The sequence below is a fragment of the Mesoplodon mirus genome (genome assembly GCF_964341445.2).
Source record: "Mesoplodon mirus genome assembly, chromosome: 2".
NCBI lineage: Eukaryota > Metazoa > Chordata > Mammalia > Artiodactyla > Ziphiidae > Mesoplodon > Mesoplodon mirus.
The window spans coordinates 201775780-202064137 of record NC_138977.1 but is presented as its reverse complement, the minus strand read 5'-3'; the positions used below and the strand labels follow the sequence as shown (position 1 = coordinate 202064137).

The window sequence follows — 288358 nt, the reverse complement described above, 5'->3', positions numbered from 1 at the left end:
CCACCTCCTAGAGTAATGGAAATAAAAATGAAAATAAACAAATGGGACCTAATGAAACTTCAAAGCTTTTGCAAAGCAAAGGAAACTACAAACAAGACAAAATGACAACCCTCAGAATGGGAGAAAATATTTGCAAACAAATCCACAGACAAAGGATTAATCTCCAAAATATATTAACAGCTCATACAGCTCAATATTAAGAAAACAAACAACCGAATCAAAAAATGGGGAGAAGACCTAAATAGACATTTCCCCAAAGAGGACATACAGATTGCCAAGAAGCACATGAAAAGCTGCTCAACATCTCTAATAATTAGAGAAATGAAATCAAAACTACAATAAGGGGGCTTCCCTGGTGGTGCAGTGGTTGAGAGTCCGCCTGCCGGTGCAGGGGACGTGGGTTCGTGCCCTGGTCTGGGAGGGTCTCACATGCCGCAGAGCGGCTGGGCCCATGAGCCATGGACTCTGAACCTGTGCGTCCAGAGCCTGTGCTCCACAGCGGGAGAGGTCACAACAGTGGGAGGCCCGCGTACAGCAAAAAAAAAAAAAAAAAAACAAACTACAATGAGGGGCTTCCCTGGTGACTCAGTGGTTATGAATCTGCCTGCCAATGCAGGGGACACAGGTTCGAGCCTTGGTCCAGGAAGATCCCACATGCCGTGGAGCAACTAAGCCCGTGAGCTACAACTACTGAGCCTACATGCCACAACTACTGAAGCCCGTGAGCCTAGAGCCTGTGCTCTGCAACAAGAGAAGCCACTGTAATGAGAGGCCTGTGCACTGCAATGAAGAGTGGCCCCCTCTCACCACAGCTAGAGAAAGCCCATGTGCAGCACCAAAGACCCAACACAGCCAAAAAATAAATTAAAAAATAATTTTAAATCATTAAAAAGAAAAAGGCTCTGCACTCCCAATGCAGGTGGCCCAGGTTCGATCCCTGGTCAGGGAACTAGATCCTGCATGCCGCAATGAAGATCCCAGATGTGGCAACAAAGATCCCGCATGCAGCAATGAAGATCCCGTATGCCACAACTAAGACACGGCACAGCCAAATAAATAAATATTTTTAAAAATATAAAAAATAAAATAACGTAAAGATAAGGGAAGAGGAAACAGAAGGATGATGATTGCAGGGAGAATTCAGTTTGACTTGGTGACTTTGGGGAGACAGGGATAAATTCTAGGGGAGCTGCTGAGAGCAAGGTAATTGAGAAGGAAAAGGAAGAGAATTGAAGTATGTTTGTGGCTTAATGTTCTTTAAAACACAGAAATAAATAATGGAGTTCCCTTTTAATTACTTTTTTAAAATGTTATTTATTCACTTATTTAATTTTTGGTTGCATTTGGTCTTCGCTGCTGCACACGGGTTTTCTCTAGTTGCTGAGAGTGGGGGCTACTCTTTGTTGGGGTGCGCAGGCTTCTCATTGCGGTGGCTTCTCTTGTTGCAGAGCACAGGCTCTAGGCGTGTGGGCTTCAATAGTTGTGGCACACAGGCTTCAGAAGTTGTGGCTCTCAGGCTCTAGAGTGCAGACTCAGTAGTTGTGGCGCATGGGCTTAGTTGCTTCACGGCATGTGGGATCTTCCCCGACCAGGGCTCGAACCCGTGTCCCCTGCATTAGCAGGCAGATTCTTAACCACTGCACCACCAGGGAAGCTCCCTTTTAATTACTTTTGACAGTTAGACTATTCTCTTCACTTGCATGTCCCTTCAGAGACTAAACCATGGGCATCAGCTTCAAGATTTTCTTAGCCCCACACACAGGCTATGAAATTTGGAGCCATTTGGATTGCAGCTCTAATCGTCCATTTGTACACTGCCGAGGTAAAATCAAAGAAATATCACTTTCAACAAGTCCCGTAACATTTCCCCAACTTGATTTCCTCATTCGTAACATGGAGATCACAATACTCACTTTCAGAGTGGTTATGAACATTAAATGAGTTAATGTTGCATTAAGGCAAAATCATTCTCTAAAGATGTGTAATAAAATGTGTGGGTTAAAATGGAACTCTCTGTCTCCATTTCAGCTGGGCCGCCCAGGCAATAGTTACCAAACATGACCGCATTCCAAGGCATGGTGCTAGATCACCAATCAGGAGTTGCTGCAAAAATAATTTGCTAAAAATAGTTGCTTCAAAAATAGCTTCTGAGCCTTAGCCTCTCATCCTCCTGGAAATTCTCATAAGATTGAAGTTGAGAAACAGTATTTCTTAGGAGTGAGTAGTCAGAAGGTTGTGTGTTTCGCTACTCTCACCAAAAGGAATAAAACGAGGATGCTTCCCCCTCATGGCAAACCAAGCAAGGGGGACTTCATGAAAACAATTTAGAGAGTTTGACAAGTGTTCCCAGGACTGGGGTAGCACAATGTACTGAGGGCTGAGATACACCTGGGGAAATCTTTGAGAGACCATGGCTGCCGCTAATTGGGAATGGCCTATACTCTCAGAATTCCTAAGGTCAAAGGGTGTGTGGGCATTTCCCACAGATGAGATGTTAGCCTGGGAGAGAGAGATCTTAAAGGGTTTCTGCCCAAGAGAATAGCAGGTAGCTTTGGATTGTGGGCATGGTTGGCACCTCCTATATTAACAAAGTTAGGTCAGAAAGAGTCTCATATAACTCAGCAATAAAAAGACTACCCAATTTAAAAATGGGCAAAGGATTTGTATAAACATTTCTCCAAAGAAGATATGCAAATGGCCAATAAACACATGAGAAGGTTCTCAATATCATTAGTCACCAGAGGAATGCAAGTCAAAACCACAATGACATACCACTTCACACCTACTAGTAAGGTAAAATTAAAAAGATAATAGCAAGTGTTTTCAAGAATGTGGAGAAGGTGGAATCCTCATATATTTCTGGTGTGAATGTAAAATGGTGCAGCCACGTTGGAAAACAGTTTGGCATTTCCTCAAAATGTTAAGCATAGTGTTACCATATTACCCAGCACTTTCACCTAGGTGTCTACCCAAGAGAAATGAAAATATATGTAAACACAAAAACTTGTGCAAGAATGTTCATAGGATGATTCATAATAATTAAGAAGTGGAAACAAGCCAAATGTTCATCAACTGCTGAATGGATAAACAAAAGGTGTTTTGTCCATACAATGGAATATTTTATGGCCATAAAAAGGGAATGAAGTACTGATACTTGCTACAACATGGATGAACCTTGAAAGCAGCCAGACACAGAAGACCACGTATTATATGATTCCATTTATATGAAATGTCCAGAATAGGCAAATCCATAGAGACAGAAAGTAGATTAGTGATGGTGTAGGTCTGGAAAGTGAGTGCGAATGGCTAGGGAGTTTTTTTGAAGGGTGATGAAAATATTCCGAAATTAGATTGCAGTGATGATTGCAATACAACTCTGTATTTTCTAAAAACCACTGAACTGTACCCTTAAATGGGTGAACTTTATAGTATGCGAATTATATCTCAATAAAGCTGGTGTTTTTTTTTTTTTTTTTTTTTGGCTGTGCCGTGCAGCTTCTGGGGTCTTAGTTCCCCTACCAGGGATCAAACCCGGGCCCTGGCAGTGAAAGTGTCGAGTCCTAACCACTGGACCACCAGGGAATTCCCATAAAGCTGCCTTTTTTGAAAAAAAGAATATATACACAAGCACAAAAGCATCAATAATTAGCATACATTTTCATGATAAAATAGAAGCATGATGACTAGTAAGTACTTTCTGGCTCAGAGGTGTCTTCTAAACACTGCCTCAGGTCATGCAACAGTCCAAACTCAGTTTCAAGACAATATCCCAGGTCAAAGCAAGCTAGGACATCAGAAGTCTAGAATTGGAACAGGCTAGTAAGGGGAAGGGAACATCCTAGTTTCAGGCACCGTCAGAACTGGAGGCAATTGGGCCACTTACAGAGTCAACAATTCAATCTAGAATTTTCAAGGGATCTTGGTAAACTCAGGCTAGATTGAAGTTGATGCTGTTATAGGAGGAGGAGACAGGAGAGATGGATTCAAGTGCATGCATAGGCCCTGTCTTATTGGTATTACTACAGATTTAAAATCACAGCAAGAAAGGTTTAGGACAAAATGCCTTTAGGCTTAGAGATATCAACTTTTAAGTCTCAAAGGCCTTTACATAATAGGTACAAAAATTATATTGGGTGGTCAGTTCTAGCTCTGAATTTTCAGTGAAGCTGGATTTAACTTCATAGTTATGGTCATTTAGGATGAAATGACCCTCATGAATTTCCATTCTCAGGGCCATTATAAACAAAACCCAAGAAGCTTGCTCAGGACTCTTTCTTATTTATCTTCTCCATTAATTTCAAACACAGAAGGAATATGTTTCTTCAACGATGATCTAGTTGCTCAAACTGAAAAAAAAATTATTTTGTTCTTAGGTAACAATTAATTTTATCTTTAGGGTCAGTGCTTTCTTCAGGAGGGAGCATAGAATAAAATAAAGGTAATAGGTTTTATTTATTTATTTCTTAAATTAATTTTGATTGGAGTATAGTTGCTTCACAATGTTGTGTTAGTTTTTACTGTACAGCAAAGTGAATCAGCTATACGTATACATATATCTTCTCTTTTTTGGCTTTCCTTCCCATTTAGGTCACCACAGAGCATTGTGTAGAGTTCCCTGAGCTATACAGTAGGTTCTCATTAGTTATCTATTTTATACATAGTATCAATAGTGTATATATGTCAATCCCAATCTCCCAATTCATCCTAACCCCTTTTCCCCCCTTGGTATCCATACGTTTGTTCTCTATGTCTGTGTCTCTATTTCTGCTTTGAAAATAAGATCATTTATACAATTTTTTGGTAATAGGTTTTAAAATCTGATCATATCTGTTGTATTCTAGCTGTGTGACGTTGGGCAGGTCCAGACTTTCTCAGATCTTCATCTAAAACATGGAATTAACACCACCTACCTTCCAGGTTAGGAGGGTGAGGATTAATGATAATGTATGTATTTTCCCTGGCAATTAGGAAGGGCTCATAAATGATGGTTTTTATTATCAAGTCACTGAAAATTCTCCCACAGTCAATGCAAATTCAAGCTTTTAGCCATTCATTGCTTTTTCTACTCTGTTTCCTGTTTTAATGTGTGATATTCCATGCTCAGTTATAATTAAATCAATTAATATTGGTTATTATATTTCTCTGGTATAATTGTGATGTTGGATTTCTCTTATACTTCTTATTATAATGTTGTATTTCTCTGAATCTAAGATGCCATCTGTTTTAAGATACATTTCTGCTTCAGAAACATTAAAATGTGAAATCAAGAGCACCTTAGAATCAATGAAATATAGTTGCCCCCTACTACATTTGGACCCATAGACTGTTACTGGTCCAGTTAACAGGCTGCTCAAAGTCTGATGTATGTTGGTCCCTTCATCGCAGATGACCAGATCACTTGGATTCAGGCTCCTCTTTTCCAGTTAACTTAATACCCTGATACCCTCATACCTCACATGATGTCGTATCAGTAAACACACATTACATTAGTTTTTTCAAACTCAGAAAGAACTTCTTTACTCCCAGTAAGGATTACACAGGTACAGGCTATTGACAAATTAGGCAACACTGGTATACAGAACGGATTCAGAGTCCATGCCATGCACATTTTCCATCAGCTAGAGGGCAATCTGAATCAACGTGTCACTAAACCAACAATTGCCCTGTTGGAAGCAGGGTTAGTGGGAGCATGTGGAAGAGCCTGGATTTCTGGAATTCCAGTGAGTCATTTCCTGCCCTTTTATAAGGTCAACAAAATGTGAATAGAGAGGAGATAGTTCATTTTTTGTTATTGCTCTTCAGAATTTGTTTAATCCCTGTTGTATACCAACTATAGGTCAAGGACTGGGAATCCAGAAAGAAGATATTGTCCCTGGTCTTAAGGGCCTTATGCTTTAATCATGGAAGACAAACAAATAGACCAAAAGTGACAGCATAATGCTATGTTTGTAGAGAAGTACGCACAGAGTTTTCTAAGGAAACACGAGAAAGGTACCACAGAAGTCAGACCAGAGGTAAGTGATAGAAAAGTTTTATAGAAAATGATGCCTGCACTTGGTTTTGAAACACAAATAGGAGTCAGCTAGCTTCCAAATGGAGGAAGAGGAGTTGTTTAAACACTCTTTTATGCTGGTGTATTTTACCATAAGTTTTTAAAATTGGAGGGGAAAAAAATGCAGTCTTTTGAAAGACTGCTCATTGTTTGGCAAAGCCAGCAGGAAGGAAGGGTGTTAGGGAAGAGAGGTGAGAAAGACAATGGTCGCCAGGTGCTGGAGGGCCTTGTTTCCGGGTCAGATGTTTGGAAGTAACTGAGGAGAATGGAAAACCAACAAAGGGTCTGAAGGGTAGAAGGGAGGGGCGAGCGGGAGACGCGACGTGGTTGCGTTGAAGGAAGAGCACGAGGTGTGCAGCTGGCGTGGGTGAGTTCCAGGCAGCAGGGCCGGTCCAGGCAGGGGTGAAGGAGTGCAGAACCAAGCAGTGGCTGTGCAGGGGAGAAGCAGGAAGCGTGGTGAGGATTGGCAGCAAAGAAGTGACAGGGCTTTGAGGGTGAGTAAACGCGGGGGGTGAATGAGAAGGGAGAATTTCGACCAGCTCCCATGTTTTCAGCTTGGGCAACAGGTGGTGCCGTATCCCAGGAAGAGCTGCTCTGGGGGCAAACAGGCGGCATTTAGATTTAACGGGTTGCGCCTGAGGGCCCTGAGGAAGGGGCAAAGAGGGAAGGCATCCTAGTCAAGGCAATACGGGACATAAATACAACTGACATGTGCACAGCACTCTACAGATTATACAAAACTGTTATTGACAAGTGAGACGTGACTGGAGCAGATAATGTGTGTTGGGGGGCGAAGTTCTGAGGGAAGTTATCTGGTCGGGAGGAGCAGCTTGTTTATAGAGAACCGTGAACATCCAACCCTGGGGGTCCTGCTAGATCCAAAAATAGAAGAAACCCCGGAAGGGTTGCATTTAGGGGCATGCATATTCAAGAATATTTCTTCTGGCAAATTCCAGTTAAAGATAGCAGGGAAGGGGCATTTTGAATTCACTTCCAAGTCCTGAAACCAACTGAAAGCAAAATAAAGGAGCAAAAGTAAAAAAGAAACTTCCACCTTCAATTAACAAGGCAAAAGTTATAAAACAAAACTATGAAGAATGGCTGCCAAATGAAGAGAATTTTGACCTAAAATATATGAGAACAGAGCCAACACATCCCTGCACAGACTCTGGGAAAGAGATCAGTTTACCTAAAATTAAGTGTCATGTTCCTGAGAAGTACATGCAGTGATCCTCTGCAGGTAGATGGACAAGGTACAAGGTCTGACAAAGGGTGGGTCAGAGATGGTCAGTGTTCTGTAATATCTGTCCTCTCTTTTTACTGTAAGAGAACCTCTGATTTTTAAAAATTGAAGTAGAGTTAATTTACAATGTTGTGTTAGTTTCTGGTGTTCAGCAAAATGATTCAGTTATATATATATATTATATATATATTGTATATATATATAATATATTCTTTTTCAGATTCTTTTCCATTATAGCTTATTACAGCACGTTGAATATAGTTCCCTGTGCTATACCAGGACCTCTGGTTTTTTAGCTGAGCACATGGCTGGCTGGCTGGGATAAAGACTGCATTTGTTAGCTTCCCTGCATGTGGGCATGACCATGTGACTGTTTTCTAGCCTATGAGATGTAAGTGGGAGTCATGTGTAAAACTGTGGAAAGTTTGCTTTTGTTTTTATTTTTTAAGCAACTTTATTGAGATATAATGCACACACCCTATGTAAATGGAATCATACAATATGTGGGGTTTTTGTGACTGGTTTCTCTCATTTAGCATAATGTTTTCAAAGTTCATCCATGTCTCAGCATGGATCAGTACTTCATTTCTTTTTATTGCTGAATATGTATCTAGCACATTTCATTTATCCATTCTTACCAGCAGGGTGTGAGGGTGGGAAGTTTGCTTTTGAAGGAAGAAGGTGTGCTCCTTCCTGGTGGCTGGATTGTGAATGTGACAGTGGGGCTGGAACATCTGTCTGGACAATAAGTTAAGTGTGTGTTGAGATAGGTAGAGCAACAAGCTATAAGGAGCCTGGGCCATTTGATGAGCACAACACTGGTCTTGAACCTATTGCTTCCAAGGTCCATTTATGTAAGAAAGAGGTCAAGCTCCAATCATTTGGCATTTTCTATCTAGTCCTGAAGCTTATAGGGTGTTGCAGGAAGGGAACACTGATGAAAATCAGAGAATATAGAGAAAGCCATTCAGGAAGGCAGAATAGCAGGGAGGTGGCAAAAGGAAGAGTTCAGGAAGAAAAAGAAAAGAAAAAAAGAAGAGCATTACAAAGAGCTCAGCACAGCCTTGGAGCATCAGGAGCACATGGCTTTTTATAAGAGACACTGACAGCTTTGATTTTGTGGCGGGTTTTGATGAGTAAATGAAACTTACTGCAAAGGGCAGATAAAGGCACTTTGAAAAGGTATCAACCTAATAATCTTGAAAATATAAATTTCATTTAAGTTTAAATTGCTTTTGTTACACTCTTTTTCCTTCTCTACAAATGTTGTTGAAAAAACATAGCAACATAATCACCATCCCTTAATGATTTCTGGGTTTTTTTTTCTTTAGAGCCATTAGTTGACAACTAGTATTTCGTCTTGTGAAGAAACATTTTTCCAAAGGTAAGTGATTCCTTCAGCTTTATTTCAGCTTCTCTTTCTTCTGTTAAATATATGTTCAATGTAGTAATTTTTATTTTTAAAAGCATAAAGACTATGATCCTTTTTTGTAAAATTATCTATCCCTCTATCTGCAAATTCATTCTTTTACAAATATTTAGTGAGCACCTAGTATGTGTTAAACATTATGTTAAGCGTTGAGGACAAAGTAGTGAGAAGAAAAAAAAAAGAAAAAGACCAAAAAAAAAAAAAAAAGCAAGACAGTAATCCTTGCCTTCATATAACTTACATTTTAGTGGTAAATACAACCCCCCAAAAAAGGAACAAATAATTATATAGTTTGCCTTTAGATAATGATAAGTATTATGAAGAATAATCAAGTAAAGAAATAGAGAATGGTAAGGGGTGGCAGCCAGGGACTAATTTAGGTGGGAAGGTCAGGGCTAGCCACTCTAAGCTGGTGGTATTTGAGTGTGGACTTAAGTGATGTAAAGGGAAAACACTTAAGATAAGAGCATGCAAACATTTAAGATAAGAAGGTTCCAGGCAGAAAAAATAGTAAGTATGAAGGCCCTGGGGTAGATGTAAGCTTGGTATGTTTAAGAAATTAAAAGGATTTTGTGACCGTTGCTTAGTGGCCCTTTTTGCTATTGTAAGAATTTTTTATTTTAAGTATGGGAAATCACTGAAATGTTTTGAGTCAGAAAGTAATTAAGTTTATGTTTTTAAAACACTCTGGCAACTGTGTAGGGAATAAAACTAGTAGGGCAAAAAAAAGTGGAAATGGAGAACATTTGAGGAGGCTTTTGTCATTGTGCAAACAAGAAATCTATGATGGGGCTACTGTCACCATTCAAGCAAGTAAGATATGGTCACCTGGACTAAGATGACAGTGGTCAAGGTGAGAGAAATAGTCGGTTTCCAGACATACTTTCAAAGCAGTCTATATAACTTGATGATATGGGGAGTGAGATAAAGAGAGGGATTATGGATGAATCCTAGGTTTTGGTCCAAGAAATTGGATCAATCATGGTAACATTTGCCAGTTTGGGGAAACTGAAAAGGGAAAGAACAGATTTTAAGAGTCATCACAATAAGATTGATTGTCACCAGTTGATTACAGTGTCCTAGCTGAGGGGGTATGGGCGTAGTATCTTATTTTTATCCTCATACTTTTCTATGTTTTCATAACAAACATACTCATTTTTACATAAGCATATAAAGTTATTTTTTATTTTATTTTATTTTATTTTATTTTTTTGCAGTACGTGGGCCTCTCACTGTTGTGGCCTCTCCCGTTGCGGAGCACAGGCTCTGGACACGCAGGCTCAGCAGCCATAGCTCACGGGCCCAGCCGCTCCACGCCATGTGGGATCTTCCCAGACCGGGGCACGAACCCGCGTCCCCTGCATCGGCAGGCAGACTCTCAACCACTGCGCCACCAGGGAAGCCCTAAAGTTATTTTTTAAAAGAAGGATTTTTCAGTTACTCTTAAGAACTGGAAGCCAGATTAGAGGCAGTTTTTGTGATGTAACCAGGCCCACGTGGTGGAGGCATTTGGTGTTATCGAAAGCACCAAGCTTTGGAGTCAGAAGGCTAATTTAATCTCCAGATTTTCTAACTATACTTTATATGAGCTGGGAAAATCATTTAAATTTTAGGGATCTTCATATATGTAAGTGGAATATAATGGTCTCAAGAAAGATTGAGGTGAGGTTCAAATGGGATTATGTAGGTAAAAGCATTTAATCATTCAATCATTCACTGACTCCACAAATATTTAGTGGAACTTACTACTTGCCAGGCCCCAGTCTAATTGCTAGAGACACATCAGAAAATAAAAGAGATCAATTCTCTACCCACAAGGTGCTTATATCCTTATAGGGAGAGAAGACAATAAACAGACAATTAAATACAATTTGTCAGATGGTAAAAAGTGCTTTGAGGAAATATTAAATAGGGGAAGGTGAAAAGCGAGTGCTGGGGACATGGTTGGTTTCTCCTCATCCAATTGACCCATCACCAATTGGTGTCACTTGTGGACACAGTTTGTATCTGTAAGGCTCTGTCTGGCTCCAGGGACTGGAGGGGGGGTTAGGGGCCTTAGGAATGGGTACCTATTAGAAATCCTCATGGAGGTATGAGGTATGTAGCTGGAAGTACAGTTTTGGAGTTCAGAGAAGTAGAAGCAAGAAATATAAATTTGAGGGTCATCAGCTTATAGTGGGATTTGTCAATGAGATCATCTGGAATTAAGTGCTGATAAAGAGAAGAAATTCAAGAACAGACCCCAGCAGACTCCTACAGGGTCAGCGTTATAAGGAGGGACCAATAAGCTTCACCCCTCTTAAAACTCTCACCAAACACACACTCCTCTACCGTTTTTAACCTGGTTAACATCTATTCATTTAGATCTCAGATCTCAGTTCATACATTACTTCCTTCATTTTAAAATGTATCCAGCATAGGGCTTCCCTGGTGGCGCAGTGTTTGAGAGTCCACCTGCCAATGCAGGGGACACGGGTTCGTGCCCTGGTCTGGGAAGGTCCCACATGCCGTGGAGCGGCTGGGCCCGTGAGCCATGGCCGCTGAGCCTGCGCATCCTGAGCCTGTGCTCTGTAATGGGAGAGGTCACAGCAGTGAGAGGCCCACGTACTGCCAAAAAAAAAAAAAAAAAGTACCAGTGTTATATGTAAGTTACATCTCAATGAAGCTATAAAAAAAAATTTTTTTTAATATTATATCCCCCTGACACTCAAGTTCCTTCTACTTCTGGTTGCTTTGAGAGACATTGTATGCCCTCTGGCTTCAGGGCATATGCTCTGGTACTCTATGTGAAATTCCAGGGAAGGAGTGTCAATCTCAGCCCTGATGTACAGAGGGCATTCCCTGTTTACAACCCGAAGTTCATACAAGCAGGGAGGGTACATCCCTCTCCTAGAGAATGGTGTCATCTGTTTAGCATGAGTGAGGTCACCATAAGAACTAAAGACACATTTACCAGAGAAATGGGAATTCTTCTGCAGAGGAACAGTTTGGGACTATCTAAGGACCACTAAGCCAAGCCTTCAATAATGACAGTAGATATTGTCCTGTTGACAAAAATTCAATTAATTATCAAGTTAAAAGGGGAAAAAGGGGGAATCTTATTCAAGCCAAACTGAAGATTGTAACCCGGGAAGCATATTCTTTTTTTTTTTTTTGAATTTTTGAATTTTATTTTATTTATTTATTTTTTATACAGCAGGTTCTTATTAGTTATCTATTTTATACATATTAGTGTATATATGTCAATCCCAATCTCTCAGTTCATCCCACCACCCACCCCTTCCCCCCTTGGTGTCCATACGTTTGTTTTCTACATCTGTGTCTCTATTTCTGCCTTGCAAACTGGTTCATCTGTACCATTTTTCTATATTCCACATGTATGCGTCAATATACAATATTTGTTTTTCTCTTTCTGACTTACTTCACTCTGTATGACAATCTCTAGGTCCATCCACGTCTCTACAAAGGACCCAATTTCGTTCCTTTTCATGGCTGAGTAATATTCCATTGTATATATGTACCACATCTCTATCCATTTGTCTGTCGATGGACACTTAGTTTGCTTCCATGACCTGGCTATCGCAAATAGTGCTGCAATGACAATTGGGGTGCATGTGTCTTTTTTTTTTGAAAACTCTCTCTTGGTTCTTTCCAACAAGATAGGCAATGATTTATTTGAGATCACCAAAAATAACATCTTACAGAAAGGGAACTATAACATCACACAACCAAGTGTAGCTATAAAATCTCAAACATTCAGGCAATGCTTTATCTAGATCACCAAAAATAAGGTTTTATAGAAAAGGAACTGTAACAGGCAAATATATAGCTGCAAATTTTCTTTTGCGATCAATATCAACTCCCTCTGAAATATTCTGGGACTACTCTTTGGTTTTCAAGCAAAACTAATGTTTTGTTGCTCAGCCTCATCACAAGAATGAAAATGGCTTGCAAAACGATTTTGTTTAATGCTAACAAATAACTTAAAAAATGTGGTTATTGCTAACAAGTAACTCCGTCTACTGAAACAGCCCAACCTACACACACTTTCGTGAACATTTCACTGTGAACACAGCTGCTCTTTTCCTGCCGTCACAGATGACAGGTACCATGGCACGGGTCACATGTTGGAGGCTGTTCAGGCACCTAGGAAGTAATCCTTAATAGAAATAATTACGGAGCAGCTCAAACAAATGGGCCCGCCACAGCCCCCCAAGGGGTGTATCGCATTTGCTCTGCCTGTAAGGAAGGCCCACCAACTCCCTAGTTCTTTACTGGGGACTGAGAGCGCAAAGCTAGATAGAGAAGCTGTTCTTCCAGAACCATCAAAACCTTAATAAATCACCCTGGGGTTCTTCGTGCTGTAGTGCACCTCACAGGCAGCAACATAGGCAGACTCTGGGAAAAAGTCATCATGGTATTCTGCTAAAAACCTCAGAAAGAGATCAAAGTGCTTCAGTAAAGCCTTCAGATTCTTCTCAGAAAAGGACATCTTTCCAAGGATTTCTGGAAGTTTCATGAACAATTGCAGGAAGTGTTGCGCCCCATAAATGTAAGAGAGTGGAGGTGGCTGGTCACCTGGGGGGTAACTGTCAGGTACAAGTTTCCAGGAGAGGACCTCATTTATTTCATTAGTTCTTCTGCCTTCAAAGCCAGCAAACACCACACTTCCTTCCTTGCTAGGGGTCAGAGGAACAGGTGAGGATGATCTGCTATGAACAGGTGTCTTCTTTTCCAGGTGCAGTAACAGCTTGGACGTGCTGGCAGACGTGTCCAGCTGCCGGCACTTGGGCTGAGGCGAGCTGCTGCTCTCAGACAGTCTGTCGCAATTGGCAGAGTGGCGTGTGGACCTCCTCAGAGACTGCAAGGCTTCCAGCTCGGCTTTGCACCTTTTGGGGGCGGCTGGCTCGCCTGTGGTTGGCTGACTCTCTGTGGGCTGTGGCGTGGATGGATTCAACAAAGGTGGGCTTGGAGAGAGATTCTCCGGGTTTCGATTAGCATTTGTGGTACTTCCCTTAATCGGAAGAAAAAATTTGGACGAGGTCACCTTTTTATACTGAACTTGTTCATATGGATAGAGCCAAACCAATGGGAGAGCGTAATCAAAGGTTATTCTTAATCCATCCACCATCTCCTTACAAAGGTCAACGTTCTTTTCTGCTGGGATATAATGCGCACTCATGTTGGCGTGTGGCACAGCCTGATGGTGATGAGGTCTCTCACTGGCTGAAAAGGCTGTATTGATAGCAAAATGCTTCACGTACGATTCCAAAATAGTTATGATGTTGGTCTGGCATGAAAGTTTCACTAACCGTTTCCTCCTGTTGATACAGTAACAATCGTCCTCAGGCTTCTTCAGAACTTCAGGGATTTCTACAGCTATTGCTCTTTCTTCCATTTCCTCTTTTGCGTGCAGCTCTGGTTCTTCCATCACTTCAGTCTTCTCTTCAATATCACTTTCTTCACTTATTTCTTCATCCTTTTCTTCACTACTGTCATCAGAGGAACTGCTTATTAAGTTTTCAACATTTTCATCTTTTTCTTCAGCAAGGAGGCTTTTTAAGACAGTGTCCACACCTGGCAGCCTGCAGCGCTTCCTCTTTCTTCCTGTGCTTCTCGGGGGAGCTACAGCTTTTCTTGCCAGTTTACGCTGTAATCTCCAATTTTCATCGGTGTCATGAAGGACATGATCTTCAGCTGCCCATCTATCCCAGCTTCTGTTCCAACTATTCAAATGGATCAGATATTCTGGAATCTTTCTGCCTTTTTCGTCTTTACCAACAATAACATCGACAATCTTGGCATCGTCCAGCACTCGTGCCTTGGTGGGGTCAGGCTCGAAGCACAACACTTTCTCCCCTGAGTGGAATTTAAATTTCACGCCCTCTCTGGTGCTCATTTGCTCATCGTGGCAGAGGGCGAGGCTCCGGGGTGGGCGGAGCATGCGCCGCATGTGTCTTTTTGAATTATGGTTTTCTCAGGGTATATGCCCAGGAGTGGGATCGCCGGGTCGTAAGGTAGTGCTATTTTTAGTTTTTTAAGGAGTCTCCATACTGTTTTCCATAGTGGCTGTATCAATTTACATTTCCACCAACAGTGCAGGAGGGTTCCCTTTTCTCCACACCCTCTCCAGCATTTGTTGTTTGTAGATTTTCTGATGATGCCCATTCTGGGAAGCATATTCTTAGAAAGCTCTGAGAACCGTTCCACCTGTTAGGAGCCTAAGGCACAGTCACATACGTTTTCAAGACAAAGGATTGTACATCAAAATGACATATTGATATTTTACATAAAGTTCACCAAGGATACATGGTCCACGTAAGCACGTACAAAGCGAGCAACACGTCACCACGACCCCCTACAGAGCTGGGAAAGAACAATATTCTTTTAAGAAGTTACATTGCTAGGAAAAAAAATGATCTTTACTGTAGAGCAGGCCCATCTTTGAGGAGCTCTGGTTAATGTGTAATGTGGATGCACACTGCACATGAGGGAGGGAGAGAGGAGGTCCAAACAAACACACAGAGAAAATTTTGTTTAATTTTTTCTTGTCCTGCCTTAAAATATAAATTTTATTTCATCAGTCCTAGATCAAGGACTTAATGTGTAACAGCATTAGTGATGTCCTTTCAGCTTTCTCTCTTGATGCCTGCCCTCACCACCTGGGGTGTCAGGATCTCATCAGAAAATTATGGGATTTTAGCAGTGGGTGCAAAATCCTGTGGTTTTTACTCTGTGGTACTGCTGATTTGGTACTGATCTTGGGCCAACTCTCTAGACCATCTGTGGGCCAGACTGGTCTGGCTATAGTTCATTCACCCAAGATAACCAAGAGTTGATAGCTGTCTTTACTGACAGGTGACAAAAGCATAGGATTTCCTTGGAAAAGTTTGCTGAAGCGCAGGAGGATGCAAGAGGAAAGGTCAATAATGGGTCTATTCATTCATTCAACAAATGTGCACCCGTGCCAGGCTGTGTGCTAGAGGCTGACGATCATCCTGGGGGGCAGGAACAATGCATCAGCAGGGCTGCCCCCTATCCTAACACCTAAAACCTAGCACAGTGGATAAGTGCATAACAGGCAAAGTCATAAGATTGGAGATACAAAGACTGATGGTAACAGCAATTGCAAGGGGACATGAGGAAGACCCAGGGTTTGGAGCTGAGTTAAGCTACCTGGGGAAAGAACATAAGCAAAAGCAGGAAAGCAGGTGATGAGGGCATGCTCAGAAGACAGTAGGCACTGCAGTGGGGCTGCACTGGAGTGAGGTCACAACTGGACCTGGTAGGAGTGACTTGAAAACCAGGCAGGAGCATTTGGATTTTACACTCTAGCGCATGAAATTCCACTGAAACTTTGTTTAAAAAAAAGAAACTTTATTGGAGTATAATTTACATACCATAAAATTCATCCATTTTAAGTGTGCAACTCAATGATTTCTAGTAAATTTACCAAGTTATGCAACCATCACCCAGTTTTAGAACATTCTCATCACTCCAACAAGATCCCTCATGCCCATTTACAGTGAATCTCCTTTCCCACTCCCAGCCCTAGTAAGTCACTATTTTACTTTGTCTCTGTAAGTTTACTTTTGCAGGACATTTCATATAATTGGAATCATACAATAAGAGGGTTTTCTGTGTTGGCTCCTTTCAGTGAGCATGGTGTTTTTGAAGTCCATCCATGTTGTAGCATGTATTAGTATTTTATTCCTTTTTATTGCTGAATAATGTTCAATTATATGGATATACCACATTTTATTTATCCATCAGTTGGTGGACACTTGGGTAGTTTCTACTTTTTGGCTACTACAGATAATGCCACTATGAATATTCTTGTGTACAAGTCTTTGTTCTCTTGGGTAGGTACCCAGGAGTGGAATTGTTGTGTTGTATGGTAAATTCATAGTTAACTTTTGGGTGACTGTACTTAATTATTTTTATTTATTTTTTAAAAGCACCTTTACTGACATATAATTTGTATACCATAAAATTCATCTACTTCCCGTTTACATTTTCACTCCTAGCCCTAGCCAACCTCTAGTTTACTTTCTGTCTCTATATGTTTGTGTTTTCTAAACATCTCCTATGAATTGGATCATATAATATGTGATCTTTTGTGTCTTCTTTCACTGAGCATAATATTTTTAAGGTTCATCCATCTTGTACAGTGTATCAGTACTTCACTCCTTTTCATTGTCAAATGATATTCCATTGCATGGATATGCCATATTTTGTTTATCCATTCATTAGTTAATGGATATTTAGATTGTTTCTACTTTTCTATTGTGGATAATACTGCTATGAACATTTACATACTAGTTTTTGTGTGGATATGTGTTTTCATTTCTCTTGGGTAGATACCTAGGAAATTGCTGGATTGTATAGTAAATATATATTTAAACTTCTAAGAAACTGAAAAACTGTTTTCCAAAGTGGCTGCACCATTTATATTCCCATCGGCAATATATGAGGTTTCTAGTTTCTCCCTATTCTTGACAACACTTGTTATTGTGTCTTTTTGATTATAGTCATTCTAGTGGATGTAATGTGATATCTCATTGTGTTTTTTTGGTTTTTTGTTTTTTTGTTTTTGTGGTACGTGGGCCTCTCACTGTTGTGGCCCCTCCCGTTGTGGAGCACAGGCTCTGGATGCACAGGCTCAGCGGCCATGGCTCACGGGCCCAGCCGCTCCATGGCATATGAGATCTTCCCGGACCGGGGCACAAACCCGTGTCCCCTGCATCGGCAGGTGGACTCTCAACCACTGTGCCACCAGGGAAGCCCTCATTGTGGTTTTAAGTTGCATTTCCTTAATGACCAACAGTGTTGAACATCTTTAATGTGCTCATTAGTCATTCATATATCTACTTTAGTTGAATAAAATGTCTATTCAAATCTTTTCCCCACTTTTAAATTGGGTTGTTTGTTTTATTACTGGGTTGTAAGAGTTCTTGATTTATTCTGGATATATTGTCAGATACATGATTGGCAACTGTCTTCGCCCAACCTGGGGCTCACCTTTTCATTTTCTCAATGGTATCTGTTGAAGATTTTTGAGGAGAAAGGGGCCAAGACAGAGCTGTGCTTCGGAAAGATAGGATATAGAATGGATCAAAAGGACAGAGTGTTCTATTTTAATACCCTTTCCTATATTGTAATATAGGGAACAAGGACAGGCCAAGCTTCTCAAAATTCTCCGGGAATCAAAGGGTTATAAGCAGCTATTTATTGAAGCCTGTTTACAGTCCAGTTAATCAGTAAACCAGAATCAGTGAAACTACCCAATCTGAAGAAGTGCAAAAACCTTTCAAAAGGTTTTCATGGATTAGGAGAGGCAGAGAAATGGGGGAGGGGAGATGAGTGCCTATTCCAGAGCTACATAAATAACTTCTGGCTTTGGAGGGACAGTTCTGAACTTTCTTCACAGGCACTGTCACACTGGCGTTTACTGGCGGGAAACTAGGAAAAGCTGGTTCTTGGCCCTTGGATTTTGACTGGTTACTGGGAGAAGCGGGGCCCATTTTAGTGGGTCTCTGAAAAAGCCCAGCAAGATGTCAGACCTGGTCTCAATTTTCCTCCAGCTCCTTCTCTTCAAGTTGGTTGCCCCGGTGACCTTTCGCCACCACCGCTATGATGACCTCGTGCGGACGCTGTACAAGGTGCACAATGAATGCCCCCATGTCACGCGGGTTTACAGCATTGGGCGCAGTGTGAAGGGGAGACACCTCTACGTGCTGGAATTCAGCGACTACCCTGGAATCCACGAGCCTTGTAAGCCCTGAGCATGTGTCTTAAAGTGTGTGTGGGCAGGACCCTTCCCTTACAAATCCAGTAATTGGGGTGGTTTCTGGGGATGTCCCTGGACCCCTCCACCCATAAAGTATCATCACTTCCTCAGCCTGGGCTAAGTATTTCCTTGCTTAGCCTACAAACTGGCCCTGCCTCTGGGGAGCTGCAACCCTTGTTCAGGCTCCAGTCTGCTCCTCCTTTTTGGGTTCTGTTTGCTCAAGACCTTAATGGTAAAAGGTGAGTCTTCTTCCCTGCTCCCTTCCCATCCACCCCGCCTTCCCTCCCATTACCCTTCTTTCTTCCTTGCTGTTACTGTTCTGCCTTTCCCTATCCAATGCCTCTGGAGAAACAGTTAGCCCTTCTAGTTCTGCCAGAGTTTAGGGATAGCTCTTTGGGGAATGACGGTGTACTCAGAGTATGGGATCCTGGAGAGAGTTTGAGGTTTGGGGTATTCATTTTATTCATTGCATTATTTGTTGTTAGTTTGTTTCTATTATAAAAGCCATCCATGTTTGGATTAAAGTAGAAATTAGATAAGGTAAAAACCTCACCCGTAATCCCACCACTCACAACGACCATCGTTAACATATTGATGTATCTCCGTCCAGACTTTCTTCTATGCATGTTTAAGCCACTTCCCCTTACATACACATCATTTTTTTAATAAAAATGGAATCATACCATATCTGCTTTTCTCATTTCATAGTCTTTGATGAATAGCCTGTCTGTAAATATAGATCTACATTATCATTTTTGGCTGCATAATATTCCATGGTTGCAGGGTTGTATTTAGCAGTTCATTTATTGATGGGTATTTAAGTTGTTTCTACTTTACTGCTTTACTTACAGCAATTGTGACATTCAAGTACATCAGTTCCTCCTTCAAACTGTCAACCTCAAGTCTCTTTTCCTCTCCACTTCCTCACCCTTCCCCCAGCCCAAATTCCATCACAGCCTGCCTAAATGATTGCACCAGGCTCCTGACGTTCTCCTAAGGCCTAACGGCCACCACTCTAAACCTTTCATTTAAGACACAGATGCTAGATGCCCAAATACTGATATAATCCCCTCCCTCCCTTGCTTAAAAACCTTCAGTGGCAGCCTCACACCCAGTGGATTCTGTCCATGACAGCTTCAAACTCTTAAGTGGCCAGTTCGGGGGAGGGGGGAGAGGGGGGTGGGAGGCTGGCTCAAGGAAGGCTACGTGATTAGGCGAGGACAAGGGCCTTGCTTTGAAAATGCACTTTCAGAGCAAACACCCTGCTTTTACTCAGGTCGTGTGTTCATTGTGGAAGCTTGTGGGTGCTAATGGACATTGTAGGCTTAGCCCCTCACTCCATGCCCCTTTCTTGGTGCCCTGTCTACTTTCTAGCGTTCAGTGCCTTTCTTGAAGCTTTTCATATTATTGTACCTCACCGATCCCTCTTTTCTCTGATGCCCTATCAATGGTACATCCATTCATTCCTTAATTATTCCACAAGTATTACTGATGATCTACTCAATGTAAACACTTTGGTAGACTCTGAATATAGCACAGAGAACAAAACAAAGACTCTGCCCTCAGGGCCTTAATTCTACAGAGGTAAGACTGGCAATAAATAGGTAACTAAATAAATATATATTATACCAGATGAAAATAAGTGCTATTGAGAAAAAGAAACCAGGAAGGAGAGATAGGGAGTTGTGGACAATTGTGGGTTGAGTAGGGGAGGGGGTGTTGCTTTTTAGGAAAAGCTTCTCCTTCGAGGTGATTTTTGAGTATGTGATTGAGGTGCCATACTGGTTCTGGGGAGGGAAACACCGCACAGAGGCAAGAGTCAGAGCACGCTTGGCATGCGTGAGGAGGCCCCTGTGGCTCCGGGACAGTGAACCACAGGAAAGCAAGGTCAGAGCAGAGTTGTTGGGGATACCGGGCAGGAGGAGATCACGTGGGGCCTTACAGGCCTCTGCAAAACTTTTGGCTTTTGCTCTGAGTGAAGTGAGAAGCCGTTGGAGGGTTTTAAGCAGAGGAGTGATATGATCTGACTAAAAATTTTAAAAGGTCACTCAGAACAAGAGTCAGCAAACTAGAGCCTTGAGGGCCAGCTACCTGTTTTGGTAAATAAAGATTCACTGAAACACAGTCACACCCATTTGTTTTTGTATCATCTATGTCTGCTTTCACTGGAAGCATTGAGTAGCTGCAGTGAAGACAATATAGCCCAGGAAGTCCAAAGGATTTACTATCTGGTCCTTTACAGGAAACATTTGCCAAACACTGACTCAGGAGAATAGACTTGCATGGCTGGGCAGATGCAAGGACTTCAAGTAGGAGATTTATTGTAGTAATGCAGTCTTGCGATTGTGGGAGCTTGAACCAAAATGATGACAGTGGTTGTTAGGAGAAGTGGTTGTATTGTATTCTGGATATCCGGAAAGTAGAGACAAAAGAATTTTATATTGAATACCTCCTAAGAGCAAGGCACTACGGTAGGTTCTACAGGGCAGTGGTTCCCAAACTTATGGATTTCACACGCACATACAAATATATATATATGGGAGATCAGAGGGGACTAAAATAGATTTTCCAAATTTTATTTTACTGAACAAGGATGTTGAAGAATACTACCTGCCATCTGCTATCACCTTCCTTTCGTAAAATAAAGTATAACTTAACACCAGGAAAAGTAAGAAAGACATGATAAGATTAAAGAAATATACTAAGATTAAAGAATGTACATGATAGAAAATCCACCACACAGTCCTTATGGGTTATAGACATTCCTTTGGGAAAGACTGCTGTAGCAGATAAATAACAATGGATTGTATCCTAAAGAAAGTTAAAAATGGCATACATTGCAAAGGCCAGGTCCAGTAAGGAAAATAGGACATGTGCAAAATTAGCCAAAACTCAGAGTAGAAAGTGGTATCATAAAAGGGAAGTTTAATAGCGAGTTCACTCCCAGCAAGGAGATTCCAAGATGGCTTCACAGAGTAAGGAGCATTTGAGCCTAGATGGCTGGTGAGGAGGGCATGGAAATGTGAAGATGAAGAGACACAGAATCAGAAAAGGCATGAAGGCAAGAGAATGCTGGATGGGGGCTTCCCTAGTGGCGCAGTGGTTAAGAATCTGCCTGCCAATGCAGGGGACAGGGGTTCGAGCCCTGGTCCGGGAAGATCCCACATGCTGCGAAGCAACCAAGCCCGTGCGTCACAACTACTGAGCCCGCGTGCCACAGCTACTGAAGTCTGCGTGCCTAGAGCCTGTGCTCCGCAACAAGAAGCCACCTCAATGAGAAGCCCGCTCACCACAAAGAAGAGTTTCCCCTGCTCGCCACAACTAGAGAAAGCCCGTGCACAGCAACGAAGACCCAACACAGCCAAAAATAAATAAATAAAATTAATTAATTAAAAAAAATAAAGAGTGCTGGGTAGAAGGGAAGTCACTCGGCAAGGGCTTTTCTCCTTCCTTTTAAAACAGGGCAAGAATGATTTTTTAGGTGGTTCTAGAGGCTCCTCTTATGACCTCAGTTCTAACTTCAATTGAACAGTTAACATAGCCAAAGAAAAGACTAAGGAATGAGACATACATAGACTCCTTCCTACTCTGTGCCTCAAGACACAGCACTCTCAGATATGAAGGGGAGATTTTAACCTGAGTACCAAGAAAATTAAATTTTCAACTGGTGCAATTAGGAACTGTTATGCTATAACCTGGAGGACTTTAGGCCAGCAAATCTTGGAAAAGCACTATCCTTATCCTGAAAAGATTTGTCTCTGAGAAGCATTAAGCTACCTCAGTGCCACCTGGGCTTTGACCTCCATTATTAATCTGCCAGGTGACCTCAGACAAGTTACTTAACCTCTTCCATACCCAGTACCCTCATCCTGAGGCTAATAATGCCTACTTTACAGGTTTTCTGTGAAGATTAGCAATAACATAAATGCTTAGTACACAGTAGGGTTTTAATCAGTAGTAGACATTATTATCCGTGGCATGAATTTTTGTAGCCTTTGTAGTTGCAGTTTGTTCAAAGGGGGCACAGGGGTTATTGGAAAAGACCTAACAGAAGCGTGAGGTTTTCTTTTATTCATTACTGAAAAAGAGGGGAAACGTCCCTTTGCATGGTTAGGAATTAACTGCACTCGTAAGCTTTCCCCATCTTCTTTATGTGTGTTTCTCTCACTTGCAGTGGAACCGGAAGTCAAGTATGTGGGGAATATGCACGGCAACGAGGTGCTGGGCCGCGAGCTGCTGCTGCAGCTGTCGGAGTTTCTGTGCGAGGAGTTCCGCAACAGGAACCAGCGCATCGTCCGGCTGGTGGAGGGCACGCGCATTCACATCCTGCCGTCCATGAACCCCGACGGCTACGAGGTGGCCGCCGCCCAGGTACCGAGCCCCAGGGGGAGGCCCTGCAGAGAGCAGAGCCGTCTTAGAGAGTAAGGAAAAGCCGGGGGACCAGGTGTCCTCTCTGTCCCACTGTAAATGCCATGATGTGATAGAGGAAAAGCTGGAGAAATAGAATGAAGTGTGAAGATGGATTCAGCACTGTAGCACCCTAGGCAATGAATGGGGGGTTCTCTCTGAGTCTCAGTTCCCTCCCTCCCCCGCCTTTCCAGCTGAGTTCTCCATTTCATTGTGAGGATCAGTGAAGCAGTATCAGTGACAACATTTTATCAACTGGAAGGTACTGAACAGGTGTGAAGGGATATTGCAAAACGGCCCTCCTTCCCTGAGCTTTTAGCTGCCAACCCTAAATCCTCTTCTTCCTCCCACACTACACTTACATTTGCATTTGGGGGAGAAAGAGAAAGAATGAGCTTTTCTCAGAATTGTGGGTTGGCGGGTTAGTCCTGTTATAGATTCTTCATACTTTATTCCATCTCTGTACGGCTTTTTTCCTCTACTAGTATAGTACTCAGCCTTTGAATTCTTTATTTTAGAGTTACATTGTTCAGGGGACAAATAAAAAAAAGTGTTTATGGGCTTTATTTCCTAACATAAATTCAAAATATCAGTGTGCCTAAAACTTTAAGTCAGTGATTCTTTTGTGGCTGTGCATCAGAATTGTAGGTGAAGATTTTTGAGATATAGGTTCTCAGGTCCTCTCCCCACCCCAAATCTACTGAATTAGAATTTTCAGTGGGTGAGGGCAGGCATCTGCCTTACACAATGGATATGTTTCTTTAAAAGCTCTATTTAAACCTGGTTTGTTTGGGGGTTTTTTGGGGGGGGAAGGGGTGTAGATGAAAGATTTTTTTTTCCATTTAAAAATATGTTTATTGGGGATAGTCTTAAAATGTTTTTTATGTTTAAGACTAGACTTCACTACTATACTTTTTTTTAAAATTTTGGTTTTATTGTGGTAAGAACACCTAAGATGAGATCTACCCTCTTAACAAAAATTTAAGTGTACAATACACTATTGTTGATTATAGGCAAAAGGTCATACAGCTGATCTCCAGAACTTATGTATCCTGTTCAACCAAAACTTTATACCCCCTCATTAGTAACTTCCCATTTCCCCCTCCTCCCAGCCCCTAGCAACGACCTTCCACGCTCCGATTCCATGAATCTGACCATTCTGTCCCATACAAGTGGAACCACTCAGCATCTCTCCTTGAATGGCCCATCCTGGTTTAAGCCTACTAGAGGACAGGGCTGAGGGGTGAGGAGAAGCAGGGAGGGTAATGGAGCCAAGATGTTGAGCCAAACACAAATTCGACCCTTGCAATCTTACAACCTCCAGCTGACATGACTCAACAGATGAAAACAAAAAACAAAAAAACTTTGTCTCCCCCCCCGCCCCCCACTAGAAATCAGAGAGATGGACATGAACATGCCTCGAAACTTGAGTTTCCAAAAGAACAGGACAATTTGAGAGCGTTGTAGGGGTGAACCCAGCCTGGCCACCTTCCTTCTAGTGGCCCTTCCCTGTATTGCAGTGGGGAGACTGGAGAAGCCCCTCAGACCTGCCCACATCTTTTGTGCAGTGAAGTGGGGGTGGGAGGAGGTGGAGAAAACCCCTGCCAAATCCTAGAGCTGTCTCTGGGGAGCCAGTCACCTCTGCTCACCTGCTATGTACTTGTTCAAAGGGAGCAGATCTTGAACCTGAACCCAAGAGAGGACCCATCGGGTTCTCAGGTTCCCAGAGCTACGTGCCGTACCCAGAGGAAACCTGTCTGCATGGCTACACAGGGAAGACCTGCCTGGCCACCTAAATTTAAAGCCATCTGTAGGTAAGGTAGAATAATATGGCTCCACCTCCCAAAGATAGTCAAGTCCTAATCCCTGGAACCTGTGAATATGTTATGTTACATGGCAAAGGCAATTAGGGTTACAGACAAAATTAAAGTTGTTGATCAAGTGACCTTAAAATACCCTGGATTATTTGGGTGGCCTAGTGTAACCAATCACAAGGGTCCTTTAAATGTGGAAGAGGAAGGCAGAAGGTCACAGGCAAAGAGAGATTTGAAGATGTTCTAGGGAAACAGATTCCCCTAGAGACTTCAGAAGGAACACAGCCCTGCTGACACCTTTAGGTCTCGTGAGACCCATTTCAATCTTCTGACGTCCAAAACTGTGAGATCATAAGTTTGTGCAAGGTTAAGCCCTAAGGTTGTGGCAATTTGTTACAGCAGTAATAGGAAGCTAATAACTGAACCCTGTTTATGGAAACTTCTGTTAAAGGAAGTCCTTACTGCCAGCTTAACTAATGACCCGGTGTGAGTAGTAAGTCAGCTGATAGGTAAATTAACATAACTGTTAATATGGACAGTTATGAGTTAACGCTGATATAAATCAGCAAGCAATGAAAACCCCTGGAAGCATAATGAAAATCATTATCTCATAGAAGTGAAAAATCAAACTCCAAATAGAAAAATCATATAAATGTTTTCCACTGGAACAGAATTGATGTAGGAGACTTAAGAGAATGTCAAAAAATATGTTTTCAATGAGATCTAAGAGTAAAATACGAGCACGATGCCACGAAAATAGAGAAATCCTAGAACAATAAAGAGTTCTTAGAAAAATACTAGAGTAGTAGTACATCTGTGAGTTTTTAGCCTCCTGGTGTCCATGCATTCACCCTACTTCCAGTAATGACCACCAATTTGGGCTCTCCCCTCTCAGTCCACAGGGCTCCAGTGGACACTATTCTCCTTCTCCAATGCCAAACAAAACACCAAACAGAATTTCAGTTTTGCAAGAGCCTGTGAACTTATCTCTATTCTACTGCTTTATATATTTTAATTATTTATGTAAATATCTATCTCCCCATATATACCATGAATTCCTGGAAAGCTAGCATAATGTCTCATGATCTCTTTCCCTAGTATCTTTCAGGGGACTTTGAATAGAGATAGACCTAAATAGTTGTGGATTGATTAAATGGATGGATGAATGAATGAATACATGACCAAATAAAAGATGAAATGTGAAGTGTGAGCAGAAAGATTAAGGGATCCACGAAGTTGATATTGCTCAGAAAAAAGATAATCAAGGATCCTAAGTAAAAAAAAATAAATAAAGGGGAGGATGGTTTCCACTTTGGAAAACAATTTAGCAGTTTCTGAAAAAGTTAAATATGGACTTACTTTATGATCCAGCAGTTCTACTACTAGATATTAGAAATGAAAACATGTGTCCACACACAGGCTTATACACAAATGTTTGCAGCAGCATTATCCACAATAGCCAAAAAGTGGAAACAAACCAAATGTCCATGTACTGGGTTTAATAGTATCCCCTCTGCCCCCTCCAATTCATGTCTACCTGGAACCTATGAATATGACCTTGTTTGGAAATAGGGTCTTTGCATATGTAATCAAGTTAAAGTGAAGTCATACTAGATTAGGGGACCTAAGTCAAATATAACTGGTGTCCTTATAAGAAGATAGCAATTTGTACTCAGAGACACAGACATACAGGGGAGAAGACTATGTGAAGATAGAAGTAGAAATTGGAGTGAGGCACCTACAAGCTAAGGGACGCCAAGGACTGTCAGCAACCACCAGAAGCTAGAAGAGTCAAAGAAGGATCCTCCTCTAAAGCCTTTAGAGAGCATGACCCTGCTTGATTTCAGACTTTTAGCCTCCAGAACTCTGAGAGAATACATTTCTGATGTTACAAGCCACCTAGTTTGTGGTAATTTGTTACAGCAGTCCCAGGAAACAATACAGTCTATTAACTGGTGAATGGATAAACACAATGTGATAAATCCATATCATGGAATTATTCAGAAATAAAAGGGAATGAAGTCCTGATACATGCTACAACATGGAGGAAACTCAAAAACATTTTGCCCAGTGAAAAAAGCCAAACATATAATATATGATCCCTCTTACTGAAATGTCCAGAAAAGGCAAATCCATAGAGACAGAAAGTGATTACCTAGGGGTGGAGTAAAAATGAGGAGTGACTGTAAATGAGCATGAGGTTTCTTTTCAGGGTGATATAAGTATTCTTAAATTGTGGTAAAAGTTGCACAATTCTGTAAGCATACTAAAGTTCTTTAAATTGTATGCTTAAAATGGATGAATGTTGTGCTATGTAAGCTACATATATCAATAAAACCGTTTTTAAAAAATAGGGGTTCCCACCCTCCTACACTGTTGGTGGGAATGTAAACTGGTGCAGCCACTATGGAAAACAGTATGGAGGTTCCTTAAAAAACTAATAATAGAGCCACCATATGATCCAGCAATCCCACTCCTGGGCATATATCTGGAAAAGGTGAAAACTCTAATTTGAAAAGATACACGCGCCCAAGTGTTCATAGCAGCACTATTTACAATAGCCAAGACATGGAAACAACCAAAGTGCCCATCAATAGACAAATGGTTTAAGAAGATGTGGTATAAATATCCAATGGAATATTACTCAGCCATAAAAAAGAATGAAATATTGCCATTTGTAGGAACATGGATGGACCTAGAGATTGTCATACTAAGTGAAGTAAGTCAGACAGAGAAAGACAAATATTATAAGTGATAAGTGATATCACTTATATGTGGAATCTAAAATAATATACAAATGATTCTTTATATAAAACAGAAACAGACTCAGACATAGAAGACAAACTTATAGTTACCAAAGGGGAAAGGGATGGAGGAGGGATAAATTAGGAGTATGGGATTAACAGATACAAACTACTATATATAAAATAGATAAGCAACAGGATTTACTGTACAGCATGGGGAACTGTAGTCAATATCTTGTAATAACCTATAATGGAAAATAATCTGAAAAAATACATATATAACTGAAAAAATTATACTTTCTCACTGCACATACCTCTGTCATTCTGATTAAATAGACATAAACAATTTTTTAAAAATAGGGGTTCCCATTATCCTGAAACACCCTCCTTTTGTTAGAGCTTCTCCTGGGATCTCTACCTCCAGCATGTGGTTTATAGGGAAACTTGAACCACGCCACTGGGACTTTGGATGAGTTAAAGGAGAAAATGCTATATTGTTTGATAGATCGAGCTAATGTGTAAAAAAAAAAACTATACAGTGTTCTTCAAATAGAGCATTCAGTCTGAAACCTTCATCTTTCATTTCTTCCTTTTCCCACTAGGACAGGGACATTTCTGGGTATCTGGCTGGCAGGAACAATGCAAATGGAGTGGACCTGAACCGCAACTTCCCTGATCTCAATACCTACATCTACTACAATGAGAAGAACGGAGGCCCCAACCACCACTTGCCCCTTCCAGACAACTGGAAAAATCAGGTATAAGACAAAATTTGCAAGCAGAAGCAGGTAAATCAGCATCTGGAATTTCTTCCCTGAATCTTCACATCAACTAAATATGCAATAATAAAGCATCAACCCAATTCTGTGCTAGTCTGTCCAGATCAATGCTAACTGTAACGTATGCTTCTTTTTTCCCTCCCTGAGCATAGAGCCCTTCACTGAGCACGTGATATTTGATGTTAGTCGTGAGAGTGGCAAAAGAGGTGAAAGTGGTATCATACCACTGCACAGCACTTCATAATTTTATAGAATTCTTTCTCAGCTAGTGTTTCAGTTGATCATCGTAACACTCTGGTAAATGCAACAAGCAGTGTTATCCATCCCCGTTTTACAGATAACACTTATAGAAAAAATAATTTAAACTCACACAGTTAGTAATTGGTGGACTCAAGATTAAAACTCAGGTCTTCTGACTCCTCATCCAACATTCTTTCTACTGCACTATACTGTCGACAGAGAACTGTAGCGCTCTAAAGAGAAATCTCTCTTGCATGTGATGAGCTGTACACTTATCAACAATTAGCTAGAGAAAGAGGTTCAGGGAGTCTCACCCTTAGAAGAGAAGTTTTTCTTCTTCTCTTTCTGTATGACCCTTGACTACGTTACCATACTCTCATTTCCCTTACTTTCTCAATCAAAGGATCCTATTTGCTGCTCCCAGACCTCTTGCCCCTCCCTTGGTAATGCGAATGGTTTCAGCCTGATGGTCGTCCTGTTCCTGGGAATGACTCTTGTCATCCTTGGAGCATCACCACCACCCTGTTTCTTACACTGTATGGGCTAGTTCTAAACATTTTCTGTGAGTATCTAAACTTAGAGACTGGGGAGAGAAAATTAAAGCAGGTGGAAGGCTTTATATTGGGAGTTTCTAGATGGAATATTATCAGTTTTTTTCCCCTTGGAATTGAAGCAAAAGTCATGCCAACATGTTTAGATTTTGGATAGCAGCTATGCTCTTGGCTCAAGGAAATAATACATCAAAAATAACTTTGTACTCGTTGACATATCCAGCCAGAAGGATGTTCTGATTTATTAAACTTGTCTACAAAAAATAAGGTAATTGAGCCAGTAACAGTTAGACTCCCACTGGCTCCTCTGTCTGCATCTTAGAAGGAAAAAAGACAATGAGAAGTCCCTCTTGCTCTTGAGGGGCCAGGAACAGTGAGAGGCTGGCCTCCTTCTGATGGATGGAGGGTTAGGACATAGAGAAAAGACTGCTTTAAAGAATCTGAGCCCTGGTCACAGAGCTGGACTGGTGCCTTTGGGATTATATCCATTCTGATTGGGTGAGACTCAACATTATTCATTCAGTCTCCCTTGGAATAGAAAAGATGGAGGCCTTCACAGCTGACCCTTGGTCCAGGACGAGCCGTTAACACATTAACACCGCATAACCTCTAAGCACATCCATCTTGAGGGGAGGAAAAACAGTGAAGACTGTAAATTATTTACTTACAAGTCCAGTAGATTGAAGGCTTTCTTTAGAATACTGTCACTCACTAGCAATATAATCTGCAATAGAAATCTGCAGTAGAATGGGTGGAATCTCACTACTTAGCCAAGACTGGCCCATATTACAGTATGTCTAATTCATGAAATTTGGGTATGACCACAGGACAACGTTCTACATGTCAACAACACAGCAGATGTGTTGGGGAAAGGAGGAGGTTGAAAACCATTGCTGTAAACCAACAATTTTCAGATATATTTACTAGAACCCTAAATTTCTGCAGATGAGCTCCAGAAGCTACTGGAACCGTGGGTAAATTGGAGGACCCTTTTTTGTTGCCAGAGAGAGGCCAAACTGGGACTCTGCGCTCTCCAATTTATGTTACCCATCTTCAAACTGCTCTTTTTCTCCCTCTCCTTCTCTCTTTTTTTTTTTTTTTGATAGACTTCATTTTTGAGCAGTTTTAGGTTCACAGCAAAATTGAGTGGAAAGTACAGAATATTACCATATATTCCCTGCTTCCCATTATCAACATCTCCCACCAGAGGGGTACATTTATTACAATGATGAACCTACATTGACTTGTCATCATCACACAAAAGTCCATAGTTTACATTAGGGTTCACTCTTCATGTTGTATATTCTGTGGGTTTTCACAAATGTATCATGACATGTATCTACCATTTTGCATCATGCACAATAGTTTCACTGCCCTAGATGACCTCTTTTTAGCTATTGAATACTTAGTTTCCATATGAGATTTCATTTTAAACAAGTGTTCCATTCACTTAATTTGTTGAACTATCACGCAAAAGATCAAAATTTCCCCATCTGCACTTCTCATATCTGGTAGGATTCTCTTTGCCTTATTCAGACATGCCATCCTCTCAGGCTATACTCCCTGTCAGACATGCCATCCTCTTGGGCCACAATCTGACAAACTCATGTAAACAGACATCTGGCTTCAGTTGCAGCTTCACTGCCAAGCTCTCATCTCTCCTCAGGTGGAACCCGAGACCCAGGCAGTGATCCAGTGGATCCGCTCCTTCAACTTTGTCCTTTCAGCCAATCTCCATGGAGGGGCAGTGGTGGCCAATTACCCATATGACAAGTCCCTTGAGCACCGGGTCCGAGGTTTCCGCCGCACTGCCAATACCCCCACGCCTGATGACACACTTTTCCAGAAGGTATGCAGAATGGCTGCCTGTCCAGCCAGAGGAACTTGGGGCTTAGGAGTGTGACTGAGGTCAAATCAGTAACACAGGACCCTGTTAGGAATGAACGAACAGAAAATGATTGAAAACACCTCCTGCTCATTAAGAGCTTACAATCTAGTATATTACATTTTGTTTTGAGTGATAAGCCATAAATTCATGAAAAAGTAAATAAATAGGAAAGCTTTTTACAGTACAGTTACCAAAATGTAAAAAAATACTTAAGCTAATGACAAGCAAGAAATATGCCAAAAGCCTAATAGTGCTGGTGGTAAGCTAGAGCATTAAAATGTGAATTTGGGGGCTCTAATTTACGGTTTTATGGTAATATGGCTATATTAATGAAAAATAGACCATGCACATGAAAAAGGTTTACATAATAGTTCAAAACAGCAATAGAATAAAGTTAACAGATCAGTTATTTTATAGTTAATATTATTGATAATATATAATTAATATAATGATAACATTACTTAGTATCTCAGTTTTTTTGGGGGGGTGCTGTATCTCTTGGCTTGCAGGATCTTAGTTCCCCGACCAGGGACCGAACCTGGGCCCCAGCTTTGAAAGTGTGGAGTCCTAACCACTGGACTGCCAGGAAATTCCCCTGTAATGATAACATTATTAATTCAACAGTTAATGAATTACATAGAGAATAACACCAGTTGTTGCTTTGCAAAGCAAGTATATTATTATATTTTCTTCTCTAGTAATCTCATTTTGTCCACTTATAAAATAGTAATGAAAGAGAATTATAGAGATTTTGAATATATTCCTCTCTTTCCACCACACATCTCTCACAAAGGCCTCTGTCACAAAGGCCTATCTTTCTTTCTTCTTGATTTCTCTTATAAAACTCAGCTGGAAAATGAGGTACACCTCATTGAGGTACACCTAGAAGGGAGCTTATACATTATCGAGTGCTACCTCTCACTTTGCACTTGAAGAAATTTAGGCCCAAGATAGTGGGAAAATCAGAAGATAGGTCTCCTAACTCTAGTCCACTCCACGCACACACACCCCATCTCTCTATTCCTTCTGGTATTTTCTTTCGCTAAAGCAAATAATCAGTTGTTATACCTAGTGGGGTTCTTGGCCTCACCCTTCTTCTGAGTATGAGCATTGCCACATGAGTTGGGGATACTCAAGGTTGTTTTCCACCTGCTTTACCTGTAGCTGGCCAAGGTCTACTCCTATGCACATGGATGGATGCACCAAGGTTGGAACTGTGGGGATTACTTCCCAGATGGCATCACCAATGGAGCTTCCTGGTATTCTCTCAGCAAGGGTAAGAAGAGTGCTAAGCACAAGAGTGCTGTAAGCTGAAGTAGAATGGGGTTCATTTCTCCTTTTTAATTATCATTCTTTTTCACAGAGAAATGACAGGAATGCTATTTTGCATTCAAGTAGAGATCTGAAAAATGGGAAGTCTTAAGTTGGCATTTAACATCATCTTGTGATTCTTTAAAATGGAGGTCGGGACACCTTGTGGTCCGTTAAAACTGGTGGTTTACAGAGTGGATTAGGGCATAGGAGGGAATAATGCAGTCAAGTGGTTAAGAGCATGGGTTCTAAGGATACACTGGGCTGGAACCACGCTTGCCCATTCACCAGTTATGTGGCTTCAGGCTAATTACTAATTAATTAACTTCTCTGTGCTTCAGTTTCCTCATCTGTACTTTAAGAATAACACTACTTACATTGTAATTTTGATGTAAGTATTAAATAATGCACATAGAGGATTTGGAAATGCCTGGTTTATAGATGTTAAGGTTTTCCCGTAGTAACATGAGGTATGCCTCACGTACCAAAGAAGGAGAGATGCAGGCCTGGACAAAAACAGTTCCTCTGATATGTGCTCTCTGTACCCTGCCTACCCATCTCCCATCAGAAGGGGTTTGCTGTGGACAGTGGCCATTGATAACATAGCAGAAACCTCCAGCAAGAGGCTTCTCTCTCTATTCCCTGGGCTTTTCCCATCACTGAGGGTCAAGATAGAACCTCTGTTCACAGACCTTCAGTAGGTAGGGAACCTAAGGTTAGGGAGGAGGCTGAAGCAGGAAGCCAGGTTCTCTTAGGATTCATGTTGCAGCAGCTGTCTTTCCCCATCTTCTCACATCTGACCTGTCAGAGCCCAGGTAGTAGAAAACTCACTGGAGAGGGCTGAGCTGATGGCTGGTCCTATGGGGAGTGGGCAGGAGGAAGGTGAGGGAGTCATCATGTACTGGGAAGGCGGTAGACTTATCATGGCTGAAAACTCACTTGAACCCAAGGCAAGAAGATTTCTTTTTTTCAAAGACAGATATACACTTATTACCTTTTGTTATGGAAAGTTTAAAAATCACTAAACAAATACGATAATTTTTTTAAACACCTTACCTTTAATATTCATGTGGAACATCAAGTAGCATTATGTATTACTGGAAGTTTATAAGACTAGGTAACAGATTTAAGAATCATCTTCCTTGTCACTTTACTACATCTACCAATATCTACCAATAGTTTACTGTTAATTTAAGCCAAGGCAAGAAGATTGAACTTTACTTTCTTTAGTTTGCATTAGGAAAGCAATAAGTACCCCCTCCCAAATTTAAAATATAAAATATACTTTTTTGAATTATACTTGTTCCTCCCTTTCCCTTCCCATCCTCTGGGAAAACATGACCCACTGCCTCCACTGAGAATCATTACCCTAAAATAAAGGGGTGCAATTCCAAGATCATGAAGTTTGTATCAAAATGATAGTATGGTCTCTAGACCAGCATCATCAGTGTCACCTGGAAACTTGTTAGAAATGTAAATGTTCACTGAATACATACTGAATCAGAACCCTCGGGTTAAGCCCCAGCAATCTGTATTTGGCATGGGGTGTTGGGTGGGAACCTGGTTGTACAAATCTGCCACCGCCCTCTTTCCCTTAGGAATGCAAGACTTTAATTACCTCCATACCAACTGTTTTGAGATCACACTGGAACTGAGTTGTGACAAGTTTCCGCGGCAAGAGGAATTACAGCGTGAGTGGCTGGGTAATCGGGAAGCCCTAATTCAGTTCTTGGAACAGGTAAATCCCATTCTTTAACTTTCCTGGTTACAGAAAGGGAAGTGTTTTCTGATGGTAGGCAAGGTATTTTGTGTGACTCAGGTCTGACTTTTGCTCTGACTCATTACAATAGATCTCAGCTTCTCTATCAGTGAAATTAATTCATTCAACATTGTTGAGCACAACTATCTGTCAGAGACTGTACAATACGCTCGGGATTAAGAGTAAACAAACAGGGCTTCCCTGGCGGTACAGTGGTTAAGAATCCGCCTGCCAATGCAGGGGACACAGGTTCGAGCCCTGGCCTGGGAAGATCCCACATGCTGCAGAGCAACTAAGCCCATGCACCACAACTACTGAGCCTGCGCTCTAGAGCCCACGAGCCACAACTACTGAGCCCCAGTGCTACAACTACTGAAGCCTGCGCGCCTAGAGCCCGTGCTGTGCAACAAGAGAAGCCACCGCAATGAGAAGCCTGCGCACTGCAACGAAGACCCAACATAGCCAAAAATAAAAACAAATAAATTAATTAAGTTTAAAAAGAAGAGTAAAGAAACAACAAATATCTCTGTATATATGCAGCTTATATTCTAGTGAGGAGAGACAGACAATAAAGAAAAAATAAAATAAATTTTATAACATGTTAAATGCAAAATGCTATGAAGAAGGCCTTACAGAGAAAGTGACATTTAAACAGACTTAAAGGAGGTAAGGGAGTAAACCACAAAGATATCTAGGGGAAAAGGGGCTCCCTGATGAAGTCACAATTGCAAATGCAAGGCCAACAACAAGTAGATGAGAAGATGCTCAAAATCCTGAGGGAAATGTAAATCAAAGCCACAGTGAGATACCACCTCACACTCATTAGGATGGCTGCTATAAGAAAAACAAATTTACAAACAATGACAGAAAATAGCAAGTGTTGGCAAGGATGTGGAGAAATTGGAACCCTGGTGCAGTGTTGGTGGGAATGTAAAATGGTGTAGCCACTATGAAAAACAGTGTGGTGGTTCCTGAAAAAATTAAAAATAGGGCTGCCATATGATCCTGCAAAACTGCTTCTGGGTATATATTCAGAAGAACTGAAAGCATGATCTCAAAGAGATATTTGTATACGCATGTTCATAGCAGCATTGTTCACAGTAGCCAAAAGGTGAAAGCAACCCAAGTGTCCATTGATGGATGAAGGGATAAACAAAATGTGGTATAGATACACAGTGGGCATACAGCCTTAAAAAAGAAGGAAATTCTGTCATATGTTACAACATGGATGAACCTTGAGGACATTATGCTAGGTGAAATAAGCCAGTCCCCAAAAAAACAAATATGGTACAATTTTACTTATATGAGATATCAAGAGTAGTCAAATTCATAGAGATAGAAAGTAGATTAGTGACATGATTTGACTTAGATTTTAACAGGATCACTCTGACTGCTCTATTGAGATTATTGGGGATTGGGGTGAGACCAGAGAGACCAGTCAAGGGTCTATCACCATAATCTTTGTGAAGATCAAGTGCAGAAACACATGGGAAAGGGCTTCGTGGACTCTCAAACACAGCACAAAGGTTTTATGAGCATAACTATACACTATAAACTTTCCTACAGGTACACCAAGGCATCAAGGGAATGGTGCGGGATGAGAATTATAATAATCTTGCGGACGCTGTCATTTCTGTCAGTGGGATTAACCATGATGTCACTTCAGGTAGGTGGCCACTGCTTAGTGGGGTGAGAAGGAAGCTTTCACTCCCTCACTGTCTTCAGCCTAATCAGGAGGCCAATTTGTAAGCCAGTGAGACCAGCAGGGACATCAAGGACATGGGGTGGGGGGTGGATTGAAGGAAGGAAGGATAACAGGATTGAGGACAGGAATTAAGAGGCAAGGGCCAGGAAGATGTAAATGTAACATCTCTCTCAGCATTCAGGAATCACTGCCTCATACAACTTTGTTAGGGGTGTTTCCTGGGTTTGAGGCTATTAATAGCTCACATACTGGTGTGGAATGGGCTAGAAAAAAAAAAAGACTGTAAAACTGATGTTTAGTCTTGTCCCTGAGCCAGGCATTTCTCTACACCTCTGTTCAGGGAAAAGTTAGTAAAAAGCATTCCATAGGCTCACTGCAGGGCAAGATTGATGGTGGGGGCAGATCTCAGAGCCAACTTGGAACCTTCTAGAATGGTACAGAATATCTCATGGCACAATGGTGTTACCAACTGCCCCAGCCCAATGTGATCAGGTTTGGGGTTGTTTGTTTGGTTTTTAATGTAGAGCAGTAGCTCCCAGTGGTTAGGGGCAGATGAGATTTGCCTCCCTCCCCCAGCCTTGATACCAGCATGCTCAGCCACATTTCACTGTGCAGGCTTTACCAAGCAGGCATCTTACAGCTCAAACAGTCTGTTTAAACTAGATGAATCTCAGCTTTAAGGTGATAACATATTCTTTAAGGTGATCCCAACACGTCTTACATGAACAGTTCATTCAAGGCAAAGGCAACAACGTTCTAAAGGCAGAATTTTGTAGCCCCACAGTCAAGCATCAGACACCAGAATCCTCCAGCCCAGTGAGTGGAGCCAGGACTGTATAGGGAACCAACCTTTGAAATCCGTAAGAGCTTCAGGGCTTGCTAGATTCTTTATTTTAAATTAATTAATGAATTTATTATTATTATTATTATTTGGCCGTGTTGGGTCTTCCTTGCTGTGCGCGGGCTTACTCTAGTTGTGGCAAGCAGTGGCTACTCTTCGTTGTGGTGCGTGAGCTTCTCACTCTGCTGCCTTCTCTTTGTTGCAGAGCATGGGCTCCAGGCATGCGGGCTGCAGTAGTTCTGACATGCGGGCTCAGTAGTTGTGGCTCGCGAGGTTAGTTGCTCCGCGGCATGTGGGATCTTCCTGGACTAGGGCTCAAACCCATGTCCCCTGCATTGGCAGGCAGATTCTTAACCACTGTGCCACCAGGGAAGTCCCATAGATTCTTTATTTTTTTTAATTTATTTTTATCTTTTTATACAGCAGGTTGTTATTAGTCATCCATTTTATACACATCAGTGTATACATGTCAATCCCAATCACCCAATTCATCCCACCCCCACCTCCACCCCCGCTTTCCCCCCTTGGGGTCCATACGTTTGTTCTCTACATCTGTATCTCAATTTCTGCCCTGCAAACTGGTTCATCTGTACCATTTTTCTAGGTTCCACATATATGCGTTAATGTATGATATTTGTTTTTCTCTTTCTGACTTACTTCACTCTGTATGACAGTCTCTAGATCCATCCATGTCTCAACAAATGACCCAATTTCATTCCTTTTTATGGCTGAGTAATATTCCATTGTATATTTGTACCACATCTTCTTTATCCATTTATCTGTCGATGGGCATTTAGGTTGCTTCCGTGACCTGGCTATTGTAAATGGTGCTGCAATGAACATTGGGGTCCATGTATCTTTCTGAATTATGGTTTTCTCTGGGTATATGCCCAGGAGTGGGACTGGATCATATGGTAATTCTATTTTAACTTTTTTAAGGAACCTCCATACTGTTCTCCATAGTGGCTGTATCAATTTACATTCCCACCAACAGTGCAAGAGGGTTCCCTTTTCTCCACACCCTCTCCAGCATTTGTTGTTTGTAGATATTCTGATGATGCCCATTCTAACTGGTGTGAGGTGATACCTCATTGTAGTTTTGATTTGCATTTCTCTAATAATTAGTGATGTTGAGCAGCTTTTCATGTGCTTCTTGGCAATCTGTATGTCTTCTTTGGAGAAATGTCTATTTAGGTCTTCTGCCCATTTTTGGATTGGGCTGTTTGTTTTTTTACTATTGAGCTGCATGAGCTGTTTATATATTTTGGAGATTAATCCTTTGTCTGATGATTCATTTGCAAATATTTTCTCCCATTCTGAGGGCTGTCTTTTCGTCTTGTTTTTGGTTTCCTTTGCTGTGCAAAAGCTTTGAAGTTTCATTAGCTCCCCTTTGTTTATTTTTGTTTTTATTTCCACTACTCTAGGAGGTGGATCAAAAAAAGATCTTGCTGTGATTTATGTCAAAGAGTGTTCTTCCTGTGTTTTCCTCTAAGAGTTTTATAGTGTCTGGTCTCACATTTAGGTCTCTAATCCATTTTGAGTTTATTTTTGTGTATGGTGTTAGGGAGTGTTCTAATTTCATTCTTTTACATGTAGCTGTCCAGTTTTCCCAGCACCACTTATTGAAGAGACTGTCTTTTCTCCATTGTATATCCTTGCCTCCTTTGTCATAGATTAGTTGACCATACGTGCATGAGTTTATCTCTGGGCTTTCTATCTTGTTCCATTGATCTGTATTTCTGGTTTTTTGCCAGTACTATATTGTCTTGATTACTGTAGCTTTATAGTATAGTCTGAAGTCAGGGAGTCTGATTTCTGCAGCTCCGCTTTTTTCCCTCAAGACTGCTTTGGCTATTTGGGGTCTTTTGTGTCTTCATACAAATTTTAGGATTTTTTGTTCTAGTTCTGTAAAAAATGCCATTGGTAATTTAATAGGTATTGCATTGAATCTGTAGATTGCTTTGGGTAGTATAGTCATTTTCACAATATTGATTCTTCCAATCCAAGAACATGGTATATCTCTCCATGTGTTGGTATCATCTTTAATTTCTTTCATCAGTGTCTTATAGTTTTCTGAGTACAGGTCTTTTACCTCCTTAGGTAGGTTTATTCCTAGGTATTGTATTCTTTTTGTTGCAATGGTAAATGGGAGTGTTTCCTTAATTTCTCTTTCTGATCTTTCGTTATTAGTATATAGGAATGCAAGAGATTTCTGTGCATTAATTTTGTATCCTGCAACTTTACCAGATTCATTGATTAGCTCTAGTAGTTTTCTGGTGTCATCTTTAGGATTCTCTCTTTTTTTTTTTTTTTATCTGCAAACAGTGACAGTTTTACTTCTTCTTTTCCAATTTGTATTCCTTTAATTTCTTTTTCTTCTCTGATTGCTGTGACTATGACTTCCAAAACTATGTTGAAAAATAATGGTGAGAGTGAACATCCTTGTCTTGTTCCTGATCTTAGAGGAAATGCTTTCAGTTTTTCACGATTGAGAATGATGTTTGCTGTGGGTTTGTCATATATGGCCTTTATTATGTTGAGGTAGGTTCCCTCTATGCCCACTTTCTGAAGAGTTTTTATCATAAATGGGTGTTGAATTTTGTCAAAAGTTTTTTCTGCATCTATTGAGATAATCATAGGGTTTTTTTTGTTTTGTTTTGTTTGTTCTTGCGGTACACGGGCCTCTCACTGTTGTGGCCTCTCCTGTTGCAGAGCACAGGCTCTGGACATGCAGGCTCAGCGGCCATGGCTCATGGGCCTAGCCATTCCGCGGCATGTGGGATCTTCCCGAGCCAGGGCACGAACCCGTGTCGCCTGCATCAGCAGGCGGACTCTCAACCACTGCGCCACCAGGGAAGCCCGATCATAGGTTTTAATTCTTCAATTTGTTAATATGGTGTATCACATTGATTGATTTGCGTATATTGAAGAATCCTTGCATCCCTGGGATAAATCCCACTTGATCATGGTGTATGATCCTTTTAATGTGTTGTTGGATTCTGTTTGCTAGTATCTTGTTGAGGATTTTTGTATCTATATTCATCAGTGATATTGGTCTGTAATTTTCTTTTTTTGTAGTATCTTTATCTGGTTTTGGTATCAGGATGATGGTGGCCTCATAGAATGAATTTGGGAGTGTTCCTTCCTCACAATTTTTTGGAAGAGTTTGAGAAGGATGGGTGTTAGCTCTTCTCTAAATGTTTGATAGAATTCACCTGTGAAGCAATCTGGTCCTGGACTTTTGTTTGTTGGAAGATTTTTTTTTCTTCTTTTTTTGCGGTATGCGGGCCTCTCACTGCTGTGGCCTCTCCTGCCGCGGAGCACAGGCCCCGGACGCGCAGGCCCAGAGGCCATGTCCCACGGGCCCAACCGCTGTGTGGCACGCGGGATCCTCCCAGACCGGGGCACGAACCCGTGTCCCCTGCACCGGCAGGCGGACTCCCAACCACTGCGCCACCAGGGAAGCCCTGTTGGAAGATTTTTAATCACAGTTTCAGTTTCATTACTTATGATTGGTCTGTTCATGTTTTCTATTTCTTCCTGGTTCAGTCTTGGAAGGTTATACCTTTCTAAGAATTTGTCCATTTCTTCCAGGTTGTCCAATTTATTGGCATAGAGTTGCTTGTAGTCGTCTCTTAGGATGCTTTGTATTTCTGCGGTGTCTGTTGTAACTTCTCCTTTTCATTTCTAATTTTATTGATTTGAGTCATCTCCTTCTTTTTCTTCATGAGTCTGGCTAATGGTTTATCAATTTTGTTTATCTTCTCAAAGAACCAGCTTTTCGTTTTATTGATCTTTGCTATTGTTTTCTTAGTTTCTATTTCATTTATTTCTGCTCTGATCTTTATGATTTCTTTCCTTCTGCTAATTTTGGGTTTTGTTTGTTCTTTCTCTAGTTCCTTTAGGTGTAAGGTTAGATTGTTTAATTGAGATTTTTCTTGTTTTTGAGGTAGGCTTGTATAGCTATAAACTTCCCTCTTAGTACTGCTTTTGCTGCATCCCATAGCTTTTGGATCATCGTGTTTTCATTGTCATTTGTCTCTAGGTATTTTTTGATTTCCTCTTTGATTTCTTTAGTGATCTCTTGGTTATTTAGTAACATATTGTTTAGCCTCCATGTGTTTGTGTTTTTTATGTTTTTTTCCCTGTAATTCATTTCTAATCTCATAGCGTTGTGCTCAGAAAAGATGCCTGGTATGATTTCAATTTTCTTAAATTTACTGAGGCTTGATTTGTGAACCAAGATGTGATCTATCGTGGAGAATATTCCGTGTGCACTTGAAAGACAGTGTAATCTGCTCTTTTGGATGGAATGTCCTATAAATATCAATTAAATCTATCTGGTCTATTTTGTCATTTAAAGTTTGTGTTTCCTATTAATTTTCTGTTTGGATGATCTGTCCATTGGTGTAAGTGAGGTATTAAAGTCCTGCACTATTATTGTGTTGCTGTTGATTTCCTCTTTTAGAGCTGTTAGCAGTTGCCTTATGTATTGAGGTGCTCCTATGTTGGGTGCATATATATCTATAATTGTTATATCTTCTTCTTGGATTGATCCCTTGATCATTATGTAGTGTCCTTCCTTGTCTCTTGTAACATTCTTTATTTTAAAGTCTATTTTATCTAATATGAGTATTGCTCCTCCAGCTTTCTTTTGATTTCCATTTGCATGGAATATCTTTTTCCATCCCCTCACTTTCAGTCTTTATGTGTCCCTAGGTCTGAAGTGGGTCTCTTGTAGACAGAATATATATGGGTCTTGTTTTTGTATCCATTCAGCGAGTGTGTGTCTTTTGGTTGGAGCATTTAATCCATTCACATTTGAGGTAATTATTGATATGTATGTCCCTATTACCATTTTCTTAATTGTTTTGGTTTTTTTTTTTTTTTTTTTTTTTTGTAGGTCCTTTTCTTCTCTTGTGTTTCCCACTTAGAGAAGTTCCTTTAGCATTTGTTGTAGAGCTGGTTTGGTGGTGCTGAAATCTTAGCTTTTGCTTGTCTGTAAAGCTTTTGATTTCTCCATCGAATCTGAATGAGATCCTTGCTGGGTAGAGTAACCTTGGTGTAGGCTCTTCCCTTTCATCACTTTAAGTATCTCATGCCACTCTCTTCTGGCTTGTAGAGTTTCTGCTGAGAAATCAGCTGTTAACCTTATGGGAATTCCCTTCTATGTTATTTGTTGTTTTTCCCTTGCTGCTTTCAATAATTTTTCTTTGTCTTTAATTTTTGCCAGTTTGATTACTATGTGTCTCGGCCTGTTTCTCCTTGGGTTTCTCCTGTATGGGACTCTCTGCACTTCCTGGATTTGGGTGGCTATTTCCTTTCCCATGTTAGGGAAGTTTTCAACTATAATCTCTTCAAACATTTTCTCAGGTCCTTTCTCTCTCTCTTCTCCTTCTGGGACCCTTATAATGTGAATGTTGTTGCGTTTAATGTTGTCCCAGAGGTCTCTTAGGCTGTCTTCATTTATTTTCATTCTTTTTTCTTTATTCTGTTCCACAGCAGTGAATTCCACCATTCTGTCTTCCAGGTCACTTATCCGTTCTTCTGCCTCAGTTATTCTGCTATTGATTCCTTCTAGTGTAGTTTTCATTTCAGTTATTGTATTGTTCATCTCTGTTTGTTTGTTCTTTCATTCTTCTAGGTCTTTGTTAAACATTTCTTGCATCTTCTCGATCTTTGCCTCCATTCTTTTTCTGAGGTCCTGGATCATCTTCACTATCAATATTTTGAATTCTTTTTCTGGAAGGTTGCCTATCTCCACTTCATTTAGTTGTTTTTCTGGGGTTTTATCTTGTTCCTTCATCTGGTACATGGTCCTCTGCCTTTTCATCTTGTCTGTCTTTCTGTGAATGTGGTTTTCATGCCACAGGCTGCAGAATTGTAGTTCTTCTTGCTTCTGTCTGCCCTCTGACTCCCCATAGATTCTTATACCCTATTCATGCAAGGGTGGGGAATGTCTCATTCTAGCCAATCAACATACATTTAATATCACCAATTTCTCCAATAAGAGTCCACTTCCAACACCCATTATGCTAAATTGACAAATTACTCATTTCAGCAACAGAAAAACTCATTGCTATCATTCATTATGCTACTTAGCAAAGCATCTAGTGTTGCTAAGAGATGAAGATAGCTGAAGCCCTTATAACAGCTGCATCTGGAATTGGGCCTTTCTGGTACAATGCTAGCTAACCACTTCTGGGTGTGAGCCCCTAATTAAAAAAATGACAGCCTCTAGGGTATAACAAAGTATCCAACATATGTATTAAAATACACTGCTTTTGCTAAAGAATTTTAAAGTAAATTACATTTAATAGGGGGCAGAGAAGAGACTTCTTCATTATTTATTATCTGTCACATTCTTGATTGCATTTATTTCAATTATTCATTACTGTACAATTAAAAGAAATTTTAAAGACACAGTCATAATTTATTCTAAAGAGATATAAAGTCATTAGCCAAAATGCTACATCCCTGCCATGAGAAACATGCTTTCTTTTCAATTTCATTTTCCCCTTTTGATGGTGGTGGAGGAAATATTAGAAATAGGGTTCTCAAACTCAGATATTTAGTGGAGCACCCCCACTCAATACAAGATTACACACATACAACATCGCTGACAGCTGGTTGTCCAGACCATGTCCATTGGTGGGGGTTGTGCACTGCACGACATAAAGCAATCCATTTCTTTTCTGGTAGCTCATATTTTGTCAAAAAAGTTTTTGCTTCCATCCTCATTATTTCTTTAAGTAGATGTCATTTCTTCACAATGACTTTTCAAACATTGAAACAGAGATTTCACGTTAGTCTCTTTACCAAGCAAAACATTCATAAATCTTTCGGCCTTTCTCCTAGTAACCCTTTACTGGACATGAGTTTGTGTTAAAATACAGGGTCTAAAATTAAACACAGTACTCTCAATGCAGAGCACAGTAAAACTTCTGCTTCCCAGGAGCTGAGGCCCATGCACTTACAACGTTATGACAACCTGTGATTGTTTTAGATCATTACCAGTTTCATCATGCTATTAAGAAAAATCAAGCTTGTGGTCAGCTAAAACCCTCAGATCATTTTTTCATATCAAGGCCTCACCTGGGGCAGATTTCTCATCAGCAGGCTGAGTTATATCCTTGTGACTTTTAGGTGACCATGGAGATTACTTCCGGCTGCTGCTTCCAGGTACCTACACTGTCACTGCCACAGCACCCAAGTTTGACCCAGAGACAGTGAGTGTGACCGTGGGTCCTGGGGAACCCAAACTGGTGAGTTAGGCTGACCTTTACAGAGCACTGTAAAGATCACTTATACAGAGTTACAAATGATCGATTGTATAGTTCTAATCTTTGCCAAGCTGCCCTCTTTCACCACCTAAAAAAAAATTCATTGCTCTCATATGCTAATTTTTCTTCTGTCATTCTCCTATTACATCCTTACCCACTTCCTTTTGGTTTTTCCTTTTCCTTCTGTTTAACATAGCATAATGATTAAAACACTACCTGATTCTAAATCCAGCTCATTTGTCCACAGATCTTGGACAAGCTACCTGATCACTCTCATTCTCAGTTTCTTCCTCTGTAAATTGGTAATAATAGTGCCTCCTTCACAAGAGGTTGAAATGAGAAAGTGCATGCAAAGCCTTTAGTACAGTGACTTACACGTAGAAAGTGCTCAACAAATGTTGGTTCGTAAATCCCAGAGACCCTGCCCAGATACACAGGCTTACGTTCTTCTGCGCCATCAGCAAGGACTACCACCAGATGGCACTCTGCCCCCTTCTGGTGCCCATGTGCCCGGGCAGCCTTGCTTTCCACTCACCTCAGCAAAGAGCCAGCTGCTCTCCAATATTCAACTCTCCAAAAGGCTTTCTTTTATAGATAGGATGAGAAGCAAAGAACTGTTTTGATCTACAGCCTGGACCTTTTTAGCTTTGGTTGTATTAGATCGTGATCTCAGAGGCAAAGAGGCTCAAAGATCATGGACACTAATCCTCTGGTTTCTCAAACGAGGAAAAGGTAATGATGGCATCCTGGTTAATGAGCATCTATGGACCTTTTTCTCATGTCAGGTCTTCCCTCCTCAGTCTGTCCTGTTCCTTCTCTATACATCCCAGGAGCTTAGCAGACCCTCCCTCCCCTTTCCCTGTTAACTCAGTGCAGTCAAGTATCTTGCCTTTTCAAATAGTTAGAGGTACTATTCATTGAACAGCCACTATGTGTCAGACATTATCTGAGAGCCTTTCAGAATTATCTCATTTAACCTTCATAACAATCCTGTAAGGTAGATCTACATATCCCCATTTGTGGCTGAGGAAAGTGAAGCTTAGAGAACATAAGTAACTTGTCCAATACCACACAGTGAGTAAGTGGGAGCCATGATTCCAGCCTCTGTGGGGCTTTCAGGACTGCCTTCTTAGCCAGTCTGTTACAGGGCCTCGAGCTAAGCTCACAACCTGTGTTCATAATCCCTTATTTATTTATTTTTTAACATCTTTATTGGAGTATAATTGCTCTACAATAGTGTGTTAGTTTCTGCTTTATAACAAAGTGAATCAACTATACATATACATATGTTCCCATATCTCTTCCCTCTTGCTTCTCCCTCCCACCCTCCCTATCCCACCCCTCTAGGTGGTCACAAAGCACCGAGCTGATCTCCCTGTGCTATGCCGCTGCTTCCCACTAGCTATCTATTTTACGTTTGGTAGTGTATATATGTCCATGCCATTCTCTCACTTCGTCACAGCTTCCCCTTCCCCTTCCCCACATCCTCAAGTCCATTCTCTAGTGGGTCTGTGTCTTTATTCCTGTCTTACCCCTAGGTTCTTCATGACATTTTTTTTCTTAAATTCCATATATATGTGTTAGCATACGGTATTTGTCTTTCTCTTTCTGACTTACTTCACTCTGTATGACAGATGAGGTGGATGGACCTAGAGTCTGTCATAATCCCTTATTTTAACACAAGGATGAAGGTCAAGAGCTCCTTAAATCCTTTGAAAATTCCTCTGAAATTTCTAGACAGTTCCCCCTTTCCCCTCCACTCCCATCTCCTGCAGGATATAAACGACTTCTACTTGCAGATGCAGGAAACAAAGAGTAACTCTTCCCTGGCAGCCTGTTACCTGGTCCCAATTTCCCTACCAATGCATCCTCTTTCCCTTTTTTCTTGTTATCCCCCTGCTCCACATCTACCTTAAAATCAAACGACTGTTATGCAGCTGCTTACAGAAGTCTTGCACTACATACAAGTCTATCCAATTGCAAATTCAAACAAGGACAAATCCTCTTAAATAACAAATTCTGCTTCAAAAGATCTCATCTCCTTTGTCATATAGCCTTTAAATTAATTAACATAACCCATCGTTGTATCAAATATAACTCAGAGGGGGGAAAATCTGTCTTTTGGATACAATTCTTAGATACAGTCACAACTAAGAATACATTTATTGATCCCAGCTGAGTCTTTTCCCATTCTAAAGCAGAGATCCATTTGGTTGAGGGAAGAGAAAAGAAAAACGATCATTTACTAGAGGGTTTTCATGCTGCAATTAAAACTCTTTAAAGTATCTCCGAGAGTCCAGTGTTTTCCCCTTGGCTTTCCCCACTGCCTTCCAGATGTCCCGCTCCTTTAATTTCCTCTGTCCTCCCCTCATTTTGTTGTGTGTGTGTGTGTGTGTGTGTGTCTCTCTCTTTCTTTCTTTCGTTTCCTTGATCCTTATATTACTATATAGGAAATAGTACTGATACACTGTAATTGGCTCTGATTTCTCCCGCTTTGGGAGAGCTAACAGAAAAGCTGGCTGTGGTTTGTTGTGAAAGGGGCAAGAAATAACCCTGTGAAGAGGTCTGTCTGTCACATGTTTTCCAACTCCCCGCTGGCTTCAGCAGCTCACACTGTTCCCAGGGCCTGAAAGCCAAGGATGCCTCTGGGGAGTGTGGTTAGAACACTGTGCCACACCCTCGCCTTTTCCTTCCTGGGACAGCTCTATGGCTTCTGCACAGCCAGCACATCCCACACTTGTCAGTCAGAAGCATCTTTACCTCTGAGTGCATGGCCAGAAAGGAAGTTTCAATGTACTGCTGGAAACAGTACATGAATGCACATGGACACTGGGAATTTAAGAATCCATACTAATAATCTATATCATCTCTACTATCTCTATTTCCAAACAATTATGACAGAAAGTTTAGTTCTGAAGGTCTGAGGCATTCTTTGGCATTCCTGAGCACAACGCCTATGATTCCCAGAGTCAGCATAAAGGGGATTATTGTGGCACCATCGATCTCAGTTCTTGTGCTGAACAACAGTATCGGTAAAATCACGGTTTGAGGTGTAGATATAATTTTTTCTATTACAAATAAATAAATGTACATTAAGTTCATGTCGATATACCCTATGTATCACCAGTGATTATGTGCCACTTTGAGGGGAATATTAGCCAAGCCTGTATGACACCACCAATGCTGCTCTGGGTGGTTGCTGTGATATTCTCCTTGGTCCCTTATCCTCAGAACCCGGAACCATGGTAAAACAAGGTCCAAACTGGTCTTCTGATAATTTCAATCCTAGGAAATGGAAAACTGATTCCTGTGCTCTCCTAGCTTCTTTTTCTTTTTTCCAGGTTAATTTCCAACTCAAGAGAAGCACTCCTCCAGCAGCCCCTAAGAGGAGAGGCCCCAACTCAGGGCATAGAGGCAGAGTCTTACCAAAGAAAGTACAGCCCCGGGCAGCTAGGAAAAAAGAAATGATGATGAAACAGTCCCAGAGAGTCCCTGCCTGAAATCCACAGTCCCCGGGGCAACACTTTAGAAAGGCTTTGTTCCCACTCTCACACCAGATGAAGCATTCTTTCTATTTTATTATCTGAGACATATTTAAATATAAACATATTCACAACAATTCAGAATGGTCTCCATCTGTTCCAAGGGTAAACCCTCTGATGCAGCAGTACATACATGCAGTGGTGTTCAGTAAGATTTTCTGATTCTGAGGGTATGGTTTAGGTCCAGAAGGCTCTATGCCAGTCTACGCTGTGTCCAGAGACTGGTTCTGGCTGGTTAGTCACTCTCTAGCAGAGAGCCTGCAACGCAGTAAGTACCCAATGAAGGTTTCTGGATGAATGGCTGAAAGGCTGAAATGATCCATCATTACATAGCAAGACCAGGTGACCAATTCTTCTGAAATCCCAGAGGACTGTTTCAACAAGAGCCAATAGTTTCTTATTAAGAAAAGGATTTCACACACAAACACCTAGTCCTGCTGCTTCATACATGGGCATTTTAAACAATACGCCTCTTTCAAACATTTTCTGGGCATATAAGTGTAATGCAGATGCCCCTATGGAATGACTGTGTCCTGACCCTGTGCCAGGGATACACAGCACTCTCCACCCCACTGAGTTCTCCAGAACGAACCCATTTGTACTAAAAGTGTTATTAAGCAAAGTAGATGTCATTGACTATTTTGAAGGCATGTGTAGTCTTTCATCACACATCAGGCGAGTTCATAAACCGCCACTGGGCCTGCTGGGGTTCCCAAGTACCCTGTCCCCAGGGTTTGCTGGGGGTTCTTTACCCATCATCACCCATTTCAGGGAGCCTCAGTGAGACGGGGCAGAGGCTCCATTTCCCCTGACTTGCTCTACCTCCCCCAAACGTGTCAGCCTCCCCCACTGGCGCCCCAGCCTCTAACTCACCCAGACCTTTCTTAACATTGAGCAAAGTAGCTGCTCCCAACAAGTATGCCCACACCCACCAGAAACCAAGTGGTGCTACAGCTGTGACAGTCCACCCTCTGTAGGAGGCCGTTCAAGATTAGGATTAACACATGATTTACCTTTGTTACTTGAGCAATCTCTCAATCTGCGGTTAAAAGGGAAACAGAAGAAAAATATACCTTTTCCCATTTAAAAAGGAAATTCTCTCCTCAGGTGATGTTTTCTTTCTTCCCAATTTTAATCCCATATCCCTTGGTTCCCTTCTTATTGTTAGAAAGAAGGAGCTACTTGAGAGGGCTCTTTTCAATTCAGTGAGACTTTGTGCCTGAGGTTGCCATATGCAGTCGATTTTTCCAGATTGTCTGAATATCACTTACTTTGATTTCACCTTCCCTTGTACATAGCCATTTAACAGAGCTGATGTTTGCAAAGTATGGTTACAGTGCTTTCTCTGGTCCAACCGTATGCTTTTATTTATTCATTTATTCATTCATTCATGCAGGGGATATTCACTGAGTCCTTGCTCTCAATAAATGCAGAGAATACAAAGAGAAATAAGATACAGCTCATTATCTCAGGGCTGCCGTGACCTAGTTGGGAAGACAAATAGGTCATTACATTGCCTTGTGATAATTGCTGTGATGCAGTGAACTCTGGGGCAGGGGGATGGGGAGACTGTGCAAAGGCCCCTACCATAGTCTCGGGAAGATCAGGAAAGGCATATCAGAGTTCATGAAGTCTACGGTGAGATGTAATAAGGTCAGATAAATAGGCATTGGCCAGGGGAAGAGAAATGGGGGAGCAAGAGTTAGGTTGAGGGGACTGCAAGTACCGAGGGCTGGAGGCTCCGGAGAGGGCGGCCTTTGGGGAGCTGCAAGAAATTCAGCACAGGGGGAGTGAGTGAGGTGCCCAGAGAGGCCAGTGGGGTGGGGAGGGGCCAGACCGTGCAGGACCTTTGAACCATATTACAGAGCTTGGACTTTATCCTGAGAAGAACAAGGAGCCGTTGGAGGGTTCCACTGAGAGGAGCAACAGAATCAGATTTAGAGCCATCACCCTGGCTGCGGCCTCAAGAGCTGGCTGGAGCAGCAGCAAGGCTGACTCAGTGAGAAGGCTGCTGAGAGCCGGGTGAGAAGGTGGCCCAAACTGGGGCTGGGCAACAGGGGTGGGGACCACCAGACAACTCATGAGTTACCCAGAGGGCTTCCTGTCAGCCCCCGATGGCTTCACTGTCCTCTTCAAGATTTGCAGCCATCTCATTCAGGCACTCCCAGCCTGCCATCCTGAGGATTTTAAGCACTAAAGGAGATGCAGGTTTTCAACCAAACCTTAAAGACTATCCTGAGTAAAATTCACCCAAGCAGGAGGTGATAATACAGACAGACTATTATATGGAAAATACAGGGTCTGGCTGTGACTGTACAAAAATTTCTCAATATGGAGGAAGGATGTGAAATCAGAGCTGATGGGGGAGAGAGAGGGCAGGATTCAGAGGACAAGAAGGAACGTCCTCCAACTTTGAGTCCAGCATTCTCCTGGCCAGGAGCCTTTCTATTTTATGTCTAGGATCTTATTTTAAAGAGGAAGTCTTCTGCACAAAATGCCAGCCTAGATAGATAACGTTTCCCAAAGGGGTAGAATACTGTAGTTAAGGGCATGGATTTTGGACTCTGACAGACCTGAGTTTTAATCCTAGCTCTGTTCCTTATTTGCTGCATGACCTTGAACAAGTAACTTACCTTCTCTGAATCATGGTTACTCATCTGGAAAAAAGAAATGGAGATAATATCTACCTTCACTTGGGATTAAAGGTGAGACTCTCATAAATCAGTAGGGAGGGGAAGGCAGCTCCTGCCCTGGACCCTCCTCAGAGGATTATCACTCATCAGACTAGTCGATTGTAAACCAGTGAGGCTGACAGGGACATCGTGGACTTAGGGGTGCAAAGGGGAGTTTGGAAGTGAGGCAGATCCCGAGGAGCTGAACCCCGCCTACCCTGTCTCTCTCTCTCTCTCTCTCTTTTTTTTTTAAATCTCATGTGCTGGAAGGTCTGTGTTTGTTCCGTATTCTTCCTATAGCACTTTTCCTTCCAGATTGAAGACTTTTTTGATACAGTGATTTTCCTCATGTGACTAGATAGGAGAATTTCCAATTTTCAGACAGGATGATACCTAATGACTGTTGGACCTGGTACTGGTGCCTGAAGAAGTTTCTGCTCTGGTAAGCTGTGACTACCTTACCTTTTCATTTTACTCCGCCCAGCACTCAGAACAGTGCCTGGTATATAGAAACACAGCAAACATATTTGTTGAGTGAATGATTCCAGGATTATTTTCACATTTTTTCCTCCTCCTCTCCTCTTTGACCATTTTTCTTCTTTTATCTAGTATAGTTTTGAGCATGCATTTTTTGTGTGTGTGTGGTTCACGGGCCTCCAACTGTTGTGGCCTCTCCCATCGCGGAGCACAGGCTCCGGACGCGAAGGCTCAGCGGCCATGGCTCACGGGCCCAGCCGCTCCGCAGCATGTGGGATCTTCCCGGACCAGGGCACGAGCCCGTGTCCCCTGCATCGGCAGGCGGACTCTCAACCACTGTGCCACCAGGGAAGCCCCTGAGCATGCATTTTTAAAATTATTATTATAAACCATGGTAGGCAGAATTCTAAAATGAGTCCCCATGACCCTTGCCCTTGTATAATCCCTCCCCTTGTAGGTGGATGTGACTGTGATAAGATATCACTCCCCTACTTATGTTCCACTATATGGCAAGAGGATTTTGCAATGTGATCAAGGTTCCAAGCCAGCTGGTTCTGAGTTAATCAAACAGGAGATTATCTTGGGTGGACCTAACCTAAACTGAACAGCCTTTTATAAGCAGAGAGTTTCTCTCCCAGGCCTGGGAGGAAGAAAGCAGACAGATAGGTTGTGAACTGCCTGTGAAGAGAAGCAGCCCTAGGAGATGTGAGTGGTGCCAGGCAACAGCTGGCAAGAAAATGGGGACACAGTTATACACCACAAGGAAATGGATTGTGTCGACAGTTTGAATCAGCTTGAGCCCACACTTGGGTGCAGCCTTGTGAGATGGCAGCAGGGGATCCAGCTAAACCATGTCCAGACCCCTGACCAGTAGAAACTGGGGGATAATACACTCATGCCATTTGAAGCCTCTACATTTATGCTAAGTTGTTACACAATAATAGAAAACTAATATACAAACTATCTCAAATTGTTTTGTAAATTAGGATATAAACCAATAAAACATAAATAACCAATTGTGATCACCCTACGGAGTGGTATGGCTGCCATGCTTCTACCTCAAATAGAATGTATGTGAAACAAAGAACAGGGAAAAACAAAACCATACAACTCTTTTTAAATAAGATGGCTGGTATAGTCAAGAGTTCAAGAGTACATGTCTGTGACAGCAGGGACTTCAGCCTTTGGATAACTGTAGTTTCTTGCTTACAATAGTTCCCATTATTTGCACCAAATTGTTTGTTACTAGATTGTGGAGATGTACCACTGGCACAAATACTAAAGCAAGAGAAAATTTAAAGCATGTCCAGAGACTCTGTAGACAGAACTCTTCTTTAAATGGAGGCTCTTCTGCCCTTCCCAAAGAGCCAAAATCAATAAACAGTGTGTGACATCCTAAACTCTTCTACTCACCTTCAGGACACTTTGAAGGAAAAGCAGGACAGGAGCCCTCGTTAAGTAGCCAAACGTAATTTCTCCCAGTTGGAAATTTTATTCTAAAACAAAAAAATCCCAGTACAGTGGTGTCAAGTTTTTTATCTACGAAAGACCCAAGATATGGATTCAGAGCAGTTCATTCATCTGACAGATAGTTGAGTCCTTTTATGAATCAGACCCTGTGTTGTCTGTGTTAAGAGCCAGGGAGATGGTGGTAAACCAGAGAGACACGGTTCCTACCTATTTGGATTCTGAGGGTTTGAGGGAGAGACAAAGAATAAAACAAGTTCGTTAAACAAATACATAAAAAGAATTACTAGCTGAGAAGTGGTACTGAGAGACGAAATGCCAGGGGATCTATTGGAAATAGGATGGTTAGGGAAGACTTCTCTGAAGAGGTGATTTTTGGGCTGAGATACAAAGGATAAGAAAAATAAAGGCTTATAAAGAATAGGAATGAAAAGTACAGGCAGAAGGAGTAGCAAGGCCAAGGACCCTGCAGCAGGAAAGAGCCTGGCTGCTTCGAGCAGCTGCATCTCCTGGGTCTAAGGATGTGTGTGTGTGTGTGTGTTTGTGTGTTTAGCTTCCCAATCTATGATCTAACATCCTAGAAGCCTAACCCAGCATAGGTCCAAGACACAGCATAGCATCCAAACCACATTTAGTCTAGTCATAAATGAGCCAATAAGATTCACTTTTTCCATGGCCACAGAAAACGTCCCTAACAAGACCAGCCATCTCAAAAACAAGGATTGAGAAAGTGGAACACACTGGTTTGGGACAAATCTGCCACCAGAACAGGAGAAGTCAAAGTTCATGCGTCTGGAGCATCATCTTCACATATGTGGTACGATGATTTGTCTAATACACAGACTCCCAACATATACCCTGTGCCAACACTCCGTCATGCCCACCTTCTGCCTAGCATATTACTTCACTTCAACTTTAACACTAACTTCATTCTGGCTATTAAGCCTGAGTAAACATTCCTCCTGGGCAAATGCCTAAGCAAACATCACTTCTCTCTCTCCTCCCAAAAGTTAAATTCCACTATGTGTAAAGGCTTTTTCCCCTCTCACTTTCTCTTATTCCTCCCCTCTGCACTTACCGTTCCTGCCCGCGCCCCTTCCCCTCATGGATCTTTCCCTCTCCTACCTTCATTCTCTTCACTTCCCACACATTCCCTGCACCTTTGCCCTCACCCCATCAAGGGCCCTGCTGCATGTGGGATGTGGCTTCACCTAGAAGCAAGGGACCTGGAGCCATTGCCACATGGGTGACCAGCAGCTAAGGAGAAGCCTTCAGGGGTGGTGCCTATTTCTGCTGACACATCACTTCTTATTGCCCAGCCCCAGGGAGCAGGCAGATAAAACTGTCACTTGGATCCATGCCTACCCCACAGGAGGAGGGAGGAAAGGCCTCTTTGACTTCCTTTCAGATTGTCTCACATGAGGCCTTTGGAATGAAGAGTCCATCCTGGGCATTAGATCAAAGGAGTCGAGTGAATTTCCTTAAATCCTTTCTGGACTCAGTTGAAGTACAAATAAACTGAGAAATAAAAGGATCACAACTTTATTATTTTTTGTATATCCAAATATAGTATTTTACATACACTGTAGTTTATAGCAGACTTATTTCACAGACAGTTTAAAAAGAAATTTCTTTAATGGAAGGTGCTATGGACCGAATGTTTGTGTCCCCCCCAAATTCATACATTGAAGCCCTAATGTGATGGTATTTGGAGATGGAAACTTTGGAAAGTCACTAGGTCACCAGGGGGAAGCCCCCATGATGGCACTGGTGTCCTTATAAGAAGAGGAAGAGAGCTAGCTCTTCCACTCTCCCTGCCACGCGAGGCTACAAGAAGGCCATCTCCAAGCCAGGAAGCAGGTCTTCACCAGAACCTGGCCATGCCTGGCATCCTGATCTCAGTCTTCCCAGCCTCCAGAACTGTGAGAAATAAGTGTTTGTTGTTTGAGCTACCCAGTTTCTGGTAATTTGTTATAGCAGCTGGAGCAGACTAAGACAGAGGGATAGATAAATGGTCTGCTAACTTTCCATTTTAGACTAACTTTCTATTAAGGACTATTAGAAAAATACAATTGCAATCTACCATCACCATCAATTCATAAACACTCTAATGCCAAAAATTAGAAAGATATAATCTCAGAATTAAAAAGTGTTATCAATGAAATTATTTTTCTCATTTTGCTAGGGAACTGTAAACATTTCATCTCAGACTAGCACTTCTGAACCAGTAGTTTAAAGATGGGACTGTTAGTCGTTCAAATAACTAAAAATTTATAAGAAGGGTTTTCGGACACGGCTGGATCCAGGTGCCCCAGTTATGTGGGCTGAAATCTTTCTCCACTTCTTTATTTCATTGTCTTCAGTGGTGGCTGCCTTCTCACACAGGTGCTCTCTTGAAGGACTAGATTACCCACAGCAGCTTCAAGTTTGTATTCTACCAGGCTAGCAACAAACTATTGATTCTAGGGCCTGACTCTCAAGAGCACAAATTGAGTGACATGTCTGTCCCAAAAACCGTCATGGTGACTCTGATTGGTCAATCTGGGGTTGTATGCCCACTCCCAGAAGGCAGAAGGTAGGTATGGGAAACCAGTGTAGGAGAGTTGGTTCCCGTCTTTTAAAAACAACAAAACACTGTTACCAAATAAAGAAGAATGGATGATTGTGGACAATAACAACAAAAGAACATTACAATTTTATTAAAATCAAGCACTGTTATAATTTTACTATGACTCTTAACTCAAGTGAACTCAGTCATTTGACAAACATTTATCAGACACACCTATGTGCCAGGCACTTTGCTAGGCAATAGGACACAAAGATAAATCCACTAGTCTCTGCCTTTGATGAACTCAGCTAATGTGAGGAGAGGGAGAGGTGGACAATTTTTACAACAGTGTGTGAAGCGACTAGATCAGCCCTGTCAAAGGACTGAATCATAGTCCTTGTTAGTTCCTTAGTTTGCTTGACTAATACAGACCTGACTTAGTACAGCTTGAAGTTGGATGACTCCTTTATGTGAAACACTTTACACTAATTTCAAACAGATATATATCATGTAGGAGGTGGGGGTAGGAGGGACATGAACTTGACCACAGTTCAATAAGAGACAGCTATGTGGTCCAGCTCCTTAGGCAGGTAATACATTCCCAGACTGTGTTCAAAAGCACAGTGTCATATCAAAAGAGCACAGTTCCACCAGGCCACACAAGAGTCAGCCTTCCTCTGGAGTGTGATTTATAGTTCCCAGAACATTTTCAGGAAGGACATTGAAGGTCATGATGTCACTAAGTCTCATGGATGCACCAGGATAAAACATTGCCAAGAGAAGAAAAACACGGCCGCTTCAGAGAAAAGTTCTGAAACTATCTGAGTGGGGAGCCCAGATTGCACGGTGGAAAGACTTTGGCAGATGGTGGTTTGAACCCTAGCTTTGTCATTTACAAGATCTGTTATCTTGGGGGTAAAGTATCACAAGTAGTACTCAAAATATTCTTTAGGACAACTCAAGTGGTGCATGAGCCAGTTTTGCTTGATGTTCTGATCAAGCAATAAATTACCTAGAAAGTTATTCTTTACATCTTTCTGAATATATCAAGAAGAAAGTTTCTCTTTGGTTCTAACTTTCTAACACTGACTAGTTTCGTTTTTTCTTTAACAAATGGAGAGTAGCCCTCAAGCTCAGAATTAGAATTTAATAACCATTTTGGGGCTTCCCTGGTGGCGCAGTGGTTAAGAATCTGCCTGCCAATGCAGAGGACATGGGTTCGAGCCCTGGTCCACGAAGATCCCACATGCCACGGAGTAGCTAAGCCTGTGTGCCACAACTACTGAAGCCTGCGTGCCTAAAGTCCATGCTCTGCAACAAGAGAAGCCACCGCAGTGAGAAGCCCACGCACTGCAACAAAGAGTAGCCCCCACTAGCCGCAACTAGAGAAAGCCCGCGTGCAGCAACGAAGACCCAATGCAGCCCCAAAAAACTAATTAATTAATTAATTAAAAATAAATAAATAAAAGAACTAAAAACATTTTAAAAAGTAACCATTTTGTTTTCACTGTATCTGTTTTAAAGATTACCTCCTATTAATTACAATCTATATACTGGTTTTACATTTATGGGAGTGGTACAAAATTTCCCTTAAAAAGTGAAGTGAGTAAATTTAAATAAAAATATTTTAAAAGTTAGAAAGTTGGTGTGCCATTTAGTCAAGAACTATTGTGATGGTTTTCTGAGAGTGCAAGATTATGGCAAAAAGTGGTATAGGAATGACTAAAGTATGGGAAGTGTGGAAAGCACTAGGCCAGCTGTTTAACCCCAGGGAGCCTCAGTTCCTCATTTATAAGCTAAAGATAACAATTACTTGCTGGGTTGTTGTCATGATATGTGCTAAGAAAAAACAACCAATATTATTTGGAGAAGGAAATGATTACCTTGATTATTTTTCTTCATTATTGTAGACAACCTGGGAAAGAAAATAAAGACGGTTTATAAATTAATTTTCAAGAATTATTGATTCTATTCAAATGGGGGAACCCAGGTTCTGTTTCTTGGGGTAATAACTTTTTTTGTGATTAATAAAAGAAAAAAGATAGGGACATCTCTGGCAGTCCAGTGGTTAAGACTTTGCCTTCCAATGCAGGGGGTGTGGGTTCGATCCCTGGTCGGGGAGCTAAGATCACACATGCCTCGAGGCCAAAAAACCAAAACATAAAACAGAAGCAATATTGTAACAAATTCAATAAACACTTTAAAAAATGGTCCACATCAAAAAAGTATCTTAAAAAAAAGAAAAAAGATAATATATGGTAAGTTCTTAACATAAGGCTAGCTCTCAATAAACATTTACTATAAACTTGTCTTCAGTATTTCAGCTTCCCTTTTCTTTCCTTCCCCTATCTCCTTCTAGATCCCCAAATATCTTCTTTCTTTCTTGTCTCCTCATGGAAATAGGAAGAGATCTGATAGTGTCACTTAAATATATTTTGATGGATACACAAGAGAATGAGTTTTTTCCAAAATATTACCTCAACTAGGCATTAACATTTTAAGGTAGATTTGTTTGTTTTCCAGTTTGATTTTTACTTCCAATTATGAAAGAATTTCCTGTTCCTCATTAAACCAATTTCAAGCTTCTGCAAGCAGATAGGAAGAGAAGAAGCCCCTAGGAAACACTATATTAATATGTAAGAAAAACCCTTAAGATAAACATGATACAGTCCTTTTTTTGAATTCAGAACTTCCTTACAAAACGGGAATTGGCTTTACTTTTGCCAACTGGTGTCTATTCCTATATGGAACCAAATGGCCTCCATTGTCTTCTTCTAGGACCTGGCCTTGCCTCCGCGCAAGTCCACTAGACAGATACCCTCCCTCAAAAATCACCCTGGACTCCTCCCTTCCCCAAGAGAGAAGCAGACTTCCCCCAGCCTTCCTTCCTCCACTCAACTAGAGTCCCCTCCTTTCTGTCCCGGTGCATTCTGGCACCAGTTTAATGAATAGTTATTAGTGTTTCCAAGTGCTATCTCTTCTTTCTCTGACATAGAAGACTAAACCTATGCCTTCTATATTCTACCACTAAGTTGTTCCAGAGGGAAACCTTGGGGAGTTGCCTTTAATTTGCAGCAAAACCATGGACACTGTTAGTGACGCAGTCCATCATGACAGCGATGGATACTTGAGTGTGTCCTAACACGCTGGATTTAGATTCAGACGTGGGATCAAAGGATGACACGCCTAAATAATTTTGATGAGATTAATCAAAATGCACAGGAATTGATTTTGGTTTATTGAGGATTATCCAGGGAAAAAAACAAACTTCTTAATATTGCACATGCAGATACTATTATTATTGCTAACAAAGAAGTTCCACATACATTTACCTCTTTTGATCCTTTTCATTTCAGTCCCTTCAGTTGAGGATATTTTATAATGTATCAATACATTGACTTAAAATGAAATTCAAACTCCTTATCATGGCCCATCAGGCCCAGGATGATCTTCACCCTTGTTTGTTTTATAATTTCATCCCATAGTACTTGCTTTCTTTCTCACACAGCCTTCTCTTCTGTTCTGAAACTGAGAAAGTTGTTTTCCACTTCAGAGCTTTGAACCTTCAGTTTCTCCCACCGGAAAGGTACTTCCTCAACTCTTTACACAGCTGATTCCTTCTTATCATTTTGGTCTCAAGTAAATGTTATGTCCCCAGAGACTTCCCTGACCACCAACCACTGTATTCAAAGGTTTCCACTTCTTCTTTTGGCCCTTATTAGACCAGATCCTCATCTAAACCACAGCACACAGTGATTCTGTACTCACTTCTCTCAAGGACTGTGTATAACTTGTACCATTCCCCTTGCATGGGAGAGACGTTAATTCATTACATACAATGGATGCCTAGGGCATTAGGGTTTAATTCTCTACGATCTAATTTATCATATCATCTAGGTTATTTCCTTCACAGCATTCACCATACCCTGTAATTATTTGGCTTACTGTTTGTTTATTTATCTATTGTCTATTACCCTACTCTAGAATGTGAGCTCCATGAGAGCAGGGTGCTTATTGGTTGTCTTTGTCAGGCTGAATCCCAAACATCCAGCATGATGCTTGTCGCATTGCAAATGTTGCATTGTAAATCTTTGTTGATGAGTGAAAGAATATTATTTTGATGATTCAGAATCTTCACGATGCCCTAGGGCAGTGGTTCTTAAACTTTAGTGTACTCACCAAAGAACCCACTTCCAAAGATTTAGATTCAGTAATCAGATCATTCTGAAACTGACTCTTTTAGGTAAAAGAAACAGGTCCCAGTCGGGCTGGGTGTACATTAAGACATCCAAAGTTCTTTTCTTTTCTTTTCTTTTTTTGTAGCCGTGCTGCACAGCTTGCAGGATCTTGGTTCCCTGACCAGGGATCGAACCCGGACTCCTGGCAGTGGAAGTGTGGAGTCCTAACCACTGGACCATCAGGGGATTCCCAGTTGTTTTCTTTTTTAAATGAAATGCTTGATTTTAATTTTATTTTGCTTTCATGTGGCATACTTTTTAAAAAATTTTTTATTGGAGTATAGTTGATTTACAATGTTGTATTAGTTTCAGGTGTACAGCAAGGTGAATCAGTTATACATATACATTTATCCACTCTTTTTTAGATTCTTTTCCCATATAGGCCATTACAGAGTACTGAGTAGATTTCCCTGTGCTATACAGTAGGTCCTTATTAGTTATCTATTTTATATATAGTAGTGTGTATATGTCAATCCCAATCACCCAATTTACCCCTCTCCCCTCATGTGGCATACTTGAATCTGTCCAAAAACCATTGAAAAATATATCCCCAGAACACAAACAAAATTGTGGTTAACTGAAAAGGAACAGTATCTTCAAAAATAAAGGCAATGGATTTGTAACGTTAATTACTTATTACTGAGAGAAGAAGTCACTGTCTTACAGGCAAATGAAGCATTTGCTGACAAATTTGTCAAAATCCAGAATATTGATATTTTACCAGAAAGTTTTCTGCCCACAGTGTGCACATGCATCAAAAAGCAAAGGAGGAAAACAGTATGGCAGTTCCTCAAAAAATGAAGCATAGAATTATCATGTGACCCAGCCATTCCATTTCTGGGTATATGCACAAAAGAAATGAACACGGGGATTCAGACAGATATTTGTACACACATGTTCACAGAAGCATTATTCATAATGGCCAGAAGGTAGAAGCAAACGTTGGATGGAAAACATTCATTGACAGATGAATGTCTAAACAAAATGTGGTATTTGCATACAAGGTAATATTATTCTACCTTAAAAAGGAAGGAAATTCTGACACATGCTATAACATGGATGAAACTTGTAGACCTATGCAAAGTGAAATAAGCCAATCACAAAAGACAAACACTGTGAATTCCCTGGCAGTCCAGTGGTTAGGACTCCAGGCTTTCACTGCCAAGGGCCGGGGGTTCGATCCCTGGTCAGGGAACTAAGATCCCCCAAGCCACGCTGTGTGGCAAAAACTAACAAACAAACAAACAGAAAACCCAAAAGACAAACACTGCATGATTCCACTTAGAAGAGGTACCTGGAGTAGTCAAATTAATACAGACAGAAAGCAGAATGGTGGTTGTCAGGGACTGGCAGGAGAGAGGAATGAGGAGTTAACGTTTAATGATTACAGTTTCAGTTTGGGAAGATGAAAAAGTTCTGGAGATGGATGGTGGTGATGCAATGTGATTGTACTTAATGCCATAGAACCATACACTTAAAAACGTTAAAAATGATAAACTTTATGTTACATGTATTTTAACACACACACAACACCAGAAAGGAGAAATAGCTGATGAAAAATTTGAAATACAGATCTTCCTCCACTTACAGTGGGGTTATGTCCAGATAAACCCATGGTAATTTGAAAATATCCTAAGTCGAAATACATTTACTACACCTAACCTACCCAACATCCTAGCCTAGCCTACCTTAAACGTGCTCGGAACACTCACATTAAACTACAGTTGGGCAAAATCATCTAACACAAAGCCTATTCTACAATAATGCATTGGTTATCTCATGTAATTTATTGAGTACTGTACTGAAAGTGAAATCCAGAATGGTTGCATGAGTACAGAATGGCTGTAAGTGTATCGGTGGTTTGCCCTCCTGATCCTGTGGCTGACCGGGAGCTGCCTCACTGTCGCTGCCCAGCATCAGGAGAGAGTATCCTAGAGCATATCGCCAGCCCGGGAAAAGATTGAAATTCAAAATTCTACTGTGGTTTCTCCTGAGTGCCTACGATTTTCTCAGCATTGTAAAGTGGAAAAATCTTAAGTCCAACAATTTTAGGTGGGGACCATCTGTAGAGGTTTATCTGTTATACGTTCACAGTGACAGACTTGTTGCATCTTCTTCAGCATCCCTCAGGTAGATCCCAGAAACTAGGCACAGAAATTCAAGCAACAAACCAAGCAGTGTGACTTTGAGGCCATTAATACACAAAAGGAATCCCGCGAGGATTCACGAACGAGTTAAAAGCGTGCTCTCAGCCCTGCCTAGTTCTTGCATTCTGCTGTTCGTTGCTCTTAAATTCTCAAAGGTGTCCTGAGAGACTTTCCTCAGAAAAAAATGAACAGACCGAAGTGAACGCCGAGTATTTGTCAGGTGATAAAGGAAACTGCCTCCGGGCAGCACAGAGGACCGCACCACAGGCAGGAACTGCATGCGGCTTCTCTAAATGGTATTTAACCCTTTTCTAGGTTGGAGGGGGAGTGTGGCGGGTGAGGGATCGGCAAGGGAGGAAAGGAGCTTTCGATCAGCGGGAGCTGCTCGTAGAACTGAACGCTCCGCGAACAGCCGACGCTCGAGCTGCCCTAGCAGGGTCGGCGCCGCGCCGCCCGGTGCCTCAGTTTCCCCGAATGGAGGTCCTGGGGCACCGCCCCCTCTGACGTAATGGGCGGGCGCATCTAAGGCTGGCCGTCAGGGAGTGCGAGAGCGGGGCGGGCGCCTGAGGGGTGGGCGCGCGGGTAAGGAGCGTGGCGCCCCCGGGCCGTGCGGGCCGCGCGAGGCGGAAGCTTGGGCGGGAGGCCGGAGGCGGGGCCGCCACGCTGAGTCACGCAGGATTGACCCGCCCGCCGCTTCCAGGGGAGGAGGGGACAGTGGGCCTGGGACAGGCGGCCGTAGCTGCCTGCCGCGCCAACGGACCACCAGGCGGCGGAGAGGTGGTCAGGGGCCGGGCGAGGCTGGGCAGGGAGCCCGCGTCGCTGTCCGGGGACGGCGGGCGGAAGGGACCCGCGCCCCGAGGAACGCGCCGGGCGGCCAGGCCTGCTCCGCCCCTGCCCCGCCGCGGCCGCTGCCCCGGCCGGGAGCCCCCGAGGGGCAGCAGGGCGCCGGGCCCTCGTCGGAGTTCTCCGGTCCAGGTCAGTCGGGCCCAGGGAGGTGCCGGGGAGTTGGAGGCCGGGGGGCCGGCAGTCAGAGGGATGCAGACGTGGGCTTTTTAAATGGTGTCAGGCAAGCCCAGGGCTCTTTTCACTGCACCACCCTGCCACTCCGGCAATGAGGCGGAATTTGAAAGCTGGAAAAGAATCCAGCATTCGTCCAGCCCCCTTATTTAACAGATGAAGAGATTCTTCTGGCTTGCAGAGTTACATTCAGTCGGAATAGGAGTCCGTGATTCTGTGTCAGGGAGACAAGGGAGGAATGGCTTACCGAAGCAAGAGTAAGACCTGTTTGGCTAGAGATGCAAGTTTGGTTATGGTGGAGTTTTGTACACCTGCATTCCTGCCGCAGGTACTAATGTCCACCAGGCATCAATTTCTCAGAGTATTTAACCTTGAAAAAGGATGTCAGTGCTGTCAGTTGAATAAAGGAATATTGGGGTTACAGACAGGCTAGGTCTGCTGCAAATTAGGTGCCGTGGGGAATGCTTGGTGTATCGAGTTAAATTTTAAATGAAAAAAACCCCACTTTAAATGGAATCTCATTATCCTTTATTGTCTATGCCATTTATATTGATATAATAATGAAGAGCACTCACAACATTATTCTGTAATTGATAACTTGCCTTTAGGTCTATTTTTACAGTAATTCTTTTATAGTAATATGAGAGTCTTGTGTTGAAACACTTTCATAATCACTGATGCTGTGGTATGTGGCAAGCCAGTGGTAGCACCAATATTTAGCGTTTGAGCATAGTTTAGCTTCGCGTGTTTGTATAGCTGAAGTTACAGAACTGATTAATCTGTGGTTGTATACTGAAAAGTGAAGTACCTGCCAGCATACAGGTGTGGTTTCTTAGAGTTGGTGCTGCGTTTAGTACTCTCGTAGCATAGAATAGATTCCAGGTGATGAGCAAGTTAGTTTATCCCCAGCACCTGTTTTTCTCTAAATTATTGAATCAAAGGATCTCTAAGACTACCTTCTATCTCCAAAGTTCCCTGATTTTTACGTGTTGATTTGAAACATATGTCACTCATTGTGTCAACGACACAAAGTTTTGAGAAAACATGTTTTTAAAAAATTCTGCGTGATGCATAGTGAATCTTCAAATTCACTGTTGTTCTCAACACTCCCAGTCACTTTATCATTATTGAGCGAACATAAGTGAAAAGAGATTTTTCAGATTACCTCAGTGCTAAATTCACTGAAGTCAGAGACTGGAATAGAGTGCTTTGTGTATGGTGGAGAATAGCTAAAATTTGGCCTGGGGATGGGGTCTGTGCAGCACACAGATAACTTTTGCAATAAACCGAGAACATTCTGCCTCAGAAAATGTGATAAGATGTCTTTTATACAGTGTTCATATTGTGTGAATTTTTTTTTTTGTGGTACGCGGGCCTCTCACTGTTGTGGCCTCTCCCGTTGCGGAGCGGAGCACAGGCTCCGGACGCGCAGGCTCAGCGGCCATGGCTCACGGGCCTGGCCTAGCCGCTCCGCGACATGTGGGATCTTCCTGGACCGGGGCACGAACCCGTGTCCCCTGCATCGGCAGGCGGACTCTCAACCACTGTGCCACCAGGGAAGCCCATATTGTGTGAATTTTCAACTGAGATATGATAATAATCTTCATAGACAATCTGTCCAAACATGTACAAGTTATTTTGTCTTGCAGCCCCAAAGCAGAGCCTTTCCCATCTCTTGTTTCTTCTTTTCTGGGTCCTTTCTTCTTAGGGTCCCTCTTACCTCGAGAGACCCTTTCACATTCCTTTTTCATCCACACGAAAGAGGCAATTCAGAGCCTCTCTCAAGCACTGATTGAACTTATACTACTTTTTCTCCTCTTAAAGTACATGATAAATCATAATTCTTTTTTTTTTTGCGGTACGCAGGCCTCTCACTGTTGTGGCCTCTCCCGCTGCGGAGCACAGGCTCCAGACGCGCAGGCCCAGCGGCCATGGCTCATGGGCCTAAACGCTCCGTGGCATGTGGGATCTTCCCGGACCGGGGCACGAACCCGTGTCCCCTGCATCGGCAGGCAGACTCTCAACCACTGCGCCACCAGGGAAGCCTGATAAATCATAATTCTTGAATCGTCATTTAGATCTCCTAAAAACTAAGAGTGGGTGTTCATTTTTAGAACATAGTGCAAGACTCCATGAGGCTCTGGTTCTGAAAAAGGGTTAAATGGAATGTGTTTAGATTTTTATCTTCCCTAAACGTGGAGACTGCAATTTAGGAAGCCCCCAGAGCCAGTAAACTCATTTCTCTCTGCCTCAGAAGGAAACCCTTTCTGCAGAATGCATAGTGAATCTTCAAATGCGTTATTCTTCTCGACCCTCCCATTCACTTTATCAAGTTTGGGCTAAATAAGCAAAAAGTGATTTCTCAAATTTCAGACACTTCAGTGATTGTTCAGATTACAGGTACTTTTTAAATTTGGGGAACTTTTTTAAATGATAAAAGCAATTAAATTACAATGCAAATGGAGGCTTGCATACCCACTGCCAGGTATAAGGCTTGAATTTTTTCTGGGTTTATTATTCTGCCGTTTCTGAAGTCGGTTAATGTATTACCTACCCCACAGCATTATTACAAGATTATCTGCTTTGAAATTCTCAATTGCTCTTAATCTTCAACTAAAGCATCCTTAAAATTCATTCAGAATACTTATGAAAAGTTTTAAACATAAATTCAATTAATATTAAATAGTTTCTTATTATGCCTTGCTTAGGAAAACATCTGAATAAACTAATCTTCAAGATTGGATAACTTAGTCTCGTTTAGTCTCGTTGGCCAGGAGCTAATTATAAGATATAAGTCTTTTGCCTGGAAAGGCAGAAAGGTCTAAAGTAGCAGTCATGAAATCAGATCACAGATCAGCCCTGTGATGAAAGAGCTGTTAAACCAAGGCTCAGCAAATAGTCATGGAGCACCTGTATCTGTTCTTGGTGCTGTGGATACAACTGTGAACAAAGCAGACAAAGCCCTGCCCTCATGCAGTAGATATTCTGGTGGTGTGGAAGCAAACACGAAATAAATATGTGAATGGATCATGGTCACACGATTGTAAGTGCTGTGGAGAACCTGAAGGAGGCGTAAGTGAGAAAAAAGAAGTGGGGTGGGGGGAGTACACACAAAGTGCACAGTGGTCAGAGAAGGCCTCTACCGAAATCACTTTTGATCTAAGACTTGAGAGGAATGAGAGAGTGAGCAGGAGGCGGAGGGATGAGCAAGTTCCAAGCCCCGATGTAGGAGCATGTTTGGCATGTGTGAGGGATGATGAGGTCACAGTGGCCAGGCGGTCCCCATGTGGGCGAGGGGAAAGTGCAGCAGTTGAGAGGCGGTGGGAGTGGGGAGGGGCACAGCAGTGTAGGCCGTTTTGTAAGGATTTTGGCCTTTCCTCTGAGTGAGGGGGGAGCCAGTAGAGGGTTTTGAACAGAGAAGCTTCTGATGACTTATGTTTTAACAGGATCACTCTGGCTGCTGGGCCAGAGAGACAGAAGGGGGACAAGGGCACAGTCAGTAAGAGCTTCCCTTTCATACCAGCTGTGTGAGCCTAAACCGCAGTCCTCCTCTGGCCTGTGTTTCCTCATCTGTAGAATAACCAGGTGCTCTCTAGCTCTAGAATTTTTAGATTTTAAGTAGTGTGGAATCACTGTGAGGAGGCCAAAAGATTGTATATGAAGAGGTTCTGAAAGTAAATAGTTTCAAAGGACATGAAAACTTGATGCCAGCAACGTGTCTTGAGCTGAATCACTCCTAATCAAGAGGTGATCGGGTCTTTTCAGTCAGGTTGTCAGGTCATGAGAACAAAAACACTGTTTCGTGACTATTTTCCACTGATCCCTTTAGTACTCTGCTGATCCCTGAATTTTTCCCTTCCTGCTTGAAAAAGGATGAAAAGCTGTTACTCATCAACAGAGCTGGCAACCAAAGTTGCTTTTGTTGTTAGGAAAGTTGGAAACTTAGGGGAAGGAAACAATTCTAATTTTATTTTTATCATAGGTCATTTGAATTCTTTTTTAACATGCAAGGAGCCTAAAAGATTTCTTTTGTTTTGATTCCCTTCTCCTCCTCCCATTCACCTCATGCTTCACAGGTGCTTATTTGAACACATATAACGTTTCTTTTTGTCTGTATAGGATCTTGCAAAGTGGGGATATTTGTTTTATATGTATTTTAATTTGTAATGTTGTATTTCATTTTGCTTCTTTTTTCTCTGAGTACTGTTTTTAAGATACACCTGTGTTTCTACATGTACATCTAATTCTTTGCTTCCAGATGCTGCATTATATTCCATGCTGTGTGTGTGAACCACAGTTTTACTTATCTCCTCTCTGTGTGATAGATACTCAGGTTGTCTCTACTTCCTACCACCACAAACATTGCTGCAATGAGCAACTTCATACCCGTCCGTTTATAAAGCTGTGTAATACACTTGTGGGATATACACTTCGAAGGGAATCACTGCGTCATAGGTTTGCATGTCCTGAATTTGATCACACTGTGCCAGATTCCTCCTCACAATGGCTGCACCACTCTCTCTCCTGCCAGAAGTGTTCGAGGGGTCGTGTATCCTCACGTCCCAACCAGCACTCAGCTTTCCTCTAGCTCTCCACCTTTTATAATCTCATAGGTGCAAAGTGATACCTTGTCATTTTTATTTGTATTTCTTTGGTTACTGATGATTGTGAGCATCTCTTGTGCATATAGTTTCATCTGTAAATTACTTATTCCTGTCTTAGCCTGTTTCCTATTGGAGTTACTATCTGTGTTGCTGTTGACTTGTGGAAGACAGTTTATAGATGTTCACTTATCGTAACTTTGCAGATATCTTCTAATATGTTAATTTTGTCTTTGTTGTCCTTTCATCAAGAAAAATTCTTAATTGCAATGTAATCAGGTAAATAAATTCTTTGGCTCAGAGTTTTTTTGTTGTTGTTGTTGTTTTTGCGGTACGCGGGCCTCTCACTGTTGTGGCCTCTCCCATTGCGGGGCACAGGCTCCAGACGCGCAGGCTCAGCTGCCATGGCTCACGGGCACAGCCGCTCCGCGGCATGTGGGATCCTCCCGGACCGGGGCACGAACCCGTGTCTCCTGCATCGGCAGGCGGACTCTCAACCACTGCGCCACCTGGGAAGCCCCCGGCTTAGAGTTTTTAAAGTTTTGTTTAAGAAGGCCCTCCCAGTCCCTAGGTCATAGCTATTTCTTTAATTCATCTAGAGCCCACATTGCACGTGGTGTTAGATAGGAATCCAGCCCTATTATTCTCCATTTAATGAGCCGGTTTTTCCAATTATATATCCAAAAACCCCATGCTTTCCTCCATTACATTGTGGTACCCTCTTTCTCCTATATGGTTCCCATGGATACACCAGTCTATCTCTAAGCCTCTATTCTGTTACATTGGTTTGTCAGTTCTTGCTCTGTTTTTTATTGCTCTGATTTTATTACAGTGATTTGGTAATACATCCTCATGACTGGCATAGCAAGTGCCCCATCTCTGTTCTTCATTTTTAAGTTTTCTTAGCTACTTCTGTGCCATTATTTTTCCATATAATATTTGGAATATGTTTATCAAGTTCCTCAAATGTTTTGAGGAATTTTTATTGGGATTACATTGAATTTATCAATTATTTGGGAGAGGCTTGACATCTTTTTGATATTAACTTATTTCATTCAAGAGTATGTAATGTGTTTCTCCATTTATTCAGCTTATTTTTTTCAGAATTTTTGTTTTATTTGGAAATAATTTAAAACTAACAGAAGAGTTCTAAGATTAGTACAAAGAGCTCCTGTATATCCCTTACCTAATTCACCAGATGTTAGCATCTTGCCATATTTGCTTTATTACTCCCTCTCTTCAGTTCTATGCATTTTTCTGACTCATTTGAGTTATTAGTTGCAGACATCATGACCCTTTACCCCTAAATACTTCATCAGTTCACTTCTAAGTCCTTTATTAGAACTTCAAAGTTTTCTCCATAAAGGTCTAAGAGTATATTCTTGGTTAAATTAATTTCTAATACTTGATAGTTTTGTTGCTATTGTGAATCATGTCTATTTCTATTACTATTGTTTTCTAGTTAGCTATTGGTAGTTTAAGAGAAAAGGTATTGATTATTGTAAGCTGATCTTGTATTTCACAGCCTGGCTTCACTGTCTTACTCAGATAGTCTCCTGTTTCCTGTTGTTTCTTTTCCCCCATAGTTAATCATATCCTTTGAAAATAGTGATAGTTTTGTTGTTCCTTTCTCATCCTTATACTTCTTATTTATCTTTCCTTTACAGCGTTGACCAGAACTTCCAGGACAATGTCAAAACAGTTGCTATGCTAGTGAACATCTGTGTCTTGTTCTCAGTCTTAAAGAGAACGAGTCTAAGGTTTCCCCATTTCATGTAATGTTTGTTTTAGGTTTTAGGTGTACCTTTGTCAGGTTAAGGTGTTCTCCTTTATGTATTCCTAGTTTACTGAGCATTTTCATCATAAATGTGTATTAAGCATTGTCAAATACTCTTTCAGGATTTGTCTCCAAAGAAATAAGATGGCATCAGGTGGCTGCAACCCAAAATCCTAAGCTAAGCTTAAGCTTCAAGCATAAGAAGATTAATAAAAGTCTTCAATATTTCTGAACCCTATGTATATAAATTTATAGTAAACATCTCACAATTCCAATATAAGCTTATTTCACCATTAGATCAGCTTTTTCCTCCTGCTTTGAGTCAGAATTTAAAAAGCTGTTGTGAAGAATGAGAGCGCCATATTCAGCATAACTGTAGTCGTCAGCATGATTATAAATATAAGATATGTAAAATTATAGTTTCCTTACTCTGTGGATCACTCTCTGCTCTGGGTATAAATCTCACCTAAGTGTATCTCACAAAATATTGACATGGTTCAGCAGGTAGCTCTTTAGCAGCCATAACTGCTAGGGTGTTGTGCAGTAGAGTCTCAGGGCTATCTCTTTTGGTTCATGATTGGGTTTTTTTTTTTTAACTATTTTCCCCTTATTATAAAAATTATACCTCTTAATTGTAGAAAATTTGCAAATAGAAATGCAAATCTTTAATCCTGCCTTTTAGCATCAACCCCTGTTAAAATGTTTATTTCTCTCTCTCTGATCTTTTTTTGGGGGGTGGGAATAGAGGGGCTACTTTGTGGAGGAGGAGAATGCACCTAACATTGGGCTATATAATTTTTTAGCACCCCTCCTTTTTCAGCCTTAGGCCATCAACTCTTGTTTGTCTTGCTTTGATTGATCTTCCAAAAAAAAGCAATAAGAAAGATATGATTAGCTTATAGGGCTGGGGTTACAGTTTGCTGATGACTTGGACATTTCGAACAGGCTGTGTGGGAGTGCACAGGCAGTCCGGCCTCAGAGTATCGAGAAGTCATAGGCCACGTGCCACCAGACCGAAGACTAGCTTGGAGGAGAGGAAGGGGAGAAGTCTATTTGATGTCACTTTGCTTCAGTTCAGTTAGCACCTTCCTTCTTTAGGCCACATTTGCATTCATCTTTCAGAAAATAAAAAGTATGAAGAAAATAGTTGTAATTTATTTTCTTTTGACCCTGAAATAAACCCAACGCTGTTGTCTTGTTTCCCTAATCACCTTCTGCTAGTGTGATGACTGGTGAGGGAGAGTCTTAATAAATTGCAGGAAGTGACAGAATTTTTAAGTTAACATTCTTATCAGCTGGTAGATTCAATATCCAACTGCCCTCTCCTCCTCACTCCTCATCCCTTCACCCTGCTTTTTCATTTTGCCAAAACATCTGTCACTTCCTAAAATGCTCTTGTCTGCCCTCCCCATCCCTCAAGGAGGAAGTTCTTCAAGGGCAGGAACCTTTGTTTCATTCGCTGATAAATCCCAAGCACCTTTTAGCCTTGCCTGGTACATAGCATGCCCTCAACAGATGGAACCCACAAAATGAGTCAGTCTGTAAGGAGGCAGCTCTGTGATACAGAGAGGAGAAATCTTAAGGGAGGGGTAAGGGAAGAAAGTTCTCTTAGCCTCCTTTAAATGCATGGGTTCAATAAACTAGTAGAGTCCACATTTCTTCCTTGACCTTGTAAGTGTAACTGTCAACCCAGCCACAGAGCTAATCTCTCTACATCTGTTTTAGCCGCTCCTGTGGGGTCTGTGGTTTCTGAAAGTGGAGTGTGAATGTCTGTGTTGCTGACAAGCACATGGTGGGAGTAGGGCCCCAGAGAGAATAGTCACTGCTGACGTTCTAGCCATGGGTTCTGGGCCCAGCACACACTCTGCATTGTTTTCATGAGGTGATTGATTCTCTTACGATAAACGATCTGTCCCATCAGCAGAAAAAGTTGCAGTGAATGTGCCGAGTTGTGCTGAGCTCCTAGCCTCACACCCCGCGTCCTCCCGCTTTCTAGTTTATTCTTTCCTCCCACCCCCAGCCATGCAGAAACCTTTGGCATTTCTGTCTCATTTCTGGATCTGGTTCAGGATTGTCATGATGAATAGTCATGCTGCATATACCTGGTCACTTTATTATAAAGCAAGGCTCAATCATATGAAATAGCACTCTGTAGGGTGCTAAAAAAACAAAACAAAACTGGGTTGCCACAAATACACCAAAATGCTGTCCTGGAGCCCAGTGCCATAGACACAGTCTATCTTGTACAGACCATTGTCTGAGTCATGGCCCTGAAATACTACTTTACTATTATTTTGCTTTTATTCTACTGCTTGACACTTGTTACCTGGCCCCCGAATCTGATCCAGACTGTCCAAATATATTCTAATTTACTTCCATGTCCCTATTTTCTACTCAGATGTCTCTTTTTATTTCCTACAACAATGATGATAGCAATAAGTATATTATTAATTATAATTATGGATATGTCTTTGGTTTCACTAGCAGTCTGAATTCAAATGAAGGGAAAGGAATATAAAACAACAACAATAATATAATAACAGCAGCTAATATTTTAGCCAGTCATAGTACTAAATGCATTCCTATTTAATCTTCAGAACAATTTTATAAGGAAGGTGCTGTTGTAATCCTCATTTTGCATATGGAGAAACTAAGGTACAAATTGGTTAAGAAACTTGCCCTAAAGTTTATATTGCTGTTAAGTGATAGAACAGGAAATCAAACTCACATCTATTTTTCTCCAAAGCCCACCCTCTTAACCAGTGTGCTATAGCAGGCCTCAGGTAAGCAGGTGACTGAAGAACAGGAGTGACTTATATGGTCACATGGTTATTGACAGTTGTGCTTTTTTCATGTTCGCCGCACTACTCACCAGTGCTCTGTGAGATGTGAAGGGGCTGGGAGGATTTTGTCTGCAGCTGGGACTGCTCAGGGAGCTCCTCCCCAGATCCTGTGTTGTTGACTCTACAGTCAGAAACGGGTGGCACCTCAAAAAGGGAAAGGCTCTGAAACTACAAATCTAGGTAGCATTCTTTGGCTTTTTGACCTTTTCCTAATAATGTATTGAAGATTTGCAAAAATGAGTAAAGAACAATACAATAAATGTCCATGTATCCAAAACCCAATTTAAGATGTAGAAAGCTGGGTTTCTCTGGTGGCGCAGAGGTTAAGAATCCGCCTGCCAATGCAGGGGACACGGGTTCGAGCCCTGGTCCGGGAAGATCCCACATGCCACGGAGCAACTAAGCCCGTGGGCCACAACTACTCAGCCTGCGAGCCACAACTACTGAGCTCGTATGCCACAACTACTGAAAGCCCGCGCACTGCAACAAGAGAAGCCACTGCAGTGAGAAGCCCGCGCACCTCAATGGAGACCCAGTGCAGCCAAAAATAAATTAAAAGAAAAAAAAAAGATGTAGAAAACTGAGTTGGTTCCTATGTTCCACCTCCCTTTGCTGTTCTGTAGATCCTCTGGTTCTAGCGACTTAGAAAACAAAAAGGATTCCCTTTTATTTATATATGACAACAGTACCATTACTGTCACCTAAAAAAAAAGCAGCAGTAATTCCTTAATACGATCAAGAAACTAGTCAGTGTTCAAAATTTCTGCCATTTGTCTCAATTTCTTAAACAATTGATTTGTTTGAATCAGGATCCAAGAAATGGCACCCATTGCATTCAGCTAATATGTTTCTTAAGTAGCTTTTAATTGATAAGTTCCTTTCCTTCCATTTCCATTTGAATTTTTAAAAATTAATTAATTTATTTATTTTTGGCTGTGTTGGGTTTTCGTTGCCGTGCGTGGGCTTTTTCTAGTTGCGGCGAGCCGGGGCTGCTCTTCATTGTGGTGTGCGGGCTTCTCTTCATTGTGGTGTGCGGGCTTCTCGTTGCGGTGGCTTCTCTTGTTGCGGAGCATGGGCTCTAGGCGCAAGGGCTTCAGTAGTTGTGGCTCACGGGCTCTAGAGCACAGGCTCAGTAGTTGTGGCGCACGGGCTTAGTTGATTCACTGCATGTGGGATCTTCCCGGACCAGGGCTTGAACCTGTGTCCCCTGCATTGGCAGGTGGATTCTTAACCGCTTTGCCACCAGGGAAGCCCTTCATTTTAATTTTTTTTTTTTGCGGTACGCGGGCCTCTCACTGTTGTGGCCTCTCCCGTTGCGGAGCACAGGCTCCGGACGCGCAGGCTCAGCGGCCATGGCTCACGGGCCCAGCTGCTCCGCTGCATGTGGGATCTTCCCGGACCGGGGCACGAACCCGCGTTCTCTGCATCAGCAGGCGGACTCTCAACCACTGCGCCACCAGGGAAGCCCTTCATTTTAATTTTTCATTATAGTTTATTTTGTTAAAGAATTTTGTCATATAGTTTCCCACATTCTGGATTTTTAAAAATGGTTTGTGATGCAACCTTATTGTCCTCTTGTGAGTTAATTTACATTTTTGTCAGTCACTCTAGGAGGTTCCAAGTTATTCAGCCTCCATAAATAGAAAGGATTCACCAGCCCACATATAGCTTGGTCTGACCCAGAGGTCATTTCCAAGGAGTCTTCCAAAATGTTCCAGGTGACAGGGAATGACATAATCAACAGCAGACCATCTCTATTTAAAAACATTTTGCCTCAGAAGGAATTTTATAACTTCTCTTTGGCAAGACATTTTCGTGTTCCCTAGAGTCAGAGAAGAGATTAGAGAAGCGAGTGAGTGGTCTGGTTTTCTTCTTTTAGACAGTGTCTGTTGCTTTAAGGATTTCTGGGGCTCAGCGCCAGAACCTCCTTGGGATATTATCGTCTTACAGTTTAGATCTGCTTATCAGGAAACAGAATCCCTGGAGGATCAGGTAAGAGGAGAGTGAGTTTACATTAAAACCAGACCTTTGTTAGTTCCTATTGGGGGTCCTGTATTGTATTCTTGAGCATCTAGCCAGACTGTGGAGCATAATACTAATACGTATGGTCTTCAAACCTATAGTGTTCATTACCTGGTCTTTTTGCTGCCACTGTCTAGATGTTGTTCAGTAATTATAATATCTGGACCACTGTAGACATGAAGAAGTCCAGTTTTGTTTTGTTTCTCTTGTTGTCTTGCTGCTTGACCTGCTAGTCAACTGTGGTAATTCTGCAGGGTAATCAGTCAACATTAAAGTAAAAAGAATGAAAGTTGTTGAAGTGTGACACTATGTTTGGCTTTATTTAGTGACTTGACGATTGTAAGAATAAAGTATCTCAATGTCAGTATTTTCATCTAGTTTTAAAGCCGAACAGTTAATTAACCAAGGCTAAAAATCTAACATAGAACGAGAAGGACATTTAATACATTTGTTACAGCCCTGCTTATACTTTTATTTTGAGATTAACTGGTTATCTTAAGTAAGAGGTTTGCTTTAATTAAAGGCATTAATAACAGTAAATTACTGGAAATCTTTGTGTTGAATTTTACCAGTATGTTCAAACTTCATTCTTTTTTTTTTTTTTTTTTTAATATTTATTTGTTTGGCTGCACTGGGTCTTAGTTGGGGCACGCGGGATCTTCACTGCCGCATGCAGGATCTTTAGTTGTGGCATGCGAACTCTTAGTTATGGCATGTGGGATCTAGTTCCCTGACTAGGGATCAAACCTGGGCCCCCTGCATTGAGAGCGTGGAGCTTTAGCCACTGGACCACCCGGGAAGTCCCTCAAACTTTATTCTTATATTCCATAGGTGGGAATCAGCCTTGGTCAGCATTCTCTTCTGGTTACTCCAAATACTTAAAAAGTAAAATATAATTATTATTCACAATAAAAGTGTCAGTCAGACACTGGCAAAAGTGTCAGTGATTTGCTAGTTATTGATGGCTCTTCCTTGCAGTGATCAGTTAACAAAAGTAAGCACCCTGATCACAGGAAGCAACAGCACACACATGAGATCATATGTTTGAAAAGCAGTCTGTAGATGTATTGTGTTCTAATAATATGTGTTACAAAGCTGTACTGCCTTGCCGAGAACTGCCAGTATTTTGATGAGGCTAGAGTTTAGGGTGTATGGTGGGTGGAGAATGTCCAGAAATGAGGCCAAACTTATGCATGGGGACCAGATCATGAAGAGCTTTGTGCAATCTGCACAGGAGTTTTAGATACTTCCTACCAGTGATGGATGGGAAGCTCTTGTGAACTTCAAGCAGTAGAGAATTATGAGATTTTGTATTTAAAAACAGTGATCCTAGTTGCAGTGTGGAAAATAGAACAGAGGGAGATAAGACTGGTAGGTAACCAATTAGGAAGCTATTGCCATGGTCCCAAAGAAAAGATGGTGAGAGTCTAAAGTAGGGCAGTGGCAATCTTAAATTGTAAATGTCAAGCCAAAGAACAGTTTTTCAAAGGTAGTTGAGTTTGAAGGACTCAACAATAGTGTTAATGTTTTTCCTAGAAGTAGAGGGATTTTTTAGAAGAGTAAATAAATTAATTTCATATTCCTCTTCTATCCCTGGAAGGCATTTGGCAAAGGTTTTCTTAGACCCATAGGCAAGGATCTTGTAAGTGAAACTGCTGCCAAATCCTTGTGGGAATACACAGTTCACTTAGAGCTTAGGGTAGAAGGGGATGTCAATTGCTATGTCCTTGTGACCAGTAACAACAAAGAGTCACATTACTCCCCCTTCCTCTCAAAAAGATAGTAACCGTTTTGAGCAGGTAGCCCCACCCAGAAGTTGCTGCCTCATCTGTAGTATTGTTACAATCAGTCTGCCGGACGATTTGCCGGACGATGACAGTTCTCCTTCTCCTCCCCCTTCATCCTCATCATCATCACCATCCTCATAGGTGACATTTACAAAATACCTGAGTGCTTACTGTTTACCAGGAAGTGTATTAAATGTTTTACCCACATGATAGAACTTAATCCTCATAACACACCATGAAATAAATTACTGTTGTTATCTTCAGTTTACATATGAGGAAACAAAAGTTCAGAGTGGTTTAAGTGACTTGCCCAAGGTCACATAGCTTGACAACCGGCAGAGCCAAAAACTGAACCTAATTCTCTCGGACTTAAGTCTGAGCTCTTAACTGTTGTGAATGTAGTTATTACTTAATACAATTCAGTAACAAAAATGATTTCTCATCATAAATTTACTCCTTTATGTAGCCATGCCCAGTGAAAGTCCACATAATCAAACACTGTATTACCTACCCTCCATTTGCAGCTAATAGTGAGGACACATTTTTAAAACATAAGTACAGGAAAAACTTGGGGATGGGGTGGGGCAGAAATAGGGAGGCTATTTAAATTTCTAGCTTTTTTCAAGGCAGGATATCCATGTATGCGTTCACTAATTTTTACTTGAAGTGCAGCAGTTTCTGAAACAAGAGAGCCACTCAGTTTTTAAAATTGAGATATAATTCGCAAACCGTGAAATTCACCCTTTTAAAGTATGCGATTGAGTGGGGGTTTTTGGGTACATTACAAAGGTGTGCAATCATCACCACTATCTAGTTCCAGAACATTTTCATCACCCTGAAAAAGAACCTTGTATTCATTAGCAGTCATTCCCCTCTTCTTTCTCCTGAGACACTCATTTTAAAACTTATTAAATACCAAAACACATCCCAAAGCTATGAAAAAGATTTTGAGACTATCTATCCATAATCTCCTTCTCTTTAATGCAGATGATGATGATAACAACAGTAATAATAATAACAGTTAACCCCTGTGTAGTGCTTACTATATGTAAGGTACTATTCTAAGTGCTTTATGTATACTAACAAATTTAAATTTCACTGTGATCCTGTGAGGCAGGTTCTATTACTAAACCCATTTTATAGGTGAGGAAATTAAGGCACAGAGAAGTTAAGTAACTTGCCTCAAATCACGTAATTTTTAAAAAATTTATTTATTTTATTTTTGGCTGTGCTGGGTCTTCATTGCTGCGCGCGGGCTTCTCATTGCGGTGGCTTCTCTTGTTGAGGAGCATGGGCTCTAGGTGCGCGGGCTCAGTAGTTGTGGCTTGCAGGCTCTAGAGAGCAGGCTCAGTAGTCGTGGCGCACAGGCTTAGTTGCTCCGCGGCATGTGGGATCTTCCTGGACCAGGGCTCGAACCCGTATCCCCTGCATTGGCTGGCGGATTCTTAACCACTGCGCCACCAGGGGAGCCAAATCACGTAATTTTTAAAAAATTAATTTATTTTATTTATTCCTTGTTTTTTTTGGCTGCATTGGGTCTTCGGTGCTGCACGTGGGCTTTCTCTAGTTGAGGTGAGCGGGGGCTACTCTTCATTGCGGTGTGCGGGCTTTTCACTGTGATGGCTTCTCTTGTTGTGGAGCACGGGCTCTAGGCATGCCGGCTTCAGTAGTTGTGGCACATGGGCTCAGTAGTTGTGGCTTGTGGGCTGTAGAGCGCAGGCTCAGTAGTTGTGGCATACAGGCTTAGTTGTTCCGTGGCATGTGGGATCTTCCCGGACCAGGGCTGGAACCCATGTCTGCTGCATTGGCAGGTGGATTCTTTTTTTTTTTTTTTTTTTGGCGGTACGCGGGCCTCTCACTGTTATGGCCTCTCCCGTTGCGGAGCACAGGCTCCGGACACGCAGGCTCAGCGGCCATAGCTCACAGGCCCAGCCGCTCCACGGCATGTGGGATCTTCCCGGATGGGGGCACGAACCCATGTCCCCTGCATCGGCAGGCGGACTCTCAACCACAGCACCACCAGGGAAGCCCCCGGCAGGTGGATTCTTAATAATTGCGCCACCAGGGAAGACCATATAACTTTAATATGGGGTGGAGATAGGAGATAAATCCAGATAGTCTGGTTTTGTAATCTGTGCTCTTAATTATTCTATGCGTTTTAAGCTTTGTATTTGAAAATTACATGAAGACCTTGAAAATACCATACTAAGTGAAAAAGCCCACCACAAAAGACCACATATTGTATGATTCCATTTATATGGAATAGACAAATCTTTCTGTCTATAGAGACAGAAGATTACTGGTTGTCTAGGGATGGGATGGATGGGGAGTTTTTTGGAGGGAAATGGGAAGTGACTGCTAATGGGTATTGAGTTTATTTTTGAAATGATGAAAATGTTTTAGAATTGATAGTGGTGCAGGTTGCACAACTCTGGGACTTTACTAAAACCTATTAGATTGTACACTTTGAATGGATTAATTATATAGCATGTCAATTATAACTCAATAAACCTGTTTTTTAAAAATGATATGAAGGACTTCCCTGGTGGCACAGTGGTTAAGAATCCACCTGCCAATGCAGGGGACACGGATTCACTTTGGCACACCTTCCTAATGTGGAAATGAGTCCTAATCCACCTTCCTAATGTGGAAATGAGTCCTGTGAGATCCTGTACAGCTCTGTGTGAAAGAGGAGCATGATCATTGGGAATATGAATATATATTTTGATATATAACTTAAAGTAGTTCAGTGTGTTAAATCATTAATTCTGCAACTATCTATGGAGGGCCTGCTACATACCAAGCAGTGCTCTAGGTGCTTGATATACATCGGTGCATAAAATAGATGAAAAGAATCCCTGCCCTGTAGAGCATGTAGGAGATAGGGACTAATTCTGTAGGCTTTATAGAGTAGGTATCATGAGTTGGGTCTTAGAAGATAATAGTTTACCCAGATAATAAGAGGTATGCATGTTTGTTGGAAAAGTGAAGTGCTCAGCTGATGCAGTCAAAACAGCTAATATCACACTGTGTCCGTTTTTTGTTGTTTTTTTTTTTGGCTGTGCAACAGATAACTTCAAAATCTCAGTGGCTTATTACAGCAGCCATCTGCTTTCGTTTTCATAGGTCTGAGAGGGCTGAGATTTGTAGGTCAGAGTGAAGGAGGAGAGACAGCAGCAAATGGATATGGGGCAGGAATCTTCTTGGGGATTTATCTCAGGTCTTTGGCCAAGGGCTGGGCCGGGCATGCACAGGGCAAGCCTCTGTGAGGCCTGAGTCAGAGTGGCTTCTGTGGGGCTGAGAGCTGAGCAGAGATACCTGAGGGTGCACAGTGCTCAGAAATATTGGATTTCTAGTCCGGCCAGAATAGAGAGATCTTGATGAGCACTACAGACATTCCTTTGAGACCCCAGCTAGGACAACTTTAAGAGTAAGAACAATACCTACAATAAATGCTGTACCTTAAGACTCAGGACAAAACCCGACCTACATGATATAAAACCAAGCCTAACAGGATCAAGAGGATCTTCCTGTAGTTTAACTGAATGTCAAAACAAAATTCAACACATTAAAGGAAGACAGTATAATCCACACCATCTATAATGTATCATATACAATGTATATCATACACTAAAAATTACTAGAATACAAAGAAGTGAAAATATGACAAGCAAAAATGTGACACATACTGTAGAGGAAAAAATGTAACTCATTGTGTGATGACTGAGCTGATGGCTTTAGCTCATGAGGAATTTAAAACAGTTAATGTAAATATGTTCAGATATTTAAAAGAAGAGATGGCCATAATGAATGAATAGATAGGGACCATCACCAGAGAAATGGAACTATTAAAAAGAGCCAAATGGCAATTCTCGAATTGAAAAGTACAGCAGCTGAAATAAAGATTAACTGGATGGACTTAAGAGAGCAGGAAGGATACTGCAGAAGAAAGGGGCCAATGAACTATAAGACAGATAAATAGAAGTTATACAAACTGAAAAGAAGAAAGATTGGGGACGGGGAGAACAGAGCTGTAGTGACAGTGAGACAGTATCAGGTAATTTAACATGTCTAATTGGAATCACCTAAAGAGAGGAGGAACGATGAGGAAGAAATATTTGAAGAAATAACGACCAAAATTTTCCCAAATTTAGTCAAAAACATCAACCCATAGATCCAAAAATCTTAGTGAACCTCAAATAGGGTAAATATGAAGAAAACTACACCTAAACACTTTAGTCAGCTGCTGAAAACCAAAGATAAAAAGAAAATTCTTAAAAGTAGCCAGAGAAGGGCTTCCCTGGTGGCGCAGTGGTTGAGAGTCTGCCTGCCAATGCAGGGGACACGGGTTCACGCCCTGGTCTGGGAGGATCCCACATGCCGCGGAGCGGCTAGGCCTGTGAGCCACAACTACTGAGCCTGCGCGTCTGGAGCCTGTGCTCCGCAACAAGAGGCCGCCATAGTGAGAGGCCTGTGCACCACGATGAAGAGTGGCCCCCGCTTGCCACAACTAGAGAAAGCCCTTGCACAGAAACAAAGACCCAACACAGCCAAAATAAATAAATTAATTAATAAACTCCTACCCCCAACATCTTCTTTAAAAAAAAAAAAAAAAGTAGCCAGAGAAAAAAGATATTACGTACAACAAAGAATGACAGCTGACTTCTCATTTGAAATAGAAGACAATAGGACAACATCTCTAAAGTTTGAAAGAAGAAGAATAAAACCATCAATTCTAAATACTATACTAAGCAAAATATCCTTGAGAAATGAGAGTAAAATTAAAATATTTTCAAATTTGAGCAGATTTGTTGTCAGCAGACTTATACTGCAAGAAATGCTGAAGGATGTTCTTTAGGCTGAGAGGAAATGATACCGGGAGGAAACTCAGATCTATAGAAAGGAATGAAGAGCACTAGAAATGGTAATTGTACAGGCAAAATTGAAAGACTTTTTTTCTTTTCTTAATTAATTTAAAGGACAACTGATTGTTTATAACAAAAATGGCATTGTATTATGGGATTTATAATATATTGCATTAATTATCTATTACTGTATAACAAATTTTCTCCAAAATTACTGGCTTAAAACACTAAATATTTATTATCTTACAGTTTCCATGGGTTGGGAATTCAGGAGTGGCTTAGCTGGGTGGTTCTGGCTCAGAGTGTGTCACAAGTTACCATCAAGATGTTGGTGGGGGCTGCATTCATCTGAAGGCTTGTCTGGGGCCCTAGAATATCCTTCCAAGATGCTTGCTAACATACTTGTTAGCAGGAGGCCTCAGTTTTTTACCATGTGGGCTTCTCCATAAGACTTCCTGAGTGTCCTCACAACCTAGTCTTGGATATCGCACACTGTCACTACCACCTCATTCTGTAGGTTAGAAATGAGTCACTAGTATGGCCCACACTCAGGAGGAGAGAAGATAGGGAGTCGTATCAAAAAATTTTTGGATCTACTTTAAAGCTACCACAAATATGTGGAAATAATATATATGGCAACAGTAACACAACGGACAGGATGGTGTGGTAAATGGAATTATACAGTTAGGTATTTCATACATTGTATGTACAATGGTATAATATTAAATGTAAATAGACTGTGATAAGTTAATGATGCATATTGCAATCCCTAAAACAACCACTTGAAAAATCCAGTGGTATAAATAAAAGCCACTAGAGGAACTAAAATGAAATACTAAAAAATATTTGATTAACCCAAAGAAGGCAGTAAAGAAGGAATAAAAAAATAGGACAAATAGAAACAAATGCAAGATCAGTAATTACATTAAATGTAAATGGTCCAAATATTTTAAAAGTATAAATGATCAGACAACAACTGTCTAAAAGAGATGCACTTTAGAAATTCAGAGGACGACAAATAACTATGTGATCTCATTTGTATGTGGAAACTAAAAAAAAGCCAAATGCGTAGAAAAAGAGAGTAGAGTGGTAGTTTCTGGGGCTGGGGGGTGGGGGAAATGGGGAAATGTTGGTCAAAGAGAACAAACGTCCACTTATAAAATGAATAAGTTCTGGGGATCTAATATACAGCATGGTAACTGTAATTAACAATACTATATTATATACTTGAAAATTGCTAAGAGAGTAGATTTTAAATATTCTCACCACAAGAAAAGAAATTGTAATTATTTGAGGTGCGTGATGTGTTAACTAACCTTATTGTGGTAATCATTTTACAATATATGTGTATCAAATCATCACATTGTACATGTTAAACTTGCACAATATTATATGTCAATTATGTCTCCATAAAGCTGGGAGGAAAGAGAGATGTACCTTAAATATAAAGGCATAGGCATGTTGAAAGCAAAAAATAATAATAATAAAATAAATAAAAAGAAAAAGGTATACCAAGTAAACAGTAAGCATGAAAAGCTGGCATGGCTATATTTATGTCAGAGAAAGTAGACTTTAAGGTAAGGAGATAAAGAGGGACATTTTGTTATGATAACAAGGTCAGTTTATCAAGATGATAGAAAAACTCAAAATGTGCATTTACCTAGTAACAGATCTTCAAAATACATGAAGCAAAATTGACAGAATTAAAGAGAAAAATCCCAATAAGAGTTGGGGATTTAACATTCTTTTCTCAATATTAATAGAGTAAGTAGATAAAAAATCAGCAAGGGTATATATGAGATGGAATAACACCATCAATCTTCTCAACCTAACTGATGTTATAGAACACCATTCTCAACAACTGCATTCTTTTCAAGTGCACATAGAGCGCTCACTAAGATAGACCATATGCCAGGCCATAAAGTATCTCAATAAATTTAAAATAATATAGAGCATGTTTTCTGACCACAGCAGAACTAAACTGGAAATTAATAACAGAAAAATCTCTGGATATTTGAAATATTTGGAAAGTAAATGCCACCCTTCTAAATAACCCATAGTTAAAAGAAGAAATCAAATGGGAAATTAGGAAATTTTTAGCTGAATGAAAGTGAAAGCACTGTATCAGAATCTGTGTAGCTAAAGCAGTGTTTAAAGGGAAATTTATAGCTTTTGATGCTTATATTAGAAAAGAAGAAGGGTTAAAAATCTAAGTTTTCACAGGAATGAGAAGAACAGATTAAACCTAAAGTTGAAAGAGGGAAATAACAAAGATACAATAATAGAGGAAGAAATCAATGAAATAGAAAACAAACAAACAATAGAGACATTTAGCAGAGTCAAAAGTTGGTTCTTTGAAAAGATGAACAAAATTGATACACCCCTAGCACGACTAAGAAAAAAAGAGAAAATAGGGCCTCCCTGGTGGTGCAGTGGTTGAGAGTCCGCCTGCCGATGCAGGGGATACGGGTTCGTGCCCCGGTCTGGGAGGATCCCATATGCCGCGGAGCGGCTGGGCCCATGAGCCATGGCCGCTGGGCCTGCGCATCCGGAGCCTGTGCTCCGCAACGGGAGAGGCCACAACAGTGAGAGGCCCGCATACCGCAAAAAGAAAAAAAAAAAAAAAAAAAAAAAGAGAAAATACAATTTCCAATATCATTATAGATCATACAGATATTAAAGTCAATATAGGAATATTTTGAACAACTTCATGCAGCAAATTTGACAGCTTGGATTAAATGGACAAATTTCTTGGAAAAATACAACTTAACAAAATCAGTACAAGAAGAAATGAAAAATTTGGGCAGCCCCATATGTGACAAAGCTATTGAATTTTTAATGAAAAATCTTTCCTTGAAGTTCTCCAGGCCCAGATTATTACTGTAATGAATTCTATTAAATATTTAAGGATGAAATAATACCAATCTTACACAGAGTTTCTCAGAAATTAGAAGATGAAGGAACATTTTCCATTTCTTTATGTGGCTAGCCTAACCCTTATTGGCAAATCTGACAAGGACACTTGAAAGAATATTACAGTCTAATATCCTTTGGGAAACATAGGTGTAAAATCTTCAACAAAGTAAATTTGCAGTATATAAAAAGAGTAATAATACATCACGAGCAAGTAGGGTTTATTCCAGAAATGGCAGGTTGACTTAGTATTTGAAAATCAATGTAATTTGCCACATCGACAGAATAGAGGGGGAAAAATGATCATCTCAGTAGATGCAGAAAAAGCATTTAATAAAATTCAACACCTATTCATGGTTTAGAGAAAAAAAAGCCAAAACAAAATAGTATGCAGAACTAGAGCAAAGTCCTGACCTATTTCCTTCATTCCTCTTGGTAGGAATCATGATGATCTGACATGCTAGCTGCCTAGATAGCCCAGCAAAGGACTCTGAAATCTCTAGAATGTAGCTAATTAATTGGACTGTGATTTGTATGTACTTGCTATTTGTTAGGGAATTAGTATTCTAGCTCATATCAACTACCAGACACTACTTTTGGTTAGTTTCTGTATCGATTTTGTAATCTTATTATTAAAATATCGTCTTTGTTCTTCATCTCTCATGGCAGCCTGTAATGTAAATCTCCCACCTGTTTGTTTCTCCCTTTTTCTTATCCTAGCTACAGTTCCTAATGTTTCACTCCTAGATGCACATGATTCTATGTAGGTACATTAGTTTCTTTACACATCATACCATTGCCCTTCCTTTCCTGTGAGAGATCTCTTTTAAATCAAGTGAACCTTTCCATTGTTGAATTTTAGGTTTGAACATCCTGACTTAGGACATTTAATCCTCATTGATACCATCTAAGGAATCCACCATTCACCAAGTTTGCTGTGTCTTGGCATAACTCTCTGGTTCATCTTGGATAGAAACTACCAGGAGATCCATATATACATTTTCCTTTCAAGTATAGTGACTCTAGTTTCTATAACTAGAAGTGTTAGTTTTTACTTATTTGTATAAAGCTGCTGGTCCCTCTCTTCCACGGTCCTTGGAAGTTGGTACTGCATAGAATGATCTAGAATCACTCACCCTGAGAATGGTCTCAATTATTTTTAACTCCAGCTGCACAGTTTCTTTCCTCCCTATTTTTCTTTCTCAGAATCTTTAGTTTTCTAAATTCCTTTCCTGATTCTTTCCTACAAAATATCAAGAATATTTTGTACTGTAAAAAACCTGAAGAGTAGAGAAACTCCTTGTCTTTTAAATCTTTTTTAGCCAAAAAACTAGCCTGTGCTTGAAAGAGATAAGGAAAAGAAAAAAGATGCTTACCTTGCAGATCTCTGTACTATTAATCCTCATAGCTTGGGTTTATAAATTTTCTTGGCATCTCCTGGAAACTGTCCTAAAAACTGCCTGTTATCACATGTTTGTTTCGTTCTTTGTTAACTGCAGCTTCACCCTGAAGTTTCACTTTATAGTTTCAAGTTAATCTGCACTTCTGCAGCTGCTGTCAGTTGTATTATCTGGGCATTTATTGTATACAAAACGTATCACAGCTGTTAATTTTAATAAAGCTACTTAGCTCAGACATGTCCAATGTATTTACTTAGGAGTCAGTGATGCTTAAATTTCATAATTGAGATTCATGCAGGATTTAAGAAATGGGAACCTGAGCAAGCACTTAAGGAACTCTTAGGTTGACCCATTTGAAAAATGTTTCTTTAATGTAAATGTCCTCAAATTTGGTAGTCCTAAAATATCAGTCTTGGGACCTTCCTCCACCAGTGCAATTTGTCAAAAAAGACAAAATTGACGTAGTGATATATAAGCAATTTAAAAAATAACTAAAATGGGAGAAAAATATCAGCTTAATGTGGGAGAGAGAGAGGGAGGGTGGAATCCTTCAAGTTAGTTGAAACAGCTATCCCGTAAGAGTCAATCCTGAAGCTTTCTAAATTTAAATTGTCTTTTGGAAAAAAAAAAATTTAGTTGTTTTAGATGAGAGGTGTTCCGTTTAAATCCTGAAGAGGACTGAAGGGCCCTCCCATGATTGGCAGAAACTCTGATCTATGTCCTGTTCCATCGCTGAGGTTGTTGCCTTCCAACTTGAGACAAGTTTGAAGTAAGCAAAATATAATATAAACTGTAAGACAGTTTACAATAGCAGATTCCTTTTCTACCCTCATTTCTCTGATCATCCCACCTAAGTCAGAACAGGCTTTTTATTTTTCCTTACAGTCCAACATTCCGTAACCTGTTTAGCAAAGTACATGTGAGTCAGTGCCGCTGTCATCAGGAGAGCAGAGTGGGTTGGAAGAAGAGACTTGTTGGAGGACAGCTAGCCCAGGCCATGCTGCTCAGCTTCATGGGGGCCACCATGGTCAAGATGGGTTCTGCTTTTCCTCTTCATCTGTTGCTAGTTCTCTCAGTAATCACCTGGCAGTGACTGCTCATCTTCTGTCCAAAATGAACTCTAGTGACATAAACCAGAGGAGGAAATGATGTTTTCCTAGCTTCTCTCATTTCCTTCCGGAAACAGATTTAGACTTCATTTTCTGACACCTCTTATCCTTTCACCCAGAGGAAAGAGCTCATTCTTTTTAGTCCTATATTGCCAAGAATAAGAGAACTGTGCAATTGCTTTTGAGGTTAAATATTACTTTTCATTGCTTGGACTTGAAATTTTTTAAATGGATTTCCATTCCCCAAAATGTTTTATGGAGGGTTCAGTTTCAAGACATAAGGAAATTTCCAGATGCTCGTGAAAGCATATTCCTTTGAAGGAACCTATACTGGAGAGTCCCTACGAAGAGGACTCTCTTGCATCTCAGGTTGACAAAGATATACCTGTGATGCTCCAGCACACCCACTTTGTAGGAGCAAACAAGAAAGGAGAAACTGTCTTTCAGTTAAGGAAACCCCTTCAGAAATTTTCTTCTGAAAGTCCAGAATTTAGACTTATACTATGAATTGGGCAATATTAGGAAGAATGTGCAAGGTGTCATCAGTGCTATTTGAAAGAATATAGTAAATTTTCAAAGCTCTCACACATTGTGTCCTACTCTCCTAGCAGTAAAATAGGTCGCTCAGAATTTCAAAACAATTTAGAGTCTGGGTCCGATGCACCAAATCTGTCAAAAAAGTGAGGATTTTTTTGAAGGGTGGGTGCACAGGACCCCAGGCATCAATACTTTTCTAAACATGTTTTAAGCCTTCAAAATTTATATATCTACCTCTTATCTCTCACCTAGATTTAGAATGGTAGATTTAGGAAACTCTATAGTTTCCTATGTTTTCTGTCTCTATTTTCTTATGCATAGTTCTCATAAATTCAGAAAATCCTTTTGGGCATGTATCTGTCAAGGGCTCAGCAGAATATAGAAGGCACACTCAAATTGGATAATTTGAGGAGGTCCCACTTAGAATGGAATGGACAGGTTTAGGGAAAATAACAGAGAATTGTACTGTACCCCAGGGATAGCAGGTGAGCCACCCAGACCTCAGGGGCAAGAAACTGGGTGTTTACCTAACCCAAGAGAAAGAGCTGTTTTGAGGGGGCTTTCTGATGGTGGCTGTGGCCTTTAGTAGAACAGTATAGCCAACCCACAGCCCAGCAGGAAGGGACACATGGGAATAAAATACCCAATCTCACCATCCCTCTGCCTTCAGATCTCCTCCTGGTGCCACCCATTGGCTGAACCCAACTGAAGCCAGAGGTAAAAGAGCACCTTGATGCAGATCTTGCGGGTCAGCCTTGTGGAGCACAGAGCAGAGCAGAAGGGTGGAGGAGAGACCTGGAAGGGGAAATGGAAGACACCCAGCACTGGCTTATTGTTCAGTGTTCTCAGTCTATCCCAGGTTTGATATCAGTGTCTATCAGGGGAAAAGTTTAGTTTGTTATCTCAGGAGATTTTTTTAGTAAAGTCTGTCTAGACTTGCAGATATGTTTCTTATCAAAAATTATTGAAGTTTACCAGGGCTTCTTTCACCTTCTCTCACATTTTATGACATAGATTTTTAAAATCCTTTTTCTTTTGGTAAATACATATATAACATAGAATTTACCATTTTTACGTGTACAGTTCTGTGGCATTAAGTACATTCACATTTTTGTGCAACCAGTCACCACCATCCATCTTCAGAACTTTTCCTTTGTCACAAACTGAAACTCTGTACCCATTTTCCTTCCCCTCATCCCCTGGTAACCACCTTTCTACTTTCTGTTTCTATGGGTTTTACTACTCTTGATACATCATATAAGTGAAATCACACCGTTTTTGTCTTTTTGTGACTTAGCATAATACGCTCAAGGTTCATCCATGTTGTGTTATGTGTCAGAATGCCCTTCCTTTTTTTTTTTTTTTTTTTTTTTTTTTTTTCTGTACGCGGGCCTCTCACTGCTGTGGCCTCTCCCGTTGCGGAGCACAGGCTCCGGACACACAGGCTCCGCGGCCATGGCTCGCGGGCCCAGCCGCTCCGCGGCATGTGGGATCTTCCGGGATCGGGGCACGAACCCGTGTCCCCTGCATCGGCAGGCGGACTCTCAACCACTGCGCCACCAGGGAAGCCCTGCCCTTCCTTTTTAAGGCTGAATAATATTCCATTGTATGTATATGCCACATTTTGTTTACGTGTTCATCTTTTGATGGACACTTGGGTTGCATGATATACTTTTTTAAGTGTTATTTTTATTTCTGAGTATGTTTTCATTAATACATTCTCTCTCATGGCTGTAACTTTTACGTGTCCAGTTTGATGTCTCACAAATCTACAAGGTAAATAAGAGCAAGGGAGCTGAGACATGAAAGGTGGAGGTGGGCTTGAGCAAGAGAGAAGGGCATCATCTGGAAGCAGAGAGTGGGGAGAGTTTAAATGTGTAGACAGACAGTGGAACCCACCATGGAAAAAAGAAACAGCATGTAAACAAAGAACAAATTCTGGACAGAAAGTGCTTTATGGGAGCAGAGAGCATTTTGATTGGCTAGGACTGCACAAGGACTATTTATGAATAAGTGGGGTGAGAAACAATTTAAAAAATTTAAAGTTTGACCTGAAAAAAGTGTGCTTTGCCAGATAAATTTAGGAAAGCTGGATTAAAAAGTTGTTCTTGCCTGGATTGACTCAGTCTTTATTTTTTATGCCCCTCCAAGAGAGAAATATGGCTTATAGCCTTTCCCAGGTTTATAATGACCATAGAGCTCTTGTATTTGGGTGCAATATGATTAGTGTCCTCAGAATGTATTTTGGGGAAATGGTGGGGACTAAGCTAAGCTTCTTGGGGGCAGGAACTACAGCTTATCTCATATCATCTTGAATATTCCTTGGTACATCAGGGGAGCAAAAATGGATTAAGAGGTATCTGCCAAGGTCTTCAGTCCGTAGAAAGTGTTAAAATATCCTTGCGGCACTAAAAAAAAAAATCACTGCAGATTTAAGAATCAGGGGACTTCCCTGGTGGTGCAGTGATTAAGAATCTGCCTGCCGAACACTCTGACATAAATCACAGCAAGATTCTTTTTGACCCACCTCCTAGAGAAATGGCAATAAAACCAAAAATAAACAAATGGGACCTAATGAAACTTAAAAGTTTTTGCATAGCAAAGGAAACCATAAACAAGACGAAAAGACAACCCTCAGAATGGGAGAAAATATTTGCAAATGAAGCAACTGACAAAGGATTAATCTCTAAAACTTACAAGCAGCCCATGCAGCTCAATATCAAAAAAAACCCAACCCAATCCAAAAATGGGCAAAAGACCTAGATAGACATTTCTCCAAAGAAGATATACAGATTGCCAACAAACACATGAAAGAATGCTCAACATCATTAATCATTAGAGAAATGCAAATCAAAACTGCAATGAGATATCACCTCACACCAGTCAGAGTGGCCATCATCAAAAAATCTAGAAACAATAAATGCTGGAGAGGGTGTGGAGAAAAGGGAACCCTCTTGCATTGCTGATGGGAATGTAAATTGATACAGCCACTATGGAGAACAGTATGGAGGTTCCTTAAAAAACTAAAAATAGAACTACCATACGACCCAGCAATCCCACTACTGGGCATATATATACCCTGAGAAAACCATAATTCAAAAAGAGTCATGTACCACCATGTTCATTGCAGCTCTATTTACAATAGCCAGGACATGGAAGCAACCTAAGTGTCCATCAACAGATGAATGGATAAAGAAGATGTGGCACATATATACAATGGAATATTACTCAGCTATAAAAAGAAACGAAATTGAGTTATTTGTAGTGAGGTGGATGGACCTAGAGTCTGTCATACAGAGTGAAGTAAGTCAGAAAGAGAAAAACAACTACCGTATGCTAACACATATATGTGGAATCTAAAAAACAAAAAATGGTCATGAGGAACCTAGGGTCAGGACATGAATAAAGACGCAGACGTAGAGAATGGACTTGAGGACACAGGGAGGGGGAAAGGAAAGCTGGGACAAAGTGAGAGAGTGGCATGTACATACTAACAAATGTAAAACCGATAGCTAGTGGGAAGCAGCCGCATAGCACAAGGAAATCAGCTTGGTGCTTTGCGACCACCTAGAGGGGTGGGATAGGGAGGGTGGAAGGGAGGGAGACACAAGAGGGAGGAGATACGGGGATATATGTATATGCATAGCTGATTCACTTTGTCATAAAGCAGAAACTAACACCCATTGTAAAGCAATTATACTCCAATAAAGATGTTAAAAAAAAAAAAAGAATCCGCCTGCCAATGCACGGGACACGGATTCGATTCCTGGTCCGGGAAGACCCCACATGCTACCGAGCAACTAAGCCCACGCGCCACAACTACTGAGCCTGTGCTCTAGATCCCACAAGCCACAACTACTGAAGCCTGTGCGCCTAGAGCACATGCTCTGCAGCAAGAGAAGCCACTGCAATGAGAAGCCCACACACCACAATGAAGAGTAGCCCCTGCTTGCTGCAACTAGAGAAAGCCCATGCACAGCAATAAAGACCAAACACAGCCAAAAAAAAAAAAAAAACAGTTGTCTGCTCTCTAGATCTCTCCCTCATTGAAAGATAAGCCTGAGTATCTCCTTCTAAGATAGTGGTCAGGTTATCTGCAGGGTCTTATTTTGTCCTGTGTAGGGTAGATACCTTGGGATAGGAGTTGAGTTGCTTAGGACAATAGAGGAGAGTTTAAATGCTCCTGTCAGTCACCAACAGAATTAGAGAATAAATATTTAAAGAATATAGGGTTAAAGGGTCATCAAATGATTAGTCTACCCAGCAGAGCCAAATTTTTAGCCTGCATGGGAATTTTTTTTTTTTTCTTTTTGCGGTATGCGGGCCTCTCACTGTTGTGGCCTCTCCCGTTGCGGAGCACAGGCTCCGGACGCGCAGGCCCAGCGGCCATGGCTCACGGGCCCAGCCGCTCCGCGGCATATGGGATCCTCCCAGACCGGGGCACGAACCCGCATCCCCTGCATCGGCAGGCGGACTCTCAACCACTGCGCCACCAGGGAGGCCCCGCTGCATGGGAATTTTTTTTTTTTTTTTTTTTTTGCGGTACATGGGCCTCTCACTGTTGTGGCCTCTCCCGTTGCAGAGCACAGGCTCCGGAAGCGCAGGCTCAGCGGCCATGGCTCACAGGCCCAGCCGCTCCACGGCATGTGGGATCTTCCCAGACCGGGGCACGAACCCGTGTCCCCTGCATCGGCAGGCGGACTCTCAACCACTGCGCCACCAGGGAAGCCCTGCATGGGAATTTGATTGACTCTGTTTGACTGATTAATATTTGTTGAATATGTGAATGAATTATAGAGAGTAGGAAAACCTTGTAAATTCTTAGCAACTGTTTAATATGTAAAGATTGACAGTTTAAAAGATTAACCAGGTTCACTGACAGATGAGTGGGGAGAAAAGAATTGTATCTTTAGCCAAGAAGAGAGGAAAATGGTACTTCCCAAAAAGAAAACAAACTGTAAACAAATAATAAACTCTAGTTAAGACATATGTTGAAGTACTGGGGGACATGTCTGTGCTTTATTTTGAAATGCATCAAAGATAAAATAAAAAATATTTGAAATGCATCAAAAAATAACATGGATTGATAAATGGATAAAGAGAGAGATGATATGTGATAAAGTGGCTGCGGTACCCTGTTAATGGTAGACTGTAGGTGGTGGGGGTAAAATTCTTTCAACTTGGCTGTTTGAAGATTTTCATAATACAATATCGGAGAACTAAGGAGAGGAAAAAGGAAATCTAGAGATTTTGGAGGAAGAACCAGTGAGATTTAAGAGAAGTAACATTTATAGTAAAAAGAACATGGGCATTGGAGTCAAACAGACCTGAACTCTGGTTCTGGTTTAGCTCTTTGCCAGAGAGCTGAGCCTGCTGTGTGTGGGCTGTAGAGGATGAAGAAGTGCAAGATTTTAACGTTTGATCTGAAAGATTTATATGACACTGTTACTCAAGCTGGAAGGTAAAACTGTGGAGAAGAAGAGATGGTTACTTTAGTTTCAGGTAAGTGGAAGTAGAGATTTTGATATGAACAGTTCCATGTATTTTCCTAAAGTTCAATAAATCATTTGCTCACCAAAAATTACTCATTGAGCATTACTCCAGACCAGTGAACAAAACAGACAAAAATCTCCTCCTTCATAGAGTTTTACGTCCTGTAAGGGTTTGAAGAATGAAGGGTCTTTACACCTCAAATGCAGTGACTCTGCAAAGGTGGAAGGGCTGGCATTCACCAGCAAGAGAAGAAGCGTTGTTTTCATAGCAAACTTTCTGATGTCCCAGACTTTATGCCATACAGGCATTTATTTCCTCTGCTTTCTCTCATGCCCATCTGCTTTCTGATTTCCAATGTAGTTCTTTTTACCTCCATCTGAAGTTGGTGGAACAGTTCATATATAAGCTAGTTATGATTGAGTTTCAAAATATATGTTCTGGGGGTTTTTTATGGTTTGTTTTTTCTTTCTTTTTCTTTTTTTTTTTTTTTTTTTTTTAGCTGTACACGGGCCTCTCACTGTTGTGTCCTCTCCCCTTGCGGAGCACAGGCTCCGGACGCGCAGGCTCAGCGGCCGTGGCTCACGGCCCAGCTGCTCCGCGGCATGTGGGATCTTCCCGGACCAGGGCACGAACCCGTGTCCCCTGCATTGGCAGGCAGACTCTCAACCACTGCGCCACCAAGGAAGCCCTGTTTTTTGTTTTGGCTGCACTGTGTGGCTTGCAGGATCTTAGTTCCCTGACCAGGTATTGAACCCGGGTCACGGCAGTGAAAGCACTGACTCCTAACCACTGGACTACCAGGGAATTCCCAGTCCCGGCTTCTAAAATGGCCCAGACAAAAACAATAACTGTTGCTTTTTATAGTGTATACAGAGAAGACAGATGAAGTTCATGATATTCCACATAAAACAGAGGACATAAAGATCTCCTCTGTGGTCTCACCCACAAATCATGTAGTTTAGCCAGGCTCTGATTTCATCACCCTTCCAGGGTGTGTATTCCTCAGCGATTACGCACTCCTTCCAATAGGGTAGGAGGTCAGTCAGTAAAAGTATTTATTGAGCCAGACCCTCCTCTGCTTCTGAGTCATATTCTGGTAAAGCAGGAAGGTTCTCAGGGAGAAGCTTTAACTCTTTCAAATAACAAAAGTTACTCCTCCATGTAACAGGGTAGGTCTCTAAGTTATCCTGTGGGGCTTATGCTAATTCTTTACTTGATACTTTAGATAATGAGGTATATATTTAGTCTGATAGTGAGATGGAATTTGAGAAAATATAGTGGTAGAAGGAAAATAATATCTACCTGGCTCAACCTTGAGGAGTTGTTTTAATAACATAGATGGCTAAGGGTTTTGAAAAATATTGTTTGTTTTAGGGAAAAAATATTTATGACACCACCCTTATGTGGAACTTTGACATCTGGCAACTTCAGCTGTCTGGAAGACAGCCAGAAAATAAGAAAGGGGCCTCAGAGCACATAAAAAATAACTGTTGAAGGACTCTAGCATTACCACGTGTACTCTACCACTGCAGAAGAGTTTGTTAGCCTCTCATTTGGCGCATGTTTACTTTTGATTCATCTGGAAACTTTAAATAAGTTTGGTGGGGTGTGTGTGCTCCTCCCACCCCCCAGCAGATTATAAACAACAATCTAGAAAGAGGTAGAAAAGCTGACTGAGGAAATAAAGTGATAGCAAAGGGAAAGCTGACATTGAAAGAGAAAGACCTAAAAGTTACATAGAAGTGGTATTTTGTATTACAGCAGAGTACAGTAAGGTATGGTCTTAATAATGAACTTACTAAGTTCATGTTCAGTGTCTTTTCTTCTACTGAAGAAGGCAAGGGTGTATATAATTTGCCTATTTTAAAACATGGTCAAAGTTAACCACATTTTGATATGTTGAAATGGTAAATTCTGTAGCGTTTATATACTTGAAATACCACATTCTGGTGATGCTGTATTGGTGGCACACATTTGATCTTGTAGCTGATTATGAGAATGTTTAGTAATAACTGCTAACATTTATTGAGCACCTAGGTGCTGGCTTAGGTCCTTTCACACTATTAGTATACTGGTTAAGGCTTTGGAGACAGGCAGATCTGGGTTCCTTTTCCATGTCCGACTGACTTTGTGACCTGGACAGGTTATATAAACTCTCTGAGCTTGTATCCTCACTTGCAAAGTGGGAACCAATTATATACAATAGGGTTGTTGTGAGAACTCAATGAGGGAATTCATAGTACAATGCATGGCACATAGTAAGTGCTCAATAAATGTTAGGCATTAGTATAATTATTTTTATCATTATGATCATCCTCTTGATGATTATTATGAAAGTATGATTATCTCCATTTTTCTGAAAAAGGAAGCTGAAGCCCAAAGAGTTTAAGTAATATATCCAAGGTGAAAAATCTAATAACTAGTGGAGCTGGGATTTGAACCTTGATTTCTCTGACTCAAGGAGCCTCGTACTTTGCATTCACATTATGCTGCCTCCTCAGTGTGTGATTTTAACTCTCTATATTTTTTAATACTTAAAGAAAATATGTGGTGGGAGAGGATGTGGGGAATGGTACTAGCTACTTCTCTTCTCCATTGTGTACCCAAGTCATCTCATTATAGGAAAAAAAAGTTTCAGTAACGCAAAGATAAGCTCTTTTTACTCAACAGTTCAAATTAAATATGTAATATGTGTGTTGCATGTGCCATTAAAATCTTCACATTAACAGACTGAACAGTTTATTTTGTGCCTAAATGTCCACATCATTCGTAGACTGTAAACTTAAAGCTGTAACTATCCTTTTTTGTAATTAGGCATTTAGTGCTTTTTGTTGTTGTTTATAGTTATATGTGAGATGAAAGTTAGAATCCTCATCTCTACCAACACCAAATGATACTTGAGGCAAATAAAGAAAAATAGGCTTGGGGCCTGGACACTCTGGAGGTCTTCTGCCACTCCTTGCAAAAGACCTTGGAGGAAGTGTAAGGTAATCATGGCTGAAGGTAATCATGGCTGATGGTAATCATGGCTGATGGCATATGCCCTCTATTTATTGCCTCCCTTTCTATTGCTTAACATGTCCTTAGGCTCCCTTGGCACAAAGTAACAGACACATTGTCTTATTACAGCACAGACACCATAAGATAGTATGCAAGTTTGGGCCGTAGGCGTCTTTGAACCGAAAACACATTTTTTTTTTTTTTTTGCAGTATGCAGGCCTCTCACTGTTGTGGCCTCTCCTGTTGCGGAGCACAGGCTCCGGACATGCAGGCTCAGCGGCCATGGCTCACGGGCCCAGCCACTCCGTGGCATGTGGGATCCTCCCGGACCAGGGCACGAACCCGTGTCCCCTGCATCAGCAGGTGGACTCTCAACCACTGCACCACCAGGGAAGCCCCCGAAAACACATTCTTGATCTGGTATAGTGTACTAAAGCTTGTCTGGAGGCGCCATCTACATAGCCTTTTCTTATTCTTTTTATGGATTTGTCTTTTTCAATGCATTTTAAATCTGGGCCACTGAGGTATGGTCCTGCTGCTGTTCTTCAGGTCAAACTGTTTTTTTTTTTACAGGCACAGTCTCAGTAGGTAGAGGCCGGAATGCACTCAATCTGAATCCTGGCCCTGCTGCTGTAAGCTCTGTGATCTTGAACAAATTTTCTAACTTGCTGAGCCTCAGTACCCTCATCTTTAAGATAGCTGTGGGGAGGGACTACACCAAATTAAAAAGCTCTCAATCACTTCCCCCAGTGGTTGAGAGTCCACCTGCCAATTCAGGGGACACGAGTTCGAGCCCTGGTCCAGGAGGATCCCACATGCCGTGGAGCAACTAAGCCTGTGCACCACAACGACTGAGCCTGCGCTCTAGAGCCTGCGAGCCACAACTACTGAGCCTGTGTGCCACAACTACTGAAGCCTGCACACCTAGAGCCCATGCTCTGAAACAAGAGAAGCCACCGCAGTGAGAAGCCCGTGCACCGCAGCAAAGAGCAGCCCCCACTCGCTGCAACTAGAGAAAGCCCGCACGCAGCAACAAGACCCAATGCGGCCAAAAATAAAATAAATAAAATAAATTTATATTAAAAAAAAAAGCTTTTGTACAGCAAAGGAAACTGTCAACAAAACGAAAACGCCACGTACTGAATGGGAGAAGATATTTGCAAATGATATATCCAACTCAACATCAAAAAAACAAGCAACCCTATTAAAAAACAGGCAGAGGATCTAGACATTTTTCCAAAGAAGGCATACAGGTGGCCAACAGGCACATGAAGGGAATGCAAATAAAAACTACAATGAGATGTCATCTCATACCTGTCGGATTGGCTGTTAAAGATAGTAAATAACAAGTGTGGGCGAGGATGTGGAGAAAAGGGAAACCTTATGCACTGTTGGTGGGAATGTAAATTAGTACAAACACTATGGAAAACAGTACGGAGTTTCCTCACAAAATTAAAAATAGGACTATCGTATGATCTAGCAATTCCACTCCTGGGTGTTTATCTGAAGAAAGCTAATTCAGAAAGATACATGTATACCTGTGTTCATTGCAGCATTATTTACAAAAGCTATGGAAGCAAGCTTAATGCCCATTAATAGATGAATGGATGAAGAAGATGGAATGGAATATTCCATGCCAATGGAATATTATTCATAAAAAAAGAATCTTGTCATTTTCAATAACATGGATGGACCTAGAGGGTGTTCTGCTAAATGAGTAAGTCAGAGAAAGACAAATACTGTATGATTTCACTTATATGTGGAATCTAAAAAACAAATGAACAAACATAAAACAAAAAAAGTCATAGATACAAAGAACAAACAGGTGGTTGCCAGAAGGGAGGGGGGTGAGGGGAGGAAAGAAATAGGTGAGAGAGTTTAAGACGTAACCTCCAGTTGTAAAATAAAAAAGTCACGGTATAGTGGGGAATATAGTTAATAACTAATATCTGTATGGTGACATATAACTAGACTTATCGTGGTGATCATTTTGAAATGCATAGAAATATTGAATCGCTAAGTTGTGTAACAGGAACTGACAGTGTTGTAGGTCAACTATACTTCAAAAATAAACAAACTCATGGAAAAAAAGATCAGATTTGTGGGTACCAGAGGCTGGGCGGGTGGAGGGGCGGGAATTGGTCAAAGACAGTCAAAAGGTATAAATTCCCAGTTATAAGATAAATAAGTACTAGGGGTGTCATGTACAGCATGATCAATATAATTAACATAGCTATATGTTATGTATGAAAGTTGTTAAGAGGGTAAATCCTAAGAGCCATCCTCATAAGGAAAAATACATTTTTTTCTTTTTCTTTCATTTTGTTTCTGTATGAGATGATGGACATTCACTAAACTTATTGTGATCATCACTTCATGTTGTATGTAAGTCAGATCATTATGCTTTGTACCTTAAACTTATGCAGAGCTGTATGCCAATTATATCTCAATAAAACTTGAAGAAAAAATTAAATAAATAAAATACATGTGGAAATACAAAGGGAAAAAGATAAGCAAAAAAGATAGTTATGGGGAATAGATGAAATGCCATATTTAAAATCCCTACTTTTTAAATACCATATTTTAAGAGTACCCTCTTGCCTGGTACCTTAAAAATGTTAATTCCCATGTTGCCTTCTTCAAGCATATTGGAAAGTCTGCATTTCCAAGTTGCATGTTTTCTATTCCACATAGCTATAGGTCACTTTTTTTTTTTCAATTCCAGAATGACTTGGAGAATTAAATGAAAACGTATGAGGAAATCATTGTTTTTAAAGAAATGAGACAGTATTTTGATTTTTTTTAAAGTACAGACTTCTTATTTGCTTAGCTTTGACTTCATTATAAGTAGTCATATATACTTTATATCCTAATAATAATTTATTATTAATAGGATACTTTATATCTTAATGATAATTCTCAAGATACCAATCTATATTACAGTGTCTTAAATACTTATGTTTTCCCATTTCTTTTGACCTTTCTTTCCAGGTTATAAAAGATGGAGGCTGGCTCAGTGGTTCGAGCCATCTTTGACTTCTGCCCTAGCGTATCAGAAGAACTGCCGCTCTTTGTGGGAGATGTTATTGAGGTGTTGGCAGTGGTGGATGAATTTTGGCTTCTAGGAAAGAAAGAGGATGTGACAGGTAAGAGGTTCATAATTCCTCACGTACAAAATAGACCACAGACCCTCCCTTCTTTCCATATTAAAAATAAAGGTTTAATGGGAAGCCCAATAAATACACTTCAGATCCTTTTGTGTTTTCTGTGTGTGTTTACTGTGGTTTCTACCAGCAAGGAGAGAATGTCTGTTATCACTGCATCTCTCCTTACTGGTTCCTTTAAAAGGTTGACATGGTTAGGTACCAGCTGCCCTCCTAGATTCGTGGGTGTCCTAAATTTATTAAATCTGCCCTCTACCCTAGATGCACTTAACACCCACTTTTCATGCACTTGGTTTCCTTTTTTCTATTCTTGAAAACATGTTAGCACCAGTTTATTTCATGAATTTGCCAGGGGAAGGCTGGAAGTTTTTCCCCCGCACTATGCATCTATGTTAAATCCAATCTTTAACTTATATATATTTATGGAAATCTGGGCTGGAGTATATCATACAGTCCTTAGAACAGACTCTTATTGTTACTTAAGCCACATTTGGGAGATAATAGATTATTTCCCAGTAGAAGTGACATCTCAGTTGAGATAAAAATGGTGAGTAGGAGTTAGCAAGGCAAAGAGGATAGGCAGAGAGAATTGCTTATTCAGAGGCCCTGGAATGAGAGAGAAAGAATGTGGAAGGACTGAGAAAGTTCAGTCTGGCATGAAGTGTGAATGGTTGAGCGGGGGGAGATGGCATGGGGAGATGAGCAGAAGCTAGATCATGGAGGACAGCGCATGCCATGGAAAGGAGTTATGGAAACAGGATACTGTAAACGTGCTTTAAGCACAATCAGATTTGTCTTTTAGAAAGCTCGATGCTGCAGACTGAAGAATGATAGGAAAGGGCAAAGCCAAAGGCAGGGAGGTGGGATGGGAAGTGGTTGCAGTAATCCAGGTGAGAGGTGCTGATGGTTTGGACCGAGGTGGTGAATCTGGAGATAAGTGGACAGATGCAAGAGATAGTTAGAAGGTGGAATCAACTAAACCTTCTGATGCATTCCACCTGACAGGCCCTGTTTGTCTAGTATTACTTGTTAAAAACCTGCCAATCTTCAGATTCAACTGTAGTCTTTTTCATAAAATTTTTCATGTTCTTCCTGACCCATTTCCCACCTTCTCTGAACTTCCATAGCAATTTGTGTAGCTAGGATGTGACACTGGATTTCAAACTGAATTATTGTTTATGTCTGAATTAGATTTTATGTCTGAATCAAATTTTAAGATCTTTTAGGGCCAAGACTGTCTTACTCATTTTCCCCTCTGCAGTGTGCCTTTGATAGAGTGACACCCAGTAAATGCTCATTGAATTGAATTGCACTCTCTGTGTTCTGCATGCACCTAATTTTGTGCACTGCATGTTTTCTACAATATATTCTCCAGTGATGAGTGCTCAGTGAGTTTTCAATTCAGGGTTTATAAATGGGCTCAGAAAAAAGTTTTTTGTCCTGGTACACAGACAGAAAAAAGGAATTTTAATACTGGAAATGTTTGCTTTTATTTTCAGGACAGTTCCCCAGCAGTTTTGTGGAAGTTGTTACCATTCCCAGTCTAAAAGAGGGCGAGAGACTGTTTGTCTGTATCTGTGAATTTACATCCCTAGAATTGAACAGCCTTTCCCTCCATCGAGGTAAGTTGATCATCCAAGAGTAGACTGTTTAAAATAAGATTGGTGGAGTCAGTCCGTTTTGACAACTAGATCTTTTTTTTTTTGAATTTTTATAAGTGACTAACCTCTAGAGAGTCTTCAATAATACCAAGATAGTGCTGACCATAATAGTGCCTTATATTTGAGTAGCATTTCATAATTTCCACAGCATTTTTTCTCACAAATACATTCTCATTTCATTCTCAGCACAGACCTGGCAGGTAGCAAAGTGGGTATTATTAACTGCATTTAAAAAATAATGAAGGGCTTCCCTGGCGGCGCAGTGGTTGAGAGTCTGCATGCCGATGCAGGGGACACGGGTTCGTGCCCCGGTCCAGGAAGATCCCACATGCCGCGGAGCGGCTAGCCCCGTGAGCCATGGCTGCTGAGCCTGCACGTCCGGAGCCTGTGCTCCGCAATGGGAGAGGCCACAACAGTGAGAGGCCTGCGTACCGCAAAAAAAAAAATTAAAAAATTAAAAAAATAATGAAAATGACTTCCTCCACTTACCAAAAAAAAAAATGATAATAATAATGCGAATGAGATTCAAAGAATGTTACCTGCAGTTGAGAAGTTTTGGCCTCAGAATGTGAAGTTACATCACCTGATTATTTGTAAGTCCAGTATTCTCTTTCTACTGCCCCAGGTTATAGCTACACTTCAGACTACAGTTATCTTTTTTTCCCATAAAAATTGATCTGACTTTGCTAACAACATACTATTTATTAATGCATAATAGTAGAGCAGGAATTACGGTATGCAAATTAAGAGAGAGATGCAAAACAGCCCCTTTGCTATTCAACTATTAGATAATGTTATTAAAGTTCTCATCAGAACCAGTTTAAAAGGAAGTGGTTTAAAACGGATGGTCATAGCCATGTCTCAGTGATATTCCAAGTATTTCTCACTTCTTACACTCTGATAGACATATGAATGTCTAAAGAGTGACTAAACCGTTTCGGCACATGTACTTAAGATTAAGTCCATACATTTCTGCATAAGCACAGAAGCCAGTAGTGTTCCACAAACTGAAGCTTATGATCAGTGCAATTTTATGATGACTCACAACAGTCATCACAGTTGTATAATTTATTAGGTATGTTATTACTATTGTTACTTACTCTTTCGAGTATGGCACTAAAGGGATAGGCTTAATTTCTTAAACCGTGTACACATATGGGAGAGAGAGAGAGCAGAGGTGGGGAGAGAGACCTAGCAAAGTCCCTAACCCTTAGTCAGTGAGAAGAAAGGAATATTGGGCTTTGACCTTAATCCTCAAAATCAGCTTTCAGAGTTTCTTGCCTTCACTTTACACTAAGCCTCTACCTCTGTTCTGTGTGCTTTTTTGCTAATCCGCGTTGGGAAGACAGACAGAAATAGATGAAGATGTTATAGTAGGGAGCCTCATCTGTCCCTACTCACAGCTCTCCCATAGGAGGGCTGAGTCCACGTCAGACCAGTCAGAGGGTCTGGTGGAAGCCAAGGCACAGTGGCTTCCACCAGAGCTGTGCAGAGGATGTGGGTGGCCTGGCATTGTTTTTTCCTACACCTGGTTCCTGGAGCAAATACTGTGTATAACAGTGTACTATGTGGGAATATACAGTATGTCTACAACATTTGAGGAATTTGAGGAAGTGGCTTCTGGAATTAGTTTTTTTGCTTCATAATATATCTTGCATAGTCAAGTCTTAGGTATTAAACAGATTTTCTGCTGAATGCCTCTCCTGGGAAGACTGGACTGATGTGTTCTGAACTTGATTTGAAGTTAAAATCCACCTCAGGAATCCCAGAGCCATGTGAGATTCTCAGGAAAACCCTGGTGTGGACCTTTCAGCCACAAGTCACCTCTACCAAGACTGACTGAAGGTCAGGCTGGGTCCTGGAGTCTGTAGATCTTATCTTGACTATCTTTTAACAAGTTAAGGCTGGGGAGCTGAAAAACATAAGCAGAGCTCAAAAGAAGAGGATGCAGGGCAGGGGGGATACATTGGAAAAGAGAGAATAGAAAGAGATGTACTAATTATTAGTGGTTTTATCTTCTGTGATACTGTGCTGCCAGTAAACACATTGACTATTCAGCTCTCTTTCCTTCTATGCTGTTCACATATTTTAGCTCTGTATGTCTTCCGATTTGAACATAATAGAGCCTTTGAGGATGAGGAAAGTAGGTGTATCTATACAATTTGTCTTTTTCTAGGAAGTTTAGCTTGAGACACAGAAATGATTTTAATTCCTCTTGTTTTCTATATGTATAACAGATATTTTACTAGTTAGAAACAAAATCACTAAAAAAAAATGAAAGTATTGTTTTATACTATATATAGTTTATGACTTGAATCTAGGTCTACTGCTTGGAATGGCCCTTCTACTTCTTAGACTGAAAATGGCCCTTCTGCTTTTTCCATTAGATCAGTGTCTCCGCTCATGAGTATATACACTCCTTTATCCCTGTCCTCTAGTACTATTAATCCAGTTCCCTGTTGTTTCTTTGCCTTTCCTTTGGTCCTTCAGTGTAGCAGTGAAGCTTCTCCTCTTCTGTGATTTAATATATGTCAGGAGGGATTTGGCAACCTTTAAGAGCATGTGGGATAATGTTTGAGATCTGTTTTTTGGGGGGTTTTTTTTTTTTTTTTTTTTGCGGTACGCGGGCCTCTCACTGCTGCGGCCTCTCCCGTTGCGGAGCACAGGCTCCGGACGTGCAGACCCAGCGGCCCTGGCTCACGGGCCCAGCCGCTCCGCGGCACGCGGGATCCTCCCGGACCGGGGCACAAACCCGTGTCCCCTGCATCGGCAGGCGGACTCCCAACCACTGCGCCACCAGGGAAGCCCTGAGATCTGTTTTGTTTTACCATGCTGCCTTTAGTTGTTATTTACTTACCTTTCAGAAATATTGAGATTTGTAAGAGAAAAAATTATATATTTTAACTCTAAAATTATATTATTAAAAATATATGTGTATTTAGGGCAGGCAGTATAGTTTAGGGGATAAGAATTCTGATGGCCTTAGATTTAAATCCAACTTCACAATTCAATAACTGTGATTCTGTACTAGTTACTTAAGTTCTCTTGGCCTCAGTTTCCTTGTCTACAAATAATAATACCTACATCAGGGTAGTTGTGAGGATTAAATGAGGTTATACATGGAACGCATCTGGCAGAGGTAAGGACTCAATAAAGATCAGCTACTTTATTATTCTCAACCTGGGATTCTTGGGGTTCATGGATGTGCTTCGGGGGACCTTATTTCCTGATAATTATGTGAAGTTTTGTGTGTATGTAAATTTTCCCTGAGAGATTCTATTTCGAATCCAGACTACCGGTGGTTCTTCCAGCAGGTGTCACCCTTTCTCCTTTTCCCGAAGCTTTCCATTTGTTTTGGTCTGTTCCCTGTATTTTGAGTTATATTTAAATTCAGAAACAAGTTTGTCTCTTAGATCAGTGTAGGTGCTGTCCTAGAAAATTAAGAGGGGGAAAAAGAGGGAAAAAACAAAAACAAAACAACAAGGAAAAGACAGAGAAAGAGGAGAGAAAAAAAATTAGTGGGAGCGATGAAATATTTAATTGCCTGACACAACACAGAATGCTTATCCCTTGCCTATAAGCTCATGCTTCTAGGTCACCTCTCAACCCCCAGAAAAGACCAATGAAAATTAAATTGATAAATTTATCTACAAATAAATAGATAAATGATACTTATCAGTTAAAGCACTCGTGTCATAAATCTGTGGTGCCATGTGTGTAAGATATCAGGATTAAGGTTCTGATATGGCTCGTGTGGAAACCCAGGTAAAGAGTGGTCGGTCTGCATAGAGTACAGAGTCCCTGGGCAGTAGATTTCAGTGAGGGACTTTATACTGCAGGGTCAAACTACTTATATTCAGATTCTAGGACATTCATTCTTTCTTATCATCTTATTCTTAATGCATTTCTTGTTCGAATAAAAAAATCTAACCAGAAGAAACAAGCAGCGTGGTGGCTGGGATTAATCGTGCATAAGCAAAAGGCTCAGGCTGACCCTAAGAGTCACCCCACTTCCTATTTTTTTGTTTTCAAAATTTGGTCACTCTATTCCAGGAGTTCCTCATATTGTTGTTTTTGAAGTTTAGAAATGATCACTAAGCAGCCTCTATTCCTAAGGCATAGGAATGCAAAAAACTCAGTAACAGGGCTATAAAATAAAAGTGTTCACCAAAATTATCTCTAAAGTGCTTTTCAGGACCTTAATTGTGACTTAAAAAAAAAAAACAAAACCTTTATTATATAGAAATAATCAACAGAATGACAATCTGCCAGGTAATAAAGCTTATCAAAAGTCACCCAGGGAGTTCCACGGTGGCCTAGTGGTTAGGATTCCAGGATTTCATTGCCATGGATCAGGTTCGATCCCTGGTTGGGGAACTGAGACCCTGCAAGCCGCATGGCACGGCCAAAATAAAAACAAACAAAATTGTTTTCGGACTTCCCTGGCAGTCCAGTGGTTAAGACTCTGTGCTTCCAGTGCAGGGGACATGGGTTTGATTCCTGGTCAGGGAACTAAGACGTGCAGCATGGCCAAAAGAAAAAAAAAGAAGGAAAGGAAAAAAACAGTCACCCAACTGAAAATAGGAAAACAAACCCTATTATAAGGGTTTCATGAAGATTTGGTAAAAACAAGAGTATATTCTAATTCTGCAGGTTTAAAAAAGCCAGTTCAGGGACCTCCCTGGTGGCGCAGTGGTTAAGACTCCGCCTGCCAATGCAGGGGACAAGGGTTCGATCCCTGGTCCAGGAAGATCCCACATGCCGTGGAGCAACTAAGCCCGTGCACCACAACTGCAGAGCCTGCACTCTGGAGCCCGCGAGCCACAGCTACCGAGCCTGCGTGCCTAGAGCCCGTGCTCCACAACAAGAGAAGCCACCGCAATGAGGAGCCCACACACTGCAACGAAGAGTAGCCCCTGCTCGCTGCAACTAGAGAAAGCCCGCAATGAAGACCCAATGCAGCCGAAAGGGAGGGAGGGAGGGAGGAAGGAAGGAAGGAAGAAAGGAAGGAAGGAAGGAAGAAAGAAAGGAAGGAAAGAAAGCCAGTTCATTTCAAAGCCAGGAGAGTGGGAGTTTTGGCACGCTTTTATTCTTTTTCTTTTTTTTAAATTTATTTATTTATTTTTGGCTGCGTTGGGTCTTCGTTGCTGCACACTGGCTTCCTCTAATTTTGGGTAGTGGGGGCTACTCTTTGTTGTGGTACGCGGGCTTCTCATTGCGGTGGCTTCTCTTGTTGCGGAGCACAGGCTCTAGGCGTGCGGGCTTCAGTAGTTGTGTCACGTGGGCTCAGTAGTTGTGTCACGCGGGCTCAGTAGTTGTGTCACGTGGGCTTTAGACCATAGGCTCAGTAGTTGTAGCACACGGGCTTAGTTGCTCTGCGGCATGTGGGATCTTCCCGGACCAGGGCTCAAACCCATGTCCCCTGCACTGGCAGGCACATTCTTAACCACTGTGCCACCAGGGAAGCCCACGCTTTTATTCTTAATCAGCAAAAGACCTACTATGTCTGAACAGTAGCCATGTCTCCAGTGAATTCCTTCTGTGGTCCTGATGGAATGGCCTTAGAACTAATGGGGGAAAAAGTCACTTGTAATTCTCAGGACTCCAAGCTCTGACCAATGGATATTGAATCAGAAATTAAAGGAAAATAGAAATACAGGACCAAGATGTCCCTATTTTCAGGGACATCTAAGCAAAACAGTATGAAATCAGTGAAAATGTATTGGGTGCCTACCAGTAAATGCAAAATCTTACATTAGAAGTTGTGTAGTATATAAAAATACAAGTGTCAAAATTGTTGATATAAGTGATAATTTCTTTAGTAGGCTACAGATGGCCAAGATGTGTGTAGGCTTCTAAGGTTTATCAGGGAAGCATGCTAAGGTTTCAGATGGAGAGGCTTCTATAGGAGACAATGAAAATCCCCTTGTGTGGAATAGGGTCTCAGAGGTGAGATAATATTGGATAGCTGGGGATGGGGCAAAGGGAGGTTGTCACTGGATGTGAATACCAGTTTGCAGTGAGGTGAAAACATAAAAGTAGCCTTTTGGTAGCTTAGTTAACTAAACCTCTCTGGAGAGTGTCCACAGCAAACTTTTTTTAAAAAATATATTTCAGGTAGTAAGAATAGGATTATTAGAGTAGAAGCCTTAGGCAGTAGGAAGAAGCCTTCATGCCTCATGGTAAATGTTAGAGCAGGGGAGGGATATGATGAAAAGGGTACATTTGTAATCTTAGTTTGGCATGAATCATTTGGTAGACTGGAAGAGACAGTGTCTGGGGCGAGGTTTAAAAGAGTGAGATGATGGGAGTTGGATGAGGTAGCAAAGAGTAAGTGACGAATGGAATAAATATTTTGAGAGAAGAAATTAGAGGACAAAAGGAAGTTAGAAGCATGGAGCTAGTTTAAAAAGTTAAAACTGATGATCTACAAAATGAATAGTTCATAATCAGATAATTAAAAGTTTGCTGCAAAACAATTTGCTGCAAAACTATAGGGTAATTTTTTAACTGGGGCAAATCCTTGCCTCACCTCCTTCAATAATAAGGCAGATGCTAACTGTTTAGCTTATATTTTGTGAAGATAGCCTGAAACAACAATATTGGAACTACTGGTTATTTTCAAAAACAAACTGCCGATTACTAGAACATTCTTCTAAGATTTCATTATGATGTATTTTCAGGATAAGGATAGTTCAAGAAGGGCTCTAACAAAGTGAGCGAGTGGCACGGACATATATACACACTACCAAATGTAAAACTGAGCTAGTGGGAAGCGGCGCATAGCACAGGGAGATCAGCTTGGTGCTTTGTGACCACCTAGAGGGGTGGGATGGGGGGGTGGGAGGGAGGGAGAGGCAAGAGGGAGGAGATATGGGGATATATGTTATATGTATAACTGATTCAATTTGTTATAAAGCAGAAACTAACACACCATTATAAAGCAATTATACTCCAATAAAGATGTTTAAAAAAGAAAAAAAAGGGCTCTGGAGAAAATAAATGAACAGTTTGTTGTCCATACCCTGCACTTCCAACCCATTCCTGAAGATTTCTTTCTTTGTTCGATTTTTGATATTGAATATAATTTAGTGTGAGAAATTAGATCCATCTATTCAAAGGACTATAGTGGCCATGAATATATTCTTCATCATATATAAATGAATCCAGTGGTACAGACTATTGCTGGTAGTAGCATTTCTCAAACTTTTTGATCTTAGGATCCCTTTACATTCGTAGAAGTTTTTGAGACCCTAAAGAGCACTTGCTTGTGTGAGTCTATTGATATTTACCATATTAGCTGTTAAAGCTGAGAAATTTTTTAAATTATCAATTTATTTTTAAAAACTCAGCACTAATAACATAAATAACAGTTTATGAAAAATAACTAGTTTCCTAAACAAAAAAAATTTAGTGAGAAGAGTAACATTGGTTTGCATTTTTGCAGATATTTGGTTTAATAGAAGAAATCTAGATTCTTTTACTTGAATGTATATTCTTTAATATATTCTAAATAAATCTTTAATATTTGGTTTAATAGAAGAAATCTAGATTCTTTTACTTGAATCTATATTCAGTTTGCCACGTTACATTGTTTTGACTGAAGTATATGAAGTGTATGAAGAAAATATGATAGTTTTGACCTCACAGACCCTCTGAAAGGATCTTAGGGACCACCCCCAGGGTTCCACAGACCACATTTTGAAAACCATGGGTTTACAGGAATGTTCACTATATTGTCACTAAACTGTCAAAAAGTGTTCATGCGCTTAAAACTCTAGGTTTATACTCCCTTGAACTTGGTAGCTATTTAAGATGACGAGTTGCACTATTAGTTATACCAGTATCCTGCTGAGGTGACAACCGAGGTCATTATCTTTGCTTCTCTTCTCTTCCTTCAGGTGACCTAGTGGTTCTCGATGGCACGCCCACTGCCGGCTGGCTGCAGGGCCGCAGCTGCTGGGGTGCCCGGGGCTTCTTCCCATCCTCATGTGTCAGGGAGCTCTGCCTCTCCTCGCAGAGTCGGCAGTGGCACTCACAGAGTGCCCTTCTCCAGATTCCCGAGTATTCAATGGGACAAGCCCGGGCACTGATGGGGCTCTCTGCCCAGCTGGATGAGGAGCTGGACTTCAGAGAAGGGGATGTGATTACCATTATTGGAGTTCCTGAACCAGGCTGGTTTGAAGGGGAGTTAGAGGGTCGAAGAGGCATTTTTCCGGAAGGTTTTGTGGAGCTTTTGGGGCCCCTGAGGACTGTGGATGAGTCAGTAAGTTCTGGAAATTGCGATGACTGCATTACTAACGGTGAAGTAGATACCAGCACAGGAGAAGAGAGACAGCCAGAAGAGGAAGGCGAGCAGCCAGGCACCTACGGGATTGCCCTCTACAGATTCCAAGCCCTGGAGCCAAATGAGTTGGATTTCGAAGTAGGCGATAAAATCCGAATCCTGGGGACCCTGGAAGATGGCTGGCTAGAAGGATCGCTGAAGGGCAGGACAGGCATCTTTCCTTACCGCTTTGTAAAGTTATGTCCTCAAACAAGGGTGGAGGAAACCATGGATCTGCCACAGGAAAGCAGCCTCACCAACATCCCTGACACATCTTTGGATTGTTCAGAGAACTTCTTAGAAGTGGAAGGAAAAAGACATGAATCTCATGAGTATAAAGCAGAGAAGTCCAACTCAGTTATTTCTGAAGCATCCACTTCCCAACTGGAACATCTGACTTCTGAGTATGAAGAAGACAAAAACTCTCACTGGGACGTGGGCACCTCAGAAGGGCCCCCAAGAAGCACAGGTTCAGGGCACGAACAGCTTCTTGCCAAATACTCTTCCACAAAGGATCCTTCAGAGGTGGTCAATGGTGTTGCGTCCCAAACTCCAGTACCTTTTCATCCCGAATTGCAGAAAAACCAGTATTATTCTATAGGAGGAGGAAGCAACCCCCGCCCCAACCAGTACTCTGACCCTCTTCCTCTAGAAGCAAGGACTAGAGACTACTCCAGCCTACCTCCCAGAAGAACATACTCCCAGCCGAAAACCCTTCAGAAGCCAGTGCCACCTCTTCATAGCACCTTTTCTCGTTTAGCCTCCAGGGCAGTCAGACCCAGCCAGTTGAGCCCTCAGCTCCAGGGCATGGCGAGGTGTGTGAAAAAGCACCTCACACCCAAAGAAAATGCTTCCAGCTTTTGCTCTGCATCAGAGAGATCAGAGATGAAGCCTGGTCTGCAAGACAGGGCACCTGCTGTGGAAGCAATGGCACTTTCACAGGGAGACGGCAACACGGACCTGGATTCTAAGTTGACACAACAACTGATAGAGTTTGAGAAGAGCTTGTCAGGGCCCGGCACAGAACCAGATAAAATTTTGCGCCACTTTTCAATCATGGACTTTAACTCTGAAAAGGATATTTTCCAAGGTTCCTCGAAGCTAATCATCCAGCAGGAGCTGCCCGAGAGGAGAAAGGCTCTAAGGCCACCGCCACCCCGTCCCTGTACTCCAGCATCCGCTCCTCCCCTTTTGCCAGTGGACCAGAGCCTGAGACCGGAACCACCCTTGGCAATGCGACCCTCTCGCCCCGCTCCCCTGCCTCCCTCGGCCCAGCAGAGAACGAATGCAGTACCCCCCAAGCTCCTAACTTGTAACCGTCCTGGCTGGGAGACCCTAGAAAAGGAGGGCCCTGAGAACATGGAGAAGACTTTGGACCAGACTTCCCAGTGTCCCTTAGTCTTGGTGAGGATTCAGGAGATGGAACAGGACTTGGATATGTGCTGCAGGGCTCAAGAAGAGCTGAACTTACTGCTGGAGGAGAAGCAAGAGGAATCACTAAGGGCAGAGACCCCTGAGAATCTTGAGTTCTACGAGAGTAACATTGAGAGTTTGAACATGGAACTCCAGCAACTTAGAGGTAAGTGATGAGGAGATAGTATATACTTGTTTCTGGACATCCACAAGTCCAAGTAACAGCCTACCCAGGTTTTTAGGGATATGTTACCATCTATGATGGACAATTAAGGAATGGTTTGCTTTTTATTACCTAATTTCTCACTCTGTCACCACAATTAGATGGCTCTGTCTGAATGTATCCTATGACCACTGTAGCCTCCTAACTCCATTTGCTGCTCAGGTAAAAAAGCTCAGACCTCAGTGACATTTATACCTCCTGTACCTCTGTGACATCCATAGCAGTTATGCAGATGGAAGTCCCCAGATATAACTTTCTTTAACCAGACTCTGCTCAGGACTGAAGACTTCCAGGCTAAGATTCATGAGAAAACGGTATGTCGTATCTTTGTGGTCCAGGGACTAAGTTTCAATAATAATAATAATAACAAACATTTATTAATGTATTAATAAGCATTTGTCACAGAGAATCTTCACAGCTACCTTGAAGGTACTGGGTTAATTCATATGGCTACTTTATAGATGAGGAAACCAAGACTTGTAGAGATTAAGTAGCTTGCTAAGGGAACCGGGCATTGAGCCCATGTCTTTAACTACTATGGTTTACTGTTTCCCACCTTGCACATTCAAAAATTGAAATGCTGTCTGTTAACTTGGGGGTGACCAGGCTCTGGAGACTTCATTTCTATTCACCAGCGTATCAAGAGAAATAATTTATAAAGTAGGAAGAAGAAAAGAGTGAGATAATAGCAACTGGTCTAGGGCCTGAGGAGAGCATGACTGCATGCCCTTTGGCATGCATGCCAGAGAGCTCTGAACCTACATGTCCTTAGGAAAGTCAATAATAAAAAGCACTCTGTGGATCTAGGAGTTTCAGGATCCTAATAAATAAAAACAAGGTAATGGTGGCCCAGAGAGACCAAATCAAGATGGCAGACCAGGTACACATACCAACTTCCCCTTGTCCTTTAGATCTCTAAAAGTGAATGAAAAAATAATAATAAAAAATTCCAAGAAGAAAGAGTATTATCAGAAGGCCAGAAATCGAGTAATTTTCTGAAAGATAGAAAGCAGACGGATTACAGAAAGAGAGGAAACCTCTGTCTAAAATATGCTCAGGCAAGAATTGCTGTGCAAGTGGGCACAGTTCTGCGGGAACTCCAAACTCAGAGGCATGGCCCCGGGAGGGTGTCCTGGAGCACATGCAGGGTGATGAATTAGGGACCAGCCAGATCACTGGGCCCCTGGGTCATTTGTGCTCAACAGGGCAGTGGTGACATTTGCTCTCAAGGTAAAGCATGAGGGTGAGCACCTAGACATGTCCTCAAGAGGGTGTTCATTTAATATGAGTATCTGAACTCTTGGGGAATGCCAGATACCTTGACGATTTCAGAGTGCCTGAAAAGGAATCCTGAGGGAACTTTGGCTCAGCGCTACATCCTCAAAGCCATAGCAAGCCCCAGATTCTCCATCACCTTCCATACATACAAGTTTTGAGATATACTTGTAAACTGTTCTTGCATTAGATATACAGGTGACAGAACAAAACTCTCCCAAATTCCAGGTAGCAAAAATTTCTCAGTAATGATACTTATTAGAATTAGTAGTGTTCCAGAGAAATACTATGTCTTCTATGCATAAAAACAGTGTGCAGTGTTTTTAAAGGACTATATGGAGTAATGGACTGGTACTGAGGGATGAAATTGGTATTCTTTTTTATTCGATTGACCTTTTTCAGGACTAATAATTCAGCTGGTGTTCTTACTATGTTTTTTGGGTTTTTTTTAAGTTCTAAAAGTTTAATGCTGTGAAAGACCTGCAGTAGGTGTGTATAGTCTTAATCAGGAAACTTTTCTTTATTTGCATTCGCCAAATACAGCATTGGCTGTATTAATATTGACTTGATTGCTTTTCAATAGGTGTATTATTTGTATCAATTGCTAGTATGATGAAATTACTTATTTCTTGCAATCACTGACAGCTCCTCTTAAGGTCATCTTTTTCTGTCTTCATAAAAAGTATATCCAGCAATATAATCAGTCCCTTGAAAGAGGCAGAATTAATCAGTTGGAGCACCAGGCTTTACCCCTCCAATCCAGTCCCATACACTCTCTAGCCTTGAAATTTAAGGCATAAGATTTAAAGAACTTTTGATACAGTATTTATCTAATCCTGATTGATATTGTATTTAGTTGTTTATATGCCTCTCGATGAAAATTTTAAGCCTAATGGAAAGACAGATACTGTACATTAGTTGGTTTGTCATTTCCCACACACCTGGTATAGTGTCCAACAGGTAGTAGACTCAGTAAATACTTGGTGAATTGAATTTAGTTTAACTGAATGAAATTGAAGTTTCTGCTCTACCTTCCAGAACTTTCAAAGATCTCCTTCCTCCATTGTTACTTTGAACTTGGACTACTGCAGAGCTAAGGACTGTCGGTGCTGAGATGCTGGTCCCCTTGTCAGACATAGTTAATGGTAGCAAAATAGTCCAGTGCTGTGCCAGACCCAAAATTAGGTTCTTTATTGTAGCTATTGCTCCTCCTTCCTCTTCTTTTTTTTTTTTTTTCTTCTTCTTTTTTTAAATAAGAAAATGTTTGGACAAATGCCTAGCTACACTTATCACGTGGTAGGCATTTAATAGGGCTTTGAGAAATTAGAAGAAAATATAATTAAGAAGCACTTCTAATTGCAAGAGTTAAGTATAAGAAGAAAGGGTATGGCTTTATTTATTTGAACTGTAGTCAACTGAGGGCTCTGGTTTGTGCTTGGTGGTTTTAGAGCAGGGTACACATGACGGTTTTGTTTACATTCACCTCCACCTTATGCATATAAGTGTGAATCTAGTTAGATCAACAGGGAATACATTGAATGGATTCAATTTAAGTATAGGATGGTATATAGATTTACATGTAGCTCACACTTAAATATATATAGCCTTTATACTATTCTTCATATTGCTCCTTAAAACTCTGGAATTATGACGTCATGAGGACTCATTTCCTAGAAGCTGTATTTTTTTTTTCAAATCTGATATGTTACCTTTTATAGTTTTCTGTTTCCTGTAGGTATCTTTCAGCTTGTTTTTTATTTTCTTTACCTATGGTAAGAATAGTTATTTTATAGTCTGCATATGATAATTCCAAGATTTTAAGTCTTAGTGGGACTGTTTTGGTGTCACATGGTTCTCGTTCATGTGGTCTAGACTCCTTGTGTGTCTGGTTACCTTTTACTGTGTACTAGTCATAGTATTTGGAAAACATTAAGACCGGAGATGAAGACACCTGTCTCCAGAGAGGGTTTGCACTTATTTCTGTCAGCTGCTTCTGGTCAGCTAATGTTTCCAAATTCCTGAAGGATAGTAATCTTTGAGATTCAGGAACAAGAAATTGGAATTCCTGAAATTATAACTTAATCTGTATTTAAAAAAAACTCTTTTATTTACATGTTCTTAAGTAATAACAGTAATGCCTATAATAATCAACAGTGAACAATTTTCCTGTGTTAGGATTATACTAAAAGTTTCAGAGATTTTATGTATATATACACACATATATGAAATAAATGCATAATTTTTTATTATTATGAACCAAAATATTATGAGATTATATATTTTAATGACATGTAAAATTATTCTCTACCTGATAATAAACTTTGAAATATTTTTTACTTTTTTTTTCTTTTAAATTTATTTTATTTATTTTTGGGTGCGTTGGGTCTTCGTTGCTACGCAAGGGCTTTCTATAGTTGCGGCGAGTGGGGGCTACTCTTCGTTGCGGTGCGCGGGCGTCTCATTGCGGTGGCTTCTCTTGTTGCAGAGCACGGGCTCTAGGCGCCGCGGGCTTCAGTAGTTGTGGCTCGTGGGCTCCAGAGCACAGGCTCAGTAGTTGTGGCGCGCGGGCTTAGTTGCTCTGTGGCACGTGGGATCTTCCCAGCCCAGGGCTCGAACCCGTGTCCCCTGCATTGGCAGGCGGATTCTTAACCACTGCACCACTAGGGAAGTCCCTATTTTTTACTTTTTACTTTAAAATAATTTTGGATTTATAGAGAAGTTGCAGAAATAGTAGAGTTCCCCTAACCCTAATATCTTACATAACTCAAAAATATTTATCAAAATTAGAAAATTAACATGATACTAGACATCTGATAATATAAAACATTAAAAGAAGGGAATATTAACACAAAATAAATGTTAAATAAAAATAATTTAAAAACTGTAAAATCATACCACAAATATTTAGTATTTAAAGTGATTTTTAAAACAAAATTTTAAATACACAACGTGTTAGTTGCCCTATCTGATGGGATTAATCTTTGTTTTGTGACTAATATTCCAGACATAGAAAAAAGTTTCCTTTGATGTTGGTTGAATGTTAAGAATGTATCCAAAAACATCTTCAGGTGGGGCCATTAGGGTACATGTTGCTTTGCATAAGCTCATAATCTTTCTTTTTTTTTTTTTTGTACAGACAGGTTTTCTTTTTTTTATTTTCTAGCGACTATTTGCATTGAATATTTCTTTTTTTTAAATTTTAATGAAGTATAGGTGACTTACAGTGTTGTGTTAATTTCTACCGTACAGCAAAGTGATTCAGTTATACATATGTGTTCTTATATTCTTTTTTAACAGTGAAAATATTTTGTCTACTTGCTCTGATTTTGACTTTGCCATTGGAATCAATATTGTTTTGCTAATTCAAATTTGTGACAATACTCACATCTTTAAAAAAATTTTTAATTGAACTAATTAACATACAATATGATGTTAATTTCAGGTAATACAACATAATGATTCAATATTAATATTCACATCTTCTCTGCATTTCTCTTGTTAAAATACTTACAAAGAACTATAACCTATAGCAAATACAAACACTGGAAAACACTGAGCAAACATTTTTTGAGTAGTACTAAAATAATGGAACATTTGCCTCTGAGCAAGATTCAACGCTACACAGAATCATGTGTCAGAATTGCCAATTTAAGGACTTATTTTACTTCTAAAATTTGATATTTCTTGGACCATCACTTACAAGGTTTATATAAAATATACTGTGCAAATAAGCTTATTAGTATTTATTTTATTTGCAAGAGTGACTCACTGTTAGCACACAGGGCCATGAACACACATGCTTTATAAACACATTCATAACATAGCAACAGTTACAAACAATACTAACTGATTAGATCCTAGTCACTTTTCTCCTATGTACTTTTGTCCCGGCCAACCTTAATCTTTACTCTGTGGGTCAGTATTTTCTGCTCTTGCTTTCAACTTGACACTGGTAGATTCTTTCAAACCAGTAATGTCTCTACATTTATTGTTAAGCTTTATTCTCACAGAGAATTATAGTATTTTCTCCTTTTTTTCCAGATTTCTCTGCTGATTTTTTTCTTTCAATTCAGAAGGACATGTAAATTCCCTAAGCAATGCTGAGGAGGAATTCCCACATGGAAACGATATCATTCTCAGTCCACCTCCACCTTAAACTAATTTCAAGGCTTAAAGTACCTTGGTCGGTGAAGGTATTAGAGCCTGAGATGTAATTTTGCAGGAGGGCTGGTCCAGTTCTGATTCTCTCTCAGGAGTCTCTGGAATCTTAGCTTATTATAGAAAAGGTCTCCTTTTAGACTCCTTACCTTGCCTTTTGGGCTTTGGGTTATTGACCTCTTCTCTCCAGAGGACCATTGAAACAAAAGCTGAGTTTTCTGGGACTGGTAGATGCCCCAGGGCATTGTAGTTTCTGTGGTTATTTGCCTCTCTGGATTCTAGTTTTCCTTTTGGTTTTGGCCTGTACTCTACCATCTTGTCATTGTGTTGATAGTTTTAAGATTTTTAAATAGTTCGTCTAACTTTTTAAGCTTTCTTTCTGTGAGATGGTTGGCCTAAACTTCAATTATTGGAAATAGAAAGTCCATTATTAGTAGTTTTAGATAAGCTAGTGTTTGGCTATGTCTGAGAATTAGGAGTTTTAAGTTTGGAATTATGTAGAGTCAGGGTAGAATACTAGGAGGCATTTGTGAGTATAGTGTGTTGGGGAATGATATGTCATTGTAGGCTTCAGGATGGTATCGAGTCAATCACTCATTCATCCAGCAAATGCTGGTTAAGTTTTTACCATGTGCCAGGCACTGTGTTAAGGGCAGCGTATATAGTAATAAACATAGATGTGTTGTCTGCCTTCCAGGAGCTTCTGGTCAAATGAGTTGCTAATTAATAAGTAGAAGTCCATATCTAAAACACAGTACCTTACTAGTTTAGGAAAGAATTCTTATACCTGAGGCATTCCAAGGAGTCTTCAGAATAATAAATTGCTTAATAACTTAAGCATATAATAATAATTGAGTTCCCTGGTGGCCTAGTTGTTAGGATTCCGGGCTTTCACTGCCATGGCCCGGGTTTAATCCCTGGTCGGGGAACTGAGATCCTGCAAGCTGTGGGGCATGGCCAAAACAAAAACAAAACCAAAAATGGTACCTTCAAATCTGATAAATAGTTTGGCTTCTGAAGCAGTAGAAATATTCAGCGTTAGTCCACAGACTTTTCAGATTTACCAGTACAAGTTACTTTTAGAAGCCGTTATTAGAACTACATCCTGTGGCCCTGAGAGAATCTCATTTTAGCATATCATAGTCCTTTTCTACCTCGAGGAGAGGTTCACATGCCTGAATTGGACAGTCAGGATTGTACATTCATTTCTTTACTCAGCAAACATTTCTTCAGCACATAGTATGACCCAGGCACTGTCTATACACTGATTAATAAAAAGGATATAGTCATAGTATCATTCATATTTGTGTATCTTTGAAACTCTATTGATCATACTGATATTGACCTCTATTTAATTACACTGTCTCTCTGTCTTGCTGCCTTTGAATTATGGCCATAGTTAATTTCCGTGTGGGCCAAGACCCTGTTCTAAATCAGTGCAGTGGTTGGTAAATTGTAGAGTCAGCCTCTTCCGCATCAGGAACCTTGCTCTTAAACGTCTCGCCTTAAGGTAATGCCAGGAAGAAGGTTGACCAGAGACTCTCGGGGTAATTTTTAATTTGAATTTTAAATGACTGTTGCACATCGGATCAGAATATGTTTTTCAGGAAAGTAACATTTTCACCAAGATATTGGGTGAGATCTAAGGTCCACTAAAGAGAGCCATTAGGTTAAACAGTTGGAGAATGACTGATATGGAATAATAACATCTTTACACTGAAGTGATACATAATATTCCAGACAGATTTTTAAAAATTGAAAGTATGGTTTTTCTACATACAGAAGCAATTTATTATTCTGAAGGCTCCTTGGAATGCCTCAGGTATAAGAATTCTTTCCCAAACTAGTAAAAGGTAATAGAGTTTAAAAGGTAAAACGTATTCTGGTCTTTTAAGATATAAAAGTTCATGTAAAAGAAATAATGATTTTTCTTTCTAGTTTGTCAGTACATAAGAAAAAAACCAATATCCTCGGCTTTTGTAACATCTAGTTCAGGGTGTTGGCTCAGTAAAAATTAGCTCAGTTACTTGTAATGGATTTTATCTTGGTATAAATCCATAAAACAGCAACCATAGTCAGAAGCCATTCAGAGCCCATGTTGATTCAGGACAGAAGCTAATTTTCCTTTTAGGAGACAGGGTTTAATGTATGTCAAGAAACGTAGCTAGGAATGGTTAACTTACTTATAATTAGCCCGTGACTCACTAGTCTTTGCAGTTTGTAGTGTGGCTTTGTGAACATTTCTTCACCTCAGCTCCAGGCAGAGGGGTGGAGAAACTGGAATAGCTCCAGGGACTTCAAGTATGGGTTTCAGATTTCACCCAGGCTTTGCAGCACTTAGTGAAAGGACCTGCCTCTAGCTAGCCTCCTACCTGAGCCACAGGCATTCCTGCTGCCACTGGTTACCTGAGCGTGTTGACTCCTACTGTTCACTTTGCCAGATGTAGCAAGACCCCAAAGATGAAAAACTCTGGGGCAGTCATTTATTCAATAAATACTGTTGAGCTCCTGCTATATTCCAGGCAGTGTTCTAGAGTTATAGCGGTGATCTCTGCCCCCATGGGGAGAGACAAACAATAAGTAAAAAATATGCGTATTATTAGGAGGCAAAAGAACCTATGGAATCAGGGAAGTGACTTTTGAGTGAAAATCTGAATGATTGTAGGAAGCCAGCCAAGCCATTTTGGGGGGTGGGGGAGATTATTTCAGGCAGCTAGAACAGCAAGTTTAAGAGTGTGCCTGTTGTTTGAGGAATAGCAAGGAGGCCAGTTCAACTCGAGCAAAGGCATGGGCTTTGTAGCCCATCATTCGGAGTAAGACGAGAAGCCCCAGGAAGGTTCTGAGCAGGGGAGCAACATGATCTGACTTAGAACTTTACAGAGTCACTCTGGCTGCGGCGTTGAGAAAAGACAGAAGTGCAGAGGCAGAGAGACCAGTTAGGAGGCTACTGTAATGATCCAGGCAAGAGGTGATGGTAGCTTGCACCAGGATGGCAGAGTGGGGAGGAGAAGTGCTCAGTTATTTTGAGCATCATGTATAAGGTATATTTGAGTTGGAGCCAGTAGGACTTGCTGGTGGGTTGGATGTGAGGTGAAAGAGATGAGGATGACCCTGAGATTGAGCAACTGGAAGGATTGGAGTTGCCAGTAATTTCTCAATTAATGGTGAAGAGTGCAGGAGATGCTGGTTGGTGGGGGAGGTGGGACAAGGCAGAGGTCAACTGCACAATTTGATACACAGGCCAGAGTTCAGAGGAGTTAGGCCTGGAGACATAAATTTGGGACAAATGAATTTTGACAGCACACAGACAAAATTCTTTCAGCACATAGACATTATTTAAAGTCATGACATTTAATGAGATTACTTAAAAAAAAAAAAAGTATAGATAGAGAAAAAGAGAAGAGGCCCAGAGGGTGAGCTGTCTGGAAGATAGGAACTGAAAGAGTAGGATGATGACAGCAGTTATAAATAATTGAGCACTTACACTTTGTCAAACAATGTGCTAGGTGCTTTTATACACTTTTCCCAGTTCCCCAAATTGTCCACATCTGACAGATGAGAAAACTGAGGTTTGCCCGAAGTCTCACAGTTGGTAAGTGGGAGAGCCAGGATTCAGATTCAGGTGGGTTTCACTGTACAGCTTTATGTACATTCTCACTGTGCCACAGCGAAGTGCCAGCGTGTTTTGACTTAAGGAGGGATTGCTTGACCTCTGAGAGTGGGTGGTAGGAAGCAACAGTTGGAAAACTCAGATCTACAAGTGCTCAAGGTGGAAGGATCCCAACTGACTCTTGCCACCTTACTTCCAAAATAATTTATGCCAGCAGTAACATTTTTAGTACTCTCATTGGTTGAAAGCTATTTGCTAAATTACATATATCTGTGGATTTAAGAGCATAGATGTATGTATTGACATATATATTTTTAAAATATTTAATCCTTCCTCACAGATATACTTTTGACTGTTGGCTTATCAAGAAGTTACTTAAATTTCCAAAGTGTTTACTCATTCATACTAGTAACATCCCCAAGCTGCTCACGGTTTCCAGTTTCTCTATTTGAACCCTCACCTAACTCACCTTTAAGTTCATCAGAAGGTTTAAACTCTAAAACATCTTGAATGCTTCTCACAGCCCTGTCCATTCAGAACATTTACATCCTTCAAAGTATATCAGATCCCCCCAACACCTCTTATTTTCCTGTATTCCAGTCTTCATTTCTTTTTTACAGTGCTCTCAGACTCTTTTCTCTGTGTTTCTGCCTTCCCCTATCCCAGTCAGTTGTCTTTTCATTAGTCCATAGTCTCTTCCTTTACTGGGGAACTTACTTTTTGATCTTAAGTATCTGTCTTCTCCCTCATTTCCAGACCCTCTTCCCACTTAGCTGGAGGCTGTTGCTGTATTGAGATCCCTCGAGCTACTTTAACCTTAATGATAGGGTCTTCTTTACAACTCCTCCTAATTAACCCTTAGGGCGAGAGGCAGCTGCACTAAGAGTGGAAACAACATTCCTAGTCAAGGAATTTCTTGAATTCCTTCTGTGTGCTAGGTAACTGGGTACAAAGGAAAAGACCAGGGGCAGCCAATGTTTAGGAATGTGGAAGACAAGGGAGATGAACTAGCAAAGGAAAAGGAGCAGCCAGTCAAGTGAAGGAAGAGCTTCAAGAAAGAGAAAGTAACTGTGTCCAAAAGCTACTGAGAGGCCAAGTAAGATGAAGTCTCAGAAATGACCGTTGCATTGGATGACCTTGTCAAGGGCAGTTTCAGTAAAGTGATAACAAAGGGATAAAAGCCTTATTGGAATGGATTAAAGATAGAGTGAGAGGTAAGGAAATAGAGTCATTGAGTATTTGGCTTGCTCAAGTCTTTCAAAGCAGAAGTTGTTTGTAAGATGGGAAACAGGACTACCCTGGTGGCACAGTGGTTAAGAATCCGCCTGCCAATGCAGGGGACACGGGTTTGAGCCCTGGTCCGGGAAGAGCCCACGTGCCACGGAGCAACTAAGCCCGTGTGCCACAACTACTGAGCCTGCTCTCTAGAGCCCGCAAGCCACAACTACTGAGCCCGCGTGCCACAACTGCTGAAGCCCATGTTCCTAGAGCCCGTGTTCCACAGCAAGAGAAGCCACCACAGTGAGAAGCCCGCGCACCGCAACAAAGAGTAGCCCCCGCTCACCGCAACTAGAGAAAGCCCGTGTGTAGCAACAAAGACCCAATGCAGCCAAAAATAAATAAATAAATAAAATATTTTAAAAGATGGGAAACATTCATAGGCTCATGAGACTGATGGTTAGAGTGGGCACACTGAAGAGCAGGAGAGGGAGGGCCTAATTGCCGAAACAAAGTCTTTGAGGGGTCAGGAGGGAGTGGATCAGTGAACCAACAGAGAGAGAGATTGGCCTGTTATCAGAGCAGAGACAGTTCTTCCATTCTAACAAGAGGGAAAGCAGAGCAGATGGGTACAGATGCAGGTAGGATGGTAGATTTGATGGTGAAAAGATGAAGAAACAGGCTTAGAGAGCTTAAGTAACTTTCCCAAGATTATACAGCTAGTTAGTGGCAGAGTCAGGATTCAGAAGAAAGCACAGTGCTTTTAACTTGTAAGCTCTCCTGCCCTCTGCCTCGCATCTAGCATGTGCCCAATAAATGTGACCACAATCAACTCATTAAACATGGGAGTACCTCTTGTGCCCTACGTACAGAGCTGTGCTGGAGATTGGACGTGGTCCTTGCCCTCAAGCTTTCAGTGTAATAAAAGGAGGTAAACAAGTATAATAAAGTAACAGGTAAGATGAGAGGGATATTTGCATGGTGCTCTGGAAAATAGCAGGAACTGTGGGAATCAGCGTCACTGGGGCAGTCTTAGAAAGTGAGGAGGAGTTGATCATCAGGCTGGAGGAACCACGTGGGCAGTTACAGAGATACTGTGAAAAGTTTAGGTAATTACCTGTTCTTACTAGACTTATTGATTGATTTATTTTTTTCTGTCTCCTCCCTTTTGTTCCTTTACCTTTCCTCTATTTTCTGCCTCTTTTCTCTCATCCTCCAAATCCTGCTGCCCCACCTTCACTTCTAGCATTATGTTGGGAGAATTTCTATCCACGGATGGTCATTGTAGCTGATCACCCACCCTATAGTAACAAGTAACAAACATCATGGCAGAGTGCTGCTCAGGGCTTTTGAAGAGGGCCTGTGGAATGTGACTGTTGTTTCAAGTGAAAGGAAAGATAACTATCTACAAAGTTGTATTTCACCAGTAGGACTAGGACTGGGAAAAATGGGAAAGTTATTTCTCCTTTATGCTCCTTGTTCCCTTGGGCCACATTTCTTTGCACACAGATTTATCACATGAAAAGAGCAACCCTTTCACAGCTTTTGATTAGTTCTGGGTCTCAGTAATGAGGCAAACCTGAGGCAGTTTACATTTTTATACAGGCTATATCTTTAAAAGTCCCACAGGCAGTAGGGCTTAGAAAGAGAGAAGAGGGGGTGAGGTGGGGAGAGGGGAGCTCCATATTATAACCAGCTTTCACTCTCCACTCATCCAAAGATCATTTCTTTTTACCTTTGTGTAACCTTTACTACTGGATTGTTTTATAACTAGTATCCTTCTTACCTGTAATTTATCCTCTTTTTTTCCTGTTCTCTTGGCCGATTTACTAGGTGTGTTTCTTATCATGCTAGCTTTATCAAAGACTTTTAAGTTGCCAAAGGAAACTCTGTTTTCCATAACAGTTAGGGAAAGATAAATCTTTACTTTTAACTTAGAAATAAGTAAGATCGTAGAATTTTAGATTTAAAGTGGCAGAGAAACTATTAACTTCTTCATTTTACACATAAGAAAACTGACAGCCAGAGAAGTTAAGCACAGCTACAAACTGGTTATTAGCAGAAATTGAACTTCTAGAAGCTAGCTGTCCTAATTCCTCCTCCCACGTGCCCTCTTTTACACTGTTCCTCTGTATAACTCATAGTCAAAGCTGTCCTCCCAGATTATGTTGTCATCCTATTGGTTTGTGAACCAAACCACAGTCTTTATTGGGTTTAGGCAGTGGGTTTTAGATTATTGAACCAGTCGATACTGGAAAGTCTTTCTGTTACTGTGCTGGTACAAGTTCTCATCGCAGTTGGGTGGTGAGGGTCAGCACTGGGGCAGGGTGGAAGTAGGCCAGGACTGGAGACAAAGGGAATGGCAGTGTGGAGCGAGGTGTGTGCACACTTGCCTCGGCAGTGGTCCACCCCTGAATTAGACCATGATAGAGTGTACTTGTTTGTTTACTTGGTTTGAGGGAAATTAAGGCTTTCCTACTTTTTTTTTTTTTTTTTTTTTTGCAGTACGCGGGCCTCTCACTGCTGTGGCCTCTCCCGTTGCGGAGCACAGGCTCTGGACGCGCAGGCTCAGCTGCCATGGCTCACAGGCCCAGCCGCTCCACGGCATGTGGGATCTTCCCGGACCGGGGCACGAACCCGTGTCCCCTGCATCAGCAGGCGGACTCTCAACCACTGCGCCACCAGGGAAGCCCTTTCCTACGTTTTTGAGATACTCCTCTGAGTCTAGTGCCGTAAAGTCAGACAGATCTGGGTTCAAATTATGGCCCCTCCTTGTACTAGTTTATGTGATCTTGGACAGGTCTTTCAAAGTCTCAGAGATTCTTTCTTTATCTGTGGTAAAATAAAGATAATATAATATCCTCCTTGCAGTTAGTGAAGATCAGAAAACATTTATATCAACTTCCTAGCCCCTCATCCTGATCCTGGCACTTCGTACACACTTGACAAGAGCGGCGGCTGCCAGGGCTGTTGCTACTACTGCAACAGAACTGTGGAACAAAAACCTTTGCATGAAACTCAGATTTAACAATCTAGAGGTTCGTTCAGTAACCATTAGTGCAGAACCTAAAAGGTGTGTAACAGCACATTAGGTATTTGAGGAGAGGAAAAAGGAGTTTCGAGGAAAATAGAAGCATGGATTTTTAAAACTGAAGGAATCAACCACGTCATTGAGGCCAGCTGCCTCATTTTATAGATGGGTGGGTTGAGCCCCTGAGAGAATAAGTGGTTTGCCCAAGAGTAAACATCTCATTATTCACAAAGCATATAACCCTGGTCTCCTTAGGGTACTTACATTGTTTCACAAATAGGGATTAGATAAAAGTTCAGGGATACTTGATAGATGACCAGATACCTAAAAGAGTAATCTTACTAAAGACTCTCTTAGCTTGTCACTCCCCTATTCAGAAACCTTCAGTGACTCTTTATTATCCATTGAATAAAATAAGTGGCATTCGAGTCCCTTGGGATCTGCTGCAACCTACCCCTCCAGCATGATCCCTGTTACTTTTTCCCTGTTACTTATTCTTCAGTGTTCCCCATTACCTAGTTCTCTATATGTGGAAAGTCTTTGGAAACCCTGCTTATGCTTGAAGGCACAGCTCAAATGCTACTACTTCCATGAAACCTCCAGTTGTCCCACCAGGGACTTCTGCTTTGTTGCCGTTGCCATTTGTGTTTGTTACAGCACTTTTCACATGCAGTCTTACTTTACAGCGTGTTGCTCCTGCAGAGGGTAAGAGACAGAGACCAACCTCATCCTTTTCTCTTCCACAGTGCTTCGCATCAAATAATCTAATGTTTGATGAATTCAAAATGGTATTTTTATGCCCACCTTTCTGATTTCCAGCCTCATTCTCCAGTTCCTAAATATGCTATATGAATTAGATAGAAAAGAGATTTAGGAGATGAATGGTTTTGATGCTTCTCTGGCATGACACGTATCAAGGAAAGTGTGAAAACATATATAACTGTATTCCTCCGGGAAAGAGCTTTTACACTATAAAATTCCATACACCAGATCAGAATAACAGACGTACTTTTTCTTTCCTGAGTGGGATAAGCCAGTGTGTCTGCCGACAGGAGCTTGAACAGCTTGTGATTTGAGTATACACTAATGGGTAACCTGAATCCCATAAAAGCAAAGCTCTCAAAGGCGGAAGAGTCCTGCCGCTAACTAAAGGGAAGGGAGTCCCGAAGAGTTTCAGATGTCCAAGGAGAGTAGAAAGCCAAACTTGGAGGACAGGTAGTGGAGGTCCCGTTTGAGCTGCACATGAAAGCATTTATTCATACCCCTGATTACTATAGGATTAAAGAGGCAGATGAGACTGTTACATGATCTTACCTCGAGCTTTTAAAGGGGGCTGTTTCTCTTTCACTCTGCTTTTTCTGCAAAAAAAAATGCTTCTTACCTTCAGCTTATAAAGCAGCCAAGCCAGTTTGACCAGCTTGAGGGAAACACCAAACAAAGCTGCCAACTCCAATCATGTGAACGCTAGTTACTAATTACCTTCTGGGCTCCCTGGGGAAAGATAGAGCAGCCCACTGATTGGATCCTGAGGTCGAAATAACCTCACATCTCCCCGTGCTCCAACTGGAGTAGCAAGAAGAACGTTTAAAGTACTTTGGGAGACATTTTAAGACACTTTAAGAAGGACAGATTCATCCTTAGGCTACACTGCACCTGTCCACGTCTCAGTTCAACCCAGGCCCATGGAAGAGAGCGATAAAGCGTGTGTCTTTGAGCACAGTGAATATGTGTGAAACCCATGAGATGAGGAAAGAAAGAGAACTGGAGGAGAAAGGGCACTGGAGCTCCAGCTCGGAGTATGAAGATTGCAGAAGTCTACAGAAAAGGGACCTTACAGCGCTGGATGGACTTTACAGAGAAGGTGACTTGGATTCCAGATACCAGTCCACAGGGCAGAATCGACCCTACAGAAAAAGGCATTGTGGATACTGGGATTTTGAGCAGAGTGAACCAAGCTATATGGACAATGAGGAAGCAAAGGAAAGTAGAAAGGACTGTATGTACCACGGAAGTGTGACTCCAGGCTGTAATGATTATAAGAATCCAGAAAACGTAGATTATGGGAATCCGAACCCTGCGACTAAGGATGATTGGTTTGCAGGAAGCCCAGATGTAACCTCGAAAGCTGGAGGATATGGGGAGACGAATGGCTGCATAAATCGTAAGAATCTGAATCGTAATCCTGAGGACTCTAAAGAAACTGGACAATGGACTGGCTACAGGGGTCTGGATGATTCTGTGGAGAATTTTGGTCAACCTCAAAACCGGCATATTGATCGCAGGAATTTTAATTATGATCTTGAGGATTGTAAAGAAACTAATTTTTATTATAGCGACCTCAATGATTTATGTCATGTTCCTGGGAATTATACTAATGGTCAGTCTGCGGACTTCCCAGACTTGAATGGTGTCAGTGAAGGTAATGAATTTGTCAAATACTGTGACAGGGACAGGAATGTTTATCAAAATGATAAAATCGATCTCAAAGTGAAGACTCATGCCGGGGATCAGAGTAATTTTGATATAGAGAATAGAGGCTCTGATACTCTATTTGCAAACTGTGAATATAAATTTCAGAATTACAGAGGAACAGATTCTCTCCACCAAATGAAGACTTTGGAGTGTAATGGCATTGACAGACTAGGAATGATGGCACCTGGGAGCGGAGGGGTCATCCCGGAGGGTCTGCGGAATCAGTGGACCAGGGGGAGCCAAGGAGAACATCATCGTGGCGTTCCTCGGGGCGATCCATTAGAGAAGAATAGCTGGCAGTTAGAGGAAGAGAGAAAATTAAATGGCCCAGAGACTTGGAAAAGGAATAGCCGCTTCCGCAGCACAGCACCCAGCACGCTGAGATGCTCAGAATTTGTGCAAAACAGGAAGAGAGCCCAAGGTATGAACTCAGCCAGCCTTCTTAGAGGATAAGACCTGGAAATAGATAAAAGGGGTGATGGTTCTACCAGGTACCAGGTACATTTGTATACTTAAGGAACCTGGCCCCCAAAATTCTTATTAAGTGTATCTTGAGTGAGAACAGCCTTAGAGATTTAATTCTTCTGGGTGGCACGTTCACAGAGCGAGAGCGTGCATAGCGCTGTAAATTTGTGACATGGCTTTCAAAATCAGACTGTTGTCATGGGAACTCTCCTTTACCTTTCTTGGTTTTTGTCAGGGTCTCTAATCCCAGGTATCTTTCCTTTTTTACTTTAATATCTTTTGTTTGTCTTATGGAGACGGCAAGTTCTTTACCAGGGCACCAAGTGAAAATTTATTTTCCTGGCGTGTTCTTTCTCTCAATCCCTGCACTTTAGACATTAGGGGGAAAGAAGACTTAACTTGTTTTATAGTTTGTTCATTCCTTGACATTCAGGAACCTTAAGTGAATGGTGAGCACTAAAACCCTTGTGGATATGAGAAGATTATTTATATTCTTCATGGTGCTTTGTACACCATGAAGGTATTCAGATGGCTTCAGATGGCTTCATCTCACTGAGCTTTAACTAAGGTATCTGTAAAATGGGGATATTAAGAGTCTTTTATCATTAGAGGTTCGTTCTTTCTTGCCAGTTTGTCTTCTCTTCTCCAGGTCTCAAATGAACTATGTTTATTTTATTTTGTTGTTGTTCCTGTTAAATCTTTAATTTTTTTTTTTTTAATATGTGTTATACTCATGCCAAGCAGACTTTCTGGTTTTGGCCAATTTGGGGGGAGTCCAGCATATGATGAGAGGAGAAGGATTAGAGTCAGAAAATGTGAACGATCTGGAAAATCCATGTCACACATTCCTCCCAAGTGAAGCTTTCTCATCCAGGTCTCCTTCAGAATAGGCCCACTGGTTAGATTTGTGGTGGGGGCCACTGAAAACGTAAGTCCCTGGTGTGATCCTGGAACTGCCAGTGGGTTATCCAGTGGTCTTTCAACACAGGCTTGACGTAACTTGAATTTCCAGGGCACCATTTTGGACAAAGCAGGCTTTCTACCTGTATTTATAAAGATAAAAATGAAACCCGGCTTTAGTTGGGAGGCTGAGATATTTAGCAGCTAGGTGTTTTTTCCTAGGTGCATTTTTGCTCTGAAATGATAGGGTTTGGATGACTTCTAAATTCCTTCCAGCTCAAAAACAAAAAAAATCTGATTCTGTGATTCCTTAGGTTAGTTTTTGCATCGTTCCTTTTCCCTTCCCCCACAGCCATTCCTTAGATGAACTTTGTTTCCTATCTTTAGCTCCTTATTGTATTAAGCCTCCTAACTGTGTTTATTCTGTTTGACTTAGGAGTCAAACCCTTCTCTCGGGAGTGTTGTAATATACCCTATGAGCTCTCTGAAATCAGCTCAGTTCCACCTTACACCATTTCCATTTTTACAACTCTCTCTCTACTTGAGGACTTAACTAACTTTTGATAGTATATTCATATTGACACCCCTTTTTATACTGCTAATATCCTCCTTGACTTGTAACAAAATCTTAGTCTGTCCCAGAGATCTTTTTGTTTTCTAATGTTCTTTGCTAGCTGTTTTACAGCACATGTGCCACTGCCCTTCCTGAAAGTTACACAGTTACAACAGTTGATAACAGAAAGGAAACAAGCTTTGGAGTTGGTCTTCTGCCTTGAATGCACATCTCAGCTCCACCATTTACTAATAGTGTAACTTTAGAAGAATTACTTAGCTTCTCCTAGCTTTGGATTTCTTATTTGTAAAGTGAAGGTGATCATACCTGTCTCATAGTGAGATAATATAAATAAAACACTTAACATGTCTGGAACATAGTAGGTGCTCATAAGTTATGATTTCTTCATCTTTTATCTACCCACCTCTCTTCCCCCTTACAAGTCCTTCCCCTACCGTCACTGCATGGTCCCCGCCCTGCTGAGATCCAGGCTGACCCCCCCTCCCCCAACTGGACAGACATCTGCCCTCAGACCCTGTGTTTGCAGGTGTAATTATCCAAGTGGAATGCCCGTGCCTTCCTCTCCCCCACTCTTCCCCACCCTCCACCTGCTGCATCTGAGAGACAAAGCGCTGTTCAGTGCCTGCTCCTCAACCATCTCCCAGGCTAGAAACCAAGTTGTTCTGCCAGGGTTTTTCCTTCCCCTCACCTGTCTTATCAGTTTCTCCTGTGAAGGCCTCAAGCTTAGATTTTTGTTAGGGCAGGTTTGTTATGGTTTTGCCCTTAGTCCTAGGGTGTGGCTCCTCATCCTGGGAGGTGGGCCTTACTCCTAAGGTGCAGCTCTGCAGAGGTTTCTAAGTGGAACACTGGACATATTTATTGAACTTCCTGATTTGAAGGGACTCCGATTTCAAACTGTCTTCCCAGCTGCAGAGAGTTGTGAATATCTGCCGGGCTCTTCAGCCTCCAGCTGTTATCGCTTTCTGCTGGGTTCCCTGGAGTCTCATCACTGCATGCACAGTTCAAGGATTTGAAGGGAATTTCTGCATAGATTTTGAGGCTGTCCTCTCTGCAGCGTCCTCTTCTGCAGGATTTCTCCCTTAACATCAAGCCACTTCAGAGCCCCAGAACCTTTTTGACTCTGCAACCCAGTAAGATTACCACTTCTTGGATGTCAGTTTTTGCTTTATTCTCCAGCATGCTGAAAGACTAGGGATTGCCTTGGGGTAGGGGGAAGAGGTATCAGGTAAATAGGGATCTTACCTAGTTTTCTATCCATGTTTCAAGTCGTATCCCCTCCAGTTTCTGGCTGCTTTTGGTGGCTTTCTAGTGTCTTCACACAGTTTTTTTTTTTTTTTTTTTTAATCTTTTCCAGAGTTGCTAATAATTTTCAATAGGGAGGTTAGTACAATGTACGTTACTCTACCATTACTAGACCAAAAGTCAACACTAGGATTTTACACTTGCTAATAACATAAATAGTTATGATGGGAAGGGGACCTGGTGCTTCAAATTCCATGTTAACTAGGTTAATTTAAGTGATATTAAGATATCTAAATAAAGAACTCTTACAGAGAGAAATCGGAAGCTGGAATTCAGATGTGAGTTAAGGCTAATGGTTCAAGGTTGGAAGGCTACAACACAAAATCCTCTTATATTATTACTAGAAGGAACCTGACATTTCAACAAGTCCAGTATTTTATACATGTGGGTAACCACCCGTGATTGGGTTTTGAAGTCTATTTAGTGGGTTACAACTAGCATTTTTTGAAAAATAAAATAGAAATGAATAGAAAGTTTCAAGTACATCTCATGTAGTAAAAGTAAGCATGTAATACTTCTGAGTGTGTGTATATACACATACATACATGGATTAGATAAATGTATGTATGTATCTACTGAACCACAATGTAAAATGTGAGTCACAGTATGAAAAAATACTTAAATCCAACTCACTCAGTTTATAAATGAAGAGACAGAGCTCAGAGAAGTTGAACCATGTGGCCAAGGTAACTGGTCGATCCTTAGACCAGGAATAGAAACTGGGTCTCTTGATGCCCAGACCAGTGCTTTTACTACAGCACCACAGTTAAAGCCAGAAGTGCAGGTTTAGATTCATTTCAAATAAATGAACTTAGAAGAACAGAAAAGTATTGTGTTATGGGAGCCAGAGAAGGGCTTCGAATGGAGTGGGTTCAACTGTGTTACATGCGACAAAGCTATGAGAGGATGTGTTCTAAGTAAAGACCTTTGCATTTGGGACATGAGGTGAGGAATAGGAGCAACAGAGACACAAGGCATATTACGGGGAGTTTAGGAGGGAAGTGGTGATAAGGGATATATAGTCATCTCTTGGTATCTGTATCTGCGAGGGGTTGGTTCCAAGACCAACACCCTACCCCCACCCTCACACCCTTGCAGATACCAAAATCCACAGATGCTCAAGTCCCTTCGATAAAATGGCATAGTATTTGCAGGTAACCTAATGCACATCCTCCCATATACTTTAAATCATCTCAATTACTTATAATACCTAATACTCTGTAAATGGTTGTAAATGCAGTGTAAATGCTGTGTAAACAGTTGCCAGTGTAGCAAATTCAAGTTTTGCTTTGGAACTTTCTGGATTTTAAAAATATTTTCGCTCTGCACTTGGTTGAATCGGCAGATACAGAACCTGTAGATACAGAGGGCCTACTGTAAAAGCGATTCCTTAAAAGTTTGCATAGTAATTGCAGTGGAGCAAGAAAATTTTCTTGTTTTGTTTTTCTCCCAAGATAAAAACCTGTGCAGATTTGAAGGCACTTTTCCCAGTGTTACACAGATAGTTCAAAGTTTTTAAGACTCTCAGAGTCAAGGTTTCTTTTCATTGCAAGTATGTGAATATATCTCTATAGCTACAGTCTGTATTCAAACTACTGGAATAAAATATCTGCCAGTCAATCCAAGACATTAGCTTTTTTTTTTAATATTTATTTACTATTTATTTGGTTACATTGGGTCTTAGATGTGGCACACGGGATCTTCATTGTGGCATGCGGGATCTTTCATTGCGGCACACAGGCTTCTCTCTAGTTGTGGCATGTGGGCTCCAGAGCACGGGGGCTTAGTTGCCTCGCAGCATGTGGGATCTTAGTTCCCTGACCAGGGATTGAACCCGCATCCCCTGCATTGGAAGGCGAATTCTTAACCACTGGACCACAAAGGAAGTCCCCAAGGCATTAGCTTTGTATCCTTAATTTCATAGGCTGATTACAAGCCATGAGCATAGCAGGTGCCAAGAGGTCTCTGCCCCTCCAGAGACCAGGGGCCTGCTTCTAGGAATTAACTGGGCAGTAACAAAAGTTCAGCAGAATGAACTGTGGCATTTCATCATCAGCAGTAGTAATAGTGGTACCACTTTAATTTACATGCTTTACAGTTTTCAGAGCCCTTTTTGCAGCTTTTATTCTAATTTGGTTCTGTTTTAACAAACATGAGCCATTCATGTATCTTTATCTAACAAATTTACTGAGTACCAAACACTGTACTATGTTCTGGTTAGACAGAAATGACCGTAAGACCCTGAGGAGAGCTAAGGCTGTTGTTCTAGTACAAGTGAACTGACGCCAGGTACCCCGTGGACCGACTATTCCCTTTCTCTGTATCCCTCTCTCACGGGCCATCTTTCCTCGAGATGTTTTTGCTGTTCTCTGAGCCTCCGACTTGGTCTTCTCTAACCACAGACCAACACCTTCCACTTATATTTTCTACTCCTTCACTAGATTGCACATAACCATAGTTGTCCCAACACTCTCTGGGGCATTCTTGCAGCTTCTGCCTCTGTTCTATCTAATCTGCCTGGTAGTTCTTTTTTTTTTTTTTTTTTTTTTTGCAGTACGCGGGCCCCTCACTGTTGTGGCCTCTCCCGTTGCGGAGCACAGGCTCCGGACGTGCAGGCTCAGCGGCCATGGCTCACGGGCCCAGCCGCTCCACGGCATGTGGGATCTTCCCGGACCGGGGCACGAACCTGTGTCCCCTGTATTGGCAGGCAGACTGTAAACCACTGCGCCACCAGGGAAGCTCTGCCTGGTAGTTCTTAATTCAAATTGCCAGGAGAGAGTATAATTGACTCAGCTTGAGTTTTTTAGTTAGGCCTCATCATATGTATTAACTGTTCATTGATTAGGTATCCATCCGTGGTCCAAATGGCAGTGGTGAAGGCTGGGATGGGGAATCACCTAGCTTAAATCAGAGCTCTAGGGACTGTTGATGGTGCCGATTTGGTATGTAGAGGGCTCTGGAGGCGGCAGGCTTTCTGAGGCTTGGCGAGCTCAGCCCCAGCATTTGGAAATGGGTGGAGATATCTTTTGGTTGTCACAATGGCAGGGTGCAGGGGACTACTTGCATTTATGAGGCAAGGACCAGGGACACTAAATGTCTTCAGGGTGTAGGACCATCCTACACAGTGAAGAATTGTTCTGCCCCAAATGCAAGCCGTGTCCCTAATGAGACATTGGATAAGATGAGTAAGACTTGTGCCTGCCTTCAGGAACTCACAGTTTTAAACAGAAAGCAGCATATAAGCAAATGATTCAAATACAATTTTATAACTGCAATAAGAAGAACTGTTAGGTACCTTCCCCCACCTTGGCCCTGCTACCTGTGTAACTTTGTGTAAATTAGTTATTCTCTCTATGCTGCAGTTTCCTCATCAGCAAAACCAGATAATGTACATACATGATAGTATTATGAGGAATAGGTGAGTTTATAGATGTGCAAATATTCAGAATAGTGCAACAGAGCCTGGCACATAGTAAATGCTAAATAAACATGAGCTGCTATCATCATCATCATCATCAATCATACTATACCAGCACACAGATCCCATATCCCCTTTGAATGCAGTTCAACAGGTGTTTATTAACTAGTGTTTGTACTTAGCACTGTACCAAGCATTGGGGTATCCAGGGAAGGATACCTCCCCACCATGGGAGTTTATAGATCAGTTGAAGAGACAAAATGTAAAAATATGAATAATTAAATAAAGTACAGAAGTATCTAGCATAGACAGTTAATGCTATGGACAATCAGAAGAGGAAAAGCTCAGTTTTTACTTGAGTTAATGGAAAAGACTTTAGGAAGATGTTTGAATTTGAGCTAAAACCTAAAGGAGTAGTGGGGTTGAGATAGGAAGAGAGAAGCAAGGAGAAAATTCCCAGTTGGGGAAAGCCTATGAGCAAAGATGCAGAGTTGTGGTGACAAAGAGGAACACAGCGTGGGGAAGAACTAGCGTATTGAAATCTTACAAACTAGATGGGAGTTTGGACCAGAACCTGAGGAAGAAGTCAGAGCTGGACCTGCACGTGGTGATTCACCCTCTGAGACGTGATCACTGACACTGTGAGTGGATGACTCTCTGAGGATGGGAATGGCTGGGGAAAGCACAAGCGTCTGAGAACTGGGCTTAGGGGACACCCACAGCGTAGGACAGGAGGAGGAGAGATGGGCAGGAATACTAGGGGAGGGCAGAAGAAAACCGGAGGGCGTAGAGTAGGAGAGAATGGCCAACACTTTCAGATGCTGCAGGGAAGTCAAGGATGATGCCGTGGATTTGTTGAGGTTATCGGTTGACTAAAAAGGCAATATTACTGGAATATAGTGATGACACAGAATTAATTGCAAAGGATTTAGATGGGGGAGGGAGGTCATAGAGGGAGGGCATGAAGACCACTCTTTCAAGACCTTTCATAGAAAGAATCAAAGAGGTGTGACTGTGGCTGAGGGGGGGCACAGAGTTGAACAAAGTTTTCGTGTATTTACTTTTTAAAATCAGGTGTCAGTGCTTGTTTGAAGATAGATGAGTAGGTAGGAAGCAAAGAAGAGGGAATGAGAAAATATGTGGAGGCAAAAGGAAATAAATGAAGGGCCCTATTTTGTTAAGAGTTGGGAGATAATCGAAGCTTTAGAGAAAGTAAGGCGGTCCTGCCTACTGGGATCATGTGTGGTAGTCTCAGTAAGCTAGACTGCCTGCTTTCTCCACAGGCTGTTACCTACATTATTTTTATGTAATGTTTCATCATCAATAAAGGAATATTGCTCTGGGAAGATCCCAGATCTCTGTAAAAGCAAAAAGATAACCAGGAAAGGCAAGAAATTGAGGTAGGATAGGAAGAGGCAGTATTCTAGGGTATTGTCATTCCTGTGGACCTGAGGATGTTGAAGGGGGGCAGTGGGAGGGGGGTGAATCCAAGCAGCTAACTTGCAGTGCCATGGCAGGCCCAGCCTTCAAAGGAATGTTGGGCTGGGAGCTCAGAAACTTGACACTCCCACCCTAACAACACAGAGTTTTCCAATTTGATATTTCCTGAGAAACCAGAAAGTGCCCGAACTGTGTAAACATCAGGCTGTCAGGTCACAGGGGTGTGACAGTGCAATGCAAGTCATTTCTGGTGGGAAGATACACGTTTGTGTACATGGCCACACAGCAGGGAGCAGGGCTAGATTCTAGATCACGGACCTCATTCCATGGTGTGGCAAACAGATGAAATATATTGCATTTCATTGAATCTAAAACACCTTCTGTTGTAAGACACTGAATAATTTATGTAGCATTAGAAAGAAAGAAGAGGGAATTCCCCAGTGTTCCAGTGGTTAGGACTCAGTGCTCTCACTGCCAAGGGCCCAAGTTCAATCCCTGGTCCGTGGCTGGGGACAAGCCGAGTGGCATGGCCAAAAATGAAAAAAATTTTTTAAATAAAAATAAATAAATAAATTTTTAAAAATTAAAAAAAGACTTCTAATTAGAAGACTTTATTTTTTTAACTAGTTTCTTTTTAAAAATAAATAAATAATTAATTAATTTTTTTTTGGCTGCCCCGGATCTTAGTTGCAGCACGTGGGCTTCTTAGTTGTGGCACACGGGATCTTCGTTGTGGCATGCAGGATTTTTACTTGCAGCATGTGGGCCCTTAGTTGCGTCATGTGGGCTCTTAGTTGTGGCGTGCATGCAGGATCTAGTTCCCCAAACAGGGATAGAACCCTGGCTACCTGCATTGGGAGCATGGAGTCTTATCCACTGGACCACCAGGGAAGTCCCTAGAAGACTTTAATTAACATGCTGTTGATTGGAAAACACATTTCCATTTCTGAAATGTTAAAATATGAAAAAGTGTGCATCTTAGCATCTACTGAAATATGGAGATGCTTCCACTTACCATTGACCTCACAGCAATACTTAGACAAAAATTATTGTAGAACTCCTCTAGTCCTTTCCTCAGTGATTTGGAGATATGGAATTCAGTTTCCTCTGCTCTCCACCCTCCGCCCCTCAGGGGAAGATTGAAACCTTATTTACCCCAGTGTCATAGGTATGGCAGCTAAGTACTTAAGACAAACAAAAATTAGGATATTTAATGATTTTTTAAAATCTTTGCATAGTGTTTTTCATTACAATCATGCAGAACAATGTGTAGGGCACTCTAAATAATAATAATAATTGGTGCCTTCTCTTAAGTGCTGGTTGCTGTGTTACCTACTGTAGATTAGGTACAGATTAGGTATGCAGAAAAGGTGAGTAGACTCTAATCTCCATGATGGCAGTGAAGGTGGTGTTTCCAGACCCTTACATAGTGTATAGTAGGTACTCAATGAATATTTGTTATCCAGTGAAATATTCTATTTGAGGGCACAGAACGTGTACATCAAAAGATAAATAGTAAGTATTATTTTGTGTTGTTACTCAAGAAGCAAAGTTTAGAGAAAAGAGTAATCCAAGGACTAGAGAAGCCTTCATCTAACTGGGCTAAAAGGACAGTAGGTAAGCAGAAAAGCACAGAGACAAGCTGAGCTTGTTATGTTCAAGGAATAATAAGGAAACAAATACTTAAAATATGTTGTGCTATGTTCCGTAATAGCGCAGACCTGGGGAGAGGAAGTGACTAACTGCCCAGGTTAGTCACTAAGTGACACTCCTGTGGAGCTAGTTAGAGACTAGTGTAGTTATACCAAACCAAGAGGAGTAAGTGAAGTAACAGAGTAGGAAAGTACATAAGATTTTAGAGCCTGGAAGTAACCAAAGAGGCTCAACTGCTCTGTTATACACACCTGGAAACAACAGCCCAGAGAGGTTGTGTAACATTTCAGGTAAGATGGGCGCAGGGCTAGATCCCGGATCTTCTGACTTGTAGTCTGAGGACCTTAATTCACTGAGCCTGCTGCCCTCTCAAGATCTAGAAGCAGCTCCACATATGTCCCCAGAAGTGCAAGCCAGGGGAGATATAGGGGAACAGAGTGACTATTGGGATGCCGAGAGCTCACTGAAGCCTGTACAGCATGAATGACTGGGGTCCCGCGGAAAACCCAATTTATGTTCCCTCATATTGAGGTTTTGTTTTTTTCCCCAGGTTTCAGCTAGAAAATAAGATAGTACTAACTGATATCCTAGGCTTAATCAGATTCTACCATAAATATATTGGATCACACTTGGAAAGAATCCTTATTTTGAAAGACTGGGTTCACCCTTTTAAATTAATGTAACCAAAATACATAATGCTTAAGTTCATTCTATTTTGTATTATTGTTTTATTTCATGAATTTATGTCTAAGACCACCTAGTTTCACCCCACTTGGTTTGCTGTTCCTGAGGACCAGACAGATGAAGTGACTTGCCTGAGAGGGAAGAAAGCTTTAGAGGGCTTTTCAGCTTTCTGTACTTGCCCCATCTCCTAGGAGTCTGCTTGGTAGCTCTCTATTCAATATTTTCATATATTTTTGTAATTAAAACTTTGAACAGGATTATAACTCAGATCAACTGGTTTTTGTTTTGTACACAGTTCTAAAAGATACATAAAATGTTGTGAGAACAAGTGGAAGGAATGAAAGTGAACTATCTAATAGAAGCTGAAGAAAATCTGGTTTTCTAGAGTAGGATAGAAAAATAACCAGAGGGTCCTGTTAATGAGCAAAATTTGAGACATCACTGTAATGTTATTATCAAAAATGGAAATACAGTGCAGGAAACAGCCACACTCATATCAAAAAGCCATGCAACCCAGAACAGGCCTTGACATTTGATGGAAAGCACTGGTTTGAGATGCTAGTTTTGAATAGTTATTAGCTGCGTGGTCTCAGGCAAGTCATTTCATTGCTTTTTGCTCTCATTTGTAAAATGAGAGCAATAATACCTTCCTTCAAGAGACCTGGTAAATAAAACATCAGAAGTGTGTCTGAAAATAAAGTTTTCATGTAAAGTTTTATTGGCTGATTGTAATCAAAATTTGCTTATTAAACAGTGATGGTTTATTTCTAATTATTATTTTACAAAAACTATCTTTGCCTTCTTGATTATTTCACTTCTGCTGCCTAAAGATTCAACAATAATAATAACTTCATAGTTTTAAGCACCCTAACAGCACACCTTTCTAGGATTTGGTGAGTGTTCAAAAATGGTGTTTCAGAGGATCTAGTGTTAATTTCGCTATCCTGGCAGCATAAGAAGTTACAGACTCTTGTACTCTGGGCACTTGACTCTTGTTTGCTCTTCTTTTAGAGGCCTGGGTAGGCCCTGGTAGGAGAAGGGGGAAATGGGAAGCTTTGAGCTAGGTTTCCAGATGTGGAAACCCTCCCAGCAGGGATTGTGCTGAATGGAGGCTACTTGCCAAAATAGGCAAGGCAGTCACTGAGCAAAAGGCACAGGGAAAGTTTTTTCAGTTACTGTTGAGATTTAGGACCAAAATATAATAGATTTCTTCCCTGAAGTCTGGTGATCCGGGAAAAGTCTGCTATGAGTCCTGCAGAAAAGCCAGGGACCACAGTGCTGAAAGTTTAACATTGAGCAGGATAAACTTTCTCCAAAGACAAGTAACATAGGTGCTGAAGGAAAAGAAGTGGTGGGGCTAGGTGGGACGGCTGCAGTGATGTGGTCACATGGAAAACCAGGACTTAATGATCCTCCTACTTGGCCTGGTGGGAATATGAACAAATTTACAAAGATCGCTTCCTCTCAGTTTTCTAGACAGATTGCTAAGCAGGTGGGATTTTTTTTTTTTTGCTTTTCTTATTAGACTAGCAAATTGTTATTTCAAGTGTTTTATTACCCATTTTCTTCAGCAGTTTGAAGGGATTAGGTCAGGAAAGAAATCTCAGATTATAAAAAAGTGAGGAAAGAATTTGAAAGGGAAATAACAGGGTAATTGAGAGAGGACTGAGTAGTAGAGTATTCTTGTTGTTTAGCAAATGTTCTTTTCTCCACCTTATTATTTGTCATGTCAATATTATATGTTCACTAGAGAAAAACTAGAAAATACAGTAAGTTGAAAAGAAAAGAAAAAAGTCAGAATTTTGTCACCAAGGCTTTTTCATTTTCAAATATGTGCATTGAAAATATTTTTCCCTTTTTAACAAAATTGCAATTCTTTCACAAACTCTTTTGTAACCTTTTTCCATTTAACAACACACATGAGACAATGTTCTGTATTAATGAATATAAATCCGATTCTCAGTGGCTGTAATAGTATTCTATTATGCAGATACACAACAATTTATTTAACAGGCTCCTTTGGGGAGAAATTTTGGTGGTTTCTAAATTTTCCTTATGCACTGATAAACATCCCTTCACTTGCACATAATTTCTGCCATAAATTGTCTGGAATACTATTGAGTATTTACTGTGTATGACACTGCTAGATTTGATTCTGTCTGGGGGATTATTTACATTATACTGAGTAGGGTTTTACAGCTATAATGACGTGAACATATGTATATGTGATTAAATACATAATTGTTCACAGTCTTAATGGTGGGTGACCTGTGGCTATACAGAGGTTAAGTGTGCTTTAAAATCACATCATTTTATCATTAGCTACCAGGTAGTCACCAAAACCCACAAGTAGATTTCCAGGTCACAGTTCCCAAGATTTGCCTGCCTGGAAAAAGCACTAGAGGCAGAGTAGCAATTGCAGGCTCTGGAGCCAGTGTGGGCTCACATCTTCCACATACTTGGCCTGTTACTGAATTTCTCTTCATTCATCAGTAGTGAGATGGGGATGATAGTAGGATTGTGATGAGGATTAAATAAGCCAGTATTTGTAAAGTGCCTGAACAATGCTTGACACATAGAGTAAGTGCCATATAAATATGTGGTAAAATTTAAAGTTAAAAAGAGCTCCATTTGATGGTGGAGGGAAGCAACAACCGGGAGTTAGGCACCATCCAGTAAAGCCTCAGGAGTCAATGGTGCCACCCTAGTAGCAGTGGGATGGCTCTTTACCAAAAGTTCTTCTCTCAGATTGCTTAAAATTTCACTAGTAGAGATGAATCTTGGCTAGCATGACAGTTTATCTTAAATTACTGGCAATACATTAATAGATTCTTGTGAGATTAAAAAGTACTGATTCAGCTCAAGTCCCCATTGATCCTTCCATCCCAAATCCCATTTCCCTCTCTGAGGCAAAACTCTCTGACAAGTTTAGTGTATTCTCTTCCCAGACCCTTTTCTGTGCACTTACGTATTATATGTGTGTATATGGAAATATGTAGAGGTTTTTGCATGTTTTCTCTCCCTTCTCTCTCCTCCTCTTCTTCCACCTTCTTTTTTTAAACAAAAATGGCATGTTGTTCGGCAACTTTCTCTTCCTCGCTTTCTTTTAAAATGTAAATGTTTGTGAGCTGTGAGCATGGCTCCCAATTCCAGTGAATTACTCTGTGCCGTTCTTGCTGTCCTGGGACCAGCCAGGTAAGATCTGCATTCTGATGGCTTTAGGGTAAGGTACGTAGAGTAGCAAGCCCCGGGGGAAAGTGAGGCCTGTGCCTGGCCAGGGAGAGGGACTGCCTGCCGAATGAGAGGTCCTAAGGGCAGAAAAGTAGACAAATGCTGCCCCTTTACATCTTTGCCTCTTATCATAAGACTGCTTCCCTGAAAAGAGTATCCAGAAAAACACAACATGTAGCAAGGGGTAGGAAAAAGAGATAAAACTCGTGATTAAAAACTCCTGAAGTGGGCTTCCATGGTGGCGCAGTGGTTAAAAATCCACATGCCAATGCAGGGGACATGGGTTCGAGCCCTGGTCTGGGAAGATCCCACATGCAGCGGAGCAACTAAGCCTGTGCGCACAACTACTGAGCCTGTGCTCTAGAGCCCACGAGCCACAACTCCTGAGCCCGCCTGCCACAACTACTGAAGCTCGTGCACCTAGAGCCCGTGCTCTGCAACAAGAGAAGTCACGTCATTGAGAAGCCCGTGCACCGCAAGGAAGAGTGAGCCCCTGCTCACTGCCACTAGAGAAAGCCCGCACACAGCAACAAAGACCCAATGCAGCCAAAAATAAAATAAATACATTAAAAAAAAACAAACCTAAAAAGAAACCTCCTGAAGTGGAGTTATGGCTGTTTTAGGACTAGGAAAGGAAAGCTAATAGGGAAAAGGCGTTGAGTCTGAGCAGAGCTGGGCCCACTCTTCTGCATCTCAGTCCAGGAAGTGGAGGATTCCAGCTCCGTCCTTTAGAACAGGCCCTGTTGTGATAGCCCGGAGGACTCGGGACGATTCATATGTAAATATGGGAAAGCCTGGGGGAAATGCCTACCCTATTCAAAGGATTTTAGGGGGTTGTGGAGCATTCCAGAGCTCTGGGAAGATTCTACTCTGCCTGCCAGCCCTTCCACCCGTGGGAACATTTGCAACAGAATTTTGGCGCTGCAGGTACGTTCTGGGGTTGCTGGAGCCTCACAAAAGCAGGTAGAACAGTTAGCCGCCTCATTCAAGTGCCGCTTGGGACCTCGCCGGGGTTCAAAGATTTTCCCCAGCAAAGACGGAGCCAGCTTTCAAAGGCAAAGGAAGAGTGAGCGGCTTTTCTCTTTAACTCTGCTTTGGAATGTGGTTGGTAGAGTTGTGGGAAGCTGCAGGTTAACTGAATCGCTTCCTAGGAACACTGAGGTATGAGCCTGGGACCATGCACTAACCTGAGGGGGCGGGGATATCTTGAGAAGGAGTGGAATGGGGACTTTGCGGGGGAGGGGATGGGGTGGGACAAAAGAAAAAAAACAACCTATCCCTAATTGCTTTATCACAGTAGTAAGTTTGTGCAGTCAGCCCCATCTCCTAACGCCTCCCGGGCCGACCTAGGAATAAGTGGGGCTAGTCTGCAACTTTTATTGTTAGGCTGGTTCTGGGCCTCAGTTTCCTCCATGTGCTTCCACATCCCCAGATTTTATTGTTCTTACAGAAAAGTGGAATTTTATGGTATCTGAACCATTTCTCTTTGGTGCATTTTACCTTAACCTGGTACAGGTGGCATTTTCTGGCCCATTGTGGGAGAAGTAACTTGTGTTGAGTAATTACTTTGTTTAATTTGCTCAACAGTTCTGCAAAACAGGTATTATTATCCTCATTGTACGTATGAGGACGTTGAGGCCCAGAGGTGAAAATGGACTTTCTCAGGGTTCCCCCAGTTAAAGAGTGGGGGAGTGCCGGATTCAAAGGCTTTCAGGGTGAGGGGCCCACTCTCTCACTTTGGTGTCCCAGATAGTAAAATTGTAGATCATTTTTCTTCCCCTAGGCTATATTTGGAATAATGGAAAAAACAGTTTTACACTTGCAGCTATTTCAAGCCAGGTATTCCTAGTTTGATTTAATCCTTGAGTATTAATTCATGTGTGTGTGGAGCCTGGAGGTCACCTGCATCTTCAGAAGCACCTAGCATTTTGTTAAAACTGCAGATCCACCCAGGTTTGCTGAATCAATCTCAGGGGTGGTGCCCAGGAAACTACAATTTAGCAAAAACACCCCACAGGGATTTTTGATTGAGCTAAACTGTTTTCCTTTTTGTTTTTAAAAGCCTGTTCCAGAGTTTATAAATCCACCTGCAGAGGAAAAAAATAGCATGCTGATATTTTAGAAGAATTGTTACCATTTCTTTTTCTCTTTTTAAATATAAATAAAAATCTAATTGAGTCTCTTAGGTTGTAAGTTGCTGACTTCTAATTGATGAGTGCTTGCTGGTATTTTATGCTTTCAAGCATTATAATTAATAGAACTTTGATTCCTGAGAGATAATAGTTTCCAGGGAATTTTTAAGATGTGCAGCAAATAGGCCCTGACCTTTGTAAATGGAGATTCCCGGCTAGAGAGGCAGAATGGTGCAGGATTAAGTGGATTTAAATACAGGATTTGGATTTAAATATATTTAGATTCAAATTCCAGAACTGCCATTTACTCACTACATAGGCTGGGACAAGTTGGTCAGTCTCTCAAAGCCTAAGTTTTCTTATCTGTTAAATGGGAATAATAATACTACTTCAGAGTTTTGATGTGAATATTAAATGAGTTCAGGGACATAACACATAAAGCGCCCAGCACGTGGTAGGAATTCAGTGAGTGTTCTCCCTTTCCAGAGCTTTTTAGTCCTGTGTTTAAGGTGAATTTCTCTTCTCAACTTACTGCTTCTGAAACCATATTTGGGACTGAAATTCTGTAGCTTTGAAATCACGAAGAAAATTTAAAATAAGGCCATTGAAAATAAATTTTTTGTACACTACAATTAATTTAATCATAATTTACTTAATTTCTGATGAAATAAGAGTTATGCTTGAAATTTTGTCATTCTACCAAAAAAAGAAAGAAATTTTCTAATTATGTCTTTTTAAGTTTTATTTTGAATAATATCAAATTTATAGAAAATTGCAGTGGTACACAGATCCTCATTTATTCACATTTGCCAGTATTTAACATTATGCCATATTTTTTTTTTTTTTTCTAGTAGGTCTGTGTCTTTATTCCTGTCTTACCCCTATGTTCTTCATGACATTTTTTTTTTCTTAAATTCCATATATATGTGTTAGCATACAGTATTTGTCTTTCTCTTTCTGACTTACTTCACTCTGTATGACAGACTCTAGGTCTATCCACCTCATTACAAATAGCTCAATTTCATTTCTTTTTATGGCTGAGTAATATTCCATTGTATATATGTGCCACATCTTCTTTATCCATTCATCCGATGATGGACACTTAGGTTGTTTCCATCTCCGGGCTATTGTAAATAGGGCTGCTATAAACATTTTGGTACATGTCTCTTTTTGAATTATGCTTTTCTCAGGGTATATGCCCAGTAGTGGGATTGCTGGGTCATATGGTAGTTCTATTTGTAGTTTTTTAAGGAACCTCCATACCGTTCTCCATAGCGGCTGTACCAATTCACATTCCCACCAGCAGTGCAAGAGTGTTCCCTTTTTTCCACACCCTCTCCAGCATTTATTGTTTCTAGATTTTTTGATGATGGCCATTCTGACTGGTGTGAGATGATATCTCATTGTAGTTTTGATTTGCATTTCTCTAATGAGTAAAGATGTTGAGCATCCTTTCATGTGTTTGTTGGCAGTCTGTATATCTTCTGTGGAGAAATGTCTATTTAGGTCTTCTGCCCATTTTTGGATTGGGTTGTTTGTTTTTTTGTTATTGAGCTGCATGAGCTGCTTATAAATTTTGGAGATTAATCCTTTGTCAGTTGCTTCATTTGCAAATATTTTCTCCCATTCTGAGGGTTGTCTTTTGGTCTTGTTTATGGTTTCCTTTGCTGTGCAAAAGCTTTTAAGTTTCATTAGGTCCCATGTGTTTATTTTTGTCTTTATTTCCATTTCTCTAGGAGGTGGGTCCAAAAGGATCTTGCTGTGATTTATGTCATAGAGTGTTCTGCCTATGTGTTCCTCTAAGAGTTTGATAGTGTCTGGCCTTACATTTAGGTCTTTAATCCATTTTGAGCTTATTTTTGTGTATGGTGTTAGGGAGTGATCTAATCTCATACTTTTACATGTCCCTATCCAGTTTTCCCAGCACCACTTATTGAAGAGACTGTCCTTTCTCCACTGTACATTCCTGCCTCCTTTATCAAAGATAAGGTGACCATATGTCCGTGGGTTTAACTCTGGGCTTTCTATCCTGTTCCATTGATCTATCTTTCTGTTTTTGTGCCAGTACCATACTGTCTTGATTACTGTAGCTTTGTAGTATAGTCTGAAGTCTGGGAGCCTGATTCCTCCAGCTCCATTTTTCGTTCTCAAGATTGCTTTGGCTATTCGGGGTCTTTTGTGTTTCCATACAAATTGTGAAATTTTTTGTTCTAATTCTGTGAAAAATGCCAGTGGTAGTTTGATAGGGATTGCATTGAACCTGTAGATTGCTTTGGGTAGTAGAGTCATTTTCACAATGTTGATTCTTCCAATCCAAGAACATGGTACATCTCTCCATCTATTTGTATCATCTTTAATTTCTTTCATCAGTGTCTTATAATTTTCTGCATACAGGTCTTTTGTCTCCTTAGGTAGGTTTATTCCTAGATATTTTATTCTTTTTGTTGCAATGGTAAATGGGAGTGTTTCCTTGATTTCACTTTCAGATTTTTCATCATCAGTATATAGGAATTATGCCATATTTTTGTTTTCATTTTCTCTCTCGCTCACTTTCTCCCTCTCTCTACACACACACACACACACACACACACACACTTTTTTTCTTTACTGTTTGAGACTAGGTTGCATATATCATGCCCCTTAGTAAGTGCCAGTGTGTAATATGGATATTTTCATACATGACCACAATAGATGTGCCATTTCAGGAATTTTTTTTATTTAAAAAAATTTTTAATACAATTTTTAAAGGTTACTTTCTATTTACAGTAATTCGAAAATATTGGCTGTATTCTCCGTGTTGTACAGTACATCCTTGAGCCTATTCTATACCCAGCAGTTTGTGCCTCCCACTCCCCCACCCTTTTATTGCCCCTCCCCACCCACACTGGTAACCACTAGTTTGTTCTCTATATCTGTGAGTCTGCTTCTTTTTTGTTATATTCACTAGTTTGTTGTATTGTTTAGATTCCACATATAAGGGACTTCCCTGGCAGTCCAGTGGTTAAGACTCAGAGATTCCAATGCAGGGAGTGCAGGTTCAATCCCTGGTCAGGGAGCTAAGCTCCCATGTGCCGCATGGAGTGGCCAAAGAAAAAGATTCCACTTTTAAATGATATTATACAGTATTTGTCTTTGTCTGACTTATTTCACTTTGCATGATGCCCTCCAAGTCTTATCAGTGTTACTGCAAATGGCAAAGGTTTGTTCTTTTTTATGGCTGAGTAGTATTCCATTGTGTGTGTGTATATATGTATACACACCACATCTTCTTTATCCATTCATCTGTTGATGGACACTTAGGTTGCTTCCATGTCTTAGCTATTGTAAATAATGCTGCTATGAGCACTGGGGTGCATATATCTTTTTGAATTAGTGTTTTTGTTTTTTTCAGATATATACCCAGGAGTGGAATTGGTGGGTCATATGGTAGTTCTGTTTTTAGTTTTTTGAGAAACCTCCATACTGTTTTCCACAGTGGCTACACCAGTTTACATTCCCACCAACAGTGTAGGAGGGTTCCCTTTTCTCCACATCCTTGCCAACATTTGTTATTTGTGTTCTTTTTGATCATAGCCATTCTGACAGGTATGAGTTAATATCTCATTGTGGTTTTGATTTGCATTTCCCCGTGATTAGTGATGTTAAGCATCTTTTCACATGCCTGTTGGCCATCTGCATTTCCTCTTTGGAAAAATGTCTATTCAGTTCTTCTGCCCATTTTGAAATAGCGTTTTTGGGGTTTTTAAAAAATATTTATTTATTTATTTGGTTGCACCGGCAGGCTCCTTAGCTGTGGCATGCGAACTCTTTGTTGTGACATGCATGTGGGATCTAGTTCCCTGACCAGGGATCGAACCCGGGCCCCCTGCATTGGGAGCGCAGTCTTCTCCACTGCATCACCAGGGAAGTCCTGCGTTGTTTGTTTTTTTGATGTTGAGTTGTATGAACTGTTTATATATGTTGGATATTAATCCCTTATCGGTCATATCATTTGCAAATATTTTCTCCTTTCAGTAGGTTGTCTTTTCATTTTGTCAGTGATTTCCTTTGCTGTGGGAAAGCTTTTAAGTTTAATTAGGTCCCGTTTATTTTTGCTTTTATTTCCTTTACTTTAGGAGATGGATCCAAAAAAATTTTGCTGCAATTTATGTCAAAGAGTGTTCTGCCTGTGTTTTCCTCTAAGAGTTTTATAGTATCTGGTCTTACATTTAGGTCTTTAATCCATTTTGAGTTATTTTTGTATATGGTGTTAGAGAATGTTCGAATTTCATTCTTCCACATGTAGCTGTCCATTTCAGGAAATTTTTAATTGGTTTAATCATACACCCAATCTATAGTCTATATTCCAATTTCGTCAGCTTGTCCTATTAATGTCCTTTGTAGCAGTTTTTCCCCAGATCAGGATTGAGTTCAGGATCACATATTGCATTTATTTGTCATCTCTTCAGTTATCTTTTCTTCCTTCTTTCTTTCTTCCTTTTTTTTTTTTTTTTTTTTTTCCCCTGGCTGCGCCATGTGCATGTGGTATCTTAGTTCCCCAACCAGGGATGGGATCCTCCTGCAGTGAAAGCTTGGAGTCTTAACCACTGGACCACCAGGGAAGTCCTTCAGTTACCTTTAATTGGGAATTGCTCCTCAGGCTTCCTCTTTTATGACATGACTTTTTAAAAAAAAATAAATTTATTTATTTATTTATTTGGCTGTGTTGGGTCTTCGTTTCTGTGCGAGGGCCTTCTCTAGTTGTGGCGAGCGGGGACCACTCTTCATCGCGGTGCGCGGGCCTCTCACTGTCGCGGCCTCTCGTTGCGGAGCACAGGCTCCAGATGCGCAGGCTCAGCGGCCATGGCTCACAGGCCTAGTTGCTCCGCGGCATGTGGGATCTTCCCAGACCAGGGCTCAAACCCGTGTCCCCTGCACTGGCAGGCAGACTCTCAACCACTGCGCCACCAGGTGAGCCCCCTATGACGGACATTTTGAAGGATGCAAACCCCTAGGTTTGTCTGATGTTTCCTCAAGATTCATTTCAGATTATGCATCTTTGACTGGAATTCTATATAGGGATATTGTGTTATTTCTAGACATGACATTTGGAAGCACATGATGTCTATTTGTCCCTAAATGGTCGTGTTAATTTTGATTACTAGGTTATGGTGTAACCCACTTCTCAACTCTAGAGTCACTTTTTCATTTTTGTAATAAATAATTTATAATAACTAGTTCAAAGCTATGTAGATATCCCAATCATCATCAAAACCCTACCACCAACACCAGAATCATTCACTGATGGTTTGTGCCTGAACCAAATTTTATTCCGATGATTGCAAAATACTGATTTTTCTAATTCCATTGTTCTATATTTATTAGCTGACATTCTGCCATAAGAAAGAGCTTTCTCTTCTCCCCCATTTATTTATATACTTATATACTATCAATAAGAGCTCGTGGATTCTTATTTTAGTCAATGGATTACAATGCTTTGCTGTGCTTAGTTATTTTGATACTCAAATGTACAGATTTGGCCAGTGGAAGCTACTTCAAGTTGGCTCCATGCCCTTTTCACATGAAGAATTCTGGTTCCTTTTACTGAAGAGTGGTTTTTAGAAACAAGAATCTGGGTTACACTTTTTAAACATTGGAATTCCTAAATTCTTAGAGAAGGAGCAGTGGGGAAGGTTTTTGGAGACTAAAATTTGCTGTGAAAGCCTAGTTTTCCGTAAGTAGTTTGAACACTTGTGTTTTTGCTTCTTAAATCTGGGTAAAAATATTTTTGTAATCATACTCAGACTTGCCAGTATGTTTACTTACCAAATTTGTCATTTTTTAAAGTGGATCTTAAGGAATTTGAAATAAACGGCAGAGATTGTTTCACTGTTGAAATTTTCTCAGTTGTTTATTTTAGCATTTAACATTCATTTTAAATGAACAAATGCCATCTCATCTTATGTATAAGATAATAGTTCTCTCCTCATATGTATCTAAGTAACAGGTATTTGTAAAAGCTAATGACAAAATACATATTTGTTTTCATTCTTAGATCATGTGGTGTGGTTCTATAGAGGTTTTTTTCATTGAAAATACTATTAAAGAACTTCCTACTTATAGGACATTTGTATCTTCCAGGACATTTGAAGTAACAAAACTTGCTTGTGAGCCTTCATTAATGTTTTTTTGGTGGTGGTTGTTGTTTTTTTATAAATTTATTTATTTTTTTATTTTTGGGTGTGTTGGGTCTTTGTTGCGGTGTGCGGGCTTCTCATTGCAGTGGCTTCTCTTGTTAGGGAGCACAGGCTCTAGGCACGTGGGGTCAGTAGTTGTGGCTTGCGGGCCCTAGAGCGCAGGCTCAGTAGTTGTGACCCACGGGCTTAGTTGCTCCGCGACATGTGGGATCTTCCTGGACCAGGGCTCTAACCCGTGTCCCCTGCATTGGCAGGTGGATTCTTAACCACTGAGCCACCAAGGAAGTCCCCTTCATTAATGTTTTGATAGGGAGAATCTAAACAATTTTTACATATTTTATTACATGCTAATATTAATCCACCATCACAGTAACTGGAATAAGGTAGGCCCTACAGTCACCCACATCTCAGACAGATAATTCCTACCTAATTTTTGTCTTTCCCTTAGTTGGCATTATTATATTCCCCATAATATTCTTTTTAATGTGCTGTATCAGTATTTGTAACTTCCAGCTTGGTATTTCTGCTGCTAAGTTCATGAAACGGGTTTTATACCTGACTAAGTGAAAGCAGTTCTTTTTATTTATTTATTTATTTATGGCTGTGTTGGATCTTTGTTGCTGCACGCGGGCTTTCTCTAGTTGTGGCAAGCGGGCTACTCTTCATTTCAGTGTGCAGGCTTCTCACTGTGGTGGCTTCTCTTGTTGCGGCGCGCAGGCTTCAGTAGTTGTGGCACACGGGCTCAGTAGTTGTGGCTTGCGGGCTCTAGAGCTCAGGCTCAGTAGTTGTGGTGCACGGGCTTAGTTGCTCCCCAGCATGTGGGATCTTCCTGGACCAGGGCTCGAACCCGTGTCCCCTGCATTGGCAGGCGGATCTTTAACCACTGTGCTTTAACCAAGCAGTTCTTTTTAAGAACAGCACCTCTTTCAACCTCTTTCCCAAGGAGGTTGTAGACACTGATTTGTCCTAATAAACTGGGCCAGCTACTTGTTTTTAGGACAGATTCTAGAAATGGTATTGCAGATGGGAGAAGTTCTTTCTGCAGGGATGGCTTTCTAAGCTTTTCATCTTCATGATTAGAACTGACTTGAGGATCAGATTTCCTGATGGTTGACAATTGCGAGACCTTTGGTTCTCAAAGAATGTGTTCTTTTCAACTGAAACTATTGCAGAGGCCTGCTTTTACACCCAGAGCTACTGACCAGTTCTCTTTTCCTTTCTAGAAATGACACTCCTCTCCTCCCAGTCTTCAGCACTAGTGGCCCCTTCTGGGTCTGTGTCCACTGAAAGCCCAGAGCAGAGGATGCTGGAGAAGAGAGCCAAGGTGATAGAGGAACTTCTTCAGACGGAGAGAGACTACATTCGGGATCTGGAAATGTGTATCGAGCGGATCATGGTACCCCTGCAGCAGGCACAGGTGGGAACTGTGGGAGAAAGTTAGCTTTGCCTTGAACGTGCTTCTCCAAGCCTGATGCATTAGGGTACGGGAGCTTTCACCACAAAGACTTATTGGGTTTGAAATAAAATTTATTGGGTTTGCTGCTCTTAATTCAAGGGCCCCAGTTTACATATGCCATCAACTTAAGCCTTCACCATCCTGTCACTTATCAAGTCCATTATTAACTTATTAAGTTACTGCAATAATTCCTAGGACATTTCCTGTTTCTGTGGCTCCTGAAAACAGTTCCAGTGAGTCTGGGATTGTCACTTTACTGGGAGGCTGTGCAATAATATAATGAAGTCTGGGGATGGTGGGTTACCTGGCTGTAGCACCTGATTGTATAAGGTTTATTCCAGAAAGTCTTACTAATATGTGCATGCTAGACACTCTCTTAGATGCCGAAGACGGAAAAAACATTAATGGTATCCCAGGGATTTACAGTCCTATTGCTTGTTACTTGACCACTTGGGCTCAGCTTGAGTGTGGACTCCTGGAGCAGTCACTCACAGAACTTCTCTAAGAAGTGGACGGTGCCATCTGATTTTGGGTACTGGGTGGAATTTGCGTCCCAGTACAATTATAGAAATTGGTTCTACGGTCATTTTACTATGGTAGTGGGGGAGGGGGGAGCAGAAAGTATTTGGATCAAGGACAGACGGTGACACTAAAGGCGATGTTAGTTGTTCCCATTCTGGAAACTTCATGAGAGTGAGTGAAGATAACCTTGAGCAGCTTTTGTATCATCCTTGAAGAGATGTTCCTAATGTGAATGATATGCCATTAATTTTATTTCTCTGCATCTTTGTTTTGTTTTCCTTTCTCAGATACCAAACATTGATTTTGAGGGACTTTTTGGAAATATGCAGATGGTGATTAAGGTCTCAAAGCAATTATTGGCTGATCTGGAAATCAGCGATGCCGTAGGTATGAGCCCCTGCCATTGTTTCAGAAGCAGGTTTTTTTGTTTGTTTGTTTTTTTAACTTCATAGGTAGGAGGCAGGGGGAGAAGGGCCCAGCTGGTACTGAGTAGTTTTGCTAGGAAAATTAAGTGTTAGTTACTTAGTTCAAAGGTTATTTGGTCCCCTGCTTCTCCTTTTATATACCTTGAGGTGATAGAGGATGCTTGCAATAGAAGAAATTTTTGTTGTCACATGATATGATGTTTTTCAGACCAACAGTTGCAGCCTGTTAGTGGGTCATGAGATCAGTTTAGAACCCAGTAACACAGTGGGTTTATCTTACAGCTAAGGAACCAATCACACTTAGATAAACCCCAGTATTATAGCAGGCTGCTGGCAGATTCGTCCAACTTTGTGCAGGAAGAAGACATTGTTATTCTGATCAGGAACAAACCTGCCGTCTGTCCAGGAAGGAGAATCTATCTCTATCTTCCAAGGCTTTCTGTTTATGTAAACATCCTTGGAAATCTAATCTGGGACAAGAGCTGTCCCAAGTCATGTAGAAATGCCGTAGAGAATTGATCTTCAAAAAGTTGCCTTTCTTGGGAATTCCCTGGCAGTCCAGTGGTTAGGACTCTGAGCTTCCACTTCAGAGCACCTGGGTTCGATCGCTGGTCAGGGAACTAAGAATTCCTCAAGCCATGTGGCCAAAAAAAAAAAAAAAAGATGCCTTTCTTTATTTATAGTCTTATTAATAAAACAAAAACTACTGAATGGTCTCTAAAAAAAATTAGCACCCAATATATATTTTTCCACTAAAATAAAATAGAAAATATCAGAATGTACTGTAAATAATAACTATAGTGTTTTGAAACTTTTTTCCAGTTCTTTGTATATGTGTACTGAGTCACGATTTTTTAAAAATTAATTAATTAATTTTATTTTTGGCTGCGTTGAGTCTTCATTGCTGCACACGGGCTTTCTCTAGTTTCTGTGAGCAGGGGCTACTCTTCGTTGCGGTGCAGAGGCTTCTCATTGCGGTGGCTTCTCTTGTGGAGCACAGGCTCTAGGCTCGTGAGCTTCAGTAGTTGTGGCACGCGGGCTCAGCAGTTGTGGCTTGCGGGCTCTAGAGCGCAGGCTCTGTAGTTGTGGTGCACAGGCTTAGTTGCTTCGCGACATGTGGGATCTTCCTGGACCAGGGCTTGAACCCGTGTCCCCTGCATTGGCAGGCAGATTCTCAAGCACTGTGCCACCAGGGAAGCCCTGAGTCATGATTTTAAATGTATTTATTCATGTGGGTCATTGTCAAAATGTTTGAAAAACAATTATTTCTTATAAACAAGGGAATTGTGTTATCTATTGCTGTGTAACAAACTATACTAAAATTTAGTGCCTTAAAACTAGAAACGTGTTAGGTCACTTTCCTGTGGTTCAGCAATCTGGGAGTGGCTTAGCTAGGTGATTCTGGCTCAGGATCTCTCATGAGGCTGGAGTCAAGCTGTTATCTGGGCTGCTGTCATCTGGGGCTCAATCAGTGATCCAGTTCGAAAAGCTCACTCAGCTCATCAAGCCTCAGTTCCTTGTCATGTGAGCCTCTTCACCATCTTCATGACCTCAGGACATGGCAGCTGGCTTTCCTCAAAGTGAGCGATCCAAGAGGAAGAGGAAGCTCAAGATGGGAGCCAGTGTCTTCTTTTTTTTTTTTTTTAATTTATTTTTATTTTTGGCTGCTTTGGGTCTTCACTGCTGTGCGTGGGCTTTCTCTAGTTGCGGCGAGTGGGGGCTACTCTCCAGTGGGGTGCTTCTCATTGCAGTGTCTTCTCTTGTTGCAGAGCATGGGCTCTAGGTGCACGGGCTTCAGTAGTTGTGGCACACAGGCTCAGTAGTTGTGGCTCGTGGGCTCTAGAGCACAGGCTCAGTAGTTGTGGTGCACAGGCTTAGTTGCTCCCCAGCATGTGGGATCTTCCTGGACCAGGGCTTGAACCCGTGTCCCCTGCATTGGCAGGCGGATCTTTAACCACTGCGCCACCAGGGGAGTCCCCCCACTGTCTTCTATAACCTGATCTCAGATACTATATACCATCACTTCTGCCATATTCTGTTGGTCATACAGACCAGCTCTGGTGCCTTGTGGGAGGGGACATCCTATCACTTTGCTGTATTATTGGAATCATAGTGACAAAATGCTACCACAGTTCTAGCCATTCCACTACACACATCACAACATCTAGCAGAAGGAAAAATTGACCCTGTGTCGTTTAAGAGTAAGCAGTCTTTCCAGAGCCCCCTCACCAGAATTCTCTTTGTTTCTCATTGGCCAGAGCTGGGTCACATGCATATGCCTACACACATCACTAGAGAGGGGAGTAGGCTCATGATGTTGACTTAGGCTAGGTGGTATTGACCTGACTTTCCTGGGAGAGAAATGGACATAAGAACAGTCAGGGCTCTGCCCTCCTGCAGGAATGGCTGCGGGATGTTAGGTGATAGTGCAACTTTGTTAACATTTCTCCGGTGTTTATTGTACTCCACACACCCTTTCAAGGTATGTCAAGCTTTATCACACTTGTTGCCTACAATAACCCTATGAGGTTTAGCTGCTGTTAATCTTATTTTACAGATTGGAAACTGAGACTTACAGCAGGAAGTAATTTGCTCAGGGTCACATGGCTAGTACTTGATGGGACTGACATTCAGACTCAGGTCTTTTCTGTCATCTCTGCACATGCTTTTAAATTCTGTACAGAACAGCTGCAAGAGAAACTGAAGCCTGGGGTCCTGCTCTCAGTTTAATTGGAGAGGTCAGAGGTCAGGGAGGTTGAGGAAGGAGAAGCACATTGATTAGAGGTAGCCATGGTGACCCCATTTTTATAAGGGTCACCCTATAAAGCATAAAAACCAATTTATAGGATTTCATAAGGCACTTGAAGTAAGTATGTATAGGTTATTAATTTGAATTATGAAAGAAATGAGAGAAACTGATTGGTATCTGAAAGGAATTAATTATTAATCAAACATTTTTTTTCAATTTATTTTATTACCTGTGTATTATGACAACAATAAAAGAGGAAGTGAAAACAGAATATCCATAATCTCACCCCCATACAAATCAACTGGTTTTTTAATATTTATTTTTTATTTTTTATTAGTTTCTGCTTTATAACAAAGTGAATCAGTTATACATATACATCTGTTCCCATATCCCTTCCCTCTTGCGTCTCCCTCACTCCCACCCTCCCTATCCCACCCCTCCAGGCGGTTGCAAAGCACCGAGCTGATCTCCCTGTGCTATGCGGCTGCTTCCCACTAGCTATCTACCTTACATTTGGTACTGTATATATGTCCATGCCTCTCTCTCGCTTTGTCACAGCTTACCCTTCCCCCTTCCCATATCCTCAAGTCCATTCTCTAGTAGGTCTGTGTCTTTATTCCTGTCTTACCCCTAGGTTCTTCATGACATTTTTTTTTCTTAAATTCCATATATATGTGTTAGCATACGGTATTTGTCTTTCTCTTTCTGACTTACTTCACTCTGTATGACAGACTCTAGGTCTATCCACCTCATTACAAATAGCTCAATTTCGTTTCTTTTTATGGCTGAGTAATATTCCATTGTATATATGTGCCACATCTTCTTTATCCATTCATCCAATGAGGGACACTTAGGTTGTTTCCATCTCCGGGCTATTGTAAATAGAGCTGCAATGAACATATTGGTGCATGTCTCTTTTTGAATTATGGTTTTCTCAGGGTATATGCCCAGTAGTGGGATTGCTGGGTCATATGGTAGTTCTATTTTTAGTTTTTTAAGGAACCTCCATACTGTTCTCCATAGTGGCTGTACCAATTCACATTCCCACCAGCAGTGCAAGAGTGTTCCCTTTTCTCCACACCCTCTCCAGCATTTATTGTTTCTAGATTTTTTGATGATGGCCATTCTGACTGGTGTGAGATGATATCTCATTGTAGTTTTGATTTGCATTTCTCTAATGATTAATGATGTTGAGCATTCTTTCATGTGTTTGTTGGCAGTCTGTATATCTTCTTTGGAGAAATGTCTATTTAGGTCTTCTGCCCATTTTTGGATTGGGTTGTTTGTTTTTTTGCTATTGAGCTGCATGAGCTGCTTATAAATTTTGGAGATTAATCCTTTGTCAGTTGCTTCATTTGCAAATATTTTCTCCCATTCTGAGGGTTGTCTTTTGGTCTTGTTTATGGTTTCCTTTGCTGTGCAAAAGCTTTGAAGTTTCATTAGGTCCTATTTGTTTATTTTTGTTTTTATTTCCATTTCTCTAGGACGTGGGTCAAAAAAGATCTTGCTGTGATTTATGTCACAGAGTGTTCTGCCTATGTTTTCCTCTAAGAGTTTGATAGTTTCTGGCCTTACATTTAGGTCTTTAATCCAGTTTGAGTTTATTTTTGTGTATGGTGTTAGGGAGTGATCTAATCTCATACTTTTACACGTAGCTGTCCAGTTTTCCCAGCACCACTTATTGAAGAGGCTGTCCTTTCTCCACTGTACATTCCTGCCTCCTTTATCAAAGATAAGGTGACCATAAGTGCGTTGGTTTATCTCTGTGCTTTCTATCCTGTTCCATTGATCTATATTTCTGTTTTTGTGCCAGTACCATACTGTCTTGATTACTGTAGTTTTGTACTATAGTCTGAAGTCCTGGAGCCTGATTCCTCCAGCTCCGTTTTTCGTTCTCAAGATTGCTTTGGCTATTTGGGGTCTTTTGTTTTTCCAAACAAATTGTGAAATTTTTTGTTCTAGTTCTGTGAAAAATGCCAGTGGTAGTTTGATAGGGATTGCATTGAATCTGTAGATTGCTTTGGGTAGTAGAGTCATTTTCACAGTATTGATTCTTCCAATCCAGGAACATGGTATATCTTCTCCATCTATTTGCATCATCTTTAATTTCTTTCATCAGTGTCTTATAATTTTCTGCATACAGGTCTTTTGTCTCCTTAGGTAGGTTTATTCCTAGATATTTTATTCCTTTTGTTGCAATGGTAAATGGGAGTGTTTTCTTGATTTCACTTTCAGATTTTTCAACATTAGTGTACAGGAATGCCAGAGATTTCTGTGCATTAATTTTGTATCCTGCTACTTTACCAAATTCATTGATTAGCTCTAGTAGTTTTCTGGTCAACACCCCACATTCACCAATGAACAGATCATCCAAAATGAAAATAAATAAGGAAACACAAGCTTTAAATGATACATTAAACAAGATGGATTTAATTGATATTTATATGACATTCCTTCCAAAAACAACAGAATACACATTTTTCTCAAGTGCTCATGGAACATTCTCCAGGATACATCATATCTTGGGTCACAAATCAAGCCTTGGTAAATTTAAGAAAATTGAAATTGTATCGAGTATCTTTTCTGACCACAATGCTATGAGACTAGATACCAATTACAGGAAAAGATCTTTAAAAAATACAAACACATGGAGGCTAAACAATACACTACTTGGGCTTCCCTGGTGGCGCAGTGGTTGAGAATCTGCCTGCTAGTGCAGGGGACACGGGTTTGAGCCCTGGTCTGGGAGGATCCCACATGCCGCGGAGCAACTAGGCCCGTGAGCCACAACTACTGAGCTTGCGCGTCTGGAGCCTGTGCTCCGCAATAGGAAAGGCCGCAATAGTGAGAGGCCCGCGCACTGCGATGAAGAGTGGCCCCCGCTTGCCACAACTAGAGAAAGCCCTCGCACAGAAACGAAGACTCAACACAGCAAAAATAAATTAATTAATTAATAAACTCCTATCCCCAACGTCTTAAAAAAAAAAAAAAATACACTACTTAATAACGAAGTGATCACTGAAGAAATCAAAGAGGAACTAAAAAAATACCTAGAAACAAATGACAATGGAGACACGACAACCCAAAACCTATGGGATGCAGCGAAAGCAGTTCTAAGAGGGAAGTTTATAGCAATACAATCCCACCTTAAGAAACAGGAAACATCTGGAGTAAACAACCTGACCTTGCACCTAAAGCAATTAGAGAAAGAAGAACAAAAAACCCCCAAAGTTAGCAGAAGGAAAGAAATCATAAAGATCAGATCAGAAATAAATGAAAAAGAAATGAAGGAAATGGTAGCAAAGATCAATAAAACTAAAAGCTGGTTCTTTGAGAAGATAAACAAAATTGATAAACCATTAGCCAGACTCATCAAGAAAAAAAGGGAGAAGACTCAAATCAATAGAATTAGAAATGAAAAAGGAGAAGTAACAACTGACACTGCAGAAATACAAAAGATCATGAGAGATTACTAGAAGCAACTCTATGCCAATAAAATGGACAACCTGGAAGAAATGGACAAATTCTTAGAAATGCACAACCTGTCAGCTGTTTATTTTTGTTTTTCCCTTCCCCTTCTTGTCCCAAGACAACCGAGGATTTAGGTAGCCGAGTGAGATGAGCTGAAGGCATGCGGAGGATGGGGGAGGAGAGGACCTAGGAACCGGCCGGCTCAGAGCTTTACTAGGAGGGACAGTGTGCAGTGACCGTGATATGCAATAGGTGAAGCCGAGGTTGGATGAGAGCACCAGCCTGGGGGCTGCAGTCTTGGTCCACCAGGAGGCCAAGCAGTGCATTCAGTGGGGAATTAATAAAGGACAAGGTTTTGAATGTCTGTTAAGGGAAGGTTCTGAGAAGTCGGGGAAGGCAACTTAAAGCTTCGCTGAGCCACTAGCAAAGGGCAGGTTGACATGAATTGCATGAGCAATGTTGTATTTTGCTTAAGTTTAATTCATTTTAATATATAATACATATTATATATATATGTGGGGTTTTTTGTTTTGTTTTTTTTCTGGTACGCGGGCCTCTCACTGTTGTGGCCTCTCCCGTTGAGGAGCACAGGCTCCAGACGCGCAGGCTCAGTGGCCATGGGTCACGGGCCCAGCCGCTCCCCGGCATATGGGATCTTCCCAGACCGGGGCACGAACCCATGTCCCCTGCATCGGCAGGCGGACTCTCAACCACTGCGCCACCAGGGAAGCCCTGTGTATATTTTAAATGTAACTTATTTTTAATACATTCACATGGCACAAAATTTGAAAGGTACCAAGAACTGCTTAATGAAAACTCTTCTATCTGTCCCCTGCCACCCAGCTCTTCTCAACCAGAAGCAACTAATGTTACCAGTTTTCTTATATCACCTTCCAGAGATAGTTTATCATAACAGCAATTACATATGTACTTCTCTACCCTGGTCCCCCATCCCCATTTAAAAAATTTATATAAACAGTAGCATACTATTCAAACTGTTCTGCACTACGCCTTAACTCGCCTTTTAATAAAAGTATGCCTTCCAAGCAGTTTTTATGACCCAGGAATAAAAATGGAAAAGTATACAGTGAGGGGATAACTTGGTAAAAATCCAGGGTAATCCAGGATGCTGGAAAAAGCATCATTGAATTAACTTATAGGCCTGATTGGAGAAGGATTCTAGTTACAGCCAGGACAGGGTCCACAGGGAAGGAGAGAATGGTAGGTGTTCAGGGCTTGGATGATTTAGAAGACGAGGAGGTTGAGATGAAGAAGAAGTACCAGGAGACTCTGGATATGTAGTAATATCTAAGGAACTGGCTTTTTTTATTATTTTAAACATGTCCCACAGAAAGAAATACATTTTACCTAATGACCAGGATACATGTTTGTGTGTGTGTGTCTGTGCTTACTTTTACTATGTTCAATGTTTTCTGTTATTTTCTTTTCTATTCCATTTCATTTCCTCAAAAATGTGCTGATCATACCCATAAAGTAGATTCCATGACCCATTCATGGGTTTTGACCCAAATTTGAAAGACACTGTAAATTAAGTTGTAGCTTTGTTAGTTTGTAGTTGATGTAGAAGAGTCACCGTCAAGGAGGGTAAAACCCATGAATGGAGGAGGTGCAGAGTAACCGGTGTGAGAGTGAGGGTTCTGGGAGTGCTGGTGGGGAATGGATACGAAGGGGAGAACACAGGCAAATACCGGATGGTGAAACTGGATAAAGACATTGGTGGCTCAGGGATTCCAAAGTGGCCCTGAGGGTCAAAAGGAAGCAGCCCCACTCTTAACTCCTGTGCTTGTTGAGTCACAGGATTAGACAAAGAAAGGCTGCCAGTTGGACAGCAGTGCGAGTGTGGTTTGTGTGGACACAGTCAAGGCTCTCTTTTGGAAGGAGCTATAATATAATTAAGGAAATACATTTCATTTAAATAGAAGGTGCTCTGCACGAGAATAGGGAATTCCATAGGACACAACGTGGAGGGAACAGAGGTGACCTTGTAGAGAAAGGGATGGGGTTCCCTGAGGGAAGGGGTGTATGCCCAGAGCAGCTGGGAGAAATAGTTATAGGGGATGCAGTAAATAGGGTCATATTTTGAGGGAGGAGCTCAAGGATGAGAGGACGTTGTCTTTTGGGGAGCAGTGCAGGCTGAAGAAGGAAGGACCAAGTACACAGAGGGAAGAGGGGCAAGAGGAAGAGCAGTTTTAACAATTCAGGGAATCGGCACATTCAGGCAGCTGATCTAAATGAAATTGCTCTGGGGAAGTTTGCTTAGGAATTATTCCTATGCCCAAATGGTGTAGACCAGGGGTCCATGAGTAGATTTCAAGTAGTCCACCAACTTATATAGAAGTTTCTTAATTTATAACAGAAATTTAGCATTGATTTAAAGTATGACTGTAGGGAACAGTGACTTTGTCACTAACTGAAGTCACATGCTCATATCACATTAAGTTGTTGCAGTATCTCGAAATTCCAGCAATGACCAGAAACAACACATGTTATACCAGTTTCTTGTGTCACTCATCATACTTTGAAATTATGGTGATTATTAGATTCATTGCTATGTTCTGCTATTCAGTGCTTTATAAAGAAATACACATATTATTATATCATAGATTCAGGGGGTTTTATATTTATATAATATATTATTAATATATTTATATATTAATTTATATCATAAATTAATATATTAATTTATATTATAAATTAATATATTTATTAATATGATAAACTTCATAGTCCTGTGTATTTACGTGCAAAGAAACGGTTGGAAGCTGCTGCCGTAGAAGGATCTCTTCACCCCTGTGGAGATTTGGGGCTTAGAGAGCTGAGGGGTCTTTACAGGTTCTGATCACATGCCTATATGGAGAGTACTTGCAAATGCCTTACTCTGCCTGACGGAAAAGGGACTGGACTCTATTTCAGGGACCAGCTGTGTGTGTGTGCACGCACGTGTGCATGTGTATGCGTTCTGAAAAATAAGTACACGGATGAGAGAGTGCTCTTAAATTTTGCTTTAAATAAGTAGAATTTTAAGCTGTTACATGGAAATATATTAATTTGAATGATAGTCTTATTCTCATTTCTTGTGATAGGATTATCTGGTATTAAAGTTTGGTTATATACCTTCCATTTAGAATGCTGAGAAGAAAGTTACTAAAAAACACTGTATGTTTGTGTATATTCCAAAGGACCAGTGTTTCTTGATCACCGAGATGAGCTTGAAGGAACATACAAGGTTTATTGCCAGAATCATGATGAGGCCATCTCATTGCTGGAAATATATGAGAAGGATGAGAAGATCCAGAAGCATCTTCAGGACTCCTTGGCAGATCTTAAGTAGGAGTTTTGAGCACTTCATTCCATCATAGCTCTTTAGTTCTGCCTTTTGGAAGTCACTCCCATGTCTATGTCTAGACTTCTTATGACATTTATGGATCTATCATATTTTAAACATAAGTGATACATTATCATAGGTCCTGTTATGTAACTTGCCTTTTCCCATTCTATATCATGGAAATCTTAAGTAGCTTCCTGCCTGTAGTTTTATCCATTAAAATCACTTTTATCTATACACACAAAGTATTAAGTTAGTATTTTCAGGTAAGAAGCTGCCAGGAAGATAGTTTGGTCCAAATGAGAGAAAAGGTAAGAAGATAAAGTCAGTTATTCTTGACCATCAGGTGAGAGTCTCCTGTCTTAGGGAGGCAGGCTATAAGGATATAATATATGTCTAAGTAGGTCAAAGTGAAGTTAAGGGCTTATTGACTTTTTTTTAATAGACTAGATATGCCACCATAGACATTCACAATTCCCCTTCTATCCCATGTGGTTTTTGTCTGCCCAGCTAATAGGCATTAGTTGGACTAATATGTTCTGAGAGGAATGTGAAAATCAGCATCAGTATTTTCTTTAATCCGCTGTTTCTTCTTTTCATGCTCACTGCCCTGTAGGAGCCTGTACAATGAATGGTAAGTTCTTGCCACTTGATGCAGAAGCTCATTTCATTATTTTCTTCCTTTATAGACAGAAACCTAGAAGTAGACCTGCCTTGCTGTATTTTCCTCCATAGCACTTACCACCAAATGACACTTCATATAATGTTTGTTTGATTATTGTCTGCCTCTTTCCACCAGGGCAGGGACTTTTTTGGGTCACTACTAAATCCGCAGCACCTAGAACACTGCCTGGTGTTTATTAGGTGCCCAGTAAATGTGAATGAATGAAGTTGGGAAGTAGGGTGAAAGAACAGAGCTATATTAGGAATAACAGATACTATCTGTAGGCCCTGTGTTACTGACAGTTGACTGAAGTCTCTGTTTTTCCTTCTCTTGAAGGGGATGCACAAATTATATTAACCTGGGCTCCTTCCTCATCAAACCAGTGCAGAGAGTAATGCGCTACCCACTGCTGCTGATGGAGTTGCTGAATTCCACCCCTGAATCCCACCCAGATAAAGTGCCTTTAACCAATGCAGTCCTTGCAGTCAAGGAAATCAACGTTAACATTAATGAATATAAACGTCGAAAGGACCTGGGTAAGAAAAGTATACTTGCTGAAAAGGAGGTATACCCTTGAGAATGTTCTCCTTCTCAAAAGAATTAATTACTTCACCAGAGGTGGACAAGCAGATGGTAGGTAATAGAGCTGTGATGAAGAAATGGTAATAGAATTTGGGGAAAATGAGATAATGAAAGAAAAAAAGCAGTGATAATAATAAAAGCACAACCATGCATGTTGGAAATAAGGCACCTGTGATAAAGCTTATAGCAATGAGTCTTTCCTAAGAGATATAAAGACCTGTTAGAGAATGGCTGATCAGGAGAGTTCCTTCAAGCATGAGTGATTGCCTTCTCAACTCATTGAAGGCAGTCCTTTTCAGTCCATGCTTATATGTGTTTGCTCCGCACGTCTGGTTGGATATTTTAGTGTTTCCACTTAAGCTAGAACTTTTTTGTGTTCTTTCAGAAGACCCGGGTTTGCCCACCTCCCTGGTCCCATCAGTCCTGCCTCTGGTCTGTGCCCCTCCCCTCCCCCACAGAACTGTGCAGTCAGTTGCCAAACACCCTCTCTTTCTTTATAATATAGAACAAACTGAACCATTTCTTTTGTCTCATCAAATCTCTTGTCGAGGCTTTCATTTTGAACACTCAATGAGTATAGCATGGTGACCGTGCTAAACTGATTTATTATTCATATCCTCAAAGAATCTATAATATAACCTCTTTGCCTTTCTCTCCACTATTCTCCATATTTATCTAAAATCATTTTCCCCTTCTGCTTCAGCCACGACACCCGTGTTTAATGTTGACTGTGGATGTTAAAGCTCTCTGGCCATCTGGCCCTTTGTCTTGGTTCATATCTCCTCATGTAGTGTCATCTTCATCTCCTACAACAGTAAAGTGTGCCTTTTTGCTACCACCCAGCCTTCCCTTGCTACCCTTTTACTCTTATTTCCAGGCTTTTCTGCAGACTGTGCCTGATGCATGACACATAGATTAATCAAAAACTCCTGCATAGCATTTCACTATATGAGACGATTGTATATAAATATCTCATTTGTATATGAGACCATTTAAGGTGGTCTTATAAGTCAGGTACTGTTACTTTCTACATCTTATTGGAAAGGAAAATGGGGCTCAGAGAAGTTAAGTGGCTTATTTAAGGCCACACCTTTTTTTGTGTGTGGCCATACCACATGGTTTGCAGGACCTTAGTTCCCTGACCAGGGATTGAACCCAGGCCCTGGCAGTGCAAGTGCAGAGTCCTAACCACTGTACCACCAGGGAATTCCCTAAGGCCACACCTTGGTGAAATGACAGACCCAGGCACTGAACTCAGAGGTTTCCTTGACTCCAAATCTTAGGCTCTGTTCCTTACACCTCTGCGACCTTCTTTCCTTGTCTCTAACCTTCTCCAGTCTGCGCACAGCCTCTGCTGTTCTCCAGGTATCTGATTTGTCCATAAATGGTGATTTGGATTAATGTTTTGTGAACTCAGTTATAAGCTCATTGAAAACAAGCACTAGCTCTAGTTTGGGTTGTTAGTCTCATTTGTAGTCTGTCCATGCTCAGAAGAGGGCTTTCTTCACTCACCAATTTGACTCACTCCCCAGTCCTCAAGTACCGAAAGGGTGACGAAGATAGCCTCATGGAGAAAATTTCCAAACTGAACATCCACTCCATCATCAAGAAATCCAACCGGGTTAGCAGTCACCTGAAGCACCTCACTGGCTTTGCCCCACAGGTGAGGTTCCTGTGCTTGAAGGTTCAGCCTGTCTTTGGCTGCTTTTCAGGGCTCCACGGGGCAGCCTGCATGGTGTGAATTGGCAAGATTCCCCTCTTAGTACCTCCCCTGGTGTTTGCTAGCTGGTGGATACAGGACCCTGCAGCTACTGTTTATTTAAATCCATCCACCCAACCCTCCATCCGAGCCTTGGTGAGCTGCTTACAGTGTGTATAAAGGCAAATCAGGAGGCCAAATCGGTCACTGTGTAATAGTTATCATGGTTTTAGACACCCATAAGGAGCTTATAATCTATTTGGGGAGACAAAATTAAAATTGTAGACATGTTAAGCTAGAAGGGATTTAAGAGATCACCTTGTTCAACACCATATGTCACACATGAGGAAATGTAAAGTCTAAGGTTTGGATGATTTGTAAAACAGTTATCAACAGAGTAGATCCAGTCTCCAGACTTCATGCACTGAACGATGTGTATGTGATACAGTCAGTGGAAAATACCAGATAAAGAATCAGTTGCTAAGCTTTGTAGTTTGTTCTCTACACGCTATGGTACTTAAGAAAACTGGAGCTCCGTGAGTGTGCTTTATGTTGGCAAGAGATTTAATCTGAGTCTTAAAGGAGAGGGGCAGGTTTGGCATAGGGAGAGAGGGGGGCAGACGAGGCAAGGCAACAATACTGGTGAAGCAAACAGCCTGACCAGCAAAGGGTTTCCATCAGGAACAGAGGGGGTCAGTTAGAGCCGGGAGGGCCTGTGTGTACTTAGGAGCTCTGTCAAATCCAATTCAGTATGATTCAGGGAAACATCAAAGGCTTAAAATTTAAACAAAAGATGCTTTTAAGAAAGATGCTTTTGCCAATAACATCTATTGAGGGAGAGTCCCAATTTGCTAACAGCACTTTTTTATTTTGAACAGATTAAAGATGAAGTATTTGAAGAAACAGAGAAAAACTTCCGAATGCAAGAAAGATTGATCAAATCTTTTATCCGAGACCTGTCTCTCTACCTCCAGCATATCCGGGTGAGTAAAGACATCACTCTCATTAGAATCACATACAGTGGGGAATTCCCTGGTGGTCCAGTGGTTAGGACTCGGCGCTTTCACTGCCACGGGCCTGGGTTCAATCCCTGGTCAGGGAACTAAGATCCCAAAAGAAAAAAAAAAAAAGGAATCACATACGGTGTAATTCCATCCGCTCTCCTGTTCATCCAGCATATTGCTTAATGAATGTGGAATAACCTGGACTCAAATGACCAGTATGCCATGGCAAACTTTTTATAGGGATTCTTACGGATATAAATACTGAACGAATATCCTCCTGTTTATGTATGTATTATGTATGTATGTATGTATGTATTTATTTGGTTGGTTGGTTGGTTGGTTGGTTGCCGCAGGTGAGCAAGTTTTGGCTCGTCAGCTCCTTAGTTGCGACACGTGGGCTCCTTAGTTGTGGCATGCAAACTCTTAGTTGCGGCATGAGTGTGGGATCTAGTTCCCTGACCAGGGATCAAACCTGGGCCCCCTGCATTGGGAGCGTGGAGTCTTAACCACTGTGCCACCAGGGAAGGCCCTCTTACAGGTTATTTAAAAGTTAAACAACGTCAGAAGATCAGCACTGTTGTATTCATAGTAAAGAGACCTAGCTCTTTCCTCCCTCTCTTTCGATCTTCATCACCCTGTCTCCTGTACCCAGTTATAGAAGAAGCACTTGTGACAGTTCATTTTGTCAAAATCATTTTGAAGATCAAATAGTAAGAGAATGGTTCCTGTGGGGTGTGCTTCCTAATAATAATATTTATTTACAACTGTACATAGGCCTCTAAGGTTGTTAGAGCCACGAATAGGTCTAGAGAGTTGGAAGAACTTGGGAGATCAGGCGGGCCCTGGTCTTCCTTCCCTCAGGCAGTGCTTCCTTCATGAAATCAGAGCCAGGACTAGAATCCTTTCTCTTAATACCTGTAATTTCTCTGTTGATTTAATAGAGTAGTGTTTATATAAGTACACCATATATCCCTGTCCCTCACACAGGAAAGTCTCATCCCATGAAACAAATAATCTCCTTTAAAAGAGATCCTTTGCTTTTAAAAAATCATTATTGTAATTATTATTATAATTTTTTAACTAAGTAAAATGGTACAAAATTCAAAAACTACCAAAGGGATAAGTATAAAGTAAAAATAACTCCTCCCCCTCTCCTGTCTCCTAGTCATCTATAGAGGCAGACACATCTGTCAGATTCTTCTGTCAGAGATACGTGTGTGAGGGGGAGAGAGAGAGAGAGGGACACATGCACTGTTGAGCATCTTGGGTTTTGCATTTTGGAAATCGTTCCATATTTGCACACACAGAGCTGCCTTGTTCTTTTTTACAACTGCATAGTATTTAATTGTCATGGACATGCCATAATAAATTTAACTAGTCCCCATCGATGGATGTTTAAGTTGTTGCAAAAAATTAGAAACATTGGCACGAGAAATACCCTTGCGCGTAGATCATTTTTCTGATCTATGTGAGCATATCTGAAGGCCAGAGTACTAGATTTTCTGAGCCAAATCATACAGCAATGCAAATTTCATAGATATCATACCAGTGAAAACTCCCCACCAGCAATGTATGAAACAGTTTCCCCATCCCTTGCTAACAACATACAGTGTTATCAAAATCAAAATGCCTTATCTTTGCCAGCAAGAAAGGTAAAAATCGCTATTTTAATATAGTTTGAATTTACATTTCTTATATTATGAATGAAGTTGAGGATATTTTCGTATGTTTAAATCATTATATTTCTTTTTCTGTGATTTGTCTATATTTGGGGGCACTTATTTATTGATTTATTGTTCTTTTTCTTATTGACTGGTCGTACCTTTGTATATGTTGGAGAAAAGAGCCCTTCTTCTGAGATGCTGGCTTACAAATACCCCCTACCCTAGTTTGTTGACTTTTGAATTTGCTTAAAAGGTTTTCTCTGTGTAGAGGAGTTTTATTTTTGTGTAGTCTAACTAAACTTTTATGGTTTCTTAGTTCTGTGTCATACTTTAAAAGGTCTTTCCCATTCCAAGATAATTTTAAAAAGATGTCCTATGTTCCAGTACTTTTATCATTTTATTTTTTTATATTAAAGTCATCAATCTAGCTGGAATTTACATTAGTATATAAGGTTTGAGGTAGGAATCCAACTTTTTAGTTTTTATCTAGTTATCTTTCATTATCATTTATTGAGTAATACCCACTGATTTGAAGTGCTTCCGACACTTCTTTTAAATAGCAAACTCTCTCCCTTCATGTTTTGAAAATGTGATCAAGTAAAAATGAGGGCTTATAAGACTTTCCAAGAACACATTGGTTTAAAGTGAGAGATTTGACCGAGTATGGTTCCCTTGCCTTAGGACTTTACCCTACAATTCCTCTAATTTTGATATCTCCCTATTGGCTATTTTCTCCCCATGTTATCTAAATGTGTAGCAAGTATACACCTGAGCACCCAACTCTTAAAAAGGCTTGTCTCCCTAGCAATGGGTGACAGCCCTTGGACGGGCAGGTCAGTTTGGTTCTGACTGCTAACTGCTATCTAGGATGAATGATGGAGGCTAGAAGTTCTGTCTGGTCTTACCTGTGTTTGTAACTGGCTGCAGGAATCAGCATGTGTGAAGGTGGTGGCTGCCGTGAGCATGTGGGATGTGTGCATGGAGAAGGGACACAGAGACTTGGAACAGTTCGAGAAGGTGCATCGCTACATCAGTGACCAGCTCTTCACAAATTTTGTAAGTGACTCTTCAGCCCACTTTTTTCAGGCTGGGCCTCTTCCCAGGGTTCTCTCTAACATCCAGCTCATGGAAAAGTTAATTCCATAGAGACACGCTTCCATGGACCAGGAATCCTAGTGTCCTTTAGCTAAGTTCATATCAGAATTTTATATTCAGAACCTGACTTCCAATCAGCTGAAAGGACAGATAGGACCTGCATGTATGCAAATAGATTTTTTTATAGCTTGTGATCAGCCCAGTTTCAGGGGATAAAGGAAAACCAGGAAATTTAATCTGGTATCACTACTGATAACTGATCAAAAGAAAACAACTAAAGAACTAATAACTTAAAATGGAATATTTATGCATAGTTAAGAGATTAACAAATAGATTTTTGAAATGGCACAAACTATTTTGTAAAGAATACTAAATGCCAAATTGCTTGGGAAATTCTAAATATATATTCTATATATATCTCCTGAGTAGAAATGGGTGGGCTTTGATAGTTTCTTGGAGACCTCTGGATGCTTGAAGCATCTTTAGAAAACATTGGGAGAACTTGGGGGAACGTACAGTTATTCTAACAGTAGCATCTTATTAAAAGTAATTTACTAAGCACCTACTTATGTTCTTTTGTGTCAATATTGTGCCCTTTGTGTCTATCCCTCTAGAAAGAATTAGACAAAAACTTTTGAAAAGTGAAAACAGATTATTACTAAGTAGTTATGAGTAGAAGAGGTATGATGGGTGTGTGAAAGTTTCTCTACCCCAGATTTATGTAACAACTAAATCTTTTTTTAACTTATTTCTTATTGATGTATAGTTAAATTACAATGTTATGTTAATTACTTCTGTACAGCAGAGTGACTCAGTTACACATATATATGCATTCTTTTTTATATTCTTTTCCATTATGTTTTTTTTTTTACACCAAAGAAAAATTTATTAAAGTATAGATTACTGGTTATTTAAAAATACATGAGAAAAGACAAACGTACAAAGGCATTATCATACAACTGATTTCTAAACTCAATACTTTTGAAATACAAAACAATGATCATTACCTCCAAAAGTCAATTTGAAACAAATTGATTTTTAAGTTGGCATTAAATTCTTTTTTTTTTTTTTTTTTTAGTTTCTGCTTTATAACAAAGTGAATCAGTCATACATATACATCTGTTCCCACATCCCTTCCCTCTTGCGTCTCCCTCCCTCCCACCCTCCCTATCCCACCCCTCCAGGCGGTCACAAAGCACCGAGCTGATCTCCCTGTGCTATGTGGCTGCTTCCCACTATCTATCTACCTTACATTTGGTACTGTATATATGTTCATGCCTCTCTCTCGCTTTGTCACAGCTTACCCTTCCCCCTCCCCATATCCTCAAGTCCATTCTCAAGTAGGTCTGTGTCTTTATTCCTGTTTTACCCCTAGGTTCTTCTTGACATTTTTTTTCTTAAATTCCATATATATGTGTTAGCATACGGTATTTGTCTTTCTCTTTCTGACTTACTTCACTCTGTATGACAGACTCTAGGTCTATCCACCTCATTACAAATAGCTCAGTTTCGTTTCTTTTTATGGCTGAGTAATATTCCATTGTATATATGTGCCACATCTTCTTTATCCATTCATCCGATGATGGACACTTAGGTTGTTTCCATCTCCAGGCTATTGTGAATAGCATTATAATTCTTTTCATTCAATTTTGCTTACAAATGTTCTAGGTTTTTCAGTTTCGTCACATATCAGAACTTTTTTTGACATGTTTACTTCTCAAAGTAGAATATAGTTATTTCTTGCAATTAATGTCAGCAACTATAGAAAGCTTCTTTTAAGTCACAAGGATTCAGTATGGTTGCTGCTTTGGAAATAGTTACCATTCTGAGTTATCTATATACTAAGACTCGTGTATCGACAGGCAAAATATTAATGGGCAAAATATGGAGATTGAGAGCAGGAGGACTAAGAAAAGATATCTTTTACTGCAGACCTGCTAAAAAAAGACTCCATTATTTACTCGGATAGTATTGCTAGAGAAGCAGTTTCTGCCAGATCACAGGTTGGCTATGTAGTTGTCCATTTTAAATTTCCATTGCTAAAGAATGGCAGACTTCAACAATCAGATTGCTCAACCAAATAAGCAGAACTTTAAGTTACCATATACTTTAATTACAAGAAATAAATTATTTTCTTAATTGGTTTAGCAGCCTTGTATCTGGAAAGGCAGCAAAACCCACTTTGTTCCAAAATTAGAAGGCCAACTCAGAGGCTGCTTCTAAGATGCCTAACTATCTTCTATCATCAATTAGTCATGAAGGTGGACCTTCATGAACTCAGTAACTTAATAAATGTAAAAATCAACACAATGTTGAGCCTGCAAAACCAAAAAGTACATTCATAAGGTAGGAATTGGTTTGTATAAAACAAGAGGGTATATATCCTCTTATATAACACAAGAGGAATATGCATGGTAATAAAAACAATCTATAATAAACTTGTAAAGAAATGATTCTGGTTTACATGTAACCCTGCTTAAATTGACCATGGCTGAATGATTAAACATTTTCTTCTCCTAACATAATGCCCATTCATTATAAGCTAAGCTGGACTTAGTTTCTTATAAATCTCTTACTTCCTTGGATTTATCTACTACACCCTTACTTTATAGCCATTTAACTTATAAGCTGGGCCTGCCCAGCCTGCCTCTAAAGCCCCTCTTCAGAAGGATACCAGATGCATTAAACAGAGGCATCTTCTCGTAAGAATCTGCACTTCAAAACAGCATATGAAGAACCAGCAATTGGCTCTCCAGTGTAGCTACCTCTCATGTCACATTATCACAGAAACAGTGCAGTTTACTAACCACTCCTTCCTTACAGAAAACTCAGTAGCTGTAAAAATTTCTGTTCATTTTAGAACACATTTCAATACTTATTAATTCCAAAGATCCGAACACCATGTAGCTGTGGCATTTTGGGAATTAGCACACTCAGGAGAGAAGCTGTGTTTATGATGAAGTGAGTTGGATCCTACTTCGTATAGAAACTTGCCAGAAAACATAGAATTATTGGAGAAATTGTGAAAAACTTCCTTGAAGATGTAAACTGTACTCCATAGTCCCGTTGTTCCCAATGAGTTAGGAGCCTCGCTTTACCCTGGTCAGGAGTTTCAAATGGTGTTCCTTTTACCGCATGCAGAAATACATACATGCCCAGATTATGTATAACATTTGTTAAGGTCCAAGCAACAGGAACACTGAAGAAGGGAATACTGAGTAAAACAATATGAAGCAAGCCAACTCCCAATGCCTATGTCAGCCACATACCCTGGCTGTTCATTACACGGGTATTTGGATTCACCTCACTGTGGGCAGCTCCAACATTCATGTTTGCGCTGCCGCCCCACTCCCGGCGGCTGGCTGGCTGGCTCGGAGCAGTATCAGCTCCGCGGCAGCTGCAGGGCTGACGGCGGCATCTCCTCCATTATGGTTTATTGCAGGATATTGAATATAGTTCCCTGTGCTACACAGCGGGACCTTATTGTTTGTCCATTCTCTATATACCAGTTTGCATCTGCTAATCCCCAACTCCCAATCCAACCCTCTCCCACCTCCTTCCCCCTTGGCAGCCACCAGTGTATTCTCTATGTCCCTGATTCTGTTTCTGTTTCATAGGTAGGTTCATTTGTGTCATATTTTATTTATTTATTTATCTATCTATCTATTTATTTATTTATTTTTGGCTGCATTGGGTCTTTGTTGCTGCACGCGTACTTTCTGTAGTTGCAGTGAGTGGGGGCTACCCTTTGTTGCAGTGCATGGGCTTCTCATTGGGTGGCTTCTCTTGTTTTGGAGCACAGACTCTAGGTGCATGGGCTTCAGTAGTTGTGGCATGCCCGCTTAGTTGCTTTGCGGCATGTGGGATCTTCCCAGACCAGAGCTCGAACCTGTGTCCCCTGCTTTGGCAGGCAGATTGTTAACGACTACACCACCAGGGAAGTCCTGTGTCATATTTTAGATTCCACGTATAAGTGGTATCATGTGTTACTTGCTTTGTCTTTCTGGCTTAGTATGATAATCTCTGGTTGCATCCATGTTGTTACAGATGGCATTATTTCATTCCTTTTTATGGCTGAGTAGTATTCCATTGTATATATGTACCACATCTTCTTTATCAGTTCATCTGTAAACAGACATTTAGGTTGTTTCCATGTCTTGGCTATGGTGAATAGTGCTGCTGTGAACATAGAGGTGCATGTATCTTTTTGAATTATGGTTTTGTTTGGGTATATTCCCAGGAGTGGGATTGTTGGGGCATATGGTAATTCTATTTTTAACAACTAAATATTAAGTTAAATTCAAGTTATATATAGACACATACACATAAGTGATACCAGACAGATGGTCACAAATGGGTTGTAATGCAAACATCATGTTCATGTATGTAGTTTAGCATTTGTTATCAACTGTACAGCTATTTTGCACACTCTTTGGCATGAGCAAATTGTTGGGTGAAGAGTTATAAGCTGAGAAGCTTTGTGGAATATGTACGTACATCTGGTGTCGGATAAGCAGAACACTGTTGGATCTGCATGGGTTTAGCTCGTGCACTAGGAGCAAAGCAGGTGGTACAGGACATAACAAAATCCACCTGAAGAGAGTTTTGAGAATAACAAATTCGGGACACTGAACACCGTGCCTTTCTCATCCCCACAGAAGGAGAGGACAGAGCGGCTGGTCATCTCTCCCCTGAATCAGTTACTGAACATGTTCACGGGGCCCCACAAGCTGGTGCAGAAACGCTTTGACAAGCTTCTGGACTTCTATAACTGTACAGAACGGGCAGAGAAGCTGAAGGACAAGAAGACCTTGGAGGAGCTGCAGTCGGCCCGGAACAACTACGAGGCCCTGAACGCCCAGCTGCTGGACGAGCTGCCCAAGTTCCATCAGTACGCGCAGGGCCTCTTCAGCAACTGTGTGCATGGCTACGCCGAGGCCCACTGTGACTTCGTGCGCCAGGCGCTGGAGCAGCTGAAGCCGTTGCTCTCGGTGAGGCCTGCCCTCCCCATGGAGAGGTAGACTCCCAACTTCTGGAGTTTTTCTGGGAACACACAGCCAGGTTGTCAGAGACATTATTAAACTAGGTAGATTAAGTATGTCACTAGGTCAGGCCTGTCGGGAATCAGAATTCTTGATCCCTTGATGGAGCCGGGGAACCCGTGGCCTTTAAATGGCTCTCTTTCCACCCTGAGAGATCCCGGAGGAGCCAGCCAGCTCGGGCTGCGGACACTGGGCTGCGGTGTTGGTGGCTTACACTTGATGAGTTTTAAGGAGACTGTGCCAGTCCTGGGATCGTTCACTTGTGTTCTCTTCTTTCCTCTGTCTCTGCTCTCCCTGTGCATGGACTCCAGTTACTCAAAGTCACCGGCAGGGAAGGGAACCTGATTGCCGTCTTCCATGAGGAGCACAGCAGGGTCCTGCAGCAACTCCAGGTTTTCACCTTCTTCCCAGAGTCTCTTCCTGCCACCAAGAGGTCATTTGAGAGGAAAACTATGGACCGCCAGTCCACCCGAAAGCCACTCCTGGGCCTGGTGAGTGGAACTGGAGAGGCTCATATGGCCTGGTGGTTAAGGTGTGAACTCCTGAGTGAGACCGCCTGGGTTCAGATCCCAGTTCTGACAGTGACTCACTCTGTGTCCTTGAGCAAGTGCTTCATTGGTTTCCTCATGTCTAAAACACAGATAATAGTTATACCTACACCATAGAGTTGTTTTGAGATTCAAATGAGTTAAAATATGTAAAACACTTGGACGTTGCCTGGCACTATTATTAGTTAGTGTTATTCAAGTAAGCTATCCTCATCATCATTATTATTATTAATATTGATGGACTCAGCTCTGTCTCTACAGATGAGCAATTTAATAGGAGTTTAAATATTTTATAATAGTTGGAGAATAAAGGTTATTGAGTTCAAATCTCTCATGCTCTCACTCATTCATTCCTTCACTCGCTATCACTAGGCACCACTGGTGTGCCTCCTGGTACAGACTTCAGAACGCCCTCTGAAAAGCATTCTTGGATCCTATCCTACACAATGAAAGGAGTTAGTAAAGGATTAATATTAGTACTTTGATCAGTCAAAGGAACTGGTTTAAGGGCATGTTAATTCTGCCAGCCTCCCTATTTTTGATCATGTATTGGAAAAGGTGCTTATCTGATATACTGCCAAACAGTTAATGGCTGACCACTTTTTAACCTGGAGTTATTTTCTTTTTGAACTTGATTCTTGCATACTCTGAAAAGTAATATACCAGATTACATGGGGTAAAAATCTAAAGGACTGCTGATTTATCTGTGCTTACAATATTTTTGCCCCATGTAATCCCATAGACATTAATTTATATGATCTAAAAGAGGGAATCAGATTTTTTAATCACATTTACTTTTTCTTATTTTTGTGAATATTGTTTTTATAGATATGAAGGCTAGATAAGGAAAATCTCAGTAGTTTAGATTCATACAGTAAAATACAAGAAGACCTACTCATATTACTTAGATATTTTGATTCTTTAGGTGGCACTTTAATCACATATTTTTGTCACAGGATAACAGATATAAAACTAAGGGTGTGTTAAGTTTTCTTACTACAAAGGCAGCAAAACGTGACCTAAGAGATTACGATTTTTACCTAGCCACATGGACTGACTCAGGCACAAAGGCATCTGATGGGAGTAGGGAGCTGGCTGTCATTGCCTCCATTTCTGACTGACTGACAGCATATGGGATTAAATACGGCTGCTGGGATAACGGCCGGGAAGGGGTTTTGATGATTGTATTTCTTATATTGCCTTTCAGCCAAGTTACATGCTTCAGTCGGAAGAACTCCGGGCCTCCCTCTTGGCAAGGTATCCCCCTGAAAAGCTCTTCCAAGCAGAACGGAACTTCAATGCTGCCCAGGACCTGGACGTCTCACTTCTGGAAGGTGACCTAGTGGGCGTGATTAAGAAAAAGGACCCCATGGGCAGCCAGAACCGCTGGCTGATTGACAATGGAGGTAAGAACAGTAGGCAACAGATTACTGTAACTCTAAATGAGGAAAGAGCGATTTGGACTGTGCCTGAATCCTGGGTCAGCCAGAGAAAAATATGAGAGTGTTCGATTAAAGGGAAAAGCAACCTTAAAAGTTCTCTCCATCTCTAGAGAGTGTAATGCTCAAGTCATTACTGAAACAAAACCAGTCTTTGATTTTGTTTTTGTTTTTTAAAAATTCCAGAGGAGACTCCATTACTTACCTTGCAAGATCTTGCCTTGCTTTAACTTTACAGGCAGTGAATCCTGCCTGAAGGGTCTTTTGCCCTCTCGATCCTAACCTGAGTGAACCACAAGTTTTGTAGGTGTGTTTTGTGAGCGTATAAATTTAAAACCTGTAAGAAGGGGTTTGCTTTTTGAGTCCTCCCCCAACCAACAAACAATTTTACTTCATGACTATTTAGGGAATGACTTTAAAAACAGCTTACAGCTTTTTTTTCTGGTGGGAGTGGGGGTGGGGAAGGCATACAGAATTTTTTTTCAACGTACAAAGAATAATGCCTATCCATAATCCTTTCTCCACAATTCCAAAATCTGAAAAGCTTTGAAATATCAGAGTGTTTTTTTTCAGAACTAATTTGCCAAAAACTCCCCTGATCTGAACTCATTTGGTGACAAAACCTGAACAAATGATGTGAGGCTGTTTATGATCATTACTTTTCCCTTTTGGTGTGGCTATAGAAACATGGATGGGTTTGACTATGGGGTGTTGACCCAGACCCTGCTGGGTATATCATGAAATCTATAGTGTAGTTGATTACCTTTCCTAAATCCCAAAATCCGAACTCCAAAACACATCCGGCCCCGAGTTTTTAGAAAAGGATTGTGGGCCTCTATAATAAACATCTATGTTCATACCACAAGAACTGAAAATTTTAACATTTCTCAGTTTCTTTAAAAGTGTTGTGTGGATGTTTTCTCCTCCCCCAGCCCCCTGTTCTGCTTACCCAAAATAATAAAGATTGAAGTGGGAAAGGAAGGATGAAGGATGGGGCCCCCAGGGTGATGACAGGTGAGAGCCACTGATAGACAAATGAACTCCTAGTGAAGATCCAGGCTGTTTGAGCCCCCCACCACCGCCCCCCATCCTTGGGGTTCTTCCTTATCTACTAAATCCTGGTGAGTAAAGTGGTAGCCAGAAGCTCACAGCATCAGCTCTTAGACCCTCCACCCCTTGGCATCTGCTCAGGGGACTCCTCCCCATTGCCCAGCAGATAGAACAAATGCAGGCCAGCCTTTTTTTTAGGTCCAGGAAACACTCTGAAGATCAAGACAGAGATGGCCCTTGCTCGAGTCGAGGTTACATACTCTGGGTCCCTGCCTTAACAGATAATTCTTTCCTAATAAATATAACAATTTTTCCTATGGATTAGGGATCTCAATCCCTAATCTATGCTTAATAGTTTTAGCTGAGGGCCCTCTCTGTCCTCATCTTAGGCAATTTATTGATATGAACATGTGTTAGATGTGTATTCTAACTAATATAAGCAGCTAGTTCTCACAGTATTCCCACCTCATTCCTAAACCAGGGACAGAGATTCAAGTGTGTGGTTGGAGAGGGCAGGGAGGCATATCCGAGGGGCTCTGTCATGCTGAGGATGGTTTTTAAAATCCCTTTTTACCACACTTGATGGACAATTGAACACATCCTTAGTTAAGTCTTCCCCTTAGCCTTTGTTCCCGTGGTCTGGCCCTTCTGTTCTCTTCATCTGCTCGTGCTCACTCAGACATGTGGTCTGTGGTTGTTTATGTTACTGTCTCTTAATTCTCAGCAAAGCCCCTTGTCACTCACCTGTTGTGCGGTTGTAATAGGTGTGAACTGGCAGGAGGCCACAGCATCTTGTCTCTACCACCCACATTGTGCCCTGGGATGGTGTCTGTTCTGTTGGTCTCTAGGATTCTTATTTTGTCTCACTATTGACCTTAAACCATAGTTTCTTCTCTCCTGATTTCCTCCACCCTCCTCCTCCCACGAAAAGCTCGTCGTGTTTGTTTTTCCTGCCCGCAGTCACCAAAGGCTTTGTGTACAGCTCCTTCCTGAAGCCCTACAATGCACGCCGCAGCCACTCCGACGCCTCCGTGGGCAGCCACTCCTCCACCGAGTCGGAGCACGGCAGCTCCTCCCCCAGGTTCCCCCGGCGGCAGAACAGCGGCGGCACCTTGACCTTCAACCCCAGCAGTGTGGCCGTGTCCTTTAGCTCAGGGCCTTCCCAGAAACAGCCTCCAGACACATCTTCACTGACGGAATTTGACCAAGGAACTCTCAGCGCATCCTTGAACTCAGAGAGCAGCCCTTCCAGATGCCCCTCGAACCCAGACTCCCCCTCCCAGCACGGGCCCTGGGACTCGGTAGACGCTGCCAGAGACCTTCAGCAGCCTGCTCCCTCTCTGAGGAGCTCCCAAAACCCCAGGCATCCAGAAATGCCTGGTTACCCCATGCCAGGGCAAAACGGGCAGGGTAGAGACCTCGTAAAAGGATGTGCAAGGACAGCCGTGTCTCTGGATGACAGAAACGGACAGCTGGAAAACAGCGAGGCGGAAGGCAACCAGGTGAGTGCAGCCTGGGTACTGTGGTTACTGCACCTGAGCAGATGCAGGTGATGCCCTCCCAGGAGTGGGCGAGTCAGAGGCCTACCCAGGGCCTGGGGGTGACCTGGAGATGGGCTCGCAGACAAATCCTTAAAGCATTCGTGGGAACTCACTGCTGTAAGAGTGGGCAGCTCCACCCCTTCTGGGCCCTTCCCTGGCTGACTTCACAGGCTGTTGTGTCTTGGGGTATTTACAAGGTTTTACCATGAAGCTTTTCCCACTCTTCCAGTGTGCTGATTTTTCCATTGTATAAAGTCTGCTGTTTAACTCGTCTACTTAGTTTTTTATTCAAATAACTATATGTTTATTTCTAGAATTCAGAAATAAAAGTCTGGCTCTGTTTCAGTTTTTCCTGTTCTTTTCATAATGGCCTGCTCTTGTCTTTGTATCTTAAACATTTTAAACCTACATATTTTAAAGCCACTTTCACATCCACAGCTGAGGAATCCCTGGCCACCTGCCTCTTGCCTTTGCTCACTTGCAGCAGTGAGTCTCTGTGTGTGTCTTACCTTCATCTGTGAGCTCTCTGTGGTTCTGTTACAAACCGCAGCCCAGGACGCACATCCCAGCTCTGGACCCCCCAGCAGTCAGTTTTCCTAGACATGATAAGGGAGGAAATGGCCCTTTCTTAGATTCTGACTTTGTGCAAGGAGCTCACTTCTAGCCTCATAAGCTCCAGTTTCTGAGTAGGTCCTAAACCCCAGCCTTCGGGTGTGTATTCATCCCTGTGCCCCCGTGGGCCTCCTGACTTCTCTTTCTGATCACTGAATACCACCCTTGCTTTGCATGATAGCTTTGTTATGGGCACCTGGAGAGCATCCTTTCTTACTTTGAGGTTAGTTGTGTTTTTCTTCTTTTTTTTTTAAGTTTTTTAAGTTCAGAATTTATGTTAGGGGTATGGAAGGGCATCCTCATGTCTCATCCATCTTCCATGCTGACTGCAGCTTCTTTCACTCTTTAAGGCAACTCTGAAAGAGTAAAAATATGTGAATTTTGGTTTTCTTTAAATCTGCCCTGTTCATTAGGGTAGCCACAAGCTGTATGTAGCTATTTAAATTTAAGTTAGGGGGCTTCCCTGGTGGCGCAGTGGTTGAGAGTCCGCCTGCCAATGCAGGGGACACGGGTTCGTGCCCCGGTCCGGGAAGATCCCACATGCCGCGGAGCGGCTGGGCCCGTGAGCCATGGCCACTGAACCTGCGTGTCCGGAGTCTGTGCTCCGCAACAGGAGAGGCCACAGCTGTGAGAGGCCCGCGTACCGCCCAAAAAAAATATTAAGTTAGGTAAAATTAAACAAAGTTTAAAATTAAGTTCTTTCATTTCATTAGGCATATTTCGAGTGCTCAATGGCCATGTGGCTAAGGGCTGCCATATTGCATGGTGCAGATACAGATGGTCCCCATCACCACAGGAACTTCTGTTGGGCAGCTTTGCTCCAAGCTGTTTCCCATTTCCTAACTCACTTTCTCTTCCTCACACAGGTCTATTTTGCTGTCTATACCTTCAAGGCACGGAACCCAAATGAGCTGAGTGTGTCAGCCAATCAGAGACTCAAGATCCTGGAGTTTAAAGATGTTACAGGAAATACAGAATGGTGGTTAGCTGAAGTTAATGGGAAGAAGGGCTATGTTCCATCCAATTATATCTGCAAAACTGAGTACACCTGAACCTGTTCTGCCTCCCGTTCAACCTTGCTGCCTTTGCTTCCTTCTGCTGAAGGGTCCTGGTGTCCACTGAGAGGGCGCCTGCTCTTGAGACACTGGCCCTGCCTGCATGGCTTAACCATGGCACAGTGGGGCACAAGATAAGTCTTGCTCTCTTTGGTTGGGTTGTCAAACCTTGATGCTTGCTAGAATTTCTAGAATTTGAAATGGACCCTGGGGCTTGCAAATGATTCAGTGACTGTGAGAAGAGAGGCCAATCCTGGGGTCAGCTTTTGGAAACGAGAAATTTCCAGTCAGGAGACCAGTATCCAACATATGCTGGAAGCTGTGCTATAGCATTAGAAGAAGCTGGAGTTGGTTGTGCCATACTGAGTTTGGGGTGGCCCCATGCACCATGATCAACTGACCGGAAACCGACTTGGATGAAAAGAATTCTCTGGGAGCCCTTTCAGGCTGCGCCTCTGCATGTGGCAAGGAGTTTGTCGACCTTGTACCAAATCTGGTGTTTTAAAACCTCAGTGTCTGGCACACATTCACAGACATACCCCTTATTTCTAAAAGTCCCTAAAACGCTACCACCTGTAATCTTTTTCTTATTTATTTCACTGCACTTCCAGTTTCCTTGGGCAAAATTCAACTACTTTCTTTCTCCTTTTAAAAAATATTTAGGGTCTTTCTCTTCCTTGAACCTTCATCTGAAAGGTTCTCTTCCCGTTAGGTGCTATCCTCCACACCTTGCTGACAGTCATCTCTACTTTATATGGTCTGTGCGTGATAATGTCTCCTGGCCTCTCTCCTGAAGCTCAATATCTGATAGACTTTCCTAGGAGAATAGGATCAGAGCTCCTGCCATTTCATTAGAGGGATTCATTCTGCGATGGGCTGAAGCCAGTCCAGCCTGCTGGGAGACTGGATGCCTCTCCCTTTCATCCAAGCACACTACTGTTCACTGATGCAGAAAACATAACATGTGTGTCTTATTTGAATTCGGATAAGCAGTCCCAGAAGTAGCTTATCCTAGACTTGGAAATAAGCATTTTCTGTTTCGTCAGCCCCTGTGCTTCAGAGACCGTGGTCTAAGCCAAGCAGAATCTAAAGTGCCTGATTGTGCCTCCCTCCACCTCAGGAAGATATTTACTAATCCTAACACTAAGAATCTCCCCCTGAAGTTTCTATCTGAGCAGGGCTCTGATTCTTAAGGTCTGCCCCAGATAGAAAGCCTACCTTGGAACAGGAAACCGTGAATTTTGTCTTTTAAGAAAGGGAATTAAGAACAGCCTTACAGCCCTTGCTCCTCCAAATGCACCTTTGCCTTAAAGTTATGATGAATTGGGAGATACCTGTGAACTCCTTGGCCCCCCTAAGTCTGCTGGTTGGTCAGAAGGAAGCAACGCAAGAGTCTCTTGTGAATAGTGTTTGTATCTAGAGATGTTTATATTTAAGTAGTTATTTTATAAATAAAAGCATTTCTAAGGGCCATGAGTATGTTTTCTTGATTTCCCTCCACGTTTAGCCTGAACCTTCTCACGTTTCTGGGGGTAACTTCTTGACAATTCAGTGATGCTCAGATCTGAAGAGATGGGAGAAACTAACTGAAGAAACTCAGGTCAAAAATTCATTTTGTCGGGACTTCCCAGGTGGCGCAGTGGTTAAGAATCCGCCTGCCAATGCAGAGGACATGGGTTCGAGCCCTGGTCCAGGAGACCCCCACATGCAGTGGAACAATTAAGCCTGTGTGCCACAACTACTGAGCCTGAGCTCTAGAGCCCGCAAGCCACAACTACTGAGCACGTGTGCCACAACTACTGAAGCCTACACGCCTAGAGCCCGTGCTCCGCAACGAGAAGCCACCACAATGAGAAGCCTGCACACCGCAACGAAGAGTAGCCCCTACTCGCCACAACTAGAGAGAGCCTGCATGCAGCAATGAAGACACAGCCAGTGATAGATAAATAATTATTTTTAAAAAATTCATTTTGTCAAATATAATTTCAGCAGAATCACTGTATACTCAAAATATGTCTATGCTGCAGGCCTCCTCATTAAGCCATTTCCTATGATAAAATCCTAGCAAAACAGAGAAGCTGGGATCTCGAAGAGGTAAGTATTTCCCAGCCATGACAGATATGGAAACTGATGCACTAGTGATGAACTAACAAGTCCACACAGCAGCTCAAGCCAGATAGGGGGTGGGAGGGGGAGAAGTAGCAGGAGCACTAGCGGAGGTGGCACTGAGGACAGTGGGTGACAGAAGTATCACCTGATACTGTTAAGGAATAGACGGACTCCGTGGGAAAGAAACTTACAGGCCAGTGAGGCCAACTCTCATTTTATGAGGTAGGAAGATGGGGTCCAGTGACATTGTGACTTGCCCAAGTCTCACATCAGTTTTTGATGGATCCTGAATTTAAACGTATGCCTCAGGCTGGGCCTTTCCACCTTGTTCTGGAGCCAGACTGACTTCAGACACTTAAGAGCTTTGTGACCTTGGCAACTTACCTAACCTGTGCTTCAGCTTCCTCATCTAAGGTAGAGAAAATACTACTGTCTGCCTTACGGGGTTGTGGTACGGATGGAATGAGTTAATACATGGAGGGTGCTAGAACGCTGGTACATAGTGAACAATAAACTGGAGAGCCCCGAGGTCCAAGTCAAGGAATTTAGATTTCATGAGAAACTCCTTATTACCTAGGTGGATTCCTTGTTGTAGGAAAGGTAAATGATAGCAGGATGATTTGGAGGGAGGACAGATCGAAGGCCGGAAAAATCTAAGAAAAAGTTAACTGATGGGGCTTAAGATTGCTTGAGAATGGAAAAAAGCAGCAACATCCTATAAAGAATATGAAATTGAAGAAATGATGAATCCCTAACAAAGGGGAGATCATTGGGGTGGTAGCAAATTTATGAAAAGATGAGTATTGTAAACACTAGATGTCTGCTAGGTCTTTTTCTTTATTTTTATTATTTTTTATTGAAGTATAGTTAATTTACAATGTTTCAGGTTATACAGAAAAGTGATTCAGTTATACATATATATTCTTTTTCAGATTCTTTTCCATTATAGGTTATTACAAGATATTGACTCTAGTTCCCTGTGCTGTACAGTAGGTCCCTGTTGTTTATTTTGTATATAGTGATGTGTATCTGTTAACTCCAAATTCCCAATTTATCCCTCCTCCATTTTCCCCTTTGGTATACCATAAGTTGTTTTCTATGTCTTTGAGTCTATTTCTGTTTTGTAAATAAGTTCATTTGTATCATTTTTTAAGATTCCACACATAAGTGATATCATACAATATTTATCTTTGACTTCACTTAGTATGATAATCTCTAGTTGCATCCATGTTGCTGCAAATGGCATTTATTCTTCTTATTATGGCTGAGTAGTATTCCATTGTATATATTTACCACATCTTCTTTATCCATTCATCTGTTGATGGACACTTAGGTTGCTTCCATGTCTTGGCTATTGTAAATAGTGCAGCTGTGAACATTGGGGTTCCTGTATCTTTTCTAATTAGAGTTTTTGTCTTTTCCAGATATGTGCCCAGGAGTGGGATTGCTGGATCATATGGTAGCTTTATTTTTAGTTTTTTTAAGGAACTCTCCATACTATTCTGCACAGTGGTTGCTAGGTGCTTTTTTTAAAAAATATTTGTTTATTTAGGCTGCGCCAGGTCTTAGTTGTGGCACATGGGATCTTTGTTGCGACATGTTTAGTTGTGGCATGTGGGATCTTAGTTGTGGCACATGGACTCCTTAGTTGAGGCACATGGACTCCTTAGTTGAGACACGCGGACTCCTTAGTTGCGGCATGCATGTGGGATCTAGTTCCCCGATCAGGGATCGAACCCAGGCGCCCTGCATTGGGAGCATGGAGTCTTACCCACTGGACCACCAGGGAAGTCCCTAGGTGATTTTTTAAGTGTGGTCTTCAGACCAGCAGCATCACCATCCGTGTACCCTGGGAGCTCGCTGGAAATGCAGGGTCTACCCCAGGCCTACTGCATCAAGTTACCAGGTGATTTGTGTGCATGTTAAATTTGAGAAGCACCTGTGTAGGCAGCTATTTTTAGTAGAACTTTCTACTGTTGGAAAAGTAGGAATTACAAAAACCAAGGAAGGAAAGGGTGTCAGATGTTTCCTGCACAACAGAAGGAAATGTTGAAGAAAATTTCCAAATCCGGTTTGCCTGCTTACTTCCTGTCATGAATTCGCTCCCTTTCCTGCCTGGAAGTAGCTCTTCAGTTATGCTTTCTCCCAAGTGTCCTTGGAGAACAGGGAGTGGTGGTGGGAATCTATCATCATCTGAAACGTGTAGATTTCTGACCTCCCTCTCAAGATTGTTGTGAGAACAAATAAGATGATTCTGCAAATTTTTGTGAACTGAGTTCTAGAAATACATGGTTTTAGTAAAGATTGAATTTTATGTCAGCCTTTTACTTAGTTGTGAAGCTGGAACTCTGCATTTTGTTTCAGGGTCAGGAGTACAAACAGGCTCTAGAAGAACACAGTGTGCTCTGAATTGTTTCATTTGCAGAACCTTAGGCCTGAGGACTGAGAAACCTTGAGCATCATATACTTAATTCTAAATCCTCTCTCTGGTCACTACACACAACTCAGGATTTTAAACTCTCCCATCTATTAGTACATCCTATTGATGAAGTTCGTACTGTTTCATCTGGGCTGGGTGCGGCAGGCATTCAGTGCCTCAGAGCAGGGATGATCATCTCCAATCTCCAATTTGTGCTGCTTTGTTTCATCCAGCCCACTGTGATTGTTAGTGAAGATCAATAGTAGTGTTTTGTGAGTATCAATAAGGGAGTTTTCTACAACAAATTGCAGGCTTTGCAAGCTACATAGGAATATCTATTCCTTAGTACCACTCAGAGGTGACCCTGAAGGAGCAGGTAGTGCTTTCCCAGAGGTAAGTTGTACTGTGGTGGTAAGAGCGAGCAGTGTGTTCATTCGGGAACATGTACTGGTAGCAGGCAGGTGCGTGGGACTCAGCAGCAGACCGTGGGGGTCTGCAGACTCAGCAGGACCATGTCACGAGGCACTGCCTGTGCACCACCCGCCTGGGTGTCCCCTGGGACTTCAAGAGGAGTCAAGCTCTAATCCTTCCCCGTGGCAGCCCTTCCCCAGCTCCAGGATCAGGGAAGCTGAGAGTGAAAGATTACCGATCTGTCATGGCCGCCTCCTGTCGTCAGAATCACTGTGACTAATTTGAACAAAGGACCTTCCTGCAGCCTCTCAGGTGAGATCAAAAGATTGCCTCCAAATAGGGTTAAGCTGAATAAGATCTTTGCAATTTGATAGAAGGGGTGATAGCCATGAGCACTGAGACCATTTCTAGCTGGGCTTTAAAGATAACATAATCCTCTACAAACTCACACTGCAGTGGGGCTCAGTGAAGATCAATGAATTACTAAACTGCCTTCAGTTGGGGAATGTTGGCGATTTTAATCAGAGCTACTTGGGCTTATGGTATTGTATGAGTTTGCTGTTGCTGCTTTAACAAATTGCTGCTAATTTTGTAGCCTAAAACAACAAATTTATTGTCTTACGGTTCTGGAGGTCAGAAGTTTGAAATCAGTCTCAGTGGGCTAAAGTCAAGGTTGGTAGGGCTGGTTATTTAGAGACTTCAGGGGAGAATCTGTCTCCTTGCCTTTTCCAACTTCTAGAAGCTGCCTGTGTTTCCTGGCTTGTGTTCCCTTCCTCCATCTTCAAAGCCAGCAGCATAGCATCTTCAGATGTCTCTGTACCTGTCGTCACATCATCTTCATTTTAACTCTGACCCTCCTGACTCTTATTAAGGATCCTTGTAATTACACTGGGCCCACTTTGGATAATCTCCCATCTCAATATCCTTAATCACATCTGCAAAGTCCCATTTGCCATGTAAGGTAAATCCTCAGGGTTTTGAGGATTCAGACATGGAATCTTTGGGGACCATTATTCTATCTACTGCAGGTATGGAGCCACATGACATTTTTGAGGCAAATTGTCTTTCTGAGAATGGAAACATGATTCAGTCCAGACTACACTGTTGATTCTGGAGCAGTAATTGGCAAACCTTCTCCGTAAAAGGCCAGATAATAAATACCTTAGGCCAGCGGTCCCCAACCTTTTTGGCACCAGGGACTGGTTTCATGGAAGACAGTTTTTCCACGGACGGGGCGGGGATAGTTCAGGCGGTAACGCGAGCGATTGAGAACGGCAGTTGAAGCTTTGCAAGCTTGACCGCTGCTCACCTCCTGGGCGGCCTGGTTCCTAACAGGCCGAGGACTGGTATGGGTCCACGGCCTGGGGGTTAGGGACCCCTGCTTCAGGCTTTTTAGGCCATACAGTCTGTCACAACTCAACTCTGCCATTGTGACACGAAAGCAGGTATAGATAATACAGAAACAAGTGAGCATGGTTGTGTTTCAAAAAAACTTTATTTATAAAAACAGCAGGCCATATTTTGCTCTTATGCCATAACCCTAACTCTACGTCCCGCTAAAACAAAAGGGTTCTGTGCCACCATTAACATTGAAGCCACGTATGCAGAAAAATTAGACGCTTTGATGAAGGAAAATGAAAAGCTAGCCAAAGTGGAATTGGTTTACAGATTCGAACTAATAAATGTATCAGTCTAGCAGATATTTATGGAACTATGAGAGATCTTTATGATGCCAGAATGTAAACCCTGACAAACCAAATCACAGTTTACCTGCAGACTAACAGAGGAGCCAGCAGGCAGGAATGTTAGCACCAAGTACCAGGGGAGATATCTGTGCTCAGAGGTACAGCCAGAGGACAACTCGACAGGATTTTTTTTTTTTTTGAATTTTATTTTTTTATACAGCAGGTTCTTATTAGTTATCTATTTTATACATATTAGTGTATATATGTCAATCCCAATCTCCCAATTCATCCCACCACCACCCATCCTCTACTTCCCCCCTTGGTGTCCATATGTTTCTTCTCTACATCTGTGTCTCTATGCCTTGCAAACCAGTTCATCTGTACCATTTTTCTAGATTCCACATACATGTGTTAATATATGATATTTGTTTCTCTCTTTCTGACTTACTTCACTATCAGTCTCTAGGTCCATCCAGGTCTCTACAAATGACCCAATTTCGTTCCTTTTTATGGCCGAGTAATATTCCATTCTACATATGTACCACATTTTTATCCATTTGTCTGTCGATGGGCATTTAGGTTGCTTCCATGACCTGGCTATTGTAAATAGTGCTGCAGTGAACATTGGGGTGCATGTGTCTTTTTGGATTATGGTTTTCTCTCGGTATCTGCCCAGTAGTGGGATTGCTAGGTCATATGGTAATTCTATTTGTAGTTTTTTAAGGAGCCTCCATACTATTCTCCATAGTGGCACTTATCAATTTACATTCCCACCAACAGTGCAAGAGGGTTCCCTTTTCTCCACAGCCTCTCTAGCATTTGTTGTTTGTAGATTTTCTGTTGATGCCCATTCTAACTGGTGTGAGGTGATACCTCATTGTAGTTTTGATTTGCGTTTCTCTAATAATTAGTGATGTTGAGCAGCTTTTCATGTGTCTCTTGGCCATCTGTATGTCTTCTTTGGAGAAATGTCTACTTAGGCCTTCTGCCCATTTTTGGAATGGGTTGTTTGTTTTTTTTAATATTAAGCTGCATGATCTGTTTATGTATTTTGGAGATTAATCCTTTGTTGATTCGTTTGCAAATATTTTCTCCCATTCTGAGGGTTGGTTTTTCGTGTTGTTTATAGTTTCCTTTGCTGTGCAAAAGCTTTTAAGTTTCATGAGGTCCCCTTTGTTAATTTTTATTTTTATTTCCATTACTCTAGGAGGTGAGTCAAAAAAGATCTTGCTGTGATTTATGTCAAAGAGTGTTCTTCCTATGTTTTCCTCTAAGATTTTTATAGTGTCCAGTCTTAACATTTAGGTCTTTAATCCATTTTGAGTTTATTTTTGTGTATGGTGTTAGGGAGTGTTCTAATTTCATTCGTTTACATGTAGCTGTCCAGTTTTCCCAGCACCACTTATTGAAGAGGCTGTCTTTTTTCCATTGTATATTCTTGCCTCCTTTATCAAAAATGAGGTGACCATATGTGCATGGGTTTATTTCTGGGATTTCTATCCTGTTCCATTGATCTATATTTCTGTTTTTCTGCCAGTCCCATATTGTCTTGATTACTATAGCTTTGCAGTATAGTCTGAAGTCAGAGAGTCTGATTCCTCCAGCTCTGTTTTTTTCCCCTCAAGATTGCTTGGCTAGCATAGCACAGGGAGACCAGCTCAGTGCCTTGTGACCACTTAGAGGGGTGGGATAGGGAAGGTGGGAGGGAGACGCAAGAGGGAGGGGATATGGGGATATATGTATACATATAGCTTATTCACTTTGATATACAGCAGAAACTAACACAACAATGTAAAGCAATTATACTCCAATAAAGATGTTTAAAAAAAAAAGATTGCTTTGGCTATTTGGGGTCTTTTGTGTCTCCATACAAATTTTAAGATTTTTTGTTCTAGTTCTGTAAAAAATGCCATTGGTAATTTGATAGGGATTGCATTGAATCTGTAGATTGCTTTGGGTAGTATAGTCATTTTCACAATGTTGATTCTTCCAATCTGAGAACATGGTATATCTCTCCATCTGTTTGTGTCATCTTTGATTTCTTTCATCAGTGTCTTATAGTTTTCTGAGTACAGGTCTTTTACCTCTTTAGGTAGGCTTATTCCTAGGTATTCAATTCTTTTTGTTGCAATAGTGTATGGGATTGTTTCCTTAATTTCTCTTTCTGATCTTTCATTGTTAGTGTATATGAATGCAAGAGATTTCTGTGCATTAATTTTGTATCCTGCAACTTTGCTAAATTCATTGACTAGCTCTAGTAGTTTTCTGGTGGCATCTTTAGGATTCTCTATGTATAGTATCATGTCACCTGCAAACAGCGACAGTTTTACTTCTTCTTTTCCAATTTGTATTCCTTTTATTTCTTTTTCTTCTCTGATTGCCGTGTCTAGGACTTCCAAAACTATATTGAATAATAGTGGTGAGAGTGGACATCCTTGTCTTGTTCCTGATCTTGGAGGAAATGCTTTCAGTTTTTCACCATGGAGAATGATGTTTGCTGTAGGTTTGTTGTATATGGCCTTTATTATGTTGAGGTAGGGTCCCTCTATGCCCACTTTCTGGAAAGTTTTTATCATAAATGGGTGTTGAATTTTCTCAAAAGCTTTTTCTGCATCTATTGACATGATCATATGGTTTTTATTCTTCAATTTGTTAATATGGTTTATTTCATTGATTGATTTGCATATATTGAAGAATCCTTGCATCCCTGGGATAAATCCCACTTGATCATGGTGTATGATCATTCTAATGTGTTGTTGGATTCTGTTTGCTCGTATTTTGTTGAGGATTTTTGCATCTATATTCATCAGTGATATTGGTCTGTAATTTTCTTTTTTTAGAGTATCTTTGTCTGGCTTTGGTATCAGGGTGATAGTGGCCTCGTAGAATGAGTTTCGGAGTGTTCCTTTCTCCGCAATATTTTGGAAGAGTTTGAAAAGGATGGGTGTTAGCTCTTCCCTAAATGTTTGATAGAATTCACCTGTGAAGCCATCTGGTCCTGGACTTTTGTTTGTTGGAAGATTTTTAATCACAGTTTCAATTTCATTACTTGTGATTGGTCTGTTCATATTTTCTATTTCTTCCTGGTTCAGTCTTGGAAGGTTATACCTTTCTAAGAATTTGTCCATTTCTTCCAGGTTGCTCATTTTATTGGCATACAGTTGTTTGTAGTAGTCTCTTAGGATGCTTTGTATTTCTGTGGTGTCCATTGTCACTTCTTTTTCATTTCTAATTTTATTTATTTGAGTCCTCTCCCTCTTTTTCTTGATGAGTCTGGCTAAGGGTTTATCAATTTTGTTTACCTTCTCAGACAACCAGCTTTTAGTTTTATTGATCTTGCTATTGTTTTGCTTATATTTCATTTACTTCTGCTCTGATCTTTTTGATTTCTTTCCTTCTACTAACTTTGGGTTTTGTTTGTTCCTGTTTCTGTAGTTCCTTTAGGTGTAAGGTTAGATTGTTTGAGATTTTTCTTGTTTCTTGAGGTAAGATTGTATTGCTCTAAACTTCCCTCTTAGAGCTGCTTTTGCTGCATCCCATGGTTTGTTGCCATTTGTCTGTAGGGTTTTGTTTTGTTTTGTTTTTTTGTGGTTCTCAGGTCTCTCACTGTGTTGCCTCTCCGGTTGTGGAGCACAGGCTCTGGATGTGCAGGCTCAGCAGCCATGGCTCACGGGCCCAGCTGCTCCACGGCATGTGGGATCTTCCTGGACCGGGGCACGAACCCGTGTCCCCTGCATCGGCAGGCGGACTCAACCACTGCGCCACCAGGGAAGCCCCATTTATGTGTTTTTGTTTTTGTTTTTTTACAGTTTTTTCCCTGTAGTTGATTTCCAATCTCATAGTGTTGTGGTCAGAAAAGATGCTTGATACGATTGCAATTTTCTGAAATTTTCTGAGGCTTGATTTGTGACCCACGATGTGATCTATCCGGGAGAATGTTTCATGTGCACTTGAGAAGAAAGTGTATTCTGCCACTTTCGGGTGGAATGTTCTATAAATATCAATTAAATCTATCTGGTCTAATGTGTCATTTAAAGCTTGTGTTTCCTTATTAATTTTCTGTCTGGATGACCTGTCCATTGGTGTAAGTGAGATGTTAAAGTCCCCCACTATTACTGTGTTACTCTCGATTTCCTTTTTTATAGATGTTAGCACTTGCCTTATGTATTGAGGTGCTCCTATTTTGGGGGCATATATATTTATAATTGTTATATCTTCTTCTTGGATTGATCTGATCATTATGTAGTGTCCTTCCTTATCTTTTTTTTTTTTTTAAGATGTTGGGGGTAGGAGTTTATTAATTTATTTTTGCTGTACTGGGTCTTCGTTTCTGTGCCAGGGCTTTCTCTAGTGGCAAGCGGGGGCCACTCTTCATCGCGGTGCGCGGGCCTCTCACTATCGCGGCCTTTCTTGTTGCGGAGTACCGGCTCCAGACATGCAGGCTCAGTAGTTGTGGCTCACGGGCCTAGTTGCTCCGTGGCATGTGGGATCCTCCCAGACCAGGGCTTGAACCCGTGTCCCCTGCATTAGCAGGCAGATTCTCAACCACTGCGCCACCAGGGAAGCCCCTTCCTTATCTTTTTTTTTTTTTTTTTTTTTTTTTTCCGTACGCGGGCCTCTCACTGTTGTGGCCTCTCCCGTTGCGGAGCACAGGCTCCGGATGCGCAGGCTCAGCGGCCATGGCTCACGGGCCCAGCCGCTCCGCGGCATATGGGATCCTCCCAGACCGGGGCACGAACCCGTATCCCCTGCATCGGCAGGCGGACTCTCAACCACTGCGCCACCAGGGAGGCCCTTCCTTATCTTTTGTAACATTATTTTAAAGTCTATTTTGTCTGATATGAGTATTGCTACTCCAGCTTTCTTTTGATTTCCATTTGCATCGAATATCTTTTTCCATCCCCGCACTTTCAGTCTTTGTGTGTCCCTAGGTCTGAAGTGGGTCTCTTGTAGACAGCATATATATGGGTCTTGTTTTTGTATCCATTCAGCAAGCCTGTGTCTTTTGGTTAGAGCATTTAATCCATTCACATTTAATGTAATTATTGATATATATGTTCCTATTACCATTTGCTTAATTGTTTTGGGTTTGTTTTTGTAGGTCCTTTTCTTCTCTTGTGTTTCCCACTTAGAGAAGTTCCTTTAGCATTTGTTGTAGAGCTGGTTTGGTGGTGCTGAATTCTCTTAGCTTTTGCTTGTCTGTAAAGCTTTTGATTTCTCCATCAAATCTGAATGAGATCCTTGCTGGGTAGAGTAATCTTGGTTGTAGGTTCTTCCCTTTCATCACTTTAAGTATATCATGCCACTCCCTTCTGGCTTGTAGAGTTTCTGCTGAGAAATCAGCTGTTAACCTTATGGGAGTTCCCTTGTATGTTATTTGTCATTTTTCCCTTGTTTCTTTTAATAATTTTTCTTTGTCTTTAATTTTTGCAATTTGATTACTATGTGTCTCGGCCTGTTTCTCCTTGGGTTTATCCTGCCTGGGACTCTGTGCTTCCTGGACTTGGGTGGCTATTTCCTTTCCCATGTTAGGGAAGTTTTCAACTATAATCTCTTCAAATATTTTCTTGGGTCCTTTGTCTCTCTCCTCTCCTTCTGGGACCCCTATAATGCGAATGTTGTTGCCTTTAATGTTGTCCCAGAGGTCTCTTAGGCTGTCTTCATTTCTTTTCATTCATTTTTCTTTATTGTGTTCCATGGCAGTGAGTTCCACCATTCTGTCTTCCAGGTCACTTATCCATTCTTCTGCCTCAGCTATTCTGCTATTGATTCCTTGTAGTGTAGTTTTCATTTCATTTATTGTATTGTTCATCTCTGTTTGTTTGTTCTTAAACAACAAACACCTAGAAGAATTAAAGTTTTCTAGGTCTTTGTTAAAGCATTTCTTGCATCTTCTCAACTTTTGCCTCCATTCTTTTTCGAAGGTCCTGGATCATCTTCACTATCATTATTCTGAATTCTTTTTTCTGGAAGGTTGCCTATCTACACTTCATTTAGTTGTTTTTCTGGGGCTTTATCTTGTTCCTTCATCTGGTACATAGTCCTCTGCCTTTTCATTGGGACTGTCTTTGTGGTTTTTGTTCCACAGGCTGCACAATTGTAGTTCTTCTTACTTCTGCTCTCTGCCCTGTCAACTTGACAGTCTTTACAGGTTAATACCCACACGGTTGTTTCCCAGTGAGAACAAGTGACTATGGGCTTGAGCAGCAAATAAACATTCCAAAGACTGCTGCTCCGACAGAGCCCATCATCCACTGGACAAGTGGATCTGAAATCAGTGACAGTGGTTATCAGGCAGAATAGCCAGATGGCTATCATGATGAGGACCAAGGTGACTATCTATCTATCTATTCAAGAGATTACCAGTGTGTTAACTGGGGCCTTGACTTTTAAAGTTGAAGAAAGGAGCAGTATTAGTCTTTTTTTTTTTTTTTTTGTAAATTCAGTGAGAACCAAAGTAGTCTTTTTTTTTGGCTGTGTTGGGTCTTTGTTGCTGTGCGTGCGCGGGCTTTCTCTAGTTGCGTCAAGTGAGGGTGACACTTCATTGAGGTGCGCAGTCTTCCCATTGTGGTGGCTTCTCTTGTTGCGGAGCACAGGCTCTAGGCATGTAAGCTTCAGTAGTTGTGGCATGCAGGCTCAGTAGTTGTGGTGCACTGGCTTAGTTGCTCTGCAGCATGTGGGATTTTCCCAGACCAGGGATTGAACCCATGTCCCCTGCATTGGCAGGTGGATTCTTAACCACTGCACCACAGTGAAGTCCCCCAAAATAGTCTCAAGCGAAATACTATATACTTTTTCTTCCCTCTTTTTTCTATTTCATTCCTAAGTACTTTTTCACTATAGCAGCTAAATTCTACAGCATAACCCATTATTTGCATACAAAGTCAAAAGGAATACTATGAAAATGGAGTGCTTGTTACGGCCAGTTCTTTCATGTATTTTTACAACTTTTGATTAGTCTTCAAACAATATGAAGCCTTTCAAAAACTGGTTTTAGTGTCTAATTTATGTGGAAGCCTAAATGCACGTTGATAGTTGAATATGGTTTTTACTAACTAAATCTAAGTTGCAACACTTTAGGGATTTAAATGTCAGTGTTTGTACAATATTGTATGCTAATTTTTAGGTATAGTCATGATCAGTGTGAATTTGTGATTAAATGTATTCATCTCTGTTACCTAAAAGGAACAAATTTCTTCAGAGGGTGTTTCAAAAGATACTTTTACAAAATTAGCTGGCAAAAAATTTAGGTCTGATTGGTATTACTTATTCTTTCTGTTGGAGTTACTTTGTCATCTTCAATCCTGTTGCTGTACTCTTGGCATACATTTTTCCCACTGTATTTTGTATAAATATTTTTTGAACACTCAAAAACAAGTGAGTAGCTACTGTATTCTAGCCACTGCAGATATAAAACAGAGTAAAAAATTGTTTTCAAGATGCTCATAGCTTAGTGAGGGAGATGCAAACAGAAAATTATCTAACAATACAGTAAAAGCAAATTAAGTGTGCTGAGGAGCATTATTTAGTTGTACACAACAATCCCCAACTCGTAAACTTAAGCAGAAACGAAGTTTTCAAATAATAATAGGTTGCTCACCGACTGTTTGGGAGGATACGAAAGCCAGATTTGAGTCTTTGAAGCCAGGAACGATGCTCAGTATCATACCACAACATCACAGGATCCTGCTACTAGTCACCACCCCTGCCTACCTCTGGACAATGACAGTGACTGTCACCTTTGCCAGAACACATTTCCCTCTTTCTTGTCTCCAGCATCTGAATCAAAATCTGGCACAGGTGTATCTGCTTATTGGATTCTATCACAGTGCTGCACCCTGGTCTCCCACAAAGAATCTTAAGTTGGAGGAGTCCATGTAAACTGAGGTTCAGGTGCAGAGTTGCCCAAAAGATTGAAAATCCACTGCAGTGCTGAAGCTAGCCTGGGGGTTGAGAAGAGAGGGAGTCAGGGAAGGCTCTTGGGAGAAAATGACTTCTTACTGAGTCTTAATGAGTTAGTTAGAGCTAGTAATGGGATTGCAAACAGAGGGGATAGATAAGGAAAAGGCTAGAGTCAAACAGTAATTGTGTGTATGGGGAATCTAGAAGCATTTTAATGTTGCTGGAGCTTAACATGAGGTACGGGAGTTGGAATAAATGAGACTGGATTGGATGTTAGGGAGCTTCGTTATACCATAGTAAGGAATTTTAACTTTATTCTGGACAGCTACTGAATGAAGGATTTACGCAGAAGAGTAACCTGGTCAGTTTTCCCTAAATCACTCTGGTAGCCATTGGTGGGTATATTTGAGGAAAAAAACACTGGAAATAGGGATACCTATGCCCTCAGTCCAGGATGGAAGTGAGAAACTGAACTATGGCAAAAACAGTAGGGGTGCAGAAGTAAAACTGGAAGGACTTGGTGGCTAATCTGGAAAGAAAAGGAAAAGTTGCGAGTGATACACAGGTTTTCATTTTGTAGGACTTGAATGGACAGTGATGTCACCACTTGAGTTAGAAAGTACAGGCAAAAAATCTTTTTAGAGGGGAGGAAGAAGTAGGTCTGGGCAGACTCTGGCAGGGCTCACGCCACAGAGTACTTCCCAGAACTGCTGCTGCCAGTGTCCTTGTCCCCACAGTGAGCCACAGCCACCTCCCGCCTCTGCAGGAGACCCTCCAACACTAGCAGAAAAGAAAACTTCTTAAAAGCATTGCAGCGACCAGTCGCTCCCATTAGGAAACTTACCTAAGCCTCTTAGATAGCCTCATCCACCAGAGAGCAGAAGCAAGAAGAATTACAATCCTACAGCCTGTGGAACAAAAACCACATTCACAGAAAGAGAGACAAGATGAAAAGGCAGAGGGTTATTTACCAGATGAAGGAACAAGATAAAACCCCAGAAAAACAACTAAATGAAGTGGAGATAGGCAACCTTCCAGAAAAAGAATTCAGACTGATGATAGTGAAGATGATCCAGGACCTCGGAAAAAGAATGGAGGCAAAGATTGAGAAGATGCAAGAAATGCTTTAACAAAGACCTAGAAAACTAAAGAAAAAACACCTAGAAGAATTAAAGAACAAACAAACAGAGATGAACAATACAATAATTGAAATGAAAACTACACTAGAAGGAATCAATAGCAGAATAACTGAGGCAGAAGAACGGATAAGTGACCTGGAAGACACAATGGTGGAATTCACTGCTGCAGAGCAGAATAAAGAAAAAAGAATGAAAAGAAATGAAGACAACCTACAAGACCTCTGGGACAACATTAAATGCAACAGCATTTGCATTATACAGGTCCCGAAAGGAGAAAAGAGAGAGAAAGGACAAGAGAAAATATTTGAAGAGATTATAGTCGAAAACCTCACTAACATGGGAAAGGAAATAGCCTCCCAAGTCCATGAAGCACAGTGAGTCCCATACAGGATAAACCCAAGGAGAAACATGCCGAAACACATAGTAATCAAATTGGCAAAAATTAAAGACAAAGAAAAATTATTAAAAGCAGCAAGGGAAAAATGACAAATAACATACAAGGGAACTCCCATAAGGTTAACAGCTGATTTCTCAGCAGAAACTCTACAAGCCAGAAGGGAGTGGCATGATATACTTAAAGTGATGAAAGGGAAAAACCTACGACCAAGATTACTCTACCTGGCAAGGATCTCATTCAGATTCAACGGAGAAATCAAAAGCTTTAAAGACAAGCAAAAGCTAAGAGAATTGAACACCACCAAACCAGCTCTACAACAAATGCTAAAGGAACTTCTCTAAGTGGGAAACACAAGAAAAAAAAAGGACCTACAAAAGCAAACCCAAAACAATTAAGAAAATGGTAATAGGAACATATATATCAATAATTACCCTAAACGTGAATGGATTAAATGCTCCAACCAAAAGACACAGGCTTGCTGAATGGATACAAAAACAAGACCCATATATATTCTGTCTACAAGAGACCCACTTCAGACCTAGGGACACACAAAGACTGAAAGTGCGGGGATGGAAAAAGATATTCGATGCAAATGGAAATCAAAAGAAAGCTGGAGTAGCAATACTCATATCTGATAAAATAGAATTTAAAATAAAGAATGTTACAATAGACAAGGAAGGACACTACATAATTATCAGGGGATCAATCCAAGAAGAAGATATAACAATTATAAATATATATGCACCCAACATTGGAGCACCTCAATAAATAAGGCAACTGCTAACAGCTATAAGAGGAAATCGACAGTAACACAATAATAGTGGGGGACTTTAACACCTCACTTACACCGATGGACAGATCATCCAAAATGAAAATGAATAAGGAAACAGAAGCTTTAAATGACACAATAGACCAGATAGATTTAATTGATAGTTATAGGACATTCCATCCAAAAATCAGCAGATTACACTTTCTTCCAAGTGCACATGGAACATTCTCCAGGATAGATCACATCTTGGGTCACAAATCAAGCCTCAGTAAATTCAAGAAAATTGAAATCATATCAGTATATTTTCTGACCACAATGCTATGAGATTAGAAATCAGAGGGAGAAAAACGTAAAAAACACACACACATGGAGGCTAAACAATACATTACTAAATAACCAAGAGATCACTGAAGAAATCAAAGAGGCAATCAAAAAATACCTAGAGACAAATGACAAAACATGATGATCCAAAACCTATGGGATGCAGCAAAAGCAGTTCTAAGAGGGACGTTTATAGCTATACAAGCCTACCTCAAAAACAAGAAAAATCTCAACTAAACAATCTAACCTTACACCTAAAGGAACTAGAGAAAGAAGAACAAACAAAACCCAAAGTTAGCAGAAGGAAAGAAATCATAAAGACCAGAGCAGAAATAAATGAAATAGAAACTAAGAAAGCAATAGCAAATATCAATAAAACTAAAAGCTGGTTCTTTGAGAAGATAAACAAAATTGATAAACCATTAGCCAGACTCATCAAGAAAAAGAGGGAGAGGACTCAAATCAATAAAATAAGAAATGAAAAAGGAGAAGTTACAACAGACACTGCAGAAATACAAAGCATGCTAAGAGACTACAAGCAACTCTATACCAATGAAATGGACAACCTGGAAGAAATGGACAAATTCTTAGAAAGGTATAACCTTTCAAGACTGAACCAGGAAGAAATAGAAAATATGAACAGACCAATCACAAGTAATGAAATTGAAACTGTGATTAAAAATCTTCCAACAAACAAAAGTCCAGGACCAGATGGCTTCACAGGTGAATTCTATCAAACATTTAGGGAAGAGCTAACACCCATCCTTCTCAAACTCTTCCATAAAATTGCAGAGGAACGAACACTCCCAAACTCATTCTACGAGGCCACTATCACCCTGATACGAAAGCCAGACAAAGATACTCTAAAAAAAGAAAATTACAGACCAATATCACTGATGAATATAGATGCAAAAATACTAGCAAACAGAATCCAACAACACATTAAAAGGATCATACACCGTGATCAAGTGGGATTTATCCCAAGGATGCAAGGATTCTTCAATATACATGAATCAATCAATGAGATAAACCATACTAACAAATTGAAGAATAAAAACCATATGATCACGTCAATAGATGCAGAAAAAGCTTTTGAGAAAATTCAACACCCATTTGTGATAAAAACTCTCCAGAACATGAGCATAGAAGGAACCTACCTCAACATAATAAAGGCCATATACAACAAACCCAGAGCAAACATCATTCTCAATGGTGAAAAACTGAAAGCATTTCCTCCAAGATCAGGAACAAGACAAGGATGTCCACTCTCGCCACTCTTACTCAACATAGTTTTGGAAGTCCTAGACACGGCAATCAGAGAAGACAAAGAAATAAAAGGAAAACAGATTGAAAAAGAAGTAAAACTGTCACTGTTTGCAGATGACATGATACTATAGAGAATCCTAAAGATGCCACCAGAAAACTACTAGAGCTAATCAGTGAATTTGGTAAAGTTGCAGGATACAAAATTAATGCACAGAAAGCTCTTGCATTCCTATACACTAATGATGAAAAATCTGAACGAGAAATTAAGGAAACACTCCCTTTTTCCATTGCAACAAAAAGAATAAAATACCTAGGAGTAAACCTACCTACGGAGACAAAAGAGCTGTATTCAGAAAACTATAAGACACTGATGAAAGAAATCAAAGATGACACCAACAGATGGAGGGATATACCATGTTCTTGGATTGGAAGAATCAATACTATGAAAATGACTATACTAACCAAAGCAATCTACAGATTCAATGCAATCCCTATCAAATTACCAATGGCATTTTTACAGAACTAGAGCAAAAAATCTTAAAATTTGTATGGAGACACAAAAGACCCTGAATAGCCAAAGCAGTCTTGAGGAAAAAAAAAAACGGAGCTGGAGAAATCAGACTCCCTGACTTCAGAGTATACTATAAAGGTACAGTAATCAAGACAATACAGTACTGGCACAAAAACAGAAACATTGATCAATGGAACAAGATAGAAAGCCCAGAGATAAGCCCACGCACCTATGGACAACTAATCTATGACAAAGGAGGCAAGGATATACAATGGATAAAAGACAGCCTCTTCAATAAGTGGTGCTGGGAAAACTGGACAGCTACATGTAAAAGAAAGAAATTAGAACACTCCCTAACACCATACACAAAAACTGAAAACGGATTAAAGATCTAAATGTAAGACCGGACACTATAAAACTCTTAGAGGAAAACATAGAAAGAACACTCTTTTACATAAATCACAGCAAGATCTTTTTTGATCCACCTCCTCGAGTAATGGAAATAAAAACAAAAATAAACAAATGGGACCTCATGAAACTTCAAAGCTTTTGCACAGCAAAGGAAACCATAAACAATAGAAAAGACAACCCTCAGAATGGGAGAAAATATTTGCAAATGAATCGACGGACAAAGGATTAATCTCCAAAATATATAAACAGCTCATGCAGCTCAATAGTAAAAAAAACAAACAACCCAATCCAAAAATGGGCAGAAGACCTAAATAGACATTTCTCCAAAGAAGACATAACAGATGGCCAAGAAGTACATGAAAAGCTGCTCAACATCACTAATTATTAGAGAAATGCAAATCAAAACTACAATGAGGGGCTTCCCTGGTGGCACAGTGGTTGAGAGTCCACCTGCCGACGCAGGGGACACAGGTTCGTGCCCTGGTCCAGGAAGATCCCACATGCCACGAAGCGGCTAGGCCTGTGAGCCATGGCTGCTGAGCCTGCACGTCCGGAGCCTGTGCTCCGCAACGGGAGAGGCCACAACAGTGAGAGACCCGTGTACCGCAAAAAAAAAAAAAAAAAAAAAAAAAACCTACAATGAGGTATCACCTCACACTCATTAGAATGGGCATCTCTCTTGCACTGTTGGTGGGAATGTAAATTGATACAGCCACTATGGAGAACAGTATGGACGTTCCTTAAAAAACTAAAAATAGAATTACCATATGATCCGGCAATCCCACTACTGTGAATATACCCAGAGAAAAGCATAATTCAAAAAGACACATGCACCCCAATAATCATTGCAACACTATTTACAATAGCCAGGTCATGGAAGCAACCTAAATGCCCATCGACAGATGAATGAATAAAGAAGATGTGGTACATATACAATGGAATATTACTCAGCCATAAAAAGGAACGAAACTGGGTCATTTGTTGAGACCTGGTTGGATCTAGAGACTGTCATACAGAGTGAAGTAAGTCAGAAAGAGAAAAACAGATATCGTATATTAACGCACAGATATGGAACCTAGAAAAATGGTACAGATGAACTGGTTTGCAGGGCAAAAATTGAGATACAGATGTAGAGAACAACCCTATGGACACCAAGCAGGGAAAGTGGTGGGGTGGTAGTGGTGGTGTGATGAATTGGGCCATTGGGATTGACATGTATACAGTGATGTGTATAAAATTGATGACTAATAAGAACCTGCTCTATAAAAAAAAAAAAAAAGGACATGTCTGTCAAAGTAGGGTGATTTGCATGTCAGACACCTGAAGGTTATCCAGGTGATAATACCAGAAGCAACTGAATATATGAATCTCAAAACTGGAGCAGAGGAAGAGGCTTGAAATGAGAATCGTATGTGTAGAAATTGAAACCACAAGGGTGTATGAAATCTATTACAGAGAAAACATAGAGGAACTGGGGGTCAAGGACAAAAACACAGGGACATCTTAATGCTTCAAGGATAAGCAGCGAAGAGGACCTCAGAAGGAAAGTAGGAAAGAGCGATCATGTTGTAAGTGGTCCATAGTGTGGATTGGGTTACCTGGGTCCTGGGCCAACAGAAGATCTGGAGGGGAGGAGTCATCAAAGTTTTGGATCCAGGCTGCTTCTGGTTCCCTCCACCTTCACTGGATGTCTGAGTCATCGCTACTGAGAAAAAGATACCACTTCCCCTCTCTTCTTCTGCATCCACAGGAGAAGGTAGATTGAAAACCCTCTCCCATTATAGGAAAAAGAAGAAATCATTAGATCAAATCAGGAAGTTGGTTTCTGGCCCTGGCTCTGCCATAAACACTCATGTTTTGACTCCGGATATCATATAACCATTCTCAGTCTGGTGCTTATCTGAAAAATAAGGGACTTGAACTGGATTATCTCCAAGGTTGTATCTATTCGGTCAGTCAGGAGACAAAAACCACAGGTTATTTTAACAGAACAATATAAAGAATCATTAAATAGACACTGAAGAAAGGGCCAAAGGAAAACAAGTATCAGAGAGCTAGCAAGGGCAAAAGCAAACATCACAGTTAGGGCCATGGGAACAAAAGGGAAGAGGCTGGCGTCACTAAAACTGAAACTGAAACCCAGACTTCCCAGAAGGGGGTGCTGCTCCGCTGGTGCTGGCAAGACCACACTGGTTTTGTGAGCATTGGAAAAACTGCCACTTCAGGGAAACCAACATTGCTAGAGTGATGCTGATGGGAATAGAGCAAATAGGAGGAAACAAGTCCCTTCCTCATCCTGCCTTGCAGCTGTGTAAGCCCCTCATTTAGGAAGTTTAAGTCTCTGAGCATCTGATTCAACAAATAGCTACAGTGATGAATAAATAAAAATCTTTCATAACTGCATCACTGAAATGGAGGTAATGAATATGCTGAACCCAAAATGATGTGACACAAAAAAACCTGGAAGGAGAAGAAGGGTCAAGGCTTAGGGTGACTTCTGAAACCTGGAGACCTTGACCTTTGTGGACAACAGAGGAATCTGAGGCAAGAGAGAACTCCGAGGCTGGCCAAAGATGGAGAAGCTACAAGGAGACCCTCTGACGAACCGAGCCTGAAAGGGCTGTACTGTGGCATACAAGTAAGTGAAGAATAAATCCCGCCACACGGAAGGAGTCAACAAGGCCACACATCCATCTCCAACCTGCTGCTGGATCAAGGGGAAGAAGCTCCCTTGAGATTCTGTAAACCACAAGCTGGCTCTCGCACAGGACTGTGGTCTGAAGTCCCACTAACTGTAAGGTTTGAAGCCCCTTAGTGAAGTATTTAATTCAAATTGGTTCTGGGTAATGCCCCCAGGTGGCAGGCAGAAGCTTTCACAATTCCTCTTAAGAGAGCTCAGATTCAACTCAGTCCTCAAAGAATGTCCACAGGTAAATGCTAACACAGTATTGCAAATCAGCTATACTTCAGTTTTTAAAAAAATGCTAAGGAGATTGAGCAACTTAAGGTAAACATTCACAAGGTATCCAAGGAAATAAAGCACTGTGAACAAGAACCAGCAGACACCGCATACGGAAACCTCAACGGTAACCAGGGAACTGTACATTTAAAAACCTCAAGGAGATACCAATTCATACTCATCAGATTGACAAAAATGTTTTGAATTGGCATTAACAGTTTGGCGTTACCTACTATATGCATTTAAACATATGCACACCTCCCATTCCTTTACGTTATGCCTAAAGAAACTCATACACATGTATCTTAGGAGTTATGTACCAGAATATTCATAGCAGTACTGTTCATAACAGGGAAAAACAACAAAGCCTGGAAATAACCCCACTGCTGACCAACCTAAATTGGATAAACTGGCGTTTTCACACACTGCTGTACTACAGAGCAGTGAGAATGAACCAGCCTCACGCATCGACGTGGATGAATCTCAAATATAATATTGAACAAAAGAAGTCATAGAAGAATACATGCAGTATGAGTCAGGCCATTCACATAAGCTAAAAAAATGGTACATGTTGTTTAAGGAAAGTGGTAAAACAAACAAAAAGCAAAGGAATAATTATCACAAAAATTAGGATGGTGGTGCTTTTTGTGGGGGGTGGGTAGCAAGGAGGTACGATCAAAGTCGATCATCAGGGGTTCTGATGTAGCTGGTAATACTCATTAAAAAAAATCTTGGCTGGAAGGGACGTGGGTGTTCACTTACGATCCTTATTTAAAACATACATTTTGCACACACTCTTATATGTATGATATGCTTCACAAAAAATAAGGAATGATCCTAATAGTCCTTCTCTAACCTGTAAGACTTGCTGTCAGAATGCTGTGCAGTTCGTATTTTCAATGCCAGCTTCTTGGGCCATAAAATAAAAGGGGCCAGTGTTTTTCAGCAGTTCTTCAGGGCTGCCATACTCTACAATCTTCCCATTGTCTAGGACCATTACCCTGAAACAAAAAAGAAAGAAGTCTTAGAAAGCATTGTCTCAAACCTTGGCATTTATAATAACCAGAACTAAGTCTCGATATTGTTACCAAGGCTGTTGCCCCAGAATCATACCCCTGCCCCTCCCTCAAATGGAAACCAAGTGCTCACATCTAAGTTTCAGGAGGAAGCTGCAAAGAGAAAAACAAGAACTGGTTAGAACAAACTAGACCCAAGGTGGTGGAAGGTTTGATTTCCAGTAGACCTTGGGCCTCATTATGCTCATTGTAATATATTAGCATGCTAAATGACACACATACCAGCACCATGATATGGACAGTTGCCATGACAACAACCGGAAAAGCCCAGACAAGGACTGAAAAGGAGGGTTGCATCAGTTCCCGTCCAAACCACACCCCTCTTCTCAGATTAGTCATAAATATTCCTCCCACTCTTTCCAATTCCCTCCCTTTTCCCTTCAACCCTCCTATATAAATGATGTCTCCGCCCAAATCGGGTTGAGAAAGTTGATTTGTGAACTAATTCCCACTTCTCCATTCTTTGGCCATTGAATAAAGCTTGTGCTAGAAAGTCTTAGCATAGGTTTTGTTATTGGCTGTGCGAATCTGAGCGGACAAAGAAGCTCCCTGGCCAAGACAAGGGGTCTCTAGGCTAGGACACCAGCGTGGGTCCAGGTGACCAATACGATAACACTATGTTTATTCATACCAGGCTACAACGCAGCGAGAATGACTGAACTGCGGCTATCTGCATCAACGTGGATTCCATGTGGAATACTGAACAAAATAGACTTATACTGCATATATTCTTATACTATTTACGTAAGTTTTTTTCTTTTTTTCTTTTTTTTAAGGATACACATTGTTTAAGGATACATTGATTTAAAAAGGGAGCCTTCCCCTTGGTCAAAAAAGGGAGCCTATTCTCTTCAGTTTTAAGATTACTGACCACCCCCCCTTTTTGAATTGTCAGATTGTCAGAGTTAGAAGGAACAGAAAGCTTCTGTTTACAGGGGGAGCAGCTGAGACCCAGCTTAGTTGGGAAGGTCTATGGAGCAATATATATATCACTCCTGGCTTGGGCCTCCACCCCCCATACTCAGTTAATAGTGTTTCCCATTTTACCTTCAAGACAGTTCCCTTAACCCTATTGGCCTTCATTAGCTTGATGTATAATTTTGGGCAAATTACTTGCAATCTCTCAGCCTCCATTTTTTCATCAATAAAATGATGGTAGTTAAACCTTCTGTAAAGAGACCTCACGGCTGAGGCTATCGCTGTTGACAACAGGTTAAGCCGTGACTATCAAGCTCTGTCCCCCCACTCACTTGTCACTGTCCATGATGGTGTGCAGCCTGTGGGCAATGGTGATGGTCGTGCAGTGGGAGAACTCAGTTTGGATGGTTGTCTGGATGAGATGATCTGTCTCTAGATCCACTGCAGCAGTGGCCTCGTCCATGATCAGAATCTTGGATTTCTGAAGCAGAGCCCTGGCCAGGCACAGTAGCTGCCTTTGCCCTATGCTGAAGCCAGTGGAAGAAACAAAGCATTAGCCCCTAAGGACCAAGGAATAACCTGGGTTGGGGGTTGGAGGGGCAGATTTCATGTTCCAGATCAGACTTTCAAAACCCACACTTCCAAATTCCCCTAGAATGCCTTAGCCTCTTCCACTAGCTGTTTATTGTTACCAAGGGCAATGTTTGCCAAACTTTCTCAATTAATTGGAAGACCCACCACAGGTACTTAATTTAAAAATTCCTATTTCTGGGCCCTGCTCTCAGTCAGAATGGGGAGGGGCCTAGGAACCTGTATTTTGAATACACCCCAGGAAATTTTCATGTTTAACAAGTTTGGAAAACACTAGCCCCGGAATAGTGCTTTGCATTTAGCTACAATGATATCTCAGTACACCACTTCTGCAGTATTTGACCTGACACCATTAGTATAGGGTGAAACCGCATGAGAATGCCCCAGTGGCATTTCTTAGTGGCCTTAGCAAATCCATTTGTTATTTTAATGTGTAATTCTAGTCTCAAGGCTAATTATTTGTTCACGGCCTTCTCCCTTGATTAGAAACAGTTGCTGTCTAAAGAACGTGATGTCTCCGTGGGAGATGCAATGTTTGTGGAATTTGAATATGCCTGTAAAATGCAAATCACTTTAAATTGCTTAAAAGCCAGTAATGAAGGCTGGACTTCTTACTTACATAAAGAACCTTTGGGAAATGATGTGGAGGAAATATTCGTGAATTTGGAATTGCTCTTTCCTGCTGTGGCCATTAGGGAACGTATCAAACAGGGGGTGGCTAAAGTTCTGTAATTCTCTCTAAGAAAATTTATGCAAGAGATGAGAAGTCACCCAAGATGAACTTCCAGTTTTTCTCTGTAATGTAAGAACAGAGACACTGAAAAACTATTTACTTAACGCTTCCCAACTCCCACCTGGTTCAGTTGGACTTCATAGTAACAGGCTGTTGCTGAGGCATCAATTTGGCTTTCGGCTGCTGACTCTCCCGAAGCTGACTGATCTCCAGTCTCTGATCAGAGAATTTTAGGTTTCAACAGCCCACCAGGTCTGAAATCAAGGCGCTGGTAATGCCAGGTAAGTTTCTCCCAGCATTCATAGAGGATGGTGTGATTCTGTTCTTAGGCCCCCATCACATCCTGCCCACATGGCCCTGCACACCTGCAGCATTTACTGCACAGAATTTGCTCACACGAGGTGTGTCTCCTCCATCACACTGTAAGTGCCAGGAGGGCATGGATGGGTCTATAGCATTTTCCTCTCTTTCCAGTAGGTGTTCAATATATGTTGACTGAATGTTTGAATGGCCTTTTCAATAGGCCTGAAGACCTGCTTCAGTCCTGCTAGTTCCTAGATCTGTCGCTGAGGGAAAACATGCTGGTGTTCTCTACCAAGGCTCACAAGTGTTCCCTGGGGCTACACACTGAAATCACCCGGGGCCCTGATTCAACCGGTCTGGGGTACAGCCTGGGCACTGGGACTTTAAGTTTCCCAAGTGATTCTAACGTGCAGCCTACTTAAGACTCAACCTTCTAGGCAGTGCATCTCATGCTGTAATGTGCACACAAATTACCTGGGACTCTTGCTAAAGGGCGGATTCTGAATAGTAGGATAGAGCCTGAGATTCTGCATTTATAACAAGCTCCCAGGTGAAGTCAGAGCAGCGGGTCCATTAATTGAGCTACTGAGCCTTCCCTTCTGAGCTCCAACTGCTAATGGTCCATGCCCTGTCCACCACTCTGAAGGCACCAGGGCTGCAGCAAGGCTGGCCCCTGAGCCACCAGCTTTGACTGAGAGCTGACCATCAGTGTGTGGAGGGAAAAAAGAGGTTGTTGTAGAGAAAATGCCAGGCCAACTTGTTAACTGACAGAAAATGTGAAGTGTCAACATATGAGGAAACACTTTGAAAAGGTAACAAGAACTGTGAAGCCAAAAGAGTCTTTGTGCTCGTTTATGGTGTTCCAAGGACCCTGCGGACAGCACATCTCCATCATCCACGTGCTCCTTAGATCAGGGCTTCTCAAACTGAGGTGCCTGTAACAACCCCTGGGGATCCTTTAGAACTCCCATCTCCAGCAATGCCACATACCAATTACATCAGACTCTCTGGGGCTGGACCAGGCATGGGGATTGTTTTCAGCCTGATTGCAGAGTGCAGCTGAAAACCCGCACAACGGTGGGATCTGCAAGCTCATGTTTGTAATGTCCTGTGAGGGTATGTTTACTGACAAAGTTTTTCAAGAGTTTCCAGGCACACTCACATCTATTTTAATCTTCACAACAGGTTCGTTTTACGCATTAGGAATTAGACCTGGAGAGTGAAAATTCTTTAATGCCAGGCGCCACCATGCATGAGTAACAAAAGTAGTGGTCCCCTCGCCTCCTCCACAGCCTGTGGGGGAAGTGGGTTATGAAACATTACCTCAGGTTATCACCGCCCTCTGTCACTTCGTAGGACAACCCAGCTTGCAGGCCGTCCACGAAAGATTTGAGGTGAGCAAGCTCCAAGGCCTTCCAAATCTCCTCGTCTGAGTAGTTGTTAAAAGGATCTAGATTCATCCTCAGGCTCCCAGAGAACAGGATGGGATCCTGCAAGTCAAGGGACGAGGGAGTTACTGGGGCTGATGTCAGAAAAGGAACCAGTAAGGACTTCCCTGGTGGCTCAGTGGTTAAGAATCCGCCTGCCACTTCAGGTGACATGGGTTTGAGCCCTGGCCCGGGAAGATCCCACATGGCTGTGGAGCAACTAAGCCCGTGCGCCAAAACTACTGAGCCTGTGCTCTAGACCCCGTGAGCCACAACTAGTGAGCCCATGAGCCACCAACTACTGCAGCCCACGCGCCTAGAGCCCGTGCCCCGCAACAAGAGAAGCCACCGCAATGAGAAGCCTGCACACCGCAATGAAGAGTAGCCCCCGCTCACCACAATTAGAGAAAGCCCCCATGCAACAATGCAGCCAAAAATAAAATTTAAAAATTTTTTTAATAAATAAAATAATAAACATCTGGCTTTTAATATATACATATACACATACATATATTTAAAATTTTTTTAACAAAGAAAAGGAAACAGTAATTCTTTGTGGCCAAGAAAGTGAGCAGGACTGGTCTGAGATGGAAAGCTGGTTAGTTAGTGGTCCAGCTTCTCCAAGATTTCCCCGCTGAAGGCTTTGAGCTAAACACGGGGAGCTAAACACAGCATTAAGAGAAGTCCTTGGTATTGTTGTTTTTCATTCTGAACTTCATTTATGGATTTCCAGATTTGCCTCAGCATCCCTTAAAAAGATGAGAGTAACGTCCCACACCCCCAAATGCAAACTCATGGTTTGGAGGTGGAGGGATCAGGGGCAGGCAGGGGAAGGGGTCATATAGTTACAAGAGAAGAATTTCTTACGCTCTTGAAGAGGCTGGAGAAAAGAGTGTAACAAAGGGAGCAAACACCAGACAAACCAAAGCCACCCCAGAGACTTGGCTGCAGCAAGCAGAGGACAGGTTCTGAGGACCCACATACCCCGAGAGCCTCCAGGGCAGTCCTTGTTTGGAAGGGTCCGGAGAGGAAGCTGCAGGGTAGACTTTCTTGCTGATGCACTAACCATTCCACTTATTGGTAAAAAACTGCCACAAATTCCCTCTCCTCTCTTTTAACCATATCAAATGGGGAGTACAAAGCTTAATAGTTTCAAGCGTCAGCAGCAAAACTGCTAATGCTGATTGCAAAGGTCCTGCGAACATTGATGGGCTGTAGAAATGCTAAACAATCATCTGCTCCATTTGACTTCTGCTGTGTTGCTGCCACCTACTGGTTAGAAACTGACAGTCACAAGCATATTACCAAAAAATGTAAAACTTATTTTGTAAGTTCTGGAAGCAGTGTGTCTTAGGGAACTAGCTTAGGTATCCCAGGTAGACAGCAGAAATGACGCCACCAAATGAACACACATCAAGAAGAAGATGCACATGTTTCCTGTAGAACAAGCTGCATGTGACAGAGTATGTCCTACAGCTCACCTGTGGGATGATGGTCAGTTTCTCTCGGAGGTCGTGGAGCCCAATGGAAGCAATATCTACCCCATCAATGGTGATCTGGCCTCCTGCAGCCTCTAGGATTCTGAAAAGGCTGTTTGTCAGGGATGATTTCCCAGCTCCTGTCCTGCCCACCACGCCAATCTGTAAATACAGTTCCTTTGCATGTTCACCATGTAATTATTGAGGGCAACAATTTAGCCAGGGGCATTCATAATCACAGGTGGAAAAAGACAGTGCCTGGCTACTTCATCTCTAAGATGTTAAACTGATATTGGTTTTGGTGGGGAAAACATACCTGGATGTCAGAAAAGGATGGCTTTCCCCATCCTGCCTCCTAACTTGTTGCTTGCTGAGAACTACATTGACTGCTGGAAATGTACACATCTGTTGCAATTATTCTTGGAAATTATAGATTTTTTTTTTTTAATCCTTGTTAAAAATGAGGAGAAGGGAAGGATTGGGTCTGCCATCAGGTCTGAGAAGCAGACCCTGACCTGGACCTGAGCATCAGTACCCAGACATTTTTTTGGCCCTGCATCAGACCCCAAGTCCTCAGAGAACAAGAAAACCATACCAGGACTTTGCAGACCAGAGGGAGAACTGGGCCATTGTCTCTGCAGGGACAAACCTCCACACAGCTGTTCCCACCAGTTCCTTCCCCAGGCCAGTGCTTCCTAACTTCCCCTCTGCAAGCCTTGGCGCTTACAGGAAATGAGCCCAGTCAGCCACAGGAGGAGAGGATGCGGGACAGGGAGATAGGGGAGGGCTGAGCAAGAGAGCCCTTACAGGCTTAAGTCTGTTTGACCCTGTGTGGATATCCTGCCCTCTGGTGGTGGCGCTGTGTCCCTACACCTCCCCAGGGCAGAGGAAGCACCCCAACCCTCTCACTTCCACCAGATTAATGAAAGCCCAGAGTCCACTGCTCTCCACCTCTATGTTCACAAGGACTCACCCAGGCCTTTCTTCAGCTCCACCTACCTTCTCCGTGCTCTTAATGTCACAAGTAATCCCTTTCAGTACCAGATCCAGCTCAGGCCGATACCGTACTTGGTAGTTGCTAAACTGGATCTCCCCTTTGCTGGGCCAGCCTTCTGGAGGCCTCTTATCAGTCACCCATGGTGCCTGGCAAGGCGACAGGAAGAAGAGTGCTTTACACGGTGACAGCTCGCTCAACAGCCCCCACAGGACTCATGTCACAGAACAGGGTAGCAGTGTGCCAGCCACCCGTGAACATCTGCATTGAATAGACTGAACTAGACTGGTACTTCCAGAAGGGTCCTACCTTATTCAATTAAAGAAACCCTATCCCACGAGGTTGTTCTGTGCATCTCCAGAATGAAGCCACCATTTAACTTGGTGCATCCCAAGACCTGACTTCTCCCAAACCATTACCTATTTTAGGTTTCAAGAAATTAGGTTCTTTCAGTTAGAGCAAGGGAAACTTCCAGAGAACCTTTATGACCCCATGTGAAATCTCTAGATAGGTGAAGATGCATTCTCAAAGTGGTGGCTTTTTTTTTTTTTTTTTGACCTTGTCCCTGGCTTCCTCTGATTCCTCCTTACCTCATTTTCCACGTTTATGTACTCATTTATTCGCTCAACAGCCACAATGTTGGTCTCTATTTCTGACGTCATCCTCACTAGCCAGTTCAGGGTTTGTGTGATCTACAGAAAAACTGGAAGACTAAGGATCATCTCAGGCTTAGAAACCAACCTAACCAGTTAAACCACAAGGTCAATCTAGTGCCTACTCTGCACCCAGCACTATGCCGGGCTCTACAAGAGAGCAAGGAGAAGTATAAGAGACAATCCACCCTCCTTGGGGGAGGAAATGAGGCCAGTGCATTGAACGGTGGGAGGACAATTAAGTGCTCAACTGTGTGGTGCTCACAGGAAAGGCACTACTAGCTTGGAGTGGCCTAGGGCCAAGGCTGAGGCTGGAGAGGCTGGCTCTTGGTGCGGGTCTCTGCCTGTAAGCCCTTAGGGGTTAGGGGTGGCATTCTACCAATGGGGAAAGCATAAGGAAAGACACAGGGTAGGAGAAGGCCTTCCAAATAGCTGCCACCTCTGCTCTCAACAACAGCTCCATTGAGAACCCAGCCCTCAAGGTGGGACGTCCACATGGACCCTTGTCCTCTGTTACCTCAATAAACTCCAGGTGCCTTCCTGCCATTACAGAGATAACATCTAACCACTAGGAGGATGATTGTCATGATCTGGGCCAGAGTCCAGGGAATCCATGGGTTACTCAGAGGCAAGCTTCTCACATGCAAGCTTTTTTTCAGGCAAAAATGTAGTCCTGGCACATACACACAGGGAATCTTTGTAGAGCACATGGTGATTAGAGAGAGGGAGAGCACAGGAGGCTGGGGACTACAAGTAACCACTTGGTGAAGGCTGGACCATATGAATTGTTGATATTTGAATGTTTTTGTTTTGGTTCAGTATAATAGTTCTCCAGCTCTTTGCCCCATCTGTCCTAGGTTAATAAGCTTAGAAATGAGGGGATGAAAGGGCAGTGGCACAAGGAACCCAGTGATTCTGGTAAATGAAAGAGTCCTTTTGGGTGTCCCACCATGATTACCTTGGGCCTTATTAATGCCAACTGAAAATAGCACCGTATAGAGCCTGCTGGTAGCTATGCAGACCCCCAGTATATTAGTTCAGAAAGAGTCCACAAAAGATGGCCAAATGACTCATTAAATGAGTATCATTCATTAAACATTTACCATAGTGCCAGTGGTAGGAAAGTGGCTGAGTGGTAGGAAATAACGTCTGATATCTATCCCTTAGTCAAATGGGGGATGCATTATATAGTTCTGTTAGACTCTATATTCTTTATTAAAATTAACTCCAATTATTCTGTGATTTAACAAAATAAACATAGAAGTTATTTGTTCAGAAGACTTTCTGGTTACTGCTGCATTATAATAGAAACTCATTTATTTTCTCTTTTGATTATGATCAAGCAAAGAGACAGGAAACTATTAGATTGAATCATCTGAGATTGCTGCCTTAACTACCCAGGGCAACAAAATTTATGTCCAGTTACCCAGATGACACTGGTACCTACTTAGAAAGGGAAAGGAGCCTGTCCATGGGTTACACAATTAGTAAGAGATGGAGCCAGGGTTTGAACCTCAGTCTCCCCTGGTCCCTCTGGATCTAGAAAGGAATCAAGAGCACAGACTCCACGGTATACCCTAGACTCCATTTAAGAATAATGCATTAATTCAACCAAACTCCCAGCCTTCAGACTCACACTGAGTGCATTGGACAGAACAAAGCCCACAGTGTCCCCACTTAGGGTATCTCTATAAATAACCATCATCAAGGATGAAAAGAAGATGATCAGGTTCCCAATCAGCTCCAGACGAACTGCAAGCCACCTGGAGGGCAACAGAACCAGAGAAAGGTGTCACTGAGAGGTGTCCACTTCCCTACCTTACCCAACAACCTAGGTGTTCCTAGAACATTCTCAGAGGGCTTGAGTTGGTAGGGCTGCGTTCTTAGGAGGTGTCTCAATTTGACTATGCCATGTGTTCCTAAAATCTTTTAAATTGGATTTTAGAAAATAAATTGCATTTTAAAAGGTACTAGAAGAGTTTGCTAAACTAAGGGAATCCTATAGTTCAATGTCTCCCAAACTTGCCAAATCATAAGAATCATCTGATGGCAATTGTTAATAATACACAAATTCATGCAAAAAACTCCTGGACTCTTCCCCAGGAGATTCAGGGAATGGGTTTTAGGAATCTGCCTTTTAACAAATGTTCCAAGTGAGTTCTTTTGATTAGGCATAGGAAACAATGGCATGAAGAATCCAAATGTAAGGTTAGAAAGAAATCACCACAGGAAGGTTCAATGTACCCTGTCTGATTTCATGATTTTAAAAAGGTAGAGAAGAAGCTGGAGGTGGAGGGAAATTAGGTGTGAGCTGATGACAGGGAGGTATGCTGGGCTTTGTAGAAAACTGAATAGTATGTAGATTGATGTAATTTATGAAAACTGACTTTCCAAGTAAAATGTATTTAACTAAATTTGAATAATTCTAGCACGTGTACACATAAATATGATACATATTCTACAATGGGGGTCCAACAGAAAATTGACTCTTATGCCTGTTTCCTTCTTGGAAAGTATCGAAGATATAAAATATCTTTACAATCAAATTTCTGACCTCTCCATGTTCCAGATAATACTAAGCATCATTAGCCTGCCCTTCACACGGCAAGACAGTGTAGAAGCCACTCAAGAGTTTTCACTTCCTGAAAAAAGACCTTCCTCCTCCAAGGACACATGACTTCTTGCCAGGGAGAAGCTGGAGAAATGAAGAATGCTCACCCTTTTTGGATTCACCTCACAGGATGTGAGCTTTTCATTTCTGTCATCACTGATTTTGCCTAAAATTTCCCAGCTTTCCTCCCTCCAACCTCTGCTTCTTTCACCACCCTACAAAGAGTGTCCTGCCCACGGAGAATCTCACATCCATTCTCAGGGAAGCAAACAGAGAATATCCAGTTCACCCAGCACGTGAACAGTATCTGGGTTATCAAATGCTCACAGATGTCATGTGACTTCCTCAATAAGCCTGTGTGGTAGGTTGTGTTCCAGCCATTGTACAAACAAAGAAAATGAGATTTTCCTGAGAGGGGTCAAGACAGTTCACCCAGCTTGGTAAGTGGCAGAGCAGACAGAGGGCCCCCCAGTCTCTGACTCCAAAGCTCATGTTTTCTCCTCTCTACTCCCATGACAGGTGTGTTTGGCAAGAGTGAATTTCACAACACTGGCCATGCCTGCCCTCCCACAGCTAATGTCAAAAGTGCAGAACCCCAAAGCACATATTTGGGTGAATATCCAGGGGCAGCCTCACCTGTTGGAGATAATCCAGGAAAAGACACATTTCTGGTTGGCGTCCGTCACCATCTCATTGTGCTTTAGAAATCGCTCCTGGTGCTCAAAAGCACGGATAACAGACAAACCTGACACAGTCTCGCTAAAGTGAGAGTAGATTGGGGACCTGGTGACAGAGTCCAGTCGTCTCAGCTGGCGGGAAGTAGCCACATAAAATATCTGGACCCAAAAAAATGAAGACTCAGTCATACAATCATATCACGTATGCTGTACCTCTTCCTTCATGGCCGTGGCCCAGTGTTCTTTACGTTGAGGCCACAGCTCACATCTGAACAGAGAAGCGGCTCTGGTCTCATCTCTGATTAGAGGAGAAATGAGAGAGGCTCAGAGGAAGAAGATGCTGGGAAGATCTGGGGTTGGAGGGAACAGGAGCACGAAAGTGAGGACAGCACACCTCAGCCCTAGAGGTTGGCGTTTTCAAACCACGTAAGGAGTTCTGTCAGCCTAATCCGTATGGTCCCAAGAATCTGCACATATTGTCTAAATGACAGTTTTGTAGTGGTTAGAAAAACAGTCTCTAAAAGATTTTGTAAATGCTGCTGGGAACCGAGGGGTGTGGAAAGGGGAGACAGGCAGTAAATGGTCCAAGAAAGGTATGCCAAGGTTTTGATAAACATTGAATAGAATCAGGTAAGTGACCAAAATTGTGCTTTGACAGTGTGTGAAGGTAAAGGTCGTTTGGAGGTATGTGGAATGCTGAGGGTCTAAGAACTGGAACTGGATGTAATAGCGCAGGCTGAGGGGGAGGTTCAGTGGGGTGGGGTAGTGGTGCTACTAGATTCCAAGAGGATTTGTTGAAACTAGGGAAGAACTGGGCATTTGAGAGTCAGAATTCAAAATGTTATACCTGGAAATTTCCTCAAAGATCCTGCCTCTTATTTGTTGGTTTGTTACTGACAAAGATGACGATGTTCCTGAGGAACTCAACACAAACACCAGGCGGTGTCAACTTACCACAGGCCACAAGTCTGCCCTTGACTGAAGCGCTTCAGAATTGTTTTCTCAAGGTGATCAATTCATCCCAAAGGTAAATGGTGGAACAAGAATTCTCTCCACAGCTTCCCTCCCCTCATCAGTTTTTATCATGGTCATGGAGCCCCTTACACTTGCTCTAGTTTTTCTGTGAGGCTTGGCTCTTAAGCTGTGTCCTCAAGAACACACTGGAATTGAGCCTAAGCCACCCACAGACACCCCAGGGAAAGGAGACCTGCCCTGAAAAGAGACTGGGCTCCTGCTGAGGGACATCTCCAAGTAGATAATCCTAAGCCAACCAAGGAAGCAGCCATAGCACAACTCTTCTAGAAGCAACCAATTACCTTACCATTGTGAAGGGTCTTACAGAGCTTCAAGACTCTGTCCAGAGCCAACCTCAAAGTAGTCTTGGATCCAAACATAAATATGCCCCACTTATACTTGTGGGGTGCAGGGCAGCAGTTAAGGTGAGATTGACTGTGAACTTCCACCCACCCGTCAGTGCTGACACTTCAGCTTCAGAAAGTGGCCTACGGGCTCCTTGGTATGTTAATATCTGGCTCAATGACGAAGATGCTGGAGAGGGGAGAGTGACTAGCAATAAACACAAGAGTCTCAGGAAGGAGCTTGGGCTTTTATGAGTAGAGAAGGAAGGAAACCTAGCCATTTCCAAACCTACCTGAACAGACACATAAATGATGCCAAGAGGGATGATGACGATGATGAAGACTGGAGTGGCCAGGCAGATCATGACCAGGGTGCTGATGATGCCCAGGAAGCACAAAATCCAGCTGCGCAAAGATGTGGGGAGGGTGTCATCCACCGTGGAGATATCCTAGGGACACATAAGAAGGAGAGATGGTGTGCTAATGAATTCCTATGACATTTTACATCTCGGTTCCAGCAGGGAATTTGCTCAGTCACATCAGAATGCAAAAACTATATGTCCAGGGTTGAAAGAAAAAAAGAAATCCTCACCAGCTATTAGTTCTATGTAGATTAATTTTGACCCTTACCTGGCACAGATTCTCCATCTTTCCTTCCTCCACCCCCTCCTTTATCTCCTCTTAAGGGCTCAGTCATCGGCTCCAGAGGACCCTAGGTCTCATTCTCCTTTATGGACTGAGCCACCTCCTCCACAAAACATACTGTATAATTAATGTCAGTTTCCTTTTTCATGCAAAAGCAGCAAAATATTACTGTTGCCTAAGTAAGTCACAGTAAGATCTCTGTGTTCTCTTTTTCGGAAGATTAATTATATATATATAACAACAGCGGAAAAGAGTGTGCAACATTTGCAAAATTCCTGTGAGAAATCTCCCCATCCAAAATTGTGTACTTTTTTAGGTTCTATTTAAGAGCAGAAAGCCCATTTAAGTTGTCTCCAGTGACATCATGCCCACCATCTTTGTTCCAGAGGAAGGTGACAAGTGGGGGCCTGCCCACTTTTGAAGCAGTCACCATGTCCCCAGAACCTGCCTGTGGGCTGGGAGCTAGACTTTCTGTGTCTGCTCCAAGACCAAACAAATAAGGGCTCAGAGCTCCTCAGACTTTTTTTTTTTTTAATGTGCACCCTCTTCTACAAACAGAAGACTGAAAAGTCTGTTGGTGATAGTTGAATATTATTCAGAATTGTCTGGTTTCCTCTGTTCCTGAAATTTCCACCTTATGTTCATTAAGAATCAATGACTTTGGTCTGGCCTATGGAAGAGAGCCATCTATATGATCTTAGCATTTACTGAGCATCCCAATGCCTAGTACAGTCCTTGGCTCATAGAAGGTACTCAATATATGTTGAATGAATGAATGCTAAGGGTCCCAGAATCTGCAGTCGATGGAGAACCCCATTAAAATCATAGGATTCCACAATCCGGACCTCATTTACTTATTTTTAAAGCATCAAAGATGGGAGTTTCAGGGATGGAGGCAGCAACCAAGCAAAGGGTTGTCCTGCTATCTTTTTTATTCACTGTCACAACTAGTGATAGTGCTTTTACTTGTGTTTTTCCCTCTGCAGGACAATCCTTCACATCCTGCTTCTGCCACTCACCCATCCCCTACCCCCACCATCTCCCTGGCTAACTTTTACGAGTTAAGTCTCTCCTTTTCTGACAGTTCCCACCCTCAGTCACCCAGGTTGAGCTGGTATCTCTTTTCTCTGTCACTCTTTTGTACTCCAAGAATGCCACTGTACACATCGTTGTTACTGGTTTATCCTATATTCTATCATAATCCTTTACTTCCTTGGCCGTCCCCCTCACTAGATGGTGAGCTACTTAAAGGGAAAGAGTTTTTCATCCCTGTAACCCCAGGATCCTTAGGACCTCACACAAGGTGTTCAAGAAATATCTGCATGCTGAGTGGACCAAAGAACTGGAACTGCCCAGTGTTGCCTAGGGGCACATGAGAATTCTTTCCCTGTCAGAAGTAAAAAGATCCTCAGCATATAAACACGTCTTACAGCCCTTGAGATACTTACACCAGCAAACCTGTTCACTATCCGGCCAATGGGTGTTGTGTCAAAAAAACTCATGGGTACTCGAAGGATATTGTTCAGCAGCTGTTTGTGAAGAATGTTTGCTGCATGGACGGAACCATAGATACTCCAGAGATTTGCTATGAGCACAAACGTACCTGGAAATGGAACCAGTTTAGTCAACACCATGCACAGGGATCCCTGAAGACTTGTGCAGGACATAATAGCAAATTTTTCATGAGTCCAGGCAAAGGACGTGGACCTGACAGACTGTCTCAGAGATGGCTGCCGTAGCTGTCACACATACCTTGTGCTAATCCCAGAGCTCCATAGACGCCAACTCTCAGGTCCCTCTGAGAGGCTGGATAGTTGGTGCTATTGAAGGTTTTAGAGTCACGGGTCCAAGCACTGAGCCAGAGGTTCGATCCAATAAAAGACACGGAATGGAGCACAAACCCAAAGATAATGAAGAATATTGAACACCATCCTATTGCTTGTAGGTATTTCAGGTAGATGGAGAACTTCACCTGCAAAGCCCCCACCTCAATATTAGTAGAGTTCCTAGCGGCTTTTGGTGAGGAATTATCTAGAATACCAATCATAGGGGGAGTACAGTCCTTCGGAAAGTGGATAGCAGGTGGCAAAATTTGGTAGTCTGTGATCACATTTCTGTACTGGGCCAGGATGACAATAATCAATGCTGAAATATAATGCAGGGTAAATAACCATCAGATTATTAATGAGCTTCTAGATGCAATTAAGAGGAAAAGATATAAAAACAGAGTGGGACAGATAAGGCTGTACCACAGACCTTGGAATTTGTTTTATTAATGTTTACGTTAAGATCTTAAATTTAAGAGCTTGGTTTTAAGTTTTATTAATTTGAATTGTGTGCTATGAGCTTGATACATTGGTGTTCTCTGGCTTCCAGAATTGTATCTCAAAGCATTTTTGTTTTTACCACATACCAGAATGGAATCAAACACTCATGAAGTGTAGTATGAGGATATTCACAGGAAACATGTCATTCTTCATGGAAATACAATTTGATAAAAAGCCCAGAGCCTCTGCTAACATTTCAATGACAAATTTAAAGACTGGCAAAGCACAAAAGACATATCCCTCTGTAGATATGTATTCAAGTCATCAAACTTAAAAATGTTCAAATCCCAAGCCTTATATCACCTCTAATGGTACTTTTTACTGTGGTGTTTACCTTTCCAGTTTGTATGAATTCCTTCTTAATTAGTTTTTGCCCTTTCACTGGTTCTTCCTCCTCCAGGATATTCACATTCCGAGTTTTCAAGTCTTTTAAGGGCTTCAGACGCCTGCTACTGGACCTAGAACTGAGAGATTGAGAGGGGAAGCTTTCCTGAGCATGTAGATGCATCCCGAGGGTCTTCTTGCAAGCAGGTGTCACAGTCACTCTGCTCACATCAAAGTGCATTTCAGAGCAGATGGTCATGGGGGAAACACACCACCCCAACCCTCCTCCACATGCACGGAAACAAAAGAAGAGCTGGGAGCATCCATGTGGACACTCAGAAAAAGTCCACAGAAAAAAAAGAGAATGATCAAGTGGAACTATGGAATTGATGGGGACTGCCAGCTGAATATATGACCAACCTGCGACTAAATGTTCGATGAAGACTGTTCTCTCTTTTCATGGACAAGGAGGCCACATCTTCAGGGATTTCCTCCACACTGGGCATCAGCCCATAGTCATCTTCTTCACTGTCCTCATTGACTAGGAGACACATCAAAGGTTAGGGAGATTGCTTCATAGAGCTGTCATAGCCCTATGAACAAGAAGAGAAGTCTTTTCTGATCTTTTTGGTCTTAATAAGAGATCCCAGATGTACACAAAGGTTGGAATATTTTACTCCAGAAATACTGTTTATTAGGACATCTCATTGAAAAATACCAGGATAAAGGAGAGGTGAGTTAATATTCCACTGGAAGAGAAACGATCAAAAAGGAGAAGAATATTCCCAGAAGCCTGTAAGTTCATTTGGAGCAGGAAAGAACTTTTAAGGATTACAGTAGACAAACAGAAGAGTCATAATCCCCAGAAATGACTACAAAGGTGAGTGTAAATTTAAAATGTTCTGCTTGAAATTCAAATAATTTGAGAAATTTTATTAATTTAAAGCATTTAAAAAAACATATCCTGAAAATAAAAGGTAAAACAGCTTAGTCTGTGAAAATGGTAGAGTTATGACCTCCAGAAGTTGGTACCTCTGTAAAAGCGGTGAGCATACTGGCCAAAAATTGTCAAAATCAAATTTTCCATAACTTTGAAATTAACCAAAGGCTTGCAACAATCCAAGGAGCATTTATTTAAGCAAAATGGCTAAATCTCAGAAAGAACAGTAAGTTTGTTTCTTCGTTTGTATGTTTTTTGGGTTTTTTTGCGGTACGCAGGCCTCTCACTGTTGTGGCCTCTCCCGTTGCGGAGCACAGGCTCCGGATGCATAGGCTCAGCGGCCATGGCTCACGGGCCCAGCCGCTCCGCAGCATGTGGAATCTTCCCGGACCGGGGCATGAACCCGTGTGTCCCCTGCATCGGCAGGGGGGCACTCAACCACTGCGCCACCAGGGAAGCCCAGTAAGTTTTGTAATAGTTTAATTTACCCTATTCCTATTCCCCTCTCCTTAGATCTGCTGTAGCCTAGAAAACCAACAGCCACACTATCATTGTAGCCATGAAAATCACCAGCCTAGCAGCTGCTGGAAGGAACAGAGTGGGTTCAGAACATGCTCAAAACCTCACTGCTGGAGAATTGTCATTATTTGACGTGTCTGGCAGTTCCCTGGAAAACTCCATTCACAGGGCTTGTCTTTATTGAACCTAACTTGGAGTTGGCTCTAACAATCAGCAGTAGTTGTTTAACATGACAGCTGCCTGAGGCAGTGATAACAGTTGGGGCAAAGAAGAAACTGACCGAGAACTTAAGAGGAAAAAAACCTGGGGAATAAGCTATCCATAGGGAGCTTTGATATCTTCAATATATTCCTGGCAATCGAGAATGTCATACACCTGTGCAGGGTTGCACACATGCCAACCCAAGAAAGACTTGAGAATGTCCTATTCTCTTACCTCTGGCTTACCTGCAGACTCTGTGCAAGCAGGGAAAAAAGGCTGAGGCAGAACTATAAATTGCCTGCTGGCATGTTAAACAGACATGTCCACCCCCACCCCCCATCCCCACAGAGCCCCTCAGCAAAGGCTGAGTGACATATCGGTTCCAGGCACTTGAGGAAATCTCTGTCCAATCGTTACCTGACCACTAAGCCAACCAAGCAGGGACTTCTGTGGCCACATGAGACAAAGAATGTAGACTTAACAGAATTAGTTCAGGAAACTAAACAGGAGGAACAACAAAAGCAAACCCTGGTTGAGGATGGAGGGGAGAGAGATCATATTTCCAGAATTGTTATACTATTTAAAATGACCAGTTTTTAGTAATCAAGACAGTATGGTACTGGCACAAAAACAGAAATATATATCAATGGAACAGGATAGAAAGCCAGGAGATAGACCCACGCACATATGGTCACCTTATTTTTGATAAAGGAGGCAAGAATATACAATGGAGAAAAGACAGCCTCTTCAATAAGTGGTGCTGGGGAAACTGGACAGCTACGTGTAAAAGAATTAGAACACTTCCAAACACCATACACAAAAATAAACTCAAAATGGATTAAAGACCTAAATGTAAGGCCAGACACTATAAAACTCTTAGAGGAAAACATAGGCAGAACACTGTATGACATAAATCACAGCAAGATCCTTTTTGACCCACCTCCTAGAGAAATGGAAATAAAAACAAAAATAAACAAATGGGACCTAATGAAACTTAAAACCTTTTGCACAGCAAAGGAAACCATAAACAAGACCAAAAGACAACCCTCAGAATGGGAGAAAATATTTGCAAACGAAGCAACTGACAAAGGATTAATCTCCAACATTTACAAGCAGCTCATGCAGCTCGATAAAAAAACAACCCAAACCAGAAATGGGCAGAAGACCTAGATAGACATTTCTCCAAAGAAGATATACAGATTGCCAACAAACACATGAAAGAATGCTCAACATCACTAATCATTAGAGAAATACAAGTCAAAACCACAATGAGGTATCACCTCACACCAGTCAGAATGGCCATCATCCAAAAAATCTACAAACAGTAAATGCTGGAGAGGGTGTGGAGAAAAGAGAACCCTCTTGCACTGTTGGTGGGAATGTAAATTGATACAACCACTATGGAGAACAGTATGGAGGTTCCTTAAAAAACTAAAAATAGAACTACCATACAACCCAGCAATCCCACTACTGGGCATATACCCTGAGAAAACCATAATTCAAAAAGAGTCATGTACCACAACGTTCACTGCAGCTCTGTTTACAATAGCCAGGACGTGGAAGCAACCTAAGTGTCCACTGACAGATGAATGGATAAAGAAGATGTGGCACATATATACAATGCAATATTACTCAGTCATAAAAAGAAATGAAATTGAGTTATTTGTAGTGAGGTGGATGGACCTAGAGTCTGTCATACAGAGTGAAGTAAGTCAGAAAGAGAAAAACAAACACCATATGCTAACACATATATATGGAATCTAAAAAAAAAGAAAAAAATGGCTATGAAGAACCTAGGGGGAGGACAGGAATAAAGACACAGACGTAGAGAATGGACTTGAGGACACAGGGAAGGGGAAGGGTAAGCTGGGATGAAGTGAGAGAGTGGCATGGACTTATATATACTACCAAATGTAAAACAGATAGCTAGTGGGAAGCAGCCACATAGCACAGGGAGATCAGCTCAGTTCTTTGTGACCACCTAGAGGGGTGGGATAGGGAGGGTGGGAGGCAGTCGCAAGAGAGAGGAGATATGGGGATATATGTATATGTATAGCTGATTCACTTTGTTATAAAGCAGAAACTAACACACCATTTTAAAGCAATTATACTCCAGTAAAGATGTTAAAAAAAAAAATTGTGTTGTTGGGACTTCCCTGGTGGTCCTGTGGTAGAGAATCTTCCTTCCAATGCAGGGGATGCGGGTTTGATCCAGGGTTTGGTCCAGGAACTAAGATCCACATGCCGCGGGGCAACTAAGCCCGCACGCCACCACTACTGAGCTCGTGCGCCTCAGCTAGAGCCCGTGTGCCACAAACTACAGAGCCCACGCTGTTATGAGTTATGAGACATACAAGGAATCAGGAAAGTATGGGACTGTATACAGGAAAAAAAGCAGTCAAAAGAAACTGTACTCAAGGAAGTACAGATGTTGGACTTACCAGACAAAGACTTAAATCAGCTATGATAAATATATTAAAAGAACAGCAGGAAACCATGTCTAAAGATCTAAAGAAAAGTTCTCACCAAATAGAGAACATCTCTATTAGGCCCATTAGCATGAGACCCTGATCCAATGTCTGATGTCCGTGTAAAAAGGGGAAATTTGGACACAAATGCACATAAAGCATAACACCATGTGAAGATGAAGGCAGAGATTGATATGAAGGATGCCAAAGAATGCCAGCAAACCACCAGAAGCTAGGAGAAAGACCTGGAATAGATCCTTCCCTACTGCTTCAGAAGGAACCAATCTTATTGACACCTTGATTTTGGACTTCTAGCCTCTAGAACTGTGAGACAATACATTTCTGTTGTTTAAGACACCCAATTTGTAGTGTTTTGTTATGGCAGCTAATTAGGAAATACACAGAGCCAATATTGATACAGGTTACCTTTGCCCTCCTGACCTTCCCTTTATTCTACCATCTTGTAGTCTGTACCTTGAGCCCCAGAACCGACACAACAGCACATCAGGCAGTGGGGCTTATACAACTTCTCAGAAATGGCCTATCAATGTTTCCCAGAGCAAGGGTTTAATGTGCTGTTTTGCAAACTGTCTTCTGTACACAAAAGATAGGATTTTTCAAAGGGACTGTCTACCCATGGGGGTTTATAAACAGAACTTAGAAACTCAGAAACACAAATCAGAAAGAAAAAGTTTAGAATTAGAAGGAGAAAACTGTCCAGGTTATGATGATGTGGCTGACTGAGCAGTAACTCAGGGGTATCCAGCATCAGACACTGCCCTTTGCTGGAGATCTTCAGTCCCCAAGCAGGTGCTTTTTGTTTTCTCCAGGCCTGTCCCAGAGCACATAAAGACTGATGGAAAGCTCTGACCCCTTCCTTTCTGCTGGAATCCCTGCCCCAGTTTCCTGGGCTGGGTCCCAGTCCCTATAGCCCACACCATCGTATTCTTTGTTCCCACCCTGTCCCACCAATGCTTACAGACTTCTTGGTTTAGGCTTTTCTTTCCGACTTTTGTGGTTTTAAACCATCACATGTCCTGACTTCAAGGCCTGACTGTGATCCCACTTGCAGGCTCTGTAGTTACTGCCTCTTCTGATTGACTTTCGGAATGCCCCTGTACCCTCCAGATCTTGCTTTCTCAGTCCTGACCTCCTGCTGATAATTGCTACCTGAAGCAGATACCCAGAACCATGCACAGGACTACTGCTGGCAGGTTCTTGGGAAGGACCCCAGAGACCAGGGCTCCATTACTGACTGGGGCTAATCAGCGACCCCAGTGGTGGTGGTATTGGGTAGGGGCTATTCCTGTGGCATACTGTGAGACTATGCAACTGCCATGATTTTTTTTTTCTGGTTCAAAACACCCAGTGGCTTTTGGTGTATTAGTCAAATCCCTTTGTTAGGGCTTATCAACAGTTTAGCAATACCAGGTATTACAAAGCTGTCCAGGAAGTGGTTTTCATGAATTTGGGTAGATGGAGTGGAATATGTGACTTGAGTCAATAGAAGCAGGGCATTCCCTAAAAGGGGGCCCCTTGTGCCACAGGTGTTTCTTCCACAAGGGCTAATCACCCCAAATCTCCAGTCATCCTCTAAAGAGTGCCCTTTGATTGCATTTCAGAGACCAGATGAGCAGGATTATCCCCCAGTTTGGCTCAAATATAAAGTTTCTTTACAGAGACACAAAACACAGAAAGAACAGATATTGGATCTCTGGATAACTCATTTCCAAATTTAGTTCACAATACTGAACAGCTCAGGAGGTAAATAGTGGTAGTTTACTACTACTGCCCCTCCCCTACCCACGTTCTATCCTGTTCCAATCCTCTTTACATACCTGTGGGCTCATCTTTAGGACCCGCCTATTTTATGAATGTCTTCAGATTCTTAGCAAACAATCCTTTCTTGGCCAACAGAGTGCTGTAGGATCCCTTCTCCATGATGGTGCCATTCCCCAAAACCACAATCTCATCCACTTGGGGAAGAAAGTGAATGCTGTGTGTCACCAAGAGTCGAGTCTGTAAAAACAACAGTAAGTTGTGCTGACTACCCTATGTCCACCATGTTCCTTAGCTAACTATTGAAAAGGAAAAACAGAGTCACTCTGGGGCTTTCCTTCAAAATGTGGTCCTGACCACTTGATCTCTTTTACTTCCTCTTTACTTCCCAGCACCTCATCCTAAAACCTGACCCCATGTGTAAGATGAGACTCCTGTCATCATGGATATATCCACAGTTATTTTCCTGTAGTGACAATGAGATTTGCCCTGCACACGTTTTCCTCCAGCTTCCTGGTAGCCAAGAGTTGGGCTTAGGGACGTCACTTGAGATCAAGGGCTGTCAATATAATTGAGGCATGCAAAACTAACTGCCCCCTCACTAAACAGGTAACTGATCTAACAGGAACTGCCCAGATTATTTCAGTATGTTAGAATCATTATAGGGCAAGAAATTGTGTCTTTGGCCCAGGCCCTCCCTGGCAAAGAAGACTTGGCATCCCTTGTATTCTTGTCTATTTATGGACTACATTGACTACTGAAACAGGGATTCCACTCAAAGAAAGACAAACACAGATCAGTAATGAGACTCAGATAGGGTCCAGGGGTTGAGATCTACCTCTAGAGAGACAGCCCAAGCCCACTGCCTCTGCTCTCTACTTCACAGCCCCACAGACACTAGGTTGCTCTTATCAGGAAGACTTGGGATATGCTCATCCTTTGAGTCTCAGCTCAAAGCCAGCTCTTCTGGTAGCCTTTCCTGAATCCCCAGGCAAGAATTGGGTATTCCTCCAGTGTTTCCACGGTAGTTTGTATATTCTGCCATTAAAAATGATTCTTGTATTATAATATTATTGTTTGCTTTTTGGTGTGTCTGCCAGTTCGATTGTAAGTTACTTGAGAGCAGGGATGAGACCTTTTCATCTGTGTGCCCAGTCTTTGCAATGAACCAGGCCCAGGGTGGGTATTCAGTTCATGAATGAATGGAGCCAATTAGCCTTAAGGACAGGAGTCAGGACCAGGCATAGGAGGGAGAGTGAGTTCCTGTTGACTCACTGATCCAAGAGAGAGGCAAAAGGCCTCAGTGGGACAGCAGCCCAGTCAACCCTGCCACCCTCTGACTGGCAGCATTCAGGAAACCTTGAAGGGAAAAGGCCAAACACAGATGGAGTGCTGACAGCCCTCACACTAGACTTGCTGCTGGTGAGAAGCATACTCAAACACTCAAGGGGCTCTGTCAGCCCCTCTCCCATTCAGCCTACTGTGCTAACTTGTCTATGGTAAGGAAAGCCTATGATCAGCTCCAGTGACTTGCTCTGGCCACTTTATCTGTACTATCTCACAGGGGCGTTGCAAGAATCAAATGAGACAATGCTATCAAACTGCTTAGCACAGGCCTGGGATATAATGAATACCCAAAACATATAGGCTTTATTTCTATATTCAGATTGAGTCATCATTTCCAGGCATAGTGCTCCTACATCCTGCAAGAGTTCCAGGAAAGTGCCTTCGTAGAGTAGAGCTCTAATACCTGCAGGATGACCTGTGTCCCAGCAAGGTAAATTGTTGGGTCCTCTGGCATATTTTCTGACACCAACCAATTTTGAGTGTCCAACAGTTCAATTCTGACACCAGCTACCCAGAAACCCACAGCTACCCAGAGCCCACAAGACTGCCCTGACTTCTAATGCTAACCGAAAGTCTTGGATCCCACCAATACTTCTGACCAACTAGCTATAAATTGAGGATTTTCATGGCCCCCTCCTCAGGTCTGATAATTTGTCAGAATGGCTCATAGACGCCAGGAAAATACTTTACTTACTGTTTACCAGTTTATTACAAAGGATACAACTCAGGAACAGTGAAATGGAAGAGATGCATAGGATAAGGTTTCGGGGGTGGGGTGCTTGTGCAGAATTTCCATCTCTCACCAGGTGTGCTACCTTCCCAGCACCTTAATGTTCTCAGCAATCTAGAAGCTCTCTGAATCTCCTTATTCAAGAATTTTTTATAACACAATCTCCAGCCCATCCTCCTCTCCCCAGAAATTGGTATGTGGGGCTGAAAGTTCCAATCCTCCCATCACTTGGTCTTTCCGAGGAACAGCCTTGTCCAGAGGCTATCTAGGGGCCCCTCCATAAGTCACTCATTAGCATAAACTCAGGTGTGATCTAAAGGGGCTCATTGTGAATAACAAAAGACATTCTTAGTATCACTCAGGAAATTCTAAGGGTTAGGAGCTCTGTGCCAGGACCTAGTGAAAAAGACCAAATATATTTCTTAGTATACCACAGATCTCAAAGGACTTTTTATCATAATTAATCATCCTAAAAGGCTCAATGTTGGAGCCAGAGAATAAGGCTCAAATTAGCCAGTTCCCACATAAGCTATGATCTCAAGATGGGAGCCCTCACCAAATCATCTCCTGGGAGACCAGTCTGACACTGTATCTCCTCAGCAGCCCAGGGGGCAGGTAAATAAGGAAATCTGCTTCAGTACCCAGCAGTCCTAGGAGACGTGTGCCCCTCCTCACGTCTTCATCACTTTAAATAATTTCTCACCTTGCCTTTCAACAGGCCATTGGGACCCAAGACCTTATTAAAAATATGTTTTCCCACATGAGCATCCACGGCTGATAGGGGGTCATCCAGAATATAGATGTCTGAATTTTGATAGGTAGCTCTGGCCAGGCTGATCCGCTGCTTCTGACCCCCACTGAGATTTATACCCTGAAGAAGAAAATAATTTCTATTAAGTACTGAAACTGAGTCCCACTAAAACTGAGTTCCTCTGCTGAATTTATGATTAACATCTCTATCCAAAACTTCATGCCCTTTCTTGTCCCATACCTGTTCCCCTCAAGGGAGTATAAAAGAAAAGGGGGGATTGAAACCAAGCAGGACAATGCGGGGCCCTCCTGTGTACAAAAAACACTCTGTGTCCCCCTTTTCTTCTTTGTAGAAACAAGCTTTGGTCTCCTAGGCCTTCCCTGAGTTCCAAGGAACAGACTCAAGCAGTTACTAACTAAGGAAGTGAGGGACTGCAGAAACAAAGGAAAAGCAGTCAAGAAACAATAGTTCAACTATAAAACAGAGTCCTAGCTCCTCTTCAAGGGGTATATGTAACAATTAGATGCATATCTTTGAATTGTTCTGCAGAAACTAAGATTCTAACCCAGGTTGAGGATGGTCACTGCATGTTGACCACAAGCACTTAGCCCCAGACTGGTTGGAATGAGAAGGTTGATAATTAAGATTCCTGAAACATCACCCTGCCACTTTACCACCAACGGATCAGAAGGAAGTCTACAAGCTGCAACCCTCAGGCCAAATGTTGCCTTTTTAAACCATTCCCTGGTGGTCCAGTGGTTAAGAATCTGTCTTGCCAACATTAAACACACCAACATTCGAATTATAGGGGTCTCAGAAGAAGAAAAGAAAAAAAAGGGACCGAAAAATATATGAAGAGATTATAGTTGAAAACTTCCCTAATATGGGAAAGGAAATAATCAAGTCCAGGAAGCACAGAGAGTCCCATACAGGATAAATCCAAGGAGAAACATGCCAAGACACATATTCATCAAACTATCAAAAATTAAATACAAAGAAAAAATATTAAAAGCAGCAAGGGAAAAGCCACAAATAACATACAAGGGAATCCCCATAAAGTTAACAGCTGATCTTTCAGCAGAAACTCTGCAAGCCAGAAGGGAGTGGCAGGACATATTTAAAGTGATGAAAGGGAAAAAACCTAAAACCAAGATTACTCTGCCTGGCAAGGATCACATTCAGATTTGACAGAGAAATAGAAACCTTTATAGACAAGCAAAAGCTAGGAGAATTTAGCACCACCAAACCAGCTTTACAACAAATGCTAAAGGAACTTCTCTAGGCAGGAAACACAAGAGAAGGAAAAGACCTACAACAACAAACCCAAAACAATTAAGTAAATGGTAATAGAAACATACATATCGATAACTACCTTAAATGTAAATGGATTAAATGCTCCCACCAAAAGACACAGACTGGCTGAATGGACACAAAAACAAGACCCATATATATGCTGTCTACAAGAGACCCACTTCAGACCTAGGGACACATAGAGACTGAAAGTGAGGGGATGACAATGTTCATTGCAGCACTATTTACAATAACCAGGACATGGAAGCAACCACTGTCCATCGACAGACGAATGGATAAAGAAGATGTGGCACATATATACAATGGAATATTACTCAGCCATAAAAAGAAACGAAACTGAGTTATTTGTGGTGAGGTGGATGGACCTAGAGTCTCTCATACAGAGTGAAATAAGTCAGAAAGCGAAAAACAAAAACCGTATGCTAACACATATATATGGAATCTAAAAAAAATTGTTCTGAAGAACCTAGGGGCAGAACACAAATAAAGACGCAGATGTAGAGAATGGACTTGAGGACACAGGGAGGGGGAAGGGTAAGCTGTGACAAAGTGAGAGAGTGGCATGGACATATATACACTACCAAATGTAAAATCGATAGCTAGTGGAAAGCAGCCACATAGCACAGGGAGATCAGCTCGGTGCACTGTGACCACATAGAGAGATGGGATACGGAAGGTGGGAGGGAGATGCAAGAGGGAGGAGATATGGGGATATATGTATATGTATAGCTGATTCACTTTGTTATAAAGCAGAAACTAACACACCATTGTAGAGCAACTATACTCCAATAAAGATGTTAAAAAAAAAAGTGAGGGGATGGAAAAATATTCCATGCAAATGGAAACCAAAAGAAAGCTGGAGTAGCAATACTCATATCAGACAAATAGACTTTAAATTAAAGACTATTACAAAAGACAAAGAAGAACACTACATAATGATCAAGGGATTGATCCAAGAAGAAGATATAACAATTGTAAATATTTATGCACCCAACATAGGAGCACCTCAATACATAAGGCAAATGCTAAGAGCCATAAAAGAGGAAATCGACAGTAAATAGTAGGGGAGTTTAACACCCCACTTTCACCAATGGACAGATCATCCAACATGAAAATAAATAAGGAAACACAAGCTTTAAATGATACATTAAACAAGATGGACTTAATTGATATTTATAGGACTTTCCATCCAAAAACAACAGAATACACTTTCTTCTCAAGTGCTCATGGAACATTCTCCAGGATACATCATAACTTGGGTCACAAATCAAGCCTTGGTAAATTTAAGAAAATTAAAATCGTATCAGGTATCTTTTCTGACCACAACGTTATGAGACTAGATATCAATTACACGAAAAAATCTGTAAAAATACAAACACATGGAGGCTAAACAATACACTACTAAATAACCAAGAGATCACTGAAGAAATCAAAGAGGAAATTAAAAAATACCTAGAAACAAATGACAATGAAAACATGATGACTCAAAACCTATGGGGGGCTTCCCTGGTGGCGCAGTGTTTGAGAGTCCGCCTGCCGATTCAGGGGACATGGGTTCATGACCCGGTCCGGGAAGAGCCCACATGCCGCGGAGCAGCTAGTCCCGTGAACCATGGCCGCTGAGCCTGCACGTCCGGAGCCTGTGCTCCACAACGGGAGAGGCCACAACAGTGAGAGGCCCGCGTACCAAAAAAAAAAAAAAAAAAAAAAAAAAACCTATGGGATGCAGCAAGAGCAGTTCTAAGAGGGAAGTTTATAGCAATACAGTCCTACCTCAAGAAACAAGAAACAACTCAAATAAACAACCTAACCTTATACCTAAAGCAATTAGGGAAAGAAGAACAAAAAAACCCCAAAGTTAGCAGAAGGAAAAAAATCATAAAGATCAGTTCAGAAATAAATGAAAAAGAAATGAAGGAAATGATAGCAAAGATCAATAAAACTAAAAGCTGGTTCTTTGAGAAGATAAACAAAATTGATAAACCATTAGCCAGACTCATCAAAAAGAAAACGGAGAAGACTCAAATCAATAGAATGAGAAATGAAAAAGGAGAAGTAACAACTGACACTGCAGAAATAGAAAGAATCATGAGAAATTGCTACAAGCAATGATATGCCAATAAAATGGGCAACCTGGAAATGGACAAATTCTTAGAAAAGCACAACTTTCTGAGACTGAACCAGGAAGAAATAGAAAATATGAACAGACCAATCACAAGCACTGAAATTGAAACTGTGGTTAAAAATCTTCCAACAAACAGAAGTCCAGGACCAGATGGATTAACAGGCAAATTCTATCAAACATTTAGAAAAGAGCTAACACCTATCCTTCTCAAACTCTTCCACAATATAGCAGAGGGAGGAATACTCCCAAACTCATTCTACAAGGCCACCAGCACCCTGATACCAAAACCAGACAAAGATGTCACAAAGAAAGAAAACTACAGGCCGCTGTCACTGGTGAACAAACATGCGAAAATCCTCAACAAAATACTAGCAAACACAATCCAGCAGCACACTAAAAGGATCATACACCATGATCAAGTGGGGTTTATCCCAGGAATGCAAGGATTCTTCAATATATGTAAATAAATCAATGTGGTAAACCGTATTAACAAAGTGAAGGAGAAAAACCATATGATCATCTCAATGGATGTAGAAAAAGCTTTCAACAAAATTCAACACCCATTTATGATAAAAACCTTGCAGAAAGTAGGCATCGAGGGAACTTACCTCAACATAATACAGGCCACATATAACAAACCTACAGCCAACATCGTTCTCAATGGTGAAAAGCTGAAACCATTTCCTCTAAGATCAGGAACAACACAAGGTTGTCCACTCTCACCACTATTATTCAACATAGTTTTGGAAGTTTTAGCCACAGCAATCAGAGAAGAAAATGAAATAAAAGGAATCCAAATTGGAAAAGAAGTGAAGCTGTCACTGCTTGCAGATGACATGATACTATACATAAAGAATCCTAAAGATGATACCAGAAAACTACTAGAGCTAATCAATGAATTTGGTAAAGTAGCAGGTTACAAAATTAATACACAGAAATCTCTGGCATTCCTATACACTAATGTTGAAAAATCGGAAAGAGAAATTAAGGAAACACTCCCATTCACCATTGCAACAAAAAGAATAAAATATCTAGGAATAAACCTACTTAAGGAGAAAAAACACCCACATGCAGAAATCTATAAGACACTGATGAAAGAAATTAAAGATGATACAAACAGATGGAGAGATATACCATGTTCTTGGATTGGAAAAATCAACATTGTGAAAATGACTATACTCCCCAAAGCAATCTACAGATTCAATGCAATCCCTATCAAACTACCAATGGCATTTTTCACAGAATTAGAAGAAAAAATTTCACAATTTGTACAGAAACTCAAAAGACCCCAAATAGCCAAAGCAATCTTGAGAAGGAAAAACGGAGCTGGAGGAATCAGGCCTCCTGACTTCAAACTATACTACAAATCTACAGTAATCAAGAGAGTAAGGTACTGGCACAAAAACAGAAATATAAATCAATGGAACAAGATAGAAAGCCCAGAGACAAACCCACGCACATATGGTCACCTTATTTTTGATAAAGGAGGCAAGAACATACAATGGAGAAAAGATAGGCTCTTCAATAAGTGGGCTGGGAAAACTGGACAGCTACATGTAAAAGAATGAAATTAGAACACTCCTAACACCATACACAAAAATAAACTCAAAATGGATTAAAGACCTAAATGTAAGGCCAGACACTATCAAACTCTTAGAGGAAAACATAGGAAGAACACTCTATGACATAAATCACAGCAACACCCTTTTGACCCACCTCCTAGAGAAATGGAAATAAAAACATAAATTAAAAAATGGGATGTAATGAAACTTAAAAGCTTTTGCACAACAAAGGACACCATAAACAAGACCAAAAGACAATCCCCAGAATGCGAGAAAATATTTGCAAATGAAGCAACTGACAAAAGATTAATCTCCAACATTTACAAGCAGCTCATGCAGCTCGATATCAAAAAAACAAACCAAACCAAAAATGGGCAGAAGACCTAGAAAGACATTTCTCCAAAGAAGATATACAGATTGCCAACAAACACATGAAAGAATGCTCAACATCATTAATCATTAGAGAAATGCAAATCAAAACTGCAATGAGGTATCACCTCACACCAGTCAGAATGGCCATTATCAAAAAATCTACAAACAGATGAAGGCTTGGAGGCTGGGGGAGAATGGCTTGCTCAGAGAGAACACAGAAGTTCTGTGCCCTTTCCTCAGACCTTGCCCTGTGCATTGCTTTCATTGGGCTGTCCCTCTTTGTAACAGAAATAAGAGTAATTCCAGGGGATGCCGCTTTACAGGGGCCAAACCTGGGAATGCAACATCAGAAAGCTATTTCCCTAAAGTCTGCAACGTCAAGGAGAGGTGGCATCCTTTAGTCCGTGAGTACCGGAATTGGAGTCAGATATCCTGAAGTCAAATCCCAGCACACCGAGAAGAACATGCTTACTTCATAGATCTGAAGTCTTGGATGAACTCTTCTTGTTTCCATCCACCTTCCTGAACAGCAGCAATGAACCTGCACCTCAGATACAGATGGATAAACCAAACTAATTAACATGGAACTTACAAAGCTTAAAGGGCGTGATCCCAGGAGGCCAAAGCCGTCTTTCAAAATCTTTGAGCTCTGAGCCGTGTGGATGAAGGGCTGTTGGTTCTGCAGCCAGGAGTCAGTGCTGTGCCTCTGACGTGGGAGAGCCAACTTCAGGACACTGGTCCACAAGAGACCTCCCAGCTCCACGTAATATCAAATGGTGAAAATCTCCCAGAGATCTCCATCTCAATAGCAACAGCCAGCTTCACTCAACGACCAGCAAGCTACAGTGCTGGACACCCTATGCCAAACAACGAGCAAGACAGGAACACAGCCCCACCCATTAGCAGAGAGGCTGCCTAAAATCATAATAAGGCCACAGAAACCCCAAAACACACCACCAGATGTGGACCTGCCCACCAGAAAGACAAGATCCAGCCTCATCCACCAGAACACAGTCACTAGTCCCCTCCACCAGGAAACCTACGCAACCCACTGAACCAACTTTAGCCACTGGGGACAGACACCAAAAACAATGGGAACTACGACCCTGCAGCCTGCAAAAAAGAAAACCCCAAACACAGTAAGATAAGCAAAATGAGAAGACAGAAAAACACACAGCAGATGAAGGAGCAAGATAAAAACCCACCAGACCTAACAAATGAAGAGGAAATAGGTAGTCTACCCAAAAAAGAATTCAGAATGAGAGTAAAGATGATCCAAAATCTTGGAAATAGAATAGAGAAAATGCAAGAAACATTTAACAAGGAACTAGAAGAACTAAAGAGGAAACAGCAATGATGAACAACACAAAAATGAAATTAAAAATACTCTAGAAGAGATCAATAGCAGAATAGCTGAGGCAGAAGAACGGGTAAGTGACCTGGAAGATAAAATAGTGGAAATAACTACTGCAGAGCAGAATAAAGAAAAAAGAATGAAAAGAAGTGAGGACAGTTTCAGAGACCTCTGGGACAACATTAAATGCACCAACATTCGAATTATAGGGGTCCCAGAAGAAGAAGAGAAAAAAAAGGGACTGAGAAAATATTTGAAGAGATTATAGTTGAAAACTTCCCTAATATGGGAAAGGAAATAGTTAATCAAGTCCAGGAAGCACAGAGAGTCCCATACAGGATAAATCCAAGGAGAAACACGCCAAGACGCATATTAATCAAACTATCAAAAATTAAAAACAAAGAAAACATATTAAAAGCAGCAAGGAAAAAACAAATAACACACAAGGGAATCCCCATCAGGTTAACAGCTGATCTCTCAGCAGAAACTCTGCAAGCCAGAAGGGAGTGGCAGGACATATTTAAAGTGATGAAGGAGAAAAACCTACAACCAAGATTACTCTACCCAACAAGGATCTCATTCAGATTTGATGGAGAAATTAAAATCTTTACAGACCAGCAAAAGCTGAGAGAGTTCAGCACCACCAAACCAGCTTTACAACAAATGCTAAAGGAACTTCTCTAGGCAAGAAACACAAGAGAAGGAAAAGACCTACAATAGCAAACCCAAAACAATTAAGAAAATGGGAATAGGAACATACATATCAATTACCTTAAATGTAAATGGATTAAATGCTCCCACCAAAAGACACAGATTGGATGAATGGATACAAAAACAAGACCCATATATATTCTGTCTACAAGAGACCCACTTGAGACCTATGGACACATACAGACTGAAAGTGAGGGGATGGAAAAAGATATTCCATGCAAATGGAAATCAAAAGAAAGCTGAAGTAGCAATTCTCATATCAGACAACATAGACTTTAAAATAAAGACATTACAAAAGACAAAGACGGACACTACATAATGATCAAGGGATCAACCCAGGAAGAAGATATAACAATTATAAATATTTATGCACCCAATATAGGAGCACCTCAATACATAACACAAATACTAACAGCCATAAAAGGGGAAATCGACAGCAACACATTCACAGTAAGGGACTTTAACACCCCACTTTCACCAATGGACAGATCATCCAAAATGAAAATAAATAAGGAAACACAAGCTTTAAATGATACATTAAACAAGATGGACTTAACTGATATTTATAGGACATTCCATCCAAAAACAGCAGAATACACATTTTTCTCAAGTGCTCATGGAACATTCTCCAGGATACATCATATCTTGGGTCACAAATCAAGACTTGGTAAATTTAAGAAAATTGAAATTGTATCAAGTATCTTTTCTGACCACAATGCTATGAGACTAGATATCAATTACAGGATAAGATCTGTAAAAAATACAAACACATGAAGGCTAAACAATACACTACTTAACATGAACTGATCACTGAAGAAATCAAAGAGGAAATCAAAAAATACCTAGAAACAAATAACAATGGAGACATGACAACCCAAAACCTGTGGGATGCAGCAAAAGCAGTTCTAACACGGAAGTTTATAGCAATACAATTCTACCTTAAGGAACAGGAAACTCTCGAATAAACAACCTAACCTTGCACCTAAAGCAATTAGGGAAAGAAGAACAAAAAAACCCCAAAGTTAGCAGAAGGAAAGAAATCATAAAGATCAGATCAGAAATAAATGAAAAAATGAAGGAAACGATAGCAAAGATCAATAAAACTAAAAGCTTGTTCTTTGAGAAGATAAACAAAATTGATAAACCATTAGCCAGAGTCATCAAGAAAAAAAGGGAGAAGACTCAAATCAATAGAATTAGAAATGAAAAAGGAGAAGTAACTGACACTGCAGAAATACAAAAGATCATGAGAGATTACTACAAGCAACTCTATGCCAAAAAAATGGACAACCTGGAAGAAATGGACAAATTCTTAGAAATGCACAACCTGCCAAGACTGAATCAGGAAGAAATAGAAAATATGAACAGACCGATCACAAGCACTGAAATTGAAACTGTGATTAAAAATCTTCCAACAAACAAAAGCCCAGGACCAGATGGCTTCACAGGTGAATTCTTTCAAACATTTAGAGAAGAGCTAACACCTATCCTTCTCAAACTCTTCCAAAATATAGCAGAGGGAGGAACACTCCACAACTCATTCTAAGAGGCCACCATCACCCTGATACCAAAACCAGACAAAGATGTCACAAAGAAAGAAAACTACAGGCCAATATCACTGATGAATTAGATGCAAAAGTCCTCAACAAAATACTAGCAAACAGAATCCAACAGCACATTAAAAGGATCATACACCATGATCAAGTAGGGTTTATGCCAAGAATACAAGGATTCTTCAATATACGCAAATCAATCAACGTGATACACCATATTAACAAATTGAAGGAGAGAAACCATATGATCATCTCAATCGATGCTGAGAAGGCTTTTGACAAAATTCAACACCCATTTATGATAAAAACCCTGCAGAAAGTAGGCATAGAGGGAACTTTCCTCAACATAATAAAGGCCATATATGACAAACCCACAGCCAACATCGTGCTCAATGGTGAAAAACTGAAACCATTTCCACTAAGATCAGGAACAAGACAAGGTTGCCCACTCTCACCACTCTTACTCAACATAGTTTTGGAAATTTTAGCCACAGCAATCAGAGAAAAAAAGGAAATAAAAGGAATCCAAATCGGAAAAGGAGAAGTAAAGCTGTCACTGTTTGCAGATGACATGATACTATACATAGAGAATGCTAAAGATGCTACCAGAAAACTACTAGAGCTAATCACTGAATTTCGTAAAGTAGCAGGATACAAAATTAATGCACAGAAATCTCTGGCATTCCTATACACTAATGATGAAAAATCAGAAAGTAAAATTAGGAAACCACTCCCATTTACCATTGCAACAAAAAGAGCAGAATATCTAGGTATAAACCTACTTAAGGAGACAAAAGACCTATACGCAGAAAATTATAAAGACACTGATGAAAGAAATTAAAGATGATACAAACAGATGGAGAGACATACCATGCTCTTGGATTGGAAGAATCAACATTGTGAAAATGACTCTACTACCCAAAGCAATCTACAGATTCAATGCAATCCCTATCAAACGACCACTGGCATTTTTTACAGAACTAGAACAAAAAATTTCACAATTTGTATGGAAACACAAAAGACCCCGAATACCGAAAGCAATCTTGAGAAAGAAAAACGGAGCTGGAGGAATCAGGCTCCCTGACTTCAGACTATACTACAAAGCTACAGTAATCAAGACAGTATGGTACTGGCACAAAAACAGAAAGATAGATCAATGGAACAGTATAGAAAGCCCAGAGATAAACCCACACACATATGGTCACCTTATCTTTGATAAAGGAGGCAGGAATGTACAGTGGAGAAAGGACAGCCTCTTCAGTAAGTGGTGCTGGGCAAACTGGACAGGTACATGTAAAAGTATGAGATTAGAACACTCCCTAACACCATACACAAAAATAAGCTCAAAATGGATTAAAGACCTAAATGTAAGGCCAGAGACTATCAAACTCTTAGAGGAAAACATAGGCAGAACACGCTATGACATAAATCATAGCAAGATCCTTTTGGACCCACCTCCTAGAGAAATGGAAATAAAAACCTAAATAAACAAATTGCACCTAATGAAACTTAAAAGCTTTTGCACAGAAAGGAAACCATAAACAAGACCAAAAGACAACCCTCAGAATGCGAGAAAATATTTGAAAATGAAGCAACTGACAAAGGATAAATCTCCAAAATTTACAAGCAGCACATGCAGCTCAATAACAAAAAAACAAACAACCCAATCCAAAAGTGGGCAGAAGACCTAGATAGATATTTCTCCAAAGAAGACACACAGGTTGCCAACAAACACATGAAAGAATGCTCAACATCACTAATCATTAGAGAAATTCAGATTAAAACTACAAAGAGATATCATCTCACACCGGTCAGAATGGCCATCATCAAAAAATCTAGGGACTTCCCTGGTAGCGCAGTGGTTGAGAGTCTGCCTGCCGATGCAGGGGACGCAGGTGTGTGTCCCGTTCTGGGAGGATCCCACATGCCACAGAGCAGCTTGGCCCATGAACCATGGCTGCTGAGCCTGTGCGTCCGGAGCCCGTGGTCCGCAACAGGAGAGGCCACAGCAGTGAGAGGCCCATGTACCGCAAAAAATAAATAAATAGAAATCTAGAAACAATAAATGCTGGAGAGGGTGTGGAGAAAAGGGAACACTCTTGCACTGCTGGTGGGAATGTGAATTGGTACAGCCACTATGGAGAACAGTATGGAGATTCCTTTAAAAAACTACAAATAGAACTACCATACGACCCAGCAATCCCACTACTGGGCATATACCCTGAGAAAACCATAATTCAGAAAGAGTCATGTACCAAAATGTTCATTGCAGCTCTATTTACAATAGCCCGGAGATGGAAACAACCTAAATGTCCATCAACGGATGAATGGATAAAGAAGATGTGGCACATATATACAATGGAATATTACTCAGCCATAAAAAGAAACGAAATTGAGCTATTTGTAATGAGGTGGATGGACCTAGAGTCTGTCATACAGAGTGAAGTAAGTCAGAAAGAGAAAGACAAATACCGTATGCTAACACATATATATGGAATTTAAAAAAAAATGTCATGAAGAACCTAGGGGTAAAACGGGAATAAAGACACAGACCTACTTGAGAATGGACTTGAGGATATGGGGAGGGGGAAGGGTAAGCTGTGACAAAACGAGAGAGAGGCATGGACATATATGCACTACCAAACATAAGGTAGATAGCTAGTGGGAATTAGCCGCATAACACAGGGAGATCAGCTCGGTGCTTTGTGACCGCCTGGAGGGGTGGGATAGGGAGGGTGGGAGGGAGGGAGACACAAGAGGGAAGGGATATGGGAACAGATGTATATGTATAACTGATTCACTTTGTTATAAAGCAGAAACTAAAAAAAAAAAAAAAACTACAATGAGATATCTCACACAGGTCAGAATGGCCATCATCAAAAAATTTAGAAACAATAAATGTTGGAGAGGGTGTGGAGAAAAGGGAACACTCTTGAACTGCTGGTGGGAATGTGAATTGGTACAGCCACTATGGAGAACAGTATGGAGGTTCCTTAACAAACTAATAATAGAACTACCATACGACCCAGCAATCCCACTACTGGGCATATACCCTGAGAAAACCATAGTTCAAAAAGAGTCATGTTCCAAAATGTTCATTGCAGCTCTATTTACAATAGCCAGGAGATGGAAACAACCTAAGTGTCCATCATCGGATGAATGGATAAAGAAGATGTGGCACATATATACAATGGAATATTACTCAGCCATAAAAAGAAACGAAATTGAGCTATTTGTAATGAGGTGGATGGACCTAGAGTCTGTCATACAGAGTGAAGTAAGTCAGAAAGAGAAAGATAAATACTGTATGCTAACACATATATATGGAATTTAAGGAAAAAAATGTCATGAAGAGCCTAGGGGTAAGACAGAAATAAAGACACAGACCTACTAGAGAATGGAGTTGACAATATGGGGAGGGGGAAGGGTAAGCTGTGACAAAGTGAGAGAGTGGCATGGACATATATACACTACCAAACGTAAAATAGATAGCTAGTGGGAAGTAGCCACATAGCACAGGGAGATCAGCTCGGTGCTTTGTGACCACCTGGGGGGGGGATAGAGAGGGTGGGAAGGAGGGAGATGCAAGAGGGAAGCGATATGGGAACATATGTATATGTATAACTGATTCACTTTGTTATAAAACAGTAACTAACACACCATTGTAAAACAATTATACTCCAATAAAGATGTTAAAAAAAAAGAAAAAAAGTCTACAAACAATAAATGCTGTAGAGGGTGTGGAGAAAAGGGAACCCTCTTGCACTGTTGGTGGGAATGTAAATTGATACAACCACTATGGAGAACAGTATGGAGGTTCCTAAAAAACTAAAAATAGAACTACCATACGACCCAGGAATCCCACTACTGGACATATACCCTGAGAAAACCATAATTCAAAAAGAGTCATGTACCACAACATTCACTGCAGCTCTATTTACAATAGCCAGGACTTGGAAGCAACCTAAGTGTCCATCGACAGATGAATGGATAAAGAAGATGCGGCACATATATACAGTGGATATTACTCAGCCATAAAAAATATGAAATTGAGTTATTTGTAGTGAGGTGGATGGACCTAGAGTTTGTCATACAGTGTGAAGTAAGTCAGAAAGAGAAAAACAAATACCGTATGGTAACACATATATATGGTATCTAAAACAAATGGTTCTGAAGAACATAGGGGCAGGATAGGAATAAAGACGCAGACAGAGAGAATGAACTTGAGGATACGGGGAGGGCGAAGGTAAGCTGGGACGAAGTTAGAGAGTGGTATGGACATATATACACTACCAAATGTAAAATAGATAGCTAGTGGGAAACACCCACATCAGCTCAGTGCTTTGTGACCACCTAGAGGGCTGGGATAGGGAGGGTGGGAGGGTGATGCACGAGGGAGGAGATATGGGGATATACGTATATGTATAGCTGATTCTCTTTGTTATGAAGCAGAAAGTAACATACCATTGTAAAGCAATTATACTGCAATAAAGATGTTAAAAGAAAAAAAAGTCTCTATTGCAATGCAGGGGACACCAGTTCGATCCCTGGTTGGGGAACTAAGATCCCACATGCTGCGGGGGAACTAAGCCCACGTGCCACAACTAAAGCGCCCATGTGCCGCAATTACAGAGCTCATATGCTCTGGAGCCCACGTGCCACAACTAGAGAGAAGCCTGCACACGCGCCACAACGAAAGATGACGCATGCCACAACTAACACCCAACACAGCCAATAAATAAATAAATATTTTAAAATAATAATAATAAAAAAAACATTCCCTGAAAGCCATTGAGGAGTTTGGGTCTTTTGAGCATGAGCTGACCATTCTCCTTGCTGGGCCCTGCAATAAACGCTGTACTTTCCTTCACCACAACCCAACGTCAGTAGATTGGCTGTGCTGTGTGGTGGGCAGCCAGACCCAAGTGCAGTTCAGTAACACAAGTTCCTTTATACAAATAAATATCTTTGATTCAAATAAATAACTTTAGGCCCAATAATTAAAAGCATGGCCAACTTACCATTTTATATCATATAATTTACTTATTTTGTTGTTGCTTCCTCCTCATGAGAATGTAGAGCTATATCAGGGTAGATTTTTGTCTGTTCGTGGATGTAACTCCAGCACTTAAAATAGTGTGTGGCACATAGTAGGTACTCAATAAAAATATGCTGAATTAATGAACAAAATCATTCTAGAGCTATATCTTCACTAGTCTTCTAACATCTCAAGATCTTTCCCCAAAAAACTACTATATTCATGTTTAGTAATGGGGAAAGAGTATAAAAACATCCCAAATATGTAGTAATCAGGGATTTCTAAACAAATTATACTATATTCATATAATTCAAAACAGTCATTAAAAATTAATTTTTAAGAAAGGCATTTGACAACATGAGAAAATAATATACTCTAAATTTCTATGTGTTCAAAGCAGATTATTAGAACAATACTCTGGTCCTCAATGGTATACAGAAGTAGAGTCAGGACAACTAGGCTCTGGTCTGCCTCTGGCCCTCCACCTGTGAGGTCAAATTTGGGTCAGCTGCTTCTTAGTTAACCTCTCAGGTCCTAGCCTCGTCATCTCTCCTTTAGATTACACAGTTCCTATATTTGCTTCTAGGTACAATATTTTAAATTTCTGAGTTATTTGCACAAAATATTGTGCAAACTCGTGTTTTCTGGTGTTTGTTCCAGGCTTGACCATCAAAATTGATCAACTATTTTACTGTCATGTACTTCTTCACCACCCTTACTCTTTTCCTTCAAGGCCCCTTGGTGTCCCAAGTACCTTCTCTCCAATCTCAGCCAGGTCTCCCCCAGGCAGCACTTCCAAGTCGGGGAAGAGGGCACAGGCCTCCAGAACTTGCTGGTATTTCTTTTCATCCAACTCCGACCCAAAAAGGATGTTGTCCTTTATGGTGCCGTTCTGGATCCAGGACTGCTGCGGGACATAGGCTACAGTGCCCTAGGATGGGAAGGGTCAGACCATATGACAGTTTTGTTCCTCTGGAAATGCAGTGTTGAAGGAGGGGGTGGCAGGAGTTGGGAGGAACAAATGGAATGTAGATTTTTAAAAAATGTATGTCAGGCTGACCGAGCAATTGATATTTATAAAGGTGCATGTATTTATTGCACCATCCAGGGAGAAAGATTCAATATCCTATGCATCATTTAAAGTCTCCTTTTTTGGACTATCACTCTCTAGCCATGATCCCCAAAATGGAGGATGACTGCACGTGCTGCTTCTAGAACAGGGTTTTAGTCAGACCCCAGAGAGTTTACTAGGACCAACAGAGGGCCAACACTGATGGGGGAATGGTATAGACAACATCTTAGGAAGCAACAACTAAGAGACTGAAATTTGGGTTCCAGGCTGATGCACGAAACAGATCGTGTCAAATGAGAGATGGAGCCTGATAAATGCCTGTGTATGAGGACACACTCAGTTACGAGTTAGCAAGAAAAAGCTTCCTGAAAGGAGTTAGGAGGCAGAATTCAATCTGTAGAGTCTGCTCTGCTACACTGCATGTTTATTTAATGCAAATTATCTCATTAGTAATCAGTAAATCAGGGAATAATGTCAGAATAATGTGGAAGAAGTGTTGGTTCTTAAAATTTTTCCAAGCATGTCAGTGGAAAGCAATTAGGGGCAAGCTTTCTTATAATTAAGAAGAAAGGCTTAGCAATATATGAAGATCTCAAGAAAAGCTAGAAATCTATAGACGTGCCTCTTTTTGGTGCGAGTAGTGGCTGGTTAAATGATTCCAGATACCTATAATTTCCCCTAAATTTAGCTCTCTGGGGAAGCTGAGAGTACTGATGGAGATGCCACGAAAACACTTCCTCTCTATTTAAAAACATTATAACTGATGACATCTATACTCTATGTCATGTTTTTGCACTGGAAGCCAGTGCCCCCAAACACCCAGCCCTCAAAGGAAGAGGTGAGAGGCCCAGGACTAACTGTGCGGCTGGGTGCAACTGTCAGTGGAGATTTTACGGCTGCTGTTTGTATGGTTATTGCTGTTGTTGTTTTTGTTGCTACCCTGTTTACAAAGTTACGTACGTTTTTAATGATCTGTTCCAACTCTTTCCCCCAGGTCTATTATTTTTATTGTACAGTTTCGCAGAACGTGAGGTTTTCAGAAACACAGATATAGTAGAATTACCTATACGTTGACAGAAGACATCTCTATTCAAGTTTTCAAACTTTAGCATGCATATGAGAATCACCTGGGGAGCTCATTAAAAATGCAGGTTTTTAGGGCTTCCCTGGTGGCGCAGTGGTTGGGAGTCCGCCTGCCGATGCAGGGGACATGGGTTCGTGCCCCTATCCCGGAAGATCCCACATGCCGCGCAGCGGCTGGGCCCGCAAGCCATGACCGCGGAGCCTGTGTGTCCGGAGCCTGTGCTCCGCAACGGGAGAGGCCACAGCAGTGAGAGGCCCGCGTACAGCAAAAAAAAAAAAAAAAAAAAAAAAAAAAATGCAGGTTTTTAGAATCTACCCCAGAAAATGATTATATATGTGGGGTGGGGCAAAGAATCTACCATTTACAAGTCTCCCAGATGTCTCCACGACCTCACCTACAGCAACATGACAGGAGTAGTTATCAGATTCTAGTTCATTCTCCCAATGAGAAGGCAGCGCCAAGAGAGTACATCTGAGTGTCAGAAGTCTTCTCCTTGGCATTCCTTCTCACCTTGACTGTGATGTGCCCATGGACATTTTCCATTTCTCCCAGCATGGCTGACATCAAGGAGGATTTCCCAGAGCCCACAGTGCCCAGCACAGCCACCAGTTGGCCTGGCATAATGTCTAGGTTCACGCTGAAAGAGAGAAGTGCACTTGAAGGAGGTGGGTGTGTAGAGGGGTGTTATTCAGGAGAAGTTCAAGCCACTTCTCAGACGCTCCACAGGAAGTCTGATTATTAGATTTTCCCTTAAGATTGGAAAATTTGTCTTGCATATACAATACTCCAAAGTATTTCTCTAATGATTTTTTTTTTCTGCTCTAAGAGTTTTGAGAGTAAGCCCTCATATATAAGTTGTTTGTGCCAAATGTGAGTTTTCACTGGAAAAATTATTTTAGAACCAACGTGGTACCCCTGAACAAGACCTTATTGGTTCAAGTCCCAAGTCTGCCACTGCCGAGCTGCGTGATCTTGGAGGGTCACTTCTCCTGGACTCTCATTTCTAAACTAATGGGGTTGGACCAGATTAATGTATCCCCAAGTTGGCCATTCAATGAGAATAACCATTCAGTAAAACACTTGCTGAAAGCACAGATTCCCTGCTCCCCTCCCCCTGGAGATCTGGCTGAGTCTGGCTGGGGAGGGACCCACACTGGACCAGGCTCCTGGAAACTCTCTGTTCTGGCCCTATTATTTGAGTCCCTAGAACATTAGGAACATGGGGAACTTGTTCACAGGCTTTCTGAACCTGCCCCTTGAGCTGGACTCCTTCCAGACTTATACTACTAACGAAGTGGGAGCTATGTCCACTCTGCTCTCTGCAAAGTGAGGCTTTCAGGTTGGGAGGGTTCAGAGGTGGGGCTTCTGGCCTGACACATGCTGGGGCAAGCTCCAGAGTCCATGTTAAAGGATCTAGGAATAGGAGAGAAATGTGGAAAGTTCTGGTTGTAGCAGGGAGATGATCAGGTATACTCAGCTGTGAAGAAAAAATCTGGCCTGCTTGGGCTCCTGCTGTACTCTGGGGTGCTGTGCTCAGTGGCTGAGTTGGGTGTACCAGTACACGCAGTGCTTAAGGAACACATTACACGCAGCAATGTGGCAAGAAAGGGTTGGCTTAAGGCAGGGGAATGTGAGAATGGGTTATGTAGATGAAAAATGCCAGATCTGAAGTTGATTATAGAGGCAGCTCCCAACAACCACTCTGGGCAAAGAAGGCAGATTTTTCTTGATTACTATTTTTAAGTGAATAAATGAACTTAAATTGAGTTCAGGTTCTTGTGTGTATCCACTACCATACCCAGAGACCTAGGCTACCTGCCAACCCTGCACTACCTCCATCCACAGTCTGGAGAATAAATGTCTTCATAGGCTCTCAGCTGGATGTGCACTGTCCCACAGTAGGAAAGCAGGGTAGCAGATGTAGTTACAGGGACAGGGGCTCAGGATCTTTGCTGTCAGTTCATCCCTCCAGGAGTTTAGCCTGCCCTAGTCTCTAACTGAACACATGCACATAGCTCGTTTCCCCATGTATTATATTACCTGGAATTTTTCAATAACAAGACTAGCAAGGAGAATCCTAAAAAACAGCAAGAGGAAAAGGAGGCAACTCACTCTTGGATTGTGACTTCCAAATCGTGGTCCCAGGTAAAGGATGCCTCAGAAAACTGCACAGCTTTGTCTGTTGGGAAAAAGTCCCCTCTTTAAGTCAGCTGTAGGTCCCCACACGTCTGTCTGCCCTTTCTTAGCCTTCAGGTGTCCCTCACTACTTCCTCCAGCAGAGCCCAAGATTGCCTCTGTCAGGTGCTGACTCCTGAGCTGACAAGAGGCAAATGAAAGCTCCTGGGATGAGACCAAGAGTTGCCTGCATACGATGTCCTTTTTTTACTTAGGAGTCCCAAGCCTGTTGGTAGCCCAGATTCTTGATCTACAGACAGTCTGGGTACATTCCCAGGCCCTCTGTTGCCTAGTCTCTTGTATAAATTCCACTTCCAAATATAAACTCAGCCCCTCTGTTGCCTAGTCTCTTGTATAAATTCCACTTCCAAATGTAAACTCGGCCATTCCCTGCCCTGGATTCCAGACCCACTGCTCCTTCTGGCTATGGATGCCCCCCAGTCCTTAAACCTTTAGAACTTGTGTGTTCTTTCACTCCAGCCTATCTTCCCAATTCCACATGCTTGGCTCCATCCGGACTTCTGTTTTCTAGATCCTTTGCAGGATTCCCTGCTTATCCTCAGAATAGCTGCCCCAGCTTAGCTTGGCAATCTGGCTAAGCAATCTGTTCTAAATGAAAGCATAATTTAAGTAATGACGGTACGCATAGTGTGCAAATATAGGTGCAAGGCAAGTCCCCTAGCTTTCCCTTTCCATCAGTTTCTTGCTGCAAAGTACTGGTGCCAGCGCTGTGAATATATATGGGATGCAACTTCCAAATTCACTTACCAAAATTGCAGTCATGTCGAATGGCAGACGTGTCCAAGTCATCCCCTCCCAAATATTTCTCTAGCCGTTCTACGGAAACACTGGCCTAGAGAAGGACATAAAAGATAAAAAAAAACCTCAATGACAAGCACAAGTAGAGGAGTTTGACTTCGTCATCAGCCTTGAATGTGGAAGCAGATAGTCAACCTGCCAGGCTTCTTGCCCATGATTTGCTATTTGCCACACCTGGAACCTCTGGCCCCCAACCCTCGGCCCCCCTCCCCAGCGTGATTAAGCCACACCTCAGCCCTGGGGGCCAGCCCACTCTGAACAGAGGGAAATTAAGATGCTCTATTTCAGCCCCTCAGAAAACTCACTGTGGTGAGTGGGGGGAGGTCAATTCTACTGCTCTCTTTGGACCTAGTTCCAGAAACTGTCTTCTGCCTTCTTCTAAGACAAAACTTCTGTCTGATTCTGGTAACTGGGCCCCTGGCATGTTCTTCTTTAACTGAGTCCATGACCCATACAGTGCCTCACTGCCCACATGCCATGGTCATCGGGCCCCTTTGTTATGCAGGGAGCTGTTACCTCTGCTGATCCTGCTTTTGCTCTCTATGCGATAAACTATCTGAATCTAAAAAGAGCATGTTATTTCTTTATCAGCCGAATCTATCAGCCTTCCTTAACACCCTCCAGTACCGGGAGAGGTCTTTTCCTAAACCCCAGTCCTTCCTACGGCCTGAGCTGTCTGAAGCCAGCCACCTCCAGGATGAATGCAGGTCGCCACACTTTGTCATCCTGGCTGCCTCACCAGTCTGCCACCTGCCCCGTGCACGTCCTCCTGAGGTCTAGTACCTGGTCTATCTCAGTGACTGTGCTCAGTTTTCAGGACCCAAACACTCCCTATGGCCCATTTTCTGACAGCTTGAGGCTCCCAGATTGCATTTGGTTTTACCACCATGTATGTGGCTTCATCCAAAGAGAAGTCTTTTCTCTCCTTTTGTGCCATATTTCCCTAATGCTACATAAATACCTCCCAAGGAGATGGATGAGACTGAGATGATTATCCTCAGTTTATAGTCAGAAAAACTGGGGCTCAATGAGCTTGTGATTTTACTAAATCAAACTTCTGGTCTCCAGAGACCAAAAAAATCTCTCTAATTGAAGGTTCACCAGCAGAAGCTAGAAATGAGATATGACAGACCAGTCATTCTGGACTCTAAGGCTTTTAACCAGAGCTAATCAGTTAGCAGTGAGAGTTCCTACCCACCTGGAGCATGGAGGAGACCATCATGGGAAGCATGCTCATGGGGAAGCGCAGGATATTGAAGAGGGTGATGGAGGTGAAGGCCTTTTCTGCATCCAGAATATTATTGCTGTCCACCAGGACGTAAACGGAAAATGTGATCACAGACACCTGGAAAAGCAAAGCCATCTGTGATTTATTCCTAAAAGGGATCTAGCAGCCTTGTTCTAAGTCTCAGGAACACAGTACTGTACCAGAGTCGAAGGAGTCTTAGGGATTATCTCAACCCTCCCATGTTACAGATGAGAAGCCTGAGCCCAGAAGAGGAGGAAATATATTGCCTGAGGTCATAAAGTCAACTAATGGCATTGCTGGGACCAGAGCTCGAGTCTCCTGGCTCCTGTTATCAGTGTTCCTTCCGCTACAGACCCACGTGGCCTCCCCAGGAAGATAAGAAGCCTTCCCACGCAGACCATGCCTGGATACCACATTCATGCTGAACCCCCTGGAAACTTGCTCTGGGCGACAAGACGACCAAATTGTGCACAAGGGTGAAACTAGATTTGGGGACATGAGGTAGGAATAGCAGCATGAGGACTTGATGAGCCCCTGGATTTCAGGGTCAGGCCTACAGGTGCAGGCAGTCTATCTAAACAGACCTTCTTCTCCAGGAAGCTGACCCAGCCCACTGACTCCTGTCACTCACCAGCACCGGAGTTAAGTATAAGAGAAATATCATCACAGACTGCAACTGCCCAAATGTCAGCAGGTTCCTGAGTTCTTTCTTACGAAGGTCGTGGACTTGGTTTTGGAATGAAGGTTCCCAGGCAAAATATTTCAGGATCTAATGGGATAGAAAAGAGCACAGCTTACACTGTTGCCCCAAAAGGACATCAGGTGCATAACATCCACCCATGTTTTAGGATATGCTCCCCCAAAATTGGGGAAGTAGAAATTCAGATTATAAAGTGTGATTACAGAAAGGTAACTTGTATTTGTTGATAACTTACTAGGTATACAACGTTTTATATACATTATCTTACTTAGTCCTAAGTGTGACCAACTGTCCCACTTTGCCTGGGATTAAAGGTTGCCCAGGATATGGGGCTTTCAGTGCTAAACCCAGAAAGTTCTGGGAAAACCAGGAAGAGGTAGCCACCTACTCTAACAGAATTACTGCATCCATTTTAACAATAAGGAAACAGGTTGAGAGAGACTAAGTAACTTGCCCAAAGCCACCACCCTAGCGAGTGGTAGAGCTGAGACCCGAAACCAGGTCTATGCTTTCATTTTGCCACATTGGCAAGAAGACATATAGAGCTCTGTGTGGAGAAATATCAGGATGTTCAAAGGGGCCTCTTTTTCATTTTCAAGAGGTTTAGGGTAATATTAAAGTCCATGAATTCAAAAACAACGTATATATTAAAAAAGAATTTATTGGTCACCTTTGAAGGATGAAAATGCATTATTTTGAAAACTAGTAAATAGATGAAAGAAGCTTGTATTTATCCTGCCTATCCTGTACAAACTTTATTTTAGGGTAACCAACTAGGTGATTAAAGATCATTCTTCATTACACAATTCCAGCTAAGCAATGCCAAAGGAATAATGGAATTAAAACATCACCATTTTGCAACTACTAATGAAATAATAGAACAAGGCAATGATCATCAGTGGCTGCTAAAACTTTTATGACAGTGGTTTTCAACCTTGGCTGCATATTAGAATCACTTAGCGAGCTTTAAAAAAAAATTATATATATATACACACACACACACACACACACACACATATATATGCCTGAGCCTCACCCCCAGAGAGTCCAATTAAAATGGTTTGAAGTAGGCCTCAAGCCTCAGTGGGTTTACAAACTTCCCAGGGGATTGAAATGTGCTTCCAGGGCCACAAATCACTGCCCTGGGTGAAAGAACAGCAGGAAACACAATAAGGGATGAGTCAGGCTGACAACGCCTGGACCCCATAAACACTCATCATCGCTAAGTTAGGAAGCAAGCACTCTCTGAAAGTATCCTTGCCCCTCAACCCCACCCCAAACAAACAAACACAAAAAACAAACAAGCCAAACTATACTCAAGCCTCTAGATCTAACCACCAATTTACGAGAAACATTGGAACAAGACAACTTGTTTTCTCTAAAATGACCAAATGACTACTGTAGATTAAAAGCACTATCAACTAATTGCCATGTGTGGACAGTTTTTGGATCCTTATTCAAACTAACCAATGGTAAAATAAAATTAAATTAAAAAGACATGTATGAGGTAATTGGGGAAATTTAATGGTATCAAAGGACTGGTTTTTTTTTTCAGCTATGCTATTCGTATTGTGGTTATGTTAAAAAATGAAGTTCTTATTTTAGAAATACATACCCAGTATTTACAAATGAAATGACAAAATATCTGAGACTTGATTTTAAATAATCTAGCAGGGCATGAAGTGGGGAGTGGGGATATAGATGAAACAAGTTAGGTCATGCTGATAATTGCTGGAGCTGGATGATAAATCCATGGGGCTTCATTAAACCATTCTCTTTACTTTTGTGCACATTTGACCATCTCTACAGTAAAATACAAAAACAAAACAGCCATTTAACATAATTAAATAGAAATCATGATCAAAAGAGGTCCTGAGAGGAGTACCAGGGGAAGAAACAGGAGACTTCTGGGTTAATGAATCAGAAGTCACAGGACACATCACAGGCCCAGAAGCAGAAGTCCACAACCTCTAGCAGGTTTGTTAAGCCCAAGAACCCACTGTTGCTGTCATTGTGCCCAGAGAGTCACCTACACTCAGCTACTCACCTTGATCCCACTGAGAACCTCATTCATGATCTTTAAACGTTTGTCTTTATACTTCATATTTTGAACCTGCCAGGAAAAAGTGAAACACAGAACACACTTCCATGTGAGAGGGTCCAGATTTGCTGCAGATACTAAATCTCACTGGTGCTGTGGCTGTCACTTGGTGAGAACTTGAGGTGCCCAGTGATGGGCTGTGTCTCTCCCACTCTCCTCCTTGCCTCCCCGCCCCTGCCACACCCACCTTCTTTCTGAACCCGAACAGCCTTGGCCTGACTGTGCCCTCCTCCTAGGTTGTTTTTTCCATGGCTTCCTCCTTCACATTCAGGTTGTTGTTGTCCAGAGCTCAGCTCAATGTCCCCTCCTCACAGAGGTCTTTCCTGATCCCCTAATCTAAAACTGCCACCCACCCGCTCACTAGCATATCACCCTGTTTAATTCTCTACATAGTACTTATCATAACTGACATTTTCCTTCTTTGCTTTTACTTGTTTATGGCCTGAATCTCCACCCCAAGTAGAACCTAAGTTCCACAAGAGCAAGAGCCTTGTCTAATTTGCTGCTGTGTTCCCCCCAAAATAGGATATACAAACAATATTTTTTAAATATTTGCAATTAACTGAATGCAAAACAAATGAAGGACTAAATGACATACACCATTGAGTTCACCCATCCAAAATATGGTTGCTGGCCTAGCTAACAACTGTCCACATGGAGCCCTGCTGCCTGGTGGTAGCAGGGTTGGTTGCCAGGATTTAGGCCTAAAGTTTGGGTCGCTCATGTGACTGCTCTGTGTGGTTGGTTTGCATTGCTATGATGGAGAAACAGGGCCAATAATCCCTGTGCTAAGAACAGCCCAGTGGAGCAGGGTGTAAGAGTTATAGGCAGGGTCCCTGGGTGGCTCTTCTCTTTCCAATGAGGAATATGAATCAAGACAGAGTATATAAACCCTAAGAGTGGTCAGAAGATGAAAAGGGAAGATAAAGCCAAGTTCATCTGGGACAGTGGCAAGTCTTCTACCAGCTTTGCGTTGCTCAAACTCCAATCACAAGTCAGAATAGAGGAAGTAAAAGACTTTAGACTTTGAAGAACATAAACATGTCCCCAGTGACTGTTTCTTTACCTGAATAGCCCTATTCTTGGTGGCAATTACCCCATTAATTGGGATTAGGAGCACCATCACCCCGACACCTGCTAAGACTGAGGGTCCCAACTCTGCCCACAGGAAGTAGATGGACAAGGAAATCTGTAGAACGTTTGACCACAGCAGGTGGATGAAGCTGGTCACGTCCATGAGCTTCTGGGCATCCACAGACATCAGGTTCACCGTTTCTCCAATGGTGTACTGCTTCCTGGCCTGGTTGGATAGAGTCAGCGCCTGAAAACAAAGATTGGAATTGGGACACCTGGACAGGGCCAAGGATACTGGGGAGTGAGAGGGGAAATTCAGGAAGGAAGTGAAAGACAGTAGAAGGATGGGCTCCATATGGACACAACTTTTCCAAGGAGCTGTGATCTTCTTGTCACTAAATCTTACACACAGCGTTCTCTCATTCTTGACCACTCTTTCCTGCTATTCCTACCTTCCCCAACATCTGTTCCTCCACACACACTTTTTTTGCTCAGAAAAGTCCTATTTATCTCTTAGTGTCAACTTAGATGGAACTTCTCAGAAGACTTCCCTGACTCCCAAGTTTAGTTTAGATGTTTCTCCTGTGTATGCCCCTAACACCCCTCTGCCCTTACATTCACCACACTGCACTGTGTAATTTTGTTTTTCTATTTCTCCACCAGTTGTAAGCTCTGTAAGGACAAGGGCTACATCTGTCCAATTCACTACCGCTTTCACATGCACACAGTAGGGAAATCAAATACTGAAGGATGGAAGGAATGGAGGGATGAAAGGAAGAAGCACGTATTCATTCTTGCCTTGCAGACTTTAATGTGGCAATGTAATTTGGAGCCATACTGTGAGGAGGTTGCAACCATTCCCAAGGAGGACAGAGATCTTAGAATGGTGAGGAAACCTGCGGGGTTCACACACTAGAAGCAAAATGACTTATTGTCAGGAATTTGAGGGCAATATCTAGATGCATGAATCTTGCAGCATGAGCCTCTTGTTCTCATGTTAGAGAGATCAGAAGGCTGAGACACACAGTCTGTCACTTACAGCAGTGCCTTGTACAAATGCTCCCAGACAAGGGGCTGGGGGGTGGGGGTGGCTGCATGAAACCAGCTTGTACTACGCTCACCAAGCCACCCTCTGGTGTGGGCTACATCTTTCCAGAGGAATGAAAGCCTTCTTCTAATTCCCACAAGGCAGTGTATGGGCTATGAGTGGCCCTAGAGATCACCTTCCTCCTCCTCCTAGAAGCTCTACTGTCATCTTAATCCATCAATAAAGTCTTTAGAATATATCAGGATTCTTGGTTGTACAGTAAAAAGAAGGATATTTCCTAAAATATTAGGCTACCAAGGTTCTAGAGACATCATTTCACTGCTATGCCTCCCCTTTGGTATTGAAAAACAAAAACAAAAAGTAACATCTAATTACCCTTCAAGGTAATCACTATACTTTTCTTTTTTCAATAAATCTTTGTAAAGTGGAAAAGTCATTAATTTAGTCCCAATAGCCCTTGTCTAGAGGCAGGTCCTGTCTATGTGATTCTAGGCATTGAAATGATCTAAGCCCCACTTCTCTGTAAAATAGGGGTAATGCAGTTACTTCCCAGGGCTAAGAATTGATAATGGATGTAAAAAATGCTTCATAATGTTTCATAAATGAAGCATAATCTAAACATATAAAATTAGTCAATTTTAAATTCTATTTTAGGGACTTCCCTGGTGGTCCAGTGGTTAAGACTCCGCCTTCCAATGCCCGGGGTGCAGGTTCAATCCCTGGTCAGGGAGCTAAGATCCCACATGCCTTGGGGCCAAAAAAACAAAACATAAAACAGAAGCAATACTGTAACAAATTCAACAAAGACTTTAAAAATGGTCCACATCAAACAAAATCTTTTAAAAAAATTCTATTTTAGTGGCAATATTTATTTGAATGAAGGTCTCATTAAGGGCTCTATTTTACACATTCCTTATGGATTGTAACAGTTGCAAAACCTGGAATATATCAATATATATTAAGAATCACAGTAGTGGAAATGAATCATCACAACTGTAAAAGTATATGTTCATAGAAATGTCTGAGACAGCCTGGTTAGTGACCTCATATCCTGCAAACCAGCAGAAATACAGTATCTCCAGAAGGAATAAGGGGATTAAAATTTTAATTTTGGTGAAGACAAATTCCAGTGTGAGGGTATCTGGGAGTTCAAAGAACTTGACCAGACTTCTGATCTTAAGACATTTGGATCACCTCTCTGGGTCTCTCGACGAGTCAACATCTACTCAGGAAAGACAAAAGACACACTGGAGTTTTAAGAGAGGAAAGCAAAGGATAAAATCAGGAACTGTAACAGAGAAATCACTATGATGGAACACTCCAGTTGTGGATGAAAAAGAGGAAGAAAAGGCAACCGACTGATGTTCTGACCTATAAAAATTATCATCTCCTAATGGATGAATTTTCTCCTCAGGCTTGTAGTCACTATTTTCATTTCTTTTTATTTATTTTTTAAATTGAGATATACTTGACTCTACTTTCATTTCTTAAGGGAAAAAATGAGAATTCACCTTGGTGTCTAGGACAGAGGGAAATAAAGTTGCTCTGAGAAAGTTAAATATTAAAAGCAACGTGTCAGAGGGAAGATGGGCAAAATCATCTTAAGGAAATGGAATAGCTCCCAAGTCTGCAGAGCTTAGTAACAAGTGTGAGGTATTTACAAATCCAAAAAAGGAATCAGGCAGAGGAAGTGTTGGTCGTTACTCAAGACTGAGAAAAAGAAGTCGCTAGGCAAAAGTCAGTCCGGGGAGATGGAGTCCTGGTTCACAGAGCGTTCTAGTCTATGGCAAAATTGTGATTTGAGATAGACACGCCAGGTCTTATGAGCCAAGTTTCATGCAGTATTTGGTTTAAATGTTGGTGATTTTAAGAGTCTGCCCTTGGCCAGCTTCTTTTCTGACTTTACATTCTGTCCCAAGGTGTTGTCACCTTGTGGAGAGAGGAAGGAAGAGAGGGATGGCATGCAAGCCTTCAAAGCTGAAGGGCAGATCCCGGACAGAGAACAGCTTGCCGGCTTTTCCCTGGAGTGCACCTCACCCCCCACACACAGACGCTCTATGTCTGTACACACACTTTTCATTTTCGTCTCCAAAGAAGGCTGTATGTTTAGCCAAAATCCAGTGTTGAGGTCAGTTATCATTTCCACCAAATTTTCCTCAATCTTGGAAGAAATGCTCATGTTTACAAAGAGGATTTTCTTTGGTGATGCCTGGCATATTCCACTTACCTTCTTATATACAGAAGCCATGATGGTGGTCCGTACTTTCATGCCCAGCATAAAGCACAGTTTAAAGTAATACTGAAGGCAGACAGACTGGATGAAGGCCACGGCGAAGAAGAGGATTGAATAGAGATACCCAGTCCACAGATATATATCATGGTCATTTGCAAAGGAGATCAGCAATCTGCCAGAGCAAAACCAAGTAAGTGGTGCCCATCAAGCCTCCGAGGGCTCTTCACCCTCCTTGTGCACAGCCAGCTACGCTATCCTACCCTGTTGGTAACAAAAGTGACCAGAATTGTTCAATGCTCTTGAAAGACTGAGCTCCACAGCCATGCCAGCGCTCTTGCCTTTTTTGGAGATGAGCAGCAAGGGCTAAGGGTTGACGACCCATGACCGTGAGACGGGATAACGTGTGCTCCACAAAGCTGCCACTGCAGTGCTTTCTTTGATGCTCTCTTTCCCTACCCTCTGGTAAAAGAGGCTGTTATGTAGCAAGTTGATTGATTCCTGGAAAGGAATTAGGACATGTATCCAGCGTGAGTTAGAAGGGTTTCCCCTGGAGGATAGTTCATTCCATAGATCCTGGCAGACTGAAGTCCTGTCGTGATTAACCCAAACCACCCACTGAATGCCTGACTGTGGAGCAATGAGGTTACAGAGACTATGTACAAGCCTCTCCTGGGGTATGAGGCCCACCTTTTGGACATGACTCAGCTCACAGCAGTTCTGTTTAAGAAGAAAGCACCCCTAAGAAGCACCTGGCTTCCTATGAGGAGAAGGACATGGAAAAGAGGGAGGCTAAAGGATCTAAGTGATTTTTCAGATCATTTTAGATCTTGAAAAATGCCTTGTGCTTTTCATGAACACAATGCTGTAAGGTTGAAGAAAATTATGAGCGTTTAAAAAAATGGAAACTTAATAATAGCCTCCTGCCTGCATATACAAGGCGCAAAAAGCAGAGTGGCAGAGGAGGCCCTGAAAGGACAACCCAGGGCCTGGGGACTCACTTCAGCAGCTGAGGATTCAGAAACACGAGGATGTCATACACCAGCTTCAGCAGGAATGATTTCAGGAGGATGACGTAGAAAGTTTTGAAGAGGGCTTTCACCAACCAGGACTTGGGAAAGTCTTTTGTGGTCTCAGACTTCTTTTTATTCTTTTTAGTTTCTTCCTGGGTACAAAACCAAACAACATCAGTGCTTGCAGAGCTGTGTGGTGTAAGACTTTGTCTTTACTGAACAGTTCCCAAGTGTTAGCCCCTGAGCCCTGCTGCCTTCTTTGTACAGGTTTCGGTCTTCTCTCCACTGCCTGGTCCCATTCACCCTTTTAGCTGCTATCACTGTTCCCCTCTCCCCCTCCTAACTGATACTTCGGATCTATTTTGGATTAGGAAAACAGGCAACAAACCTGGTGAGAATACCATGTAAAAACAAAGAACAGCTTCTGACTGGGGGACTGTGGGGCATCGTGGGAGGGAAGGGCACAGGCATGATTTTATATATATATATATATATATATATATATATATATATATTTCGGATGCTTAAAAGCCTTTTCATTCTCTTCTTGCTCACGGTTATTGTGGGATGTTATGGGTTGAATAGAATCCCCCCAAAAGTTATGCTGAAGTCCTAACCCCCGGTGCCTTAGAACGTGCCCTTGTTTGGAAATAGGGCCTTTGCAAATGTAATCAAGATGAGGTCATTAGAGTGTGTCATGGAATGGGTCCTACTCCAATATGACTGGTGTCCTTGTAAGAAGAGACACAGACATGGGGGAAGAGGCCACATGATGACAGAGGCAGAGAGTGGAGTGAAAACATCCACAACCCAAGGAACACCAAGGACTGCTGGTAAAACCCAGAAGGTAGAAGAGGTAAGGAAGGTTTCTTCCCTACATGTTTTAGAGGGAGCATGGCCCTGCCGATGCTTTGATTTCAGACTTCTGGCCTCCTAAGTTGTGAGACAATACATTTCTGTTGTTTTAAGCCACACGGCTCATGGTGCTTTGTTTCAGCGACCCCGGGAATCTACTACATGGGATATCACCACCCACTCTCCCGCCTCTTCCTTTTCCTGTCTCAGGAGTCCCCACCAGGCCCCCAGTTCCAGCTTCTCAGCCTCAGTGACATCCTCTTGTAATTTCTCTCACTGGGATCCCATCTGATCGGTCTCTTGCCTGAACAACTGCCTCAACCTGCTTGCCAGCTTCCACTTTTGCCTCCCAACCATCCGTTCTCCTGGCAGCTGCTTCAGTGGGCTTTTAAAAATGTCAATCTGATTGCATTACTCCTCTGCTCAAAACTTTCCACCGGCTTTCCATCAGAGTTAAAATAAAATCCAGACTCCTCACCATGGCCCATGAGGGTCTAAACCACTTAGTCCCGCCCCTTTCCCTGAGCTCACCTCACCCCTCACTCAGGCTCTCTCTCCATGCTCTCACATCCTCTTTCTCTTCTCCAAACAAGCCAACCATGTTCCCCACTCAGCTTCCCCCTCCTGCGCCTCTGAGTGAAATACGCTTCCTTCTGATGGGCTCTTTTCATCGCTTGGATCTTTGCCCAAATATCATCTCCTCTGAGAAGCCTCTCCTGTTACTCTGTCTAAGGAAGCACTTCACCCCAGATACATTAACATGTTTTCTAAATAGCACTTACTACTCTTTCAGAGTAATGTATGTATTTGTTTGTTATTTATTTTCCAGCTCGCTAAAGGTGAGGACTCTTTCAGGCTGATCCTTATACCTGTGCCCAGAATGGTCTCTGACACACAGTGGTACTCAATAAATATTTTCAAGTGAATAAAAAAATAAATTAGCTGCTAATGCTAAATCCCACCGACGTGCAGATTCTAGTAATGCTAAGGTATTCTTTTATTTTTCTATTTTAAAAAACATTTTATTGTGGAAAATTTCTAATATACCCCAAAGGAGAGAGATCAGTACTACATTATACTCCCATGTATCCATATAGTACTAAGGTACTGTTAGTATTGTGAATATTACTAATAATATAAAATGCACTGTAAAGTATAGAGTGCTGTCAAAATGTAAGGACAGATTCACCAGGACATTGGTGTCCTCTTGCCTAAGACAGACAGCACATTCGGACAGACACTCATGGGAAAGTTACCAGGACAAGGACATCTTGGCTTTGACTCTGGTTCTTGTCCAAACCATGCAGCCTGGCTCCAGGGTTCCGCTGGGTGTTCTTCTGCTGCCGTTTCTGGAATGCCTGCCTGGCCTTCTGCAGCTCTCCTGCCATGTACTTTTCAAACCTGCTGACTAGTGTCTTTGTTTTAGTCTCTTCATCAATATCCCAGATATCTTCGAGCGTCAGAGGTTTCTTGAAGCCTTTCAGAACAGTGCTGGAATAAGAGTGACCCACAGGCTGAGGCCCTGCGGGTGGGGCCAGAGGCTGTCTCCTCGCTGCCTCTGTCAAAACCATCCAGTCCCAGGATGGAGGGATAGAAGAATGGGGCTTCTCCCTTGCTCTACTAGCCCAGCTCCTAGCTCTTGGAGCTTGAAAGAGGAGTGGGGAGAGCAGAAAAGGGAGTGGGTGGGGGTGATGGAAGGTGGGAGAAAACAAGAGAAGGGGAAGGAGTCCTACTGAATTGAGAGCCAAAAGAGCATCACCTCCCCCGATCCTGTTCCTTCCTTCTCAAACACTGGCTGCCTCTCTGCTGCCCTGGCATCTCCCTGAGGAGCCTCCACGGTGCCCTTAAGGAACTGAGCAGACCTGGAGGCCACCTGTAATACTCTCTCTCTCTAGATCAGGGCTCCTCAACCTGGGATTTGAGAACATGGATGGAAAATAAATTACATCTTTACTTTTATTAGCTTCTAACTGAAATTTAGCCTTTCCTTCTAATATGAATGTAGTCAACCCACCACAGTTCTAAAACAGAGTACTTGTACCTTTGTTACCAGGTAACAAAAGTCACAGATGTTTTCATGGCTCATTTACACTCATCACTGCTTTGAAACTATTAAACCCAGCTAGCATTAGGTCTTGATATTTAATGCATTAATAAAGAAGCACATGTATTACTATATCACAAATTTGGTAACTACATTTCAATATATTTGTTTCCCTTTATAATCCCATGTCTTTTATTGTACACATTTAAAACATCATCTGAGAAGGGATTCATGGGTGTTACCAGGCTGCCAAAGGGGTCCATGGAACTACAAAGGCCAAGGATGGCTGCTCCAGATCCTCTGGAAGCCCGGAACAGCTATTTCATCCCTTACCTGAGTCTGTGCCGCACTCCTTGCCCCCAAATTTCCCTCTTCCTGTCCTACTGCCTCCTTTTCCTCCTCTCCTTTTTTTTCATGGAACTCCCCAGGCTACCAAGAGCACATCCCCCTCCTTCCTCTCCTCAGCTTCCCCATCTGCCCAGTGAAGGGACTGCAGTAAACTGATCTGGATGTTTTAACATTCTCTGACTCTAAGTAGAGGAGAAATGGAAGCCATGGCAGGCACTTTTAAAATTAAGATTTCCATCACTTTCAGGAGAGTGAGGGGGGAGGGATATAGACAAGCCACACTCCAGGTATTTCCTACCTGTCATACCAACTAAACGTGATGCTACTCAGAAATGAAGCTGTGGTTGAAGGATGCTGCAAGACACACACAAAAAATCAGACAGTAAATCAATTAGAAACAGGAATTCTATGGAACTCTAAAATCAGAAGCTGAGTTTTCTAAATATGATGTTGTGCTAGAAATTAGATATGACACTGAAGTAGACTGGTCAACGTGTTTGTTTGGAGACCCTAAGGTCACCAGTAGAATGATAACCAGACTTTTTGGCATAGATGTATGAATTAACTGTCTATGCTGAAGCTTGGTGGGTCAATATAAAAGTGTTTCCAAATTCTAGTCACTTTGTTTCCTTACATCACAAAATGGACTATACTACTATATTCTGGGCTTGTGGAACCTTCATGAGACCTAGACATCTCAAAGTTACATCTGTCAAGATACCATCCAATTAAATAATATATGAAGTGGTCATATTTAGAGTCTCACTTTTGATGAGTCATTTTTTTCTGAAAATGCTGAAAGGATCAGGACCAGGATCTGGAATGCATAGCAGATGAAGAACACGCAGGAGTAAGCCAGATTAGAACTGCTTCCCTATGGGGGGGAGGGGACAAAGAAAATGAGCCTTTTATCTGAATTAAGTCTAAACAGCCCCTATGTATCAATGCTTGTGATTAAAATCTATTATCAAATCCCCTAAATACAATCCTACCCTGCAACTCAATTTACCTTATGTCATTTACTCCAACTTAGAAGTTGCCCAGCGGTACCTCCTCATAACACCATCTCTTTCCTCCTTACCCTTAAGAGTGTCCGGATCAGAGTCTGAAACTGGAAAGTGCTACAGAGTATTGAGAGAATCCAGAATAGGGACAGGAACCAAGAGTCCTTCTGTATACACCATCGCCTGCTGTGTTGGATCAGCAAAACCAGGATCTAGAGAGAAATTCACATCATGTTTCGAAAAGTATTGTCACTAACACCAAGGACAAGAAGCAAGAAGGATTTCAGAGAACAGGGGAAGAAACGGGGGCTGAAGGGGGAGATTGTTGCAACTAATCTGATGCCAAATAGTACATTTCCTCCCTGATACCATCCGACTTTTTCTTTCAGGACCCCAGTGCTCTCTCTGGAACTCCCTTCCCTATCCCATCTCTATTCACCACACTTGGGGAGGGAGTCAGACAAGAACGCAGAGGGTCACCACCTGCATCTGAATGGAAGCCAGATGGGAGCCAGAAAAATCTTTCTAAGGCCCAAGAAAATAATTTCAGTCACTACAGTAATCAGGTTGGGGAGGCAGATTCTGCTGAATAGGTGCAAGGTGTCTGTATCACAATATTTTCTAATAATATTAGACTAAGCAATTAACAACAACAAAAAACTTTGCCTCGCATTATTCACTTAGTTATAATTAATTAAATGTTGTTTTCCCAGACCCAGTGCTGTGCTAGTAAACTGGCATTCTGAAAACAAAGCCATGATTTGTGGCATGTGTGAATTTCCATGGTATAAATACTCCCACCGTGGTGGATTTCAATCTCCAACATGATGTCACCAAACGCAGGATTGGGAAGAGAGGCGCAGTCAGCTCCGTGAGCTGGCTCCAGTGCACTGCTGTCTAGACTCTTCTCTGTTTTATAACAACGGTGACAAAATGAAGTCCTTACAGGGGCCAAGCAGAGCATGCTACTGAGTGAAGTGAGGGTGGAGGACAGTATTGAGCACATACCTGGTCTAATGCAACCAACTGCTACTCAGTCCTAGCTGACCACTGCCCTGTGGGAATGTCGGCCCAAAGTTGCCAGGCATTCTGATTTTTCAAGAAAGTTTAGGAATCAAAATAATTAGGTTGTATGTTCCTCTTTCAAAATGATGGTAATGGGAATTCCCTGGCGGTCCAGTGGTTAGGACTTGGCACTTTCACTGCTGGGGGCCTGAGTTTGATCCCTGGTTGGGGAACTATGATCCCACAAGCTGCTCGACACAGCCAAAAATAAAAAATAAATAAATAAGGGCCTCCCTGGTGGCGCAGTGGTTGAGAGTCCGCCTGCCGATGCAGGGGATACGGGTTCGTGCCCCGGTCTGGGAGGATCCCATATGCCGCGGAGCGGCTGGGCCCGTGAGCCATGGCCGCTGGGCCTGTGCGTCCGGAGCCTGTGCTCCGCAACGGGAGAGGCCACAACAGTGAGAGGCCCGCGTACAGCAAAAAAAAAAAAATAAATAAATAAATAAATAAATAAATAAATAAATAAATAAATAAATAAATAAAATAAAATGATGGTAATGAATTCAATTGTTTTTTTAAACACTATACAGCTCTCCCTCCCCCCACAAAAAACCCTGCCTGTAGGAGAGACATAAGTTTCTGTCATCAAATTTACACAAACAAGTCTAGACTCAGTGATCCATTGATTAGAGTCACCAATCAATTTAAAAATAATGTTTACAGCATGTAGAAAATTCTTTTACATCAAGAAACTTGGATTTCATCTGTGATCCTTAGATGGCAAGATACGAGGGCATAAGTTACACATGTTAATCATTAAAGCTAATACTTACCTTAGGAAGAAGGCATTAAAAGTAGTGTTTAAAAGCAAATGAAAAGTTAAAATTGGTTTCACCCTATTACAACCAAGCTTTGCTTCATCATAGGTCCCTTGAAAAAGGTAGATGAAATTGGACTTTATTTCATTCCACAAGAGCAAATTTCAGCAGGATGGCTATGAGTAGAGAGAAGATAAACAGGATAGAAGTGATGGTGGGCCTCACCCATGTGCCCAGGTAGAGGCTTGGATTGGTATATCTAACGGCAGGGACTGTGGCTTGTCCAGTGTCTTCTGTGAGTGCAAGGGCCAGATCTATGGCTGCCAGAATAAGAAGAAACCCAACAAGCACCTGAGAAGGCAAAAAAAAAAAAACACTGTTAGGAAGACATCACTCTTAAGAATAGAATGGTTCCCAGTAATGGATGATAAAAATGGTAGGTAGTGCAAGATATGGAAGCAACCTAAGTGTCCATCAACAGATGAATGGATAAAGAAGATGTGATATACACACACACACACACACACACACACGCACAATTGAATACTACTCAGCCATAATAAAGAATGAAATTTTGCCATTTGCAGCAACATGGATAGACCTGGAGGGCATTATGCTTAGTGAAATAAGTCAGAGAAGGACATATATGTAGAATCTAAAAAATATAACAAACTAGAGAATTTATATTTATATTATATTCTTTTTGTTATCAAAAACGAAGCAGACTCACAGAGAACAGATGAGTTGGTTACCAGTGGGGAGAGGGAAGGGGCAATATAAGGGTAGGGGATTAAGAGGAACAAACTATTAAGTATAAAATAAGCTACAAGGATATACTGTACAACATGGGGAATATAGCTAATATTTTATAATAACTATAAATGGAGTATTCACCTTTAAAATTGTGAATCACTGTATGTACATCTGTAACTTATATAATATTGTACATTAACTATACTTCAATAAAAATGGTAGGCAATGATTCAGATAACACACTCAATAATTATGGAATCAATGGATATATATATAGTTCAAGTAATGGAATAAAGTTCAAAGTATGCTAAGTGTTGTTAAGGAATGTTGATTTTCATGGTTTTAAAATACATCCACAAATCCTCCAATACTCCTCCCTTCAAAAGATAGCTTAGTTCCCCTTCCCTTGAGTATGGGCTGAACCCTGACTCACTTGAAATAAATAGAATATGGCAGAAGTGACAGTGTGCAACTTCCAAGATTAGGTCATAGAAAACAATGTGGCTTCCTCTTTGTTCTCTCTTTCAGATCACTCACAGCAAGGTAAAGTTCCAGCCTCATCGTGAGGACACTCAAGTAGCTCTATGGAGAGGTCCACTTGGTAAGGAACTGAGACCTCCTGCCAAAAGCCATGTGGGTGTGTCAATTTAGAAGCAGATCTTCTAGCCCCAGTCAAGCCTTCAGACCTTAGGCAGAGCCTGCATATTAATAACAGCAACCTCATGACAGACCCTGAAGTCAGGTAAGCTGCTCCCAAATCTCTGACCCATGGAAACTGAGATTTTTAAAAAAAAAGTTTATTTTTAAGCCACTAAGTTTTGGAGTAATTTGTTACATAGCAATAGATAACTAATAAAATAGATTTAAAGGGGGAATTCCTCCAACCCAATTGGAATGGCACTATTCCCTTTCCTTGGTCATTATTCCCAGCCTTCTCCCCATATAAACTTTGAAGTTAATGACTGCAACTCTGTGACCCAAAGATGACTCCAAGTCTGTCAAATATTTGTACTATGAGCTCATAAGACATGATACACATCTTTTTGTTCTAAAGGACTACTGCCCACCCATCAGGAGGGAGAATTATTACCTCCACTGAGGAGGTCCACCAGTACCTTATCCCTCAAGATGAAGATCTTTAGTATCGGCTCCCCTACCTTCACCCCTCCCTACTCCCATCCATCTATGCTACTCATTCCATAAGCCTCATTCATCCAGAATGGCTCAGGCAGATATATTGGGCCCTTTATAATGAAAACCAGCAAAGAAAGCACCTTTAACTAATAGGATACGTGCTATTATTTAGCAAAGATTTCTTCATAATCAATCCCATTATTGCTAAAATAAAGGCTCTTTAGGATGATTAAAAGAAAAAATTAGGAAAATCTCTCAGAACAGAGGGGAAAAGAGAAAAAGAAATTCTAAAGAAAAGGAGGATCAATTCAGCGAGTCCAACATCTATCTAACAAGAAGTTCTAGAGATATGGAATTTTAAAATTAGAGGAAAGGAAATGAAAAGAATAATATAAAAATTCCTCAGAGATAAGACATGAGTCTTTAGGTTAAAAGTATAGAACCCATTGAATGAAAAAAGACCCAAGTAGACACTCTTATGAAATTTCAGGACATCAAGAATAAAGAGGATAAAGCTTCTAGAGAGGATAACAAGGAATGAGAAGAATTCTAACTTGGTAGCACAGGATTTGGGGGAACAACATAGCAACATCTTCAAACTTAAAAAAAAGTTTTTTTGAACCTAGCATTCCATAGTCAGATCAACATTTTCAGAAAGCAAGAACCTAGAGACTTTATTTACTATTGCTCTTTCTGAAAATTTTATTGGGAGCACTAAATCTCGTCTTACACAAAGGGGCATCGAGATGAGGATGTAATGTACAGCATGGTGACTATAGTTTAGAACTTTCAAATATACAATACAGTACTGTTAAGAAAGTAGATATTGAGGGCTTCCCTGGTGGCGCAAGGTTAAGAATCCACTTGCCAATACAGGGGACATGGGTTCCAGCCCTGGTCCGCGAAGATCCCACACGCCACAACTACTGAAGCCCGCATGCCTAGGGCCCGTGCTCTGCAACAAGAGAAGCCACTACAATGAGAAGCCCCCATACCACAACAAAGAGCAGCCCCCGCTCGCCGCAACTAGAGAAAGCCCGCCTGCAGCAAAGAAGACCTAATGTAGCCAAAAATAAAAATAAAATAAATAAATTTATAAAAAAAAGAAAGTAGACATTGAAAATTCTCATTACAAGAACAAAAATTATGTAACTATGTATGGTGATGGATGTTAACTGGACTTATTGTAGTGATCATTTCAAATTCTTATGCTGTACAGCTGAAACTAATATAATGTTATATGTCAATTATGCCTCGGTTTTAAAAAAGACTATAAACTGAAAAGAAAATCTCATTTGATCTCCAGAACTTTTTATCTTCTAACTGCAAGTCTGTCATGAACTTGTGATTATAGTCATAATACTGTATCAATACTTCAAAGTTGCTAAGAGACTAGATCTTAAATGTTCTCACACACACACAAAAAAGATAATTATGTGACATGATAGAAGTGTTAGCTAACAGTATGGTGGTAATCATATTGCAATATATAAACAAATCTAATCAACACACTGTACACCTTCAACTTATACAATGTTATATGTGGATTAAGGAAAAAGAAAGGAAGAACTAGAGCCTAAAATTGATGGCAAAAAAAAAAAAAAAGAAGGGGGAGGGGGAGTTCTCTGACGATCCAGTGGTTAGAATTCAGGGCTATCACTGTCATGGCCTCAGGTACAAACCCTGGTCTCAATCCCTGGTAGGGGAACTAAGGTACTGCAAGCTGTGTGGCACAGCCAAATAAATAAATAAAATAAAATTGATGGCAGATTATTTTTAGGTATAAAGGTAACCTACAGAAGAACAGAACATAATCACACAAAATTAAAAGGCTGAGAGAAAGAGGGATAGAGAAAAAGGAAGCTAGGGAGTTGGGTCAATGAGCTAAATCTTTGTCTTTCACAGAGGACAGAAATAGATATTTTTTGAAGTTGATGGATCAAGAAATACAGGGCTTCCCTGGTGGCGCAGTGGTTGGAAGTCTGCCTGCCGATGCAGGGGACACGGGTTCGAGCCCTGGTCTGGGAGGATCCCACATGCCGTGGAGAAGCTGGGCCCGTGAGCCACAACTACTGAGCCTGCGCGTCTGGAGCCTGTGCTCTGCAACAAGAGAGGCCGCGATAGTGAGAGGCCTGCGCACTGCGATGAGGAGTGGCCCCCGCTTGCCACAACTAGAGGAAGCCCTCGCACAGAAACGAAGACCCAACACAGCAAACATAAATAAATAAATTAATAAACTCCTACCCCCAACATCTTAAAAAAAAAAAAAAGAAACACAGGTATAAACACATTATTTGCAGATATGAAGGTAACCATCAAAATAATTTTAAATGGCAGCCTCTGGAGAACAGGACTAGAAGGTAGAGGGGTGAGAATGAGTCTTTTTCATTTTGTTTTTCTGTTTGTTTGTTTAGTTTTTTAAAAAGAGTAAAAGGAAACATCTCAAAATGTTAACAGGAGTATGTCAGAGTGATACAATTATCAATGATTTCCTATTTCCCTAGAGTCGACAAACTTTCTACAATAATGCATTCTTTTTATAATCAGAAACATACATATGCTTTTCTTAATCACAATCAGGGAAATATTGTGGTTGTTTAATGATTACCAAGTCCATAAATAGTCATTGCCCTTGATCTCTGAATCACTGGAGGAGTTTCAAGTGCACGTGGAGTTTATTGAACTCAACTTCCTAAAGAGACACAATATCATTGGTATTAAAAAAGAAAGTACGGGGACTTCTCTGGTGGTGCAGTGGTTAAGAATCCACCTTCCGGGCTTCTCTGGTGGCGCAGTGGTTGAGAGTCCGCCTGTGGATTCAGAGTACACGGGTTCGTGCCCCGGTCCGGGAAGATCCCACATGCCACGGAGCGGCTGGGCCCGTGAGCCATGGCCGCTGAGCCTGCACATCTGGAGCCTGTGCTCCGCAACAGGAGAGGCCACAACAGTGAGAGGGCTGCGTACCGCAAAAAAAAAAAAAAAAAAGAATCCACCTTCCAATGCAGGGGATGCGGGTTCGATTCCTGGTTGGGGAACTAAGATGCCAGGTGCTGAGAAGCAACTAAGCCCACGTGCCACAACTACTGAGCCTATGATCCACAACTAGAGAGCCTGCATGCCTCAACTACAGAGCCCACACACTCTGGAGCCCATGGGCCACAACTAGAGAGAAGCCCGTGTGCCACAATGAAAAATCCTGCATGCCGGGATTCCCTGGTGGTGCAGTGGTTAAGAATCCGCCTGGCAATGCAGAGGACACGGGTTTGAGCCCCGGTCCAGGAGGATCCCACATGCCATGGAGCAACTAAGCCCGTGAGCCACAACCACTGAAGCCCACGTGCCTATAGCCCGAGCTCCGCAACAAGAGAAGCCACCACAATAAGAAGCCAGTGCACTGCAACAAAGAGTAGCCCCCGTTCACCACAACTAGAGAAAGCCCGCAAACGGCAAGGAAGACCCAATGCAGCCAAAAATAAATAAATATTAAAAAAGAAAAAGATCCCACATGCTGCAACTAAGACCCGATGCAGCCATAAATAAATAAATAAATAAATAAATAAATAAATAAATAAATAAATAAATATTTTTTTTTTTAAAAAGGAATTCCCTGGCAGTCCAAGGGCCCGGTGCTTTCACTGCCGAGGGCGTGGCTTCGATCCTTGGTCCGGGAACTAAGATCCTGCAAATCATGTGGTGCAGCCAAAAAAAAAAAAAAAAAAAGAAAGAAAGTAAAGTGGTTTGGCCATATTTAATATCTTTCCACCTCTGCACAGTCCTCCTTTTCCCAGTGCTTTATGAAAGCACTCTGGTTGAACCTTCGACCCATTACAGAGGGTGTCTATTTCCATCACTTCCCTGGCAGACAAACGTCTAACTTCAGTTTCAGTATTTTCAGGAACTACATCCCCCAGCAGACCATTCTACTATCAGACAGTTATTACTATAAGAAAGTTCTTCCACCTTTGTAATGGTCTTTACAACTGAACTTATTTAAAACCGGCTCAAAGAAAAGTCAACTGATAAAGCTGTCTCAAATTTAAGTTCTTAAACTTTGGTACAGCTGAAAATAATTTACTTACCTTTGATTTTCTGTCTTTTTTAAGTTTATGTAAGATTAAGGGATAAAAAAGGTAAATCATCCACAAAAAAATTAAAAAAAGGAAAGAAAGAAAGAAAGTTCTTCTGTATGTTTGGCTAAAGTCAGCTCCCCTGGAACAACCTACACTGACTTACCTTGATCTTGCTCTCTGAAACTTTTCAGAATAAGCTAGGCAGTCTTCTATGTTATACTTCTACAAATACTTGAAGATGATTCCCATGTCTCACTAGCTCAACAATAAGTCCACTTTTGCTGCACATCTGACCTCAGCAGATCCACAACCTCCAGAACAATACTCCTCTTTTGTTACCCTGGGACTAAATGAGCTCATTCATTCATTCATTTTTTAATTCAATTCATTCAATTACCTACTATGCACAGGGTCCTTCGGGTAAGGGTGTACCTTTAAACAAACTGGTAGAGTCTCTCACTAGCTTAGTCAAGCAAATTGACTTAGTCCAGGTGAGGTAAACACTGCACTAATGACCAAACAGCAATGACAGTTCAAGAGAATCAGAGAGGAACAAACAGCCCAAAGGCGGGTAGAACAGGAAGTGAAGAAATGAAGTCAAGCTGAGGAGTGATCCAAGAAGAAGGTTCTCATATTAGAAGTGAATTTTTACTTTCTGAGGAATTATACTTCTGTTTCAGAAGAGAAACCAATTATTCTGAAATTTTTAAGAGGACGCTACTCTGTGCCTGTCACTCTCAGGGAGAAGGACAAAAAAAAGTATAAATTATAAACGAAGCTCCTGAAACTATGAGCAAGGGTGAGCGGATTATTAGCTACAGGGAAAAAAAAGCTAATACATTTCTTTTAATCTACAGAGTTTTATCCATAGAGATTTGTGTTTATAAAAGTTAAACATGATATATCCATACATTGGAATATGATGGATGAGCCTTAAACAACACGCATGAACCTTGAAAACCTTATGCTACGTAAAAGAAGCCAATAATAAAAGATCATGTATTATATGATTCCATTCGTATGAAATGTTTAGAATAGGGAAACTATAGCAATAAAGAGTATACTAGTGGTTGCTTAGGGCTAGGGGAGATGGGGAGATAGGGGTTGATAAAGGATTTCTTTTTGAGGGAAAAAAATGTTCTAAAAGTGACTGTGGTGATGGTTACACATATCATGAAAATACTTAAAAAAAAGAATTGTATTTAAATGGGTGAAATTGTATGATATGTGAATTATTTCTCAATAAAGTTGTTTATTAAAAGTTAATTAATAGCTATGAGAAAAATGGGATACTAATTTACTCATTACCCAACCTTTTCTTGGAAGCTCCAGAAAATGATAGAAGCCCTCTAACTTGACTGACTAAGGAAAAGCTCTGTCACATCCCCAAGGGTACTGAAGCATGCTGTTCAATGTTCAGTCTAACACACCTTGACTCAATCCCTCTTCCTAGAGTGCATTTAATACCAACATTCAACAAATGTGTACCAAGTGGTAGGCCCTGTGCTGGGCACTCAGGTCAGTGAGGGAGACAAAGCCCTGCTCCAAGCTCTCCCGGACTGTTCTTCTATCCAGAGTAGACAAAACACACCACCACCCCACCTCAGAGTGTCAATGCAAATCCAACTTCCTTTGGCCAAATTTCTTCCTTCCTTCTTTTTAGACTGCAGTAACCTGAGGTCATAGGCCTGTATGCTTATAGAACACCGAATCTAATTTGCCTCTCTAAAGCCCTGTTTAATAATCAGGACAGATAGAAAAAAACCTAGTGAAAAGAAGCAGATGATAGATTTTAAGAGGTAGTTTTACAATCTCAGTTGAGGATCTTCCGGTTCTCACAAGACTTCCTCTGCATTAATCAGTGCAGCTGGCTGAGAGGCTCCTACCCTCATTCCTCCTGCAGCCCGTTCTTTCCATTATTTCCCTACTCAGGCATGTCACCGTGAGCACACACCCTTCCTCCCTCTACTCTGAGCGACCATCCAGACTCAGGGTTGACTTTGGGAAAATGGAAGCCCTATTTCAGATCTAAGCCTGGGGAGAAGAGCAATGTTTGGATTGGCTGAGTGGAGCAGAGGACCCATTAGAGAGTTCATTTTTACCTCATGGTAGATGCCAACTGAATTATAGTCTCCTGATTACTTAGAACAGCGTGAAGATAGATAATCCAGCATTTGCTTTTCAAATGCTGAAAAGACCATAACTGTTCAACTGACTGATTACTCATCATTGGTGTTTCCAGAGTCCAATATCCATAAGATTTAAGAGTCATTATTCTTGGGCTTCCCTGGTGGCGCAGTGGTTGAGAGTCCGCCTACTGATGCAGGGGACACGGGTTCGTGCCCCAGTCCGGGAAGATCCCACATGCCACGGAGTGGCTGGGCCCGTGAGCCATGGCCGCTGAGCCTGCGCGTCCGGAGCCTGTGCTCCGCAACGGGAGAGGCCACAGCAGTGAGAGGCCCGCGAACCGCAAGAGAAAAAAGAAAAAGAGTCATTATTCTTATGCAAAAATCAAAGTAACTTAACTAAGAAGCATGGCAGGGTGCCAATGAAGCATAGGACAGGTGGAGACAGGGACATCCAGAGCATGGCTCTACCTGGAAAAGCTGGTTAAAGGCAGGGAAGAAGACATTTGAACCACCAAGAAAATGTCTCTGTCGTGTACCACAAAATTAATTAGAAAATAGTGGGGTTCCCATACCTGCTTAGCAAGGTAGAGTTTGGTTATAGAAGATTTCTTTGTCCTGGATCTATACACATAGAGAAGCTGCCAAGGGGCCAGGAGCCAAAGGAAGCCCAAGGGAATCCACACCAGAACAGTTTGCTCAAAACAAAGTGGCAGGTCCACCTCTGGGCTATCCAGGAATGAGGAGTTCTGGGGGACCAAAATGGAATGATTGTTGGATGCATGCATTTTAAAGAAGAGAATACCAGCCCCCAGCCCACACCCATCCCTACCCTTGCTTCCAAACAATTTTAACCCAGTTCTATATCCATATTTAGCCTGACCCTTTAACTAGCTGTATTTTCCTATCCAACTCCATTGATATAAATTCACCATTAAGTGTCATTTAGTGACTTTTCTTACCAATCCACCCTCTAAAAACCTTTCTTTCTGTGATTCTAAGTGAATTTCTCCACTATCTATTATGATTTAATTTCACCACCACATTTGCCAAGTTGTGGGAAGAAGAGGGACCATTCCTCAACCCAAAGGGGAGAACAGTCCTGGGATATAAACTTCTTATTCTAGTTTTTAGTATTGATTGAACTCACTGGCAGACACTCAAACCTAACCTGCAGGTAGCAGAATGCTTAGTCACACTTAGGCAATTAATCTCCTATAGCCCTAGGGGCTTATGTCGGATCGTGAAGAGGCCTTAGGTACAGGAGCAGCAGTGGCACATTGGAGGGAAGGCTTATTCCCAGCAAGTTTTCTACTGGTCTTTGCATTCTGCAATAAATAGAAGTATCTTGTGAGGTGAAGGTGGGGCACCAGTTCTTACATCTGAGTCATGTGAGGGTAGATTATTCTCTTCTTACAAATATTTTTTGCTTTGTTCAGCTGTTTGCACAGACTCTTTAAAGATAGAGGTGCCCTGACCAAGATAATCTGTCAGATGATTCTCAGAAAGAATTCTCTTGAGATGGCCTGGTGAGATCCTGAGGCACGTTAAGCCCTACCTTCCTGTGGTATACGTGTCCTGGCCTCGAGGGCCTTGGGTTCCAGGTTCTTTCTAGGATGGGAAGTGCTGTCCACGTGTTCTGCTATCTCATTCCTGCTCTTCTCCTCTCTCCATAAAATTATCTAACTTTAGAATTCAGAAGAATTACCTAAGATAGTTAAACCAGTTTAATAAGGACTCCAGATGATTCTGATCCTAGGAGTCTGCAGACCACACTTCCTCAAAACCCCTAAATTTCTATTCCACTAAACCATTTGATACTGATGCTCGCTGTTTTGAATTCTCTGCTTTAATGGTTCAAAAATTGTTTCAGTGTTCAGGATGCCCAAATTTGCATCCCTAGCCTCAACTTCTAGTCACATCACTAATTGCCAGTTCCTCTAGAACATATCAGTATTATTTCAACATCAACATTTCTCAGCAAGACTCAATCATAGACCTTCTCTTTGTCCTCATACTCCACAAACAACAATTCCCCCTCTTAACATTGATGAAATTGGAAGCCCTTCCCGTATTTCTCTTTAGAGAAGGCAATTTTACAGCTACCTAGTCTGAGAAAAGAGAAAAGAGTGGGATACAATAAACATATTTTAGAGTAGAAATGTATTATCTCTCCCACATAGAATATCCTAGGGAGATACTATGACTTATCTTAAAAAAAAAAAAAAAGAAAGAAAGAAACCCTGAACTTTAGACCAACTGCACATCTAACTTTTCTAGGTCTTATTAGTAGTCACTCTAAACTAATCTACTACTTGTTCCAAGTTGAGAAGAGTCAACAGTGAGGACAAGTGAAATTTCTTACCCAAAAAGTAGAGTTGCAGAACTTCTCCAGCATGATTCCTAGATCACTTCTGGAATGAAGACTCTTCTATTACTGTGTAGTTTCTTATTCACTCTTTTCCTCAGAGAAGGTGGAAGGCAAGTAGCAACATGTTATCTCCCATTCTGATGTTCTGATGTTCCAAAGGCAGGCCTTCTGACCTTTCATCCCAACAATTTAATCGTTAACCTTGCTGAGACACATATTTACATTACCCCAGTGGACAGACATGTGACTGAAGAGCCCCAGGGACAGGTAGACACACCAGTTCCCAAAGTACCAGAAGCCTCTGTAGATAGGTTCATACTTAAAAGGAACCACCGAAAGATGTCAGTAGAGCTGGCTGACAAATCAGGAGTGGGGAGCCTTTCTTTCTCCTGCAGACACATGACCTAAACAGAGAAGCATCAATGGAGGAGCATGTACCCCTAAAAGTGCCACTGCACTTCTGTCTTGAGGCCTTAGAGTTTACAGAAATGTGAAACATCCTACTTCTCTGCATTTTCAATTAAGAACATAGAACTTAAAACATGGTTAAAAATAGTGTAAACTTTGTTTGAAAAAGTCAGGTTATTAAGCAGCAAATCCAAATGTGAACCTACATATAATTTATGCATTTATGTATTTATGCAATAAGAAATCTCAGCTGTTAGGATTGTTGGTGATTTTATTTTCCTTTTTGCTTGTCTGTATTTACTGATGTTTCCATAATTATCAGGTATTATTTGTGTAATAATATTTTTAAAGCAAGTTTTTGTATTGTGGTAAAAAATGCATAATGTAAAATTTACCGTGCTAACCATTTCTAAGTGTTTCTAAACTGAAACTCTATAGCCATTAGATAACCACTCCCCATTACCCACTTCCCCTAATAAAGCATATGTTCTTTTAAAATCAGGGCACCCTAAAATAATAGCATCCAGACATGCTTGTCAACATCTTAAAGTGTAAACACCATCATTTGGAGGATCACGCAGAGCCATTTTGGTTGTCAACACAAAAAAACCCCACTTTGCTCTATGGGTATATACAGACTACCTACAGAGATTAAGACACATATTAATCAAACTATCAAAAATTAAATACAAAGAAAACATATTAAAAACAGCAAGGGAAAAACAACAAATAACATACAAGGGACTCCCCAGAAGGTTAACAGCTGATCTTTCAGCAGAAACTCTGCAAGCCAGAAGGTGGTGGCAGGACATATTTAAAGTGATGAAAGGGAAAAACCTGCAACCAAGATTACTCTACGCAGCAAGGATTGCATTCAGATTTGATGGAGAAATTAAAAGCTTTGTAGACAAGCAAAAGCTAACAGAATTCAGCACCACCAAAGCAGCTTTACAACAAATGCTAAAGGAACTTCTCTAGGCAGGAAACACAAGAGAAGGAAAAGACCTACAATAACAAACTCAAAAGAGTTAAGAAAATAGTAATAGGAACATACATACCAATAACTACCTTAAATGTAATGGATTAAATGCTCCAACCAAAAGAAGCAGACTGGCTGACTGGATACAAAAACAAGACCCGTATATTTGCTGTCTACAAGAGACCCACTTCAGACCTAGGGACACATACAGACTGAAAGTGAGGGGATGGAAAAAGATATTCCATGCAAATGGATATCAAAAGAAAGCTGGAATAACAATTCTCATATCAGACAAAATAGACTTTGAAATAAACACTATTAGACGAGACAAAGAAGGACACTGCATAATGACCAAGGGGTCAATCCAAGAAGAAGATGTAACAATTGTAAATATTTATGCACCTAACATAGGAGAACCTCAATACATAAGGCAAATGCTAACAGCCATAAAAGGGGAAACTGACAGAAACACAATCATAGTAGGGGACTTCAACACCCCACTTTCACCAATGGACAGATCATCCAAAATGAAAATAAATAAGGAAACACACGCTTTAAATGATACATTAAACAAGATGGACTTAACTGATATTTATAGGACTTTCCATCCAAAAACAACAGAATACACTTTCTTCTCAAGTGCTCATGGAACATTCTCCAGGATAGATCATATCTTGGGTCACAAATCAAGCCTTGGTAAATTTAAGAAAATTGAAATCATATCAAGTATCTTTTCCATCCACAGTGCTATGAGACTAGATATCAATTACAGGAAAAAAATCTGTAAAAAACACAAACACATGGAGGCTAAACAATATACTACTAAATAATCAAGAGATCACTGAAGAAATCCAAGAGGAAATCAAAAAATACCTAGAAACAAATGACAATGAAAACACAACAACCCAAAACCTATGGGATGCAGCAAAAGCATTTCTAAGAGGAAAGTTTATAGCAATACAATCCTACCTCAAGAAACAAGAAACACCTCAAATAAACAACTTAACCTTATACCTAAAGCAATTAGGGAAAGAAGAACAAAAAAACCCCAAAGTTAGCAGAAGGAAAGAAATCATAAAGATCAGATCAGAAATAAATGAAAAAGAAATGAAGGAAACAATAGCAAAGATCAATAAAACTAAAAGCTGGTTTTTTGAGAAGATAAACAAAATTGATAAACCATTAGCCAGAATCATCAAGAAAAAAAAGGAGAAGACTCAAATCAATAGAATCAGAAATGAAAAAGGAGAAGTAACAACTGACACTGCAGAAATACAAAGGATCATGAGAGATTACTACAAGCAACTATATGCCATTAAACGGGCAACCTGGAAGAAATGGACAAAATCTTAGAAAAGCACAACCTTCTGAGACTGAACCAGGAAGAAACAGAAAATTTAAACAGACAAATCACAAACACTGAAATTAAAGCTGTGATTAAAAATCTTCCAACAAACAGAAGCCCAGGACCAGATGGTTTCACAGGTGAATTCTATCAAACATTTAGAGAAGCGCTAACACCTATCCTTCACAAACTCTTCCAAAATATAGCAGAGGGAGGAACACTCCCCAACTCATTCTACGAGGCCACCATCACCCTGATACCAAAACCAGACAAAGATGTCACAAAGAAAGAAAACTACAGGCCAATATCACTGATGAACATAGATACAAAGATCCTCAACAAAATGCTAGCAAACAGAACCCAAAAGCACATTAAAAGGATCATACACCATGATCAAGTGGGGTTTATCCCAGGAATGCAAGGATTCTTCAATATATGCAAATCAATCAATGTGATAAACCATATTAACAAATTGAAGGAGAAAAACCATACGATCATCTCAATAGATGCAGAAAAAGCTTTCAACAAAATTCAACACCCATTTATGATAAAAAGCCTCCAGAAAGTAGGCATAAAGGGAACTTACCTCAACATAATAAAGGCCATATATGACAAACCCACAGCAAACATCATTCTCAATCGTGAAAAACTGAAAGCATTTCCTCTAAGATCAGGAACAAGATAAGGTTGTCCATTCTCAGCACTATTATTCAACATAGTTTTAGAAGTTTTAGCCACAGCAATCAGAGAAGAAAAAGAAATAAAAGGAATCCAAATCAGAAAAGAAGAAGTAAAGCTGTCACTGTCTGCAGATGACAAGATACTATACATAGAGAATCCTAAAGATGATACCAGAAAACTACTAGAGCTAATCAATGACTTTGGTAAAGTAACAGGATACAAAATTAATGCACAGAAATCTCTTGCATTCCTATACATTAATGATGAAAAATAGGAAAGAGATATTAAGGAAACACTCCCATTTACCACTGCAACAAAAAGAATAAAATAGCTAGGAATAAACCTACTTAAGCAGACAAAAGACCTGCATGCAGAAAACTATAAGACACTGATGAAACAAATTAAAGATGATACAAATAGATGGAGAGATACATGATGTTCTTAGATTGGAAGAATCAACACTGTGAAAATGACTATACTACCCAAAGCAATCTACAGATTCAATGCAATCCCTATCAAACTACCACTGGCAGTTTTCACAGAATTAGAAGAAAAAATTTCACAATTTGTATGGAAACACAAAAGACCCCAAATACCGAAAGCAATCTTGAGAAAGAAGAACAGAGCTGGAGGAAATCAGGCTCCCGGACTTCAGACTTTACTACAAGGCTACAGTAATGAAGACAGTATGGTACTGACACAAAAACAGAAATATAGATCAATGGAACAGGATAGAAAGCACAGAGATAAACCCCCACACATACGGTCACCTTATTTTTTATAAAGGAGGCAAGAATATACAGTGGAGAAAAGACAGCCTCTTCAATAAGTGGTGCTGGGGAAACTGGACAGCTAGGTGTAAGAGAATGAAATTAGAACACTCCCTAACACCATACACAAAAATAAACTCAAAATGGATTAAAGACCTAAATGTGAGGCCAGACACTGTAAAACTCTTAGAGGAAAACATAGGAAGAACACTCTATGACATAAATCACAGCAAGATCCTTTTTGACCTACCTCCTAGAGAAATGGCAATAAAAACAAAAATAAACAAATGGGACCTAATGAAACTTCAAAGCTTTTGCACAGCAAAGGAAACCATAAACAAGACCAAAAGACAACCCTCAGAATGCGAGAAAATATTTGCAAATGAAGGAACTGACAAAGGATTAATCTCCAAAACTTACAAGCAGCTCAATATCAAAAAAACAAACAATCCAATCCAAAAATGGGTAAAAGACCTAAATAGACATTTCTCCAAAGAAGATATACAGATTGCCAACAAACACATGAAAGAATGCTTGACATCATTAATCATTAGAGAAATGCAAATCAAAACTGCAATAAGATATCACCTCACACCAGTCAGAATCGTCATCATCAAAAAATCTACAAATAATAAATGCTGGAGAGGGTGTGGAGAAAAGGGAACCCTCTTGCACTGTTGGTGGGAATGTAAATTGATACAGCCACTATGGAGAACAGTATGGAGGTTCCTTAAAAAACTAAAAATAGGGCTTCCCTGGTGGCGCAGTGGTTGAGAGTCCCCCTGCCGATGCAGGGGACACGGGTTTGTGCCCCGGTCCGAGAAGATCCCACATGCTGCAGAGCGGCTGGGCCCATGAGCCATGGCCACTGAGCCTGCGTGTCCAGAGCCTGTGCTCCGCAACGGGAGAGGCCACAACAGTGACAGGCCCGCGTACCGCAAAAAAAAAACCTAAAAATAGAACTACCATATGACCCAGCAATCCCACTACTGGGCATATACCCTGAGAACACTGTAATTCAAAATGAGTCATGTACCACAATGTTCATTGCAGCTCTATTTACAATAGCCAGGACATGGAAGCAATTTGAGTGTCCATCGACAGATGAATGGATAAAGAAGATGTGGCACATATATACAATGGAATATTACTCAGCCATAAAAAGAAACGAAATTGAGTTATTTGTAGTGAAGTGGATGGACCTAGAGTGTGTCATACAGAGTGAAGTAAGTCAGAAAGAGAAAAACAAATACCGTATGCTAACACATGTTTATGGAATCTAAAAAAAAAAAAAATTGGTCATGAAGAACCTAGGGTCAGAACAGGAATAAAGATGCAGATGTAGAGAATGGACTTGAGGACACAGAGTGGGAAGGGAAAGCTGGGATGAAGTGAGAGTGGCATGGACTTATATACACTACCAAATGTAAAATAGCTAGCTAGTGGGAAGCAGTCGCATAGCACAGGGAGATCAGCTCGGTGCTTTCTGACCACCTAGGGGGGTGGGATAGGGAGGGTGAGAGGGAGACGCAAGAGGGGGGAGATATGGGGATCTATGTATAGCTGATTCACTTTGTTATAAAGCAGAAACTAACACACCACTGTAAAGCAATTATACTCCAATAAAGATGTTAAAAAATAAAAGACTCAAAAAAAAAAAAAGATGGACTTCCATACTTCTCTGTGTGTTTCTAACAGCAGAAAATGATTTAGGCCTTGAAATGAGATCCGATCCAGGATCAGATAAAGGCATGACATTATTATAGTGGCTTTGGAACAGACCTCTGACCATACAAACAGGAACAAGCTGGAAAGATGATATAATCATAGATTTTTAAAAATCCACCAATGAGGATACAAAGAAATCTAAATGAACCAAACGAGAGGTTGATTTGCCCCATGAGCCAAATTCATCTGCCCCTATTTTTGTCTGGTCTCGGAACTAAGATTGGTTTTTACATTTTTAATTGTAAAATGTGAAAAAGACTATTCAATATGAACAGCCTTTCAGTAAGAACTGCTCAATTTTGACTCTTGGGTCACACAGTCCCAAATATTTCCTATTTGACCCTTTAAAGAAAAGTTTGCCAACTAAACTCCAGAAACGACAAGACCTTTATAAGACAGAAGAGGGTCACAGCAGCTTTCATCTCTGCCTGAAATGGAGCAGGGAGTAGTCTACCATAAAGGGGGTTCAGCAGAAATCACTATCTTCTAAAAAACTTTTCCAGGCCATGTGTGGGGCTGACAGATTATACTCTAGAGGAGCCAGAGAAACAGTCAGAATGAAACAGGAGGGAAGGGGGCAGGGCACAACCCTTTAAGAATGACATAGCCGTTGTGGATATGACATAAACTGGTTAGAACCGATTAGGTCCAAGATGGCAGAAGATTCAACTTCCAGTAGACCTTGAGCCTCGTTATATGCTCATTGTAATACAGCAGCATGCTAAATGACAGTGCCACAGGCGCCATGACAGTTCCAAGGCTGACCATAAAAGGCTAAAAGTGGGCAGTGGCCCAATTCCTGGAAATCCCTGCCCCTTCCCCCAAATAGTTGGAATAACCCTCCCACCCATTAATCTGTGAGATTACCCAGTCCATAAAAACTAACCACCCCATATTTTGGGGCCTCTCACCTTTTGAGACGGACTGCATCCTGTCTATGAAATATGTATCTCTCTAAATAAACGCACTTCTTACCTATTACTCTGTCTCTCACTGAATTCCTCTGCGCTGAGACATAAAGAACCTGAGCTTCATTAAGCCCTGAGACCAGGTGTGCAATCTTAATTAAAAGACAGTGGATTCAGGGACTTCCCTGATGGCACAGTGGTTAAGAATCCGCCTGCCAATGCAGGGGACAAGGGTTCGATCCCTGGTCCAGGAAGATCCCACATGCCGTGGAGCAACTAAACCCATGCGCTACAACTACTGAGCCTGCGTGTCATGTGTCACAACTATTGAAGCGCGCGCGCCAGGAGCCCGCACTCCGCAACAAGAGGGGCCACCGCAATGAGAAGCCTGCCCGCCGCAATGAAGAGCAACCCCCGCTCTCCACAACTAGCGAAAGCCCGTGTGCAGCAACGAAGACCCAGTGCAGCCAAAAAAAAAATACATAATTAAAAAAGACAGGGCTTCCCTGGTGGCGCAGTGGTTGGGAGCCTGCCTGCCGATGCAGGGGACACGGGTTCCTGCCCCGGTCTGGGAAGATCCCACATGCCGCGGAGCGGCTGGGCCCGTGAGCCATGGCCGCTGAGCGTGCGCGTCCGGAGCCTGTGCTCCGCAACAGGAGAGGCCACAGCAGTGAGAGGCCCGTGTACCGCACAAAAAAAAAAAAAAAAAAAAGACAGTGCATTCGAGTTTCAGCCCATGGGGTTCAAATCCCAATCCGGGATTTGGCTGGGTTCAAGTCCCATCTGAGTTGTGCGGTTTCAAGACTGCACTGTCCCCAATTCTTTGCCACACTGGTCTTACGAAGTCCTGAGAACAGTACAACAAAATAGGAGAGCTGAGAGTAAACACCGCGACGTTCTAAGCTTTCACCGACGGAAAGTTAGGGCAGAGGCAGAAGAGCTGAGAGAAACCCCTCCAATGCAATTCCACCTTCACAGAGAGTAAGGCCACCCCAATCATGCTTGGAATGGGCAAGGAGGGCAGCAGCAGCAGGGCTGAATGAGATCTCCCAAGAAAACAGAAAGCAGGAAGCAGCAATGGAGGTGATCAACCCAGAGAGGTTTACCGAGACTTTCCCACCTGAGACCTATCATCAGAGCCAAGAGAAGTATACAGCCTGAAGGTAAACCTCATTCCAATGTTGAACCCATAGGCCCACAGCTCACCTTTCCTGGATCTTCTGGTGAGTGGTGTAGATAGCGATTGAGCTTTTTGGCTCTCACCAGCCAAGTCGCTTAGATTTGCATTTATCAAATTATTCTTCCCCTCTGGTGTCAGTAATGTGGGATTTTGGCTGTCTGACCATTCATCAGTGGCAATTTCTGTCAGGTGGCATTCAACAGGAAACCATTCCGTGGCAGGTAGCAGACAACAGGAAATCTTCATTTGTTAACCTTGCTTGCTTGCTTTTGTCTGTCAAAATTCTGGTATTTCTGTTACCGAACTAAACTTGGGTCTACTGGCCCGCGCGCAGTAAAGCCAATCTACTGACACTGGGTTGTGGTAAAGGAAGGTGCAGCGTTTATTGCAGCGCGTCAGCAAGGAGCGCTGCTGCTCAAAACACCAGAACTCCTCGATAGGCTTCAAAAAGCATTTTTAAAGGCTAGGTGAGGGAGGGGCTTCCCAGGGTATGCAATCAGCTCATGCACAATTCTCTGATTGGTTGATAGTGAGGTAACAGGGCGGTGTCAGAGGGGTTAACATTATCAATCCTTAGGCGCCAGTAGGTCTGGGGGCTACGTGCTCATGATCATCAAGTAGTTAATTTCTTCCATTTGGTGGTGGTTTTAGCATCTGTAAAAAAAAGCTCAGGAAATGTGCATAAAGGCTATTATCTGGGTACTTCAGAGAGGAGCTAAAGCAGAGGATATGGGGGAGGGGTCTGTCCTAGGAAGGCCCCACAGGGTCCTGTGGGGTTACATTTACTGGCATTTAAAATTTTATGTTTGAGAAGTTGTTATTTTCATGTGCTTCTGATCAGAGTTAGAATACACTGTGTATATTATACACCAGTGTGTAATTCTAAGGCTCAGAGCCTTCTTCTTTCCTCTAAACCATTAGCTTTTTTCATGTTTACCCATTAGTTGTCAATATCTGCAAAATGGAATTCCTTTACCAGGGATGATAAAAGTATGCAAAAACTTCTATAGGAACTTTTGACTTTAATAAAGGACAATATCTAAGGGGCCTTAGAAAGTCTCTAGCATGCAGGAGTCAGCTTTCTTTGATTAGCATACTAAAGCTTCTAAATTAACACAATTCCAATTCATGTCCCTTCAGGACTCTTTAAATAAGCTCAAGAGAGTGAGAAGAAACTGTTATTAAAATTTAGGCAATTAAAAAATTTAAATGAGGACCCATTATATAAATCAAGATTTATAAATTGTCAAACTCTAAGCAAGTTCTATTCTTTCAAAAAACATTGAAAAGCAACACCAGTATTGCAATTCTAACAAAATACCTGTTATTCTCTGACAATGATGTTAGACCTCTATTTCTCAAGCAAATGGAGGAGGATTTATTGACTGCATTTGTGTAGCAAGTAAGTTGTGAGAGCAAATTAGCTATGCTTGGTAATGTTCATCGAGATTTAGGAGAGGACCTGAGGAGTGGTATTCTAAAAATAAAATGAAACCCCCATGATGTCTCTTGCAAGTAAGAGGAACCAGAGGTGACTAATAGAGATTATAATCATATTTTAAAACAAGCAGGGGACTTCCCTGGTGGTCCAGTGGTTAAGACTCCGCACTCCCAATGCAGGGGGCCCGGGTTCAACCCCCTGGTCAGGGAACTAGATCCTGCATGCCACAACTAAAGATCCCGCATGCGGCAACCAAGATCCCATGTGCCACAACTAAAACCCGGTGCAGCTAAATAAATAAATATATTTTTTCAAAAAAAAGGAAGCAGGATTTGTACTTGTTTGTGCTTAAACATTTTGTGTAGCCAAAAAAAAGAGAAAGTGGAGGATCCAAATTTCATTAAAACAAATGCTTAGATTATAGAATACATACTGACACAGGTGGAATATACATATAATATTAAATGGAAAAAGAAGTGTGTGGTTCTGGCATGAAGGGCCGTGAAAGTTACTATTCCATTCTAACAAGTATAAAGCTAAACAAACTGAAAAGTCAAAAATTTTTCTCAGATGGATAAGAGAAGTGAGGTCACAGGGCAAACTGCTGTCCCCCAAATCAGAGAGACAGGCAAATGCAGAGAATCACTATTTACCAGAACAAAAATCCATGAACTAATATTTCTGTGGAACCAGTGCCAGGGTAGGAAAAGCTGAACTATAATTGACTAATTGATAGAAGCTCAGTGTCGGAGAGTCAGGGTCACTGAGAGGTTTTTGTTTTTGTTTTTTTAAGTATGTAAAATACTTATTAAGGGCTTTGCCTACAGAGGCACGACATAAATAGAATAAATTCTCCTGAAATGTAATTAGTGTAGCCAGTTGATATCATCCAGTTGATAATTTGTGGTGGAAAATGCAAGACCTGGGACTAGGTTCCCACATCTGAACTTGGGTAAGTGAAACAGAGAAGGACCCTATGGTCCTTGACCCCTATGTTCTCAGCCTGACTTTTGTCTGTGGAAAAACTTTAGCTAAAAAAGAAGCTTAATCAGAGAAGTGAGAAAATACAGAAACAGTCAAGGGAGACCAAATAATAATAATTTAGTCATTAAGCATAGTCAAGGACTTTTAGTTACTCTCAAGGGCTATAGATAATAATTCCGAGCCATATCCTGTGAGCTGTCTTGTAGATACTGAAACCCCTACCAGGTGGAAGAAGTTAACTACATGATGACCAGACTGTAGCCATGACTTAAGCTGCCACAGTTCTGAGAACTGGCCTCGAAGAAATGGGAACAAACCGACCCTGGAACTAAAGACTAACTGTACTTAAAACAATCAAGATGACACTGATCAGACCACTGATGGCCAATTTCAACATGACTGTCAGAGCTGACTGTGCTGCTTCTGCATGTAGCCCCCTCCCTCTGTCTATAAAGGTTCTTGCCCACTGATTGTCAGTGGGGGGGAGTTGGCCTTTGGACAGGCGTCCACCCCCTGCCCCAGTTGCCGGCAACCAAAATAAAGCAAACTTTCCTTTCCACGAACCTTACCTCTTTATTGGCTTTTGAGCTGTGAGCAGCTGGACCCCACTTTCTGTTACACAAGTGCATGAGCAAAGGCTCTGCTCCAGGAGCCACTCCCTGCAACTGCTATTCTGCCATTGCCTCTGCCAAGTCTGTTAGGCAAATACAAAAGCGCAAGCAGGACTTGCTCCACAAACAACCATCCCAAGGCAAGGGGCACTTAATTCACACCTTCAAATCCTTGTGTATCTTCCACAACCACAAGTTTCTCTCATAAATCTTCAAAGGTTTCAGTTGGAGATAAGTCAAGGCAATTAAAGAATGTGTGAGCTCTGGGAAGTTTTTCAGGACTTCTCCATTGTTATATTGTAAACAGCTGGGGACCACTGGAACCATAAAATTAGGCCAATCCATTCCTGGGTACTCAGGATGTTTCCGTGACAGACTGCAGTAAAACTGGATATGCTTCTCAGTGTCCATCAGCAGCACAGCCTTCCAGAACCACTGAATGACAGGGTGGTCTGGGCAGTAGTCCTTCTTGTATATAAATGTTGTCTCCAGTCTTTCACGTCCACATTGCCAAGGCTGCACATCAGCAACTCCAGCTTACTTTCATCAGCATTTTTAATCAGATCAGTAGGATGCAGTTCTGTGAATCCCTCCAAGATGGCATTCATTTGCTTCTGGATCTTGTTCACAAATCTCCACTTGATGACTGAGTCTCAGTCAAGTCCGAGATATCAAAAAGATCCACGGGGACTCAGTTATAGGGGAACACTGCACACTTTTGTGAGTTTTACCTTGAGGAGGTTCTCACAGTGAATATCGGAGAAAAATCTCCTAATGCTTCTGGCAGGGGGAGGGGAAAATTAACCATTTGAAATATACCAGAGCATTTTATTCTTCTTAAAGTCTGCCCTCAGAAGAAACTATTTAACCAGAGCTTAATCTACTGGGTTAAGCCTAACCAACCTGGGGGGAAGAGAAATACCCAACTCCAGCCCACTCTAGCCTTCTTGTCCCACCTAAGGGAGGGAGCTGAGAAGCACTTGTGAAGTTCACAGTCCAGAGGCACAGTCTCACTAAAAAGGCTGAGATCTAATCACTGGACCATAAAACATTTCCTCTCCCTCCACTCCTTTCCACCACATTACTAAAGGCCTATTTTCAGCTGTTCCTTTTACCCAGAATGTCATGTCCAGCTATAAAGAAAAAATTACAGGGCATACTAAAAGGCAAAAAACACAGTTTGAAGAGACAGAGCAAGCCTCAAATATGGCAGGGATGTTGGGATTATCAGACTAGGAATTTTAAACAACTATGATTAATATGTTAGGGTCTCTAAGAGATGAAGTAGACAGCATGCAAGAGCAGATGGGCCATGTAGGCAAAGAGACAGAAATTCTAAGAAAGAATCAAAATGAAATGCTAGAGTCAAAAGCACTGTAATAGAAATGAGTAGAAATAAAGAATGCATGTAATAGGCTTATTAGTAGACTGGACAAGCTAAGGAAAGAATCTCTGATTCTTTGGTCCAGTGGTAAGGATTCTGCGTTTGCACTGCAGGGGGGAAGGGTTCGATCCCTGGTCAGGGAACTAAGATCCCACAAGCTGCACAACATGGCCAAAAAGAGTAGAAGACAAAAACAAGAACAAAGAATAAGAGCAACAAGTATAAAACAATAACAAATATGGTAGATATTAATCCAACTATATCAGTAATCACTTTAAGTATCAATGGTCTAAATATACAAATTAAAATAGAGATTGTCAGAGTCAGTAAAAAACAAGACCTAACTATGTCTATAAGAAACCCACTTTAAATATAAAGACACATATAGATTAAAAGTAAATGGATGGAAAAAGATGTGCCATGCTAACACTAATCAAAAGGAAGTGAGAATAGCTATATTAATTTCAGAACAACTTCAGAAGAAGGAAAGTTATGTGGGATAAAGAGAGACATTACATAATTATAAAGGGGTCAATTTTTCACAAAGACATAACAATCCTTAATGTGTATGCACCTAACAGAGCATCAAAATACGTGAGACAGGGGCTTCCCTGGTGGCGCAGTGGTTGAGAGTCCAGCTGCCAATGCAGGGGACACGGGTTCGTGCCCTGGTCCGGGAAGATCCCACATGCCACAGAGCGGCTAGGTCCGTGAGCCATGGCCGCTGAGCCTGTGCGTCCAGAGCCTGTGCTCTGCAACGGGAGAGGCCACAACAGTGAGAGGCCCGTGTACCACAAAAAAAAAAAAAAAAAAAAAAAAGAGACAAAAACTGATAGAACTGCAAGGAGAAATAGATGAATCCACTATTATAGTTGTAGAATTCAACACCCCTCTATCAGAAATAGACAGATCCAGCAGGCAGAAAATCAATAAGGACAAAGTTGAACTCAACAATCCCATCAATCACTACATATAGTGGACATCTATAGACTACTTCATCCAACAACAGCAGGTTGCACATTCTTTTCAAGCTCACAGGAACATTCACCAAGATATACCACATTCTGGGCCATAAAACACACTTTAATAAATTTCAAAAAATAGGAATCATACAGTACTGCTCTCAGACCACAATGGAATTAAACTAGAAATCAATTACAGAAAGGTAGCTAGAAAGTGCCAAAATATTTGTAGATTAAACAACATTATACTAAATTACACATGGGTCAAAGAAGAAATCTCAAGAGAAATTTTAAAATATTTTGAATGGAATGAAAATGAAAACACAAATTATCAAAGTTTGTAGGATGTAGCAAAAACAGTCCTTAGAGAGAAATTTATAGCATTGAATGCATGTATGAGAAAGGAAGAAACTAAAATCAATCATCTTAAGTTTCCCCCTTAGAAAAATAGAAAAAAGAAGAGCAAATTAAAGCCAAAGTAAGCAGGAGAAAAAAAAATAATAAAAATTAAAGCAGAAATCAATAAAATTGAAAACAGGAAACCAAAATAGAAAATCAATGAAACCAAAAGCTAGTTCTTTGAAAAGATTTTTTAAAAATTGGTAAGCCTCTGGCCAAACTAATAATGAAGAATGAGAGGACACAAATGACTAATATCAAAAATGAATAGAGGGCCTCCCTGGTGGCGCAGTGGTTGAGAGTCCGCCTGCTGATGCAGGGGATACGGGTTCGTGCCCCGGTCTGGGAGGATCCCATATGCCGCGGAGCGGCTGGGCCCGTGAGCCATGGCCGCTGGGCCTGCGCATCCGGAGCCTGTGCTCCGCAACGGGAGAGGCCACAACAGTGAGAGGCCCGCATACCGCAAAAAGAAAAAAAAAAAAAAATGAATAGAGGCACTTCCCTGGTGGCCCAGTGGTTAAGACTCTGTGCTCCCAATGTGAGGGGGCCTGGGTTCGATCCCTGGTCAGGGAACTAGATCCCGCATGAAACAACTAAAAGATCCCATGTGCCGCAACTGAAAGATCCTGTGTGCTGCAACTAAGACCTGGCATAGCCAGACAGATAAATAAATATTTAACAACAACATCAACAAAATGAATAGCGAGGACATCACTACAGATCTCATGGACTTTAAAAGGATAATAAAGGAATTCTATGAACAATGCTATGCCCACCAATTTGATAACCTAGATGAAATGGACCACTTTTGAAAGACACAGTGGGCCAAAACATGCAGGAAGGAAGAGACAATCTAAATAGGACTGTATCTATTAAAGAAATTGAACCAATAACTTGTAACCTTCCAAAACAGAAATTGCCAGGCCCAGATGGGTTCTACCAAACATTTAAAGAAGAAAATATACCAATTCTCTATAGTCTCTTTCATAACATACAAGCAGAGGGAATATTTCCTAACTCATTCTATGAAGTCAACATTTCCCAAATATCAAAACCAGACAAAGACATTACAAGAAAACTACAGACTAATATCTCTCAGGAACATAGATACAGACATTCTCAACAAAATATTAGCAAGTCAAATCAAAAAATGTATAAAAAGAATTACACACCAGAAACAAGTGGGATTTATCCCAGGTATGCAAGGCTGGTTCAACATTCAAAAATCAATTAATGTCGGGACTTCCCTGGTGACCCCATGGTTAAGACTCTGTGCTCGCAATGCAGGGGACCTGGGTTCGATCCCTGGTCAGGGAACTGGATCTCACATGCCACAACTAAGAGCCCACATGCTGCAACTAAAGATCCCACGTGCTGCAAATAAGACCTGGAGCAGCCAAATAAATAAATAAATATTTGAAATAGTGGTTGCAAACTGGAGGTCCGTGGGCTGAATTCAGCCTTTATAAGTGTTGTGTTTGGCCTGTACAGTTAAAAAAATTTCTTAGAAAAGAATCAATTAATGTCATCCATCACATCAGGCTAAAGAAGAAAATAATCACATGATCATATCAATAGATAGATGTAGAGAAAGTATTTGAAAAAACCCAATATGCACTCATGAAAAAACTTTCAGAAACTAGGAATAGAGGGGAATTTCCTCACTTGATAAAGAATAACCACAAAAGACCTGTAGTTAACATTACGCTTATGGTGAGAAATTAGAAGCTTTCCCACTAAGATCAGGAACAAGGCAAGGATATCCCTCTCACTACATCTTTTCAACACTGAACTAGAATTCATAGCTAATGAAAAAAACAAGAAAAGGAAAGAAAAGATACACTGATTGGGAAGGAAGATATAAAACTGTCTTTGTTCTCAGATGGCATGATTGTCTATGTAAAAAATCCAAAAGAATTGAAAAAGAGCTCCTGGAACTCATAAGTGATTATAGCAGTGTAGCAGAATACAGATTTAACATACAAAAGTCAATCACTTTCCTATATACCAGCAATGTACAAGTCAATTTTGAAATTAAAAACACAATACCATTTATATTAGCACCCCAAAAAAGAAATACCTTGGAATAAATCTAACAAAATATGTACCAGGTCTATATGAGGAAAACTATAAAACCCTGATGAAAAAATCCAAAGAAGAAATATTTCATGTTCATGGTTAGGAAAACTCACTATTGTCAAGATGTCAGTTCTTTGTAACTTGATCTGTAGATTTAATGTAATCCCAATCAAAATCCCAACAACTTATTTTGTGGATATCGACAAACTGATCCTAAAGTTTATATGGAAAGGCAAAAGACACAAAATAGCCAAACAACATTGAAGGAGAAAAACCAAGTTGGAGGACTAACACCATCTGACTTCAGGAGTATGATGGAAAAAACTGACAAATAGATCAATGGAACAGAAAGCAATTCCAGTAATAGATCCTTATAAATATAGACAAAGGAACAAAAGCAATACAATGGAGAAAATACAGTATTTTCAATAAATGATGTTGGAACAACTGGAAACCCACATGCCAAAAAAAAAATCTAGATACATAACTTACACCCTTCCCAAAAATTAACTCAAAATTGATCAAAGATCTAAATGTATAAAACACAAAACCATAAAATCCTAGAAGACAACAGAGGAGAAAATCTAGATGACCTTGGGTTTGGCAATGACTTTTTAGATACAACACCAAAGGCATGACCCATGAAAGAAAACAAAAATTAATAAGCTGGACTTTATTGAAATTAAAAATTTCTGCTCTGCAAAAGACACTGTTAGCTGGAGGAATCAGGCACCCTGACTTCATGCTATATTACAAAGCTACAGTAATCAAAACAGTATGGTACTGGCACAAAAACAGAACTATAGATCAACAGAACAAGATAGAAAGCCCAGTAATAAACGTACGCATCTATGGTCAATTAATCTACAACAAAGGAGGCAAGAATATACAATGAAGAAAAAACAGTCTCTTCAATATGTGCTGGGAAAACTGGACAGCTACATAAAAAGAATGAAATTAGAACATTCTCTAACACCATGCACAAAAATAAACTCAAAATAGATTAAAGACCTAAATGTAAGACCAGATACTATAAAACTCCTAGAGGAAAACATAGGCAGGACACTCTTTGACATAGTTTAATTTCCTTTTTTGGCAGCAAGTGTAGTGTATCTTGAACTCAGCAAGGCACCTGACAAGATACATCATGTTTTCTATGGACTGAATGAGAGCATATTTACATGGACCTTTAATTGCTTGAACCACTGTATATTCAAAGAAATTAACAGAATGATATAAATGATATAACCGGAGGAAGATTTTTACTGGCATTCCAAAAGGGTCTGCAGTGGCTTCAGCACCTTCAACATTTTTATCAATGATCTACAGGCATTAAGAGAATTCACATTTAATGGACATCTTATATGTCAACCTCACATGGGTTTCTTAAATAACAAATACATTTCTATGTTAGGCACTCTAAAATTTTTATCTAATTTAATCCTCACAATAATCTTATGAGGTAGGTATTTTTACTCCAATTTTACCAATTAGGAAACTGAGGTTCAGAAAGGTTAAGAAAATTGTCCTACATTCCACAACTTACAAAGAATAATGCTCCATATTGGTACAGAAAAACATCAACAGATGTCCTCCCACACCTTTACAAGGTAGAAAAGACTGGAGAAAATATGCTCTGGGGAGAAAGTCCAACTAGAAGATCTCCAAGATTTTACGATTTAATGTATATAAAATTTTACACAAAGACAAAAATAGTGTGATGATTCCCTTTACAAAAGGATACACCACAGGATTTCTTTAAATCACAAGCTCTCTTACTGCCCTGAAGATGTAATCTGAATATGTCAAATACATGCACATTTTCAGGAAAGCTCCTATTCTGTCAGATGAGGTGTTCTGTGAATTCTCTCTTTTAAAGTGTAATAATTGATATTTAAAGACTGTACTAAGAAAGACTGCAGCAGGTAAAGGAGTCAGGAAACCTGGCTGGATTCTGGCTTTAGCTCTGATGGTCTTAGGTAAAATGATTTCTCCCAGATCTCTTCTTAATGGTTTCCAAAAATCTCTTCTTAATGGCTCAATGTGTGTGTTCTGTAAATAATTGATTGCATAGAGGTAATTCAGTAGGAGGGAACATTTGATCATAGTGACTCAGGGAAAAATATGCTCTATCACTTCTACTTAGTAAGCAAATGTTGATTAATAAGTGGTTGCATTTAAGTAACTTTGAAGAATCTACAAAAGTTCAGTGTTCAAGATAAACAAAGAGTTGCATACTTTTAGTTAATGATTGCATATGAACTTAAGAAAGGTTCTTTCTTGTGCAATATCTTAAAATAGATATCCAGTGGTAACAGTAAAAATATTTTTTCCCTTTGTATTTTTTAATTGGGTCTAACATTCATCTCCTATAGCATAAACTAAAAACTATAATATGAATTAATCAAATAATTACTTCCAAACTCTCCCAAGATAATCTGTACATTTTTGCGCTGCTAAAACAAAACAATTTAGAATAACCAGAGACCAAAAAGGATGTACAAGTAATTAATTTTTAAAATATTTTTACTTATGGTAAACCTATTTTTTTAATATTAAAACCTGAAATATATTGAAATTCTTCTGGAAGAATAAACAAATTGCAAAGCATAGATTTAAATAATTAATAAACTCATTGAACTAGATTTAAAGCCTACCAGAAAAAGAGTCAACTACTAAAAGATGTAGTTTTTAAAAAGAACATGTACTTTAAAAAATAGTAAAAGTTATTGACAGTACAGAATAATGTTCCTGGTAGAGTCAAAGAATAAGCTTTTAATTGTCGACAAACTAGAGAGAATTGGATGAGCAGTTCGATGTTTTTTAGACAGAAGCGTATTAGAATAAAAAAGAAGTAATTGAGAATTCTCTGGTGGTCCAGTGGTTAGGACTTGGTGCTTTCATTGCCCTGGCCTGGGTTCAATCCCTGGTTGGGGAATGAAGATCCTACAAACCACGTGGAGCGGCCAAAAAAAAAAAAGTAAATAATTTAGGTCTTTACTTCACATCATCCCATTAAATAAATAAATAAATAAATTTAAAATGTCTTCAAGGAAGACATGGGATCTTTTTTTTCCATAAATTTATTTATTTGTTTGTTTTATTTTGGGCTGCATTGGGTCTTTGTTGCTGTGCACAGGCTTTCTCTAGTTGCGGCGAGCGGAGACTACTCTTCATTGCGGTGCACGGGCTTCTCACTGTGGTGGCTTCTCTTGTTGTGGAGCACAGGCTCCCAGCACACGGGCTTCAGTAGTTGCGGCATGCAGGCTCAGTAGTTGTGGTACACGGGCTTAGGTGCTCCACGCATGTGGGATCTTCCCGGACCAGGGCTTGAACCCGTGTCCCCTGCATTGGCAGATGGATTCTTAACCACTGTGCCACCAGGGAAGCCCATAAAATATATTTTTGATAGGTCATAAAACAAGAGAAGAAAATGGGCTAGCATAAAAA

General features: G+C 41.3%; 5 protein-coding genes across 10 annotated transcripts; 2 read left to right on the top strand and 3 right to left on the bottom strand.

The window, feature by feature from the left end:
- Positions 1 to 12597: 12597 nt before the first annotated feature.
- LOC309809983 (MSL complex subunit 3-like) lies at positions 12598 to 15496 on the bottom strand. The gene has a single exon (XM_082631612.1). The coding sequence runs from the start codon at positions 14675 to 14677 to the stop codon at positions 13058 to 13060; it is 1620 nt and encodes a 539-aa protein (XP_082487738.1). The 5' UTR covers positions 14678 to 15496; the 3' UTR covers positions 12598 to 13057.
- Positions 13597 to 48071, top strand: CPN1 (carboxypeptidase N subunit 1). Of its 2 annotated transcripts, XM_082631640.1 has the most exons (10): positions 13597 to 13686; positions 18309 to 18498; positions 22689 to 22885; positions 28082 to 28237; positions 30716 to 30898; positions 32102 to 32213; positions 33847 to 33986; positions 35574 to 35673; positions 43700 to 43818; positions 47178 to 47535. In XM_082631640.1, the coding sequence occupies exons 1-10, from the start codon at positions 13672 to 13674 to the stop codon at positions 47334 to 47336; spliced, it is 1371 nt and encodes a 456-aa protein (XP_082487766.1). In that variant the 5' UTR covers positions 13597 to 13671; the 3' UTR covers positions 47337 to 47535. The 2 variants fall into 2 exon arrangements, with proteins under 2 accessions (XP_082487766.1, XP_082487765.1); XM_082631639.1 differs by lacking the exon at positions 13597 to 13686 and having other exon boundaries at positions 17768 to 18498; positions 47178 to 48071.
- Positions 48072 to 61621: 13550 nt separating this feature from the next.
- DNMBP (dynamin binding protein) lies at positions 61622 to 201391 on the top strand. 5 transcript variants are annotated; one of them, XM_082631456.1, is made up of 17 exons: positions 61622 to 61902; positions 97283 to 97437; positions 98955 to 99077; positions 107018 to 109021; positions 148041 to 148234; positions 149083 to 149182; positions 158641 to 158788; positions 159403 to 159420; positions 159787 to 159986; positions 161565 to 161695; positions 162610 to 162714; positions 165327 to 165455; positions 170153 to 170485; positions 170848 to 171027; positions 172292 to 172490; positions 174534 to 175075; positions 176593 to 178252. In XM_082631456.1, the coding sequence occupies exons 2-17, from the start codon at positions 97293 to 97295 to the stop codon at positions 176776 to 176778; spliced, it is 4737 nt and encodes a 1578-aa protein (XP_082487582.1). In that variant the 5' UTR covers positions 61622 to 61902; positions 97283 to 97292; the 3' UTR covers positions 176779 to 178252. The 5 variants fall into 5 exon arrangements, with proteins under 5 accessions (XP_082487582.1, XP_082487585.1, XP_082487584.1 ...); XM_082631457.1 differs by lacking the exon at positions 61622 to 61902 and adding an exon at positions 94826 to 96008; XM_082631459.1 differs by lacking the exons at positions 174534 to 175075; positions 176593 to 178252 and adding an exon at positions 200791 to 201391.
- Positions 167986 to 168907, bottom strand: LOC309798894 (ORM1-like protein 1). Its single transcript, XM_082611625.1, is given in 2 exon segments — positions 167986 to 168746; positions 168750 to 168907. Coding segments are annotated over 2 exon segments (354 nt in total). The 5' UTR covers positions 168825 to 168907; the 3' UTR covers positions 167986 to 168467.
- ABCC2 (ATP binding cassette subfamily C member 2) lies at positions 199554 to 269322 on the bottom strand. The gene is given in 33 exon segments (XM_082631506.1): positions 199554 to 200081; positions 201407 to 201601; positions 204025 to 204191; positions 205610 to 205768; positions 206606 to 206749; positions 207191 to 207292; positions 208890 to 209016; positions 210501 to 210700; positions 212193 to 212348; positions 213993 to 214147; positions 214297 to 214516; positions 215206 to 215335; positions 215616 to 215736; positions 221162 to 221186; positions 221190 to 221342; positions 223883 to 224050; positions 238711 to 238887; positions 240623 to 240749; positions 242225 to 242291; positions 243056 to 243140; positions 244305 to 244451; positions 244987 to 245124; positions 247103 to 247168; positions 248223 to 248477; positions 251506 to 251683; positions 252510 to 252673; positions 254633 to 254867; positions 256067 to 256122; positions 256535 to 256642; positions 256850 to 256984; positions 258821 to 258946; positions 267254 to 267427; positions 269044 to 269322. Coding segments are annotated over 33 exon segments (4623 nt in total). The 5' UTR covers positions 269077 to 269322; the 3' UTR covers positions 199554 to 199951.
- Positions 269323 to 288358: the final 19036 nt, after the last annotated feature.

Coding starts and splice junctions, on each gene's coding strand:
- LOC309809983 (XM_082631612.1), bottom strand. CDS start 14,677: ATGCGGCGCATGCTCCGCCCACCCCGGAGCCTCGCCCTCTGCCACGAT.
- CPN1 (XM_082631639.1), top strand. CDS start 18,279: ATGTCAGACCTGGTCTCAATTTTCCTCCAGCTCCTTCTCTTCAAGTTG. Junction 30,899..32,101: donor ATGACACACTTTTCCAGAAG/GTATGCAGAATG, acceptor CTTTACCTGTAG/CTGGCCAAGGTCTACTCCTA. Junction 43,819..47,177: donor GTCCTGGGGAACCCAAACTG/GTGAGTTAGGCT, acceptor TCTTTTTTCCAG/GTTAATTTCCAACTCAAGAG.
- DNMBP (XM_082631456.1), top strand. CDS start 97,293: ATGGAGGCTGGCTCAGTGGTTCGAGCCATCTTTGACTTCTGCCCTAGC. Junction 148,235..149,082: donor TACCCCTGCAGCAGGCACAG/GTGGGAACTGTG, acceptor TTCCTTTCTCAG/ATACCAAACATTGATTTTGA. Junction 170,486..170,847: donor AGCTGAAGCCGTTGCTCTCG/GTGAGGCCTGCC, acceptor CATGGACTCCAG/TTACTCAAAGTCACCGGCAG.